Source organism: Oncorhynchus mykiss, chromosome 3 (genome assembly GCF_057628025.1).
Source record: "Oncorhynchus mykiss isolate SJ-2025 chromosome 3, ASM5762802v1, whole genome shotgun sequence".
NCBI classification, from domain to species: Eukaryota; Metazoa; Chordata; class Actinopteri; order Salmoniformes; family Salmonidae; genus Oncorhynchus; species Oncorhynchus mykiss.
Window position 1 is genome coordinate 55,040,124 of NC_143024.1, and position 217,378 is coordinate 55,257,501.

Consider the following 217,378-nt stretch of genomic DNA (forward strand, 5'->3'; position numbering starts at 1 on the left):
GTTGCTGAACATGATTGATGATTCAAGCTGATAAATATTAACCAACCAATAGCTATAGGCCGACATTACACTGCAGCCTACCACTACTATCATCAACTGTAGCCTACACGCATAATGGGCAAACTAGTAGGACTTGTAATGGCTATATTCTGAAATAGTACAACTAAAAGATATGGAAATAACATGCCCATTTGAGCTCTGTTGGGTCTTCATTAAGTGTATATTATGTCAAACACGTAATCACACCCCCACCCATTTTGCCGTGGGAACGCATCAGACCACTCCGATGCCCCTTCCCCTCCTCCCCCTCCTAGTTCCCCATCCACACCATCACCATGGATCACACAGACAGACAAGGAGCGAGTAGTCAAGATCCCCTCGTTTGTCGCTTGCAGAAAGATAGAGGGGTATAAGCAGCCAGTCTACTTGATATGTTTCTATGTATTTATTCTTATTATTCTGACGAATCGATATTTTTGCCCTCTCTATTTGACATAATAAGGAGAGACAACCAGCATTAGAAGGGTTCTTGTCAGACGTTCTAAGACTTCGCTCAGAATTAATTCGTGACGGACCACATTGCTGCATGCCTCCTGCTTAATTAAGATTCTGCAATTGATAAACCGGCGCCTATACTTATCAGGCAGAACTAGGACATCACGATCGCCGTTTTGACTAATCCACGGGGCAGTGGGCTCTGACTGCAGCGCATCTTTAGGATTCTCAGCGAGTTGACTCCAAGTTTCTATTACAAGGAGTTTGCAATGACAGCCACGAAGGAGCAGCAGCCGAATCAGAGACAGAAGCCACCGCCGAAGGATGACGAGGAGGTGGGCTTGCCAGTCTATATATTTGCAATGATCTGTGGTTAGGCTATTGAAGAGTTAATGAGCTAATTTCTATTCTTTGATAATACATTCTCCATCTAGTTTGTGTATTCTAGACTACAAGGTCAGTTAGGCTATAATTCTAAAATTAGATGGCCGCAAATGAATGCCGGTTGTTGTGTGTGGCAGTGTGTGAGAAATAGGGGTCATATAACACCTGAATATCCCTACTTTCTATATTTTTGAACATTTCATATTCAGGAACATATTTCCTAGTCTACAGCTAGGAAGTGCAGTGATGTGTCTTTCACTATATATGTTGCGTCTTCACTGTCTGCTATTAGAGACCCCTGTGTCTTATTTACCCTATCAGTTATTGCTTTCTGTCCACGCGCTCCCTATTGTGCGTGAATATTGCAAGACAAGATTCAGGACTTATCAATTAGTGACTCTGTAAGAAGACCTCGTCAGTTGTCAAGCCGAGAATAATGAGTGCTCTCGTAGGAATCGGGAGGAGAGGGGGCGGGGGTGACCGCACGGTGTGCGTGCTCGGCGGCTCGCGGGAGATTGTAATTCAACCTTTGCCTCGTAACAGCTGTCCGCAACACACCACCTTGACAGAGAACAGCCGCGGAGAATCACTCTGAAAAGAGTCTACCAGGCACCCCCCCCCCCCCCCCCCCCCCCCACACACACACACACACACACACACACACACCGCACAAGACGTGCAGCAGCTCACCTCAGTAACTGTTTTCTGTATTTTGGGCACGTCAACCACAATTATCCGAGAGGCAGGGCTTTCTTGTCAGTGTGTTCATGCAGTACAAATAGCCCTCTGAGACCGTGTACCAGTCCGCATCTGCAATGCTTTTTTTCGGAATTTGCTATGTTTCTAGTTAAGAATTTCAAGGTGTGATATCTCTGAATGGAAGAATTGGTGGCGCATTAACTTGACAACTAGGTTGTTGCTTCTAGTTACGTCAACTCTGGGCGCTAATAATTGATTTTGCCTCCCTAAATGTTTAAATAACACTCACATGTTGCACCCGGCAAAAGGGATCTTCCAGACCATTGCTATCTATCTGTTTTGACGTGGGAGTTATCTTACTGTATATTATGCCCAACATCTGTGGCCACCACCACCATGTTCATTTTAAATGCCACATTTCCGGTGTCCTTTGTATTGGGGTCTTGCGGGGTTCAACACCATGGGCGGAGCTCATATATAGTCCTACTACTAGAAATCTAAGACTCTGGGCAAATATTCCTCTTATGCTGAGGTATCTTTTATGTTCTTGTAATTACAATAAAATACTGTGAAATAAAAACCTCACCCCTCAATGAATTTGAGTCTGAACGGAAAATCAACCACACTGTAATAGATACCAACCAGCATCCTTTATTGTATCTCTGAAATGCTGTTTTTCCCAAACCCTGAAAACTCCTGCTTTGATTGAATGATGTTGTGTTAGGGGTACCATTGCATTTCCAGACTTGAGTTCAAGTAGAATTTGATATGAGATGGGATTTGAATGGGCCTGCCTGGAGTGACAGATGGGCAGGGTTCGCACTTTATCTTTGCACTTTTAATTGGTTCAATTGTACCAGGCATGCTCAATCAAGTGCATCACATATTTAAAAGTAAATAAATACTACTTGAACTGAGGTATGACTAATTCATTGCATGACAAACATGCAAACACTGTAAAGGGATTACCATGAATTTGACAGCAATTCACAGGCAGCTCCACAATGCAGCATCGTTTACAGTATGCTGCAGTAAAATCGTTTTTTACTGGTGATAATATCTAAAATAATATCTAAGATAATATCTCAAATTACCGTACAATTTACAGTGTAGGCTATACACTGTAAAGGGGTTGCCATGAATTTGACAGTAATTTACAGGCAGCTCGTGGCAAGTAAAATGCAGTATTTTATATTACAGTAGGTGTACTGTAATATGAAATACTGCATTTATTTGCCACGAGTTGCCTGTAAATTACTGTCAAATTCATATGGTATCAAAACAAGTACTGTGTACACAGTACACACAGTACAATACTGTAAAATTTACTATTTTATACTGTAAAAAAGTATAAATGCTACCGTAATCAGAATGAATGAATTAATAGATTAATTAATCAAATTCATTGAGTGGAGGGGTTTGTATTTCACTTGATTTTACGGTAATTACAATGGATTGGTGCAAGTAGTTTGGCTGCTAGATAAAGTTAAAGTGTTTACACATTATAGCATATTAATGAATAGTTGGTGTTTTATATCACTTGCAACTCTAGAGGCCTTAACAAAAGGTTACAAACTGGCAGCGACTACAGGACAAAACAGACCAAAAGGACATGGCAAAATACTTAACCGTTTAAGACTTGGGCCACTTCAACGGTTCAAGACTTGCTGCCACTTCAATCTGTTCCTTATGTATTTTAAATGAATAACCACGTAGGAATTAATTTGGTACAGCAATCTCACTCAAGGGTGCAAAAAATATAACAAGGCACACCTCAAAATAGGTTATTGAGCCAGAAACAACAATACCATGCATCCACTAGTGGTCAAAAGGTTGTTGGCACACTAAAGATACTGTATTCTGTGTGCTGGAATTACAGTACCTTTTCAATTACAGCAATTTCCCCACAATGTACCATCATTTACAGTATACTGTAGTAAAACGTTTCAGAGATTTTTACTGTTGGTAATACCTAAAATTACAGTATAAATGACAGTTTCCATTACAATGTGTCACAGATTTGTAGTGATACACAATGCCACAAAGGCAATTTTTGTTCAGAGATTTTGTGAGGCAGTAACTGCACCTGACTCTCTGACAGCCCTAGCAGATCAACCATCCACAACATTTATTGAGTGCATTCAGAGATATACAAATAGAGAAGAAGAACTTTTGGATATTTCATTATTGTCTAGTTCCACTTCACAGTTAGAGACATAGCTTAACTACAGTATGACTTAAATGCAATGGTTTTCACAGCTTTGTTTTCATTATCAAGGAAGTACCATTGTTAAATGTAATTGCTCAAATATTGAAAAATGCCAAGAGCTGTCATCAAGGCAAAGGGTGGCTATTTGATTTGTTTAACACTTTTTTGGTTACTACATGATTACATATGTGTTATTTCATAGTTTTGATGTCTTCACTATTATTCTACAATGTAGAAAATAATAAAAATAAAGAAAAAACATTGAATGAGTAGGTGTTCTAAAACTTTTGACCGGTAGTCTCTATATGTGTCTTTTTACCCCTTTTTCACGATATCCAATTGGTAGTTAGACTCTTGACCCATCGCTGCAACTCCCATACAGACTCGGGAGAGGCGAAGGTCGAGAGCCATGCATCCCCCGAAACATGACCTTGCCAAGCTGCACTGCTTCTTGATGCACTGCTCGCTTAATCCGGAAGCCAGCCGCATCAATGTGTCAAGGGAAAACACTGTCCAACTGGCGACCGTGTCAGCATACATGCGCCCGGCCCGCCACAGGAGTCGCTAGAGCGCGATTGGACAAGGACATCCCGGCCGGCCAAACCCTCCCCTAACCCAAACGATGCTGGGCCAATTGTGCGCCGCTTCATGATCACCTGGTCACGACCGGCTGCAACACAGCCGAGGCTCAAACTCAGATCTACACTTCTAGCACTGAGATGCAGTGCCTTAGACCACTGCGCCAATCGGGAGGCACAGAAGGAGATTCTACCTTCATTCTGTTACTAAACTTCGCATCTACACAGTTCTTCCAGTAAATGTGTTTTTGTGAAATGTTCTGTGTGTTTTGAAGTAGTCTTTGCGCATAGAGTTGTATGGTTTGTTAAACTCTGAAATTAATGTTTTTTGTTCGTCATGTATTTTAAAGTGAAAGGTTTTTTGGGGGGTGGCACACGGGGAGATTGGCGGAGTCGGAGTTTAGACCTGAGCCAACTCCCCGTGCTAACCGTGGGGAGCATGTGACTGGTCAGGCACTGTGTTATGTGGTGATGCGCAGGGTGTCTCGAGTGAGCAATCACAGGCGGTGTGCTCTGTGCAAGCGTCCCGCATTTGCCGGGTGGAAGTGGGCATCCAGCCAGAACAGGTTGTGCCAGCTCTGCGCTCGAGACCGCCAGTGCGCCTTGACGGCCCAGTGTAGCCGATGCCCGCCCCACGCACCAGGTCTCCTGTGTGTCTCTCCAGCCCGATGAGTCCTGTGTCTGCTTCAAGGACCAGGTCTCCTGTGTGTCTCCCCAGCCTGGTGAGTCTGGTGCCTGTGCCCAGGAAGAAGCCTCCAGTGATGATCCATGGCAAGAAGCCTCCAGTGATGATCCATGGCACGAAGCCTCCAGTGATGATCCATGGCACGAAGCCTCCAGTGATGATCCATGGCACGAAGCCTCCAGTGAGGAGTCATGGCACAAAGCCTCCAAACACAGCCCTGACCTTAGAGAGACTTTTGGTGATTTTGGTGGGCATTCTATGTCCTTTATTTCTATGATTTGTGTTTCTATGTGCTGGTCGGATATGGTTCTTAATCAGGGACAGCTGTCTATGATTGGGAATCATACTTAGGTAGCCCTATTTCCCTCCTTTCAGTGTTGGTAGTTAACTTTGTTTGTGGCACTTAGCCCTGTAAGCTTCAAGGTTGTTTCTTTCATTTGTTGTTTTGTTGGCGACATTTTAAAATAAAATAAAATGTACATTCACCACGCTGCACTTTGGTCTACTTCCAACGACAGCCGTGACACATACAAATAAATCACTTTCCATTGATAAAGGTAAGCCAAGCAAACACCTAATAGGAGCTTCATGTAAAACACAGGGCTCCTATGGAAAAAAGGTGAATTGCAACATCACTTAGCCTAAATTCAAACCACTCTCCCCCTTCCCTCCCCACCCCATACAATCGATGACAATACCAGTAATGGTACCGTCAATGGATTACCGGATTACCGGCATTGTTACCATAAAACTGTTTTGTTTACAGCAACTTAATGTCAGCCAATTACCTGTAAGTTACTGTAAAACTACGGTAATCATTATCATATTTCCCAACATGCTCTGAATCCTTTGACCAGGATTTGGGGGTATTTTGTGAAATGTAATGGAATTTTGCATCTCTGCTTGCATGCCTTATTGTAACGGTTTTCTAGGTGAGAAGGAGAGTCGGACCAAAATGCGGCGTGTCTATTGCAATCCATGTTTAATGAAGTAACACACTAAACACAAACACTACCAAAACAATAAACTTAACGAAAACCGAAACAGCCTATACTTGTGTAACCTAACACAGAATAATGACATAAGGACACTAAGGACAATCACCCACGACAAACTCAAAGAATATGGCTGCCTAAATATGGTTCCCAATCAGAGACAATGATAAACACCTGCCTCTGATTGAGAACCACTTCAGACAGCCATAGACTTAGCTAGAACACCCCACTAGCTACAATCCCCATACATACACACCACATACAAAAACCCATGCCACACCCTGGCCTGACCAAATAAATAAAGATAAACACAAAATACTTTGACCAGGGTGTGACAGAACCCCCCCCCTAAGGTGCGGACTCCCGAACGCACCTCAAAACAATAGGGAGGGTCCGGGTGGGCGTCTGTCCATGGTGGCGGCTCCGGCGCGGGACGTGGACCCCACTCAATCAATGTCTTAGTCCCTTCTCCTCGCGTCCCTGGATAGTCCACCCTCGCCGCCGACCATGGCCTAGTAGTCCTCACCCAGAACCCCACTGGACTGAGGAGCAGATCGGGACTGAGGGGCAGCTCGGGACTGAGGCAGCTCGGGACTGAGGGGAAGCTCAGGAGTGAGAGGAAGCTCAGGAGTGAGAGGAAGCTCAGGAGTGAGAGGAAGCTCAGGCAGGTTGATGAATCTACCAGATCCTGGCTGGCTGGTGGTTTCGGCAGATCCTGGCTGACTGGCAGATCCTGGCTGACTGGCAGATCCTGGTCGACTGGCAGATCTGGAAGAGTCTGGTCGACTGGCAGATCTGGAAGAGTCTGGTCGACTGGCAGATCTGGAAGAGTCTGGTCGACTGGCAGATCTGGAAGAGTCTGGTCGACTGGCAGATCTGGAAGAGTCTGGTCGACTGGCAGCTCTGGCTGCTCCATGCTGACTGGCTGCTCCATGCTGACTGACAGCTCTGGCTGCTCCATGCTGACTGGCAGCTCTGGCTGCTCCATGCTGACTGGCTGCTCCATGCTGACTGGCAGCTCTGGCTGCTCCATGCTGACTGGCTGCTCCATGCTGACTGGCAGCTCTGGCTGCTCCATGCTGACTGGCTGCTCTGGCTGCTCCATGCTGACTGGCTGCTCCATGCTGACTGGCTGCTCCATGCTGACTGGCGGCCCTGGCTGCTCCATGCTGACTGGCGGCCCTGGCTGCTCCATGCTGACTGGCGGCCCTGGCTGCTCCATGCTGACTGGCGGCCCTGGCTGCTCCATGCTAACTGGCAGCTCTGGAGGCTCCTTGAAGACTGGCAGCTCTGGCGGCTCCTTGCAGACTGGCAGCTCTGGCGGCATCCTGCAGACAGGCAGCTCTGGCGGCTCCTTGCAGACTGGCAGCTCCTTGCAGACTGGCAGCTCCTTGCAGACTGGCAGCTCCTTGCAGACTGGCAGCTCTATGCTAACTGGCAGCTCTATGCTAACTGGCAGCTCTATGCTAACTGGCAGCTCTATGCTAACTGGCAGTTCTGAACAGGCGGGAGACTCCGGCAGCGCTGTAGAGAAGGAAGGCTCTAACAGCGCTAAACAGGCGGAAGACTCCGACAGCGCTGGAGAGGAGGAGGGCTCCGACAGCGCTAGACAGGCGAGGCGCACTGTAGGCCTGATGCGTGGTGCTGGCACTGGTGGTACTGGGCCGAGGACACGCACAGGAAGCCTGGTGCGGGGAGCTGCTACCGGAGGGCTGGGGTGTGGAGGTGGCACAGGATGGGTTAGACCGTGAAGGCGTACTAGAGATCTTGAGAGCGGTGCTGGCACAGGACGTGCAAGGCTAGGGAGGTGCACAGGAGGCCTGGTACGTGAGACTGGCACCATCTTCACCAGCCGACTAACACGCACCTCAGGACGAGTATGGAGCGCTGACCCAGGTGCCATCAAATCCCCGACACGCTCCGTCGGGCGAATTCCATGTTTAAAACACCAACACAGCAACTCCCTCATTTCTCTCTCCTCCAATTTCCCCATTAACTCCTTCACAGTCTCTGTTTCGCTCACCTCCAACACCGGCTCTGGTTCTGGTCTCCTCCTTGGCTCCTCACGATAAACAGGGAGAGTTGGCTCAGGTCTGGCTCCTGACTCTGCCACACTCTCCCTGAGCCCCCCCCCAAGAAATTTTTGGGGCTGACTATGGGGCCTCCGTCCGCGCCGCCTTGCTTGCTTCGCAAACTCCATTCTCCTATATCCTTCCGCGCACTGCTCCATCGAATCCCAGGCGGGCTCCGGCACTCTCCCTGGGTCGACCGCCCACCTGTCTATCTCCTCCCAAGAAGTATAGTCCATACTGTACTCCACTTTGGGCTGTTCTTGCCTGTTGACACGCTGCTTGGTCCCTTTGTGGTGGGTGATTCTGTAACGGTTTTCTAGGTGAGAAGGAGAGTCGGACCAAAATGCGGCGTGTCTATTGCAATCCATGTTTAATGAAGTAACACACTAAACACAAACACTACCAAAACAATAAACTTAACGAAAACCGAAACAGCCTATACTTGTGTAACCTAACACAGAATAATGACATAAGGACACTAAGGACAATCACCCACGACAAACTCAAAGAATATGGCTGCCTAAATATGGTTCCCAATCAGAGACAACGATAAACACCTGCCTCTGATTGAGAACCACTTCAGACAGCCATAGACTTAGCTAGAACACCCCACTAGCTACAATCCCCATACATACACACCACATACAAAAACCCATGCCACACCCTGGCCTGACCAAATAAATAAAGATAAACACAAAATACTTTGACCAGGGTGTGACACTTATGTGGATTGTATAACATGCTGACCACACCTCTCAGGTCGCGTGCGCGAGCGTTGCAAAATAAATTTAAACACACGTTATTCACTTATTGCCACCACACTGCTCGCACGTGCCAACGAGCGTCTGCGTTGCCAACCGCTAAAATAGAAGTCAGTTCTATTTGTGGCGCTGAACGCGGTGCAAGTCCTGCCTCTCCCATCTTCTCATTGGTTTATAGAAGCAGATACCGACGTGCTATCTCCACTTGGGGGATGGAAAGATGAACTGAGTTTGGTCGATCGTCATGGTAACTATGAAAGTTAGATGCCATTCTCCATATAAAGTCCAAAGATGAAAAAGCCTGGAAGGAGGAGAGATAACTAACAACGATTCAGTTGACCGTTTTAAATGTGGATTAGTAGTCGGAGTAGAGGACCTTGTGCATTTTAGGTAAAATAAATAATAATTAAAAAAAAAAACTACTTGATGTTTATATCCCAGGACAAATTAGCTAGCAACAGCAAACTAGCTAAATAGGACAACTTAGCTAGCAACTGCAAGCTAGCTAGCTAAATTGACATAAATGTTTAATGCTTTTTGATCTGTCCCCAAATTAATATAATTGATTCAGAGTTTGTTTTGATATTTCAACCTTTGTGTCGTGATCGCGTTTGGTGTGGGGGGACAAAATCAATTTGCGCATGTTGGCGCACAGGCGCGGCTGGTTTGGTTAAATAATTACATTTTAATGAGAACATATTCACTTAGGATCTCACTTGGTGAAGGCCACAAGACTGAACATGGATGAATGCAACAACCATGTCTCTGGTGCTAACAAATACAATAATGAGTGGTAACTCAACAATTCATTCCAAAGGCAAGGCATTTTGGGAAATATGCAAAAAAGGCTTTGCAGTAAGAGTATGTTACCGTAGAAGGACTACAGTAGCATTATTGGTAGTGTAAATCAATTACAGTAACAGTATTGGATATAGTAAAATACGATGTGGAAACCTTTCCTTTTCTGAGGGGATTGGGTCTTTGTTTTTAGGTAGTGTTCAGTGGGTCATTATGTATGTGTTTTTTTTTATGTGTGTTGGCATGGACAGGTTTGTCTACCAGGGTTGGGGCCAAATCCATTTCAATTCCAGTCAATTCAGGAACACAGAAATTCTCTTTCATGTTTTTCAACAAAGAACATTTGGAATTATATTTGGAGTTTGATTTACTTTCTGAATTGCCTGGAATTGAAATGGAATTGACCCCAGCCCTGTTGTCTACTTAAGTGATAATGCCTGAGAAGCCGGTGTTTGGAGGATATGTTGGCACGGCTGTGTTTGGCAAACGTGCCAATATATCCTCCAAACACCGGCTTCGAGGTCATTATCACTTTAATAACAACGGGTTACCAACATATTCAAATAATGATTGACATATTTAATAAAAAAATGTATTTTGAAAAATGCACATTATTTCATCCTTCCACAAGATATAGTCCAGACATAAATCTAGGGTTACTACCCAAGCCGGCTGGTCCTTTGTTCTATCGGTTCGGTTGCCAGAGACGCGACCCAGTCATTCAGTCTCATTGTTCTGTATCTATGGACGTGACCCAGACATTCGTTCTAAACGTTCTATTGCCATACTGACTGGCAACGTTCGTAACCCTTGCTTGTTAGCTAGCCAACTACGGCTAATTTACAGTCACGTCAAACAGTGCAGCCAGAATAACAACAGTAGCAGCATTTGCATTTGTTTGAGCTGTTTTCTAGTGACATTTAACTGGATACATCCTTAACGATGAGCTAATGATGCGTGATTTCGCCTGGCATAGAAAATGTGCTCACTCGTCAGGACACTGTGGTTCAGAGTAGGAGCTAGCCAACAACACAGCTTACACAATCACTTCAAACTGAACCTGGAAAGAATGCAAACTAACCTTTATATATATCCATAAAAATTATGCCAGCTGATTCATGATTTTGACTGGCGGAGAAACGCTGCCTGCCCATCTGTCTCGTCCCTACTCCCGACACATTCATTACTGATGTGGGATGTCTGGAGATTGAATTTGAATATTGAAACAATGTTGAAAATGTCGGAGGGACAGACAGCAAGACAGCGTTCAGATGGGTTTCTGTCGTAGTGCCTAGAAGTTCAACCTGTTCTAAATATATGGTCATCACTATATGAGCCACGTTACAATTCCCACTTTGTGTGATGCCTAGTATGTTTGCCTTTCACGCCAGTGTGCCAGGTTAGCTTCCTTGCCTTGCTGTTCGCTACGGTGTGTACTTAGTTCATTATCTATCTTAGAGTCCTGGGAAAACATGTTTTCTGCTCTTCCAGGGGTTTTGTGAGTGTTTAGGGGAGTATGGGATTGATCTGTTGCCCAGCAGTATGTCATCAAAGGGCAAATGTATCGACATGACTCTACTGTCATGAGAAAGGCTAGGAGTGTGTGTGTGTGTGTGTGTGTGTGTGTGTGTGTGTGTGTGTGTGTGTGTGTGTGTCAGAAAGAGAGAGGTGGCCTTCCACTTGTGCAACGACTTACATAAGATGGGAAAATGAGAAAGATGTACCTGAACTGTCTTTCTCCCCCAACTATCTACATAAATCTCAATGACGAAGTGTACACTTTTAGATATGTACTCCTCTAACTTATAAGGCTATACTTTACATCCTTAAAGTTATTCATAGACACAATATATATTTGGTGAATAGTTGCCATGATACCAAGCCACAGTTCATTTTAAATAATTGCTTAGATAGAGGTTGGAAATGTGAGCCAAACTCCTGGAGCAGCAGACAGGGCTGAGGAACCGAAAGAGGAGATCAGTCGCATGAGCAGCCCTATAAATCCAACTCAAACTCCCACTGGCATTGTCCTTCGTCCTTGCCTTTCCGTTCTTAATTCGCCCCTCGCCGGTAATTTTATAGCTCAGTGGCTGCTGGATGCCCCAATGTCACCTATGTCTCCAAAACATTTAGAGAGTGAAAGACTCTTTCGGCACACAGAGAAAGGCTATCTCCAAAAGTGCATAGCCTGTGTGTGACTGTGAGTGTGACTACAATCTTCACTCAGACACATTCAGCTGTGTGTCAATGAGCTTATCTTGAGGATGGCTTCCCATTACAATTGTTGGTTACATTTGATTTCTCTAGAATAGATCAAATACTGTTTTTTTATTCAGTGGGAAATGGCTGAATTTCTATTCACACCCTTGAGCATAATTTCACTAGTTCTACCCTAACCCAAACCTTACCCCCCCCCCCCCTACCCTTACCCTATCCCTAACCCTTACCTAACTCTAACCTTAACCTTTAACTTAACCATTTTACATTTCAACTTCAATGGGGTAGGGATGTCCTAAGGATCCCTGATCGCATGGACCAATTTGACTAGTAATGTAGTCGGCTGTGTTTAATTGGCTTTAGTTACATTTCACTGCAGGAGAGAAAAAAAGCTTTAACACCTACCGTGCAATTTAAACCAAATCACAATTTAATGTGCGGTAGAGTAAAATTGATTCAGATATTAAAACCTAATTAATAGAATCACTGTATTGTCCTGCATATGCTTCTGCGGAGGTGGTCTGGGCATTATTCATACATTATATGGTCTTATACCGATGAATGCATCCTTTGAATGGCTATGTCCTTATTTGACTAAATGCTGCTAGAAAACATTTGCTGTTTTGTGTACGTCATTGACTCTATTTGTATTTTTTAACAACAGCATAGCGATTTCAAAATACTCAAAGATGAAACAAGAAGGTATTGTTTTAGAATGTAATTAATGGAGCTTCAATCTGACATTTGGTTTTACATGTTATTTTCCCTTGAAAACAATTAACATGACTTGGCATAGGAGATAAGATTGTGAAGGAGTAGACATTCATAGCAGATCATGTGAGCTCCATTGAGTGCAAATGTCTCATAGATTTTCATCCGGACTAGACTCTTGACTTCAGTGCTAGACAATGATTATCACATGAAGCATCAAATATCTGTCATTAGAGCTCTGATAAGCAAACAAGGAACCAAATGGGACACATATTAATTTGTGAATAGCACAGCTGCAACACTCCACGTCTTCTGTGCTCAGCTTCTCATATTAAAGAAAAAACTGACTCCTAGATTGAGCTGGCTCACAGTCAATGTTGAGAATTGAGTTCCATCAGTGAGGGCCCGAGTCATGATTCCCTTTGTGTGTCATGGGCATATTGGGTATGAGTCGTTTATACATTAGAGCCCCACTGTGGCATATGGACAAGAACCGTCTGTGGAGGTGATCAATGTACATTTTTAGTTTCAACTTCAACCTCCTTCAGAAATGCATGGTCCCCAACTTGCACTTTGTACAAGGCTGCTGTGGTTTGAATGCTTTGGTTTCTTATTGGAACGTTTTGTCTGTCTTCTTTGGTCCAAAATAATGTTCTGTTTATTTACTTCTCTCTGCAGCTTTAACTGTTGAAGGCATTTGTAAGGCATACACAGAACTTTGCAATCAACAAGGTGCTGTGCTCTTGAGGCCATCCATGGATGGACACCCAAGGTGTATATTAAATATGTGATTGGGTAGTGTTGTGGTTGGTGTATGTTGTAGTGTGGTGTGGGTAGCGCTGTGATCATTGGCAAATGTTCAGTTCTCAGAGTACTGGTGGCTCTTGGCTACATTAGAATTGCATGCATGTCATTACAGAAATACTGTATCTGTAACACTTACACCTCTCTTGACTTGAGGCTTTTCCCAGCTTGTCGAACTGTCATTCAATCTATTTTGAAGCAAAACACTCTACTAAGAATAACATACTACAGGCGGATATAATGAAAAATAACGAGTCAAACTTTTCCACCAGTCATACAGTAGTTAGGGTTGAAAAGCTTCAGTAAGTTTGTTAAAGCAATCTATCGTAACTTTGGTAATTTATACTGTGCCTTCAGAAAGTATTCACAATCCTGATTTTCTACATTTTGTTGTGTTACAGGCTGAATTTAAAATGGGTTAAAATAGAAAATTGTTGTCACTGGCCTACATACAACACCCCATAATGTCAAAGTGTAATGATGTTTTTTCAATTTTTTTTACAAATTCATTCAAATGTAAAGTTGAAATGTCTTGAGTCAATAAGTATTCAACCCCTTTGTTATGGAAAGCCTAAGTAAGTTCAGGAGTAAAAATTATCTTAAGCCCCTAGAGTCTATTGACCCACTGTTGCATCAATCTAAGAAACGTAATCAAAAATCCTCATCAAAATCCGTCAGTTTAAGCTAGATATATATTATTTTGCATGGGCTCAATCGACCATCTACCATCACATCCGCCTACGGCGGCCTTCCGCATTTGCGGTGGAAGGTGGCCGAGCAACGGCGTTGTCTGTCAGACTACAAGTGTCCCAGGACTCGTCTGATGGTAACCGGTACTGGTTTAAAAACTGAATGGAAGTATGGAGGTAGTTTTGTGCCTACCCCAAAAAAAGGAGTTACAGTGCCTTGCGAAAGTATTCGGCCCCCTTGAACTTTGCAACCTTTTGCCACATTTCAGGCTTCAAACATAAAGATATAAAACTGTATTTTTTTGTGAAGAATCAACAACAAGTGGGACACAATCATGAAGTGGAATGACATTTATTGGATATTTCAAACTTTTTTAACAAATCAAAAACTGAAAAATTGGGCCTGCAAAATTAATCAGCCCCTTTACTTTCAGTGCAGCAAACTCTCTCCAGAAGTTCAGTGAGGATCTCTGAATTATGCAATGTTGACCTAAATTACTAATGATGATAAATACAATCCACCTGTGTGTAATCAAGTCTCCGTATAAATGCACCTGCACTGTGATAGTCTCAGAGGTCCGTCAAAAGCGCAGAGAGCATCATGAAGAACAAGGAACACATCAGGCAGGTCCGAGATACTGTTGTGAAGAAGTTTAAAGCCGGATTTGGATACAAAAAGATTTCCCAAGCTTTAAACATCCCAAGGAGCACTGTGCAAGCGATAATATTGAAATGGAAGGAGTATCAGACCACTGCAAATCTACCAAGACCTGGCCGTCCCTCTAAACTTTCAGCTCATACAAGGAGAAGACTGATCAGAGATGCAGCCAAGAGGCCCATGATCACTCTGGATGAACTGCAGAGATCTACAGCTGAGGTGGGAGACTCTGTCCATAGGACAACAATCAGTCTTATATTGCACAAATCTGGCCTTTATGGAAGAGTGGCAAGAAGAAAGCCATTTCTTAAAGATATCCATAAAAAGTGTCGTTTAAAGTTTGCCACAAGCCACCTGGGAGACACACCAAACATGTGGAAGAAGGTGCTCTGGTCAGATGAAACCAAAATTGAACTTTTTGGCAACAATGCAAAACGTTATGTTTGGCGTAAAAGCAACACAGCTGAACACACCATCCCCACTGTCAAACATGGTGGTGGCAGCATCATGGTTTGGGCCTGCTTTTCTTCAGCAGGGACAGGGAAGATGGTTAAAATTGATGGGAAGATGGATGGAGCCAAATACAGGACCATTCTGGAAGAAAACCTGATGGAGTCTGCAAAAGACCTGAGACTGGGACGGAGATTTGTCTTCCAACAAGACAATGATCCAAAACATAAAGCAAAATCTACAATGGAATGGTTCAAAAATAAACATATCCAGGTGTTAGAATGGCCAAGTCAAAGTCCAGACCTGAATCCAATCGAGAATCTGTGGAAAGAACTGAAAAGTGCTGTTCACAAATGCTCTCCATCCAACCTCACTGAGCTCGAGCTGTTTTGCAAGGAGGAATGGGAAAAAATGTCAGTCTCTCGATGTGCAAAACTGATAGAGACATACCCCAAGCGACTTACAGCTGTAATCGCAGCAAAAGGTGGCGCTACAACGTATTAACTTAAGGGGGCTGAATAATTTTGCACGCCCAATTTTTCAGTTTTTGATTTGTTAAAAAAGTTTGAAATATCCAATAAATGTCGTTCCACTTCATGATTGTGTCCCACTTGTTGTTGATTCTTTACAAAGAAATACAGTTATATATCTTTATGTTTGATGCCTGAAATGTGGCAAAAGGTCGCAAAGTTCAAGGGGGCCGAATACTTTCGCAAGGCTATGTGTAAATATGTGTAAAAAAATATATATACAATACCGTTCAAAAGTTTGGGGTCACTTAGAAATGTCCTTCTTTTTGTAAGAAAAGCCATTTTATTTGTCCATTAAAATAACATCAAATTGATCAGAAATACAATGTAGACATTGACATTGTATTTGTAAATTACTATTGTAGCGGGAAAGGGATGATTTTTAAAGGAATATTTACATAGGCGTACAGAGGCACAATATCAGCAACCATCATCCTGTGTTCCAATGGCACATTGTGTTAGCTAATCCATGTGTATCGTTTTAAAAGGCTAATTGATCATTAGAAACCCTTTTGCAATTATGTTAGTACAGCTGAAAACTGTTGTCCTGATTAAAGAAGCAATTTAACTGGCCTTCTTTAGACTAGTTGAGTATCTGAAGCATCCGCATTTTTAGGTTCGATTACAGGCTCAAAATGTCCAGAAACAATGAACTTTCTTCTGAAACTCGTCAGTCTATTCTTGTTCTGAGAAATGAAGGTTATTTCATGCGAGAAATTGCCAAGAAACTGAAGATCTCGTACAATGCTGTGTACTACTCCCTTCACAGAACAGCTCAAACTGGCCCTAACCAGAATAGAAAGACGAGTGGGAGGCCCCGGTGCACAACTGAGCAAGAGAACAAGTGCATTAGATTGTCATGGATACCTAAAGGGGTCCTGAAATTCAAAACCAATTAGCTAAATGATCCATGGAATGACCATCTTAAAACAATTCTATATGTCATGTTATAACAACATTGCAATTACTCCACAATACAAATTTAATTGACAGAGTGAAAATAACGAAGCCTGTACAGAATGCAAATATTCCAAACATGCATCCTGTTGGCAACATGGCACTAAAGTAATACAGCAAAACAATGTGGCAAAGCAATTTACTTTTTGTCCTGAATATCAAGTGTTTTGTTTGGGGCAAATTCAATACAACACTTTACTGAATACCACTTTCCATATCTTCAAGCATAGTGGTGGTGTTATGGGTATGCTTGCAATCGATAATGACTGGGGAGTTTTTCAGGATAAAATAATAAAAAGAATGAAGCTAAGCACAGGCAAAATCCTTTCTGAAGGCACTGTATGCTACATTTGATAAAGCCACGCGGTGGGCAAGAGATAATTACAGACACCTGTGATAATCTGAAGAACCCAGAAGAGCCACTAGATGTCTTGTGGTAGATTACATAAAATCCTTCAAAGACCCCAAAATTCTGGTATTATACTGGTAAACCTCTAAAGTTTCCAGTAATATACCCTCCCTTTGCAGCCCTAGTCAAATCCTTTACCAAACAAATGTTGATATGTATTTGAAGAGCATGTTGTCTACAGAGCAAAAAAACCTTCAACGATAAAGGGTGTATCATATGCCACTTGATTTCTTCCGATATGTTAATCTTGCTTGAGGGTAGATCCTTAATTGGATACAGCAAGCCCCAACAGACCAGCACAGATACACACAGCGCAGTACAACTCAACATTGACTAGAATATGAACGTAAGCTAATGCGACAGATTTTGCCACTACTTTGGAAGTATTCTTGGGGTCATTGTCCATTTGGAAGACCCATTTGCAACCAAGCTTAAACTTCCTCACTGATGTCTTGAGAAGTTGCTTCAATATATCCACATAATTTTCCTACTTCATGATGCCATCTATTTTGTGAAGTGCACCAGTCCCTCCTGCAGCAAAGCACCCCCACAACATGATGCTGCCAACCCCGTGCTTCATGTTTGGGATGGTGTTCTTCGGCTAGCAAGCCTCCCCCTTTTTCTTCCAAACATAACGATGGTCATTATGGCCAAACAGTTCTATTTTTGTTTCATCAGACCAGAGGACATTTCTCCAAAACTACAATCTTTGTCCCCATGTGCAGTTGCATTCCATAGTCTGGCTTTTTTTATGGCACTTTTGGAGCAGTGGCTTCTTCCTTGCTGAGTTGCCTTTCAGGTTATGTCGATTTAGGAATCGTTTTACTGTGGATATAGATACTTTTGTACCTGTTTCCTCATCCATCTTCACAAGGCCATTTGCTGTTGTTCATGGATTGATTTGCACCAAAGTACGTTCATCTCTAGGAGACAGAACACGTCTCCTTCCTGAGCGGTATGACGGCTGCGTGGTCCCATGGTGTTTATACTTTTGTACTATTGTTTGTACAGATGAACGTGGTACCTTCAGCCATTTTGAATTTTGACCGTCTTAAAAGAGGGGTTGGTGGGTGGTTGGTGGGACACAATGAAGACAGCCCGGTTAGCCAACGTGCGGGAGCACTGGTTGGTCGGCCCAATTGAGGTAGTATGTACATGAATGTACAGTTAATGTGACTATGCACATATGATAAACAGAGAGTAGCAGCAGCGTAAAAAGAGGGATGGGGGAGGCACACAATGCAAATAGTCTGGGTAGCCATTTGATTACCTGTTCAGGAGTCTTATGGCTTGGGGGTAAAAACTGTTGAGAAGACTTTTTGTCCTAGACTTGGCACTCCGGTACCACTTGCCATGCGGTAGTGGTACCTCTACCTGGTGTAGAGGTCCTGGATGGCAGGCAGCTTAGCCCAAGTGATGTACTGGGCTGTACGCACTACCCTCTGCAGTGCCTTGCGGTCAGAGGCCGAGGATCTCAGGACCCATGCCAAATCTTTTTAGTTCCCTGAGGGGGAATAGGCTTTGTCGTGCCCTCTTCACGACTGTCTTGGTGTGTTTGGACCATTCTAGTTTGTTGTTGATATGGACACCAAGGAACTTGAAGCTCTCAACCTGCTCCACTACAGCCTCGTCGATGAGAATGGGGGTGTGCTCGGTCCTCCTTTCCTATAGTCTACAATCATCTCCTTAGTCTTGGTTACGTTGAGGGATAGGTTGTTATTCTGGCACCACCCGGCCAGGTCTCTGACTTCCTCCCTATAGGCTGTCTCGTCATTGTCGGTGATCAGGCCTACCACTGTTGCGTCGTCTGCAAACTTAATGATGGTGTTGGAGTTGTGCCTGGCCATGCAGTCGTAATGTAATGATATTGAATTGTGTTTGTTTGTCGATGCAACCAAATATCATCATTTGATGTACTGTATCTTCTGCTTGGATTGTTCCATTTGTGCCATTTAATTAATTTGTCTTTAATTCCAATTTGTCTACAAATTAATACTTTTTTATGTTATTGATGTGTTGGATTCATGTCTCCATCTCAACCAAAAAATAAAGTAAAAAAATAGGACTAAATCAAATCAAACTTAATTTAAAGTGCATTTTGATTCGATTTGATTTAGACCTATTATTTAACTTTAATAACCAAACACAATTCAATATCACTTTTGAAATACAAATAATTGCCTATTAACTTGTCGACAAGTTAACAAATTATATATTGGATTCACATCTCCAAAAATGAAAGTAAAAAAATGGGCAGTGGCTCAGATTGAACTATCCAAGCAGTAGATACGTCTCCTTTAAATATTGATATTTGGTTGCCATAGTTCCTACAAAGTAATGTATCATTCAAACTTAAAATGAGTAACACATCCCTACATTTTGAGGTTACTGTAACTATACATTTTTTTCTTATAGGCCTAATCATGTAAAGCGTGCATTTTCAAGATAGCACAATTGCTGCAATAATTTGCACAGAATTTTGAAAGGCATTGATCACTTGTATCATGTAATGTAATCTCAACTGCTATCCAGGTCATTTGGTTCTGCTATTAGATGAAGCAAAGTGATAACAAATTCTTCTTCTTTTATAAATAAACAAAAAAAACAGACATTGGTTTTCCATTGGAATTTGGTTGTGCTTTTAGATGGTCGAAAGCATAGTGATAACACATTGAAAATTCAAAAACTTTTGGCTGGCGTTTTGAGTGGTTGAATATAGGTTGTAATCTCATTGATCAACTCAAGCAAATATTACCCAGTTATTCCTGTTGAAATAAATGTAGTGTTGCCAGTGGGTTATTTGTCACATGCTCACCAAGGTCACATTGGAGGTGAGGCGAGGGAGCGCTCTAAGGTGCTATTTATAGCTATAGGCTTATTAAAAATAAACACAATAGTCCTCAGAATGTGGGATTAATTACATGGGTTCATAAAGATGCTATGAGTCACATTCTATCTGCTAAGGGTCATCATTTTCAGGCTAATTACATTGAATATCTTTCACTTTCTGAATCCTCATTAAGTGATCATGTCATTCGAGGTAATCATGTAATTCGGTGTAATTTGAAGTCAGTTTTCATGTCTGTTTTTTTAAGGTTACTCTTGGTTTCGATTCTCAGAGACACATTATGTGATTATGGATAATGGGATAAAGTTCTCTCTGGCCAAGTCCAAAGACCCTATTGGGTTTGTGGTTACTGTGCTTGTTATCCCCATTGTATTTATATATTGCTAATCATTATATAGATATAGATACCCTATTATCAGTGCCGATTTTAGCATGTAAATCTTGGTGGGGCAAACCAAAAAAATTTAATGTTATCTGTGGTAAATGACCTTAAGCCTATTTGGATGGGCAGTTCTAAAGTAACTCTATGGCATCACACAAGGGGCTTGAATGTTCTTGCTCTCCCTGTAGATTTTGCGGTGACGTAGTGTCCCCCTGAGTAACAGAACACTGAGCCAATCACAGTGCAACAAGAGAACATTACCAACCCCTACGCTCCATATTTACCACTGGATACCCAACCACCACAGAAAGCACTGAGCTAGGCTGAAGCACCTGCATTTTGAAGCTGCCTTACTCAGGAAAGCAAAAACAGATACCATGTTTGTATGCGGCTTTATTAACTCAATGTTGTTGTTTTTTACTTTGTTTGCGAACTGATATGTGACACGTATTAATGCCAAAATAACTTGCAAAACAGGCAACAACAAGAAAGTATACAGTACCAGTCAAAGGTTTGGACACATCTACTCATTTAAGGGTTTTTCTTTATTTTTAATATTTTCTAGATTGTAGAATTAATAATGAAGACATTAAAACTATGAAATAACACATATGGAATCATGTAGTAACTGTAAGAATATTTAGAAGATAAATACACAATGCAGAGGACGAGATGAAAATAGAGTACTTATCAGCAATCAAGGTAAGACCCAGATGCAGACAGTGTCAAAGTAACACTGTCTATTAAAGCAACAGGGCAAAGGAACAGGACGGCAGGCAGGCTCAGGTCAGGTCAGGCAGAGGTCGGTAATCCAGAGGTGGGGCAAATGTACAGGACGGCAGGCAGGCTCAGGGTCAGGGGCAGACAGAGTGGTCAGGCGGGTGGGTACAGGGTCAGGACAGGCAAGGGTCATAAACTAGAAGGATGAGAAAAGAGAGACTGGGGAAAAGCAGGAGCTGACACAAAAAAAATCACTGGTTGGCTTGACAAACAAGACAGACTGGCAACAGAAAAACAGAGAACACAGGTATAAATACATAGGGGATGAAGGGGAAGATTGGCTACACCTGGAGGGGGGTGGAGACAATCACAAAGACAGGTGAAACAGATCAGGGTGTGACAGTACTAAAATTCAAGAGGACTAAAAGTCAATAGAGTACTAACGATCAATGGAAATAGTGTTTTTTCTGTAATAGGGGATTAATGATCAATGGGTCAGAGACATGGGAGGAATTTCAGTCCGGGACCCATAGCTACATAGCAAGTTCTCATTGGTCCAAATTGTTTATACATCGAACCTGAAATAGGATACTTGTTATTAGGGGTGGCAGGGTAGCCTAGTGGTTAGAGCGTTGGACTAGTAACCGGAAGGTTGTGAGTTCAAACCCCGGAGCTGACAAGGTACAAATCTGTCGTTCTGCCCCTGAACAGGCAGTTAACCCACTGTTCCCAGGCCGTCATTGAAAATAAGAATTTGTTCTTAACTGACTTGCCTGGTTAAATAAAGGTAAAATAAAATTTGGCCATTGGCCCAGTTTTATTGCAAGGAATTCTAATTGGTCAACCACAGGCTAGGCCTGGGTTATAAAGTACATCCTGTTACTTTGTTCTGTGAAGAGAATCACGGGAGAGAATCACTGAGGACAGAGAATGAACATCTATCTCCCCGCATGATTTATCTTCTTTGAATTAATCTATGTTTCTCCCCCTGATTGTTTTTTGGGGTCTGTGTTATTGAAAAGTAACGTCAACTGCTAACATAACCAAAAAGAAGGAGCTGATGCCAGTTTCATCTTAGCGCTTGATGGTTTTTGAGACTGCACTTGAAGAAACTTTAAAAGTTATTGAAATGTTCTGCGTTGACTGACTTCATGTCTTAAAGTAAAAATGGACTGTCATTTCTCTTTGTTTATTTGAGCTTTTCTTGCCATAATATGAACTTGGTATTTTACCAAACAGGGCTGTCTTCTGTATACCTCCCCTATCTTATCACAACACAACTGATGGGCTCAAACACATTTTAAACACATTCCAGAGGTGACTACCTCATGAAGCTGGTTGAGAGAATGCCAAGTGTGTGCAAAGCTGTCATCAAGGCAAAGGGTGGTTACTTTGAAGAATCTCAAATATAAAATATATTTAGATTTGCTTAACAATTGTTTGGTTACTACATGATACCATATGTGTTATTTCATAGTGTTGATGACTTCACTATTATTCTGCAATGTAGAAAATAGTGAAAATAAAGAAATCCTGTAATGAGTAGGTGTGTCCAAACCTTTGAATGGTATTATATATATATATATATATATATATACACAGTGCATTCGGAAAGTATTCAGATCCTTTAACTTTGTCCGCATTCCGTTACATTGCAGCCTTGTTCAAAAACCGATTACATTTTTTCCCCCCTCATCAATGTACACACAATGCCCCATGATGACAAAGCAAAAACAGGTTTTTAGAAAAACTATTCAGACCCTGTACTCAGTACTTTGTTGAAGCACCTTTGGCGGTGAGTACAGCCACAAGTCTTCTTGAGTATGACGCTACAAGCTTGGCACACCTGTATTTGGGGAGTTTCTCCAATTCCTTTCTGGAGATCCTTTCACGCTCTGTCAGGTTGGATGTGGAGCGTCGCTGCACAGCTATTTTCAGTTCTCTCCAGAGATGTTCGATCAGCTCTGGCTGGGCCAATCAAGGACATTCAGAGACTTGTCCCAAAGCCACTCCTGTGTTGTCTTGACTGTGTGCTTAGGGTCATTGTTCTGATGGAAGGCGAACCTTCACCCCAGTTTGAGGCCCTGAGCGCTCTGGAGCAGATTTTCATTAGGCATCTCTCTGTACTTTGATCCATTCATCTTTCCCTCGATCCTGCCTAGTCTCCCAGTCTCTGCCACTGCTGCCACCACCATGCTTCACCAAAGGGATGGTGTCCGGCCAAATAGTTAATTCTTGGTTTCATTAGACCAGAGAATCTTGTTCCTCATTGTCTGTGAGTCTTTAAGGTGCCTTTTGGCAAACTCCAAGCTGGCTGTCATGTGCCTTTTACGGAGGACTGTCTTCCGTCTGGCCACTCTACCATAAAGGCCTGATTGGTGGAGTGCTGCAGAGATGGTTGTCTTTCTGAAATGTTCTCCCATCTCCACAAAGGAACTCTGGAGCTCTGTCAGAGTGACCATAGGGTTCTTGGTCACCTCCCTGACCAAGGCCCTTCTCCCCCCCGATTGTTCAGTTTGGCCGGGGCGGCCAGCTCTAGGAAGAGTCTAGGTGGTTCCAAACTTTTCCATTTAACCCTTTCATGCGTGAGTTCCAAATATCTCTAACGGTCGCCCCAGCGTGAGTTTTTTCATGCACGTGATGTTAGAATGTCCTCTCCATTCCAGAATGTGATTGATACGTAACAGTACATTTTATCCGCGCTGCCCTCAAACTAAAGCACGCAGACTGTTTATATGTATAGGTTGTTTTAACTTCAATTTCAAATGATTTTCTAACAAGTTTTTATTTTCTAAAAACAGTTTGAATTTAGGTGTGTTCCGCCTCCTCATTCATTCACATAAAAATAGTCATTTTTACTTTTGCGGATCATTACATTTTTGGGACATTTCTGACACGGACAAAATTCCCCAAGCACTTCCCAATTGTTTGTGCAGTTCACGTCTGCAGCTCATCTCCCGTCAGAACAGGATCTGCACACGTGTTCACATTTTCCATTCCACATTTCTATTGTAGCGTACTGCATGTATGGAGCATAATATATTTGTGTATATTCTTTATCACCGCGGACACGTGAGGTAACGTTACTCATTGTATAACCTTTATGGTGTTATAGTCAATCGTGCTTATGTAGCCACATTCTTCTATTAGCTCTGTAAAACAATGCTAAATGCGTCAGAGAAGTATTATCTTGTGTTGCATTTTGAAGCTACCCTGGCCTTATGACTCCCAAGTGGCGCAGAGGTCTATGGCACTACATCTCAGTGCTAGAGGCGTCACTACAGACTCCCTGGTTCAAATCCAGGCTGCGTTTCTATCAAAGTAAGTGCCTTATTACGTTATAATAGTTATAATAATAGTTTCCGTATGCCGTTTCTGCTGTAGCTGTAGATCATAATATATTCCTTATCACCGCGGACACGTGAGGTAACGTTACACATTTTATAACCTTTGTGGTGTTATTGTCAATCATGCTTACCTAGCTACATTATTCTATTAGCTCTGTAAAACAATGCTAGTTGCGTCAGAAAACTATTAGCTTGTGTTGTATTTTGAAGCTACCCTGGCCTTATGACTCCCACGTGGCGCAGCGGTCTATGGCACTACAGACACCCTGGTTCAAATCCAGGCTGTATCACCTCTGGCTGTGATTGGGAGTCCCATAGTGCAGCGCACAATTGGCCCAGCGTTGTCCGAGTTTGGCCGGTGTAGGCCATCATTGTAAATAATAATTTGTTCTTAAATTACTTGCCTAGTTAAATAAAATAAAAATATGACCATGGTTTGTTTATTTGGTCTATTCAGCATAGCTCTGTTCTGCCCTGCCTTGCCCCCTTGTGGAGCTCAAAAGTTAGTTTCTTACTGTTATAACTCAAATCTGTGATTTTGTCAATGCAATAAACTATTTTTTATAGCAGTGTTTATTATGTTACTTCTTTGTAGTATTGTTTTATTGCTATATCCTTATATTGTATTCTAATGAATAATTCCTCTTTATTCTGTACTTTCAGAAACCAGAAACATTATTTGCCAATATTATAACTGGAGCTGGACATCTTTGGAGCTGAAGAATGAGGACAGCTTTTGTATGCTAACGTACACTCTTTAACAGTTTTACTGGATGAAAACACAGCAAGAAAACACATATGCCAATATGTAATAGTCATCTATTTTATTGCAGTATTGGTAGTTGGTTCAACAACTTGTTTTACTAGAGGACAAAAAACTGAATATGCATAACCCATATTTAATATTCATGCAGTGACTGAACAACAACTGCATTTCCACCCCCATCTCTAAAGGCATAGTATCATGGCAAGTCACATGTCAGATCACCTGTCAGGTCAGTCAGTCACTTATTGCTGCAGGTGCTGGAAGAGTGTGGGACTGCTGTACCAATTGTCCACGTACAAAGTGTGTCCCTTGCCGAGATGAGGAGCCAGCATGGTCATCACCACGGACCCGGACACCCCAAGCCCCTCATAATGTTGGATGTCAGTGGTGGACCCTGTGTAAACCAGTATTCTCTTAGGGAGTTCTTCTTTACTATTCCAATGAGAAGGACTGTCACCAGGAAGGTATACATTTCACTAATTGTGGTTGTCACCCATTTAGCGTGTTTCCCCCTCACTCCTGTCTCTCTCTTCTCCTGTAGCTCTAAGGCATAGCGGTCGGTCTCCTCAACTATGTCTCCCACCAGCTCCTCTGTCAGAAACAACTTGAAGCACTCTGCCTCAGTTGGAAATGGCAAGGGGCGTTACACTCCAGACTGGGACTCGTCAAAGCAAACAGCAGGGCCAGGAGGGGAGAAATGACTGGTGGCCTTCCAGCTACCACAGAACTCCTGTACTTTATCCACTGTCGGTCTGCCTCCATCACCACCAGCATCTTCAAAGGGAACTGGTACTTCCTCAATGGACAAGGGAAATTCAGATTCAGGGTTCTCAATGACTACAAGGTTGGGGGGCAGCTCCTCTGTCAGAATCTGATTCCTGACTTTCATACTCATATGCTACAGCTTAGCTCACTAGCAACATACATAAACAACAACACTGAATGGCGCAGAGTGGGAGGTTATGTGGTTGACTGCCAGCACGCGCCACTTGTATCAATAAATCACTATCAGAAAATGTTTTGTGTGGCAATTATTTGTGTATTTACGGTTTTATTCACATGTTTTCAATTCTAGGTGACAAATCATGCATTCCGATTCTTGCACAGATTGTAATGGGCACATATTATGTGTGTAAAATACTTTTTTGAAGGTTGTACTGATTATGATGACCTAAGCTAATTCCAGCTGTGTAGCCACGTTTGTTGACATACAATGCATTCTGGGATTCACGTCTGTTTGACCAAAGATGTTATAACAAAATGAGGTGAGTAAGAGTTCACAATTTTTTTTGAGGACTTCCGGAAATTAATGATGGGATGTGAACGAGGTAGATGACACACCCCTTCAACATGCATACTATAAACAGACCAAACTCATCTCGTCTTCTCTTATTATCTTCGGTTTCTGTGAGGAAAAAATGCATGGCTGCGCGCTGAAACTAATCGTCGGATTACTTTCGATTTCTATAAAGTGTTTTACCTAGTTATTTCGATCAATGGTGAGCTCACCGTGATGTGATTAATTCTATATTGCTATTAGCTAATTCATATTGTAGTTTATGTCAGCCGAGAGTTAGAAAATATGACTGCTTGTGTTGGGTCAATCTTTCCTCAGCGCTAGGACAAATGTAGCCTACATTTTTCCGGTTAGGATGATTGTGTTATGCTATATTTACTTCTGTGAATATCTGAACAATGCATCCAAAAATAAACTGCAGACATTCTGGACATAACTTTGTAAGGACTGTGTTTGTGTAAATAGTTTCTGGAAAAAAGTGTGGCCAGCTCAAACGCTGATTGTTGCGTCATTCGAAACTGCCGTTCTAAACAAGCATTCTAAATGAGTGTTCTAAACACACGGGTGTGATCGTACGCTTCAGGGACCACTGTAGAACGATCACACCCGTGTGATGGTACGTGTGAAAGGGTTAAGAATGATAGACACCAATGTGTTCTTGGGGACTTTCAATGCTGCAGAAATATGTTGATACCCTCCCAGATATTTGCTTCAACAATATTCAACAATATTCCATTTTTTTATACATATCCTGTACAGTATAGGTGTCCCTATATGGGACGGTTGTTGCTAACGTGCTCTGATGTGACTAGATGGACGTTGTAAGTAACATCTGACTTCCCAGGACATAAACATGTCTTATATGTGCAGAAAGCATAAATTCTTCTTAATCTAACTACACTGTACAATTTACAGTAGCTTTTACACTGAAAAATACCATGCTATTGTTTGAGGAGTGCACAACAACAAAAAACTTATCACGGCAACTGGTTTGATACATTCACCTCCGAAGGTCAATCATGTACTTACATTCAGTAATCTTGCTCTGATTTGTCACCCTGAGGGTCCCAGAGATAAAATGTAGCATAGTTTTGTGTGATAAAATACATTTTAATATTCAAATGTAGGAACTGGGTTCTAAAGTTTGAACCACTGCTGTTTAATACATTTTAGAATAAGGCTGTAATGTAACAAAATGTTGAAAAAGTGAAGTGGTCTGAATAGTTCAGTCTGGTTGGTGGGTCAATACAATTACTTACTTGATTGGAGGGAATGTGTTGTAATGTCATACAGCAAAATCAACTGTGTACATTTAACTCTGAAAGTGTTACATGTACACTATTTTCAGTGAACATATGAGTCCCAATGAACTAGTGTTAAAACGACACTTGAAAGTGTTAAAGATTTAACTCTGTGGCAGTGGTCCGCGTTCAACTCTTAAAGTGTTAAAATGAACTTGACTGCGGTGTTTGCATAGCTCTATTGTCGAGTAATATGCAAAGCCTACAGAGCAAAACATAACACTTGATTTAGAGTTAAATGGGCACATGTTGCTTAGTGCTGACGCTGTTACACTTTCTCAGTGTAAGAAATTAACACATGTAGTTGTTGATACCTGTGGTGTTACAGTAAATACTTTTTGGGTGTTGCTTTAACTCTCCATATGGTAAAGCCTAATTTGCATATTTCCCAGAGTGCCTTTTCTTTTCAAGCGAATTGTAGAGTTACCACACATGATAGTTTTTGATAGTGACATAGACATGTTTATTGAATTATTTCATTTTAAAGGCCTGTGTCTTTCATCAACAGTATACCTCGGTGAATGCTATCATTTAAATGTAACTCTATGACAATACAATACAATATATACACTGCTCAAAATAAAGGGAACACTAAAATAACACATCCTAGATCTGAATTAATTAAATATTCTTATGAAATACTTTTTTCTTTACATAGTTGAATGTGCTGACAACAAAATCACACAAAAATTATCAATGGAAATCAAATGTATCAACCCATGGAGGTCTGGATTTGGAGTCACACTCAAAATTAAAGTGGAAAACCAAACTACAGGCAGATCCAACTTTGATGTAATGTTCTTAAAACAAGTCAAAATGAGGCTCAGTAGTGTGTGTGGCCTCCACGTGCCTGTATGACCTCCCTACAATGCCTGGGCATGCTCCTGATGGGGTGGCAGATGGTCTCCTGAGGGATCCCCTCCCAGACCTGGACTAAAGCATCCGCCAACTCCTGGATAGTCTGTGGTGCAACGTGGCGTTGGTGGATGGAGCGAGACATGATGTCCCAGATGTGCTCAATTGGATTCAGGTCTGGGGAACGGGCGGGCCAGTCCATAGCATCAATGTCTTCCTCTTGCAGGAACTGCTGACACACTCCAGCCACATGAGGTCTAGCATTGACTTGCATTAGGAGGAACCCAGGGCCAACCGCACCAGCATATGGTCTCACAAGGGGTCTGAGGATCTCATCTCGGTACCTAATGGCAGTCAGGCTACCTCTGGCGAGCACATGGAGGGCTGTGCGGCCCCCCAAAGAAATGCCACCCCACACCATGACTGACCCACCGCCAAACCGGTCATGCTGAAGGATGTTGCAGGCAGCAGAATGTTCTCCACGGCGTCTCCAGACTCTGTCACATGTGCTCAGTGTGAACCTGCTTTCATCTGTGAAGAGCACAGGGCGCCAGTAATGAATTTGCCAATCTTGGTGTTCTCTGGCAAATGCCAAACGTCCTGCACGGTGTTGGGCTGTAAGCACAAGCCCCACCTGTGGACGTCGGGCCCTCATACCACCCTCATGGAGTCTGTTTCTGACCGTTTGAGCAGACACATGCACATTTGTGGCCTGCTGGAGGTCATTTTGCAGGGCTCTGGCAGTGCTCCTCCTGCTCCTCCTTGCACAAAGGCGGAGGTAGCGGTCCTGCTGCTGGGTTGTTGCCCTCCTACGGCCTCCTCCACGTCTCCTGATGTACTGGCCTGTTTCCTGGTAGCGCCTCCATGCTCTGGACACTACGCTGACAGACACAGCAAACCTCCTTGCCACAGCTCGCATTGATGTTCCATCCTGGATGAGCTGCACTACCTGAGCCATTTGTGTGGGTTGTAGACTCCATCTCATGCTACCACTAGAGTGAAAGCACCGCCAGCATTCAAAAGTGACCAAAACATCAGCCAGGAAGCATAGGAAGTGAGAAGTGGTCTGTTGTTATCACCTGCAGAACCACTCCTTTATTGGGGGTGTCTTGCTAATTGCCTATAATTTTCACCTGTTGTCTATCCCATTTGCACAACAGCATGTGAAATGTATTGTCAATCAGTGTTGCTTCCTAAGTGGACAGTTTGATTTCACAGAAGTGTGATTGACTTGGAGTTACATTGTGTTGTTTAAGTGTTCCCTTTATTTTTTTGAGCAGTGTATATCATAAGGCCTTACTTTGATGGCTTTGTCTTACCCTAACACAGTGGTGTTTGGAAACTCCTGGTTTGCAGGCAAAATCAGGCATGCAGGTCACATTATGCTGGCTTGCAAAGTATTGTGTAATTCCTATTGGACTCCAGCCAGAGTAAGGTTATACTTGGATGTTTTATTCACGCTGCATTCAGAATGACTGTCAGGGTTAAAACAGTTGATAAGAAGACTACCTAAACCATTTAAACTGGAACAAGTATTTCAGTGTCGGGTGCAATAATTCTAACTGATTGGATTAGTATAGAAACATTTATGTTATTTTTCTTTGTGTAGCATAAAATGAATGAATCAATCAACCAATGCACATGCAAAAACACAGATATTAAAAACAATCCTAAAAAAATCTAACCATTTTGATGGGGCTATTTTATTCTCCACAGTGTAAAACAATGACTGGTTATTAACACCAACACTGCTGGTTATTTTACACCATTGAGGGTTATTTTCACTCTTACAAAGTGAATTTCACTCCTTAATCAACACTAGAAATGTTACACTGAAAAATACATACTGCCCAATTTGCTGTGCACATGATCACATCAGAATCCGTGTTGTTTTCACCTCCTCGGTATACTTGACTCCACACATCATGATATGTGTTGACAACAACCTGATTTATTCAACTACAAATCCTGAATAATGTAACATACCACACAGTGTAGGTAGCTCGATCTCAGAACAATGTACTTTCTAGAGCCTAAAAAGGTTATTCGGCTGTCCCCATAGGAGAACCCTTTTAAGGGACCCTTTTTAGTTCCCGGTAAAACCCTTTTAGTTCCATTTCCACAAAGGGTTCTACATGGTACCCAAAAGGGTTCTACCTGAAACCAAAAAACGGTTCTACTGCAACCAAAAAGGGTTTTCCTGTGGGGACAGGCGAAGAGCCCCTTTGGAAACTTTTTTTTTCTGAGTGTAGCCTTCATAAGGCATATAGTTTTATTTGCTGTATTTTTATTTCACCTTTATTTAAACAGGTAGGCTAGTTGAGAACACGTTCTCATTTACAATAGCGACGTGGCCAAGATAAAGCAAAGCAGTGCGACACAAACGACACCACAGAGTTACACGTGGAATAAACAAAACATACAGTCAATAGAACTATAGAGAAAGTCTATATACAGTGTGTGCAAATGAGGTAGGATAAGGGGGGGGGGGGGGGTGAGGCAATAAGTAGGCTATAGTGGCGAAATTATTACAGTATGGCAAATTAAACACGGGGGTGATAGATGTGCAGAAGATGAGTGTGCATGTAGTGGTACTGGGGTGCAAAGGAGCAAAATAAATGAATTAAATAACAAGGTAGTTGGATGGACTACAGTTGAAGTCGGAAGTTTACATACACTTAGATTGTAGTCATTAAAACTTGTTTTTCAACCACTCCACAAATGTCTTGTTAATAAACTAGTTTTGGCAAGTCGGTAGGGACTTATCTACTTTGTGCATGGCACATGTCATTTTTCCAACAATTGTTTACAGACAGACTATTTCACTTATAATTCACTGTATCACAATTCCAATGGGTCAGAAGTTTACATACACTAAGTTGACTGTGCATTAAACAGCTTGGAAAATTCCAGAAAATTATGTCATTGCTTTAGAAGCTTCTGATAGGCTAACTGACATAATTTGAGTCAATTGGAGGTGTACCTGTTGATGTATTTCAAGGTCTACCTTCAAACTCAGTGCCTCTTTGCTTGACATCATGGGAAAATCAAAAGAAATCAGGCAAGACCTCAGAAGACAAATTGTAGTCCTCCACAAGTCTGGTTCATCCTTGAGAGCAATTTCCAAGCGCCTGAAGGTACCACGTTCATCTGTACAAACAATAGTACGCAAGTATAAACACCATGGGACCATGCAGCTGTCATTCCACTCAGAAAGGAGATGAGTTCTTTCTACCAGAGATTAACCTACTTTGGTGCGAAAGGTGTAAATCAATCCCAGAACAACAGCAAAGGACCCTGTGAAGATGCTGGAGGAAACAGGTACAAAAGTATCTATATCCACAGTAAAACAAGTCCTATATCGACATAACTTGAAAAGCTGCTAAGCAAGGAAGAAGCCACTGCTCCAAAACCGTCATAAAAATGCCAGACTACGGTTTGAAACTGCACATAGGGACAAAGAGCGTACTTTTTGGAGAAATATCCTCTGGTCTGATGAAACAAAAATAGAACTGTTTGGCCATAGTGACAATTGTTGTTTGGAGGAAAAAGGGTGAGGCTTGCAAGCCGAAGAACACCATCCCAACCTTGAAGCACGGGGGTGGCAGCGTCATGTTGTGGGGGTGCTTTGCTGCAGGAGGGACTGGTGCAATACACAAAATAGATGGCATAATGAGGAGGAAAATTACTTGCATATATTGAAGCAACATCTCAAGACATCAGTCAGGATGTTAAAGCTTGGTCACAAATGGGTCTTCCAAATTGACAATGACCCCAGGCATACTTCCAAAGTTGTGGAAAAATGGCGTAAGGACAACAAAGTCAAGGCATTGGAGTGGCCATCACAAAGCCCTGACCTCAAGCCTATAGAAAATGTGTGGGCAGAACTCAAAAAGCGTGTGTGAGCAAGGAGGCCTACAAACCTGACTCAGTTACACCAGCTCTGTCAGGAGGAAAGGGCAAAAATTCACCCAACTTATTGTGGTAAGCTTGTGGAAGCTACCCAAAACATTTGACCAAGTTAAACAATTTAATGCAATGCTACCAAATACTAATTGAGTGTATGTAAACTTCTGACCCACTGGGTATGTGATGAAAGAAATTAAAGCTGAAATAAGTTATTCTCTCTACTATTATTCTGACATTTCACATTCTTAAAATAACTTGGTGATCCTCACTGACCTAAGACAGGACATTTTTACAATAATTAAATGTCAGGAATTGTGAAAAACTGAGTAGAAATATATTTGGCTAAGGTGTACGTAAACTTCAGACTTCAACTGTATTTACAGATTGGCAATATACAGGTGCAGTGATATGTGAGCTGCTCTGACAGCTGGTGCTTAAAGCTAGAGAGGGAGATATATGTCTCCAGCTTCAGTGATTTTTGCAGTTCGTTCCAGTCATTGGCAGCAGAGAACTGGAAGGAAAGGCGGCCGAATGAGGAATTGGCTTTGGTGGTGACTAGTGTAATATACCTGCTGGAGTGCGGGCGGGCGCTGCTATTGTGACCAATGAGCGGAGATAAGGCGGGGCTTTACCTAGCAAAGCCTTATAGATGACCTGGAGCCAGTGGGTTTGGCGACGAATATGAAGCGATGGCCAGCCAACGAGAGAATACAGGTCGCAGTGGTGGGTAGCATATGGGGCTTTGGTGACAAAATGGATGGCACTGTGATAGACTGTATCCAATTTACTGAGTAAAGTGTAGGAGGCTATTTTGTAAATTACATCACCGAAGTCAAGGATCGGTGGGATAGTCAGTTTTACTAGGGTATGTTTGGCAGCATGAGTGAAGGATGCTTTGTTGCAAAATAGGAAGCTGATTCTAGATTTAATTTTGGATTGGAGATGCTTAATATGAGTCTGGAATGAGAGTTTATTGTCTAACCAGACACCTAGGTATTTGTAGTTGTCCACATATTCTAAGTCAGAACTGTCCAGAGTAGTGATGCTGGACGGGTGAGTTGGTGTGGGCAGCGATCGGTTGAAGAGCATGCATTTAGTTTTGCTTGCATTTAAGAGGGGTGGTGTATGGTGTTGAAGCTCGTCTGGAGGTTTGTTAGCACAGTGTCCAAGAAGGGCCAGATGTATACAGAATGGTGTCGTCTGAGTAGAGGTGGATCAGAGAACCACCAGCAGCAAGAGCGACATCATTGATGTATACAGAGAAATGAGTCGGCCCGAGATTTGAACCCTGTGGCACCCCCATAGAGGCTGCCAGAGGTCCGGACAACAGGCCCTCCGATTTGACACACTAAACTCTGTCAGAGAAGTAGTTGGTGAACTAGACGAGGCAGTCAATTGAGAAACCAAGGCTAATGGTCGGTGATCTGTTTGTTAACTTGGCTTTCGAAGACCTTAGAAAGGCATGGTAGGATAGATATAGGTCTTTTGCAGTTTGGGTCTAGAGTGTCTCCCCCTTTGAAGAGGGGGATGACCGTGGCAGCTTTCCCATCTTTGGGGATCTCAGACGATACGAAAGAGAGGTTGAATAGGCTAGTAATAGGGGTTGCAACAATTTCGGCTGCTAATTTTAGGAGGAGAGGGTCTAGCCCTGCTGATTTGCAGGGGTCCAGATTTTGCAGCTCTTTCAGAACATCAGCTATCTGTATTTGGGTGAATTAGAAATGGGGGAGGCAAGTTGCAGTGAGGGGTGCAATGCTGTTGACCAGGCTAGGGGTAGCCAGGTGGAATCATGGCCAGCCGTAGAAAAATGCTTATTGAAATTCTCAATTATCGCAGATTTATCGGTGGTGACAGTGTTTTCTAGCCTCAGTGCAGTGGGCAGCTGGGAGAAGGTGCTCTTATTCAGTACTTACACTATGTCAACAATTTCTGCTTATAATTTCTGCTCATAAAAATACAGTATGTTATTGGGTTGAATACATTATACAACCTAATCATAAGGGCAATTCCAGGGTTATGGCTGTGACATTTACACACAAAATGACAAACTAAATGTTTTTACAGATTAGACAAACAATAAATACAACTTTTGATCTGCGTGTCTATAGTACCCCTTGGGGGGAGTGTATCCCCAAAAAGCGGACTTATAAATATTGTCTTGTTTGAGAAATACAGCAAATAATAGGCATTTTGCAGGGGAAATTAAATGGACAAGCTTTTTGGCGAGACGGAACATATTAGGAAAAGTCTGTGAGTTTGTAAATCCCACGTTAAAACATGAATAGGCATTTCAAAGCAAAGGCTTGGCTCAACACAACATTTCTAATTTTGAAAAGGTTGTAATTTCTTAATTATTACTTTGAGGAAAAACAACTGTTACGTGTGTTTCACCCTCCATTACGAAGTCTGAAGTAGAGTCTGATTTCTTTATCAAAATCTATCAAAACACATTTGTTGTCATGTGTATTTGATTGTTGGTGATGTCATCAGAAGCCATAGTACCTTAGAACTACATAATTACAGATAGTCTGAATAGTATAATACATAGGCTAAGGAAGACCAGGCACCTCAACGGAAGAGAGTATTATTTTTATATATATCACAATTTCCATTACATGTTGAAAAAATACAAGATTATTTGTATTACACCTTTTCTGAAATATTATATCAAAATATGAAAATGAAGCAAACATTTAAATATAAACGCAACATGCAACAATTTCAAAGATTTTCCTGAGTTACAGTTCATATAAGGAAATCAGTCAATTTAAATAAATTCATTAGGTCCTAAAGTAGGAATTTCGCATGACTGTTGGTAACAGATATCTTTTAAAAAAAATGTAGGGGCGTGGATCAGAAAGCCACTCAGTATCTGGTGTGACCACCATTTGCCTCATGCAGCGCAATACATCACCTTCACATAGAGGTTGTTGATTGTGGACTGTGGAATGTTGTTCCACTCCTCTTCAATGGCTGTCTGATGTTGCTGAACATTGGAAGGAACTGGAACATGCTGTCGTACACGTCGATTCAGAGCATCCCGAACGTGCTCCATGAGTGAGATCTGGTGAGAATGCAGGCCATGGAAGAACTGGGACATTTCCAGCTTCCAGGAATTGTGTACAGATCCTTGCGACATGGGGCCATGCATTATCATGCTGAAACATGGTGAGTGGCACGATAATGGGCCTCAGGATCTCGTCACAGTATCTCTGTGCATTCAAATTGCCATTGATAAAATGCAATTGTGTTCGTTGTCCGTAGCTTATGCATGCCCATACCATAACAGCACCGCCACCATGGGGCACTCTGTTCACAACGTTGTCATCTGCAAACCGCTCACCCACATGACGCCATACACGTGATCTGCGGCTGTGAGGCCAGATGGACATACTGCCAAATTCTCTAACATGACATTGGAGGCGGCTTATGGTAGATCAATTAACATTAAATTATATGCCAACAGCTCTGGTGGACATTCCTGCAGTCAGCATGCCAATTGCATGCTCCCTATAAACTTGAGACGTCTGTGGCATTGTGTTGTGTGACAAAACTGCACATTTTAGAGTGGCCTTTTACTGTCCCCAGCACAAGATGCACCTGTGCAATGATTGTGCTGTTTAATCAGTTTATTGCTGTGCCACACCTGTCAGGGGGATGGATTATCTTGGCATAGGATAAATGCTCACTAACAGGAATGTAAACTAATTTGTGCACAAAAACTGAGAGAAATAAGCTTTTTGTGAATATGGAACATTTCTGGGATCTTTTATTTCCGCTCATGAAACATGGGACCAACACTTTACATGTTGCATTTACATGTTTGTTTAGTGTACATGTGCCTATAGCATAAACTTATTTTCTTTACTTCATTAATATGTCAACTTTTTAACAAACAGGGGGTATGGGGGGTGAGGAGGAGGGGGCTGTGAGAGGCAAAATAAGCTCTGTGAGGGTGGGGGAAAATATGATTGAAAACACTAAACACACAAAAAAAGTGTTATTTGACACATGACATCATACTCTGTAATGGCAAAAAAATGATGTAATGTCCTGTTAAAATAACGTCTGCACCTTAAGGATAATTAGGAATGTGATGGCTTCATTTTGAAACGACAAACTTAGGTTGACCTGCCACTGGAATTGCCCATATAGACTAATGTTGGCCCATAACTTACATTGTATTAACAACTTCATAAATCCTATCCCGAAAACAAGAACCTGCGTTATTCTTCAGTGTTGCATTAAGACAGACATAGCTAACAGGGCTATTTTATGTGTATCTACATAACACTTCAACCCTAACTCCCCATAGACCTGTTCTTCTTCTCCCTTGAGTCTCTTCTCTAAGAGATAGAGAAATGAAGGCTTTGAATGCATCCCAAATGGCACCCTATTGCATACATATTGCACTACTTTTGGCCAAGAGGCCTTGGTCAAAAGCGATGCACTATAAAGGGAATAAGGGTGCCATTTGGGATGCAGAACTTTCTGCTTGCTTATTGCCGGAGCTGTCGGATATTTATTTATGGTTTTCAGTGCCTCTCTGCAACACAGACTAACACCCCGATGTGGAGTACAATATCACATTTGCAAGATGAATGACAGTCTATGACAGAAAATCTAAGGGCAAAAAAATGGGTTGCTAAAAAATGGTGTGGGCAGCCATATTAGTTGTATGACTCTGTTATTTAGTTTGGTCTGTAAATCGAAATGAAAACTCTGTCTAGACTGGTGAAAGTAAAGAAAGTTAGACTTGCAGTGCTTGTGGGCGACAAGATTGTCTTGTTGGATTTACAGTTGCGCTTTGGCTGTCCGTCGCCTATTTTGCCCTTGCCTGTGTCTATGTACAGTATGTGTTATAACACTTTACTTGAAGTGTTATTCATGAGCATATTGTGAAGTGGTATAAATCTCAAGGGAAAGACCCGTGGTACTGAATGTGGGTTGGGGAAATTGTGATTCTAATGACTTCAGTTAAAAATCTCTGTAGACAAAATAAGAGCTAAGGTCATGACCAGAGGTGGGAAGAAGGGATTAGTACCACTTTGTAAAAGAGATGGCTTTAGCCCGTCCCCTAACCTACATGCCTAGTCGTGTATGTGTGTGTGTGTGTGTGTGGTGTGTGTGTGAGAGAGAGAGAGAGAGAGAGAGAGTTGTTGGGCGGGGGGGGGGGGGGTCTGTGTGAAACACACCCAAGCTATTTTCTCTTCTCCTGGGGGCTAGGCATTTGTCAGGGCCCTGACATGGTTCCCTAATCGCCATAATGGTAATGGAGAGACGCATTGGGCCAGAACTCTCTCAGTGGCTTTATCTGCTCATAATTGAGTTAATAAATTAAGGATGATGATTCCAAAACTGCTAAATAGGAAATTGGAGAGAGAGATATATTTGAGATGAAGAGAAAAAAGAAGCTCACGCATGGCGGGCTTTGGCAATTTAGAGTTGCTGTCAGTGTTCAAGGACAAGGCAGCCGCTTTTTGTGGTGTTAATGAAATGAGCGTCAGCCCAACCTCTGATAATATATCAGCCGCCTGTGCCCTTTGGGGGCCGAAAATGATATAACACAACGTCCCCAGAACAAGGGCACGCTCCTACGGCTTTGCCAAGGGATGCAAATGCGGATAGCCGGACACGTCACTCCCCACAGCTATTGGAGAGGTGCTTGACCGTTTGAACATTTTGGGGAGCAGGCGGAATGTGACGGTTTGGTTCACACCTACCTGTGAACCCTTCAAGATACACAGTAAATAAATCGATACAGATGCAAACCTCCTTTGAAAAATTTTGCAAAAATGTGACAAAAGCTTTTTGAAACGGCAACCTGGGTCTTATTGGCCATATTTCTACTTCACCTCTCTTGCCAATCACAACTCAGAAGTGGACCGGAGGCCAATAATCCCCTCCCTGTACCTGCAGGGTTTTGTCGGTAAGTGAGGCCAGGAAAGCCAGTGGTTTGGGTCATGCGGAGAGAGGGTCTTAATGTTGCCACCTTATCAGAACTAGCAGATATAGATGAAGGACAGAACCTATTTAAGACCACTGAGGCAGAACTCCTCTGACACTGAGCCACAGCCTCTTAAAGGCCCAGTGCTGTCACAATTCTGTTTTTGCTTTGTATCATATTTTTATTTTTTATTTTTTTATTATTATTATTTTTTACCTTTATTTAACCAGGCAAGTCAGTTAAGAACAAATTCTTATTTTCAATGACGGCCTAGGAACAGTGGGTTAAACTGCCTGTTCAGGGGCAGAACGACAGATTTGTACCTTGTCAGCTCGGGGGTTTGAACTTGCAACCTTCCGGTTACTAGTCCAATGCTCTAACCACTCTAACCCTGCCGCTGATGAAACTAACACTGTAAAAAATTGTTTTATTCCTGATAGTTGCTAGTTGAAAATTCAATCTGCACAGGACCTTCTAATCAGCAGGTTTGCATGGGCAGCAGTTTCGGCTTTTCATGGTGACATCTCCATGTGGTAAAATGTTTAATGAACCAATAACAAAGAGATTTTCAAACCTCTGCCAATAACAGCTAGTTTTCAGTTTTCCCTGCCCCACTCAGACCACACCCAAACAGTCATAGCAAAATGATTGCTTCATAAAAAGCTATTTTTGCTTATTTTAAAGTTGTAATATGCAGAAATTGCTCCGCCATATCCTGCTTACCTAAACTCTAATAGTTCACCTAATTTCAGTTTATGTGACAAAATAAACTAGTATAGTGTAGAGAATCATTGTACCATCTAAACCACTGTGAAATATATTTTCCATAACCACAAATATTGTTGTTTCAGCTGTTTGAAGCTGGTGTACAAAACTGAAAGTAAGAATGGGAAGCATAGCAATAGCTCACATAGAACAGATCTACTGCTTCTTAGACTTGCTTTCAAGTAGAATCACATATCTATGACTCATATGAATTTGGTCAGGTCACCCAAATAGTTACACATTGCCACTTTAAAGGAAATATGTTACAGTAAGGTACTTCATTGTTACCTAGAAATGATTTGACATTGATATAAAAATGGCTGCATTGGGCCTTTAACCCACCACTGCATGGCTATTGAAGCAGACGGCCATCTTGACCTGTCCTTTCGCCACCATGTTAAGCTGTAAAATTGTTGAATGCAAAACATGTAGTCCTATGCCTGAGTTATGTTTCTGTCTTGTCGAATAGGGGTTATGACACACAGTGATACTGTAGCACAGCTGGTAAAAGGCTGCTTGTTTGTGCCGGGGAGTTGCTTCAGTAGTCATGAAGTAGGAGTATGAGAGAGAGACTCCGAGAGAGTTTTTAATGAAAGCTAGTCAACCATGCAAATAGCCTTTCTCCCTTGAAATGCAAATGATGAAATATTACCTTGCATTTTTCATGAAGTCCCTCAATACACTTTCATCTGAGCCCCTCCATGCAGCTTACAAACCGCTGCTTACCTCTGAGTTGAATTTCAACACAGAATGCCATAATGTTGCTCGTGCCCCACCGCGCAGCTTAGATTGAACAATATCATGCAGTTTATTTTGAGACCCACCATGAAGCTGGTTGTCAATGCTACTATGCAGCTTACAATGAGCCCCACCATGCAGCTCAAGGTGAAATGCTGAAACCTGTAGCTAGCACACCCACTACAATAAAGCTGAACATATACTTAACATTTTTGTGAATATCATTTCCTAGTTTACGTTTTTCTACTCCTACATAATTAGATGTTCACTTTTCTGTCGAAGTCATTGCTATTCTGACACAATGACCGGCAGTCAATCATAACATATTATGCTGTTTAAGTATTCTGTTTTTTCTTAGATTGTTTACATTATATTGTAGGGGTCAACCCATGCTGACCCATTCTGCTGCCTATTGTGTCCCTGCTTTAAAAAATGTATGTGTATGACGTGCTCAGTGTCTGTGAACTGTGAATTGGATTTGGCTTTCAATTTGACTTTCTAGCAATTCAACCATATGGCTATATTTTTTGTAAGCTCCTACATAACTGACTCAACATAGAATGACTCACGTATTGACAATCTGTGGTCTACAATCAAATAGTTTGTATGGATGGATGCAAGAATATCTTGGACTCAAATCCGAAAAAATGCATGTAGGGCTGTTAGCATGTTTATCCCTGTGTTTTGTGGCTCTGTACACTGTATGTCTAGGTATCTCCACTTTGTTCTTTTTTAGAACTCCCTTTTAATAACTGTTTCTCTCTCTCTTTTCCCTCTCTCCCCCCCCCCTCTCTCTCTCTCTCTATCTCTCTCTCTCTCTCTGTCTCTCTCTCTCTCTCTCTCTCTCTCTCTCTCTTCATCCCCCCTCTCTCTCTCTCTCTTTACAGGACCTTGGTGCGGGAGCTCCACCTGAGAGGAACTGGAAAGGGATTGTTATCGCTCTGCTGGTTATATTGGGGGTCTGCTCTCTGATCACATTGTCTGTCATCCTCCTCACTCCAGGTACAGAACTGGGCATGGAGAATTAGTACATTACTTTATTAACCAGAGTTGTGTTCTGCAGGAGAGACATAGCATCTGTCCCAGAGGTGGTTCAGTGCCTATGGTTTGGTAGACTATTGGTGACAGTAAGGAAATTAGCCCCAAAATGGCATTATTGCTTAACATATCTCAACTTTCTATGATGAATTTTGGGCTACATGCTCAGTTGTGCTACTCATTTCTCATTTTTGCCAGCACCTTTTATACTAACTTCATATCAGCACTCAGCTGTTGATCGACCTCCTCAATTTACTGCAATGAAGAACAGTTTATGTTGAGTGACGTACTCAAACATGTTTGGAATGACTCACAGATACAAGGAGACCACACTGTCCCCTGATGTTCCAACCCCTCAAATGTCTGCTGGGCTAGCTATCTATTGCATGTGGCTGCCACATCATTTACAAACAGGAGTGCTCTGTAGTTATCCAGCCCGGGCCAACATGGCTGACATTCAAAATCATTTGGCCCTCCTCTCTCTCTCTCTCTCTCTCTCGTTCTCTCTTTCTCTCTCGCGCTGCACAATTAGCAGCTGTCCAAGTCAACATTAGTTTACAATTGGCTTAACAACATTCTATTTTACTGATGGCTTAACATTTTCTAATTAAAACATGTTTACAAAGGCAATGTTTACACAGCTGAGGGATTTCAGGTTGGATAACAACCTATTAATGACCATTGCGTGTGCGTGTGCGTGCGTGCGTGTTCTGTTGTTTTCTTAATATATATAATTTCTCCATATCACTTTCTCTACTGTCACCTCTCTCTTTCTGTCTTTCGCTCTCCCTCTCCCTCTCCCTCTCCCTCTCCCTCTCCCTCCCTCTCTCCCTCCATCACTCCCTCTCCCTCTCCCTCTCCCTCTCCCTCTCCCTCTCCCTCTCCCTCTCCCTCCCTACCTCACTCTTACACCCCTGACTCCCTCTCCCTCTCCCTCTCCCTCTCCCTCTCCCTCTCCCTCTCCCTCTCCCTCTCCCTCCCCCTCTCCCTCCATCACTCCCTACCTCACTCGTACACCACTGACTCCCTCTTCATCTGCATTTAAAAGGTTGCTCGAAGTATCTGCCTCTAGAGCAGGTGAAGCCATTAATGTGCATCCAATCTTCTTATAAGACTTTATCCTAACTTATTTTATTCATAAAGGCTAAAGTAAGCATGACACTCTCAAGAGTCCTGCCAAAAAACATACATAGCTGCCCTAGATTAAAGTCCCTGTTGACAGACCACTCCACCTCTTCTATATGCGATATTCATCTGAGTGTCATTTGTCTGACTAAAGCATAAGACATTATAAGACATTATAAACACCTAATATGCTTCTGTGTACACGCTTTCATTTAACTGGTTGTTTGGATACTGGATGCTGATTGGACATGCAGCGTTCCAATCCATGCTGTATTGGCCCTCACAGACACACTTATGCCTGCTAACAGTTCCATCTAAAAATGATAATTTTGCTACTCGCTCCTTGTATGAGAGAATAAACAATGCTGGGGAATATCAATAATGATAATGATAAAATAAGGATTTGATAGAGTTTGGAATTAATGCACCTTTTCCCCCTATTTATTTGTTGTTGCAGCGGACAGCCAAGCTGGCAGTGATAGCAAACTCACTGTGGAAGATCTGTTCAAGCCTGAGTTTGTGGTCCATGACCCAGAGGCCAAATGGATCAACGGTAAGTGCCAACACGTACTGCACAGTGCTGCCTTTTGGCGACCATAAAGAGATTTTAGAGCAGCTCATGATTTGTTGATGGAGCGCTCATCAACATAATGGACATTTTGATGCAACTTGGTTGCAATGATTTGGTGAAGAGAGTCGTGTGTAACATGGTGCTTGTCCTTTACACAAGGTGGCATAAGATTGGCTACGAACAGTCCTTAGTCTCAATGTTGGGAGTTTATTGTTGCTGACGTTAATGTGAATATGTCGTTATTTTAAGTGTTTTTGTCACTGATCAGTGTGTTATTATCCCTAAATAACTGTGGCAGGGTCGAGGTGGAGCTATTGCATTGGTCTTTGTTTTCAAAGTTAGCCTTCAATGATACAGAGCATCTCACTTTGGCTGCCTGCGCTACCTACGAGCTGTCTCATTGTTCCCAAAATAACATAATCAGTTATACCTACATCTGTGGTATGAGTGAGAATGCTTCAAAACGCCTGGAATTAAACTGCCTCGTTGAAGCACTTAGCACATTTATGTAAAAATACACACACCTTCATATCCCTTCTTTGACATGAACAAAATCTTGATATGCTGCGAGTCTGCAGTTGGTTCTGCGAAGCGAAAATAAAGGACTGAGTTAGTTGGACAACAAAGGGATGATCCCTCGCCTGGCGCAGTAAAACCAGCTTGTGTAATTCATCGTCAAACTAAACTAGGCTTGCATGTCTCATACCCCTGCCTTCATGTATGTCTTTTCTTTCCCTCTGGTACATATTTACATTGTATTGATGTTCTGCTGGAGGGGGCTTGCATGTAAAAAAAAAATAAGGCCCTGTTAGAGCAGATCTCTGACTAAAGCATTAAGTGAAGCACAAGTGAATCTGATTATGGTTGCGTTGTATGGAGAGGATAACGATAACTTTCACAGGATAGGACTCCGACTTCCTAAGATGCTCCTGGGGATCCAAGTTACCATCCGTTTCTCTATTCTGCTCCCCTGATGACATTTGAGTTGTTTGTTTCAGATTCTCTCTCTGCCCATAACTGCATGACTTCGCTCGCTCGCAGCCAGAGGGTACTGGGTAGAGGCAAGGCCTTTCTGTTCATCAATATTTAATCCCCTCAGTGACACTTCTCCACTATCTCCACTGCACCATCTCAATCCCAGAGCTGACCTCAGGCTAGAGATGGAGAGGGCTAACATTGCATCGAGCCAGTCAGAAATCTAGGTTTATGGGGAACGGCTTTGATGATAGATGGACCCCAGACAAATAGGATGAAATAACAAATAGACAGGGAGTGTAACATGCGGGAGCCGAGATTGAGCATGGTGTGGCTTTGGAGGTTTTAGACGATCCAGATATAACTTTTTTTGAGAGAGAAGCTATAGAAAGTATAGATTGGAAGGTATACTGTGTGTGGAAATGTATATGCGCAAGGTTAGATTAAAAAGGATAGTTATTATAGATTGTAGAGAGTGAATGGGTGGAATACATTAAATGGTTGATGGGAGAATCAATGGCAGTGTAAACGGAATGTACAGTAGAAACCTTGATTGATGCTGCCTCTCTTAAGCACATGAGGCTAAAGAGTCCAGTGACAGAGATCAAATGCTTTTCCTAGGGATGGATGATACAAATTGATGTTAAGAACAAATTATTGGTAAGACGGAAGGGCTAGATTAAGAGGATAAATGAGTGAAATCAGTTCTTAAAAAGACTGGGGAATCAGGTACTGTATGTCCTGTATGATTGGATGTAATGGAGCCAAGGTTTTACAGACCATTGTTCCCCAGAAACATCACCGTTTGAGCTTGTCGCTATTACGTATCCCTACACTTTAGTTGGATATGTACCTGTAGAGTTGGATAGCTATATACCCAGCAAACATGTAACGTTCCTACAACAGTTAGGTAACATTCCATGCCAAGATAAGAATATCTCTCTATGCATTCATCCATCCCTTTTTCTTGCCAGTTGGCGATAATTCAAATTTTGCATCATTGCATGTTGATGAATCGTAATTCCAGTGTGTGCTCAGTTATTATTCATGAAAATCGGTATAAACATTACTGGTAGAGAGCTGGCTAATGAATGCGCAAGTGTATGAAGTAGAATATGTACCCCAGCTGTTGTTTTTTGTGTTGGCATTTGTGTGTGTATGCCTCTGTGTATGTGCATGTGTAACAGTCACAGTCAGCCACTGTCACGCAATGCTCTCTCTCTGGGCTGTCAGTCTCTATCAGTATTGGCACAGCCTTTCCTTGAGGGCTGAACATCCTCAACCTGCCAGTGACAATCTGGTGAGAATAGTACGTCACATCAACTTGAATCTTGTGATTCAGTCACATAGCACAGGAGTTACCAGTTGGCTCCATTACTCTCTCAAGTCTTAAGGCATTTGCCAGTTTTTGGGGGCAATGTTGCTGGCAACACAGCGGGGTATGAGACACTGGTGCAAATGATGAGCAATGAGCAACATGGACATGAATAATATACACTGCTCAAAAAAATAAAGGGAACACTAAAATAACACATCCTAGATCTGAATGAATTAAATATTCTTATTAAATACTTTTTTCTTTACATAGTTGAATGTGCTGACAACAAAATCACACAAAAATTATCAATGGAAATCAAATTTATCAACCCCTGGAGGTCTGGATTTGGAGTCACACTCAAACTTAAAGTGGAAAACCACACTACAGGCTGATCCAACTTTGATGTAATGTCCTTAAAACAAGTCAAAATGAAGCTCAGTAGTGTGTGTGGCCTCCACGTGCATGTATGAACTCCCTACAACGCCTGGGCATGCTCCTGATGAGGTGGCGGATGGTCTCCTGAGGGATCTCCTCCCAGACCTGGACTAAAGCATTCGCCAACTGGGTGGATGGAGCGAGACATGATGTCCCAGATGTTCTCAATTGGATTCAGGTCTGGGGAACGGGCGGGCCAGTTCATAGCATCAATGCCTTCCTCTTGCAGGAACTGCTGACACACTCCATCCATATGAGGTCTAGCATTGTCTTGCATTAGGAGGAACCTAGAGCCAACCGCACCAGCATATGGTCTCACAAGGGGTCTGAGGATCTCATCTCGGTACTTAATGGCAGTCAGGCTACCTCTGGCGAGCACATGGAGGGCTGTGCGGCCCCCCAAAGAAATGCCACCCCACACCATGACTGACCCACCGCCAAACTGGTCATGCTGGAGGATGTTGCAGGCAGCAGAACGTTCTCCACGGCGTCTCCAGACTGTCACGTCTGTCACATGTGCTCAGTGTGAACCTGCTTTCATCTGTGAAGAGCACAGGGCGCCAGTGGCGAATTTGCCAATCTTGGTGTTCTCTGGCAAATGCCAAACGTCCTATACGGTGTTGGGTTGTAAGCACAACCCCCACCTGTGGACGTCGGGTCCTCATACCACCCTCATGGAGTCTGTTTCTGACCGTTTGAGCAGACACATGCACATTTGTGGCCTGCTGGAGGTCATTTTGCAGGGCTCTGGCAGTGCTCCTCCTGCTCCTCCTTGCACAAAGGCGGAGGTAGCGGTCCTGCTGCTGGGTTGTTGCCCTCCTATGGCCTCCTCCACGTCTCCTGATGTACTGGCCTGTCTCCTGGTAGCGCCTCCATGCTCTGGACACTACACTGACAGACACAGCAAATCTTCTTGCCACAGCTCGCATTGATGTTTCCATCCTGGATGAGCTGCACTACCTGAGCCACTTGTGTGGGTTGTAGACTCCGTCTCATGCTACCACTAGAGTGAAAGCACCGCCAGCATTCAAAAGGGACCAAAAGATCAGCCAGGAAGCATAGGAACTGAGAAGTGGTATGTGGTTATCACCTGCAGAACCACACCTTTATTGGGGGTGTCTTGCTAATTGCCTATAATTTCCACCTGTTGTCTATTCCATTTGCACAACAGCATGTGAAATGTATTGTCAATCAGTGTTGCTTCCTAAGTGGACAGTTTGATTTCACAGAAGTGTGATTGACTTGGAGTTACATTGTGTTGTTTAAGTGTTCCCTTTATTTTTTTGAGCAGTGTATTTCATATGAAGTATATATTTAACTTAAAACTCAATTTCCACATTTATTTTCTCATCTCCTTTTGCTTTTTCTTGCCTGTTGGCTGCCTCATCTGTACTGGAATTTATTAGCTAACAAACAAGCATTAAAGAGGTGTTGCCTTGGGCATCCACTCAACCTACTGCCAATCAAGTCAACGGCAACGCAGACAAGGATAACTATATTTAAACATGTTTTACTTCAGAATTTTATGCTAGGAAGTGCAAATGGTATTAATCAAGCTAGCCAGCTAGTTAAACATAAAAAAATAAAAATAAACTAAATGTAAAATCTACATGACAATCTACATGACAAGCTAGCGAATTAGCCTGTTTGTCCCATTGACATAGCATGGGTTACGGTTAACATGCTAATCGATTAGCATGAGCATCACCGTGGATATTTCAGCAGTTAAACATGACAAATTGAACACAGTATGTATTTATTTACGCCTCGTGATACAATATTGTAGTGGAGCAAAATACGAGATGTGAATGGCCAACATTTCACTCCAACATGGGAGTTGATTTCTCTCTTGCTTCAGCTCAAAACGGTTGCAATGTTTTCCAAAATATTTTGGAGAACAGACTGATCACATTACCAATATCTGTGCTCTGATTGGAGGATTCCTACAAATTGCCCAATAAGTGGAGCTGCCAATCAACATTCCCAGATAATAAAAAGTTGCTCATTTTCATTGCAAAATAGTTACATCAACCATTGCTGGCAAAATTGCTCGGCAATATTACTTAATAAAATTCCCAGTGTATCATGGCCTTTATCCTTACTAGTAGTTTCAGTAACCACTCAGTTCTATTATGTCCTAAATCTTACCAGTCAACTCTGTTACTATGTAACATTTTAATTCTGTGACTCCCTCGCATCCAGTCACCTCTCTAATTCTGTAACATGTCAACAAAAATGTTTTTCTTCCTTTACAACAGTTTCTTGTTTTAGACTGTATGTTGGGTAATGCATTGAGCTGATATAATGTATACACTCTTGGATGTTTCATTATACTCTCAGTTGTTGCGGGTGGTTCAGGATACGGTTATGTCATGAGAAAGCCTACCCAGACAGACACCCTAAGGCACAGGGATCAGTGCAGCCACAGCTCCTGGAATGGACGGGTAGTGGAAATGTTGGGACATGTTGATGGGTACTGAAACATATGGTCACATACCGTACCGAAGTCTTAAATGCGGAAGTGCTCACAATGGCTGGCATCTGCCCCTTGTCCATACAAGGTTAGTCATACTCACCCAATTTGAACTTACCGATGAAAAATGCTTGCGCATTCTGACTTGTACACAACAACAAAACATGGACACTCACTGAACGACTCAAGTTATGATTACACAAATGCAGAGATATGTTGACTCATTCTAACATATGTTGACCCCTGCAGAACCTACTGCTGCAATCTTACCCACGTAAATGCACTTCCAAATACATTTAATTTTACTGACTCATACCAACACATTGAAAGACGGTCAGATTCATCCTCATCCCTATTTGCACAGACATAGCCAATGATGGTAAGATGATCAGTGTTGTCAACTGCCCTGAGGTGAGCAGTTCACCTTGGCACACATCAGTGCACTGTGTGACACGTTTCATTACTCACACTAGGCGAGTGCTTGGTAAATCATTGTTTTCATCCACAACGCTTATTCTAAATTGAGGATCTGGCATGGGCCTATAGCCCTAAAGCTACACAGTCCATGATTAGGGTAAAGGTGTTCAGGGGAGGCAGAATTTAGAGTGTGTAGAGAGGACAGCTCAGCTTGGATGTAGGCTGCTTGAACTTACTGTTTAGCTACAAACTGTGGTTGAGTTAAACAGTGATATCAGACCATGCTCCAGGTTTATTTATCTTTCTTTAGATTGCCAGATTGCTGAAGAGTTCTGCACTTTGTGTGTCACTCTCACCCCACCAATATGCTTCATTTTGGGTTCCGTCACAGTAACCCTCCTCCCCACCTGGATTCACTCTAATTTACCTGATTAGCTCCGTAATTAATTCAATTAAGTCACTATACTCCCCTGCCGCTTGCCATTAAGAAGCCAGAGGTAAAGAACTGCCTCAGTCTTGTCGGCTGCCAATGATCTGTAGAGCAGGATGCAAGGAACGGATCAGAAAGTACAATGGCGTCCCTTTAGAGTGTTTTTCTACTTGCATGCTTCTGCAGCATCGTTCTCCGGGGTTAATGAGAAATCCCATGCTCCGGTGCCTGCCATTAATTAACAATAGTGGCTCCTCAAGCTGCATTATAGGGCATCAGAGTAGGGGAGAATACACCAGGTGGGTGTGAGTGTGTGTGCGTGGATGCGTGTGTGCGCGTGTGCATGCGTGTATGCGTGCGTGGGGGTGGGGGGGTGGGGGGGTGAACGGATGTGATATCCTTACACCTTTCTCAAAGACAAATATTATGTTTCTGCGGTGCAGAGGCCACTATAAAGCTTGATGTATTCACTATTCTACTCCCTCTGTTGCAAGGCTACTGTGACACCAATCAATTCCAGCAAAGGCTGGCTCCCCCATTATCCCAGTTCTGAACAGTGAGAGAAAATTATTAAAACTATGTCTGCAACAGTATATTTTTTTCTCTTTTTGCCTCTGCTGCTCTCATTGTTCCTAGTTTTTACATGAGTTGTTGGGAGTTGCACTGTGTGCCTCAATGTGTCTGTTAGTTCAGCATAATCACAATAAGAGAAAAATCCTGCCACTGTGTCTTATTCTCCAAGTCACCAGTGTGTTTTTCCTGCTTATGTTGCGTAGAAGATATCTTTTGATTTGGAATACCCAACAGACCAGGCAAAAATACAGACAGAACGCTTCTCTCAGAAAGATACACATAGATAAAGAGTAAGAAAGAAATAGAAAGACAGGGAAACATGTATTCTTCCAGAGATATGAAAGAGATGTAGGAGACTTTTTCTTCAATGTGGGACGCGGAAACAGTGAGGTCTCTAACATAGAAGTAGAGCAGGAGACGAACATAGAGGGAAAGGGAGATACCTGTCTCGGTCTCTGATGAGAAGAACCCTTCCATTCCCGTGGTGTTCCTCACACCCACGTGTGACAGTTGGAGATGACTGCCTCTAATGCCTGTTGATTGTCTTTATCGGAATCTGTCATCAGCCAGACAGTGGGTTTCCAGCCCAGTGGATTCCCATTCATTTCCCAATCCCATAACAGGAAAACTGGCAACATTCTCCCTCCACCCTAATTTGCAATGAACCACAACACTCCACTCACCCCTAAGGTAGCCTTTTTAATACACAGTAATGCACCGTTCCATCCTGTGTCACACTGTTTCGACAGAAAAGGCCATTTAGTGGCATCCTAACGAGTCTAGGGTATTGATTGGCTCTCACCTGGTGGTGAGGAGGAGGGAGGGCCAATGAGAGCAGACAGTGATGTATTGGATAAGGGTTCCTGGCTGACAGGGCTCAGCACTAGGCCAGCATGGGTTAGAGCTACCAGTCACTGCTCATTTAGAAGTTTGGAAATCGACTCTATCAAAGCACATAGGACTCTCACTTTAAAGCCGGCAGGTTTTAACTGACACTTACATTGTGTGGATCCTCTGACCTTCATAGTATCTCCTGTGTGACATTTACAACTGTCTACTGACTGCAAATACCTCTGTCTTTCCTCAGCATTGATCACATCAAAGAAAGTCAAGACCATGAGACGACTATGTCTAGCCCATGTGACGCAGGTGCACCATCAATAACTGGGATCAAATTAGAGAGTAATGGACATTTTCGTGCTGCAATACTAGAATAAATTGATCAGTACGAGGCGGTACCTCGTTAGCTACCTGTCATGCAATTTGTGTTGTGTGTATAACATAATGGTATAGGAAATACAGTCATTAAAATACAGTGCATTTGGAAAGTAGTATTCAGACCCCTTTTTTTGTTACAGCCTTATTCTAAAATTATTTTAAAAAAAAATTCTCATCAATCTACCTGATAATGACGGAGAAAAAACAGCTTTTTAGAAATGTGTGCAAATGTATTACAAATAAAAAATGTAAATATGACATTTACACAAGTATTCAGACCCTTTACTCAGTACTTTGTTGAAGCACCTTTGGCAGTGTTTACAGCCTCACATCTTCTTGGGTAAGAAGCTACAAGTTTGGCACACCTGTATTTTGGAAGTTTCTTCCGTTCTTCTCGGGAGATCGTCTCAAGCTCTGTCAGGTTGGATGGGGAAAGTTGCTGCACATCTATTTTCAGGTCTCTCCAGAGATGCTCGATCGGGTTCAAGTCCGGGTTCTGGCTGGGCCACTCAAGGACATTCAGAGACTTGTCCCGAAGCTGCTCCTGTGTTGTCTTGGCTGTGTGCTTAGGATCGTTGTCTTGTTGGAAAGTGGACCTTCACCCCACTCTGAGGTCCTGAGCGCTTTGGAGCATGTTTTCATCAAGGATCTCTCTCTACTTTGCTCTGTTCAGCTTTCCATTGATCCTGACTAATCTCTCAGTCCCTGCCGCTGAAAAACATCCTCACAGTATGATGCTCCCACCACCATGCTTTCCTGTAGGGATGGTTCCAGGTTTCCTCCAGATGTGACTCTTGGCATTCATGCCAAAGAGTTCAATCTTGGTTTCATCAGACCAGAGAATCTTGTTTCTCATGGTCTGAGTCCTTTAGGTTCCTTTTGAAAAAACTCCAAGCTGGCTGTCATGTGCCTTTTACAGAGGAGTGGCTTCTGTCTGGCCACTCAACCATAAAGGCTTGTCTAGGTGCTCTACGCCCGTGGCTTGTATTTGCTCTGATAACTGTGGGACTTTATATAGGCACGTGTGTGCCTTTCCAAATCATATCCAATCAATTGAATTTACCACAGATGGACTCCAATCATGTTGTTGAAACGTCTCAAGGATGATCAATGGAAACAGGATGTACCTGAGCTCAATGTCAAGTCTCATAGCAAAGAGTCTGAATACTTATGTAAATAAGTACTGCTTTTTATTTCTAATACATTTGCAAACATTTCTAAAAACCTGTTTTCACTTTGTCATTATGCATTATTGTGTGTAGATTTAGGAGGCATTTAAAAAAAATCCCCATTAGAGTAAGGTTGTAACGTAACAAAATGTGCAAAAAGGGAAGGGGTACTTTCCGAATGCACTGCATGTGAGGTGAAGTGTGGTAAGGTGCTTGGCTCTCCGTGGTGAGTCTCAGTTTGGTTAAGACTTGTAATGGTATCTGTTATATTAGGAAAGAGCAGATCTGGCATCTGCTCTTTCCTAATATAACAGATACCATTACAGATACCATTGTAAAGGACAAGGTCTTTGCTTCATTCATTCGTATATTGATCCAGAACGGAAGTGAAGCTTTTTTATGAACAGCTACAATACAAATTACAGCCTGATTCTGAAGGATTTGGAAGGGCATTTTGGGAAATCATTACATCTGACACAATCACACTTGCGTGCGCACACACATACACACAATTACACCCGCACACAAGCACAGGCACACAATGTAGCGATTTGAATTTACCTGAAACATTTGAAAGCTTTTATTATGTGAGAAGAGTGTGTGTGCAGGGCATGTAAGGGATGTAAGTTTTAAAAGGACACAAACCAGGTTTCCATCCACAGTTTTTATGCTAGTAAAGTCATACCATGTAAAATATAAACACAACAGCTATGATAGAAACAGGACGTTTCTGTACAATTTTATAAATGCTGACAGATAATTTGTTTGTTCAACATGGTGGGATTTTTTTGTTTCGGTAAAATTAATATAATATTTTATTTCATATTATAACCATCATGTCGAAGTAAACTTGGAGTCCCGCGATGATATGGTTCTTCCCACGACGATTCTGGAAGCCATGCAGTTTATGAGGCTACAAATGAAAGTGCACGGCATGAGCTTGATTCTACTTTCCAATGAATATCGAGGGTCTATTTCTGGTGACATAATGATCGATGCTTGACTTCTGTTTGACAAATACAAATACTCTCGCTCTCATCCATAATAATATAAATGTGTTAACTACCCGCACAGCCTACCCTCACTGTATCTGCTAGCTGTTGGCTAGAGTTCATGTGTCAAGAACAGAGTGGGCACATTTGCTATTTAACACCATTTTTATTTTGGTACTTGAAAACTTAAGCGAAAAAGAAAATTGTCTGTGCACTACATCATCACGCACAGATTTTTATCTGCAACAAGTCAGTTTGCTGGAAACACTACTGGTGGGAAAATGCACATATTTTCTTTATATTTGCATGACAATCTGTCGCCAATTGGATGGAAACCTAACACAGGGCCTCCTATGGAGTGTAGTGTTGTCACAATACCAGAATTGTGGTTTTGATACCATACCAGGTTTAGTATCACGATACTCTGTACCGAAACGATATACAATACCAAAACGATACTCGATACCGAAACGATACCACAGAAGAAAATAAAGTGTATTAGCTTAGAGAGCCCTTTTATTCTCTATTTTGGTTAGGTCAGGGTGTGACTAGGGTGGGCAAATCTATGTTTTCTATTTCTTTGTTGGCCGGGTATGGTTCCCAATCAGTGGCAGCTGTCTATCGTTGTCTCTGATTGGGGATCATGCTTAGGCAGCTTTTTCCCACCTGTAGTTTGTGGGATCTTGTTTTGGTACTGTGCTGTTTAACCCTACTAAACTTTACGTTTTGTATTTGTTGTTTTTTCGGTGTTCATTGAATAAAGTAAGATGTACGCTTACCACTCTGCACCTTGGTCCCATCCTTCCATCAGCGAGTGTAACACTATGGCCATACATTTGGGACAAATGATTTTCTTAGACCTACAGTATGATTCATTATTCATTACAGCTAAATCGTTTAATGTATTAGATGAATCGTTTAGTTCCAAAATGACATAACACTTGGAAGCTCATTTCTGAAGCTTCTATATTGCAATAGTCTACACTCCATAGAAATGCAATTGATTTCACACAGCATACTACGATTCCCAGAGTGCAATCCAACTCCCAGGGTGCAATGCTCTGCACAGGGCTGCTGGTAGGCTACTGGCTACTGATAGCACGCCCAGACAAACACAAAGTAGTCTAAATTTACTGTCATAGCTAAGTTATGAGTGCCTTTCATATTACTTTTGGTTTGTAATCATATTATAATGCTCACACGAATGTCACTCACAGGCCAGTTTAATAGGTAAACCCATCTAGTACCGGGTCAGACCTAACTTTGCCTCCAGAACAGCTTGAATTTTTTGGTGCATTCTACAAGGTGTCAGAAACGTTCCACAGGGATGTTGGTCCATGCTGATGTGATGGCATCACGCAGTTGCTGGAGATTGGACTTTGGTACATTCATGCTGCGAACAGCCTGTTTAATCTCATCCGAAATATGCTCTATTGGGTTGTAGTCTGGGGACTGCGTCGGTCACTCAAGTTAACTAAACTCGCTGTCATGTTCCAGGCAATGTTTTTCTACTTCTCAATTGTCCAGTTTTGGTGACCATGTGCCCACTGTAGCCGCTTCTTCTTGTTTTTCGCTGGAACCTGTTGTGGTCGTCCTATGCAATAGCCCATTCGTGACAAGGATCGACGAGTTATGTGTTCCGAGATGTTATTCTGCACACCACTGTTGTACTGTGCCATTATGTGTGGCCCACCGGTTAGCTTGCACGATTCTTGGGATTCTCTTTCGACCGCTCTCATCAACAAGCTGTTTTCACCCACATTGTTTTTTTTGTCGCACCATTCTCGGTAAAACATAAACACTGTCATGCGTGAAAAGGGTGGCTGTTTCTGAGATACTGGATCCGGTGCGCCTGGCATCATAGATCATACCACTCTCAAAGTCGCCTAGGTTACAAGTTTTGCCCATTCTAATGTTCAATTGAACAGTAACTGAGTACCTCGATGCCTGTCTGTCTGCTTTACATAGCAAGCCACGGGCCACGTGACTCACTGTCTGTAGGAGCGATTCATTTCCGTGAACAGGGTGATGTACCTAATAAATTGGCCTGTAAGTGTACATTCATGTCATTGTCACTCTAAAATAATTAGAATTTAGTTGCTAGTACAATAAAATTACAATGTAAATGTCACGTGTTAATATTTTTTTTATGTTGTTTTGCAACTTAACCTCCCCTGCACTGATTTGTAACTAACACCGTTTGCATAGTTGTTTCAGTAGCCCTCATCATCTACTCTGTAAGCAAAGTATTCCCATAGTTCGCTTGTGGAGCCAGTTTTGTCAACAAGCTGCGGGCGTGAAAGTATGGTGTTTTCTTTTGAAGAAGCCATGCTGTCGGCATTTTCTCTCTCCTCTTGTTCCTCAATAGCAACTCATGCTGTGTCAGCTGCGTGTGCAAGTGCAAGTAGCCCGGCTAGCTTACTCCTGCAACCTTTAAGAAGATTCAGACAAATTACTAGACAGACTTGATCCTCTCAATCCGCATATGACGTGAGACACATTTGACATAAGTACTGAAAGTAACAAAAATTCTAGTATCGAAACGTTTTTTTCATGTTCTAGTATTGAAAATGTACCGAAGTTTCAGTATACCAGTAATCGAGTGTGAAATTTTGTTTTGTACCGTGAATATAGCTATATAATAAACAATATATTTGCCCTGTACTTTTTAAAAATGATTTTCCTCTAGCGTCGAGCAATCCCGTATCCGGGAGCGTAATCATTGCCTCAAGCTCATTACTATAACGTTTCCTATTCATGAAAATCGCAAATGAAATGAAATAAATATATTCAAACACAAGCTTAGCCTTTTGTTAACAACACTGTCATCTCAGATTTTCAAAATATGCTTTTCAACCAAAGCTACACAAGCATTTGTGTAAGAGAATTGATAGCCTAGCATAGCATTAAGCCTAGCATTCAGCAGGCAACATTTTCACAAAAACAAGAAAAGCATTCAAATAAAATAATTTACCTTTGAAGAACTTCGGATGTTTTCAATGACGAGACTCTTAGTTAGATAGGAAATGTTCATTTTTTCCAAAAATATTATTTGTGTAGACGAAATAGCTCCGTTTTGTTCATCACGTTTGGCTAAGAAAAAGACCGGAAAATGCAGTCACTTACAACGCCGAACATTTTTCCAAATTAGCTCCATAATATCGACAGAAACATGGCAAACGTTGTTTAGAATCAATCCTCAAGGTGTTTTTCACATATATATTCAATAATCTATCAGTGGTGGCAGTTGGCTTCTCATCAGAAGCAAACGGAAAAATACTGCAGCTGGAGATTACGCAATAATTGCAACGGAGGACACCAAGCGACCGACCACCTGGTAGATGTAGTCTCCTATGGTCAATCTTCCAATGATATGCCTAAAAATACGTCACAATGCTGTAGACACCTTGGGGAAAACGTGGAAAACGTAAGCTGACTCCTAGGTCCTTCACAGCCATATAAGGAGTCATTGGAATGAGGCGGTTTAAAAAAATGCGGCACTTCCTGATTGGATTTTTATCTGGGTTTCGCCTGTAACATCAGTTCTGTGGCACTCACAGACAATATCTTTGCAGTTTTGGAAACGTCAGAGTGTTTTCTTTCCAAAGCTGTCAATTATATGCATAGTCGAGCATCTTTTCGTGACAAAATATCTTGTTTAAAACGGGAACGTTTTTCATCCAAAAATTAAAAGAGCGCCCCCTATATCGAAGAGGTTAAGAAAATTACTAGACAGACTTGATCCTCTCAATCCGCATATGACGTGAGACACATTTGACATAAGTACTGAAAGTAACAAAAATTCTAGTATCGAAACGTTTTTTCATGTTCTAATATTGAAAATGTACCGAAGTTTCAGTATACCAGTAATCGAGTGTGAAATTTTGTTTTGTACCGTGAATATAGCTACATAATAAACAATATATTTGCCCTGTACTTTAAAAAAATGATTTTTAATAGTAAAGTGGGCAAACTTTAGGAAATGCCAACAACGAACAGTGAGACATCATATCATGCATAAAAAAAAACAAATCATGAAAGAAAAGCATTACAAGTTTCAATTGTGTAAAGTTAGTACGGGAGAGGTGGAAAAAATATTGTTATTGATCAATAATGACAAACCTCCTGGCATTGACAACTTTGATGGAAAGCTACTGAGGATGGTAGCTGACTCTAAAGCCACTCCTATCTGTCATGTGTTTAATCTGAGCCTAGAGAAATGTATTTGTCCTTAGGCCTGGAGGGAAGCCAAAGTAATTCCGCTACCCAAGAGTGGTAAAGCGGCCTTTACTGGTTCTAACAGCAGATATATAATGCTATTTCTCTGTAAACAAATTAACAACATACTTTCAGCATGCTTATAGAGAAAGGCACTCAACATGTACTGCACTGACACAAATTACTGATGATTGGTTAAAAGAAATTGATAATAAGAAGATTGTGGAAGCTGAAGTGTTAGATTTCAGTGCAGCCTTTGATATTATTGACCATAACCTGTTGTATCGTGGATTCATAACCTCTGCCATATCGTGGCTTCAGAGCTATCTATCTAATAGAACTCAAAGGGTTTTCTTTAATGGAAGCTTCTCTAATGTCAAACATGTAAAGTGTGGTGTACTGCAGGGCAGCTCTCTGGCATTAAACAAAGCATGTGTGTCAATGTATGCTGATAATTCAACCATATACGCAATCATCAAACGCAATCATCAAAATCATCAAAACATATAGATTCAATGGTCGTAAAGATGGGGAGAGGTCTGTCCATAATAAAGAGATGCTCGGACTTTTTGACACCACACTCCAAAAAAGCAAGTTCTGCAGGCTCTAGTTTAGTCTAATCTTGATTATTGTCCAGTCGTGTGGTCTAGTGCTGCAAGGAAAGACCTAGTTAAGCTGCAGAGGGCCCAGAACAGAGCGGCACGTCTTGCTCTTCATTGTAATCAGAGGGATGATATACATACTATGCATGCCAATCTCTCTTAGCGAAGAGTTGACGAGAGACTGACTGCATCACTTATTGTTTTTATAAGAAACATTAACGTGTTGAAAATCCTAAATTGATTGGGATTACACACAGCTCTGACACAGCTCTGACACACACTTACCCACCAGACATGCCACCAGACATGCCACCAGACGACTTTTCACAGTCCCCAAATCCAGAACAAATCAAGAAAGCATACAGTGTTATATAGAGCCATTGTTGTATGGAACTCCGTTCCATCTCATATTGCTCAAATAAACAGCAAACCTGGTTTCAGAAAACAGATAAAGCAACACCTCACGGTACCACGCCTCTCCCCTATTTGACCTATATAGTTTGTGTGATGCATTGATATGTAGGCTACGTATGCCTTTCTGTCCTTGAGCTGTTCTTGCCTATTAATGTTCTGTATTATGTCATGTTTCATGTTTTGTGTGGACCCCAGGAAGAGTAATGACTGCTTTTGCAACAGCTAATGGTGATCTTAATAAAATTAAATAAATAAAACCAACTAAAACCAACTGAATTAGCATAATTACAATTGAAAATGTATGTCTAAATGTAGAATTTGTCAAATTAATTCCCTTGTCAAGGGTGCACTTTTCATCGCAAGCAGTTTTCTCACTTTTGTAATTGCCTAATGGACCATAGGAACAAAGAATAATTTGCAATAATTGGCTTACAGTCCAATATCAGTCATGCACTTAGTCACTAATCATACAAGTCATTGAAGTGTCCACTCACTCTTCCTGCGTTGGTCTAACCCTGAGGCCAAAACAGTACAAGCAAACACAATGGCTATTGTTGTCTATTAAAAGCTTACTATATTACTTTCTCCCAATGAGGCCATTGGCGAGCAGCCACATTAAACCTCTGTGCCAATGTGTTGTGCCCTGACTTCACTGACTTCACCTGACTTCACCCCTCTGAAGATACGGATTATTCCTCCTTTCACTTCTACCTTCCAACAGGATTTATCACCATGGCGAACGTGTTAATGTAACCTTTTGAGCTGTTACATTTGATCAATCAGAAACTGTTTGTGAGGACCTCGCGTGCTTATTTAGGGTTGTTTTGGGCTATGGCTACGCTATTATCTAGAGAACTGAGTCATGGCGTATGAATATTTGCTGTTTCCAAAGTATGCTGGTAAGGGCTCGTCCATGCTAAACTACAGTGCATTTGGAAAGTATTCAGACCCCTTGACTTTTTCCAAAATTTGTTACATTACAGCCTTATTCTACATTTTTTTTTTTTTTTTACTCATCAATCTTCTCATAATACCCCATCATACCACAATACCTCTCTTCGTCCTGTTGGAAGGTGAACCTTCGCCCCAGTCTGAGGTCTTTAGTGCACTGCAGCAGGTTTTCATCAAGGATCTCTCTGTACTTTGCTCTGTTCAGCTTTCTACCCAGTCCCTGCCACTGAAAAACATCCTCACAGCATGATTCTGCCACCACCATGCTTTACTGTATGGATGGTGCAGGTTTCCTCCAGAGGTGATGCTTAACATTCAGGCCAAAGTGTTCAATCTTGGTTTCATCAGACCAGAGAATCTTGTTTCTTACGGTCTAAGAGACCTTTAGGTGACTTTTGACAAACTCCAAGTGGGCTGCCATGTGCCTTTTACTGAGGAGTGCCTTCCGTCTGGCTACTCTACCATAAAGATCTGATTGGTGGAGTGCTGCAGAGATGATTTTACTTCTGGAAGGTTCTCCCATCTCCATAGAGGAACTCTGGAACTCTGTCAGAAGGACTATCGAGTTCTTGGTCACCTTCCTGATCAAGGCCCTTTCTCCCCCGATTGCTCAGTTTGGCCCGGGTGACCAGCTCTAGGAAACTTTTTCCATTTAAGATTGATGGAGGCCAGTGTGTTCTTCGGGACCTTCAATTCTGCAGAAATATTTTGGTATCCTTCCCCAGATCTGTGGCTCAACACAATCCTGTCTCAGAGCTCTACGGACAATTCCTTTGACCTCATGGCTTAGTTTTTGCTCTGACATGCACTGTCAACTGTGAGACATTATGTAGACAGGTGTGTGCCTTTCCCAGTCATGTCCAATCAATTGAATTTACCACTGGTGGACTCCAATCAAGTTGTAGAAACATCTCAAGGATGATCTATGGAAACAAGATGCACCTGAGCTAAATGTTGAGTCTCATAGCAAAGGGTCTGAATACTTATTTTAAAAGGTATTTCTGTTTTTATTTTTAATAAATATGCAAAGATTTCTAAAAACCTGTTTTTGCTTTTTCATTATGGGTTACTGTATGTAGATTTCTGAGTATTATTTTGTATTTAGTCCATTTTAGAATAAGGCTGTATTGTATCAAAATGTGGAAAAAGTCAAGGGGTCTGAATACTGTCCGAAGGCCCTGTATATGGAGTAACATTTCCCTAGTTCAGGCTTCCTGTATGCTGCAAATGATAAACAAAACATTTTTTTTCATTGTCTACTTTAATTTTCAGGAGCTCATCCGTCCAATCATTTTTCAGCTCCAGCCAAATCCCAACCAAATGCTGTTTTATGTGCAGCAAATAAACCAACGTCCTTGCCACAGTCCCCCGGGTCTCTTGGGTCACCAGGGCAATACATTATGGGATGACTGTTTCACCCCAACATAGCCCTGTGACATTCTGCTACTGAGTATATTTAGTCCGAGTACATTTAGCCCCATTGAAACAAGGCCTTGTGCGTACGAGTGGATAGCGTACTATGAATTAAATACGTTTGGTTTAAATATAAGCTTTGCAGGACAAAGATGCCTGTCTTTTATTAGTTATTCTTCATAGATTGTTCACTCAGTCTCCTCCACGACAATCATCGTCTAGCTGGTTTGCATTGTAAAACCTGTTGCCGTGGCAACTTAATGGGGTCAGAGAGGGACATGAAGATGCAGGACATTTTCTGGTCTTGGTTTCATACATTTTTCAGAGCATTGTCTGGAGCCGGGCAATTATTATTATTTTTGTCTTTTTACCTCCCTGAAACGCAAGCCTATTATCACATTCAAATTGGGCTGAGCCACAGGTCTGCCTGAATGGTTGAGAGTGATTGTGTCATTTAAAAGGTCACTGGAAGGACGGACATTCACTGACTGTAGCCTGAGGTATGAGCGTGATAAAGTTTGTTTGATTAACAGACTTCATACACATGCCTCTTGGGCTCAACGAGTTTTAATCATGAAATAAAATAGCTGTCACTTTCAATATTCCAAGACCGTCGCCTTGAAGCATTTTAAGATTACATGTATTCTATTTGGATCGTGCAAGGCATCTTTTAACATGTATTCATTCCTGAGAGGCACCTGAAGTGCAGTGCTCTATGTGTAATGTTTTAATGTTATTTTACAGTGGCATCTATCATCCTTCAACAGCTTTTCCCAGTGTACAAAACTGGTTGTAATGATGTCAATTGAACCAGTTTTGTCCACTGGGTCCACTTTCCCCCAAAACCACAGACTCCAGTTGGGAGGAAAGAGTGTTTCTTCTCAGTCTTTACACACCATGTGCCTCCTCCCAGAAACAAAAGGGCACCATTCACCCACTTTACCGAATGAGAGAGCATCACTCGCCTACTTTAGCGAATGAGAGGGCGCCACTCACCCATTTTAGCGAATGAGAGGCCGCCTCATACAAGCTTGAAGATCCCAATTAAAGTAGTTCTGCGAAGCGTGGCCCTGCCACCTGTCCATCTCAAGATGGAGGCGTTGCTCCCTGGGGAACAATTAAAACCACCCTGCGCCCATCCCACACACAGTCATCCACGTATCCAGGCAACTTCACCCACAACGCACAACTGTTGGAAGAGAAAGTGAAAATGTGGGTCAGTCTGACATGTGGGCATGTGCTTTCCTAATTGTGTATCATGCACATTTTCGCTTTCAAGATAGATTTGTCATGGACATGGCTGATTTGTGTTTCTAGTACACGGGATGTTGATAGGGAAGGGAGTAGTAATGCTGCTTGTTGCCTCCATGTAAGAGAAGCGTTTTGTAAAGCAGCTATTTTGTATGTATCTCTGTATTCTGCAAAATACTGAAAATAATGATTGTACGGGTTAGTTAATAACTAGAAACATTAGCATGCTGATGTGGTCCATTAATAACTAGAAACATTCTGATGTGGTCCTTTAATAACTAGAAACCTTCTGATGTGGTCCTTTAATAACTAGAAACATTCTGATGTGGTCCTTTAATAACTAGAAACCTTCTGATGTGGTCCATTAATAACTAGAAACATTCTGATGTGGTCCTTTAATAACTAGAAACATTCTGATGTGGTCCATTAATACCTAGAAACATTCTGATGTGGTCCTTTAATAACTAGAAACCTTCTGATGTGGTCCTTTAATACCTAGAAACATTAACATTCTGATGTGGTCCTTTAAACAGCCTCTTTCTTAGTGTCAGTTTATTACACTGAACTGAGGCTCCCTTAACCCACCATTTTCTATCCTATATCGCTTATCTTACAGATCCTTATGAAATCCCCTTTTCCCAAAAAATAAAAACATGTTAGCAATACACAATAGCACACAGAAAGCCCCAGTGCTTCCTGTATGCCTGTTTAGTGACCTATAGATAAAAGAGCTTGAGCTAACGGGGATGCAACTGTTTACTCCATGTGAGACAGGCTTTAGTGATGTCTGGTGTGTCTGCAGGTTAGAGCGCAGGTTTCAGTTTCCAGGTGCGCTCCTGGATAGCGTGGGAGGGTGAGAGAGGGCACCTTTGAACAGGATTTTCTACCACAGGGTACAGGGTGGTGCTTTGTGCCACAGCCATGCAGCATCAGCAGGCCCCAGACGCCCAGCGGCGAGAGGAGAGGGTGACTTCATATTCATGTAACAGTGAAACTCTCGACCCACTCCACTGCAGCCCTGTCAATGCTACCACTGTTGTGTCGTCAGTAAACGTAATGATGGTGTTGGAGTCGTGTTTGGCCACGCAGTCGTGGGTGATCAGGGAGTACAGGAGGGGACTAAGTACACACCCCTGAGGGGACCGTGGGTTAAGGATCAGCGTGGCAGACATGTTGTTGCCTACTCTTACCACCTAGGGTGGCCCTTCCGGAAGTCCAGGATGCTGTTGCAGAGGGAGGTGTTTAGTCCCAGAGTCCTTAGTTTAGTGATGAGCTTCGTGGGCACTATGGTGTTGAACGCAGAGCTGCAGTCAATGAAAAGGTTTCTCACATAGGTGTTCCTTTTGTCCAGATGAGAAAGGGCCGTGTGGAGTGCAATTGAGATTGCGTCATCTGGGGATCTGTTGGTATGCGAGTTGTAGTGGGTCTAGGGTGTCCTTGAGGATGCTGTTGTGAGCCATACAAAGCACTTCATGGCTACTGATGTGGGTGCCATGGAGCGGTAATCATTTAGGCAGGTTACCTTTGCATTCCTTGGGCACAGGGACTATGGTGGTCTGCTTTAAACATGTAGGTTTTACAGACTCGGTCAGGGAGAGGTTCAAAATGTCAGTCAAGACACCTGACAGTTGGTCCACGCATGCTTTAAGTACACATTCTGGTAATCCGTCTGTCCCAGCTGCTTTGTGAATGTTGACCTGTTTAAAGGTTTTCTTCACATTGGCTACCGAGAGTGTGATCACACAATCATCCAGAACATCTGGTTGCTCTTATGCATGCTTCAGTGTTGCTTGCCACGAAGCGAGCTTAAAAGGCATTTAGCTCATATGGTAGGCTCGCATCACTGGGCAGCTCACGTCTGGGTTTCCCCTTCTAGTCCGTAATAGTTTTCAAGCCCTGCCACATCCGACATGTGTCAGAGCCGGTGTAGTAGGATTCAATCTTAATCCTGTATTGACGCTTTGCTTGTTTGATGGTTCGTCTGAGGGCATAGTGGGATTTCTTATAAGCGCCTGGATTAGTCTCCCGCTCCTTGAAAGTGGTAGCTCTAGCCTTTAGCTTGATGCGGATGTTGCCTGTAATCCATGGCTTCTGTTTGGGATATGTACGTATAGTCACTGTGGGGACGACGTTGTCGATGCTCTTGTTGATAAAGCCGATGACTGAGGTGGTGTACTCCTCAATGCCATTGGATGAATCCCGGAACATATTCCAGTCTGTGCTAGGAAAACAGTCCTGTAGCTTAGCATCTGCTTCCTCTGACCACTTTTTTATTGATCTAGTCACTGGTGCTTCCTGCTTTAATTTTTGCTTTTAAGCAGGAAGCAGGAAGATAGAATTATTGTCAGATTTGCCAAAATGAGGGCGGGGGAGAGTTTGAATGCATCTCTGTTTGTGGAGTAAAGGTGGTGTAGGATTTTTTTCCCCTCTGGTGTCACAGGTGACATGCTGGTAAAATTTTGGTAAAACTGATTTGAGTTTGTCTGCATTAAAGTCTCTGGCCGCTAGGAGCACCGCTTCTGGGTGAGTATTTTCTTCTTTGCTTATGGCCTTATAGAGTTGGTTGAGAGTGGTCTTAGTGCCATCTTTGTTCTGTGTTGTTAAATAGATGGCTAAGAGTTATATAGATGAGGACTCTCTTGGTAGATATTGTAGCCGACAGCTTATAATAAGGCACTCTACCTCAGGCGAGTAACACCTTGAGACTTCTTTAACGTTAGACATCGCGCACCAGCTGTTATTGACAAATAGACACACACCCCCACTCCTCGTCTTACCAGATGTAGCGTCGCTGTTCTGCCAATGCATGGAAAATCCAGCTTGCTCTAAATTGTTCGTATCTTCGTTCAGCCACATCTCTGTGAAACATAAGTGTTTTTGATGTCCCTTTGGTAGGATAATCTTAATCGTAGGTCATCAATTTTATTTTCCAATGATTGCATGTTAGCAAGAAGAACGGATTCTCAGAAGGCTGCCCGATCTGCGACTCCTTTTCCTGTGTCTTTTCTTCATGCAAAAGGCGGGGATCTGTGCCTGTTCCAGTGAAAGCAAGATATCCTTCTCGTCAAACTTGACAAAAGAAAAAGTTTCTGTGAGTAATCGCTGTTCTGATGTTCATAAGTTATTTTCGGTCATAAGAGATTGTAGCAGCACCATTATGTACACAATAAGTTAAAAAATAAGTTACACAAAATGCAAAAAATTAACAAATTAGCACAATTGGTTGGGAGAATGTAAAACGTTAGCCATGTTCTTCGGCGCCATCTTTCTAATGATGATGATGATAATGATGATGATGATGATGGTGGTGGTGATAGTTACTGTATGTTGGGTGCTATTATATAGAGTTGTTTGACTTGCTACAATTAAGATCATGCACAGCCACAAGCATCTGCGTTGTCTCAGCATTGATACTGTAGCCAAAACACACGGCAGACAGTGTATGTAAGACAAATAACATCAGATTGCATCAAACAAGATGCATTCTGATTCTATCTCACCGCACAGTTTGTGCATCACAGAAACAAATTTTATGGGATTCAGAAATTGAGTGTATATAGACTCTGACGAAGAGTTCCTTGATACCAGTTCTATCCATTGATTAAGTGTAGTTTATAAATATTGAATAAAATTGTATTTGTCACGTGTTGAATACAACAGCCCTTTCCCAACAATGCAGAGTTAAAAAGTAAGAAAAATGTATCCTTGTCTCATGACGTACCAGCGACTCCTGTGGCGGGCCGGGCGCAGTGCACGCTAACCAGGTCGCCAGGTGCACAGTGTTTCCTCCGACAAGTTGGTGCGGCTGGCTTCCGGGTTGGATGCGCGCTGTGTTAAGAAGCAGTGCGGCTTGGTTGGGTTGTGTTTCGGAGGACGCATGGCTTTCGACCTTCGTCTCTCCCGAGCCCGTACGGGAGTTGTAGCAATGAGACAAGATAGTAACTACTAACAATTGGATACCACGAAATTGGGGAGAAAAGGGGGTAAAATCCCCCCCTCCCCCAAAAAAGGAAAAAAATAAAATAGTAATGCAATAAAATAAAAATAACGAGACTATATAAAAGGAGTATCAGCAACAGTACTTCGCCACTGCGGCCTATTTATTGCCTTACCTCCTAAAATTTGCACACACTGTATACAGATTTTCGATTGTGTTATTGACTGTATGTTAGTTTATCCCATGTATAACTCTGTGTTGTTGTTTTTGTCGCACTGCTTTGCTTTATCTTGGCCAGGTCGCAGTTGTAAATGAGAACTTGTTCTCAACTGGCCTAAGTGGTTAAATAAAGGTGAAATAAAATTAAAATAAATCAATAAAATAAAAAAGGTCTTTAACCTCCTTATAGGCTGTCTCATCGTTGCTCTTGGACACAGGGACTATAGATTGATCTTTTGCCAAGCATTATGATTGTCTTAGAGGCATTCAAATACTAAAATGAGAACAGTATCACGGCTAGCGCCTTGCACCTTTGACCACAGCACAGCCGTGCTAAAATCACACGGAAGGTATTGTGTTTAATTGTGTATAATTACCCAAATGTTGAACACAACATACTCTATAACAAAACATGAATATTTGTTATCCTGTAAATAAGGAAATGGCAGGTTTGCCCACTAGGATCATGATCTACTGTACCAACATTGTTTTGTTTCACTTTTAATTAGAGGTGGTGCAAGACAATGTTTTTGTCTTGACTATTTACTTTGAGTTTAATTGGAGCCGTCTGTTTCAGTTTAACCATTTTGATAGGTACTGAATTCCTCGACAAGCCTGCCCTGGCTCTTGCCATATTAAGGGAAGAGGTGACCGACCAGGATTTAATATTAAGGCAATTGTTTTCCGTTTATAATTGTTTTCCTGTTCATTTCATTCTTGTTCAGATATTGAACTGTTCAAATTTTGAAGTGTAGGTGGAAAGAAAGGACATTTTATGAAATATAAACAGAGGAGCTAACTTAACGAAGTAAAATGTTGTATTTTAATCAGGTTGTCTGTTATTATAAACCCAAATTAATTTTGGGGCATTATGAATAATTCTTGCGGAAGTATTCGGCCCCCTTGAACTTTGCGACCTTTTGCCACACTCCCACCTCAGCTGTAGATCTCTACAGTTCATCCAGAGTGATCATGGGCCTCTTGGCTGCATCTCTGATCAGTCTTCTCCTTGTATGAGCTGAAAGTTTAGAGGGACGGTCAGGTCATGGTAGATTTGCAGTGGTCTGATACTCCTTCCATTTTAATATTATCGCTTGCACAGTGCTCCTTGGGATGTTTAAAGCTTGGGAAATCTTTTTGTATCCAAATCCGGCTTTAAACTTCTTCAAAACAGTATCTCGGACCTGCCTGGTGTGTTCCTTGTTCTTCATGATGCTCTCTGCGCTTTTAACGGACCTCTGAGACTATCACAGTGCAGGTGCATTTATACGGAGACTTGATTACACACAGGTGGATTGTATTTATCATCATTAGTCATTTAGGTCAACATTGGATCATTCAGAGATCCTCACTGAACTTCTGGAGAGAGTTTGCTGCACTGAAAGTAAAGGGGCTGAATAATTTTGCACGCCCAATTTTTCAGTTTTTGATTTGTTAAAAAAGTTTGAAATATCCAATAAATGTCGTTCCACTTCATGATTGTGTCCCACTTGTTGTTGATTCTTCACAAAAAAATACAGTTTTATATCTTTATGTTTGAAGCCTGAAATGTGGCAAAAGGTCGCAAAGTTCAAGGGGGCCGAATACTTTCGCAAGGCACTGTACATTCCCATGCCCTTATACAGAACCCAGTATAACAAGAGCTGTCACAAGGTAGTGCTTTGTCAAAGTCCAATTTAGGAATGGAAGGTGGTGTATTGAGGATCTTGTTCAGGTTGCTTTGGCTGTTGATGTAAGACCTGACCTTCCCTTGACTGTAATGAGGACAGAATGTGTGTTTTTTAAGTTTAAACAGATAGTTGATATGTTTTTGTTGCTTTAGAAAGACCTGATCTTCAATAGACATGTATAACAAGGATATAATATGTGTGAAAGATAGCATGCAAAGAGTGTACCCTCCATGTAGTGTCCGAGTACAAGGTATACAGTGGGGCAAAAAAGTATTTAGTCAGCCACCAATTGTGCAAGTTCTCCCACTTAAAAAGATGAGAGAGGCCTGTCATTTTCATCATAGGTACACTTCAACTATGACAGACAAAATTAGAAAAAAAAATCCAGAAAATCACATTGTAGGATTTTTTATGAATTTATTTGCAAATTATGGTGGAAAATAAGTATTTGGTCATCTACAAACAAGCAAGATTTCTGGATCTCACAACTTCTTCTTTAAGAGGCTCCTCTGTCCTCCACTCGTTACCTGTATTAATGGCACCTATTTGAACTTGTTATCAGCATAAAAGACACCTGTCCACAACCTCAAACAGTCACACTACAAACCCCACTATGGCCAAGACCAAAGAGCTGTCAAAGGACACCAGAAACAAAATTGTAGACCTGCACCAGACTGGGAAGACTGAATCTGCAATAGGTAAGCAGCTTTGTTTGAAGAAATCAACTGTGGGAGCAATTATTAGGAAATGGAAGACATACAAGACCACTGTTAATCTCCCTCGATCTGGGGCTCCACGCAAGATCTCACCCCGTGGGGTCAAAATGATCACAAGAACGGTGAAGAAAAATCCCAGAACCACGCGGGGGGACCTAGTGAATGACCTGCAGAGAGCTGGGACCAAAGTAACAAAGCCTACCATCAGTAACACACTACGCCGCCAGGGACTCAAATCCTGCAGTGCCAGACGTGTCCCCCTGCTTAAGCCAGTACATGTCCAGGCCCGTCTGAAGTTTGCTAGAGAGCATTTGGATGATCCAGAAGAAGACTGGGAGAATGGCATATGGTCAGATGAAACCAAAATATAACTTTTTGGTAAAAACTCAACTGGTCGTGTTTGGAGGACAAAGAATGCTGAGTTGCATCCAAAGAACACCATACCTACTGTGAAGCATGGGAGTGAAAACATCATGCTTTGGGGCTGTTTTTCTGAAAAGGGACCAGGACGACTGATCCGTGTAAAGGAAAGAATGAATGGGGCCATGTATTGTGAGATTCTGAGTGAAAACCTCCTTCCATCAGCAAGGGCATTGAAGATGAAACATGGCTGGGTCTTTCAGCATGACAATCATTCCAAACACACCGCCCGGGCAACGAAGGAGTGGCTTCGTAAGAAGCATTTCAAGGTCCTGGAGTGGCCTAGCCAGTCTCCAGATCTCAACCCCATAGAAAATCTTTGGAGGGAGTTGAAAGTCAGTGTTGCCCAGCAACAGCCCCAAAACATCACTGCTCTAGAGGAGTGGAGGAATGGGCCAAAATACCATTAACAGTGTGTGAAAACCTTGTGAAGACTTGCAGAAAACGTTTGACCTCTGTCATTGCCAAAAAACGGTATATAACAAAGTATTGAGATAAACTTTTGTTATTGACCAAATACTTATTTTCCACCATAATTTGCACATAAATTCATTAAAAATCCTACAATGTGATTGAATTTTTTTCTCATTTTGTCTGTCATAGTTGAAGTGTACCTATGATGAAAATTACAGGACTCTCTCATCTTTTTAAGTGGGAGAACTTGCACAATTGGTGGCTGACTAAATACTTTTTTGTCCCACTGTATGTAGAATATTAAGCAACCCTCTTCTCTTTCAGTTCTGCCAAAGGTGTTACTCAAGCTGCACTGACCCAGAAAAGCTTTGAGTTCCACAGGGTGAGAGCTAAGTAGCATGGATCCGTGATGCCAAGAGCAAAACAAACTCAACATGAGCGAATCATTATCTGCTTTTAACTTTGGCTTTAATGTTGCTCATAACCAGGGGTTGGAACCAAAATTATTTTCCAACCGTTCAGTTCTGATCAGAACCCTTATCTATTTTGTTTCCGTTCCAGTGTTCTGACCAACATAATAAAGTTATGAACAGGTTCAAACAAAACAGGTCATGTTTTATTTTTCGTTATTTTTTTACCATGTGAAATCAACATAGTTTTTACATTTAGCTCATGAATTTACTCCACCAATTAGCATGGATAGAGTAGCTTACTATGGAACGAGTAAGGTAGTTGTTTACACATTTTATGGGCAGATAAGTGCAGGTGCAAGATGCGACCAAAATTTTACCAGTGGGGAGAGAGCGAGAGAGAGGGGTGGACATGGAGGGGGCTTGGCTTGAATTGCTGAGCATCATCACATGATGTGAATTGCAATGTGTATAGGCTACTACTAGCATCATAATGTTACAGAATTATATACGAGACTTTAGGAATATTTTTTTGAACAAAAAGTTGCATAAATAACCGGTTCTCAAGATTAGAAAATAATGGTTCTGTTTAGAGATTAGAGATCCCTTTCGTTCCCGGTTCTGTTTCCGTTCCTCAATTAGGAGGCCTCTAGGTCACCAGGCTGCTTGTTATGGCACACACCTGTCACCATCGTTACGCAAATAATGACACTCACCTGTAGTTCATCACCTCCTTGATTACCTGCCCTTTATATGTCACCCTTTGTTTTTTTTCCCCACAGTCATCACTTTTTCTGTTTTAGTTTCATGTCTGTGCGTTGTTCGTGTTTCTTGTTTTGTATTATATGTTTTCATATACTGTATTTAAATGATTCACTCCCTGAACTTGTTTCCCTACTCCCAGCGCACACGTTACACTCTGCTCATAACCTAGCCACCTAATGCATTGGAAATGACTGAACTTAAAAATACACGTTTTGGGGCCTTCAAAGTGCTTTAGCAAAGCTACTGAAGGTGAGTTGCAAGTTACTTAGGGTGAGTTGGTTGCAATGAGGCTTGAGTAACATGCATTTTTCAGAGTACCTTGTCCAAACTGACTGTTCCAAAGAAGTAAAAGAGAATATCCCCATTGCTGTATGTTTGCCAACTCAATATTCCATCTTCAGAGCTTTTCTCTCACAGTGGATATCCAGTATGCTGAGCCTCAGGGTCATTTAGCAATAGTGCAAAATCTTAAAATATCCCACAACAGGCGCTTGTTGTTCTGATGAATATTTCATATCCACTGTCTATGTATAACCTGGGTCTCCACTGGAGCCCAGGACACCAGTCTGCACATAGCCATATTCACAAGCCATATTCACAACCACTCCACTACAACACCCAGACCTCATTTACCAATGGAGTGTGTTTTCCACTCTCCAACACTCATTAAATGTGTCAACAGAGTGAGGTTTCTGGGTAGCTAATTTAGATATTATTCAGTGATGAGTGGGGTTCTTCTGTGCAGCTAATTCAGATGTTATTCAGTGATAATTGTTACTAATGCCATAGACCTCTTGTAAAGTTGATGATATATGCAGTGTTTATTTCACCTACCATATGGTTTAAGATGGTGGAACACCAGACATACACTACCGTTCAAAAGTTTGGGGTCACTTAGAAATGTCCTTGTTATTGAAAGAAAAGCAAAAAAATGTTGTCCATTAAAATAACATCAAATTGATCAGAAATACAGTGTAGACATTGTTAATATTGTAAATTACTATTGTATCTGGAAACGGCTGATTTTGTATGGAATATCTGTATAGGCTTACAGAGGCCCATTATCAGCAACCATCACTCCTGTGTTCCAATGACATGTTATGTTAGCTAATCCAAGAAAGTCCTTTGTTTCTGGCCATTTTTAGCCTGTAATCTAACCCACAAAGGCTGATGCTCCAGATACTCAACTAGTCTAAAGAAGGCCAGTTTTATTGCTTCTTTAAGCAGAACAGTTTTCAGCTATGCTAACATAATTGTAAAAGGGTTTTCTAATGATCAATTAGCCTTTTCAAATGATACACTTGCATTAGCTAACACAACGTGCCATTGGAACACAGGAGTGATGGTTTCTGATAATGGGTTTACAGCTCCAATAGTCATTAACAATGTCTAGACTGTATTTCTGATCAATTTGATATTATTTTAATGGACAAAAAATTTGATTTTCTTTAAAAAACAAGGACATTTCTTAGTGACCCCAAAACTTTGAACAGTAGTGTACATATCATGGGTCCTGATGAGAAATTGATAAAATTGCACATATCTTCTTGGCCGTCTGTCTTTGTCAGCTGTGATATGTGTAGATTTATGGGGACGCTAATTGCTCCGGAAATCCAAAGTTAGATTCACTGAGGCGACTGCAGCAGGCTGATTCAAGGTCTTTGACACTCACGGTGATCAATGAACTCTCTTGACGTTCCATGATACTTTTATTCAGTAGCAGAAGCACATGCTAATGCAAGTTATGAAACAGCTTGAACACTGTGGACTATACATGTCCTCCTTTTACAGCCAACTGACGAGTAGTGCTGTCGCAATGTCTTCTGCACATTGTGTAACATGCCTGTCCATAAGACATGTGGTGCACACCGTAGAGAGCACTGTGGACTTGGGCACTGTTTGTTCTTTGCCAAGTAAGCTCCAAGTTTGACCGGTTCTGACCATTTTTGAGAACCTTAGAGATCGGTGCTACAGCATTCATCTGTTACATAACCTTGGATTAAATAATACAGTGGTGTGTTGCATATTTCATTGTCCAGTGTTCTCCCTTGGCCCTGAGTCTCTGCACTCCTAGTGTCTTAACAACCATTACCTGCGAAACCTGATCTGCCAAATGCCAATTGAATCCCCGATGCTTTCATTCATAGGTCTAGAGAAAGTGTAAGCGGGTTGTGTTCATGATCTTTTCTTGCACTGTGGTCAGTCCTTAAGAAAACCTAAGTAACACAATAAAAAAAAATCCTCATCAAAATATGTCTGTTTAATTTATAGATATCAGATATTTAGCATGGGCTACATCTCAATCCACCGCATCTGCTTATGTCGGCCTTCCGCACCTGTGGTGGAAGGTGGCCGAGCAACATTGGTTTGTCAGATCATGAGACATCCCAAAAATCGTTCTTGCTCTACGGCCCCCACAAGTGGTACGGGGCTCATCTGAAAGGTTACCTATACAAACTAATGGAAGTATGGAGGTCGTTAAAATAAGGTGTTAAATATATGTCCAAAACAACAAAAATATTTCCTGAGCTTTCTTAAAAACTACATGGACAACTGTATGTGGACACCCCTTCAAATTAGTGGATTCGGCTATTTCAGTCACACCCATTGCTGAGATGTATAGAATCGAGCACACAGCCATGTGATCTCCATAAACAAACTTTTGCAGTAGAATGGCCCGTACCAAAGAGCTCAGTGACTTTCATTGTGGCACTGTCATAGGATGCCACCTTTCCCACAAATCCTTTCGTCAACTTTCTGCCCTGCTAGAGCTGCTCCAGTCAACAGTAAGGGCTGTTATTGTGAAGTGGAAACATCTAGGAGCAACAACAGCTCAGCCGTGGAGTGGTAGTCCACACAATCTCACAGAATGAGAACGCCGAGTGCTGAAGTGCGTAGCACCTAAACATCGTCTGACCTCGGTTGAAACACTCAGTACCGAGTTCCAAACTACCTCTGGAAGCAACGTCAGCAAAATAACTGTTCAATAGCACTTTAACTGTTCGTCGGGAGCTTCATGAAATGGGTTCCCATGGCCGAGCAGCCGCACACAATCTAAGATCACCTATAGTGCATTCTGAATGTATTCAGACCCTTTGACTTTTTCCACATTTTGTTACGTTACAGCTTTATTATAAAAATGGATTTAAAAAAAATCCTCATTAATGTACAGACAATACCCCATAATGTGTGTGGAAATGTATTAAAAATGTAAACAGAAAAACTTTATTTACATACGTTTTCCGACCATTTGCTATTAGACTCGAAATTGAGTTCAGGTGCATCCTGTTTCCATTGATCATCCTTGAGATGTTTCTACAACTTGATTGGAGTCCACCTGTTTTAAATTCAATTTGATTGGACATGAAAGGCATACACCTGTCTATATAAGGTCCGAAAGTTCACAATGCATGTCAGAGCAAAAACCAAGCCATGAGGTCGAAGAAATTGTGCGTAGAGCTCCAAGACAGGATTGTGTCAAGGACAAGATATGGGGAAGGGTACCAAAGGATTTCTGCATCATTGAAGGTCCCCAAGAACACAGTGACCTCCATCATTCTTAAATGGAAGAAGTTTGGAACCACCAAGACTCTTCCTAAAGCTGGCCGCCCTACCAAACTGAGCAATAGGGGGAGAAGGGAGGCGACCAAGAACCCGATGGTCACTTTGACAGAGCTCCAGAGTTCCTCTGTGGAGATGGGAGAACCTTCCACAAAGACAATCATCTCTGGAGCACTCCACCAATCAGGCCTTTATGGTAGAGTGGCCAAACGAAAGCCACTCCTTAGTAAAAGGCACATGACACTTGGAGTTTGCCAAAAGGTACCTAAAGGACTCTTGAGACCATGAGAATCAAGATACTCTGGTCTGATGAAACCAAGATTGAACTTTTTGGCCTGAATGCCAGGCGTCACATCTGGGGGAAACCTAACTCTATCGCTACGGTGAAGCATGGTGGTGGCAGCATCATGCTGTGGTGATGTTTTTCAGCGGCAATGACTGGGAGATTAGTCAGGATGGAGGGAAAGATGAACGAAGACGTGTTTGATGAAAACCTGCTCCAGAGCAATCAGGACCTCAGACTGGGGCAAAGGTTCACCTTCCAACAGGACAATGATCCCAAGCACACAGCCAAGACAACACAGGAGTGAGTATTCAATGTACTAAAGTACTAAAGACAAAATTCTACATTTTATATTTTTTTATACCTAAAAATTAAAATCAAATAACTAAATCATCTATGGTATGACCATCTTAAAACAATTACATATGTTTGTTACGGTGCGTGAATGAGGACCCAAAAGCGAATTAACGTAAACAGAGCTTCTTTAATAACAAAACAAAACGTAGGCTCAGATGGACCGGCAGGTTCCGACAGGACAGGACAAGGTTGCAGCAAACATGACGATAGTCTGGTTCAGGCATGAACAACACAAACAAGAATCCGACAAGGACAGGAGCAGGAACAGAGAGAGATATAGAGACCTAATCAGAGGGAAAAAGGGAACAGGTGGGAAAAGGGGTGACGAGGTAGTTAGGAGGAGACAAGGCACAGCTGGGGAAAAGAGGGGGAGAAAAGGTAACCTAACAACGACCAGCAGAGGGAGACAGGGTGAAGGGAAAGGACAGAAACAAGACACAACATGACAGTACATGACAGTACCCCCCCACTCACCGAGCGCCTCCTGGCGCACTCGAGGAGGAAACCTGGCGGCAACGGAGGAAATCATCGATCAGCGCACGGTCCAGCACGTCCCGAGAGGGAACCCAACTCCTCTCCTCAGGACCGTACCCCTCCCAATCTACTAGGTACTGATGACCACGGCCCCGAGGACGCATGTCCAAAATCCTACGGACCCTGTAGATGGGTGCGCCCTCGACAAGGATGGGGGGGGGGGGGGGAAGACGAGCGGGGGCGCGAAGAACGGGCTTGATACAGGAGACATGGAAGACCGGGTGGACGCGACGAAGGTATCGCGGAAGAAGAAGTCGAACTGCGACAGGATTAATGACCTGAGAAATACGGAACGGACCAATGAACCGCGGGGTCAACTTGCGAGAAGTGGTCTTAAGGGGAAGGTTCTGAGTGGAGAGCCAAACTCTCTGACCGCGACAATATCTAGGACTCTTAGTTCTACGCTTATTAGCAGCCCTCACAGTCTGCGCCCTATAACGGCAAAGTGCAGACCTGACCCTCTTCCAGGTGCGCTCGCAACGTTGGACAAAAGCCTGAGCGGAGGGGACGCTGGACTCGGCGAACTGAGATGAGAACAGCGGAGGCTGGTACCCGAGGCTACTCTGAAAAGGAGATAGCCCGGTCGCAGACGAAGGAAGCGAGTTGTGGGCGTATTCTGCCCAGGGGAGCTGTTCTGACCAAGACGCAGGGTTGCGAAAAGAAAGACTGCGTAAGATGCGACCAATAGTCTGATTGGCCCGTTCTGCTTGACCGTTAGTCTGGGGGTGAAAGCCGGAAGAGAGACTGACGGAAGCCCCAATCAAACGGCAAAACTCCCTCCAAAATTGAGACGTGAATTGCGGACCTCTGTCCGAAACGACGTCTGACGGAAGGCCATGAATTCTGAAAACATTCTCGATGATGATTTGTGCCGTCTCTTTAGCAGAAGGAAGCTTAGCAAGGGGAATAAAATGAGCCGCCTTAGAGAACCTGTCGACAACCGTAAGAATAACAGTCTTCCCCGCTGACGAAGGCAGTCCGGTGACAAAATCTAAGGCGATGTGAGACCACGGTCGAGAGGGAATGGGAAGCGGCCTGAGACGGCCGGCAGGAGGAGAGTTACCGGACTTAGTCTGCGCGCAGACCGAACAAGCAGCCACGAAGCGACGCGTGTCATGCTCCCGGGTGGGCCACCAAAAGCGCTGGCGAATGGAAGCAAGCGTACCCCGAACGCCAGGGTGGCCGGCTAACTTGGCAGAGTGAGCCCACTGAAGAACGGCCAGACGAGTAGGAACGGGAACGAAAAGAAGGTTCCTGGGACAAGCGCGCGGCGACGGAGTTTGAGTGAGTGCTTGCTTTACCTGCCTCTCAATTCCCCAGACAGTCAACCCGACAACACGCCCCTCAGGGAGAATCCCCTCGGGGTCAGTGGAGGCTACTGAAGAACTGAAGAGACGAGATAAAGCATCAGGCTTGGTGTTCTTAGAGCTCGGACGATAAGAAATCACGAACTCGAAACGAGCGAAAAACAGCGCCCAGCGCGCCTGACGCGCATTAAGTCGTTTGGCAGAACGGATGTACTCAAGGTTCCTATGGTCAGTCCAAACGACAAAAGGAACGGTCGCCCCCTCCAACCACTGTCGCCATTCGCCTAGGGCTAAGCGGATGGCGAGCAGTTCGCGGTTTCCCACATCATAGTTACGTTCCGACGGCGACAGGCGATGAGAAAAATACGCGCAAGGGTGGACCTTGTCGTCAGAGAAGGAGCGCTGAGAAAGAATGGCTCCCACGCCCACCTCTGACGCGTCAACCTCGACAATGAACTGTCTAGAGACGTCAGGTGTAACAAGGATAGGTGCGGATGTAAAACGATTCTTGAGGAGATCAAAAGCTCCCTGGGCGGAAACGGACCACTTAAAGCACGTCTTGACAGAAGTAAGGGCTGTGAGAGGAGCTGCCACCTGACCGAAATTACGGATGAAACGACGATAGAAGTTCGCAAAGCCGAGAAAGCGCTGCAGCTCGACGCGTGACTTAGGGACGGGCCAATCAATGACAGCTTGGACCTTAGCGGGATCCATCTTAATGCCTTCAGCGGAAATAACAGAACCGAGAAATGTGACGGAGGAGGCATGAAAAGAGCACTTCTCAGCCTTCACAAAAAGACAATTCTCTAAAAGGCGCTGGAGGACACGTCGAACGTGCTGAACATGAATCTGGAGTGACGGTGAAAAAATCAGGATATCGTCAAGGTAAACGAAAACAAAGATGTTCAGCATGTCTCTCAGGACATCATTGACTAATGCCTGAAAGACAGCTGGAGCGTTAGCGAGGCCGAAAGGAAGAACCCGGTATTCAAAGTGCCCTAACGGAGTGTTAAACGCCGTCTTCCACTCGTCCCCCTCCCTGATGCGCACGAGATGGTAAGCGTTACGAAGGTCCAACTTAGTGAAAAACCTGGCTCCCTGCAGGATCTCGAAGGCTGAAGACATAAGAGGAAGCGGATAACGATTCTTCACTGTTATGTCATTCAGCCCTCGATAATCTATGCAGGGGCGCAGGGACCCGTCCTTCTTCTTAACAAAAAAAAACCCCGCTCCGGCGGGAGAGGAGGAGGGGACTATGGTACCGGCGGCAAGAGCTACAGACAAATAATCTTCGAGAGCCTTACGTTCGGGAGCCGACAGAGAGTATAGTCTACCCCGGGGGGGAGTGGTTCCCGGAAGGAGATCAATACTACAATCATACGACCGGTGTGGAGGAAGAGAGGTGGCCCTGGACCGACTGAACACTGTGCGCAGATCGTGATATTCCTCCGGCACCCCTGTCAAATCACCAGGCTCCTCCTGTGAAGAAGAGACAGAGGAAACAGGAGGGATAGCAGACATTAAACATTTCACATGACAAGAGACGTTCCAGGAGAGGATAGAATTACTAGACCAATTAATGGAAGGATTATGACAAACTAGCCAGGGATGGCCCAAAACAACAGGTGTAAAAGGTGAACGAAAAATTAAAAAAGAAATGGTTTCGCTATGATTACCAGAAACAGTGAGGGTTAAAGGTAGCGTCTCACGCTGAATCCTGGGGAGAGGACTACCATCCAGGGCGAACAAGGCCGTGGACTCCCTTAACTGTCTGAGAGGAATGTCATGTTCCCGAGCCCAGGTCTCGTCCATAAAACAGCCCTCCGCCCCAGAGTCTATTAAGGCACTGCAGGAAGCTGACGAACCGGTCCAGCGTAGATGGACCGACAAGGTAGTGCAGGATCTTGAAGGAGAGACAGGAGTAGTAGCGCTCACCAGTAGCCCTCCGCTTACTGATGAGCTCTGGCTTTTACTGGACATGAAGTGACAAAATGACCAGCAGAACCGCAATAGAGACAGAGGCGGTTGGTGATTCTCCGTTCCCTCTCCTTAGTCGAGATGCGGATACCTCCCAGCTGCATAGGCTCAGCACCCGAGCCGGCAGAGGAAGATGGTAGTGATGCGGAGAGGGGGGCAACGGAGAACGCGAGCTCCTTTCCACGAGCTCGGTGACGAAGATCAACCCGTCGCTCAATGCGAATAGCGAGTTCAATCAAGGAATCCACGCTGGAAGGAACCTCCCGGGAGAGAATCTCATCCTTTACCTCTGCGCGGAGACCCTCCAGAAAACGAGCGAGCAAAGCCGGCTCGTTCCAGCCACTGGAGGCAGCAAGAGTGCGAAACTCAATAGAGTAGTCTGTTATGGATCGATTACCCTGACATAGGGAAGACAGGGCCCTGGAAGCCTCCTCCCCAAAAACAGATCGATCAAAAACCCGTATCATCTCCTCCTTAAAGTCCTGATACTGGTTAGTACACTCAGCCCTTGCCTCCCAGATTGCCGTGCCCCACTCACGAGCCCGTCCAGTAAGGAGAGATATGACGTAGGTGACACGAGCAGTGCTCCTGGAGTAAGTGTTGGGCTGGAGAGAAAACACAATATCACACTGGGTGAGGAACGAGCGGCATTCAGTGGGCTCCCCAGAGTAACACGGCGGGTTATTGATTCTGGGCTCCGGAGATTCGAAAGCCCTGGAAGTGGCCGGTGGATCGAGGCGGAGATGGTGAACCTGTTCTGTGAGGTTGGAGACTTGGGTGGCCAGGGTCTCAACGGCATGCCGAGCAGCAGACAATTCCTGCTTGTGTCTGCCTAGCATCGCTCCCTGGATCTCGACAGCTGAGTGGAGAGGATCCGAAGTCGCTGGGTCCATTCTTGGTCGGATTCTTCTGTTACGGTGCGTGAATGAGGACCCAAAAGCGAATTAACGTAAACAGAGCTTCTTTAATAACAAAACAAAACGTAGGCTCAGATGGACCGGCAGGTTCCGACAGGACAGGACAAGGTTGCAGCAAACATGACGATAGTCTGGTTCAGGCATGAACAACACAAACAAGAATCCGACAAGGACAGGAGCAGGAACAGAGAGAGATATAGAGACCTAATCAGAGGGAAAAAGGGAACAGGTGGGAAAAGGGGTGACGAGGTAGTTAGGAGGAGACAAGGCACAGCTGGGGAAAAGAGGGGGAGAAAAGGTAACCTAACAACGACCAGCAGAGGGAGACAGGGTGAAGGGAAAGGACAGAAACAAGACACAACATGACAGTACATGACAATGTTAGCTTAGTACCCTCCAAATTTCACTAAGAGTATGTCTGGTGAGGAAGCGCATAGCTCTCATAACCCCTCAATCACATCTATTTCGACTAAGATCCCTTTCCAATACAGCCCTTTCCATTACAATCTGACTAATGATATCTGTGTGATGACTTCACAACTCTTGTCCATTATAATTACCTGTTTCTCAGCTGGTTGACGAAGATAGGAGGTGGTGCATTGACATGATAGGTCATTCAATTGGGATTCTTTGTAAACATATTGGTGTGACTCATGTAGACAATGGCCGGGATTCAATCAAAGTTGCGTTGTCGACAAGTGCATAACGCTTGACATTTAAGGTCATTTTCAATTGAGCTGACATCTACAGCATTTTCTGTGAATGTAAGCTCTGCGAACGTCAGCAAAATTGCCTTTAAAAGGCGCAAGGTCGGTAGGCAATAACATGCGTCTGTTTAAATCCAGGACAATGTTTCAGACAGGTAAGATCAACACAGATATTGGTCACATAATGCATGTATGACTGCATTTTAATGACATTAGTGCTGTGTGTATTCTATAGCAGTAGGCAAGTCATCGCTCAAAGAAAACGATCCAGACTTTGCTAGCGCCAGTATAGGGATCACATTATTGGCACTGATTTGCAGTATACATTGCTAATTAGTACTTTATTAGTAATTATTAGTCATTCATTAGGCATTATTGGCTAATACCTGACTAAGCCACCATTATCTACTTATATAAACATGTACAGTGCCTTCAGAAAGTATTCACACCCTTTGACTTTTTCCACATTTGGTTCTGTTACAGCCTGAATTTTGAGTCACTGGTCTACACACGATAACCCATAATTTCAAAGTGGAATTGTTTATTTCGATTTTGTTTTTTTACAATAAATTAAAAATGAAAAGCTGAAATGTCAATAACAATAACTCAATAAGTATCCAACCCCTTTGTTATGACAAGTCAAAATAAGTTCAGCAATAAAAATGTGCTCAACTAGTCACATAATTGGTTGGAGCATGGACTGTGTGCCATAATAGTGTTTAGCATGATTTTTGAAAGACTACCTCATCTCTGTAGCCTACACATACAGATAATTTTAAGGGTCCTCAGTCGAGCAGTGAATGTCAAACACAGAGCATGGAGTTGATTATATGTTGATGGTGTATCAATACACCCAGTCACTACAAACATAAAGGTTTCCTTCATAACAATGGTGACTTTAAAACATTTACAAAGTGGCCAAGTTACAGTTTTGACTTAAATCTGCTTGAAAATCTATGGCAAGACCTGGAAGTGGTTGTCTAGCAATGATCAACAACCAATTTGACAGAGCTTGAAGAATTTTGAAAATAATTATGGGCAAATGTTGCACAGTTGAGGCGTGGAAGGCTCTTAGAGACCCTGTAATTGCCACCAAAGATGATTCTAACATGTATTGACTCAGGGGGTTGAATATGTATCTAACTAGGAAATATTTGGTTTTAAAAAAAAATGTTTTCTTATTTTTTACAAATGTTAGAATTTTTTTCCACTTTGACATTCCAGAGTATTTTGTGTAGATATTTGACAAGAACATTACAATTACATAAATGTTAATCCCACTTTGTAACACAACAAAATGTGGAGAAAAAAAGTCAAGGGGTGTGAATACTTTTTGAAGGCACTGCATGAAGCTCAAATTCATGTGTCTTGACCATGTCCATGAAGTCTTATGAAAGTCACAATTATAAGATTGAGTAATGTTTTAAGTTGAAATGGAGGGACACTGCACCCCTGACTGAGTCTGGCTGCATGTTCCACACCCGGGGCGTAGCCCTGCTAAAAGCCTTGCCTGTCTCCCATGGTTTTGAGTTTAGTTAAGTTTCCAGAGGGCTGCTGGAGGGAGATTGAGATGGAGCTTGAGGATGGTAGGGTGTGAGGGCAGGGTAAACCACCAGCCCAACCCTACACTGGGGATTTTCAGACCGGTAGAAGGACCAGAGTTATTTATTATTCAACATTTTACAGACGTAGTATATTACTTATACATTAGAGTCTTAGCTTGAAGTTTCCAGCGTGGAATCTTCCATTATTTAACTCTTGAAACTAGGGGGCATTATTTTCATTTTTGGAAAAATAAAGTAAACGGGCTATCCCAAAGCAAACGGGCTATTTTGTCAGGACAAGATGCTAGAATATGCATATAATTGACAGCTTAGGATAGAAAACACTCTAAAGTTTCAAAAACTGTACAAATATTGTCTGTGAATATAACATAACTGATATTGCAGGCGAAAGCCTGAGAAAAATCCAATCAGGAAGTGACTCATGTTTTGAAAGCTCTGCGTTATACAAGGTATTCCCCAAGGTGTCTACAGCATTTTGACGTAGTTTCACGCCTTTATGTTGAAGAATGAGCGTAAGTGATTACATTGCGTAAGTGGCCGGCTGAGTGCTCTCAGAGTAATTATTGCGTAATTAACAGAGGTAGCAATTTTTCCTCCCGGTCTTACTGAAAGTACAGCTGTCCTGGTTGATATATTATCAAATGGATATTTGAAAAACACCTTGAGGATTGATTATAAACAACGTTTGCCATGTTTCTGTCGATATTATGGAGCTAATTTGGAATATTTTTCGGAGTTGTCGTGACCGCAATTTCCGGTCGAATTCTCAGCCAAACGTGAAGAACTAACGGAGCTATTTCGGCTACAAAATAATCTTTATGGAAAAAAGTCTCATGAGTGAAAACATCCGAAGCTCATCAAACGTAAACTATTTAATTTGATTGCTTTTCTGATTTTTGTGACCAGGTTGCCTGCTGCTAGCTAGGAATAATGCTATGCTGGGCTATTGATAAATGTACACAAATGTTGTCTTGCTTTGGCTGCAAAGCATAATTTCAAAATCTGAGATGACAGGGTGATTAACAAAAAGCTAAACTGTGTTTCAATATATTTCACTTGTGATTTTCTAGTAATATTTTTTTTGTCCGTTGCGTTATGCTAATTAGTGTTAGTTGATGACAATTCTCCCGGATCCGGGAGCGGTAGTTCCAAGAGCAAACAAGCACAGCACGGAGACCATGACTATCAGTGTCTGGCAATGTTTTCAAGATCTTGAGCAAGACACTTTTATCTGTCAATATATTCAACATCCTCTCACCCCTATCTCAATTAAACTCCAAATGAAAGGTTAGGGTAACAGCTCCCAAAGTAGCCTAATGCACAATAACTAACCGTTATTGTGATAAAGTCAAAATTAGTGCTACATCCTACATGAGTGTGTCCAACTTTATCTGCGTCACAGGCTCCTAGCCAGAGATTTTTATTTCAATGACAGATTATTTTTGAATCTGTGGTGCATGCAGAAGACAAGGTGACCGGAGCATCTACAGCAGGATGATAACATTCAGATCGTGGATGGGTTCTGCTCCTGTTTTGTCAGTGGGCCAGCGAGCTCTAAACTGCTGTTCTTTTGAAATGCCAAGAGTATTCCTGAGGGTACGCTGCTCTGTCCAAACTCATGGTTGGCATCTGTTTTGGGTGAGACACTGTTTGCAAGGACGGATCTGTTTACTTCTAAAGCTACTTCATTACCATGCCAAACATTGACCTTCACACAGACACAGACGCATGCACACCCAGACACACATGCGCACACACAGATCCAGACACACTGACACGTGTGTGTGCATGCACATATGCAAACACACTGACAAACACACTGACACAGACACACACACTCACGTCTCATGCTCATTTTCCGACACAGATGTTGTGCCTTAATGATGATGCTTGAGAAGCACATCATTCCCTAAGTGATTACAACACTCCAAAATATATAAATTTAAACAAACACTCAAACTCTGATAAAAAACGTTGTACTGTAGGGGGTTAATTTTGGCATTTAGTTTTTGAATGTCCTTATTTATATGGTAAACACCAGTATTTTGACCAGTGGATTTGTGGCATCAGATTACTTGTCTTCGATGATGACATTTATGTCTGTGATAGGCACACACAGGTTATGACAGGTACAAATGTATGGGACGGGATAGGGCAGTGAGAGCCCCATCACTCATCAATCAAACCCATAGTAACTATAGCACGATGACAGGGCCCTGATTGGCTGGGAATGAGAAAATGTTTGACGGACAATTGAGAAAGTTGAGTAATAGCTGATCGCCTCCTACTGTAGGATTCCAATATCTTCCTGGGTTGCCAGGTCTTCTGGGGTTGCCATGTCAGGTGCATAACCGCCCTCTCCTTTGACAGAGATGGATAACGTAATTACAATTTATATGTCCCCGCTTGTTTCCACACAGAGCTTTATGGACTCATCTATGAGTTAGTGATTATAAGGGTAGCAATGCATGGTTTCATTTGATCACTGTGTGTGTGTATATGTATTCGTGTGACCTGCCATTTGCCGTACTCCCTTGCTGGATGAAATTTCAGGGACATGTCTGCACATCACACAGCAAACAAAGCTGTGGATCCAACAACAAGCACACAGGACAAAGAACATGCAGGTTTAGTAGAAAATGAAAACTCAAGGTGCCTCTTTATTTGTGTTTCTGTACACCAATTAAATTGTTATTTGGCTTCATCACAGTGCAGTCACACTCAAATGCATATGAATGGAGTCGGTTCCGTCATGTTACTATTGTTTTTTGATTTTCCAGACACAATGATGTGAGAAGGTACCGGCCGTTCTCTCTTTTCTATGTTGAAGAAAACAAGGACATGGGGATAGAATGGAAACTTCCATTGTCAAAGTGTCAGTGCAAAACCAGTTCTAGTTTTGACAGAAGGCCTTGTGTTCAAAACGGCAACAAAGGCCTCCATACCCCCTTCCCTGTTTTTCTTAGTAGAAAAACTAATGAAGAATTGTTTCACCAAGACTTGTTTTTTCTTCTTTATTTCTCCTTTCACAGACTCAGAAGTCATCTATAGGAATCGCGATGGCCACGTCATCAAGTTTAACATCCTCACCAATGAGACTGATATTGTACTGACAAACACAACGTTCGTAAGTGCAAACCCTTTTCCATCTGAAAATGCATGCACACGCAGACACTGACACACAAGCATATAAGTAAAATGTATTTATAAAGCCCTTTTTACATCAGCCGATGTCACAAAGTGCTATACAGAAAACCAGCCTAAAACCCCAAACAGCAAGCAATGCAGATGTAGAAGCACATATATCCCTCAAACTGACATGTCAGCAAACTGATACAGTATGCACGCTTAAAAGTGCTCTCTCTCTCTTTCTGTCTTTTTTGTCTTCTAGGTCAATTTCAATGTTGCAAAGTACTCTTTTTCCCCGGACTTGAAATATGTGCTCTTTGCCTATGATGTTAAACAGGTAAGCTCCTCTTACTTTCCCGCTCTCGCTCTAGTTTTTTGTCCTGCTGTTGTGAAAAAGTCGCATACCCTCATTATTCATAAAATATGAAAAGTAATTGCTTTTGCAGATAATTGGACTGGTAGAGTAGCCTACAGGACAAAACACAATTATGCTCGCTCTCGCTCTCTTCCTCTTTCTCTCTCTCTCTCTCTCTCTGCCATACGCTCTGTCTCTCACACATTCTGGAACATACTCTAACTCCATCAAATCAACAAACTCAATCTTAAATATATGCATACTAGAGTACCATACAAGCTTGTGCACTACAAGGCACACATCTTGAAGTCAGCCAACTATACAGTGGGACTGTTGACCAAACACCCACACCATTCCGTGTGTACAGGGGCGGACTGGCCATCTGGCATTTGGGCAAACAAATTATGGGCTGGTCCATTTTTAGCCTCAAAGAAAAAAAATGAGCTAGCGTGGGGGCCTCAAGACTGTAAACACCAATGTGCTGTCATTACTCGAAACTTTTGAGGAAACCCATTGCGCTTAATATATCTGAATACAGTTACTTAAAGTGATGTTGTAGTTATTACTCAAACCGATGGAGTCACTGTGACTCTGTAAGGGGTCCGGATTTGAATTGTATCAGCACTAAGCCATGCCTCCAAATCTAATTTCGAAGTGTGCCTTGTCTTTTCGAGTGAATTGTAGAGTCACCACCCATGACTATATTTGTTAGTGACAAAGACATAGTTGTTGAATTCAAACATTTTCAGTCCTTTGGCCACCAAGTGAGTTCCTAGGAAAATATTATCATTATAATTGTGTTCTTTATGACAATACGTTACATATCTCATCAGGCTTTATTCTGAGGCCTAGCTTTACCCTAATACAGTAGCCTGAAACTCATGGTTTACAGGCCACATCAGGCCTGCAAGTAGGGTTGCAAAATAAACATAAAAAATATCCTGGTTGAAGGATTTCCAGTAATCTTCCAACTGGGATACTGGAAAACATGGGAAATGTTCCAGAATTTTGCATCCCTACTTGCAAATCACATTATTTTGGCTTGCAAAGTGATGTGTGATTCCTATCGGAATCCAGCTAGTTAGGATACCCAACAGTTGGAATTTATATTCACCCGCAATCTGCATTCATTATGACTGCCAGGTTTAGGATTAGTGTGAGGAGACGACCTAAGCCAATTAAACTGGAACAAACATTTCAGTAACTGGTGCAAAACGTATTACTAAATGATTGGATTCGTTTTCTGTGTGTAGCATAAGATAAATCAATCAATAACTCAATAGACATGCAAAAACACAGATATTAAAACCATTTTTAAAAATCTACCTACAGTAGAGTAAGCTAAGTAAAATTTTTGTTTTTTATCATAACTTAAAAACATTTAGTTGATGTGACTGAGCCGGTATTTACGGTATAATTCACGGTGCTCGGGGGCGGAACGACAAGTGATAAAACATTTAGTTGCTGGCAATTAACAGGTCACATTCATTAATTAATATAGTAGTGGCCCTGTTTCCATCAGAAACGTGTGGATGCGAAATTAGATATGCAAATTACACCCTCTACTCTGGAAGGGATCAACTATGAGGATTACCGACAATGAGATTAATCTTAATGTATTTGCATATTTCCCGTGATTCTTGTGCGGGCTAAAAAAATAACTTCAGTTCACTGTGCAATCCCTTTCTTTTGCTGTGCAGTGTTATATTGTACGCTATAGAGGGACAAGCTCAGAATTGATTGTGAAAGATATGTAAAGAGGCTGTCATTTGTTCATTATATAATTCTATGTTCAGAACCCTTTTGGGCGTCTGCTGTATGAAAACAACTTCTGGACCCTTGGGAAATTGTTTAGTTGAGCAAACAGGGCAATACACGTGGTACAGCATGTTGGAATGAAAAGGAAGCACGGAATAATATTGTGGCATTTGAACAAGTATGTCCACCATCAACATCAAACTAATCTTCATTAGATGCAAGAAATCCTATATGTTCTCACTCTTCAAAAGTAATCTATGCTGACTGTTAATAACTACAAAATGTGTTATATACATCAATTCTCCAAATTATTTTCACCAGTGTAGAGGGAAGTTGTTGACCGAGTGCATTGAGGACATCTCTGGTAGTCTCACCTAGCTCGAGGATTACATGCCATTATCTCATTACTGAGGTATCCGAGAGCGATTAAACTTGATAAACACTCATAATCTCTGTGTATGTTTGTCAATTATGATAATAGGCTCTGTTTTCTATGCTGGTAAACATCTTGTAATGCTCTTGCATCTTGTAAATCCTCTAGTCAAGTCTATGTTGATCCAGTGCCTTGTGTTTGCAATGAAAATTTGCTAATAGATTCAAGCTAATCAGGTTGGAGTGGGTGGAGTACCTCACCAAACAAAGGTGTATGAACAGGATTTATGTTTACCCGTGGAGTATAATAATGAAGTCCATTGTTTACTTGACATGACGTAGATGATATGCTATTTGGGTGTCCTCTACAATTATTAAATCGCTCTGTAAGGAAATTGTGTTTTCTTTTGTTTGGGGACAGATCTAAGTCAAATGGACAACTGCACAATTATTTTGTCTCACATTGTTAAACCACAAATAGCCTATTACATCGCAATTTTATTTCTGACATTTTGGTGAGGGAAATAGATTAAGAATTCAGTTGCTTTGCAAGGAGAAAACTACTTAAGTCAAATACGTCCTCGTGATGGATAAAACATTGGCTAACATTGATGAAGTAGTCTTTGGCTCACTTCCTTCAAATGAACAAAGGCTGGACACGTAGTTCCTACCTTGCATAATCCCAAAATGCTGATATCCAAACAAATAAGCCTGGCGGGAATCAAAGATCTGATGCAAAGGAAGAGGAAGTGTAACGCTCATCCTCTTCTTCTGACGAGGAGTCGCAAGAATCGGACCAAAGCGCTGCGTGGTACATACTAAAACGAAGACATAACAAAGGAACTAAGGTCAGGAGATTCCGGCAGCACCGGACAGGCTGGAGATTCTGGCAGCGCCGGACAGGCGGGAGACTCCGGCAGCTCCGGACAGACGGGAGACTCCGGCAGCTCCGGACAGACGGGAGACTCCGGCAGCTCCGGACAGACGGGAGACTCCGGCATCTCCGGACAGACGGGAGACTCCGGCAGCTCCGGACAGACGGGAGACTCCGGCAGCTCCGGACAGACGGGAGACTCCGGCAGCTCCGGACAGACGGGAGACTCCGGCAGCTCCGGACAGACGGGAGACTCCGGCAGCTCCGGACAGACGGGAGACTCCGGCAGCTCCGGACAGACGGGAGACTCCGGCAGCTCCGGACAGACGCGAGCACCTGTAGGGAGGAGACGGCGAGACAGCCTGGTGCTGGGGGCTGCCACCGGAGGGCTGGTGCATGGAGGTGGCACCAGATAGACCGGACCGTGAAGGCGCACTGGAGGTCTCGAGCACCGAGCCTGCCCAAACCTATCTAGCTGAATGATCCCCCTAGCCAGGCCAGTGCGGCGAGGTGTAATAGCCTGCACTGGGCTGTGCTGGCGAACCGGGGATACCATGCGTAGGGCTGGTGCCATGTACCCCGGCCCGAGGAGACGCACTGAAGACCAGATGCGTTGAGCCGGCTTCATGGCACCTGGCTCGATGCCCACTCTAGCCCGGCCGATACGAGGCGCTGCTATGTACTGCACTGGGCTATGCATGTGCACCGGGGACACCGGTGCCTGCCCGGTCCCTCTCTCTCCACGGTAAGCACAGGGAGTTGGCTCAGGTCTCCTACCTGACTTAGCCACACTCCGCGTGTGCCCCCCCCAAGACATTTTTGGGGCTGCCTCTCGGGCTTCCAACCGCGAGGCCGTGCTGCCTCCTCATACCGCCGCCTCTCCGCTTTCACTGCCTCCAGCTCAGCCTTGGGGCAGTGATATTCCCCAGCCTGTGCCCAGGGCCCTTGCCGTCCAGAATCTCCTCCCATGTCCAGGAGTCCTGCGATCGCTGCTGCTGCCCGTTACCACGCTGCTTGGTCCTTTGGTGGTGGGTGTTTCTGTAATGCTCGTCCTCTTCTTCTGACGAGGAGTCGCAAGGATCGGACCAAAGCGCAGCGTGGTACGTGTTCATGATGATATTTATTCAACTCAGAACACTAAAACAAAAACAACAACGTGAATGATACGAAACAGTCCTGTCTGGTGACATACACAAAGACAGAAAATAAACACCCACGAAACACAAGTGGGAAAAGGCTACCTAAGTATGATTCTCAGTCAGAGACAACTAATGGCACCTGCCTCTGATTGAGAACCATACCAGGCCAAATGCAAAAACACAACATAGAAAACAGAACATAGACAACCCACCCAATTCACGCTCTGACCAGACTAAAACAAAGTCATAACAAAGGAACTAAGGTCAGAACGTGACAGGAAGAAGGATAATCTATTAGAGCTATCTCATCAGGACCATTTGGGGTCACAGGAACCCAAATAGTCCAATGGTGTGTGATTTAACAGGCCAAAAGCAGCACCTGGGGCCATAAACACTGTTATCACCGTATCCATATTCCCAAGCCCTCTAAATGGGTCTAGATTGGGTAGACCTTTGAGACTGAAGGGCCTTCACAGTGCTGGCACCTTGAGGGCCCATGCTATTATAGTAAATCTGAGGGAGCCAATGTGCTGTGAGGGCCCCGAATTGCTATGGTAACCTGAGGGACCCATACTGACTGCTGTACTGAGAGGGTCGCAGTGATCCTGTCATCCACACTGGGCGAACACTGTGCACAAAACATGACAAGTTAGCAAAAAATGATATGACACCGGTAGATTCAGGGATCAATTTGCTTTGATCCTCTTAGGGGTTCAGATGGCTCTTACATTCCTTGTACAAAATCTTCTGGAGTGGCTTATAGCCTAAAATAATTCACAACCTGGGGAGTTTTCTTCTTTCCTACACTTCGCTTACAAATGGATCGATCCCAGTGGGGCTGAAGTGACAATTTAACTTGTTTTGGGGTGACCGTGCTGGGAAACTGCTTCACGGGTTCTCTCTGCTCTGTTGGTCCTAGGAGTTGCTTAAGTTTCTTTGCTGTATTTGATTAAGGCTCCTCTGTAACCCTTTCAGTACAGCTTGAGCAAAGTTGTGCATTAAGTGTGGTCATGTTCGAATAAGGGGAGTAAACTAGGCCTTTCTTTTCTCAATGCAGACAAGGCACTTGTTCTGTAGACAGAACATTAGTAGGGCTGGGATGATACCAGTATCGCAATACTCATTAGTATCGTGGGAAGGAAACAAAACACAATGCGGATTTAACTTCTTTAGGAAAACAGCCCTAATGTTGGAAACAAACATCATTATGTTGTCACCCAGAGTCACATTTATTTATTTTCCAAGCTATAGGAAACAATATTTTGCGTACAGCAGGTACGCTTCGTGTTTTAATTTTTGACATGGAAAACATATTGTTATACAGACCAAATGATTAGATACAGCAACAAACATTCACATGGAATTTCTACTATCCTACTGTATAACACAGTAAACAATAGTATTAAACATGTTAATTACTATCTGAGAAAATTCACATGTACAAGCAGACCCAAAAAATGTAGGTGACAAAACAATTTTGTATCATATTTTACCCAGAGGCTGAAAGCACCCATTGTAAACCTTGCCATGCATTGCTCCATTAACTGGTCCACTGTTCTCTTCTCTGAGGCAGTATAGAAGACCACCTAAACCTGTTTTGAGCCAGTCTACATATTTAATAGTTTGTTTTCATCTGTGGCTCCCAATCTCTCCCTGGCATGCACCACACACTGCCAGAGATGAGGAGATATCTGGGTAATATCCGGAAGTGTGATCTTCCAAACCTCTCCCATAAACCAGGAGAATCCATGTTTTCATTTGATTCAATCTGATTTGTATATCTAATAGGGGAGGACGGAGCGGGCGATTCACCTTGACTGTGGAATAGGAAGGAAGTAAAGGATGGTCGGTGTGTGGAAAATGTAATCATCAGATGATATTTGAAATTGTCACGCCCTAACCAGAGCCCGCTGGAGCCCGCTGGGTTCTCTATGATGTATAGGTCAGAGTGTCACTAGGGGGGTTTCTAGCGTTTCCATTTCTATGTTGGTATTTGTATGGTTCCCAATTAGAGGCAGCTGATTATCATTGTCTCTAATTGGGGATCATATTTAAGTTGCCCATTGTTCCCACCTGTGTTGTGGGATATTGTTTTCAGTTAGTGCCTTAGTGCGCTCTGTACTGGATGTTCGTTGTTTCTTTGTTGTTTTTGTTAAAGTTTACTTTGAAATAAAATATGCGGAACTATACGCACGCTCCATTCGACGATCGTGACAGAAATGGAGGAACGTGGTGATGGAAATTGTCACTAATACGACATGGGCTTTTCATTGGTTTGGGCAGAGGCTGTTCCCTCTGTGTGGTTTTATACTCAACTTTTGCAGTGTGATTAGTTGTGTTTGACAAAACGTCTATGTCCCCAGAGCTGAGTGTACCACTCATATTCATCATCGAGCTGCAGCTCAAATTTGAGTGCAAAGGGAGTTGAAAATGTCAACCTCCTTGTTTTTGATTAAATCACCATGCTTACCACAAAGATCATTGTGCCCATGTGAGCTTCTCAGCTCTTGAAGGAATGTGGGGAGGGGCAACAATTTGAATCATTTGGAAATTGTCCTCTAACTGTACACATGATATGGAAACAGAGTTGATATTAGCCATTTTTATCATGATATATAGAGTAGGAAATGTAATCAAAGCTAGATATAAGTAGCACTTCAGAGAGAGCAAGAAGGTCAAAGTTGTATCCCACAAGCAGTAAAACATGTTTTGCCAAAGGTCAATGTGTGTTCGGAAGTAAAACTCCAACTGGAGGGAGCCAATAGGGTTCAAGTAAAAGTCACTGTGTCCATTCCTCTTTTTGTAAACAGTAATTTACCATTACTGGGAACAAGAGTCTGTGATTCTGCCGTTGATATTTCACAAAAGCTCATTACATACAGTTCCAAATGCTTACCTTGAATTTGTTTTAAAGAGACAACGCATCTTAACACTCAGGTGTTTTGCCTCCTAGCAAAGGATGTGTTTTCACAGATGTTTAACCCCTACCTGCGTCTCTGTTTCTCAGCAGCTAATAGCAACAGAGGGAACGGATACATTTGTCAAAGCCATTGGAGGTATACTCTCCACCCTCCCCTCACTCTGACATCACTCATCCACACTATTTCAGGAGTGAGGAGCGATTACTCATCAATCTCGCCACTATAACAGCCCCCACCACCGTCCGTCGTTGCCATCGTTGCCAGCTCCATCGAGCCCTTCCGCCTTCCTCGGGCGCTATGCATAATTCACTGTGGCGAAGTACGTTCTTTCCGAGTGAAGAAGAGCTTTTTAATTTGAGCTATCCATCCTCTGCCATGGCATCCCTGTTTTAAGACTCCTTTCTGCTCAAACAGATATATATGTTATTCTCCAAGTATATGTTATTCTGCAAATCATGTAAAAATGTGTCTGATGACTTATGCATATGTACATTGGATGGTGCCTTCATTGATCATGTCCCCGCTTATAAATATCGGGGAGTCTGGATCGACGAAAAGCTATCTTTCAAAAAGCATGTGATTGATTTAGTTGATAAATTAAGAATTAAAATCATCTTATTTTATAGATGTTATTATTTTATCATGCCTTTCATTAAATAGCAGAAAACAAATAATTAAGTTGACATTCACACCAGTTACAGACTATGGAGATGGAGATATTGTCTTTATGAATGCAACTGCCACTATATTGAAGCCATTAGCCCACTACGTTTTATTATGGCGATTGGTTTAGTGCACATCACTGCATTCTGTCTCAGAAAATAGGCAGGCCCTCTGTGGACTATTGTAGATCTATGCTTTGCACTCATTTTGTTTATAAAGCATTCCTGCATAAACCTCCGCTTTACCTTACCTCATCGTTAAATTACAGATTTATACACCTGATTGTTTTTTTACAATAATTGTTTACCTTCCGTGTGGAATGACCTCTAGAGCACTTTAAAATAGGTGGAAATGGTGCCTCTAAGGCATTTCAGATGGCTGTTAGGGGACCTTTAAATCAAGAATGTGTCTGTTTTTAATGATTGTGTTTTGTTTTTCATGTACAGTGTCTTCAGAAAGTATTCATACCCCTTGACTTATTCCACATTTTGTTGTATTACAGCCTGAAATCAAAATGGATTAAAATATATATATATATATATATATATATATATATATCACCCATCTATACACATTACCCCAAAACAAATGTTTGCAAATGTATTGAAAATGAATTACAGAAATATCTCATTTACTTACAGTACCAGTCAAAGGTTTGGACACACCTAGTCATTCAAGGGTTTTCTTTATTTGTACTATTTTCTACATTGTGGAATAATAGTGAAAACATCAACATTCTGTAACAACACATATGGAATCATGTAGTAACCAAAAAAGATTTAAACAAATCTAAATGTATTTTATATTTAAGATTCTTCAAATTAGCCACCCTTTGTCTTGGTGACAGCTTTGCACACTTGGCATTCTCTCAACCAGCTTCACCTGCTTTTCCAACAGTCTTGAAGGAGTTCCCACATATGCTGAGCACATGTTGGCTGCTTTTCCTTCACTCTGCAGTCCTAAACCATTTCAATTTAGTTATTAAGGTCGGGTGATTGTGGAGGCCAGGTCATCTAAGGCAGCACTCCATCACTCTCCTTCTTGGTCAAATAGCACTTACAAGGCCTGGAGGTGTGTTGGGTCATTGTCCTGTTGAAAAACAAATGATAATTCCACTAAGCACAAACTAGATGAGATGGCGTATCACTGCACAATGCTGTGGTAGTCATGTAGGTTCAGTCTGCCTTGAATTATAAATAAATCACAGACAGTGTCACCAGCAAAACACCCCTACACCATCACACCTCCTCCTCTATGCTTCATGGTGGGAACCACACATGCGTTCACATACTCTGTTCACATACTCTGTGTCTCACAAAGACACGGTGGTTGGAAACAAACATCTCAAATTTGAACTCATCAGACCAAAGGACAGATTTCCACCCGTCTAATGTCCATTGCTGTGTTTCTTGGCCCAAGGAAGTTTCTTATTATTATTGGTGTCCTTTAGTAGTGGTTTCTTTGCAGCAGTTCGACCATGAAGGCCTGATTCACGCAGACTCCTCTGAACAGTTGATGTTGCGATGTGTCTGTTACTTGAACTCTGTGAAGTATTATTTTGGGCTGAAATTTCTGAGGCTGGTAACTCTAATGAACTTATCCTCTACAGCAGAGGTATCTCTGGGTCTTCGTTTCATGTGGAGGTCAGCATGAGTCAGTTTCATCATGGCGCTTGATGGTTTTTGCGACTGCACTTGAATAAACTTTCAAAGTTCTTGAAAATGTCCGTATTGACTGACCTTCATGTCTGAAAGTAATAATGACTATCGTTTCTCTTTGCTCATTTCAGCTGTTCTTGCCATAATATGGACTTTTTCTATTACCAAACAGGGTGTCACGTTCGTTATAAGGATCAGACCAAGGTGCAGCGGGGTATGCGTACATTCTTATTTATTAAAAGAATGAACACTGAACAAACTAACAAAATATCAAAACAAACAATGAAGCTATACAAATGAGTACTGACAGGCAACTTCACATAGACATACAAAACCCCAAGACATACAAAAACCCTAGACATAGAAAACTAGCGTACCCACCCTAATCACATCCTGACCTAACCAAAAAATATAGAAAAACAGATATCTAAGGTCAGGGTGTGACAGTACACCCCCCCACACACACACACACACACAGGTGCGGACTCCCGACCGCAAACCTGAACCTATAGGGGAGTATCCGGGTGGGCATCTACCCTTGGTGGCGACTCCGGTTCTGGACGCAGCTATGGAAGCTCCGGACCGTGGGTCATCTCTGGAGGCCCCGGACCGTGGATCGTAGCCGGAGGCTCCAGACAGTGGATCGTCGCCAGAGGAACCGGACCATAGAACGTCGCAGGAGGCTCTGGTCTGAGAACCCCTGCTGAAAACTCTGGACTGCCGACCGTCGCTAGAGGCTTCGGACTGCCGACCGACGCTAGAGGCTTCGGACCGCCGGCCGTCGCTAGAGGCTTCGGACCGCCGGCCGTCGCTAGAGGCTTCGGACCGCCGGCCGTCGCTAGAGGCTTCGGACCGCCGGCCGTCGCTAGAGGCTTCGGACCGCCGACCGTCGCTAGAGGCTTCGGACCGCCGACCGTCGCTAGAGGCTTCGGACCGCCGACCGTCGCTAGAGGCTTCGGACCGCCGACCGTCGCTAGAGGCTTCGGACCGCCGACCGTCGCTAGAGGCTTCGGACCGCCGACCGTCGCTAGAGGCTTCGGACCGCCGACCGTCGCTGGAGGCTTTCGGACCGCCGACCGTTGCTGCAGGCTTCGGACTGCCGACCGTCGCTGGAGGCTTTCGGACCGCCGACCGTTGCTGCAGGCTTCGGACTGCCGACCGTCGCTGGAGGCACCGGACTGTGGATCATCGCCGGGGGCTCTGAACTGGGAAGCAACACTTGAGGCTCTGGATTGCAGCTCGTCGCTGAAGACTCCGGACCGTGGACCATGGCTGGAGTCTCCGGACCTTGGACCGTGGCTGGAGGCTCCGGACCAGGGACCGTCGCTGGAGGCTCACGACCGGGGACCATCGCTGGAGGCTCAGGACCGGGGACCGTCGCTGGAGGCTCAGGACCGGGGACCGTCGCTGAAGGCTCTGGACCGGGGACCGTAGCTGGAGGCTCCGGACTGCGAACCGTCTCAGGAGATTCTGGACTACGTACAGTCGCTGGAGGCTCCGGACTGGAGACCGTCGCTGGAGGTCCCGGAACCTATGAAACGTCGCCGGAAGCTCAGGACTGGGAATTGTCGCCGGAAGCTCTGGACTGGGAACTGTCGCCGGAAGCTCTGGACTGGGAACTGTCGCCGGAAGCTCTGGACTGGGAACTGTCGCCGGAAGATCTGGACTGGGAACTGTCGCCGGAAGATCTGGACTGGGAACAGTCGCCGGAAGTTCTGGACTGGGAACTGTTGCCGGAAGCTCTGGACTGGGAACTGTCGCCAGAAGCTCTGGACTGGGAACTGTCACCGGAAGCTCTGGACTGTGGAGGTGCACTGGAGACCTGAAGTGTAATGCCGGCACTGGTGGTACCGGGCTGAAGACACGCATCTCAGGGTGAGTGCGGGGAGCAGGCACAGGGTGTACTGGACTGTGGAGGCGCACTGGAAGCCTGGTGCGTGGGACCGGTACAGGTGACACCGGGCTGATGACACGCACTTCAGGGCGAGTGCGGAGAGGAGGCACAGGAAATACTGGACTGTGGAGGCGCACTGGAGACCTGATGTGTGACCGGCACAGATGGCACCGGGCTGATGACACACACCTCAGGGCGAGTGCAGGGAAGAGGAACAGGATGGACCTGACTGGGGACACGCACTTGAGGGAGAGTGCGAGGAGCAGGAACAGGACGTACTGAACTGTGGAGGCGCACTGGAGGCCTGGTGCATGGGACCGGTACAGGTGACACCGGGCTGATGACACACACCTCAGGGTGAATGCGGAGAGGAGGAACAGGACGGGCCTGACTGGGGACACCCACTTGAGGGAGAGTGCGAGGAGCAGGAACAGGACACACCTGACTGGAAAAGTGCACTTGAGGGAGAGTGCGAGGAGTTGGCACAGGACGTACTGAGTTGTGAAGGTACACTGGAGACCTGGTGTGTATAGCCGGCATCAATTGTTCCGGGAACTTTAACACACATTTCAGGACGAGTACAAGGAACTGGCACAGGTGGCATCGGACAGCTAACACGCTCCTCAGTGCGAATGCGGTGCATACTACGCCAAACAAACATCTCTCTCTCTTCACTCTCCTCCAATTTGATCAACAACTCCTCGAAGGTCTCTAACTCTCCCCTCCGTTCACTTTCCTCCAATTTGTCCAATAACTCCTCGACAGTCTCTGACTCACCCCTCACACTTGCCGACTGCTCCATGTTCCCACCCCCTCAAAAATCTTGGGGTTTCTGTGGCCTACCTCCCCGACATCGTTGCTGTCCTCTCATGCTCTTAGGCCAGGATTTCCTCCCAAGTCCAGGATCCCTTCCCATCCAGGATCTCTTCCCAAGTCCAGGATACTTCCTCCTCCTGGGCACGCTGCTTGGTCCTTTGTTGGTGGGATCATCTGTCACGTTCGTTATGAGAATCGGACCAAGGCGCAGCATGGTATGCGTACATTCTTATTTATTAAAAGAATGAACACTGAACAAACTAACAAAATAACAAAACGAAACGTGACGCTATACAAACGAGTGGTGACAGGCAACTACACATAGACATACAAAACCCCTAGACATACAACACCCCTAGACATACAAAAACCCTAGACATACAAAAACCCTAGACATACAAAACTAGCATACACACCCTAGTCACACCTTGACCTAACCAAAATATATCTAAGGTCAGGGCGTGACATAGGGATATCTTCTGTAAACCATCCTACCTTGTCACAACACAACTGATGGCTCAAACACATTAAGAATTAAAGAAATTCCACAAATTAACTTTTCACAATACACACCTGTAAATTGAAATGCATTCCAGGTGACTACCGCATGACACTGGTTGAGAGAATGCCAAGAGTGAGCAAAGCTGTCATCAAGGCCAAGGGTGGCTACTTTGAAGAATCTCACATATAAAATATTTGTTTATTTGTTATTTATTAAACACTTTTTTCAGTTATTACATTCCATATGTGTTATTTCATTGTTTTAATGTCTTCAATATTATTCTAAAATCCTGGAATGAGTAGGTGTGTCCAAACTTTTGACTGGTACTGTACGTTTTCACACGCCTGAGCAAATACATGTTAGTGTCACCTTTTGCAAAGACTACAGCTGTGAATCTTTATTGGTAAGTCTCTAAGAACTTTACACACCTTGATTGTACAATATTTGCACATTATTCTTAAAAAAAATACTTCAAGCTCTTTCAAGTTGATTGTTGATCATTGCTAGACAGCCATTTTCAAGTCTTGACATAGATTATCAAGATGATTTTAGTCAAAACTGTAACTAGGCCACTCAGGAACATTCAATGTCTTCTTTTTCAGCAACTCCAGTGTATATTTGGCCTTTTGTTTTAAGTTATTGTCCTGCTAAAAGGGGAACTTGTCTCCCAGTGCCTGTTGAAAAGTAGACTGAACAAGGTTTTCCTCTAGGAAAACCAGCATACCCATAACATGATGCACCCACCACCATCGTTGAAAACATGAAGAGTGGGGCCTCCCGAGTGGCGCAGCGGTATAAGGCACTGCATCGCAGTGTTGTGGCGTCCCTAAAATCTCAGGCTGTGTCACAACTGGCCATGACCGGGAGTCCCATCATCGTGCTTTAGCGACTCCGTTTGGCGCCTGCAAGCTGACTTCGGTCGTCAGTTGAACGGTGTTTCCTCTGACACATTGGTGCAGCTGGCTTCCGGGTTAAGCGAGTGGTTGTTAAAGACCGCGGTTTGGCGGGTCATGTTTCGGACGACGCATGACTCTACCTTCGCCTCTTCCGAGCCCATTGGGGAGTCACAGCGTTGAGAAGATTGTATTCACGAAATTGGGAAAAAAGGGGCTACAAAAATAACAGTGGTACTCATTTCAATTTGTTGGATTTCCCCAAACATAACGGTTTGTATTCAGGACATAAAGTATGTTTCTTTGCCATATTTTTGTAGTTTTACTTTAGTGCCTTATTGCAAACAGGATGCAGGTTTTGTTTTATTCTGTAGAGCCTTCCTTCTTTTCGCTATGTCATTTAGATTAGTATTGTGGAGTAACTACAATGTTGTTGATCCATCCAAATTGTTTGCCTATCACAGCCATTATACTCTCTAACTGTTGTAAAGTCACCATTGGTCTCATGGTGAAATCCCTGAGTGTTTTTCTTCGTTTCCGGCAACTGAGTTAGGACGGACGCGGGTCTCTTTGTAGTTACTGTGTGTATTGATGCACCATCCAAAGTGTAATTAATAACTTGACCATGCTCAAAGGGATAGTCAATGTTTTTTTTTTTTTTACCTGTCTACCAATAGGTACCCTTCTTTGCGAGGCATTGGTGTACAGAGATGAGGTAGTCATTCAAAACTCATGTTAACCACTATTATTGCTCACAGAGTAAGTCCATGCAACTTATTATATGACATTTTTACTCCTTAAGCTTGCCATAACAAAGGGTTTAAATACTTATTGACTCAATACATTTCAGCTTTTAATTTCTTATTCATTTGTAAACATTTTTAAAAAACAGATCCATTTTGACATTTTGGGTTATTGTGTGTAGGCCAGTGACACAAAATCTCAATTGAATACATTTTAAATTCAGGTTGTAACACAACAAAATGAGGTAAAAGTATTTCTCTGCACAGTTTGCAATGCATTTGCCATACAGTACAATAACACTCCTGTCAGATAATGTTTCTTGGTCTATATTTGAACTATGTGGAGCATGTCATCATTATGAAACACTACAACATTGAGGCTGTTTCCTTCCCTGTGTACGGTCTGAATGCTATTATCATGTAAGGCACAGCTTCTCTAGGGGAATCCAGACAGATTTACTCACACCCCAGACCATTTGGATTCTCTCTCTCTCCTCTCTCTCAGGCTTTCAGACCCGAAGTCATGGGGGTTCCATGATCGGTTTCTCAGATGGAATTAAAATGTCTCATCTCGCAGCTGTCAACCATGCAAATCACATTGTCCACATAATCTATTTGTGAAAACAGCTACTGGTCTATTCTATTTGATGCCTTTCTCTGCCTGCTTTTATGATGTTTTTATCAGCCAAACTGCCTCCATCGTTAATGTTTTGTGCAGTAATCTCCTCTTTCTTTTCTCTCTTTTGTTCTAGGTTTACCGCCATTCATACATGGCCTCATATAGCATTTATAACATTCACACAAGGTATGTTTCATGTGCTTGTTTACCATGTGTTTGTCTACTTGTCAAGACAATCTCTTCTAAGGCAGTTTATCTCAGGTGGATGCTAAGAGCCTGGTGAATCCACAACAAACAATGAAATTCAATATTTTGTCAGTCATGACCTTTTAAATGTCAATATTTATGATAAAACATTGTTTTGAAGTGGGCTTTTTTACATTTGACCTCGTAGTCATTTAGCAGATGCTCTTATCCAGAGCGACTTACAGTTAGAGTTACCAGTGTATCCGGAAGTTAAAGGTGTATCAATGTAAATGCCTGCCACTGCTCTATGTAGCAGTCTTACTGGTTACTTACTGTTGTTTTTCAGGGAGGTATGGGAGTTGGACCCTCCGGAGGTGCTTAACTCTGTTCTGCAGTACGCTGAATGGGGAGTGCAGGGCCAGCAACTGGTAAGTCAAAGATGAGCTGCCACTCCTACATGCAACCCTCCCATATCACACCTGTTACCATTGGGAATAATGCAACGGGCATATTTTGTGATTTTTCACTTGCCCGGAAGAACGGTGGTTAAAGTCACAATCCTATATCACATTCCTTTTGAATATTACTCCAACTAGGAAGTTTGCATTCTTGGCGTAATGGCTAACGTACTGGGTTGATAGTCGGTAGACCCAGGTTTGAGTCACAGGCGGGAAAAGAACTCTAGACCACCTTTACTCCACACACGGAGATGTATACTGTACAAAACTCTCACCCGCCCTCCATTTGGCAAATGTGACCATAATTCTATCCTCCTGATTCCTGCTTACAAGCAAAACTAAAGCAGGCAGTACCTATGACTCGCTCAATACAGAAGTGGTCAGATGACGCGGATGCTACGCCACAGGACTTTTTTGCTGGCACAGACTGGAATATTGTCATGTACTGTCATGTTGTGTCTTGTCTCTGTCCTTTCCCTTCACCCTGTCTCCCTCTGCTGGTCGTTGTTAGGTTACCTTTTCTCCCCCGCTTTCCCCCAGCTGTTCCTTGTCTCCTCTAACTACCCATTCACCCCATTTCCCACCTGTTCCCTTTTTCCCTCTGATTAGGTCCCTATATCTCTCTCTGTTTCTGTTCCTGTCCTTGTCGGATTCTTGTTTGTTGTGTTTCATGCCTGAGCCAGACTATCGTCATGTTTGCTGTAACCTTGTCCTGTCCTGTCGGAATCTGCCGGTCTATCTGAGCCTACCTATGTTTGGTTATTAAAGAAGCTCTGTTTAAGTTAGTTCGCTTTTGGGTCCTCATTCACTCACCATAACAGAAGAATCCGACCAAGAATGGACCCAGCGACTTCGGATCCTCTCCACTCAGCCGTCGGGATCCAGGGAGCGATGCTAGGCAGACACGAGCAGGAAGTGTCTGCTGCTCGACATGCCGTTGAGACCCTGGCCACCCAAGTCTCCAACCTCACAGAACAGGTTCACCATCTCCGCCTCGATCCACCGGCCACTTCCAGGGCTTTCGAATCTCCGGAGCCCAGAATCAATAACCCGCCGTGTTACTCTGGGGAGCCCACTGAATGCCGCTCGTTCCTCACCCAGTGTGATATTGTGTTTTCTCTCCAGCCCAACACTTACTCCAGGAGCACTGCTCGTGTCGCCTACGTCATATCTCTCCTTATTGGACGGGCTCGTGAGTGGGGCACGGCAATCTGGGAGGCAAGGGCTGAGTGTACTAACCAGTATCAAGACTTTAAGGAGGAGATGATACGGGTTTTTGATCGATCTGTTTTTGGGGAGGAGGCTTCCAGGGCCCTGTCTTCCCTATGTCAAGGCAATCGATCCATAACAGACTACTCTATTGAGTTTCGCACTCTTGCTGTCTCCAGTGGCTGGAACGAGCCGGCCTTGCTCGCTCGTCTTCTGGAGGGTTTCCGCGCAGAGGTAAAGGATGAGATTCTCTCCCGGGAGGTTCCTTCCAGCGTGGATTCCTTGATTGAACTCGCTATTCGCATTGAGCGACGGGTTGATCTTCGTCACCGAGCTCGTGGAAAGGAGCTCGCGCTCTCCGTCGCCTCCCTCTCCGCATCACTACCATCTTCCTCTGCCGGCTCGGGTGCTGAGCCCATGCAGCTGGGAGGTATCCGCATCTCGACTAAGGAGAGGGAACGGAGAATCACCAACCGCCTCTGTCTCTATTGCGGTTCCGCTGGTCATTTTGTCACTTCATGTCCAGTAAAAGGCCAGAGCTCGTCAGTAAGCGGAGGTTCTACTGGTGAGCGCTACTACTCCTGTCTCTCCTTCAAGATCCTGCACTACCTTGTCGGTCCATCTACGCTGGACCGGTTCGTCAGCTTCCTGCAGTGCCTTAATAGACTCTGGGGCGGAGGGCTGTTTTATGGACGAGACCTGGGCTCGGGAACATGACATTCCTCTCAGACAGTTAAAGGAGCCCACGGCCTTGTTCGCCCTGGATGGTAGTCCTCTCCCCAGGATTCAGCGTGAGACGCTACCTTTAACCCTCACTGTTTCTGGTAATCATAGTGAAACCATTTCTTTTTTAATTTTTCGTTCACCTTTTACACCTGTTGTTTTGGGCCATCCCTGGCTAGTTTGTCATAATCCTTCCATTAATTGGTCTAGTAATTCTATCCTCTCCTGGAACGTCTCTTGTCATGTGAAATGTTTAATGTCTGCTATCCCTCCTGTTTCCTCTGTCTCTTCTTCACAGGAGGAGCCTGGTGATTTGACAGGGGTGCCGGAGGAATATCACGATCTGCGCACGGTGTTCAGTCGGTCCAGGGCCACCTCTCTTCCTCCACACCGGTCGTATGATTGTAGTATTGATCTCCTTCCGGGAACCACCCCCCCCCGGGGTAGACTATACTCTCTGTCGGCTCCCGAACGTAAGGCTTTCGAAGATTATTTGTCTGTAGCTCTTGACGCCGGTACCATAGTCCCCTCCTCCTCTCCCGCCGGAGCGGGGTTTTTTTTTGTCAAGAAGAAGGACGGGTCTCTGCGCCCCTGCATAGATTATCGAGGGCTGAATGACATAACAGTGAAGAATCGTTATCCGCTTCCTCTTATGTCTTCAGCCTTCGAGATCCTGCAGGGAGCCAGGTTTTTCACTAAGTTGGACCTTCGTAACGCTTACCATCTCGTGCGCATCAGGGAGGGGGACGAGTGGAAGACGGCGTTTAACACTCCGTTAGGGCACTTTGAATACCGGGTTCTTCCTTTCGGCCTCGCTAACGCTCCAGCTGTCTTTCAGGCATTAGTCAATGATGTCCTGAGAGACATGCTGAACATCTTTGTTTTCGTTTACCTTGACGATATCCTGATTTTTTCACCTTCACTCCAGATTCATGTTCAGCACGTTCGACGTGTCCTCCAGCGCCTTTTAGAGAATTGTCTTTTTGTGAAGGCTGAGAAGTGCACTTTTCATGCCTCCTCCGTCACATTTCTCGGTTCTGTTATTTCCGCTGAAGGCATTAAGATGGATCCCGCTAAGGTCCAAGCTGTCATTGATTGGCCCGTCCCTAAGTCACGCGTCGAGCTGCAGCGCTTTCTCGGCTTCGCGAACTTCTATCGTCGTTTCATCCGTAATTTCGGTCAGGTGGCAGCTCCTCTCACAGCCCTTACTTCTGTCAAGACGTGCTTTAAGTGGTCCGTTTCCGCCCAGGGAGCTTTTGATCTCCTCAAGAATCGTTTTACATCCGCTCCTATCCTTGTTACACCTGACGTCTCTAGACAGTTCGTTGTCGAGGTTGACGCGTCAGAGGTGGGCGTGGGAGCCATCCTTTCTCAGCGCTCCCTCTCTGACGACAAGGTCCACCCATGCGCGTATTTTTCTCATCGCCTGTCGCCGTCGGAACGTAACTATGATGTGGGTAACCGCGAACTGCTCGCCATCCGGTTAGCCCTAGGCGAATGGCGACAGTGGTTGGAGGGGGCGACCGTTCCTTTTGTCGTTTGGACTGACCATAGGAACCTTGAGTACATCCGTTCTGCCAAACGACTTAATGCGCGTCAGGCGCGTTGGGCGCTGTTTTTCGCTCGTTTCGAGTTCGTGATTTCTTATCGTCCGGGCTCTAAGAACACCAAGCCTGATGCTTTGTCTCGTCTCTTCAGTTCTTCAGTAGCCTCCACTGACCCCGAGGGGATTCTCCCTGAGGGGCGTGTTGTCGGGTTGACTGTCTGGGGAATTGAGAGGCAGGTAAAACAAGCGCTCACTCACACTCCGTCGCCGCGCGCTTGTCCTAGGAACCTTCTTTTCGTTCCCGTTCCTACTCGTCTGGCCGTTCTTCAGTGGGCTCACTCTGCCAAGTTAGCCGGCCACCCTGGCGTTCGGGGTACGCTTGCTTCCATTCGCCAGCGTTTTTGGTGGCCCACCCGGGAGCATGACACGCGTCGTTTCGTGGCTGCTTGTTCGGTCTGCGCGCAGACTAAGTCCGGTAACTCTCCTCCTGCCGGCCGTCTCAGGCCGCTTCCTATTCCCTCTCGACCGTGGTCTCACATCGCCTTAGATTTTGTCACCGGACTGCCTTCGTCAGCGGGGAAGACTGTTATTCTTACGGTTGTCGATAGGTTCTCTAAGGCGGCTCATTTCATTCCCCTTGCTAAGCTTCCTTCTGCTAAAGAGACGGCACAAATCATCATCGAGAATGTTTTCAGAATTCATGGCCTTCCGTCAGACGTCGTTTCGGACAGAGGTCCGCAATTCACGTCTCAATTTTGGAGGGAGTTTTGCCGTTTGATTGGGGCTTCCGTCAGTCTCTCTTCCGGCTTTCACCCCCAGTCTAACGGTCAAGCAGAACGGGCCAATCAGACTATTGGTCGCATCTTACGCAGTCTTTCTTTTCGTAACCCTGCGTCTTGGTCAGAACAGCTCCCCTGGGCAGAATACGCCCACAACTCGCTTCCTTCGTCTGCGACCGGGCTATCTCCTTTTCAGAGTAGCCTCGGGTACCAGCCTCCGCTGTTCTCATCTCAGTTCGCCGAGTCCAGCGTCCCCTCCGCTCAGGCTTTTGTCCAACGTTGCGAGCGCACCTGGAAGAGGGTCAGGTCTGCACTTTGCCGTTATAGGACGCAGACTGTGAGGGCTGCTAATAAGCGTAGAACTAAGAGTCCTAGATATTGTCGCGGTCAGAGAGTTTGGCTCTCCACTCAGAACCTTCCCCTTAAGACGGCTTCTCGCAAGTTGACCCCGCGGTTCATTGGTCCGTTCCGTATTTCTCGGGTCATTAATCCTGTCGCAGTTCGACTTCTTCTTCCGCGATACCTTCGTCGCGTCCACCCGGTCTTCCATGTCTCCTGTATTAAGCCCGTTCTTCGCGCCCCCGCTCGTCTTCCCCCCCCCCCCCCATCCTTGTCGAGGGCGCACCCATCTACAGGGTCCGCAGGATTTTGGACATGCGTCCTCGGGGCCGTGGTCACCAGTACCTCGTTGATTGGGAGGGGTACGGTCCTGAGGAGAGGAGTTGGGTTCCCTCTCGGGACGTGCTGGACCGTGCGCTGATCGAGGATTTCCTCCGTTGCCGCCAGGTTTCCTCCTCGAGTGCGCCAGGAGGCGCTCGGTGAGTGGGGGGGTACTGTCATGTACTGTCATGTTGTGTCTTGTCTCTGTCCTTTCCCTTCACCCTGTCTCCCTCTGCTGGTCGTTGTTAGGTTACCTTTTCTCCCCCGCTTTCCCCCAGCTGTTCCTTGTCTCCTCTAACTACCCATTCACCCCGTTTCCCACCTGTTCCCTTTTTCCCTCTGATTAGGTCCCTATATCTCTCTCTGTTTCTGTTCCTGTCCTTGTCGGATTCTTGTTTGTTGTGTTTCATGCCTGAGCCAGACTATCGTCATGTTTGCTGTAACCTTGTCCTGTCCTGTCGGAATCTGCCGGTCTATCTGAGCCTACCTATGTTTGGTTATTAAAGAAGCTCTGTTTAAGTTAGTTCGCTTTTGGGTCCTCATTCACTCACCATAACAAATATGTTCTGGAATTCATCCAATGACATTGAGGAGCACACTACCTCAGTCATCGGCTTCATCAATAAGTGCATCGACGATGTCGTCCCCACAGTGACTGTACGTACATATCCCAGCCAGAAGCCATGGATTACAGGCAACATCTGCATCAAGCTAAAGGCTAGAGCTGCCACTTTCAAGGAACGAGAGACTAATCCGGACACTTATAACAAATCCGCTATGCCCTCAGACAAACCATCAAACAAGCAAAGTGTCAATACAGGATTAAGATTGAATCCTACTTACACCGGCTCTGACGCTCGTCGGATGTGACAGGGCATGAAAACTAATAAAGACTACAAAGGGAAACCCAGACGCGAGCTGCCCAGTGACGCGAGCCTACCAGATGAGCTAAATGCCTTTTATGATCGTTTTGAGGCATTGCAACACTGAAGCATGAACGAGAGCACCAGCTGTTCTGGATGACTGTGTGATAACGCTCTCGGTAGCCAATGTGAGCAAGACCTTTAAACAGTTCAACATTAAGAAAACCGTGGGGCCAGACAGATTACCAGAACGTGTACTCAAAGCATGAGATGACCAACTGTCAAGTGTCTTCACTGATATTTTCAACCTCTCCCCTCTGTAATTCCTACATGTTTCAATCAGACCACCAAAGTCCCTGTGCCCATGGAAGGGAAGGTAACCTGCCTAAATGATTACTGCCCCTTAGCATTCACGTTGGTAGCCATGACGTGCTTTGAAAGCCTGGTCATGGCTCACATCAACAGCATCCTCTAGGACACCCTAAACCCTCACAATCTCACTCCACACTGCCCTTTCCAACCTGGACAAAAGGAACACCTATGTAAGAATGCTGTTCATTGACTATAGCTCAGCTTTCAACACCATAGAAAGCCCACAAAGCTCATCACTAAACTAGGGACCCTGGGCCTAAACACCTCCCCCTGCAACTTGATCCGGGCCGCCCCCAGGTGTTAAGGGTAGGAAACCACACGTCTGTCACGTTGATCCTCAATGCTGGGGCCCCTCAGGGGTGTGTACTTAGTCCCCTCCTGTACTCCCTGTTCACCTACGACTGTGTGGCCAAACATGACTCCAACACCATCATTAAGTTTGCTGACGACACAACAGTCACCGACAACGATGAGAAAGCCTATAGGGAGGAGGTCAGAGAACTGGCAGTGTGGTGTCAAGATAACAACCTCTCCCTCAATGTGAGCAAGACAATGGAGCTGATCGTGGACTACAGGAAAAGGCGGGCAGAAAAGGCCCCCACACCAATGGGGCTGTAGTGGAGCGGGTCGAGAGTTTCAATTCACCAACGAGTCCCACATCACCAATGAACTATCATGGTCCAAACACACCAAGACAGTTGTGAAGAGGGCACGACAAAACCTTTTACCCCTCAAGAGTCTGAAAAGATTTGGCATGGGTCCCCAGATCCTCAAAAAGTTATACAGCTGCACCGTCAAGAGCATCGTGACAGGTTGCATCACCGCCTGGTATGGCAACTGCTCGGCATCTGTTCATAAGGCGCTACAGGAGCTAGTGTGTATGGCCCAGTACATGGGGCCAAGCTTCCTGCCATCCAGGACCTATATAATAGGCGGTGTCAGAGGAAAGCCCATAACATGTTCAGACTCCAGTCACCCAAGTCATAGACTATTTTGTCTGCTACCGTAAGGCAAACGGTACCGGAGAACCAAGTCTAAGACCAAAAGGCTCCTTAACAGCTTCTATCCCCAAGCCTTAGGACTGCTGAACAATTAATCAAATGTTCACCGGACAATTTACATTGACCCCCCCCCCCCCCCATTTGTTTTGTACACTGCTGCTACACACTGTTTATTATCTATCCATAGTCACTTGAACCCTATCTACATGTACAAATTACCTCAACTAACCTGTACCCCCGCACACTGACTCGGCTCCGGTACTCCCTGTAAAAAAACTTGGTATTGTTATTTTATTGTGTTACTCTTTATAATTGTTTACTTTAGTTTATTCGGTAAATATTTTCTTGACTCTTTTTGAACTGCACTGTTGGTTAAGGGCTCGTAAGTAAGTAAGCATTCAATCAATGAATCAAATGTATTTATAAAGCCCTTTTTGCATCAACCGATGTCACAATGTGCTGTACAGAAACCCAGCCTAAAGCCCCAAACAGCAAGCAATGCAGATGTAGAAGCACATTGGCTAGGAAAAACTCCCTAGAAAGGCCAGAACCTATGAAGAAACCTAGAGAGGAACCAGGCTCTGAGGAGTGGCCAGTCCTCTTCAGGCTGTGTCGGGTGGAGATTTTAACAGAACATGGCCAAGATGTTCAAACATTCATAGATGACCAGCAGGGTCAGATAATGATAATCACAGTGGTTGTAGAGGGTGCAACAGGTCAGCACCTCAGGTGTAAATGTCAGTTGGCTTTTCATAGCCGATCATTCAGAGTTAGAGACAGCAAGTGCGAAGAGAGAGTCCAAAACAGCAAAACAGCTACCTTGTCAGGGCATGGTCCTAGGGCTCAGGTCCTCCGAGTGAAGAGAGAGCGAAAAAGAAATAGAAAGAGAGAGAGAATTAGAGGGAGCATACTTAAATTCACCCAGGACACCGGATACGACAGGAGAAATACTCCAGATATAACAGACTGACCCTAGCCCCCCAACACATAAACTATTGCAGCATAAATACTGGAGGCTGAGACAGGAGTGGTCGGGAGACACTGTGGCCCTGTCCAACAATACCCACGGACAGGGCAAACAGGCTGGGTATAACCCCACCCACTTTGACAAGGCACAGCCCCCACACCACCAGAGGGATCTCTTCAACCACCAACCTACTACCCGGAGACAAGGGCAGAGTATAGCCCACGAAGATCTCCCCCACGGCATGAACCCGAGGGGGGCGCCAACCCGGACAGGATGATCACGTCAGTGACTCAACCTACTCAAATGACGCACCCCTCCTAGGGACGGCAGGGAAGAACAACAGTAAGCCAGTGACTCAGCCCCCGTAATAGAGTTTAGAGGCAGAGAATCCCAGTGGAGAGAGGGAAACCGGCCAGGCAGAAACAGCAAGGGCGGTTCGTCGCTCCAGTGCCTTTCCGTTCACTTTCACACCCCTAGGCTAGACTACACTCAATCATAGGATCTACGGTAGAGATTAGTCTTCAATAAAGACTTGAAGGTTGGGACCGAGTCTACGTCTCTCACATGGGTAGGCAGACCATTACATAAAAATCGAGCTCTGTAGGAGGAAGCCCTACATCCAGCTGTTTGCTTAGAAATTCTAGGGACAGTAAGGAGGCCTGTGTCTCTTGACCGTAGCGCACGTGTAGGTATGTACGGCAGGACCAAATCAGAACGACAGTTAGGAGCAAGCCCATGTAATGCTTTGTAGGTTAGCAGTAAAACCTTGAAATCAATCCTAGCCTTAACAGGAAGCCAGTGTAGAGATGCTAGCACTGGAGTAATATGATCAAATGTTTTGGTTCTAGTCAAGATTCTAGCAGCCGTGTTTAGCACTGACTGAAGTTTATTTAGTGCTTTATTCAGTTAGCTGGAAAGTAGAGCCTTGCAGTAGTCTAATCTAGAAATGACAAAAGCATGGATACATTTTTCTGCCACATTTTTGGACAGAAAGTTTCTGATTTCTGTGATGTTACGAAGATGCAAAAAAGCTGTCCTTGAACTATTCTTGATATGTTCGTCAAAAGAGATCAGGGTCGAGAGTAACGCTGAGGTCCTTCACAGTTTTATTTGAGATGATTGTACAACCATCAAGATTAATTGTCAGATCCAACAGAATATCTCTTTGTTTCTTGGGACCTAGAACTAGCGTCTCTGTTTTGTCCGAGTTTAAAAGTAAAACAATTGCTGCCATCCACTTCCTTATGTCTGAAGCACAGGCTTCAAGGGAGGGCAATTTTGGAGATTCACCATGTTTCATTGAAATGTACAGGTGTGTGTCATCTGCATAGCAGTGAAAGTTAACATTCCGAAAGACATCACCAAGAGGTAAAATATATAGTGAAAACAATAGTGGTCTAAAACGGAACCTTGAGGAACATCAACATTACAGTTGATTTGTCAGAAGTCTCCATCCACAGAGACAAACTGATATCTTTCCGACAGATAAGCTCTAAACCAAGCCAGAACTTGTCCGTGTAGACCAATTTGGGTTTCCAATCTCTCCAAACGAATGTGCTGATCAATGGTATCAAAGCAGCACTAAGGTCTAGGAGCACGAGGACAGATGCAGAGCCTTGGTCTGACGCCATTAAAAGGTCATTTACCACCTTCACAAGTGCAGTCTCAGTGCTATGATGGAGTCCAAAACCAGACTGAAGCATTTCGTATACATTGTTCTTCTTCAGGAAGGCAGTGAGTTGCTGCGCAACAGCTTGAATTTCTTTTGAGAGGAATTGGATATTCGATACAGGCCGATAGTTTTTCATATTTTCTGGGTCAATATTTGGCTTTTTCAAGAGAGGCTTTATTACTGCCACTTTTAGTGAGTTTGGTACACATCCGGTGGATAGGGAGTCATTTATTATATTCAACATAGGAGAGCCAAGCACAGGAAGCAGCTCCTTCAGTAGTTTAGTTGGAATAGGGTCCAGTATGCAGCTTGAAGGTTTAGAGTCATTTAACGGTAAGGTCTACACTTGTTGTATTCGGTGCACGTGATAAATAAATCTTGATTTGATTGGGTTGGGTTGATAGTCGGTAGACCCAGGTTTGAGTTCCAGGCGGGGCTACCCCCCGAACTTGCAATATTCTGCATTTACATACCCCAGTGTTGAAAGTAACTGAATATATTCCTTGCCTACTGAGGGTTATGTCACCTATTTGTTTGGAAGTTTTTGGGTACTGCTTGAATAAACTACAAATAAGTTGCTTTAACAAGTGTTGCCCGTGGCCTGAAATGTATGTGCAAAGGAATAGGACAGGTTGCTTTGCCCAGGATCAACAGTTTAAAATATTTTTGATTGTATATTTTTTGAAACGCTGTTATTTCTTTGTTTAGCCTATGGGGGGATTTTCCCCCTCTTCCTCGTGTAATTGCTTTGTTCGACTTAATTGTTCTCCAATTTAATCCCTGCATGGAGTGCATTCTGAACTTTTAATTAGACGGTGTTTTGATTATGTTGCGGTTGAAAGTGAATCATGTTTCTCATTAAAGTGGCAACAGTAGAGTATGCCTGTTGTCTGCTATTGCATCCCTGTCATGTTTGTCTTTCTTACATGAACATTTATGTTCAAGTTAATTAAAATGTAAAGCCAGAATGCATAGATAATATCCACTCCGTCTCCTGTATTGGCTTTGAAGGTCTACCAAGTTACCTGGCCTTCAAAACATTTGCATCAAATTATTAATTTGATGCTTTTAGTCACAGAACGATGTTGTGGACATACAAACATGTTGACAGCTTTCAGTCAGATTATTCGAGAACATGATATTTGATTACATGACAATCAGTAGTGACATGCCAAGCACACCTGAAACAACCTGCACTAATGTGACATTCAGTATGCCATGTAAATGTGGACCATTTCTTCCAAGTCGGAATATTTCTCTAAAATCTGCTCATTTTCTAGTGCTTTGTGGTGAATCCACAGAGCAGGATTAACCACAGTGCCAAGATGGCAAACTCGCTGGGCAGTGGTCGTAGTGGCAGCAGGGTCCTTCTACCCCAGCCCCATCTCCTTTGGAAGGCTTCTTTGAACTTCTTCGTACAGCTGCTCAGACACAGCTCTGGTGGGCTCTTCTGTATTGGATCTCACTTCTGACACCAAATGTTATGTTGGGTGTCATGTGGAATTCAAACCCGATACCATCCATTTGTAACTATACACGGCTTTGTGAAAGGCCGGCCTAAATCCAGCTATCAAAGCACAGCATTCTAAGCAGGTTGATTTGGAATGTCAAATGACTCTCGCATTGTACTCCAGTTCATTTTCGAAATAGAGAATCATTCAAACTAAATGATAATACCTTTTCATTTGTTTGCTTTAGACAGATGGGGCACTGTTTGTGGACAGCTAACAGGCTTAAGTATTAGAGGTTTCTTCTGCAATTGTAACATTTGGTGTGGCTATTTAGGCTTAAATCAAACTCACCTCCATTAGAGGGCCATTACGGTGATGAGAGGTGAGGCAGACAGATATGCAGGCATTCGGGGCTCTCGAGTCGCATAAGCTTCATCGTTAGCCACAATTTGATCTTATAAATACATGACACTGCTAGTATATATTGGATAGGATGCCAGTTCTGTGAGTTGTTTTGTTGTGTAGACTAGATATTGCATTGACAGCATCCTTAAAGTGAACTAGCTATCAACACAAACTCAAGCCCAAAACACAAAACATACATAGAAATGTTATGATAGCACTTCCTATTTCCAAACCGAAAATCCTACCCGTCTTATTGGACAGCTAGTTTCAGTCTTTAGTGAAGCAGATCAAATCAAATTGTACTGGCCACATACACATACTTAGCAGATGTTATTGCAGGTGTAGCGAAATGCTTGTGTTCCTAGTTCCAACAGTGCAATAATACCTAACAATTGACAACAATACAAACACATCTAAAAGTGAAATAATGGAATTAATAAGAAATATATCAATATTAGCTTGAGCGATGTCGAAGTAGCAAAATACATTAGAATAGAATAAAGTATATACATATGAGATGAGTAAAGCAGTATGTTAACATTATTTAAACGTTATTAATTTGACTAGTGTTCCATTATTAAAGTTGCCAGTGATTCCAAGTCTATGTATATAGGGCAGCAGCCTCTAAGGTGCAGAGTTGCGTAACCTGGTGGAAGCCGGCTAGTGATGGCTATTTAACAGTCTGAGGGACTTGAGGGTGGACAATTTCAGTTTGTCAGTGGTGTGTACGACGAAGAACTTGAAGCTTTCTGGGATAGGGAGAGATTGAATATGTCTGTAAACACTCCAGTCAGCTGGTCTGCGCATGCTCTGAGGACGCGGCTAGGGATGCCATCTGGGCCGGCAGCCTTGCGAGGGTTAACACGCTTAAATGTCTTACTCAAGTTGGCCACGGAGAAGGAAAGCTCATAGTCCTTGGTAGTGGGTCATGTCGGTGGCACTGTGTTATGCTCAAAGCAGGCGAAGAAGGTGTTTAGCTTTTCCGTGAGCAAGACGTCGGTTTCCGCAACGTGGCTGGTTTTCCATTTGTAGTCCGTGATTGTCTGTAGACCCTGCCACATACGTCTTGTGTCTGAGCCGTTGAATTGCAACTCCAGTTTGTCACTTTACTTGCCTGTTTTATTGCCTTACGGAGAGAATAACTACACTATTTGTATTCTGCCATATTCCTAGTCACCTTGCCGTGGTTAAATGCGGTGGTTTGCGCTTTCAGTTCTGCGCAAATGCTGCCATCTATCCACATTTTCTGGTTTGGGTAGGTTTTAATAGTCACAGTGGGTACAACATCTCCTATATACTTCCTGATGAACTCAGTCACCGTATCCATGTATTCGTCGATGTACATTGATGGTACATTGATGTTGAAACGGTTCAAGACATTTCTGTTTTAAAGCAGCTCTTTTTGCTGAATCCTATACCACACACACTGCCTTCTGGAGCGATTTAGGCAGGCTGCCTCTACTCAATGCCTTTGATATAACAGCGGGGCTTGCAGAGCCTGAGACAGGTCAGCTCAGCTCAGCTCCATAACGGTGCTTTATGTAAGTCTGGCTGATGCAGGCTGCTGGTTGACCTGGAAACGTTTGTTGGTTCTGGGGAAAAAATATATTTGAGGATAAGGAGTTGGTTGATCATTTCAACACAGGTCTATGTAACACAGATCATTTAGGTTGTTAATGGAATCGGACATTATGTTTCTAGAATTTCTCTGGACATGGTGATTCCAGGGCTCTTCAACCACATCCATTCAGGGAATGAGATTTGAATAAGACCTGAATTGAAAATGTGTTATTATTTCCCCCTTTTCGTGAATTTCAATATATATATATATATATTGGGTATGTTGAAAAGGATGTTTCCTAGGCCTTGTATTTACCCTGTGACATTAGAGGTCTGGATATACAATTTTCGTCTTTCTCTCTCTGTGTTCAAAATGTGTCAAAAGTTGATATTTGATTGACTTTCACATTTCAGACCTGTAGAGGAAATGCCAAATTGAAATGTTAAATGAAATGTGAAATTTATTTAACCGTATTTATTTAACCTATTTAACTAGTCAAGTCAGTTAAGAACAAATTCTTATTTTACAATGACAGCCTATGCCCGCCAAACCCTCCCTTAACCAATTGTGCGCCGCCCTATGGGACTCCCAATCATGGCCAGTTGTGATCCAGCCCGGGATCGAACCAAGGTCTGTAGTGAAACCTCTAGCACTGAGATGCAGTGCCTTAGACTGCTGCATCACTCGGGAGCCACTCATGTCAGTGATTACATTTCTGATCTCCTTGTGTGTCTTTGTGCCCACAGATCTATCAGTCTCAGGAAATCCCACGCTGAAAAATATGAAATTCACTACTTTTATTGATCGGCTTGCTCTGCCCTCATATTTAGCCTCGCATAGTGTAACATGTTATTTTCAGGACAACCAGGGCTTAAAGTTGAACACTATTTGACATAAACTGTTCCATTTATGAATTTTTTTGAGAAATTCCAATTGAAAAAAAAGGTCCACCAAGCAAAATCCTGATTTAAAATATATATATATATATTTATAAGAATGCTGTAAATACAGAAATTATTTTTGCAGTAAGAAATTAATATCCAACTAGTCAGTGACAACTTTGTGGAGTTTGGAGTTTGTGACAGGAACTATGTGAGCTTATTACAGTATTAAAAAAACACTATATTCTGGGATTTCCTATGACCTATGGAGAAGAACCTCTTACCTCCTAACGACTCTTGTGTGGCTTGTGTCTCAGCTTTTCACATTTTGTAGCTCAAACCGTTCAAACTTTACAGAATTTTTTTTGTGAGAAGACGCGTTTCACAAACAATGCTCTAGCTCAGCCCCCCGTTAATCACACAGACTAATGGTCTGCATCAACGGATGCAGAGGAAATGGACAAATCCCAAAAAATCCAGAAATCTGTAGCTCCAACACAATGTTCAAAACGGGTTAGATGTCCAAAACTCACTGGTGTCAGTCACAGTGGGACTGTTGAAGATGGAATGTGATATTTCAGTGATGACTTTCCTGATCTCCTTGTGTGTCCTTGTGCACACAGATCTACATATTTGAGAACAATATTTACTACCAATCAGATGTGAAGAGCAACTCCCTCAGACTGACATCTTCTGGAAAGGAAGGGGTCATCTTCAATGGGATTGCTGACTGGCTGTACGAAGGTGGGTATTACCATTTACTTAAACAGACTGTCTTTTAGAAATGTGGCAGGTGTTCACCAAAGTTGTCGACAGGTTATTAGGCTATTTGCTGTATTGCAAAATATATATGTAATTGTGTTTGGTTGCCAACACATCCAAATATCAATATTTGAAGGAGATGTATATTTTTTGCCACTGACTTAGTCTGGCTTTAATTCCAATTTGGCTGCATATTAATAATTGATATGTTGGATTCACATCTACATCTCAACCAAAAATCTAAGTTGAAGAATAGGACTAATTCAAATAAAACTTTATTCTAAGTGCATTTAAAGTTAGATTTAATTTGGTTGAGAGTGAAACTTGAATCCAACATATCAATGATTAATTTGAGGACAAAATGTAACTAACAAAGCAGAAAATACATCTACTTCATATGCTGATATTTGTTTGTGTTGGCAATCAAACACAATTCAATATCCAGTTTGTCTACAAATTAATATTTCATATCCCAACCAAAAAAGGTGTTAAGGAATAGGAATAAATCTAATCTAATCAAATTCAAAATGCACTTTAAATGTTTGATATTATTTTGTCTTATTCTGTAAATTAGATGTTTGGTTGAGATGGAGACATGAATCCAACATATTCATGATTCACTTGAAGATTACATTTGAAATCAAACAAAGCTTGAAACCCTAGGTCTACATGGGAAGTTGACATACACCTCAGCCAACTACATTTAAACTCTGTTTTTCACAATTTCTGACAAAAATTACGTTTCTTAAGTCAGTTAGGATCACCACTTTGTCTTAAGAATGTGAAATGTCAGAACAATAGTAGAGAGAATGATTTATTTCAGCTTTTATTTCTTTCATCGCATTCCCAGTGGGTCAGAAGTTTACATACACTCAATTAGTATTTGGTAGCATTGCCATTCAATTGTTTAACTTGGGTCAAACGTTTCGGGTAGCCTTTCACTAGCTTCCCCACAATAAGTTGGGTGAATTTTGGCCCATTCCTCCTGACAGAGCTGGTGTAACTGAGTCAGGTTTGTAGGCCTCCTTGCTCACACACGCCTTTTCAGTTCAGCACACATTGTTCTATGGGTTTGAGGTCAGGGCTTTGTGATGGCCACTCCAATACCGTGACTTTGTTGTCCTTAAGCCATTTTGCCACAACTTTGGAAGTATGCTTTGGGTCATTGTCCATTTGGAAGACCTATTTGCGACCAAGCTTTAACCTCCTGACTGATGTCTTGAGATACTGCTTCAATATATCCACATCATTTTCCCACCTCATGATGCCATCTATTTCGTGTAGTGCACCAGTCCCTCCTGCAGCAAAGCACCCCCACAACGTGATGCTGCCACCCCCACAACGTGATGCTGCCACCCCCGTGCTTCACGGTTGGGATGGTGCTCTTCTGCTTGCAAGCCTCCCCCTTTTTCCTCCAAACATAACAAAGGTCATTATGGTCAAGCAGTTCTATTTTTGTTTCATCAGACCAGAGGACGTTTCTCCAAAAAGTACCATCTTTATTCCCATGTGCAGTTGCAAACTGTGGTCTGTTTATTTATGGCGGTTTTGGAGCAGTGACTTCTACCTTGCTGAGCGGCCTTTCAGGTTATGTCGATATTGCACAAGTTTTATTTTGGATATAGACACTTTTGTACCTCTTTCCTCCAACATCTTCACAATGTCCTTTGCTGTTGTTCTGGGATTGATTTGCACTTTTCGAAACAAAATACATTAATCTCTAGGAGAGAACGCGTCTCCTCCCTGAGTGGTATGACGTCTGTGTGGTCCCATGGTGTTTATGCTTGCGTACTATTGTTTGTACAGATGAACGTGTTACCTTCAGACGTTTCGAAATTGCTCCCAAGGATGAACCAGACTTGTGGAGGTCTACATTTCTTGGCTGATTTCTTTTGATTTTCCCATGATATCAAGCAACGAGGCACTGAGTTTGAAGGTAGGCCTTGAAATACTTCCACAGTTACACCTCCAATTGACTCAAATTATGTCAATTAGCCTGTCAAAAGCTTCTAAAGCTGTTAAAAGGCACAGTCAACTTAGTGTACGTAAACTTCTGACTCCTGGAATTGTGATAATTTTTTTTATTTGATTTTTGATTTTTGATTTTACCTTTATTTAACCAGGTAGGCTAGTTGAGAACAAGTTCTCATTTGCAACTGCGACCTGGCCAATATTAAGCATAGCAGTGTGAAAAGACAACACAGAGTTACACATGGATTAAACAATTAACAAGTCAATAACACAGTAGAAAAAAAAGAGAGTCTATATACATTGTGTGCAAAAGGCATGAGGAGGTAGGCGAATAATTACAATTTTGCAGATTAACACTGGAGTGATAAATTATCAGATGGTCATGTACAGGTAGAGATATTGGTGTGCAAAAGAGCAAACAAGTAAATAAATATAAACAGTATGGGGATGAGGTAGGTAAAATTGGGTGGACTATTTACCGATAGACTATGTACAGCTGCAGTGATCGGTTAGCTGCTCAGATAGCAGATGTTTGAAGTTGGTGTGTGAGATAAAAGTCTCCAACTTCAGCAATTTTTGCAATTCGTTCCAGTCACAGGCAGCAGAGAACTGGAACGAAAGGCGGCCAAATTAGATGTTGGCTTTAGGGATGATCAGTGAGATCCACCTGCTGGAGCGCGTGCTACGGGTGGGTGTTGCCATCGTGACCAGTGAACTGAGATAAGGCGGAGCTTTACCTAGCATGGACTTGTAGATGACCTGGAGCCAGTGGGTCTGGCGATGAATTTGTTGCGAGGGCCAGCCGACTAGAGCATACAGGTCGCAGTGGTGGATGGTATAAGGTGCTTTAGTAACAAAACGGATGGCACTGTGATAAACTGCATCCAGTTTGCTGAGTTGAGTATTTGAAGCTATTTTGTAGATGACATTGCCGAAGTCGAGGATCGGTAGGAGAGTCAGTTTTACCAGGGTAAGTTTGGCGGCGTGAGTAAAGGAGGCTTTGTTGCGGAATAGAAAGCCGACTAGATTTGATTTTAGATTGGAGATGTTTGATATGAGTCTGGAAGGAGAGTTTACAGTCTAGCCAGACACCTAGGTAGTTATAGATGTCCACATATTCTAGTTCGGAACCATCCAGGGTGGTGATGCTAGTCGGGCGTGCGGGAGCAGGCAGCGAACGGTTGAAAAGCATGCATTTGGTTTTACTAGCGTTTAAGAGCAGTTGGAGGCCACGGAGGGAATGTTGTATGGCATTGAAGCTCGTTTGGAGGTTACATTGAATTATAAGTGACATTATCTGTCTGTAAACAATTGTTGGAAAAATTACTTTTGTCATGCACAAAGTAGATGTCCTAACCGACTTGCCAAAACTATAGTTTCTTAACAAGAAATTTGTGGAGTGGTTGAAAAACTAGTTTTAATGACTCCAACCTAAGTGTATGTAAACTTCCGACTTCAGCTGTATGTATTGTCTATTTTTTGTTGAACCCTGGGTTGAATTGAAACAACTGCTGTTGATGTCTTTGCAAATGCTAAATAGTATAATTGATATTTAACTGATGTATGGTTATATTTGGTTATGGTTATATTTAATGTCTTCTGTTAAACCTACCCTTTGGAATGACTTCGATAGCAACAGTGAATATATTTAGTTATTAAGAGATCTCTCAATATTAATTCTCACGACTGCACATTGGTAGTATCTCCCTGGATGGGAGACCAATTAAATTGCTTTAGATAGATCAAGTTTCCAGTAGGAGGTGCTGCCCAGCCTATAGCTTTTTTTCTTATAGTGGACATAACGTTGAAGATCTGGCGTTGTTTCAAAGGTACAAATTCAACATATTTTATATAAGGTTTGTATATGTTGAAAATTGGTTACTATAGCTCGGTTTCCATCCAACTGGCGACAGATTTCATGCAAAAATTCTAAAATCCGCATAAACACCTAATTAAAAGTTCACCATAGCTACAACATTGTCAATAGTATTTCATGTAACTCAAGATATTTGTGACTGTGTAAACACAGTGGAGTGATTTTCAGCTATTCCAACATCTCATGTTTTTCTGATGATGTCAAATTTGTCAAAGTGGGGGAGTCAAACTGCACCTTCAAATACATTTTCCAATTTCTCTTCAGCTGCACAATAGGTAGATTAATTAAATTCTAAATTAGTGCCAAATACCTTTTTTTTGAAAGTATTCAATATGAATGTGAACAAATAGTAGATTTGAATAGGGAAGAGTTTATTAAGTTTAGGAGAAAGACATTTCATCATGTTACTCGGGAGTGTTGGGATTATTACTTGAAAATATATTAACGCTTTACTTTACAATACTTTACAGTATTACTTTGTGAGGAAAGTAACACATTAAATTACTAGTTTTAAAACTTTGCGTTACTTTCATGAAAAAAACTAAATCTCTCCGCTCTACCAAAGGCTACTTACTAACTCAGGTTAGATCACTAGTTTCTCCTTTCATCAGTGGCGCTGCTTTCCTGTGCTAGTCTACAGGTGCTGTGCTATATATGGGCTGCTTAATTAGCCACATATATGGTAAGCCAAACATCTGTACAGATTTCCTATCTTTTCAATTAACATTTTTCTCTTGAGCCAACAGTTCTGGTTATAGACCGCATGTATATGGACTCATTAAGATATACTGTAAATAGGGCACACTTGCCACTAGACGGGATAGCCCTCTATGGGCTTTGCTGTCACAGAAGCATTCAATGGCAAAGATCAGAGGTGCTCCCTCTATACATTTCTATGGACAGTAGCTGTTTTGACATTCCTCCAAACAGCCTTTCTCCGCTCTCTCTAAATGAGGAAATTAATCGAGTTCGGATCATGGAAACACACAGCCGGTAGAGATATGACTCTGAAAGTAACGCAAGCGTTGTCTGACAAAGTAACTGTAATAACAATACCCAATTTGAAAAAGTAATGTGTTACTTTACTCAGTTACTCATAAAAGTAATTTGATTATGTAACGCGTTACTCCCAACACTGCTCAGGAGAAACACAATTATACACTGATTTCTGCAAGCAGTCACTTTAACTGTGCAATTGCATATATTGTTTGTTCATTATTCCATGTACCTTTGTGTGAGAAATTATCATTGTTATTCTATGTTGTGTGGGGGTTTTTTGCCTTTAAATGGACATTTAGGGCCAAGTTTGCACCTGTTCTTGCCCCCCAAATATGTAAAACACTAAAAGCAAACGCAAAACATGAGATCGTGTTTATTTACCATTTACCTTTGTTTTTTTCTTTCTCTTGACCTTTATTTTACCTTTTTGTTATTTCATCAGTGTTTTAATAGCCTTTTGAAAGTGAAAAGTAAACTTGGCCCTTAGCCTATTTTAGTTCAAAGCTTCATCTGATACGGTGTGTTACTTATTGGTTTCCTATAACTATACCTCTGGGAAAACAATTGATATTCTTTTATGTTTATGAACTACACTTTTTTCCTGCACAAACTATGTGATTTTCATGGTAATATGACAGTCTCTATGACAACCTATTATTCCTTAGTCTCTCTCTCTCTCTCTCTCTCTCTCTCTCTCTCTGATCATCTATTTTGAGATATGCAAATGCCTCTTAATCAGACCTAATTAACATCTGAATTGTGTGACCTTACGTTATCACAGACCCTTGAGTACCGTTAACTGCACTCGAACATCATGCTTGCGAACATCATACTTGAGTCGCTGAAATGATTTAGTGCGGCTGTATTTTTGAATACACTCTGGATATATGTCCTTCTTATATGAAACAGTACATATGAAAAGTTAGACTGGGCTTAAGGAAATATGTTAATATCGACTATTATCTAAAAATCCATTCTCACAGTAAATGTCCATGTACTGTAACATATTAATACCACCATATGTGGCCATATCGTTGGGAAATAAAAACATGTATAGAGATCTATAATGTATTTATGTATTCCTTATGTCTTTCTACAGAGGAGATTCTCCAGTCCCATGTGGCCCACTGGTGGTCGCCCGATGGAGAGAGATTGGCCTTTCTGGTTCTCAATGACACTCTGGTGCCAAATATGGCCCTTCCTCGCTTCACTGGGTCTTCATACCCCAAGGGAAAGCAATACCCCTACCCTAAGGTAAGTAGTAGCCTTAATCTGAGATGATGTATATTACATTGTCTGCTGCCACCCACCTAGCTAGCTCAATAGGTGGAATGAAAAAATGTCCTTACTCCAAGATACTGTAGCTCTGACGAGTCTGAGAAAGGGATATTGACTATATCTCTAGTCTTCATACAATCAAAACCAAAATCTGTGTTTCGGGAGTAAGACAAATCAACATTCTTCTTGAGCTTTTAGAAAGCACACTTAGATATTTGTACTTTACTTATTTACAGTGTAAAACACAAAACCTATCATTTTATCATTATAATTTAAAACGTATATCAAGATGACAAAATATTATTTCAATGTACAGTAAGATCCATTCAAAAAGTGTCCCTTTCCCACAGCAATTAAGACTAAAACTCCCCACCAAATAGATGTCTGTTTTTTCCCCAGATCCTGGATGCATCCCAATTTACACCCCTTTCCCAATAAGGTGCACTACTTTTTACCAAAGCCCTACGGGCCTCAGTCAAAAGTAGAGCCCTATAAAGGGAATAGAGTACAATTTATTTTGACAGTGATAATTAGATAACAGTGAACACCTAAGCGATCCCTCCTCCTGGTTTATGTGTGCCTCTCGCAGCACAGCCCTGTGGCCCAGTGTGAGACCAATCCGGCCCTGTGTTCTTGGCCCAAGGTTAAACTAGAAGCGGCAGAATCCATACCGAGGGTGAGAACCAGTAGAGCTTGGCATATGGCATTTAGGGTTGAGTACCAACAGAAAATGCCACACTGAATGTAGAAAAAGCACCGCTACTCTATTAGGGAGGTTTGGCATTAGAAAAGGTCAATACGATACTGTGTCTCTATGATTAGTCTCTATGGGGTCTGGTACATGTCTTCATGCATTGTTCAAAAGCCAACCTTTGTGGTTTTCATTCATATTTAAACATGGTTAGGCTGAATACAGTGTTGTGTGTAAATGAGGTGATAACTTTTTGTCATACTGTATTTTATCGTTTTCTTTCACAACCATTAACATTTGGGTAACACTTTACATTGTGTTGCCCTTATTACTATGCAACTACACAGTAATAACTGCAGTAACATAGTACTTATAGGTGTTGAAGGTTGAAGCACTTTCAGTTAATACACAATCGGAACAAGGAAAGTGTAATTACACATGTGTGATTACTGATGTTATTACACATTCTTGTTCCACTAAGTAACTAATGTTTTATAATTACACATTTGAAAGTAAACTGTGAATTACCCTGTTAATAACTCAAAACAAAATCTGACCATTGTTACATGTAACTAAAAGGTGCCACTACATTCCGCTAGCAAATGTACAACCTTTGGACAATAAAATTGACTAGTGACGCGGAAGATTAAACTACCAATGAGACATTAAAAACTGTAACATCTTATGCTTCATGGAGTCGTGGCTGAATGACGACAACATTAACATACAGCTGGCTGGTTATACGATGTACCGGCAGGATAGAACAGCGGCATCTGGTAAGACAAGGGGAGGCAGTCTATGTATTTTTGTAAACGACAGCTGGTGCACGATATCTAAGGAAGTCTCGAGCTATTGCTCGCCTGAGGTCGAGTATCTCATGATCAGCTGTAGACCACACAGCCTACCGAGAGATATTTCATCTGTATGTTCACACACCACCACAGTCAGAGGCTGGCACTAAGACAGCATTGAATGAGCTGTGTTCCGGCATAAGCAAACAAGAAAACGCTCACCCAGAGGTGGCGCTCCTAGTAGCCAGGGACTTTACTGCAGGGAAACTTAAATCTATTTTACCAAATTTCTATCAGCATGTTAAATGTGCAACCAGAGGAAAAATAACTCGGGACCACCTATACTCCACACACAGAGACTCATACAAAGCTCTCCTTTGCCCTCCATTTGGCAAGTCTGACCATAATTCTATCCTCCTGATTACTGCTTACAAGCAAAAATTAAAGCAGGAAGCACCAGTGACTAGATCAATAAAATGAAGCTGATGCTAAACTACAGGACTGTTTTGCTAGCACAGACTGGAATATGTTCCAGGATTCCTCCAATGGCATTGAGGAGAACACCACATCAGTCATTGGCTTCATCAATAAGTGCATTGATGACTTCATCCCCACAGTGACCATACGTACATACCCCAACCAGAAGCCATTGATTACAGGCAGCATCTGCACTGAGATAAAAGCTAGAGCTGCCGCTTTCAAAGAGCAGGACTCTAAACCGGATGCTTATAAGAAATCCCACTATGCTCTCCGATGAACCATCAAACAGGCAAAATGTCAATACAGGGCTAAGATTGAATCGTACTACAACGGCTCTGACGCTCGTCAGATGTGGCAGGGCTTGCAAACCATTACAGACTACAAAGGGAAGCACAGCCAAGAGCTACCCAGTGACACGAGCCTGCCAGACGAGCTAATCTACTTCTATGCTCGCTTCGAGGCAAATAACACTGAAACATGCATGAGAGCAACAGCTGTTCCGGAAGGCAGTGTGATCACGCTCTCTGCAGACGATGTGTGTAAGACCTTTAAACAGGTCAACATTCACAAGGCCGCAGGGAAGGACAGATTACCAGGACGTGTATTGTGAGCATGCACTGACCAACTGGTGTTTTCACTGACATTTTCAACCTCTCCCTGTCCGAGTCTGTAATACAAACATGTTTTAAGCAGACCACCATAGTCCCTGTGCTCAAGAACACTAAGGTAACCTGCCTAAATGACTACCGACCCGTAGCACTCACGTCTGTAGCCATGAAGTGCCTTGAAACGCTGGTCATGGCTCACATCAACAACATCATCCCAGAAAAACTAGACCCACTCCAATTTGCACTCCACACTGCCCTTTCCCACCCGGACAAAAGGAACACCTATGTGAGAATTCTCTTCATTGACTACAGCTCAGCGTTCAACACCATAGTGCCGTCAAAGCTCATCAATAAGCTAAGGTTCCTGGGACTAAACACATCCCCCTGCAACTGGATCCTGGACTTCCTGATGCGCCGCCCCCAGGTGGTAAGGGTAGGTAACAACACATCCACCACACTGATCCTCAACACAGGGGCCCCTCAGGGGAGTGTGTACAGTCCCCCCCTGTACTCCCTGTTCACTCATGACTGCACGGCCAGGCATGACTCCTACCCCATCATTCAATTTGCAGATGACACAACAGTGGTAAGCCTGATCAACGACAAAACAGCCTATAGAGAGGAGGTCAGAGACCTGGCCATGTGGTGCCAGGACAACAACCTCTCCCTCAACGTGATCAAGACAAAGGAGATGATTGTGGACTACAGGAAAAAGAGGACCGAGCACACCCCCATTCTCATCGACAGGGCTGCAGTGGATCAGTTTGAGAGCTTCAAGTTCCTTGGTGTCCACATCACCAACAAACTAACATGGTCCAAGCACACCAATAGAGTCATGAAGAGGTCACGACATGACCTAGTCCCCCTCAGGAATCTGAAAAGATTTGGCATGGGTCCTCAGATCCTCAAAAGGTTCTACATCTGCACCATTGAGAGCATGGTTGCATCACTGCCTGGTATGGCAACTTCTCTGCCTCCGACCGCACAGCACTACAGAGGGTAGTGCGAACGGCCCAGTACATCACTGGGGCTAAGCTGCTTGCCATCCAGGACCTCTACACCAGGCGGTGTCAGAGGAAGGCCCTAAAAATTGTCAAAGATTCCAGCCACCCTAGTCATAGACTGTTCTCTCTGCTACCGCACGGCAAGCGGTACCAGAGTGCCAAGTCTAGGTCCAAGAGGCTTCTAAACAGCTTCTACCCCAAGCCATCAGACTCCTGAACGAACATCTAGTCAAATGGCTACCCAGACTATCTGCAGTGCAAATAGACCCATCCTACGAGGACAAGCCTCCACCCTGGACTTCCCAACCATGTGTAAGGAGGTATGTTAGTGCTTCACTGACCCTGTAAGTTGACTTTGTTGGGGTTCATGTGTATATTCTGCCTCTGTATGTAATAGGCCTTTGGTACTGTTTAACTACTGCGTAATTACTACCTTGTGTTTATTCATTTGTATATAGCCTGTTGTGTTAATTGTGAGCTATTAGCCACTGTATTGCTTGTCACTGTACAATGATGTAGTTATTAGCCCTGCTATTACTACAGTAACATTGCAATTGCATTGTTATTACTGCCTTTGTAGCTATAACAGTTGTACAGTGTCTGATACATTCTCTCTTCTTTTCCTAGAGAACCACTATACACTATTCACTACCACTAGTCTCCTCTTCCTTTTTGCTGTGTATGTGTGTCTGTTCGGTGTATGGAAATAAAGTGTTGAAATAAATTGTATCCCTGGCTCCTACTCATTATTTATGTCGTCTAACAGGCGCTGGAACAGTTGTACATATAACTTCAACCGGAACCTCTTTTGGATACCACCAAATGGTGGCGCTCTTTTTCACTCAGCTTCGTAGTTTGAAAATGTAATAGAAACATTAATAATAGTAGTAGGCTCCATCAATACAATAGTAGTAGGTCTACCTGTATGAAAACAAATATATAAATGGAACTGTAGTCTTCCTACTTCAAAATATAAAAGGTAGGTTTTTATATCTATAGTATTAATGCTTTTTGGAAGCTTTTAAACATTCAAACCAGCTGATGAACGGCACGGCAGTTGTAGATGAGGGTCTACCTTGTATTAGCTTTTGAGGCAGAGGATGCTGTAGAGTAGACCCCTCCCCTGACCCTCCTTGGAAGATATTTTGATTTGACAGGACAGGACAGGACAAAGTTAGCTAAATGGATGACGCAACCGACAATACAAGAACGCTTTGTCTAAGAAAAAGCATGGAATGCTGTCACATCTGTCCACGGAGCACCAGATATGTTTTGCCAGAGATACTGTATATCAGTGGAGGCTGGTGGGAGGAGCTATTGGAGGACGGGCTCATTGTAATGGCTGAAATTTAATAAATGGAACAGAGTCAAAATTTGTTTTATTTTTTATTTAACCTTTCAGTGGAGGCTGGTGGGAGGAGCTATAGGAGGACAGGCTGATTATATTGGCTGGAATGGAATAGTAACAGACCCATCAAAAGGGTCTGTTACTATTACAAAATTACAAAATAAAATCAAAAAACATGTTTGGCTCCTTTCCATTTATTCAATATCAGCCATTACAATGAGCCCATCTCCTATAGCTCCTCCCACCAGCCGCCACTGATATACAGTATCTCTGGCAAAACATATCTGGTGCTCCGTGGACATATGCTACATCATTCCATGCCTTTTCTTTAGACAAAGCGTTCTTGTATTGTGGGTTGCTGGGGTCGTACAGCAGACCTTTTGATAGGTCCGTTACTATTCCATGAATTAAATTCCAGCCATTACAATCAGCTGTCCTCCTATAGCTCCTCCCACCAGCCTCCACTGAAAGGATAAATAAGAAATGATTTTTAAAAAAAACAAACATGTGTGACTCCATTCCATTTATTCAATGTCAGGTCAGCCATTACAATGAGCCTGTCCTCCTATAGCTCTTCCCACCAGCCTCCACTGAAAAATACAACAATTTAGTCCAGTGGAAGGTCATGTAATTTGTAATCATTTAAATATCATATTGCTCAGGATTTGATAAATAGTTGCTTATTATAGTATCTCATGTGTGCACAATAGTTACCCGGAGGAAAATGGGAGAGGGTCATGCTTTTTCAATTTCAGTCAGGTGGTGGGGTTTAATAATTTTTAAATTATTATTCCAGGGGAGGGTCAGGTAATTTGTAATCATTTAAATGTCATATTGCTCAGGGTTTGATAATTAGTTGCTTGTTGTAGTATTTCATGTGTGCTCATGTGTACACCATTTGAATTTGGAATTTGGAAATAGCCACGGGGTGGTTTTTTAATACTCTCAATACTGTTGAAACTACACTATTTCTTTGAAGTTTGTTTTATACATTTGAATATTTCTAGTTACTTTTTAAAGGGATGTATCCAGAATAAAGGAAGTTAGAGGTAGTTTCGAGGGCCAATGTTAACTAGCATTACCTATACTAAACAAACAAATTCAACACAACATGCAACAATTTCATAGATTTTACTGAGTCCCGGTTCATATGAGAAAACCTGAACTAACATTTCTTAACACTTTGCTATTGTAAAAAAAGGCAAGAACAACACACCCAGTTTCTAATCTAAATAACTACATTTGAATGTTATGACAAGACAACATGAATGTGCCTGATAACCAGTCAACCCAACATAACATTTCAATCCAGTCACGTTAAAAATACATCAACCAGAAAACATACAATGCAATACAACATATCAAAAAGTGCAGCTCTTTATAAGCTCCTGAAACAAACCAAATAAGAGAATTTAATTCACAGTAATATCAATTTTGTTAATTCAAGTTTTCATCAGTCGTCACACCACTACTGGCGTCAGTGACCCCAGGACTTCCTTGAGAATGTCTCCTCATCAAATTGACACAGATAAGGTGTGTTTGGTCCCTGTGATAGCCCACAGATGGTCTGCCATACAAACAATGTCATACATCGGGATTGAGTCATCACGCTGTGCCTCGGTGCCAGCACGTTGCCAGTCGTGATTATCACTTTCTCTAATTCTTCCACTACACAGTCATTGTGCTAAAAACTGGAAGTCTATGGGTATCTATTAGCATGCTAGCAGATGCCCATAGACTTCCAGTCATTCTGCAAATGCTAGTTAGCTACCTCTAACTTACTGGGTACAGAGACATAACAACTGTATCCACGAGTTCATCTGACTTTGGGGAAGTAGATAAAGCGCCTCATTGCCAAAATCACAAAGTATCCCTTTAAGTAAATACCTGCAGTAAACTTCTGTAATATGTTAAGAGAGAAAGAAGATCGCATTCTTCATTTTACCTGTCACATAATTATTCATTGTAAGGCTTACTTGTATTCTCTAGTCATGTAGTGTTTGTTTAAAAGCCCACAACGATAAGAGACTGGAGCCTTGTGAGTCACTCACGTTGTGCAGCACGCTCCAGGTGATCTAGCTACAGTATGGAATTCACAACTAAATGTTTGCCAACTAAATAATTTAGAACTATTAAGTTAACTGTCTGATGTGCTAAAATTCTCTGCTAACTAGCTACTAAATTAGCAAACCAAATGCACAACATTTGCATTTGGTTTGCTAATTTAGTAGCTAGTTAGCTATGTAGCTAAGTGGTTCGATTCTTTCAAAATAAAGCTTAAATCGGTAACAGCAAAGAATTCCCTTCTGGATCAAGAGCCTTGCTTTTTATAAATATAATTGAAACTTGTGTCACATTATGGTAAATGGGGAAATAAGTATAGCCAGTTGTAATTGTAATGGCTTAGCAGATAATAAGAAATGATGATCAGTATTTACTTGGCTAAAAGAGAAGGAATATAATATCTGTTGTTTACAGAAGTTTTTTAGAAGTTTTGTGGAAAAAAGGACTGGGGGCAAAATATATTTCTCCCATGGGCAAAGAATATTCGAAAGGGGTGATGATATTAATTAACAGTCATTTTGATCCAAATGTGCAAATTGTCCAAACAGATCATCAAGGTAGATGGATTATTTTAAATATGTTAATGGCCAATAAACAGATATGGCTTATTAACCTACAGTTGGGCAAAAAAGTATTTAGTCAGCCACCAATTGTGCAAGTCTCCCACTTAAAAAGATGAGAGAGGCCTGTAATTTTCATCATAGGTACACTTCAACTATGACAGACAAAATGATGGGGAAAAAATCCAGAAAATCACATTGTAGGAATTTTAATGAATTTATTTGCAAATTATGGTGAAAAATAAGTATTTGGTCACCTACAAACAAGCAAGATTTTTGGCTCTCACAGACCTGTAACTTCTTCTTTAAGAGGCTCTTTTGTCCTCCACTCGTTACCTGTATTAAAATGGCACATGTTTGAACTTGTTATCAGTATAAAAGACACCTGTCTACAACCTCAAACAGTCACACTCCAAACTCCACTATGGCCAAGACCAAAGAGCTGTCAAAGGACACCAGAAACAAAATTGTAGACCTGCACTAGGCTGGGAAGACTGAATCTGCAATAGGTAAGCAGCTTGGTTTGAAGAAATCAACTGTGGGAGCAATTATTAGGAAATGGAAGACATGCAAGACCACTGATAATCTCCCTCGATCTGGGGCTCCATGCAAGATCTCACCCCGTGGGGTCAAAATGATCACAAAAATGGTGAGCAAAAATCCCAGAACCACACGGGGGGACCTAGTGAATGACCTGCAGAGAGCTGGGACCAAACTAACAAAGCCTACCATCAGTAACACTACTACTCCGCCAGGGACTCAAATCCTGCAGTGCCAGACGTGTCCCCCTGCTTAAGCCAATACATGTCCAGTCCCATCTGAAGTTTGCTAGAGAGCATTTGGATGATCCAGAAGAAGATTGGGAGAATGTCATATGGTCAGATGAAACCAAAATATAACTTTTTGGTAAAAACTCAACTCGTCGTGTTTGGAGGACAACGAATGCTGAGTTTCATCCAAAGAACACCATACCTACTGTGAAGCATGGGGGTGGAAACATTATGCTTTGGAGCTGTTTTTCTGCAAAGGGACCAGGACGACTGATCCGTGTAAAGGAAAGAATGAATGGGGCCATGTATCGTGAGATTTTGAGTGAAAACCTCCTTCCATCAGCAAGGGCATTGAAGATGAAACATGGCTGGGTCTTTCAGCATGACAATGATCCCAAACACACCGCCCGGGCAAGGAGTGGCTTCGTAAGAAGCATTTCAAGGTCCTGGAGTGGCCTAGCCAGTCTCCAGATCTCAACCCCATAGAAAATCTTTGGAGGGAGTTGAAAGTCAGTGTTGCCCAGCAACAGCCCCAAAACATCACTGCTCTAGAGGATATCTGCATGGAGGAATAGGCCAAAATACCAGCAACAGTGTGTGAAAACCTTGTGAAGACTTACAGAAAACATTTGACCTCTGTCATTGCCAACAAAGGGTATACTTATTTTCCACCATAATTTGCAAATAAATTCATTAAAAATCCTACAATGTGATTTTCTGGATTTTTTTTCTCATTAAGTGGGAGAACTTGCACAATTGGTAGCTGACTAAATACTTTTTTGCCCCACTGTATATGGCCCAAATAATGATGATCCAAGCTTCTTTGAAAATATATATGAGAATTTAACAACTCTACAAGCAACACAAGACTCTATTATTACGGTGGAGGTTTTTAATAAGGTTTTAATAAATACCTCTATGGAGCGTAAAGGAAATCACACTACAAACTGTCACCCTCAGGCACTTAAGGAAATCATGAATGTCATGGATATATTGGAATTAGTGGATATATGGAGGCTTAAATACCCTGACCTAGTGAGATACATGGCGGAGGCTTAATCAAGCTAGTCGGCTTGATTTCTTTCTTATGTCATTCTCTCTGGCAGAAAAAGTTTTAAAAGTGTTGATAGGGGACAGAATGCAGTCGGAACATCACATAATTGACGTATATATTACTCTTACAGAAAGAATTTCCACGTGGGCAAGGATATTGGAAATTTCATCATAGCCTACTGGATGATAACTTGTTTATAACTAGGACAAAATCATTTATAACTGGCTTTTTCCGAAATAACATAGGTACAGAAGATCCCCTTATTGTATGGGACACTTTTAAATGTGCCTTTATAGGCCAGGCAGTTCAGTACTCATCTATAAAACAAAAGCAATTAAGATCAAAAGAGAGTCCATATTAACAAAGGAAATTGAAGGACTAACAGTACAGTTAGGTAGCAATAAAAACTGTACCATAGAGGCACAGAATAAGTTAGAGGAAAAACAAAAGGTAATGGGGGAACTTATTCAAGAAAGATCCTGTGTAATATTGTTACGTTCTGACCTTAGTTATTTTGTTATGTCTTTGTTTTAGTATGGTCAGGGTGTGAGTTGGGTGGGTTGTCTATGTTAGTTTTTCTATGATTTGCTATTTCTATATTTGGCCTGGTATGGTTCTCAATCAGAGGCAGCTGTCAACAATCGTTGTCCCTGATTGAGAACCATATTTAGGGAGCCTGTTTTCTATTGTGTTTCGTGGGTGATCATTTTCTGTCTTTGTGTATGTAACCAGACAGGACTGTTTCATTTCGTATCATTCTCGTTATTTTCATTTTAGTGTTCTGAGTTGAATAAATATGGTCATGAACACGTACCACGCTGCTCTTTGGTCCGATCCTTGCTACTCCTCGTCAGAAGAAGAGGACGAGCGTTACAAATATATTATAAATATAAAGCAAACTGGATGGAATATGGGGAAAAATGCAACAATTTGTTTTTCAATCTTCAACACAGAAATGCTACCATTTTTTTTATTGAAACTTGTTACAAATGATGGAGTCACGCATGATTCACCGAATGCTATTTTGAAAGCAGAAGTAAAGTACACTGCTCAAAAAAATAAAGGGAACACTTAAACAACACAAATGTAACTCCAAGTCAATCACACTTCTGTGAAATCAAACTGTCCACTTAGGAAGCAACACTAATTGACAATAAATGTCACATGCTGTTGTGCAAATGGAATAGACAACAGGTGGAAATTATAGGCAATTAGCAAGACACCCCCAATAAAGGAGTGGTTCTGCAGGTGGTGACCACAGACCACTTCTCAGTTCCTATGCTTCCTGGCTGATGTTTTGGTCACTTTTGAATGCTGGCGGTGCTTTCACTCTAGTGGTAGCATGAGACGGCGTCTACAACCCACACTAGTGGCACAGGTAGTGCAGATCATCCAGGATGGCACATCAATGCGAGCAGTGGCAAGAAGGTTTGCTGTGTCTTTCAGCGTAGTATCCAGAGCATAGAGGCGCTACCAGGAGACAGGCCAGTATATCAGGAGACGTGGAGGAGGACGTAGGAGGGCAACAACCCAGCAGCAGGACCGCTACCTCCGCCTTTGTGCAGGGAGGAGCAGGAGGAGCACTGCCAGAGCCCTGAAAAATGCCCTCCAGCAGGCCGCAAATGTGCATGTGTCTGCTCAAACGGTCAGAAACAGACTCCATGAGGGTGGTATGAGGGCCCGACGTCCACAGGTGGGGGTTGTGCTTACAGCCCAACACCGTGCAGGACGATTGGCATTTGCCAGAGAACACCAAGATTGGCAAATTCGCCACTGGTGCCCTGTGGTCTTCACAGATGAAAGCAGGTTCACACTGAGCACATGTGACAGACGTGACAGAGTCTGGAGATGCCGTGGAGAACGTTCTGCTGCCTGCAACATCCTCCAGCATGACCGGTTTGGTGGTGGGTCAGTCATGGTGTGGGGTGGCATTTCTTTGGGGGGCCGCACAGCCTAACCTCCATGTGCTCGCCAGAGGTAGCCTGACTGCCATTAGGTACCGAGATGAGATCCACAGACACCTTGTGAGACCATATGCTGGTGCCAACCGCACCGCTCTGGGTTTCTCCTAACGCAAGACAATGCTAGACCTCATGTGGCTGGAATGTGTCACCAGTTCCTGCAAGAGGAAGGCATTGATGCTATGGACTGGCCCGCCCGTTCCCGAGACCTGAATCCAATTGAACACATCTGGGACATCATGTCTCGCTCCATCCACCAACGCCAGGTTGCACCACAGACTGTCCAGGAGTTGGCGGATGCTTTAGACCAGGTCTGGGAGGAGATCCCTCAGGAGACCATCCGCCACCTCATCAGGAGAATGCCCAGGCGTTGTAGGGAGGTCATACATGCACGTGGAGGCATGCACGTGAGCCTCATTTTGACTCGTTTTAAGGACATTACATCAAAGTTGGATCAGCCTGTAGTTTGGTTTTCCACTTTAATTTTGAGTGTGACTCCAAATCCAGATCTCCATGGGTTTCCATTGATCATTTTTGTGTGATTTTGTTGTCAGCACATTCAACTATGTAAAGAAAAAAGTATTTAATAAGAATATTTCATTCATTCAGATCTAGGATGTGTTATTTTAGTGTTCCCTTTATTTTTTTGAGCAGTGTACTTTAAGAATATGTTTTCATTTCAGTCTCATCCATCTCCACAAACCGAAGCTAATTGTACGGATTTTTTTCCTATTGATAATGTAACATTAACATCTGTATAGAAAGACTAATGTGAAGGCCAAATTATCGAAGAGGAACTTATTGATGCAATTAAGCCTTCAAGGCTGGGGAAACTCCATGGCTGGATGGCATACGAGTGGAAGTATACCAAACTTTTTTTGATGTACTCAGAGGACCATTATTAGAATGTTTTAACCATTCCTATATAAATGGTAGATTATCGGACACGCAACAGGCAGGTCTGATTTCATTATTACTAAAACATGATCCAAGTGGTATATATAAATCCAGTCCATTAAAAAAATTGGAGGCCTCATACATTTCAGTGTTGTGATGCAAAGATTCTAGCTAAATGCTTGGTGCATAGAATCAAAAATATACTGTCAGATGTTATTCATCCAAATCAGACAAGTTTTTTACATGGACGATACATAGGAGATAATATAAGACAAGTACTGAAAACAATAGAATACTATGAAATATCGGGAATACCAGGCCTGGTTTTCATAGCTGATTTGTAAAAGGCTTTTGATAAAGTACGACTTGAGTTTATAATAAAATGCTTAGACTATTAAAATGTTTCAGAATCTCTTATAAAATGGGTTAAAGTTATGTATAGTAACCCTAGGTGTAAAATAGTAAATAAATTATACATCTCAGAAATTTTTAAACTGTCAAGAGGATTAAAACAAGGTTGTCAACTATTGGCATATCTATTTATTTTTGCCATCGAAATGTTGGCTGTTAAAATTAGATCCATCAATAATATTAAGGGAGTAGAAATCTGTGGCTTAAAAACAAATGTGTCATTGTGCGCTGATGATTCATGTTTTCTTTTAAAAGCACAATTAGAATCCCTCCACAGCCTCATAGAGGATATCGATACTTTTGCTAACCCCTCTGGATTAAAACCAAATTATGATAAATGTACTATATTACGTACTGGATCACAAAAAAATGCTACTTTTACAATACCGTGTAGTTCACCGATAAAATGGTCTGACGGGGATGTAGACATACTCAGTATACAAATCCCGAAAGAAAGAAATTATCTCACTCCAATATATTTGTATAGAAATAGATACGATCTTGCTACCATGGAAAGGAAAATACCTGTCTATTTGTGGAAAAATCACCCTGATTAACTCTTTAGTCATATCACAGTTTACCTATTTGTTTACGGTTTTGCCTAAACCTAGTGACCTGATTTTTAAATTGTATGAACATAAAATATTCAATTTTATTTGGAATGGCAAGCCAGACGAAATTAAAAGGGCCTCAAATATGAATTTGGATGGCAGAAATGATGAAATATTAAAGCCTTAGACCTCTCAATAAAGTCATCAGTCATACAAAAGTTATATTTATATCAAAAATGGTTCTCTAGTAAATTGGTAGAAATGTCTCACTCCATCTTCAAGAATGGCCTTTTCCCTTTATTCAGATTACAACTGCTCACTTTCGTTTTTTATGGCTGAAAATGAAACAATCTCAAAATATTGTTATTTTTTAAACAAGCCTTAGAAAGTTAGTTGCAATTTCAGTTTAATCCACCTGAAAATACAGAACAAATAATGCAACAAATATTGTGGTTAAACCTGAATAAACTAATTGCAAAAAAAAAAAAAAGGAAATGTTTAAAAAATGTATAATTTTTGTAAATTATATCATAAATAGGAGTGGTGGAGTTATGTCACACATGCAGCTAACACATACATTTGGAAATGTCTGCTCTACCCAAAATTTCAACCAAATAATTGTAGCATCACCACAAAAATGGAATAGGCAAGTAGAAGGGGGGAAAAGTAAGGAACCTGTCTGTTGGCCCTGCATTAAAGAAAATGTGATGAATAAGAACATACCAATTTCATTTAAGGACCAAAATATTGACCGCTGTGCCATATACTGTAAATGGCAAAGTATTTGGGAAGAGATTTTCGATGTACCTATTCCATGGCACATAGTTTATTAATTGACATGCAAAACAACGCCGGATTCAGAACATCACGTTTTTTCAATTGAAATGTTTATACAAAATTATTTTAACCAATAGAATGTTATGTATATTGGGGATGCAATCTTCCCAGCTCTGCAGTTTTTGCAGTGAGGAGGCAGAGTCATTAGATCATTTATTTTGGTACTGTCCACATGTAGCACGTTTTTGGTCAAAGGTCCAGGAATGGCTGAAGAATTGCAACATTTACCTAGAACTAACACTACAGATAGCAATACTGGGTGATTTGAAAAGTCACAGTCAATCATTCAATAAATAATAATGATTTTAACAAAAATGTTTATCTTTAATTTACAATCTGAAGAAACTATGAGAATAGAATGGTTTAGTACTTTTGTGAAGCATCACAGCACAGTTGAAAAATATATGGCAAATAGAAATCCAAAATGGATGGTTAAGAGATAGATGGAAGGGGTTGAATGGAGCTGAAGGGTGGGACTAATAACAACAAGATAACCAATGTACAACATACGTGGTCTGTGAAATGTATATAGGTTCCAAAATGTTGTGAAATAGCACAGTTACAAATAGAAATCAAACTGGATGGACAATAAAATCAAACAAAATATAACTATTGTAAAATAGATTGTGTCTGTAAAATATGGATAAACTGAAGGTAGATGCCTAAGTGTTATTGTTTATTAGTATACTCCAATTGGGGGGGGGGGGGATGATAGAGTTTATGTCTGTATATATGTATGTGTATGTATGTATATACAGTTGAAGAAGTAAGTTTACATACACCTTAGCCAAAACATTTCAACTCAGTTTATCACAATTCCTGACATTTAATCCTAGTAAAAACTGTTTTAGGTCAGTTGGAATCACCACTTTATTTTAAGAATGTGAAATGTCAGAAAAATAGTAGAGTGATTTTTTTCAGCTTTTATTTCTTTCATCACTTTCCCAGTGGGTTAGAAGTTTACATACAGTCAATTAGTATTTGATAGCATTGCCTTTAAATTGTTTAACTTGGGTCAAACATTTCGGGTGGCCTTCTACAAGCTTCCCTTAATAACTTGGGTGAATTTTCACCCATTCCTCCGGACAGAGCTGATGTATCGGAGTCAGGTTTGTAGGCCCCTTGCTCGCACACACTTTTTCAGTTCTGCCAACAAATGTTATATAGGATTGAGGTCAGGGCTTTGTGATGGCCAATCCAATATCTTGACCTTGTTGTCCTTTAGCCATTTTGCCACAACTTTGGAAGTACAGTGGGGCAAAAAAGTATTTAGTCAGCCACCAATTGTGCAAGTTCTCCCACTTAAAAAGATGAGAGAAGCCTGTAATTTTCATCATAGGTACACTTCAACTATGACAGACAAAATGAGAGAATGTCATATGGTCAGATGAAACCAAAATATAACTTTTTGGTAAAAACTCAACTCGTCGTGTTTGGAGGACAAAGAATGCTGAGTTGCATCCAAAGAACACCATACCTACTGTGAAGCATGGGGGTGGAAACATCATGCTTTGGGGCTGTTTTTCTGCAAAGGGACCAGGACGACTGATCCGTGTAAAGGAAAGAATGAATGGGGCCATGTATCGTGAGATTTTGAGTGAAAACCTTCCATCTGCAAGGGCATTGAATATGAAACGTGGCTGGGTCTTTCAGCATGACAATGATCCCAAACACACCGCCCGGGCAACGAAGGAGTGGCTTCGTAAGAAGCATTTCAAGGTCCTGGAGTGGCCTAGCCAGTCTCCAGATTTCAAACCAATAGAAAATATTTGGAGGGAGTTGAAAGTCCGTGTTGCCCAGCAACAGCCCCAAAACATCACTGCTCTAGAGGAGATCTGCATGGAGGAATGGGCCAAAATACCAGCAACAGTGTGTGAAAACCTTGTTAAGACTTACAGAAAACGTTTGACCTCTGTCATTGCCAACAAAGGGTATATAACAAAGTATTGAGATAAACTTTTGGTATTGACCAAATACTTATTTTCCACCATAATTAGCAATTAAATTAATAAAAAATCATTCAATGTAATTTTCTGGAAAACATTTTCCTCATTTTGTCTGTCATAGTTGAAGTGTACCTATGATAAATGACAGGCCACTCTCATCTTTTTAAGTGGGAGAACTTGCACAATTGGTGGCTGACTAAATACTTTTTTGCTCCAGCATCTTCACAAGGTCCTTTGCTGTTGTTCTTGGATTGAATCGCACTTTTCGCACCAAAGAACGTTCATCTCTAGGAGACAGAACGCGTCTCCTTCCTGAGCGGCATGACGGCTGCATCTTCCCATTGTGTTTATGCTTGCGTACTATCGTTTGTACAGATGAACATGGTACCTTCAGGCGTTTGGAAATTGCTCCCAAGGATGAACCAGACTTGTGGAGGTCTACAATTTTTGTGGAAGTCTTGGCTGCTTCCTTTTGATTTCCCTGCGATGTCAAGCAAAAGGGCACTGAGTCTGAGGGTAGGCCTTGAAATACATCTACAGGTACACCTCCAATTGACTCAAATGATGTCAAATAGCCTATCAGAAGCTTCTAAAGCCATGACAGAATTTTCTGGAATTTTCCAAGCTGTTTAAAGGCACAGTCAATTTAGTGTATTTAAACTTCTGACCCACTGGAATTGTGATATAGTGAATTGTAAGTGAAATAATCTGTCTGTAAACAATTGTTGGAAAAATTACTTGTGTTATGCCCAAAGTAGATGTCCTAACCAACTTGCAAAAACTAGTTTGTTAACAAGAAATTTGTGGAGTGGTTGAAAAACGAGTTTTAATTACTCCAATCTAAGTGTATGTAAACTTCCGACTTCAACTGTATGTATTTACACCAAAAATATATGAGGGATTGGAAATGATGCAGACAATTACATTGATGGAAGCAACAGTTGGCTTCCAACTGCTTTTAAATGCTAGTAAAACTAAATGCATGCTCTTCAACCGATTGCTGCCCACACCCGCCAGCCCGACTAGCATCACTACTCTGGACGGTTCTGACTTAGAGTATGTGGACAACTACAAACACCTAGGTGTCTGGTTAGACTGTAAACTCTCCTTCCAGACTCACATTAAGCATCTCCAATCCAAAATTAAATCTAGAATCAGCTTCCTATTTTGCAACAAAGCCTCCTTCACTCATGCTGCCAAACATACCCTCGTAAAACTGACTATCCCACCAATCCTTGACTTCGGTGATGTCGTTTACAAAATAGCCTCCAAACCCCCTGGTTTCAGGTCATCTATAAGTCTTCGCTATGTAAAGCTCCACCTTATTTCAGCTCACTGGTCACTATAGCCCACCTGTAGCACGCGCTCCAGCAGGTATATTTCACTGGTCATCCCCAAAGCCAACAACTCCTTTGGCCACCTTTCCTTCCAGTTCTCTGCTGCCAATGACTGGAAGGAATTGCAAAAATCACTGAAAATGGGGACTCATATCTCCCTCTCTAACTTCAAGCATCAGCTGTCAGAGCAGCTTGCCGATCACTGTACCTGTACCCAGCCCATCTATAAATAGCACACCCATCTACCTCACCCCACATTGTTATTTTTGTTGTTGTTGCTATTTTGCACCCCAGTATCTCTACTTGCTCATCATCATCTGCACATCTATCACTCCAGTGTTAATTGCTAAATTGTAATTATTTTGCGTAATAACAGCTGGCCGCCAAAACCAATCTGTGTGATGTGTCAGACTGGTGTCAGCAACAATGCTGTGAAGCCATCGAAAATGTGCAGACATTTAGAAACAAAGCATCCACATCTCAATTATAAACCAAACAATTTTTTTAACAGAAAAATGCTCAACCAAATAAAATGCTGCATTATAATTATAAATTATAAATAATAAAGTTTACTGAAGGCTCCATACTTAGACGGCTTTATCGGTCTGCTAATACAGGACTAGTAAAGGCCCAGTGCACTACTTTGATGGGGTCACATCTGAGCAGAATTTAGCTCAAATTAAAGGATTCCTTCTCCTCACAATCTGATCCATGCTCAGGAAAGAAGTAGATGCATAATCCATTCACCAGCACTGAAGAGACTCCGCTTGTCACCTGTTCTGAATGATCAATTATTGAAGCTGTCCTGTGACAAAGGCCTGCTCTCTAGTTTTAATGAGATGTGCCTGTCCACATTTTGGCTGCTCAGCTGTGGAGAATACCTGCAACTCTGCGAGATGGCAGTGAAGACGTTAACCCCCTTTCATTCTACCTACTTTTGTCAGACCAGCTTCTCCTCTCTTCCTGCAATAAAATCCAAATATCGCAACAGACTGACTGTTGAAAACACCTCTGGGGTGTCCCTGGCACAAAACAGTTGGCTGGCCTATACTGTAGCCTAGGCTATACGAAGAGCATGCTCGGCGGACAGGGCCAAGTTATGTTTCTAAGAAAATATACTTACTTCCCGAGTTTTTGCACTTCTGGGATGGTGTATATAAAACTAGAATACACTGCATTACACACTGAAATGGATAGGCGTTTCCAATCATGAGCCTGCCCTGTTCGTGCTGATGTAACCCTTTTGTGCTGGCTAACCAATGACTATGCTGTGTATGGTGGCACTTCGGGAGGAGAGTCAATTTGTAAAAATAAAAAAAAAGCAATATACTGTATGTGTGTGCGGACTAGGCCTATTGCTGTCCCGTTCAGCTTGAGAGAGAGCGTGAGGTTGAAAAGGAGGACCAGAGGTAAGCTTGCTATTGCTAGAATTTATTTAAATAAAAAACAATATGTTTTGTTGCCTATAATTAAGCCATTTATCAGAGTTATTGACCTCACAATAATCCATATTCAAGTAATTGTCACGCCCTGGCCTTAGTTATCTTTGTTTTCTTTATTATTTTGGTTAGGCCAGGGTGTGACATGGGTGATTTATGTGTTTTGTCTTGTCTATGGGTTTTTGTAGATTTAAGGTTGTGTTCTTTTAGGTGTCTAGGTAAGTCTATGGTTGCCTGGATTGGTTCTCAATCGGAGGCAGGTGTTTATTGTTGTCTCTGATTGGGAGCCATATTTAGGCAGCCATATTCTTTGGGTATTTTGTGGGTGATTGTTTCCTGTCTTTGTGTTTTATGCACCAGTTAGGACTGTTACGGTTTTCACGTTTATTGTTTTGTAGTTTGTTCATGTTTTGAGTTTTCTTATTAAAGAACCATGAACTTCAACCACACTGCGTTTTGGTCTGCCTCTCCTTCCCAGAAAGAAAGCCGTGACAGTAATTTACAAACATTACTACGAAGCAGAGACTGGTGCTAAAAGTAGGCTAACTTGAGAAGACCTAATCCATTTAAAAAGTATAATTTAAATTTGACTTTAGGCAACCAACAACAAGAGGGCTTTGTGTTGTAACCTATTTCTTCCTATAAAAGAAATGAGGTAGATCTACCTATTTGACAGACTAAATTAGTCTACTGTCCATAGATTTTATCTGCCAATTCCTTCAGTCACTGCATGCAATCCTTCAGTCACTGCATGCACTCCTTAAATATCTCAGTGTCAGTGAAGAGCTTGGTGTGTAAGTTAAAGCCAGGGCATGAATTGAAGGGGTATGTGAGGGTATTGTGGCTTTTGTTAAAGAAAATACACTACATGACCAAAATACACATCTCATATGGAGTTGGTCTCCACTTAGCTGCTGTAACAGCCTCTACTATTCTCTTCTGGAAACACGAGATGTTAGAAGATTGCTGCAGGGACTCGCTTCCATTCAGCCACACGAGCATTAGTGAGGTCGGGCACTGATGTTGGGCGATTAGGCCTGGCTCGCAGTCGGTCTACCTATTCATCCCAAAGGTGTTTGATGGGGTTGAGGTCAGGGCTTTGTGCAGGCCAGGTAAGTTCTTCCACACCAATCTCGACAAACCATTTCTGTATGGACCTCACTTTGTGCAGGTGGGCATTTTCATGCTGAAACAGGAAAAGGGGCTACCCCAAACTGTTGTCTCAAATTGGAAACACAGAATTGTCTAGAATGTCCAGATTTGTATGCTGTAGCGTTAAGATTTCCCTTCACTGGAATTAATGGGCTAAGCCCGAACCATGAAAAACAGCCCCAGACCATTATTCCTCATCCACCAAACTTTACAGTTGGCACTATGCACTGGGGCAGGTAGCGTTCTGCTGGCATCGGCCAAACCCAGATTTGTCCGTCAGACTGCCAGATGGTGAAGTGTGATTCATCACTCCAGAGAATGCATTTCCACAACTTGAGAGTCCAATGGCGACGAGCTTTACACCACTCCAGCCGACGCTTGGCATTGCACATGGTGATCTTAGGCTTGTGTGTGGCTACTCGGCCATGGAAATCCATTTCACGATGCTCCCAATGAACAGTTATTGTGCTGATGTTGCTTCTAGATTCAGTTTGGAACTCGGTAGTGAGTGTTGCAACCGAGGACAGACGATTTTTATGCGCTATGCTCTTCATCACTTGGCGGTGGTGGCGTACTGTGAGCTTGCGGCTGAACCATTGTTGCTTCTAGACGTTTCCACTTCACAGCACCAGCACTTACAGTTGATTGGGGCAGCACTAGCAGGGCCGAAATCTGACGAACTGACTTGTTGGAAAGGTGTCATCCTATGATGGTGTCAAGTTGAAAGTCACTGAGCTCTTCAGTACGAAGTATTCTGCTGCCAATGTTTGTCTATGGAGATTGCATGGCGGTGTGCTCGGTTTTATAGCCGAATCCACTAATTTGAAGGGGTGTCTACATACTTTTGTATTTATGGTGTGGCTAAATGCATAGGCGTACCCCTTGTTAACTTAAGATTTTGAAAAGCTACAGGCTGGCAGGAGTGTTCAGCATTTCATCAACACATCGTCAACAGTACTTCAAAAACATGCTTATAAATGTAGCATTTAGGCAAAATAAAATTACTTTATTGGTATTAAATAATAATTAAACAAAAAATGCCTTATTAGGCTATGCAGTCATTCTACAGTGCCTTTTAATTCACTTTTTGAATCACGAGTTTGGCCAGTCGGGGGATCATGTGGTGAGCTATGCATGCCTAGTGCATTAATTTAGCCTAGCAGATGCTCTTATATTCCCATGCTCTAATCACAGTCAACACAAATGTTGTGTGTAGCAACAATATTGTGGAATAAAATATATTAAATTAGGAAAATTATAGTTTCCCAAATGAAAAAAAGTAGATGATGTGAGGTGGCTGTGTTAAACAAGGAATTGCTTTTTTTTTTGCGAAATCATTGATGATCAGATACTCATGTTTTAACTGGTTTGGTTGCGCTAAATGTCTACCATTGATAGGCAACTTTAGCATGGTTCCAAACATAGACTATCCTCTTTTTAACAATAGCTTTATAATCATCAAAAGCTGCAGTATGTGCTCATTCGTTGTCATGCTCAGTTGTGGTATTAAAAAAAGATTTAGCTTCTATCCATTTATAAAAGGCAATTTTTTTCTCAGACCACAAAAAATATGATAGATTCATGCAGTGCTTTTATTATAATGGATATCTGTTCACCCTTGTCTGTGACGATCTACGAATCCACAACCTTCTCAAATCAAATCAAATCAAATTTTATTTGTCACATACACATGGTTAGCAGATGTTAATGCGAGTGTAGCGAAATGCTTGTGCTTCTAGTTCCGACAATGCAGTAATAACAAGTAATCTAACTAACAATTCCAAAACTACTGTCTTGTACACAGTGTAAGGGGATAAAGAATATGTACATAAGGATATATGAATGAGTGATGGTACAGAGCAGCATAGGCAAGATACAGTAGATGGTATCGAGTACAGTATATACATATGAGATGAGTATGTAAACAAAGTGGCATAGTTAAAGTGGCTAGTGATACATGTATTACATAAGGATACAGTCGATGATATAGAGTACAGTATATACGTATGCATATGAGATGAATAATGTAGGGTAAGTAACATTATATAAGGTAGCATTTGTTTAAAGTGGCTAGTGATATATTTACATCATTTCCCATCAATTCCCATTATTAAAGTGGCTGGAGTTGAGTCAGTGTCAGTGTGTTGGCAGCAGCCACTCAATGTTAGTGGTGGCTGTTTAACAGTCTGATGGCCTTGAGATAGAAGCTGTTTTTCAGTCTCTCGGTCCCAGCTTTGATGCACCTGTACTGACCTCGCCTTCTGGATGATAGCGGGGTGAACAGGCAGTGGCTCGGGTGGTTGATGTCCTTGATGATCTTTATGGCCTTCCTGTGACATCGGGTGGTGTAGGTGTCCTGGAGGGCAGGTAGTTTGCCCCCGGTGATGCGTTGTGCAGACCTCACTACCCTCTGGAGAGCCTTACGGTTGAGGGCGGAGCAGTTGCGGTGATACAGCCCGACAGGATGCTCTCGATTGTGCATCTGTAGAAGTTTGTGAGTGTTTTTGGTGACAAGCCGAATTCCTTCAGCCTCCTGAGGTTGAAGAGGTGCTGCTGCGCCTTCTTCACGATGCTGTCTGTGTGGGTGGACCAATTCAGTTTGTCTGGGATGTGTACGCCAAGGAACTTAAAACTTACTACCCTCTCCACTACTGTTCCATCGATGTGGATAGGGGGGTGTTCCCTCTGCTGTTTCCTGAAGTCCACAATCATCTCCTTAGTTTTGTTGACGTTGAGTGTGAGGTTATTTTCCTGACACCACACTCCGAGGGCCCTCACCTCCTCCCTGTAGGCCGTCTCGTCGTTGTTGTTCATCAAGCCTACCACTGTTGTGTCGTCCGCAAACTTGATGATTGAGTTGGAGGCGTGCGTTGCCACGCAGTCGTGGGTGAACAGGGAGTACAGGAGAGGGCTCAGATCGCACCCTTGTGGGGCCCCAGTGTTGAGGATCAGCGGGGAGGAGATTTTGTTGCCTACCCTCACCACCTGGGGGCGGCCCGTCAGGAAGTCCAGTACCCAGTTGCACAGGGCGGGGTCGAGACCCATGGTCTCGAGCTTGATGACGAGCTTGGAGGGTACTATGGTGTTGAATGCCGAGCTGTATTCAATGAACAGCATTCTCACATAGGTATTCCTCTTGTCCAGATGGGTTAGGGCAGTGTGCAGTGTGGTTGAGATTGCATCGTCTGTGGACCTATTTGGGCGGTAAGCAAATTGGAGTGGGTCTAGGGTGTCAGGTAGGGTGGAGGTGATATGGTCCTTGACTAGTCTCTCAAAGCACTTCATGATGACGGAAGTGAGTGCTACGGGGCGGTAGTCGTTTAGCTCAGTTACCTTAGCTTTCTTGGGAACAGGAACAATGGTGGCCCTCTTGAAGCATGTGGGAACAGCAGACTGGTATAGGGATTGATTGAATATGTCCGTAAACACACCGGCCAGCTGGTCTGCGCATGCTCTGAGGGCGCGGCTGGGGATGCCGTCTGGGCCTGCAGCCTTGCGAGGGTTAACACGTTTAAATGTCTTACTCACCTCGGCTGCAGTGAAGGAGAGACCGCATGTTTTCGTTGCAGGCCGTGTCAGTGGGATTGTATTGTCCTCAAAGTGGGCAAAAAAGTTATTTAGTCTGCCTGGGAGCAGGACATCCTGGTCCGTGACTGGGCTGGATTTCTTCCTGTAGTCCGTGATTGACTGTAGACCCTGCCACATGCCTCTTGTGTCTGAGCCGTTGAATTGAGATTCTACTTTGTCTCTGTACTGACGCTTAGCTTGTTTGATAGCCTTGCGGAGGGAATAGCTGCACTGTTTGTATTCGGTTATGTTACCAGACACCTTGCCCTGATTAATAGCAGTGGTTCACGCTTTCAGTTTCACGCGAATGCTGCCACCAATCCACGGTTTCTGGTTAGGGAATGTTTTAATCGTTGCTATGGGAACGACATCTTCAACGCACGTTCTAATGAACTCGCACACCGAATCAGCTTATTCGTCAATGTTGTTGTCTGACGCAATACGATACATGTCCTAGTCCACGTGATGGAAGCAGTCTTGGAGTGTGGAGTCAGCTTGGTCGGACCAGCGTTGGACAGACCTCAGCGTGGGAGCCAACCTTCTGGCTACTTTGCCATGTAATGCTTACAAAACAAATAACAGCTCCATATCTAAGGCTTTGGTCTGTCCTAGGAGTGAGGGTAAACTGTAGGCCTGTTATCCGCTATCCACTTTATGTTTCAGTTATTTGTCTTTTTCAAGCATTCAGTGAGGGTTGGGTAAAAATGTATTTTACTAAAGGGAGGGCCATCTCTTTTCATTTGAGAGAAATCAAATTTTCTCCAGTTGTCCCTCATTATAAATAACATACAGTCCCTTATCACTGCATTCCCATTTGAATAGATTTTGATTGGAGTGGACCCTCTTGCTTTGCCTTTTCCTCTCTGGTTTTGTCAACAAAATCATTTGATGTGAACAAAAATTTGACCAGCAAAGTACAGACAGCTAGCCAGCTACTGTTCAATTGTTGATTAGTGAACAAGGTTAATTCATTGAATGCAGATGGTTGTGAAATTTTTACTCAACTTCCTTTTTTATGTATTGAGAAATATGGTTATATAGTGGTTATATATGGTTATATAGTCAAATAGGCTAACTATATTGGACCCAAAGATAATAGATTCCTTGCAGAAGAGATTCTGCTTCCACGTGCAAATCTGTTTACTTCTCTGGTGTAGCAGGTAAAATTACTGTGCTGAGTCCTGTTCACGGTTTGCGCACGCGTAATACCGGTGTATTTCCTCTGTGAGAACAATGTAGTTACATAGGATGTACTTTTTTACATTTTTTGTCATTTAGCAGATGCTCTGATCACAGCCTTCATAAAGTATATATACCCTTCACTTACTCCACATTTTCTGTTACAGTCTGAAATGAAAATTAATTAAATAGATTTGTTTTTCTCACCCATCTACACACATACACCATAATTACAAACTGAAAACATGTTTTTAGACATATTTGCAAATCTAATTCACATACAGTACCAGTCAGAAGTTTAGACACACCTACTCATTCCAGGGTTTTTATTATTTTTTTTACTATTTTCTACTATGAAATAATCATGTAGTACCCCAAAAAAGTGTTCTTCAAACTAGCCACCCTTTGCTTTGATGACAGCTTTGCAGACTCTCTCAACCAGCTCAATGAGGTAGTCACCTGGAATACATTTCAATTAACAGGTGTGCCTTCTTAAATGTTAATATGTGAAATGTATTTCCTTCTTAATGCATTTGAGCCAATCAGTTGTGTTGTGACATGGTAAGGGTGGTATACAGAAGATAGCCCTATTTGGTAAAATACCAAGCCCACATTATGGCAACCACAGCTCAAATAAGCAAAGAGACATTACAGTCCATCATTACTTTAAGATATGAAGATCAGTCAATGCAGAACATTTCAAGAACTTTGAAAGTTTCAAGTGCAGTCGCGAAAACCATCAAGCGCTATGATGAAACTGGCTCTCATGAGGACCGCCACAGCAAAGGAAGACCCAGAGTTACCTCTGCTGCACAGGATAAGTTTGTTATTCACCAGCTTCAGAAATTTCAGCCCAAATAAATGCTTCACAGAGTTCAAGTAACAAACACATCTCACATCATCTGTTCAGAGAAGACTGTGTGAATCAGGCCTTCATGGTCAAATTGCTGCAAAGAAACCACTACTACAGAACACTATTAAGAAGAAGCGGCTTGCTTGGGTCATGAAACATGAGCAACGGACATTAGACCGGTGGAAATCTGACCTTTGGTCTGATGAGTCAAAATTTGAGATTTTTGGTTCCAACCGCCGTGTCTTTGTTAGACGCAGAGTTGGTGAATGGATGATATCTGCATGTGTGGTTCCCACCATGAAAGCATGGAGGAGGAGGTGTGATAGTGTGGGGTGCTTTGCTTTTGACACCGTCAGTGACTTATTTAGAATTCAAGGCACCCTTAACCAGCATGGCTACCACAGCATTCTGCAGCGATACGCCATCTCATCTGGTTTGGGCTTAGTTTTTCAACAGGACAATGACCCAACACACCTCCAGGCTGTGTAAGGTATATTTGACCAAGAAGGAGAGTGATGGAATGATGCATCAGGCCTCCACAATCACCCGACCTCAACCCAATTGAGATGGTATGGGATGACTTGGACCGCAGAGTGAAGGAAAAACAGCCAACAACTGCTCAGCATATTTGGGAACTCCTTCAGGACTGAAAATCATTCCAGGTGAAGCTGGATGAGAGAATGCCAAGAGTGTGCAAAGCTGTCATCAAGGCAAAGGGTGGCTACTTTGAAGAATCTCAAATGTAAAATATATTTAGTTTTGTTTAACACTTTTTTGGTTCCTGTTTGATTCCATTTGTGTTATTTCCTAGTATTGATGTTTTCATTATTATTCTACAATCTAGAAAATAGTAAAAATAAAGAATAATTGTGGCAACTTTTGACTGGTACTTTAGATTAAAAAAAGTATTTAAATATTTCAAAGGTGTTTCAATATTAGGAAGGTTTTTCCTAACGTGTGCAGTGTATATGTAATACAAAAGCTATAGAGACAAAGTTATAGTAAAAATAAAGAAAAGCCCTTGAATGAGTAGGTGTGTCCAAACTTTTGACTGGTACTGTAAGTGTTCACACCCGTGAGTCAATACATGTACATATGGCAGCAATTACAGTTGCGCGTCTTTCTGGGTAAGTCTCTAAGATCTTTGCAAACCTGGATACAATATTTGCACAATCCTTCAAGCTCTGTCAAGTTGGTTGATGAACATAACTAGACGGCAATTTTTGAGTCTTACCATAGAAAAAACTCCCTAGAATACTCATAACATGATGCAGTCACCACTATGCTGGCGGGGGAAGGGTGGGTTGGGGTTCAGAAGATGGGCAGTGAGTCTGCTGTTCAAGCAGATGGTTCTAACTTCGGGGTGCCAAGACAGAGAAGAGCTTGGACTGGGCTGAGCAGGAGCTGCCCTCCCGTAATGGTGGTAGGGCCAAGTGACCAGAGGTAGTAGAATGGAGTGCTCGGGTTGGGGTGTATGGTTTGAGCATAGCCTGAAGGTAGGGAGGGGCAGTTACTCTTGCTGCTCCATACATAAGTACCATGTTCTTGTAGTAGATGCACGCTTCGACTGGAAGCCAGTTGAGTGTGCGGAGGAGCAGGTTGACATGGAAAGAGAAATTGGGAAGGTTGAACACCAGGCGGCCTGTAGCGTTCTGGATAAATTGCTTGGGTTTGATGGCACAAGCGGGGAGACAGCCAACAGCGAGTTGTACTGGTCCAGATGGTAGAAGACAAGTGCCAGGATTGGGACCTGCACCACTTTCTGTGTGAGGTTGGGTCGTAATCTACGGATGTTGTAGAACATGAATCTGCAGGAGTGAGTCAATGCTTTGATTTTTACAGAGAATGAGAGGGTGTTGTCCAGAATCACGCTAAAGTTCTTTGTACTCCACACCGTGGAGTTGTTAATCGTGATGGGAGGTCTTGGAGCAGGCACACCTTCCCAAGGAGGAAGAGCAGCTCCATCTTGTCGATGTTGAGCTTGACGTGGTGGGCCGACATCCAGGATGAGATATCTGTCAGGCAAGTAGAGATCTGTGTCACAACCTGTGTGTCAGAAGGGGGGAAGGAGAAAAGTAGTTGAGTGTCATCCGCATAGTAATCATAGGAGAGACTATGTGAGGATATGACAGAGCTGATTGATATGGTGTAGAGAGATAAGAGGAGAGGGCCTAGTTCCAAGCCCTTGAGGAGACCAGTAGTGAGAGAATGTGGTGCAGACACAGATCCTCTCCATGTCACCTGTAGGAGAGGCCTGCCAGGTAGGATGAAATCCAAGAATGTGCAGAGCTTGAGACTCCCAGGCCTGAGAGGGTGGAGAGGAGGATCTGATGGTTCAGGGTGTCGAAGGCGGCGTATAGGTCAAGGAGGATGAGAACAGAGAAGAGAGAGTCAGATGTGGCAGTGCGGAGAGCCTCAGTCACACAGAGAAGAGCAGTCTCGGTTATTTGACCCGTCATGAGACGGACACTGGTTAGTGTCAAGGAGATCATTCTGGGAGAGATAGAGAGAGAGATTTGGTCAGAGACAGCACGGTCCAGTGTTTTGGAAAGAAAATAAAGAAAGGATACTGGTCTGTAGTTTTTGACATCAGAGGAGTTGAATGCTGGCTTCTTGGGGAAGGGAGCGACATTTTGAAGTCAGAGGGGACGCAGCCATTGTTCACGGATGAGTTGATGAGGGAAATTAGGAATGGGAGAAGGTCTCCAGAGATGGACCCTGAGAAGGGAAGAGGGAATAGGGTCGAGCGGGAAGGTTGTCTGACGGCCGAACCTCACTAGTCACAGGATTTTATCAGGAGAGAGAAGAAAGAGGTCAGGGCGTAGGGTAGTTCTGTATGAGTGGGAAAAGTGGACTCAATAGGCTGAGTGAATGAAGAGCAGATGTCGTCAACCTTCTTTAAAAAGTGGTTGACAAAGTCGTCCGTAGAGCGGGAGGTGGGATGGGGGGGGGGATTAAGGAGGGAGAAGGTGAGAAAGAGCGTCCTAGGGTTACAGGCAGAAGCTTCAAATTTAGTGATATAAAGTGGCTTTTGCAGTGGATACAGAGGATGAGAAAGTAGAGAGGAGTGAGTGATAGGATGATAGGTCCTCTGGAAGTTTAGCTTTCCTCCATTTTCGCTCAGCTGCCAGCAGCCCTATTCTGTAAACTCGCAATGAGTCACTCAGCCACGGAGCAGGAGGGGAGGGCCGAGCCGCCTGGGAGGAAAGGGGGCACCACGAGTCATAGGATGCGGACGAGTGTAGCGTCGATACTAGTAATTATCATGTACCTACCCAGGAGCAAGCAACTGAATGTAACGTGAAACCCAGTAGGGTATAATCTTAATAATTACTATTTGGTTACAATATAACAGTCTTTGTAGAGAACAGGCTAACCAGAAGAAATTAGGAGACACGAGAACATTAGGTATAACCCTTTAAATTACATTGAACTTATAATATTATTAACAATATTTAACAGCCAACTCTGTAATTACAATGTTGTTACAAGGTACATACATGTATTTACAATGTACTTATCCAGAACCAAGAAACTTAATTTAAAGTGAAGTGACATGTGCATTACTTTGTAGTTACAATGTAACAACATTTGCAGACAATAGGCAAACCAGGAAAAATAAGGAGACAGGAACATTTTGCAGTTAGCTGTTTCTTTAATAGATTTGACAAAGATTCATATTTAAACAATTTAAATTAAATTCCCCATTTCAGACTCAAAGCAATAACTTTACAATCCTGGGTTGCTATCTAGCTAGCATTTATTTCTCCATTATTCATTAATGTAGCTGGCTAGGCACTGGCACAATGTCAACACAATTTTTTAACAACACTTTTCACTGACTCAAATGTCATGATTTGTTTTTCCGAGTGACTCGTTAATTTGAGTCGTTCGTTCGATATGCTTTCCGCAATGAATACAGACGGATTCATATGCATACCTCCGGCTCAGCTGCTCCGGAGATCACCAACTGTCTATCATAAGTGCTCAGGAAAATAAATCTTCAGAACTGATAACTGATAATTAATAAATGCAATTAATTGATTACCGTATGTTTTCAATGGACACAGGTTTGTAAAACATATACAGCCTGCCTCTGCTCAACTCGAGAACTAATCATTTTAGCGGCTGCTGCTGTTCACAAACTAGATTGTGCTAATCTCCCTCGCAAGAGGCTTGTGGAATCATAATTCTTTAGGGTTTTTAGTTAATTGTTAACTAGTAGGTATTGTCAACTCCTTCTTGCTCTGGGCATTACTGAATCAAATACATGAAATGATTTGAAAGATTTGTTCTTTTGAATGAACGAGATGAAAAGATCCCAGTCAGTAAAAAGAGCCAAACTTCCATCATAGTGAGAAAGTGTGTTGTCACTTCCTGGGGGCAGCCTAGCGTTCTTCTGACTTCTTATTTTTCTTTGTTTGAATGTCCAAACATACAATGCCAGTCACTAAATAGTGAAGAAAAAGGTTACCAAATGTTTAGTATTTTTGTACGATTTTGTAGTTGTTCACCAGAAAATGACATCACACTGACCTCTCACTCTGCAGGAAAGATCATGCGTTCACAAGATACATGTCTCTTGCCCTAATAATGGGAGTCGATCTCCACAAAGCAGCACGGTGGGCTGTCTAGCTCCCACCTATCCTTTCTTTGGATTGGTAGATACAGCTCATTATTGTTTTCCTTTTTTAATATTTGATGAGGGTTGTTGAAGTCAACTGCCTGTATTCAGTGGAGAGAAATGGCCATCTCACGACAACTCCGATAGTGTTTTTTCTCAAAGTTGCCTGCCGGGATGTCATGTGTCCTACTTACACTCGCAACAACTTAAGCAACATGAAACTTCTATTCGATCAAATAAACCTCACGTAGCAAATAAGCCATTCATGTTTTTGTTGACCAAATTCGTCACTCTCTCATTGACCTCCATACAATATACCAGATGTTGTCATAGGTTAGAGAGTTGGACTAGTAACCGGAAGGTTGCAAGTTCAAACCCCCGAGCTGACAAGGTACAAATCTGTCGTTCTACCCCTGAACAGGCAGTTAACCCACTGTTCCTAGGCCGTCACTGAAAATAAGAATTTGTTCTTAACTGACTTGCCTAGTTAAATAAAGGAAAAATAAATAATAAATAAAAATAGGAAGGCCCTAAAAATTGTCAAAGACTCCAGCCACCCTAGTCATAGACTGATCTCTCTGCTACCACATGGCAAGCTGTACCGGAGTCCCAAGTCTAGGTCCAAAAGGCTCCTTAAGGATTGGTGTCCCGCTAGCAGGACAACTTCCGGTGAAATTGGAGGGCACACAATTCAAATATATTTTTATAGTTATTATTGCAATTAAATATTTTAGGTACATATAAGTATCTTATATCGGCTGAAAGCTCAAATTGTTGTTAATCTAACTGCACTGTCCAATTTACAGTAACTATTACAGCGAAAACATGCCATGCGATTGTTTGAGGACGGCACCCCACATCAAAATATTTTTTCCACTGGCACAGGTTTCATACATTCGCACATAAAGATTAAATATTCACTTACTTTTTGAAAATCTTCCTCTGATTTGTATCCCAAAGGGTCCCAGCGATAAAATGTAGTGTCGTTTTGTTAGATAAAAATATTTTTTTTGTATCCCTAAAAGTCTGTTTAGGTGACGCCACCGATTTGAGTAATCCACTCATTCAACTTGAAAAGTAAGGAATTCGAAAATCTACCCCTAAACTTTGTTTCAACAAGTCAAAATACATTTGTATTTACTCCTCAGACACCCTAAAATGTAATCAAACTATAATATTTATTTTGGGAAAGAAGTATGTTCAATAGGAAACCGATTTTAGCACTTGCGCAACTTCATCATGGTGCGCCATGACACAGATTTCTAAGACTGTGTCCTCATACAAGCCTGAAACTTTGAACATAGACTGCTGACACCCTGTGGAAGCCATAGGAATGGAGCTATTTTACAATATGAGATTTATCTTGCATTTCTAAGAGGATTGTCTCTAAAAAGAAAATTCTGGTTGGTTTATCTTTGGATTTTGTCCTACCATATCTATTGTGTTATATTCTCCTACATTATCTTAATATTTCTACAAACTTCAAAGTGTTTTCTTTCCAATGGCACCAATTATATGCATATCCTGGCTTCAGGGCCTGAGCTACAGGCAGTTTGCTTTGGGCCCGTCATTCAGGTGGAAATGGAGAAAAAGGGACCTTATCCCTAAGTTAACAGCTTCTACCCTCATGCCATTAGACTGCTAAACTGTTAATCAAATGTCTACCCGGACTGTATGCATTGACCCCCTTTTTTACACTGCTGCTACTCACTGTTTACTATCTATGCATAGTCACTTTACCTCTACCAACATGCAGGGCTGGGTAGGTTACTTTATAATCCATTACAATTATCAGTTACCTGTCCAAAATTGTAATCAGTAACGTAACTTTTGGATTACCTGTAATCTGATTACATTCCGTTACTTTTAGATTACTTTCCAATTAAGAGGCATTAGAAGAAGACAAAAATGTATGTTACCAGTTGAACGACATCTATTGAATGATAAATCAATGTTAAAGTTTACATACCTGGTCATATATGGATGTACATTTTTTACTTTATGGGTAGGTTATGTAGACTTCTTCTAACCCATCGCTTTCTACTACATATAATAATATAATTTAATTGTATCGTTACATTATAAACCAAAGTCTTTCAGAATTCCAGTCATTCCCTTGATCTTCAAGAATAGGACTTGGAAATATGGCAGTATAGATTAGCCAAATTGTTTTACCTGAGCATAACTTCAAAACTAAGGATTTATTAACCAGCCCTACTCGGTTGTTTATGATTTTGTTGTCATGGAGAACTGATTGGGCTCATTGATTCGAAAAATAAATGCTGCGCTCATGGAATGGCATGCTTTGAGCACTACTAAAAAGCGCTGAATGAATGCCATATTCTGCATTTGCTATAGGCCTGTTGTTTACGTTTTTGTTGGTGACAATTTGATATTGTCACGTTCTGACCTTAGTTCTGTTGTTATGTCTTTGTTTAGTATGGTCAGGGCGTGAGTTAGGTGGGTTGTCTATGTTCCTTTTTCTATGATTTGGGATTTCTGTGTTTGGCCTGGTATGGTTCTCAATCAGAGGCAGCTGTCAATCGTTGTCCCTGATTGAGAACCATACTTAGGTAGCCTGGTTTCACTTTTGAGTTGTGGGTGATTATGCTAGTGTTTGTGCCATACGGGACTGTTTCGTTTGTTTCACTTTATTATTTTGTAGTGTTCAGTTTTACATATTAAAATGGACACTTACCACGCTGCAAATTGGTCCGAACTCTCTTACTCCTCGTCAGAAGAAGAGGACGAGCATTACAGATATCTTGATAATATGCAGCTGTTTAAAGGGCAAATCCCCCAAAGAAACAATAACAGAACGGCTGCCCAGCTTCTATTTTGGTAAAAATATAAGGGATGGGCCTGGAGAAATGTAGCCACTCTCAGATTAATAGACAGAGCTATAGATGCAAGGACTGACTATACATGATATCAACATTAAGTCCAAAAATGGTTGTAGCAACTACAGATTGTCCCTTTAGTCTATCAAAAGTGTGCAAGTTTGAGCATGTGTCCATTAGGCCTATTATTATTTTTTTTTTTATCAGCATGAATTAGATTGAGCAATAAAAGCCCCACTTTTATTCCATAGGCTGGGATCCTCACTATGCAGCTGTTGCAAGAGCGCATTTTTCACTGGCTGTCCACTGGTTTCAAAACAATGATTGATAGGCAGCTTAAATTTCTTGAATTCAACCATTCTTTGGTTCAAATACACATTTAGATTTGTGAACAGCCATCCACAACACCCACAATCCGTAAAGCGCAAATAGCTAAATGAGAGAGCAGCATTGTGATTCACATCAATGTCCTATGTACATGTAGATATCAATAATAAGTGATAACTGTATCGCCGTAGACGACTCCACTGTTGTCATCCTTACCTCCAAGCGTTTATTTAAATTGGATCATCTTTGGATGCCGACAGCAGTCGCACCATTGGAAGACCTAGCTTGGACTGTAGCTCTTTTCCCGCGATCTATCAAACCCATTTGGTGTGTCATCATGGTGGTCTCTGACTTGTGGTCAGACTTACTCAGGTGGAACAAACTTAAACTTGTGCCTTTTTTCAATGCTGATTTGATTGTCATTGAGAAAACAAAGTAATCCTGGAAATAATCATCTTAGTTTTTCAAAAGTATCTGTAATCTGATTACAATATTTTTGCTGGTAATGTAACCAATTACAGTTACCGTTTTTTTGTAACCCTTACATGTAACATATTGGATGTAATCCGTTAGTCAATTACTTCGACTAACCTGTACCCCCGCACATTGACTCGGTACAGGTACCCCCATCCTGTTATGGATGATGCGAATTTTCGCAGCTTTTTGTTAAAAATCGCGCAACATTTCAAAGTCCTGCTACTCATGCCAGGAATATAGTATATGCATATGATAAGTATGTGTGTATAGAAAACACTCTGAAGTCTCTAAAACTGGTTAAATCGGGTCTGTGGCTATAACAGAACGTGTTTAGGAGTAAAACTGTTTACCAAAAACACAAAAAAAATATTTGTCCGCCATTCAATGTATTGTTTAAGGCGACAACACGAATAGGCCCCTCCTTTCTTGAGGCGCACCACAGTATGTTGTGAAACTGAAAAAATGGACGATGATTTCCAGACTTGCTGCTATCGAATACAGATCGCCCCGTGATCAATTTGATACATCATTAACATTTATTAATACCTAAAGTTGGTTTAGAAAAGTCGTTTGAAGTGATTTGTAAAAGTTTATAGGCGACTTTTGTAATTTTAAAAAGTGACGTTGCGTCTTGTAAATGGGCTTTTTGCAGCATCAGACTGGCCTTCAGCAAATGACATTTTGGGTATACAATGACGGATTTAATCGGGAAAAAGACCCAATTGTGATGTTTATGGGACATATAGGAGTGCCAACAAAGAATCTCGTCCAAGGTAATGAATGTTTTATATTTTATTTCTGCGTTTTGGGTAGCGCCGGCTACCGCAAAATCTGTTGTTTACGTGTCGTGCTGGTATTTTGGGGGGGTGCATGCTATCAGATAATAGCTTCTCATGCTTTCGCCGAAAAGCATTTTACAAATCTGACGTGGTGTCTAGATTCACAACGAGTGTAGCTTTAATTCAGTACCTTGCATGTGTATTTTTATGAAAGTTTGAGATTTATTGAGTATTATAGGTGGCGCTCTGAAATTTCCGCTGAGCTGTTCCTGTGCAGGGACCACCTCCGTAACAAGATAACCTTGTTATTGCTATCTTCTTGTTATTTTCTTGTGTTACTTTTTTCTTACTTCAGGTTATTTGATTTTTTCTTTATTTTTTTCACTAATATTTTCTTATTTTAAAAAATTCTGCATTGTTGGTTAACTAAATGTTTCATACGTTTTATGAGGATTTTGTAACGTGTGTTGACACTGTGCCTGTGCTTAGCTAGCTGCTCACTAGCTACATTAATGAATAAGGGGGAAATGCTAGCTCACTAGCTTTACCACCTTGTCTTACTTATTTTTACTAACTAAAATAGTTATTGCTTTGAGTCTGAAATGGAGAATTGAATTTGAAAGGTTTGAATATGAATCTTTGGCAAATCCATTGAACATTGTAAGTATAAACATCCATTTACATTTGTACAAAAGTCATAAGAAAATTCACTTCACTTTACATGATGCTTACTCCTGGGTAAGTACATTGTAAATACATGTATATCTCTTGTAACAACATTGTAATTACAGAGTTGGCTGTTAATGGTTTATACATTTTAAGTAGAATGTAACTAAAAGGGTTATGCCTAATGTTCTCCAGTCTCCTCTATTTTCTGTCTGCAAAAGTTATATTCTAACTACATGGTAATAAAGGTTATACCCTACTGGGTTTCACTTTACATAAAGTTGCGTGAACACATTGTTATTACATTACATTTGATTCGGGACAGCCTTTGAGCCAGGTCATAACATATAAATAAACTCATTGAAACTGACCGGTAGTTAATGACAATTGTTGCAAACAGACCCTAGCCTATTTATCAACCCTGGTATTGCATGTGTATTCGATGGCAGTGGCACCTTGTAACAAAGTCAGATTTTGGTTCGCGTTATTAACATGGTAATTCACAGGTAACTTTCAAACTTGTAATTACAAAACATTAGTTGCATTGTGGAACAAGAAAATGTGTAACATCAGTAAACTCATGCGGAGTAACCGTCAGCAAGTGGATATGTAAATACACATTTCAAATTGTGCAATAACTGCTAGCGCTACAACCTTCTTACCATGTAATTACATAGTAACACCTATTACTACAGTTTTTACGGTGTAGTTAAAAAGTAATAGGGGCAACTTTATGTAAAGCGTTACCAACATTTGTATCACCATTCAAAATTGTTTTGTATTGTGTAATGACATACTGTAGCTATTATTCATATATTGTCAGGGCATGTGTTAAATAATTCTTGATTATTATTATCATCCATTGTTTGGGGATGTTTTGGAGGTGGGTTATTATGTAGGTACATACACTGTATAATATTGCTCTTCATAATTACAATGTTTAGCTTAGTTGATATGGTGATTGTAATGTGTGTTTTTTTTCTCTATGATTCATCTTTGATTTATCATATGTAGTGGTGCTACAGTATCTAAAATACTTACTCTGTTTTCAGGCAGGCCAACCAAACCCCACAGTGAAGTTATACGTGGTGAATTTGTACGGGCCGACCCATACTCAGGAGCTCACACCACCAGACAGCCTCAAAATAAGGTGTGATACATAATGATCATGAAAACAATAATGAAGACAAATCTTGGAAAGTTTTATTTTTGGAGAGACAAGGTTATTTTCAATCAATAATAACTGGTTGTGCTCTCTCGTAGGGAGCACTATGTAGCCATGGTCAAGTGGATCAGTAAAACCAAGACAACGGTCAGGTGGATGAGCCGTGCCCAGAATGTGTCAATCCTGACCGTGTGTGACACCACCACAGGGGCCTGTGTTAAGGTGAGAATAATGGCATTCTGTGTATGGAGTGGGGTGGGGGGGGGGGGGGATGGCACACTCCCAGTGGTGGGACATTATGTTATATTGGCAGTGGGAGGAGAGAGCAGACAATGCACTGACTGTTATTGCTATGCTACTGTACCAAAGGGAAAGAGATTGTTTACTCGAATGCCTCATCTGAAAGTATGGGCATCTGAAACAGTTTACATATGGGCTTAGCACCTGTTGTGTTGTTTGGTGTGCTTTTTACTATGCATGCTAAAGGGTTCTTGTAAAGGGGTGTATGCACGTTCTGTTTACGCACCATTTTGAAGAAGAAGATTATCTCGTGGCATTTATCAGATAAACACACTATAAATCACATGAATTATTCTGTAATTTTTTTATGGGAAGCTTTTATCATCTCATAGAACTGTTTTCATGAACACTAAAGTAAAGATTTATCCTTCACACAATTTGTTTTGATTGCAGAGTGTTATTATAAGCTTTGTCTGGAACAGGGCAGAGCAGCAGTCCCCTGTGGGGAAAGCGTGGCAGTCTGTGGGAAACTGTTCAGTTTGACTGTTCCAGGGTCAGGCCCCACAGATGGCTAGAGCACAACCAAACAGGCTCTCCAGCCAAGAAGCTGCTTTCCCTGGGCCCGGACTCATCTTCTCTGCCAGGGCTTTTGTCCTTGTCTGCAATGTGTTTAAATGAAAGAGCACATATTCCGACATTTTAATGTATTGGGGAAGAAAGGGAATTGGATGATTTTGAAGGAGTTTGGGCTGTCTTGTGGAATGGTTAATTGGTTAAAACGGGACATACTATTAACTGTTAACATTTTGGTCTTTCTATTTCAGAGGCATGAGGAGACCTCAGAGCTCTGGCTTTCCAAGCAGGTAAAACATCTTAACTCCTGTAAAGTCAGTCATGGTCAAACATATCAAATCAAAGTTCCATTCCATTTAATTCAATAGATCTTTATTGTGCACATTGTTAATGATTGGCCTAAAATGCCAAGACATGAATATTACTAGTCTATTATACACAATCTCTGTGGTCCATATAATGGTCATAACACTCAAAAGTAAAATGTTTGCTGTGTTTGTTTCTGCAGAACCAGGAACCAGTGTTCTCCAGGGACGGCAGCAGATTCTTCCTGACAGTGCCCGTCAAGCAAGGCGGGCGCGGAGAGTTCCATCACATCGCCATGTTCACCACACAGGTATAGGATCAAGTCGCCATGGTTACTGAACCGATGGGGGTCACTCATGTCACCGTGGTTACCACTCAAAGTGTTCTGTTTCTATAGTTTCCACCGTGGTGAGGGTAATATCTCTGTGGTTACAGAACAAGAAGTGAGGGTCATGCTGATGATGATGAATAAGTCGTTTTTATAGATACAGTGCCTTGCGAAAGTATTCGGCCCCCTTGAACTTTGCGACCTTTTGCCACATTTCAGGCTTCAAACATAAAGATATAAAACTGTATTTTTTTGTGAAGAATCAACAACAAGTGGGACACAATCATGAAGTGGAACGACATTTATTGGATATTTCAAACTTTTTTAACAAATCAAAAACTGAAAAATTGGGCGTGCAAAATTATTCAGCCCCTTTACTTTCAGTGCAGCTGTAACTCTCTCCAGAAGTTCAGTGAGGATCTCTGAATGATCCAATGTTGACCTAAATGACTAATGATGATAAATACAATCCACCTGTGTGTAATCAAGTCTCCGTATCAATGCACCTGCACTGTGATAGTCTCAGAGGTCCGTTAAAAGCGCAGAGAGCATCATGAAGAACAAGGAACACACCAGGCACGTCCGAGATACTGTTGTGAAGAAGTTTAAAGCCGGATTTGGATACAAAAAGATTTCCCAAGCTTTAAACATCCCAAGGAGCACTGTGCAAGCGATAATATTGAAATGGAAGGAGTATCAGACCACTGCAAATCTACCAAGACCTGGCCGTCCCTCTAAACTTTCAGCTCATACAAGGAGAAGACTGATCAGAGATGCAGCCAAGAGGCCCATGATCACTCTGGATGAACTGCAGAGATCTACAGCTGAGGTGCGAGACTCTGTCCATAGGACAACAATCAGTCGTATATTGCACAAATCTGGTCTTTATGGAAGAGTGGCAAGAGGAAAGCCATTTCTTAAAGATATCCATAAAAAGTGTCATTTAAAGTTTGCCACAAGACACCTGGGAGACACACCAAACATGTGGAAGAAGGTGCTCTGGTCAGATGAAACCAAAATTGAACTTTTTGGCAACAATGCAAGACGTTATGTTTGGCGTAAAAGCAACACAGCTCATCACCCTGAACACACCATACCCACTGTCAAACATGGTGGCGGCAGCATCATGGTTTGGGCCTGCTTTTCTTCAGCAGGGACAGGGAAGATGGTTAAAATTGATGGGAAGATGGATGGAGCCAAATACAGGACCATTCTGGAAGAAAACCTGATGGAGTCTGCAAAAGACCTGAGACTGGGACGGAGATTTGTCTTCCAACAAGACAATGATCCAAAACATAAAGCAAAATCTACAATGGAGTGGTTCAAAAATAAACATATCCAGGTGTTAGAATGGCCAAGTCAAAGTCCAGACCTGAATCGAATCAAGAATCTGTGGAAAGAACTGAAAACTGCTGTTCACAAATGCTCTCCATCCAACCTCACTGAGCTCGAGCTGTTTTGCAAGGAGGAATGGGAAAAAATGTCAGTCTCTCGATGTGCAAAACTGATAGAGACATACCCCAAGCGACTTACAGCTGTAATCGCAGCAAAAGGTGGCGCTACAAAGTATTAACTTAAGGGGCTGAATAATTTTGCACGCCCAATTTTTCAGTTTATGATTTGTTAAAAAAGTTTGAAATATCCAATAAATGTTGTTCCACTTCATGATTGTGTCCCACTTGTTGTTGATTCTTCACAAAAAAATACAGTTTTATATCTTTATGTTTGAAGCCTGAAATGTGGCAAAAGGTCGCAAAGTTCAAGGGGGCCGAATACTTTCGCAAGGCACTGTATGTACTGTGTAAGACTCTTCTAATTGTTTATTTCCTTTGTCTGTTCCCCTTCCTCCCTCCAGTTCAGAGCAGATCAAAATGAAGTCCGCCATCTTACATCAGGGAACTGGGAAGTAACTAAGATCCTGGCCTATGATGAGAGCAACGACAACATGTGAGTGTCTCTTCTGGGCTCTGCATAATATATGAATAATGAGGATTCAGGTATTGTGCATACAGTGGTTCTTCCTTTAAAAGTTGTGTCATACTGCAGCACACCTTGCGGGCTGCAGAATAATTCTATGAAACATTATTTAATTCTCAGCCATTATTACCATTAATGCTAGTTAGTGCTAGTTTGACCACGCATCTTTGAGAAGCATTTGATAGCCTTCCATATTGGCTCTATGAGTGAATTTAAAAACTTTTTTGTAAGAACATAGTATATGGGATTGATTTTAAGAAATGTAGCTTAATAATTTGATTCATATAATGGTGATTCTATTCCAAGAAAAACTAAACCCTCAAGGTTTACATTAGTTTGGAACGGAAAATATGGCGCTGTACAACGTTACGGTTGGGAGTAGGCTACAGTACTAAGAGCATAACATTTTCACATCCTAATTGTAGTCTTACCAACACCCAAACAGAAATGTTGATATTAATAATAACCGCTTTGTTTAAAAAAATAACAATATTTTGGAGATTATTTCATTTTCAAATAACCTAAAGTGAGCGAGAGCAATTCTTGAACATGGCGTGAGACATTCTTACTCATGTGTAAATAAAGCCAGTTTGTTATTCAGAATGATTTATTTCTGTTTTTAGAGGGAGAGAAACAAAAAGCCCACCGTCGCCTCATGGGTCTCCCAGTTGCGGCCGGCACGGGTATGGAACCAGCATCTGTAGCAACACAGTTTGCACTGTGATGCAGTGTCATAGACCCCTGCGCCACTCGGGAGGCCCCATCTGCAATGTTTCTAATCCATTGCCTTGCACAAAGTATCTATTGTCCTGCTATTAACCAATACTGGCGCTGTACAACAGGACCGGTTGGGAGTAGGCTACAGTACTACAGTAAGAGCAAAATAATCCTGACATTTCCACTCCCTAATTGTAGTCTAACCAATACACAAACAGAGATTCAGGGAAAATAAAAATCTCATTGATTCATCAAGACAAGTCCCCATGCTTGTCTCAGATCAGTGCAAAACGGTGCTGAAATAGTTGACCACACGCGGGTAGGCTAAATCCTAATTTCAATATGCTTTTAAAATAAGACCTACACCACTTTTAACAGCACATTACTCAACACTAGTGAGACTCATGTCGCCTGCAGTAGGCCTACAGTATATATAAAAAATAAATGACGTGACTCTCCGCCAATGATTAGATTTAGAGGATTGGAGGATTCTAAATTAATATCTAAGGGGCGTATTCCGTTAGGGCAAATATGATCTGTAAGAACATCTAAGGGGCTTTTATATAATTGTAAATCAATTAATAATAGTCACTTTGTTTAAAAAATAACAATATTTTGGAGATGATTTAGTTTTCAAAAAGTGAGTGATTATAATTTGAACAAAGGCCAAAATAATATTCATAAAGGCCAAAATATCTATTTCTGTTCTTAGAGGGAGAGAAACCACAAGCCCAGCGTGGCTATTTTATGGACAAGGACATGCCAGCCGGCCAAACCCAGACGGCACTGGGCCAATTCTGAACCACTATATTGGACTCCCAATCACTGTCAGATGTGATACAGCCTGGATTAGAACCAGGGACTGTAGTGATGTCTCTTGCACTAAGACCTTTATTTAACTAGAAAAGTAAGTTAAGAACAAATTCTTATTTTCTATGATGGCCTAAGAATAGTGGGTTAACTGCCTTGTGTAGGGGTAGAATGACAGATGTTTACCTTGTCAGCTCAGGGATATGATCTTGCAACCTTTCGGTTAATAGTTCTAGTCCAACGCTCTAACCACTAGTCTACCTGCTGCCATATTGTCCTGCTAATAGCCAATCCTAGAAACGTTGTTTGCAGAATTCACAGCCTGCTATGCTTGTGAAAAACATGGTTAATAATGATAATAATAATACCTTTTCCCTCTTTCACGTGTTAAAACCTCGCAACGGCCAAATAATCTTACTAGAAAATATTAATATTAATGAAATCACACGTGAAATATAGCGAAACACAGCTTAGCCTTTTGTTAATTAATCACCCTGTCGTCTCAGATTTTGAAATGATGCTTTACAGCCAAAGCAAGACAAACGTTTGTGTAAGTTTATCAATAGCCTAGCATAGCATTATGTCCAGCTAGCATCAGGAAGCTTGGTCACGAAAATCAGAAAAACAATCAAATTATTTGTTTACCTTTGATGATCTTCGGATGTTTTCACTGACGAGACTCCCAGTTAGACAGCAAATGTTCCTTTTGTTCCATAAAGATTATTTTTATACCTAAAATACCTCCGTTTGTTTGTCAATCCTCAAGGTGTTTTTTAAATATCTATTCGATAATATATCAACCGGGACAAAGGGCTTTTCAGTAGGACCGAGAGGAAAAATGACTGCCTCTGTCTTTTACGCAAGAATCACTCTGAGAGCCCTCAGCTGGCCACTTACGCAATGTGGTCCTTTACGCACATTCTTCAACATAAAGGCGTGATACTACGTCTGAAGGCTGTAGACACCTTAGGGAACACGTAGAAAAAGGAATCTGGTTGATATCCCTTTCAATGGCCAATAGGGATGCATAGGAACACAACAGTTTCAAAATATGAGTCACTTCCTGATAAAAATGTTCTGTTATACTCACAAACAATATTTTTACAGTTTTGGAAACTTTAGAGTGTTTTCTATCCTAAGCTGTCAATTATATGCATATTCTAGCATCTGGTCCTGAGAAATAGGCCGTTTACTTTGGGAACGTTATTTTTCAAAAAATAAAAATAGTGCCCCCTAGCTTCAAGAGGTTAAAGGTTCCAATTGATAAAGTTCTCAATTAGTATATTTGTGTTTAACTACAATAATATTTGTATTATTTGTTCTGTCTTTTCTGGTGGATAAAACGGAAATTGCAACCAATCTAACTAAGAAATACATTTGACGAAACGATTCTCCCCCTACCCTCCATTTTGGCAAGAGTCTTTTGTCCTGCTATTAGCCCATAATTGCGCAGTACAACATGACCAGTCGGGAGTAGTCTACAGTACTACAGTAAGAGCAAAATAATCCTAACATTACCACACCATAATTGTAGTCTAACCAATACCCAAACAGAGATTCAGTGAAAATAAAAATCTTGTTGATTTATCATGACCAGTCCCCATGCATGTCTCAGAGCAGTGCTGTCTTGACCTTTGAATGCTGTTTCTTCCATTCATTTTGAAAGAGTATTTTCAACTAAGCAACAATTTGTTTACCTTCCTTAGCCTACTTTGTTCCAATATTTCTGCCATTTAGTGATACTTATTCCCATAGTAGTTCGTTATGGATCCATATCGAAATAAACATCTGCATTTGGAAAGGCTTTCTATCATTATTATTATTAACGAAAGCATAAAGATGCTGATAAAGAAATACAGCACAGTACAGTATATGTTTCATCCAACATGTTGCGGTTGCATGAGGTCACCCACATGCACTTTAACTTCTCTGGGGTAGGGGGCAGCATTTGGAATTTTGGATGAAAAGCGTGCCCAAATTAAACTGTTATCTACTTAGGCCCAGAAGATAGTATATGAATATGGCAGCCGAAAACCTGAGAAAAGTAGGATTTTTTGTTTTTGCAGTTTTCTATTCAATGCCATTGACTTAGGACTCAAATTGCAGTTTCTATGCCTTCCACTAGATGTCAACAGTCTTTAGAAATTGTTTCAGGCTTCAAATTGTTTCAGGCTTGAATGAGTGGACCCTGCCGTGTCACAGAGCGAGTGCCTTTCTTGGTTACCTTTTATATTGACGACGTTATTGTCCGGTTGAAATATTATCGATTATTTAGGCTAAAAACAACCTGAGGATTGATTATGAACACCGTTTGAAATGTTTCTACGAACTTTACGGATACTATTTGGATTTTTTTGTCTGCCTGTTGTGACTGCGTTTGAGCCTGTGGATTACTGAAGAAAACGCACAAACAAAACTGAAGTCTTTGGATAAAAAGAGACTTTATCAAACAAAAGGAATATTTATTGAATAAATGAATGTCTTCTGAGTGCAACCATATGAAGATCATCAAAGGCAAGTGATTAAGTTTATCTCTATTTCTGACTTGTGTAACTCTTCTACTTGGCTGGTTACTGTTTGTAATGATTTGTATGCTGGGCTATAATGAGTATTTCTGTAATTGAATATGGAGCTCTCCCTTTATTTAACCAGGTAGGCTAGTTGAGAACAAGTTCTCATTTACAACTGCGACCTGGCCAAGATAAAGCAAAGCAGTGTGAAACAAACAACAACACAGAGTTACACATAGAATAAACAAACATACAGTCGGTAATACAATAGAGAAAGTCTATATACAGTGTGTGCAAATGAGGTAGGATAAGGGGGTCAGGCAATAAATAGGCCATAGTGGCGAAATTATTACAGTATGGCACATTTAACACTGGGGTGATAGATGTGCAGAAGTGTGTGCAAGTAGCGGTACTGGGGTGCAAAGGAGCATAATAAATAAAACAAATAACAATATGATTTTGAAGAAGTTGGATGGGCTTTTCTATTAGGCTACTATTTGTTTATTAGGCTATTGTGCCGTCTGACAAGTAAACACAGCCTACAGTATATACTGTGGTAAACATGGTAACGTTTCTAATTCCTGACATAAGGGAAAGCAGGCCACGTCCAGACTTTCTAGGTGACCTCAAGTACTTAACTTTGTCTTTAATGCTTTTTTTGGGTTGCAAATGCCTTGCACAAAGTATCAAGATAGTGTTGGCAAGAGTCTATTGTCCTGCTAATAGCCCATAATGGGCTATTATAAAACATGATGTCCAGGTCAGGATATCCAAAACATTTATTTATTAAAGTCTATCAGAAAGAAGGTTGGTACTTATTTATTTTGATCCAAAGCCATGAATGAGTGAGTCACTCAGCTTTATGTAGGTGACGAGGCTATATGACTGCGCCATCAACTTGATTATTTAACAGACGTCACTTGCTTATATTCAGTCAACACATACAGTTGAAGTCGGAAGTTTACATGCATACAGTTTTTCACAATTCCTGACATTTAATGCAAGTAAAAATTTGCTGTCTTAGGTCAGTTAGGATCACCACTTTATTTTAAGAATGTGAAATGTCAGAATAATAATAGAGAGAATTATTTATTTAAGCTTTTAATTATTTCATCACATTCCCAGTGGGTCAGAAGTTTACATACACTCAATTAGAATTTGGTAGCATTGCCGTTAAATTGTTTAACTTGGGTCAAACATTTCAGGTAGCCTTCCACAAGCTTCCCACAATAAGTTGGGTGAATTTTGGCCTATTCCTCCTGACAGAGCTGGTGTAACTGAGTCAGGTTTGTAGGCCACCTTGCTCGCACACACTTTATCAGGTCTGCCCACACATTTTCTGTAGGATTGAGGTCAGGGCTTTGTGATGGCCACTCCAATACCATGACTTTGTTGTCCTTAAGCCATTTTGCCACAACTTTGGAAGTATGCTTGGGGTCATTGTCCATTTGGAAGACCAATTTGCAACCAAGCTTTAACTTCCTGACTGATGTCTTGAGATGTTGCTTCAATATATCCACATCATTTTCATTCTTCATGATGCCACCTATTTTGTGAAGTGCACCAGTCTCTCCTGCAGCAAAGCACCCCCACAACATGATGCTGCCACCCCGGTGCTTCACGGTTGGGATGGTGTTCTTCGGCTTGCAAGCCTCCCCATTTTTCCTTCAAACATAACAAAGGTCATTATGGCCAAACTGTTCTATTTTTGTTTCATCAGACAAGAGGACATTTCTCCAAAAAGTATGATCTTTGTCCCCATGTGCAGTTGCAAACCGTTAGTCTGACTTTTTTATGGCCGTTTTGGAGCAGTGGCTTCTTCCTTGCTGAGCGACCTTTCAGGTTATGTCAATATAGGACTCGTGGTCCCATAGTGTTTATACTTGCATACTATTGTTTGTACAGATGACCATGGTACGTTCAGGCATTTTTAAATTGCTTCCAAGGATGAACCAGACTTGTGGAGGTCTGGCTGATTTCTTTTGATTTTCCCATGATGTCAAGCAAAGAGGCACTGAGTTTGAAGGGGGGTCTTGAAATACATCCACAGGTACAACTCCAATTGACTCAAATGATGTCAATTAGCCTATCAGAAGCTTCTAAAGCCATGACATAATTTTCTGGAATTTTCCAAGCTGTTTAAAGGCACAGTCAACTTAGTGTAAGTGAACTTCTGACCCACTAAAATTGTGATACATTGAATTATATGTGAAATAATCTGCCTGTAAACAATTGTTGGAAAAATTACTTGTGTCATGCACAAAGTAGATGTCCTAACTGACTTGCCAAAACTTTAGTTTGATAACAAGAAATTTGTGGAGTGGTTGAAAAACGAGTTTTAATGACTCCAACCTAAGTGTATGTAAACTTCTGACTTCAACTGTATATCTTAAGAATATCATGGAATATAATAGAACATTTTCATTTCTTTTAGAATAAAAAACTTAGTGTAACAACAGTTCTAGTATTTATTACTGACGAGTAGAAACAAAAAAATAAGTATATTTTTCAAGGTGTGCAGGACAGAGAAATAGCAATTCTTACACTATTGTTCTAAATTCAATCACCTTCTTCAACCTCATCATTCAGTTCATTGAAATGTAATGTTGAAGTCGTGCACAATTATGATTTTCTATTATGTTTATGTCGCCCATTCGTTGTCAGCGAGAGACACATTAGTGCCTGGGGACCCAAAAGCATAGTCTGTGCTCTAACTCCCCCTTGCGCTGGTCTGGTGCAATGAAGCAGTGACGCAGGGTACCGTACTAAACAACAAATTACCTCCAAGTCACGCAGCTTTTTTTTCAAAAATGTTAGTTGATCAAGCAGTGTATACACATATAACAGTGTTGTATGGCTAGGTGATAGATAGTTGGGCATCTGGAAACGGACTCATGTTGATATGAATCCCATATGTGATAACGCCGGATATTTAACCTTAAATTACATTAATCCTACATCAATTCTTGACACAAAGGCATCTCATACATAGGCAGCATCTAGTCTGGTCGACAGATCATAAAAACTCAGCAAAAAAAATAAACTTCCTCTCACTGTCAACTGCGTTTATTTTTTTTAGCAAACTTAACATGTGTAAATATTTGTATGATCCTAAAAAGATTCAACAACTGAGACATAAACTGAACAAGTTACACAGATATGTGACTCACAGAAATTGAATAATGTGTCCCTGAACAAAGGGGGGTCAAAATCAAAAGTAACAGTCAGTATCTGGTGTGGCCACCAGCTGTGTTAAGTACTGCAGTGCATCTCCTCCTCATGGACTGCAAAAGATGTGCCTGTTCTTGCTGTGAGATGTTACCCCTCTCTTCCACCTGCAAGTTACTGGACATTTATGTGGGGAATGGCCCTAATCCTCACCCTCCGATTCAACATGTCCCAGACGTGCTTAATGGGATTGAGATCGGGCTCTTCGCTGGCCATGGCAGAACACTGACATTCCTGTCTTGCAGGAAATCACGCACAGAACGAGCAGTATGGCAAGTGGCATTGTCAAACTGGAGGGTCAAGTCAGGATGAGCACCACATGAGGGAGGAGGATGTCTTCCCTGTAACGCACAGTGTTGAGATTGGCTGCAATGACAACAAGCTCAGTCCGATGATGCTGTGACACACTGCCTGAGAACATGACGGATCCTCCACCTCCAAATTGATCCCGCTCCAGAGTACAGGCCTCAGTGTAACGCCCATTCCTTCAAAGATATACGCGAATCCGACCATCACCCCTGGTGAGACAAAACCGCGACTCGTCAGTGAAGAGCACTTCTTGCCAGTCCTGTCTGGTCCAGCGATGGTGGGTTTGTGCCCGTAGGCGACGTTGTTGTCGGTGATGTCTGGTGAGGACCTGCCTTACAACAGGCCTACAAACCCTCAGTCCAGCCTTTCTCGGTCTATTGCGGACTGTCTGAGCACTGATGGAGGGATTGTTGGTTCCTGGTGTAACTCGGGCAATTGTTGTTGCCATCCTGTACCTGTCCCGCAGGTGTGATGTTCGGATGTACTGATCCTGTGCAGGTGTTGTTACACGTGGTCTGCCTCTGTGAGGACGATCAGCTGTCCGCCCTGTCTCCCTGTAGCGCTGTCTTAGGCGTCTCACAGTACGGACATTGCAATTTATTGCCCTGGCCACATCTGCAGTCCTCATGCCTCCTTGGACCCTGGGCATCTTTCTTTTGGTGTTTTTTTGTGTTTTTCAGAGTCAGTAGTGTCCTACATTTTCATAACTGTGACCTTAATTGCCTACCGTCTGTAAGCTTTTAGTGTCTTAACGACCGTTGCACAGGTGCATGTTCATTAGTTGTTTATGGTTCATTGAACAAGCATGGAAAACAGTGTTTAAACCCTTACGAATTATCTTTGAAAGACAGGGTCCTGAAAAAGGGACTTTTTCGTTGCTGCTGAGTTTATGTGCATGTATGGAATGATGAATGAATGTTGTAGAGGAGTTGGCGACAGCACAAACAGAAAATGTAATTGTTATCACAATGAACTTGGTTGTATGTTATGAGGGGCTTTGTGTCATGACTCTTGTAAGGTGTCAGGTACATTCTGAATCTAATTCTCAGACCAATGTAACTACCAATCACAGACAACACACCATAGTGCATGGTGGGAAAAGGAGGTTTAAGAATTTACTTGTCGTAAAACACATAACCTTGAGTAATAAACTGTGTAGTAACTGGATTAGCATGATATTTTTGCTAAATAGGCAGATTTTATTATTCTCAACTTGACACCAATAAACACCATGCCTAATGCCTCAAGACTGAATGTCATGTACATTGCTTATGAAGTACAAGGACAAATGCTGCTTGAGCATGTACAGTATTTGTGGCATAACCGTGTTAACAAAGGCCACCGATTTTCTTTGAAACCCAATTAACTTGTTTGTTTCCTGCATACAGTTATTTCCTCAGCACTGAAGGCTCACCACGGAGAAGACAGCTTTACAGGTGACACATTTAGCAACCTGTCATGAATCTTGTTTTTGACAGCTCCCCTTTGCTTTACAGTCCGTCTTATCGCCTATCATTTCCCTCTTGCGAAGAACATGTCATAACAACGGTAAACAGCTGAAGTTTTGTGCAGACAGAAATATAGAGACGCTCTTGATGTAAGATTGTGTACACCAAATAATACAGGTAACTGCCAAAGTAAAGAAAACACCAACATGAATTGTCTTAAAAGGGCGTTGGGTCACCACGAGCCAGAACAGCTTCAATGCGCCTTGCAAAGATTGTGTGTCTGGAACTCTATTGGAGCGATGAGATACCATTCTTTCATGAGGAATTCCATAATTTGGTGTTTTGTTGATGATGGTAGAAATCGCTGTCTCAGGCGCAGCTCCAGAATCTCCCAGAAGTGTTCAATTGGGTTGAGATCTGGTGACAGCAATGGCCATGGCATATGGTTTGCATCATTTTCATGTTCATCAAACCATTCTGTGACCACTCTTGCCCTGTGGATGGGGGCATTGCCATCCTATTGGGGCATAGAAATGGTATCCAAAACAATGAACCTAAGCATGATGGGACGATAATTGCTTATTAAACTCAGGAACCAGACCTATGTGGAAGCACCTGCTTTCAATATAATTTGTATCCCTCATTTACAGTTACCTTGTTCTTTTAAAGAATCTGAAGTCTAGAGAAGTAATAATTACATTTTTCAACCAACCATATCCAAATCCAGCTGGTCTTATGATGAGATCGAATCGGCTTAATAACATTTCAAATGCTTTCAGGTGAACTAATTAACTCCCAACCTCAACATTGCTCATCTCTTCATTTCTGTGGAGTGTAAATATCATGTGCAAACTGCAAACACCACTCGTGCTAGATACTCAATAGGCCTGCTCTTTAGGATTTGCAGTGGAAGTTAAAATGGTCTCCTAATCTTCCCTCTTCCCCTTACTTTCAGTGTGAAGACTGTGGGGTTGTTCCCTCGACACTGTCTGACGTGTGAGCTAAATAAGGCCCATTGTCTGTTCTTCAATGCTGAGATAAACCCCAGTAATCAGCACATCCTCCTCCACTGTAAAGGTAAGCTAGTAGCCAAGCTAGATGCTAACACAGACAGCTAGCACCAAGATAGCACTAGCAGGCCAATGCAACGAAAAACTAAATGCTAACACAGATAGTCTATTGCAAAGCAATGCTCCATAGTTCCAATATAGCACAAGCAGGCTAATCCATACATGTCATTTTACAGTTAGTCAGCTAAGCTAAATGCTAAAACAAGCAGTGGATCATTTTGAAGGCTAATATTCAACTAAATTATAGCACCGCTCATCTTTCTTTTTTAAGACAGATAAATATTGGTAGAGCTTAGAGAACCAGAGAATCAAATTTCTTTGATAGGTTATTTAAAAATATGAGTAACCAACATCAACTAACCATTTATTATAGACTGTGAAGGTATGCCAGCTAGGCCATTTGCTAAACCCAACCAATGCATCATCTGCTTAGACTTAGATACATGATCAGAGATACATCTTACGTGTTAAACAAATCAAAATATATTTTATATTTGAGATTCTTCAAAGTAGCCACACTTTGCCTTGATGACAGCTTTGCACAAGCGTAGCATTCTCTCAACCAGCCTCTGCTGCAGAGGATACGTTTATTAGAGTTACCAGCCTCAAAAATTTCAGCCTAAATAAATACTTCACAGAGTTCAAGTAACAGACACATCTCAACATCAACTGTTCAGAGGAGACTGCGTGAATCAGGCCTTCATGGCCAAATTGCTGAAAAGAAACCACTACTAAAGCACACCAATAAGAAGAAGAGACTTCCTTGGGCCAAGAAACATGAGCAATGGACCGGTGGAAATCTGTCCTTTGGTTTGATGAGTCCAAATGTGTGGTTCCCCCCATGAAGCGTGGAGGAGGAGGTGTAATGGTGTGGGGGTGCTTTGCTGGTGACACTGTCAGTGATTTATTTTATTTTAATCAAGGCACACTTAATCAGCATGGCTACCACAGTATTCTGCAGCGAAATACCAACCCATCTAGTTTGCGCTTAGTGGGACTATAATTTGTTTATCAACAGGACAATGACCCCAAACACACCTCCAGACTGTGTAAGGACTATTTGACCAAGAAGGGGAGTGATTGAGTGCTGCATCAGATGACCTGGCCTCCACAATTACTCGACCTCAACCCAATTGAGATGGTTTGTGATGAGTTGGACCCCAGAGTGAAGGAAAAGCAGCCAACAAGTGCTCAGTATAGTTATTTAACCTCTATTTAACTAGGCAAGTCAGTTAAGAACAAATTATTATTTTGAATGACGGCCTACACAGGCCAAAGTCTGGTCCAATTGTGCACCGCCCTATGGGACTCCCAATCATAGCCGATTGTGATAGATCTTGGATATGTGGAAACTCCTTCAAGACTGTTGTAAAAGGATTCCTCATAAAGCTGGTTGAGAGAATGGAAAGAGTGTACAAAGCTGTCATCAAGGAAAAGGATGGCTACTTTGAAGAATCTAAAATCTAAAATAATTTAATGATTTGTTGAACACATTTTTTGGTTACTACATTATTCCGTATGTGTTATTTCATAGTTTTGATGTCTTCACTATTATACTACATTGTAGAAAATATAATAAATTATGAAAAACCCTTGAATGAGTAGGTGTGTCCAATTTCTGGACTGGTAGTGTATACAGTATAGTGAGCAAGAATATTTAGCACACTCCATCCAACAAACTGCTAGGAGCAAAAGGTCTTTAAGCAAATGTTTTCATATTTCTATGGTATTTCATTTATCCTTTATTTATCTAGGCAAGTCAGTTAAGAACAAATTCTTATTTACAATGACGGCCTACCGGGGAACAGTGAGTTAACTGCCTTGTTCAGGGGCAGAATGACAGATGCTTACCTTGTCAGCTCGGGGATTCAATCAAGCAACCTTTCAGTTACTGGCCCAACGCTCTAACCACTAGGCTACCTGCCACCCCTTGTATGTATGAATTTGTCAAAAAAAAAAAAATTTTTAAAGGTTCTCATAAAGGCCAGAATTTTTTATTTTTTTGTGATTTAGAGTAACATAACATATGAAAATTAACTCCATTAAACAAACATAATCTGAGATCCATTTGAGATGGAAGTATGATTCAATTATAGTTTAAATGAAGTTGTCTTTTCCAATGTGGTCAACCATTTTTGTGTCAGTGGCCCTTCGAGCCACAACCCATTTGACAGATGTCAGGGATTTGCCTTTGGCAATCTATCATTATTTAACATTTAGTGTGGAGCGAGACCATCAGACAATTTCATATAAGAAGCATAAAATAAAATAAAAATAGTCGCTCTATTGTGTATAATTGCTTTAGGTGTTATGGTGCCATACATACCAGTTAATTGCCGCCACAGTTGTTTATTGTTAAGGTTTGTTTTAACCATGGTAGCCTAGTGGTTAGAGTGTTGGACTAGTAACCAAAAGGTTGCAAGTTTAAATCCTCGAGCTGACAAGGTACCAATCTGTCGTTCTGCCCCTGAACAGGCAGTTAACCCACTGTTCCTAGGCCGTCATTGAAAATAAGAATTTGTTCTTAACTGACTTGCCTAGTTAAATAAAAGTAAAAAAAAACATATGCTCAAGTGTTTGTCCTTGTGTACCATAAGTTAATGGAAAAAATGTACCATCCTTCTCTTTGTGAGCTATAAACACAATGAGGTTAGCACGTCATCTGAGGATAATGCTAAATTCAGTAGAAACCAAGCAGCTTGTCACTCTCCTCAACAAGCATATTAAAGCTAGTTAATTCCCTCCGTCAAATGCAACGGATGCTATTACCATTTTCAAGCAGGTAAGCAAATGAGAAACTATTTCTCTGTGTGACAAAGCCCTTTTCTTTTACTGAGTTTGACATTTGGTTGTTGGCCAGCGCCCCTTAAGAGTTTTAATACTGCATTGTTGTGAATAATCTCTTATCTTTTTTTAATTAAAAAAAAAATCCTATGTAAGGCGTGATAAAACTTGCCTTAAGTGGTGGAAATGAAACAAAGCTTACTCTTCATTGATCAGTGCTGGGCTTTAAAAGTCTCAGATGTTTACCATTCATGGCAACAGTGTGTGTGGCTGTTAAATCACCATTACCTCAGCTAGCATTATTCAAATGGGGTGTAGTCTGACTAAACAGGTCTGATAATTGCTGTAGGAGTGATTTGTGGAGGGTTGGGCAGCCGAACAGCGACTGCTAGATCTTATTAACCTCCGTGTGGGTGTCTTCCAATGGGTGCTGAATAGAATTGACTTAATTTGACAAGCCCAGGTTATTAGAGGCAGTTTGAATGACCTTTAACCACTGACTGTAATGGGTAAAGAAGGGGAAGTGACAGTTGTGACAGTGGTTGTGACAGCAGCTAGGGGATTGGAAAGGCTGCTGTATTGTATTTGTGACCGTGCTACCCTGCTTGGGAGGTGCTATTTTTGTAACTCTATGTACAGATCGGATACATTTGTATGTCTATTTTTCTTTGTATTTCTCGCAGGTCCGGGAGCACCCACTGTGATCTTACACAGCCTCAATAATGCCAGTAAGAACTCAACTTAATCTTCTACAATTGATGGTCATGTCTTGAACTGATTAAAGTAATTGGCAAGATAACTTTGAACTTTGGTGTTTTTCCAGAACCAGCAAATGTTGAAAGGATGAAAAAAACCCAGCTCATTTGCTAATTTTGTTCAAATATTGAGGGTTTGCTCTTTAAAATGCCAGTTCCCCTCTCACTGTTACCCTTGTTGAAACGACCCCCTCGTTTTCTTAATTTCATTTTTTTCCTTTACGCCCATGTCCGGATTTCTATCAATGTTTTGTCTTGAATGTTAACAGATGCAGTGGGCTAAAATGGATTCAATTGTGTGTTTTTTTGCCACAGATTTACAAACAATATCTCACAATGTAAATGTGGAATTTAGTTTTTACAAATTTGTACACATTATTTTTTAAATGTAAAGCTGAAATCTTGAGTAAATAATTATTCAACCTCTTTATGGCAAGCCTAAAGGACTAAAAATGTGCTTAACAAGACAAATAATAAGTGGTCTCACTATGTACACAATAAGGGTTAATATGATTTTTGAATGATTACCCCATCTCTGTACCCCACATTTACAATTATCTGTAAGGTCCCTTAGATATAAGGGACCTTACAGATAATTGTAAATGTGGGGTACAGAGATGGGGTAATCATTCAAAAATCATATTAACCCTTACATAACCCTTACATATATATATATATATGTATATATATATATATGTATACATATATATATGTATACATATATACATATAGTATGTTAAACAGGCAGCTCGGTACCTTCAGCTTATCAACACCACTTACAAAATCAAATAATGAGGAAGTCAATCTCTCTTCCACTTTGAGCCATGATAGATTGACATGCATGTCATTAATGTTAGCTCTCTGCATACTTTTAATGGCCAGCCATGCTGCCCTGTTCTGAGCAAAATGCAATTTTCCCAAGTCCCTCATTGTGGCACCTGACGACATGACTGAACAGTGGTCCAGGTGCGACAAAACCAGGGCCTGTCGGACCTGCCTTGTTGATAGTGTTGTTAAGAAGGCAGAACAGCGCTTTATTATGGACAGACTTCTCCCCATCTTAGCTACTGTTATATCAATATGTTTTGACCATGACAGTTTACAATCCAGGGTTACTCCAAGCAGTTTAGTCACCTCAACCTGCTCATTTTTCACATTATTCATTACGAGATGAAGTTGAGGTTTAGTGAATGATTTGTCCAAAATACAATGCTTTTAGTTTTGGAAATATTTAGGACTAACGTATTCCTTGCTACCCATTCCGAAGGTAACTACAGCATTTTAAGTGTTGCCATCATTTGAGTCACTGTAGTAGCTGACATGTATAGTGTTGAATCACTCATATACATAGACACAATGGCCTTACTCAACGCCATGGGCATGTCGTTAGTAAAGATTGAAAAAAAGCAAGTGGCCTAAACAGCTACCCTGGGGAATTCCTGCTTCTACCTGGATTATGTTTGAGAGGCTTCCATTAAAGAACACCCTCTGTGTTCTGTTAGACAATTAACTCTTTATCCACATTATAGCATTTAGTGTAAAGCCATAACACATGTTTTTCCAGCAGCAGACTATGATCGATAATGTCAAAAGCTGCACTGAAGTCTAACAAGATAGCCCCCACAATAATGTTATCAATTTCTCTCAGCTAAACATCAGTCATTTGTGTAAGTGCCGTGCTTGTTGAGTGTCCTTCCCTATATGCATGCTGAAAGTTTGACTTGGTTGACTTGACTAAACATACAAGACGAACTGGCACAGAGAGACAGGAAACACAGGGATAAATACACCGGCGAAAATAAGCGACACCTGGAGGGGGTGGAGACAATCACAGGAACAGGTAAAACAGATCAGGGCGTGACACAAACACCATTTTTTCCAGAAGTTTACTAAGGGTTGGCAGCAGGCTGATTGGTCGGCTATTTGAGACATTGAAAGGGGATTTACTATTCTTGTGTAGAGTAATGACTTTTACTTCTCTCCAGGCCTGAGGGCACACACACTTTCTAGTAGGCTTAAATTGAAGATGTGGCAAATAGGAGTGGCAATATCGTCCGCTATTATCCTAAGTAATTTTCCATCCAGATTGTCAGACCCCGGTGGCTTGTCATTGTTGATAGACAACAACCATTTTTTTCACCTCTTTTACACTGACTTTGTGAAATTCAAAAGTGCAATTCTTGTCTTTCATTATTTGGTCAGATATACTTGGATACTTGTCAGCGTTTGTTGCTGAGTTTGTTTATCTTGCCAATGAAAAAGTAATTAAAGTAGTTTGCAATATCAGTGGGTTTTGTGATAAATGAGCCATCTGATTCAATGAAGGATGGAGCCGGGTTGGCTTTTCCCCCCGAAATGTAATTTAAGGTGCTCCAAAGCTTTTTACTATCATTCTTTATATAATTTATCTTTGTGTCATAGTATAGTTTATTGTTAATTTTATTTAGCTTAGTCACATGACTTTTTCATTTGCAGTATGTTTGCCAATCATTTGGGCTGCCAGATGTATTTGCCATACTTTTTGCCTCATCCCTCTCAACCATACCATTTTTCAATTCCTTATCAATCCAAGGGGATGTAACAGTTTTTACTGTCATTTTCTTAATGCGTGTGTGCTTATTAGTAACTGGAATAAGCAATTTCATAAATGTGTCAAGTGCAGCGTCTGGTTGCACCTCATTACACACCACAGACCAGCAAATATTCTTTACATCATCAACAGTGCTAACAGTGTAACTCTGGTTCATAGACTCATGATTACTGCATCCCATAGCTGTAGGATTAACACAGGTATTCAGGGCAATTAGGGGGACATAAATGAAGTTGTGTCTTCCAACGCCCCTAGGATAATGTACATTTAATGCAGCATTATGACAACTCATTTTCACAATGGTAGGGATTAGCTGAGCTGGTCTTGGGTCATTGATAAGTTATTGTTTCAATGCAGCCTTGAAATGTGGACAGGGTCCAGGAGGCAATGATTTGGATGGACTCTGTCATTCCTGTAGAGTATCTTCTGTTTCCAGAAGGTGATAAAGTTATACATAAAGTGACTCCAGCAAAGCTACATTAATATTTTAGCCAGATGTGTAAGGACAGTAGACTGCTGAATATTTCACACTTGCGGCCCCATGATGGTACTGGATCTGAAATGATTGGCCCTTTTTTGGAGTCTTTTAATGCTAAAATCAGTTCTTTAAAATCAATTTTCAGATGTTCCAAGCTAGCCCTCCGGATGTCGTTTGACCCCACATGGACTACGACAGTGTCAGCTCCCGGCATCTGTGGTAGAACAGTCGGAAGCAGCCTTGTGATGTCCTGTACTCGTGCTCCTGGGTAGCACAGGGTTTTTGCCTTGGGGACCAAGATGTTTCTCAACATAGAGCTAGCTGCCTATGATGACAGCTGGTGATGTTGAATGGGCTAGTCTCTCAGGCATCCTCATGGTCTGATGAGGGTGGAAGCTCCGCGGATCTAAACCCGAGGTAGAAGCTACAAGAGAGGAAGACAGAACAGAGGACGAAGACGCAGGTACCTCCGAATCCGATCTTGAATGGGAAGCCCCAAATGAAGAAGAGCTCAACATCTCCAAGAAGACCCACATTGCCAGAGGACCCTGGCTTCGACTTCCATGGCGAGTGACCTATCTCCATGGCTGGTTGGTTGGGTCGAGAACAGCTCCATTCTCCAGGGAAGAGGGAGACCCCTTTGGGGATGAAACCCTGCTGGGCACCGTCCAGTCGGCTGTGGAGAGCCGACACGGAGGCGACACGTCAACCAGACCAGAGCGGCGTCCGGCTACTGGGGTGGAAGAAAAATAAAAAGTAGGCAGGCATGGATTCCCCAGTATCTTTGTAGGTTTGCTACTTGCTTGCTAATAAGAGTAGTCAATTCTCCCCTGTAGTTCTCCGCAAGCAAACAGTAACTACATTGAAAGTCAGCGGACCAATATTGTCCCGGAACAATGCAAAGTAAACACAGCTCCTGCAGCCTGGAAACATTCAATAGCGACCTCCATTTGAGACCGCTGAGCCAGCTAGGCTAGCTGGGCTTCCGTATCTCTTCCCCTCTGCGGAATCTGGAGGTTTCCCGGGACAGACAGCAGCAACTCACAGCAATCTAAGAGCAGCTGAGCGTCAGGATCCAAAATAAAATAAAAGTATATAAAAACAATAAACCGAGGTCTCTCGTTCAGCTTTCAGCGTTCAACAGCGTTCAAGGCCTACCTTCATACTCAGTGCCTCTTTGCTTGACATCATTGGAAAAACAAAAGAAATCTGCCAAGACCTCAGAAAAAAATGGTAGACCACCACAAGTCTGGTTCATCCTTGGGAGCAATTTCCAAATGCCTGAAGGTACCATGTTCATCTGTACAAACAATAGTATGCAAGTATAAACACCATGGGACCATGTAGCCGTCATTCCACTCAGGAAGGAGACGTGTTCTGTCTCTTAGAGATGAACATACTTTGGTGCGAAAAGTGCAAATTAATCCCAGAACAACAGCAAAGGACCTTGTGAAGATGCTGGAGGAAACAGCTACAAAGTATCTATATCCACAGTAAAACAACTCCTATATCGACAACCTGAAAGGTCGCTCAGCAAGGAAGAAGCCACTGCTCCAAAACGGCCATAAAAAAGCCAGACTACGTTTTGCAACTGTACATGGGGACAAAGATTGTACTTTTTGGATAAATGTCATCTGGTCTGATGAAACAAAAATAGAACTGTTTGGCCATAATGACCACCGTTATATTTGGAGGAAAAAGGGGGAGGCTTGCAAGCCGAAGAACACTATCCCAACCGTGAAGCACAGGGGTGGCAACATCATGTTGTGGGGGTGCTTTGCTGCAGGAGAGACTGGTGCATTTCACAAAATAGATGGCTTCACGAAGAAGGAAAATTATGTGGATATATTGAAGCAACATCTCAAGACCTCAGGAAGTTAAAGCTTGGTCGCAAATGGTCTTCCAAATGGACAATGACCCAAGCATACTTCCAAAGTAGTGGCAAAATTGTTTAAGGACAACAAAGTCAAGGTATTGGAGTGGCCATCACAAAGCTCTGACCTCAATCCTATAGAAACTTTGTGGGCAGAACTGAAAAGGCAATGTGCGAGCAAGGAGGCCTGCAAACCTGACTCAGTTACACCAGCTCTGTCAGGAGGAATGGGACAAAATTCACCCAACTTACTGTGGGAAGCTTGTGGAAGGCTACCTGAAACGTTTGACCCAAGTTAAACAATTTAAAGGCAATGCTACCAAATACTAATTGAGTGTATGTAAACTTCTGACCCACTGGGAATGTGATGAAAGAAATTAAAGCTGAAATCAATAATTCTCTCTATTATTATTCTGACATTTCACATTCTTAAAATTAAGTGTTGATCCTATCTGACCTAAGACAGGGAATTGTTACTACGATTAAATGTCAGGAATTGTGAAAAACTGAGTTTAAATGTATTTGGCTAAGGTGTATGTAAACTTCCGAACTCAACTGTTCGTCATGCTCAGATGTACTGTGCTGGTCTGGATATTTTTTTCACATTGACCTTTCTAGCGGGGTTCAAGCCATTATGGTGGATACATATCCAGGCCACCTCGTCTGGACTTGTCTTGGCATGGCTCAGTGTCAGTTTAGTCCTGCAGTGTGTAAACCACCATTTGTGTTCTTATGTTCTGTTCCTACAGTACCTCTCTTTACACTACAGAACCAATCTGAACTAGGTTGGTCTAGTTAGCCATTCAATACAGTTGCTGAAACCCTGCAACTGTGCTGAAATTGAAATTGTGAAAATAATCAATTAGAGCCCTAAGTGTAAAAATGGGTTCAGTGACTGTGCTGCATAATAAGGCTAATAAGCTGCACTCTACCCTTTGAATAAAAAATCGATACAGTTGGATAGCAAGTTTGATAATGGGAGAAGATAAAATATTTTAGGATGGAATTACAGAATATGCAGTAGGCCTAATGCATGAATATACCAAGATGTACTCAAGGAGTTTGACAGATTAGGTAGCTTCAACACATTTGACTTTATATGATATTCATACTTGTCAACATTTAAACACCACAACTGTTACGATGTTAAACATATATAATATTTACCAAACACATTTGCGTAGTTTTGGCATTTAGAGTTTCATGTCAACATTTTAACAGTACAGTACATCTCAGTATGTAGGCCTACGGTGTTTCTCTCCAACTGCATTTTCAACAAACATCAAAGACACGAGATTGAGAGATGGATAGAGAGGAACTGGGGAGAGAGTGAGAGGGAGAGAGAGGGGTTTCTGTGCGTCCACTTTGTCCCTCTAATTAGCATACCATATCTGCAAAATAACTCAGTGCAGCGGCATCACCCTGGCTCAACACCAGCACACGACACTTTACTTGCTCCTGCTCCAGACATGCCAAAAATGAGTCTGCGTGTGCTCTACCATGTCTTTAACTTCCGTTTCACAATTGTCACGAGGAGCACACTTCAAATGTTTGTTAGGCACAGACAAGGCGCCACCTATCAAAAAATCTTTGATTGAACCAAAGTAATGTTCTGAATGACCAGCCAATCAGAGCCATTTCAGCTGCTGTTCACGTGAACATTATTACTGTGTTGGCCATTCTTAAATGTAACGTTTGCATTTATCCACGTGATTGGATTAGCCAAATATTTTACGTGTTTTGCTCTTGTGTAGGCTACTTTGTGCATGATTTCTCTATTGTACTACATAATTGATACGGTGGTATACCTTCTACTACACTACTGTGGCCCGTGTTGTGGACACTTCTAAAACTTATGCAACTTTTTCTCTCAACATAGATTACTACATCCTTGAGAACAACTCTTTACTGAAGGCAGCTTTGAAGATCAAGAGGATTCAAATGACGGACTTCAGAACAATCCAGATAGAACATTTTGGTAAAACGGAAACTTTTCGCTACTTACGTTTTTTTGTTGGATCAGTTTCTCTTTCTATTATTCTAAGGTTTTTGCTAATGGCTGCTTTCTCTGCTCAGATCTTCCTTTGAAGATCTCCTACCCACCAGATTTTTCTGAATCACGTCACTATGGCCTGCTTCTGGTCGTGTACGTATTTCCTTCAGTGTCTGTGCACACAGTTTTTTTTATATTCTATTATGGTTGGTGCGGACCCCATCACGAGAGCCAGGCTGTCTTTATGACGCCCATATTAGGACTGCCTCAAGCACTGTTTTATTCTGTCATTTGTCTCTTTAAATTCAGCGATGGCTCCCCTGGTGGCCAGGCTGTGAGCGACCGATTCATTCTGGACTGGGACTCGGTTCTGGTCAGCTCGGATAACATCATTGTGGCTCGTCTAGACGGCAGAGGGAGTGGCTTCCTGGGCCAGAGGGTTCTACATGAGGTCCACCAACGTTTGGGGACAGTAGAGGTGCAGGATCAAATCTCAGCTGTGGAGTATGTACCAGTTTGATCCTTTCCCATTGAGTCTAATTTAATTAGAATTTAATTCAATAAATCATTAGAATGCATGCCAATTTAACAATTTGCTTACATTTTCTATTTAACTGAATTTGGCAAACAACTTTAAACATCTTTAGGAACTGTATTCATGTTACTGTATTCCATTCTATGATATCATACTTTGTAACTTTGTAACATCTCCTCAATATTGTTTATTTCAGATACATGTTGACCTTCCCGTACATTGATCGTACACGGATAGGAGTATTTGGGAGGGTAAGATTCTATTGACAGATTCTCTCACAGAGGCTCCAGCTTGCTTGTCTCAAGTTGATTTGAATGACTTTAGGAGACACACATACTCAACATGTTAGTACAAACTTTCACTCTATTTGCTGGCTGTGCCCCATGATTTAAAATTTAACAAATAAAACTGTCATTTATTTTGGTTACTTGTTTTTTTTTTCAGGGTTATGGTGCCTATATTACATTAATGATGCTCAAATCAACAGACAGCCTGTTAAAATGTTCCGTAGCAATGTCCCCAGTCACAGACTGGAAACTATATGGTGAGTAGAAGCTTGACTGTAAAATATTTGTTGGTGTTAACCTTAATTACCTTTTATGATGACTTTTATGACAGTCTTAATGACTGCTTTAATATGTTTAATGAAAAATGTTGTCGACAAGTTAGATGCAAGATTTTAAAGACTCATTTATTATGATTTCATGTTCTTGTCACTTAAATGTATTAAGCACAAACAGTCTTTCTCATGTTATGAAATAGGCATCACAATCTGTGTTGTCATCAATTGGGTCTAACAGGACTTTCGGCCATCCCAATCTTTGATTGGTTCCAGAAATTACACTTCACATCAATAGATAGAAGGGTAGGAAAGGAGAGGTGACAGAAGGGTTGATACCTGAGTAGGGGATTCTTCTCACATGGGGCACCATTTATGGAGGTGATGGTCTTATTTGTAAGACATTCCTCAATAAGGAATTAGGATATTGTTCAAATGTCACATTAAAATGAAACATTGCAACACCTGAGTCACAGAGAGAGACCAAAAATGACTGAAGATTAAACCACAGAGTATCATAAGATCTCACTGGCTACTTATGCACTTTTATGTCTTAAAGTAACATTTTTAAATTGTTTGATTTCATATTCATATCATCTCCAGCACCACCCCAACATCAACATATGTGAAAATGGCACATGTATATGTTTTGTAGTAAAAAAGATAGAGGAAGATAAGTGTTTCTAATGATATCAACCAATTAGTAGACTATCAGTAGGCAAATAGTAGACAAATGCGGGATGGCAGGTAGCCTAGTGGTTAGAGCGTTGGGCCAGTAACCGAATGGTTGCATGGCTGATTAATTAGGGCCGATTTCAAGTTTTCATAACAATCGGTAATCAGCATTTTTGGATGCTGATTATGGCCGATTACATTGCATTCCATGAGGAAACTGCGTGGCAGGCTGACCACCTGTTACGCGAGTGCAGCAAGGAGCCAAGGTAAGTTGCTAGCTAGCGTTACACTTGTCTTATAAAAAAAACTATCTTCACATAATCACTAGTTAACTGCACATGGTTGATCATATAATTGCATATAATCAATGCAGTGCCCGTTAAGTTATCATCGAATCACAGCCTACTTCGCCAAACGGGTGACGATTTAACCAAAGCGCATTTGCGAAAAAAGCACAATCGTTGCACGAATTCATCTAACCATAAACATCAATGCCTTTCTTAAAATCAATACACAGAACTATATTTTCTTTAACCTGTGTAGTTAGTTAAAAATAAATTCATGTTAGCAGACAATATTAACTAGGGAAATTGTGTCACTTCTCTTGCATTCATTGTATGCAGAGTCAGGGCATATGAAACAGTTTGGGCCGCCTGGCTCGTTCAAAACTAAGTTCCGTATTTCACTGAAAGAATAAACGTTTTGTTTTCGAAAGGATAGTTTCCGGATTTGACCATATTAATGACCAAAGGCTCGTATTTCTGTGTTTATTATATCATAATTAAGTCTATGATTTGATATTTGATAGAGCAGTCTGACTGAGCGGTGGTAGGCAGCAGCAGGCTAATAAGCATTAATTCAAACTTTACTGCGTTTGCCAGCAGCTCTTAACAATGCTTGATTCCTGCGCTCTTTATGACTTCAAGCATATCAGCTCCTGAGATTCGGCTGGCAATACTAAAGTGCCTATTAGAACATCCAATAGTCAAAGGTATATGAAATACAAACGGTATGGAGAGAAATAGTCGACACGTCATAATTCCTATAAAAACTACAACCTAAAACTTCTTAACTGGGAATTTTGAAGAACTGGGAAAATTTAACCACCAGCTTTCATACAGTTGAAGTTGGAAGTTTACATACACTTAGGTTGGAGTCATTAAAACCCATATTTCAACCACTCCACAAATTTCTTGTTAACAAACTAAAGTTTTGGCAAGTAGGTTAGGACATCTACTTTGTGCATGAAACAAGTAAATTTGCCTTTTTTTTACAGACAGATAATTATAATTCAAAGTATCACAATTCCAGTGGGTCAGAAGTTTACATACACTAAGTTGACTGTGCCTTTAAACAGATTGGAAAATTCCAGAAAATTACGACATGGCTTTAGAAGCTTTTGATAGGCTAATTGACATAATTTGAGTCAATTGGAGGACTACCTGTGGATGTATTTCAAGGCCTACCTTCAAACTCAGTGCCTCTTTGCTTGACATCATGGGAAAATCAAAAGAAATCAACCAAGAACTCAGAAAACAAATTGTAGACCTCCACAAACCCGGTTCATCCTTGGGAGCAATTTCCAAATGCCTGAAGGTACCACTTTCAGCTGTACAAACAATAGTAGGCAAGTATAAACACCATGGGACCGTGGGCCATGGGCCGTCATACCGCTCAGGTAGGAGACGTGTTCTGTCTCCTAGAGATGAACGTACTTTGGTGCGAAAAGGGCAAATCAATCCCAGAACAGTAGTAAAGGACCTTGTAAAGATGCTGGAGGAAACAGATACAAAGTATCCATATCCACAGTAAAACGAGTCCTATATCGACATAACCTGAAAGGCCGCTCAAAAAGGAAGAAGCCATTGCTCCTAAACCTCCATAAAAAAGCCAGACTACGGTTTGCAATTGCACATGGGAACAAAGATCATACTTTATGGAGAAATGTCCCCCGGTCTGATGAAACAAAAATAGAACTGTTTGAATGGGCCAAAATTCACATAACTTATTGTAGGAAGCTTGTGGAAGGCTACCCGAAACGTTTGACCCAAGTTAAACAATTTAAAGGCAATGCTACCAAATACTAATTGAGTGTATGTAAACATCTGACCCCCTGGGAATGTTATGAAAGAAACAAAAGCTTAAATAAATCATTCTCTACTATTATTCTGAAATTTCTCATTCTTAAAATTAGTGACCTAAGACAGGGAATTTGATAGGATTAAATGTCAGGAATAGTGAAAAACTGAGTTTAATTGTATTTGGCTAAGGTGTATGTAAACTTCTGACTTCAAATGTATGTTCTGAGCAAGGAACCTGAACTTGAGCTTTTTTACATGGCACACATTGCACTTTTACTTTCTTCTCCAACACTGTGTTTTACTACAAAACATTGAAACGCAAAATGTTCACATGTTAATGTTCGGGTGGTGCTGGAGATATGAAGTTATGATATGTATATGAAGTTGAATAATTGTGTAATCCCCCCCCCCCCCCATTTTTTTTCCATTTAGTTTGGATGCAGAATGACAGACATCACTTTTTGTGTAGCGTCAGCAAAAAGTAACACTTAGCTCACCTGAAGCACTGAAACACTGTCTGTACCTGCCACCTTTTTAGAGTGTATCGCTTTCTATTTGAACAGCATCAGCATTTTCTGAGCGGTACCTTGGCTTGCCATTACGGGACGACAGCAGATATCAGGTGCGTTTGTTTACCGCCTCCCTGCTCTTGTTTGCCGCCTTGTTTAGCTCTTTGAGAGCTCCACGTCGTAGCATCAAATACATGCCTATAGTTAAGTCCCCACAGTTACAGAATGTCACTACCATCAAAGTCAGAGGTACTGAGTTTTTTCCCCATTTTCTTTTTATGATGCTTCCAGAGCACAGAGACTTTGTCACTCATCTCCTACGGTAAATGTGGCACATTAGCTTATTAAATCTCACTACGTTCGTGTTTTGACGAGCTGCTGAAGGGGGTCATCTGACTTTCCCAGACTTCCCTAAGGTGTGGACCTGGTGCTGTGTCAAACAGCTGGCTCAGTTACACTGATAAGAAAGACAGAACAGTCAGGACTTCTGGACAAAATAAGTAAACTAACTTGGTATACACACTGTTTATTTATATGACTGCAATTTGTACAGCAAACTAATTGAAATAAGCCATTATATCAGAAACAACACAAAACTCTCTCTAACCAATACGGATTGTACACATAACCCTCAATCTGATTTACATAACACTCACGTTCATTAGGGACAAGATAATTTATCACAGTATCCATACCGCAGTAATAAAGTACTGTATGTACCATTGAAATACACACTGAATGTACAAAACATTAAGAACACCTTTCCTAATATCGAGTTGCACCCCCCACTTTTGCCCTCAGAACAGCCTCAATTCATCGGGGCATTGACTCTACAAGGTGTCGAAAGCATTCCACAGGGATGCTGGCCCATGATGACTCCAATGCTTCCCACAGTGGTGTCAAGTTGGCTGGATGTCGTTTGGCAGGTGGACCACTCTTGATTCACACGAGAAACTGTTGAAACTCCTGAAAACCAAGGAGCGTTGCAGTTCTTGACACAAACCGGTGCGCCTGTCACCTACTACCATTCAAAGGTACTTAATAAATATTTTGTCATCAAACTTTATTTGCCACATGCGCCGAATACAACAAGTGTAGACTTTACAGTGAAATGCTTACTTACAAGCTCTTAACCAACAGTGCAGCTCAAGAAGAAGGAAATATTTACCAAGTAGGCTAAAATAAAAATTAATAATAAAAAGTAACACAATATGAATAACAATAACGAGGCTATATACAGGGGGCACCGGTACCGAGTGTGCAGGGGTACAGGCTAGTTGAGGAAATCTCTACATGTAGGTGGGTGCGAAGTGACTTTGCATAGGTAGCAAACAAACAGTGAGTAGCAGCAGTTTACAAGAGGGGGGGTCAAAGTAAATTGTCCAGTGGCTTTTTTTATGAATTGTTCAGCAGCCTAATGGCTTGGGGGTAGAAGCTGTTGAGGAGCCTTTTGGTCCTAGACTTGGCGCTCCGGTACCGCTTGCCATGCTTGCCGCTTGCAGTCGTCAGCAAACTGAATGATGGTGTTGGAGTCGTGTTTGGCCATGCAGTCTTGGAGGAACAGGGAATACAGGAGGGGACTAAGTACACACCCATTATGGGCCCCAGTGTTAAGGATCAACATGGCGGAAGTGTTGTTGCCTACTCTTACCACCTGGGGGAGCCCGTGAGGAAGTCTAGGATCCAATTGCAGATGGAGGTGTTTAGTCCCAGGGTCCTTAGCTTAGTGATGAGCTTCGTGGGCACTATGGTGTTGAACGCTGAGCTGTAGTCGATGAACAGCATTCTCACATAGGTGGTCCTTCCAATTGAGATTGTGTCATCTGTGGATCTGTTGGTATGCAAATTGGAGTGGGTCTAGGGTGTCCAAGAGGATTCTCTTGATGTGAGCCATGACTTTTCAAAGTACTTCATGGCTACCGTCGTGAGTGCTACGGGGCGGAAATCATATAGGCAGGTTATCTTCGCTTCCTTCGGCACAGGGGCTGTGGTGGTCTGCTTGAAACATGTAGGTATGACAGACTCGGCCAGGGAGAGGTTGAAAATGTTAGTGAAGAAACTTAACAGTTGGTCCGCGCATGCTTTCAGTACACTTTCTGGTAATCCGTCTGGCCCAGCGGCTTTGTGAATGTTGACCTGTTTAAAGGTTGTGTTCACATAGGCTACCAAGAGCAATATCACAGTCATCCAGAACAGCTGGAGCTCTTGTACATGATTCAGTGTTGCTTGCCTCGAAGCGAGCATAACAGGCATTTAGCTCATCTGGTAGGCTCGTGTCACTGGGCAGCTTGTGTCTGGGTTTCCCTTTGTTGTCCGTAATAGTTTTCAAGCCCTTCCACATCCGATGAGCATCAGAGGCAGTGTAGTAGGATTCAATCTTAATCCTGTATTGACGCTTTGCTTGTTTGATGGTTCGTCTGAGGGTATATTGGGTTTTCTTATAAGCGTCTGGATTAGTCTCCTGTAGTGTAGCATCCGCATCATCTGACCACTTCCGTATTGAGTGAGTCACTGGTACTTCATGCTTTAGTTTTGGCTTGTAAGCAGGAATCGGGAGCATAGAATTGTGGTCAGATTTGCCAAATGGAGGGCGTTGGAGAGCTTTGTATGCATCTCTGTGTGTGGAGTAAAGGTGGTCTAGGATTTTTTTCCCCCTGGTTGCACATGTGACATGCTGGTAAAAATTTGGTAAAACTGATTTGAGTTTTTCTGCATTAAAGTCCCTGTCCACTAGGTAAACCGCTTCTGGGTGAGCATTTTCTTCTTTACTTATGGCCTTATAGAGTTGGTTGAGAGCGGTCTTAGTGCCAGCTTCGCTTGTGGTGGTAAATAGATGGCTACGAATAATACAGATGAGGACTCTCTTGGTAGATAGTGTGATCTACAGCTTATCTTAAGGTACTCTAACTCAGGCGAGCAATACCTCGAGACTTCTTTAATATTAGACATCGCGCACCAGATATTATTGACAAAAAGACACACAACCCCACCCCTCGTCTTACCAAAGGTAGCGTCTCTGTTCTGCCAGTGCATGGAAAATCCCTCCAGCTCTATATTGTTAGTTGTCATGTTACAGTTTTTATTGTCCCGTTGGTAGTATAATCTTAATAGTAGGTCATCAATTTTTTTTTTTTACGATTGCACGTTAGCATGGAGAACGGAAGACATTGAGCATTTACTCGCTCGCCTCTGGATTCGCAGAACGATCCCCGACCTGCGTCCCCTTTTCCGGCATCTTTTCTTCATGCAATAGGTGTGGATCTGGGCCTGTTCCAGTGAAAGCAGGTTATCCTTCTCATCGGACTAGTGAAAGAAAAAAGTTTATTCCAGTCCGCGGTGAGTAATCGCTTTTCTGATGTCCAGAATTTATTTTCGGTCATAAGAGACGGTAGCAGCAACATTATGTATACAATAAGTTGAAAATTCACCCTCTGAATGTCCTTGCCTCAATTGTCTCAAGGCTTCAAAATATTTTTTTGACCCGTCTACTCCCCTTCATCAACACTGGTTAAAGTGGATATAACAAGTAACATCAAGAAGGGATTGTAGCTTTCACCTGGTCAGTCTGTCATGAAAAGAGCAGGTGTTCTTAATGTTTATACACTCAGTGAATATTCATTGTTTTTGATTGAGGTCTGAGAATGGACCACTCCGGAACATGCAACACCTCTTGGAAAGCCACTCTGGTGTGTCTTTGGTATCAAAATAGGTGTAATTATTTTTCAGAAAAATTTAACTACAGCAGGTTTTTCCTTTACTTTATACCTGGGCTTTGCTCCTTCATTTTTTTATTTCAATCCTCACAAGCCTCCCAGTCCCTGCCGGTGACAAGCATACCCACAACATGATTTTGCATTCACAAAACATGAAAATACAGTGCATTCCGTCCACATTACTGGCCTGTACGACAAAGTGAAAAGAACGTCTGCCAACACCTTGCACAGTCTTCACATTTTGCTTCCTTCAAATTTATTCTGAAAAGGGATTACATTTGATCGTTTTCCTACAAATCTACAGAACCTACAGAACCAGTCAAAAGTTTGGACACATCCACTCATTCAAGGGTTTTTATTTATTTTTACTATTTTCTACTTTGTGGAATAATAGTGAAGACATCAAAACTATGAAAGAACACATATGGAATCATCTGGTTAACCAAAGAACTGTGAAACAATTTAAAATATATTTTATATTATAGATTATTCAAAGTAGCCACCCTTTGCCTTGATGACAGCTTTGCACACTCTTGGCATTCTCTCAACCAGCTTCATGAGTTAGTCACCTGGAATGCATTTCATTTAACAGGTGTGCCTTGTTAAAAGTTAATTTGTCTAATTTCTTTCTTTCCTTAATGCATTTGAGACAATCAGTTGTGTTGTGACAAGGTAGAGGTGGTACACAGATAATAGCCCTATTTGGCAAAAGACCAAGACAATATTATGACAAGAAAAGCTCAAATAAGCAAAGAGCAACGACATTCAATCAATACTTTAAGACATGAAGGTCAGTCAATGCAGAACATTTCAAAAACGTTGACAGTTTCTTCAAGTGCAGTCATAAAAACCATCAAGCTCTATGATGAAACTGGCTCTCATGAAGGTCGCCACAGGAAAGGAAGACCCAGACTTAACTCTGCTGCAGAGGTTAAGTTCATTAGAGTTACCACCCTCAGAAATGTCAGGCCAAATAAATGCTTCACAGAGTTCAAGTAACAGACACATCTCAACATCAAATGTTCAGAGACTGAGTGAATCAGGCCTTCATGGTCAAATTGCTGCAAAGAAACCACTACAAAATATATATATGTATATATACAGTGGGGCAAAAAAAGTATTTAGTCAGCCACCAATTGTGCAAGTTCTCCCACTTAAAAAGATGAGAGAGGCCTGTCATTTTCATCATAGGTACACTTCAACTATGACAGACAAAATTAGAAAAGAAATCCAGAAAATCACATTGTAGGATTTTTAATGAATTTATTTGCAAATTATGGTGGATAATAAGTATTTGGTCACCTACAAACAAGCAAGATTTCTGGCTCTCACAGACCTGTAACTTCTTCTTTAAGAGGCTCCTCTGTCCTCCACTCGTTACCTGTATTAATGGCACCTGTTTGAACTTGTTATCAGTATAAAATACACCTGTCCACAACCTCAAACAGTCACACTCCAAACTCCACTATGGTCAAGACCAAAGAGCTGTCAAAGCACACCATAAACAAAATTGTAGACCTGCACCAGGCTGGGAAGACTGAATCTGCAATAGGTAAGCAGCTTGGTTTGAATAAATCAACTGTGGGAGCAATTATTAGGAAATGGAAGACATACAAGACCACTGATAATCTCCCTCGATCTGGGGCTCCACGCAAGATCTCACCCCGTGGGGTCAAAATGATCACAAGAACGGTGAGCAAAAATCCCAGAACCACATGGGGGGACCTAGTGAATGACCTGCAGAGAGCTGGGACCAAAGTAACAAAGCCTACCATCAGTAACACACTACACCGCCAGGGACTAAAATCCTGCAGTGCCAGACGTGTCCCCCTGCTTAAGCCAGTACATGTCCAGGCCCGTCTTAAGTTTGCTAGAGATCATTTGGATGATCCAGAAGAAGATTGGGAGAATGTCATATGGTCAGATGAAACCAAAATATAACTTTTTGGTAAAAACTCAACTCGTCGTGTTTGGAGGACACAGAATGCTGAGTTGCATCCTAAGAACACCATACCTACTGTGAAGCATGGGGGTGGAAACATCATGCTTTGGGGCTGTTTTTCTGCAAAGGGACCAGGACGACTAATCAGTGTAAAGGAAAGAATGAATGGGGACATGTATCGTGAGATTTTGAGTGAAAATCTCCTTCCATCAGCAAGGGCATTGAAGATTAAACGTGGCTGGGTCTTTCAGCATGACAATGATCCCAAACACACCGCCCGGGCAACGAAGGAGTGGCTTTGTAAGAAGCATTTCAAGGTCCTGGAGTGGCCTAGCCAGTCTCCAGATCTCAACCCTATAGAAAATCTTTGGAGGGAGTTGAAATTCCTTGGTGCCCAGCAACAGCCCCAAAACATCACTGCTCTAGAGGAGATCTGCATGGAGGAATGGGCCAAAATACCAGCAACAGTGTGTGAAAACCTTGTGAAGACTTACAGAAAACGTTTGACCTCTGTCATTACCAACAAAGGGTATATAACAAAGTATTGAGATAAACTTTTGTTATTGACCAAATACTTATTTTCCACCATCATTTGCAAATAAATTCATTAAAAATCCTACAATGTGATGTTCTGGAATCTTTTTTTCTCATTTTGTCTGTCATAGTTGAAGTGTACCTATGATGAAAATTACAGGCCTCTCTCATCTTTTTAAGTGTATATATAAGTATAAGTATAAGTATAAGTATAAGTATATATATATATATATCTTCACTGACATTTTCAACCTCTCCTGACGAGTCTGTAATACCTACATGTTTCAAGCAGACCGCCATAGTCCCTGTGCCCATAGTCCCTGTGCCCATAGTCCCTGCCTAAATGACTTCCTCCCTGTATCACTAACGTCGGGAGCCATGAAGTGCTTTGAAATGCTGGTCATGGCTCACATCAACAGCATCATCCCGGAAATTCTAGACCCACTCCAATTTGCATACCGCCCCAAAAGAATCTCAATCACACTCCACACTGCCATTTCCCACCTGAACAAAAGGAACACCTACAGTTCAAGTCGGAAGTTTACATACACCTTAGCCAAATAGATTTAAACTCAGTTTTTTACTATTTTTTGTCTTAGGTCAGTTAGGATCACCACTTTGTTTTAAGAATGCGAAATGTTAGAATAATAGTAGAGAGAATTATTTATTTAAGCTTTTATTTCTTTCATCACATTGACAGTGGGTCAGAAGTTTACATACAGTAGGGCAAAAAAGTATTTAGTCAGCCACCAATTGTGCAAGTTCTCCCACTTAAAAAGATGAGAGAGGCCTGTAATTTTCAGTATGTAAACTTCTGACCCACTGGAATTGTCATACACTGTATTATAAGTGAAATAATCATTGTAAAAATGTACTTGTGTAATGCACAAAGTAGATATCCTAACCGACTTGCCAAAACTCTAGTTTGTTAACAAGAAATTTGTGGAGTGGTTGAAAAACAAGTTTTAATGACTCCAACCTAAGTGTTTGTAAACTTCCGACTACAACTGTATGTGAGAATGCTGTTCATTGACTACAGCTCATGGTCAACACCATAGTGCCCATAAAGCTTGTCACTAAGCTAAGGACCCTGGGACTAAACCCCTCCCTCTTCAACTGGATTCTGGACTTCCTGACGGGTCACCCTCAGATGGTAAGGGTAGGCAACAACACATCTACCACGCTGATCCTCAACACTGGGACACCTCAGGGGTGCATGCTTAGTCCCTTCCTGTACTCCCTGTATGACTGCTTGGCCAAGCATCATCGGTAAGTTTGCTGATAACACAACAGTGGTGGGCCTGATCACCGACAACGAAGAGACAGCCTATAGGGAGGAGGTCAGAGACCTGGCAGTGTGGTGCCAGGGCAACAACCTCTCCTTCAACGTAAGCAAGGCAAAGGAGATGATCGTGGACTACAGGAAAAGGAGGGCTGAACACACCCCCATTCACATCAAAGGTTTGCCATGGGTCCCAGATCCTCAAAACGTTCTACAGCTGCACCATCGAGACTATCCTTACCAGTTGCATCACCGCCTGGTATGGTACCCACTTGGCATTCGACCGTAAGGCGCTACAGAGGGTAGTGCGTACAGCCCGGCACATCACAGGGGCCAAGCTTCCTTCCATCCAGGACCTATATACTAGATGGTGTCAGAGGAAGGCCCAAAAAATTGTCAAAGACTCCAGTCTCTGCTACCGAACGCAAGCGGTGCCGGAGCGCCAGGTCTAGGTCCAAAAGGCTCCTTAACAGCTTCTACCCCCTTTGTTTATACACTGCTGCAACTCACTGTTTACTATCTATGCATAGTCACTTTACCATTACCTACATGTACAAATGACCTTGACTACCTGTAATCCTGCACATTGACTCAGCACCCCTACCCCTGTATATAACCTCGTTATTGTTATGTTATTGTGTTACTTTTTATTTTATGTTTTACTTTACTTTATTTATAAAATATTTTCTTAACTCTATTTCTTGAACTAAATTGTTGCTTAAGGGCTTGTAAGTAAGCATTTCACAGTAACGTCTACACCTGTTGTATTCGGCGCACTTGACAAATAACGTTTAATTTGATTTGAACCCACTCCACATTTTCTAAGTAAATGAATATTATAGAGAATTGATTGTCTTGATCGCGTATGTCTTCCAGCTCCAGAATTAATACTTGGTGGAAGCATCTTTGGCAGCCTCTGTGACTCATTTTTTATGATATTCTACCATCTTTGCAGAACTCTTAGGGCAACACACTACCTTGCAAAAGTTTGGGGTCAGTTAGAAATGTCCTTGTTTTACATGAAAACAAAAATGAATAGGAAATATAGTCAAGACTTTGACAAGGTTATAAATAACGATTTTTAATTGAAATAATAAATGTGTGCTTCAAACTTTGCTTTCGTCAAAGAATCCTCCATTTGCAGCAATTACAGCCTTGCAGACCTTTGTCATTCTAGTTGTCAATTTATTGAGGTAATCTGAAGAGATTTCACCCCATGCTTCCTGAAGCACCTCCCACAAGTTGGATTGGCTTGATGGGCACTTCTTAAGTACCATACGGCCAAGCTGCTCCCACAACAGCTCAATATGGTTGACTGTGCTGGCCTCTCCATTATAGACAGAATACCAGCTGACTGCTTCTTCCGTAACTAGTTCTTGCATAGTTTGGAGCTGCTCTTTGGGTCATTGTCCTGTTGTAGGAGGAATTTGGCTCCAATTAATCGCAGTCCGCAGGGTATGGCATGGCGTTGCTAAATGGAGTCATAGCTTCCTTCAAGATCCCTTTTACCCTGTATAAATCTCCCACTTTACCACCACCAAAGCACCCCCAGACCATCACATTGCCTCCACCATGCTTGACAGCTGGCGTCAAGTACTCCTTCAGCATCTTTACATTTTTTTCTGTGTCCCATGAATGTTCTTCTTTGTGATCCGAACATCTCAAACTTAGATTTGTCTGTCCATAACACTTTTTTTCCAATATTCCTCTATCCAGTTTCTGGTCTTTTGCCCATCTTCATTTTTTTTAATTGACCAGTCTGGGATATAGCCTTGTCTTTTCAACTCTGCCTAGAAGGCCAGCATCGCGGAGTCGCCTCTTCACTTTTGACGTTGAGACTGGTGCTTTGCGGGTACTATTTAATGAAGCTGCCAGTTGAGGACTTGTGAGGCGTCTGTTTCTCAAACTAGACAGTCTAATGTACTTGTCTTCTTCCTCAGTTGTGCACCGGGGCCTCCCACTCCTCTTTCTTTTCTGGTTAGAGCCAGTTTGAGCTGTTCTGTGAAGGGAGTAGTACACAGCATTGTACGAGATCTTCAGTTTCTTGGCAATTTCACACATGGAATTTCCTTCATTTCTCAGAACAAGAATAGACTAAAGAGTTTCAGAAGAAAGTTATTTATTTCTGGCCATTTTGAGCCTGTAATCGAACCCACAAATGCTGATGCTCCAGATACTCAACTAGTCCAAAGGCGGCCAGTTTTATTGCTTCTTTAATCAGTGCAACAGTTTTCAGCTGTGCTAACATTATTGCAAAATGGTTTTCTAATGATCAATTAGCCTTTTAAAATGATAAACTTGGATTAGATAACACAATGTGCCATTGCTGATAATGGGCCTCTGTGCACCTATGTAGATATTCCATTTAAAAAATCATCTGTTTCCAGCTATAATAGGCAATTTAAACATTAACAATGTCCAGACTGTATTTGTGATCGATTTTATGTTATTTTAATGGATAAAAAGACGTGATTTTCTTTCTCTAAGTGACACCAAACTGTTGAACAGTAGTGTATATCCATTGTTTTTGTAAAAATGTCTCAAGCTCAGTACATTTGGTTGGAAATCATTGATGGATAATAATTGTCAAACCTTGTTTGAGATTATTCAAGCAAATTTAGACTGTTTAGACTTTTTCAGCAAGTATGGATAGTCACTAGATCACTCAGGAACATTCAACACCTCCTGGAAAGCCATTCTGGCATTTTCTTTGGCATTCCTTTTTTTGTTTATAATTGTCCTGCTCTATCCCAGGTTTAGTTTATCAGAAGACTGAGACAGGTTGTCCTCTAACTTTTTACCTGGGCTTTGCTCTTTGCCCTAGTCCCTGTCAGTGACAAGCATACCCATAACATGATGCTGCCGACACAATACTTAAAAATACAGAGGGTTTCACTCTGTGTTATGTTGTATTGGATTTGACCCAAACCTGTTGTTTTTTATTTCGCCTCAAAAGTTCATTTCTTTGCTGTGTTGTCTTGCAGTATTACTTAACAGGCTTGTTGCAAACAGAACGGATAATTTGAAGTGGATATTTTTTAACACAGCCTTCACTTTGTAATACAGGCAAATAATGTTGAGTGAATGCACTGTATTTTCAAGTTTTAAGGTTGCAAAATCATGTTATGGTTATGCTTGTTACTTTCAGGGACTGGGTAGTTTGTGAAGATTAAAATAAAAATGAAAGGAGGAAAGCCCAGGTACAAAGTTAAAGAAAAACCTGCCGTAGGCTTTTGAAAACCGTGGGGAGTTTTATTTTTCAGTGGAACAATTACACCCATTACACAATTACACCCAAAGACACACCAGAGTGACTTTTAAAGAGATGTTGAGTGTTCCTGAATGGTCCATTCTCAGTCTGCAATCAAAAATAATGTATATAGACTGAGTGTACAAAACATTTTAGAACGGCTCTTTCCATGACATAGACTGAACAGGTGAATCCAGGTGAAAGCTATAATCCCTTCTTGATGTCACTTGTAGATGAAGGGAAGGACACAGGTTAAATAAGGATTTTGAAGCCTTGAGACAATTTAGACATGGATTGTGTATGTGTGCCTTTCTGAGGGTGAATAGGCAAGACAAAAGATGTAAATGCCTTTAAAGAGAGTATGGTAGTAGGTGCCAGGTACACCGGTGTCAAGAACTAAAACACTGCTGGGTTTTTCACGTTCAACAGATTTTTGTGAGTTCTTTCAATTGAAAGTGTGGGTTCACAGCTCCAATCCAGATGTGTTGGTCATTACTGAGACGTGGTTAAGGAGGAGTGTTTAGAATGCTGATGTTAACCTTTCTGGTTATAACCTTTTTCGGCAAGACAGATCTTCCAAAGGAGGGGGAGTGGCAGTCTTTACCAAGGATCACCTTCAGTGCTCGGTTGTCTACACCAAGTCTGTCACCAAACAATTTGATCAGCTGGTTTTAAGCATTAAAACCAAATAGCTCTTTTTTGACTGTTGCTGGGTGCTATCGTCCTCCATCAGCACCAGCCTGTACCAGAAAGCTCTCTTCTGGCCCCTTACACTGAGTCTGAAATTGTCCTGCTAGGTGACCTAAACTGGGACATGCTTAAACCACCTGACTAAGTCCCAAAGCAATGGGACTCCCTAAATCTTTCTCAGATTATTACCAATCCCACAACGTGTGACTCCAAACACGCAGAAAAGGCTACTCTCCTCGATGTTATCCTCACAAATAATCCTGATAGGCATCAGTCTGGTGTTTCTGTAATGACCTTGGAGATCACTGTTTTACAGCCTGTGTTCGTAATGGCTGCTCAGTGAAATGACTTGTCCTGATTTACCATAGATCCTTGCTAAGAAACTTGAATGAGCAAGCCTTCCTGTAAAATGGTATAGAATCAGCTTGGACCTTCTTTTTTGATATTTTCTGTGGTATTGTTAATAAACACGCCCCCATAAAGACAATTATAATTAGAAACATGTTCAACCCCTGGTTCGACCGTGATCTTGCAGAGTTACTCCTTCTCAATAATTGCATTTGGCGAATGGCTCGACACACGCACAGTCAGGCTAACTGGCTGTCGTTCAGGCAAATGAGAAATAAGTGCACTCAGGCTATCCGGAAGGTAAAGTTAGTTACTTTAAGGAGCAGTTATGTCTCTGTGGGTCTAACCCCAAGAAGTTCTGGAAAACGGTTAAAGACCTGGAGAAATAACACTCCTCTATCACACCCTGATCTTAGATATCCTTTATTCTCTATTTTGGTTAGGTCGGGGTGTGACTAGGGTGGGCATTCTAGTTTCTTTATTTCTAGGTTGGCCTGGTATGGTTCCCAATCAGAGGCAGCTGTCTATCGTTGTCTCTGATTGGGGGTCATACTTAAGCAGCCTTTTCGCACCTGTTTGTTGTGGGATCTTGTTTGTGTATAGTTGCTTGTGAACACTGCACAGCTTCACGTTAGTTATTTTCCTCTTTATTGTTTTTGTGCCGGTTCACATAATAAAAGATGATGAACCCAAACAAGCTGCATTTTGGTCCGATTGTAACAACAACGTTCGTGACAGAAGATCCCACCATCCAGGGACCAAGCAGCATGCCCAGGAAGAGCAGGGATCCTGGGCCTGGGAGGAAAGCCAAGAGTGGAGGACATCCTGGACTTGGGCCGAAATAATGGCAGGAGACAAAAGCCGGCCATGGAAGCAGGCGGAAGCAGCGAACGAGGGACAGCGACGACACCGGGGTTAGCGGCCACGACGTAGGCCCAAGAAGCAGCCTCAAAACATTTTTTGGGGGGTGGCACACTGGGTGGTCAGCGGCGCTGAGTCAGAGACCATGGAGGAAGCGTTGGATAGATTGAGAGAGAGTGAACAGAGGGTTGAGATAGAGACCTTCGAGGAGTGGTTGGTGAAATATGAAGAGAGTGAAGCGAAGGAGCTGTTGGTTTGGCTGGAGAGGCAAGACATTCGCCCTGAGGACCGTGTTAGCCGTCTGATGCTACCTGTGTCAGCTCCCCGTATTCGTCCTGAGTAGCATGCCATCTGTCCGGTACCATCTGTGCCGGCTCCACGCACCAGGTCTCCAGTGCTCCTCCACAGCCCAGTACGTCCTGTGCCAGCTCTCCGCACTCGCTTTGAGGAGCGTGTTATCATTCCGGAACAATGTGTGCCGGTTCTAAGTACCGTGTCTCCAGTGCGCCTCCAAAGCCGGGTATATCCTGTGCCAGCTCCTCGCACTTGTCGTGCGAAGGTTGTCATCTGTCCAGGACACGTTGTGCCAGCTTTACGCTCCAGACCTCCAGTGCCCCTCCACACCCCAGTACGTCCTGAGCCAGTTCTACGCACCGTGTCTTCAGTGCGCCTCCACAGCCCGGTGCATCCTGTGCCAGCTCCCCGCACTTGCCGCGCAAAGGTTGTCATCTGTCCAGTACACGTTGTGCCAGCTCTACGCTCAATACCTCCAGTGCGCCTCCACAGCCCGGTACGTTCTGTGCTGGCTCCACGCTCCAGGCCTCCTGTGTGTCTCTCCAGCCCGGTACGTACTGTGTCGGCTCTACGCACCTGGCCTCCAGTGCGTCTCCACAGCCCGGTATGCCCTGTGACAGATCCACGCACTAGGCCTCCAGTGCATCTCCCCAGCCTGGTACGCCTTGTGCCAGCTCCAAGCACCAGGCCTCCAGCGACGGTCTGCAGTCCAGAGTCTCCAGCGACGGTCTGCAGTCCGGAGCCTCCAGCGACGGTCTGCAGTCCAGAGCCTCCTGCGACGGTTCCCAGTCTGGAGCCTCCAGCGACGGTTCCCAGTCCGGAGCCTCCAGCGACGTTTCCCAGTCCGGAGCCTCCAGCGACGGTCTGCAGTCTGGAGCCTCCAATGACGATCTATGGCCCGGAGCCTCCAGTCACGATCCATGGCCCGGAGCCTCCAATGATGATCCATGGTCCGGAGCCTCCTGCAAGGGTTACCAGTACGGAGCCTCCAGCGAGGGTTCCCAGTCCGGAGCCTCCTGTGAGGTTTCCAAGTACGGAGCCTCCAGCGAGGGTTCCCATTCCGGAGCCTCCTGCGAGGTTACCCAGTCCGGATCCTCCTGCGACGATCCACGGTCCGGAGCTTCTGGCGACGATCCACGGTCCGGTTCCTCCGGCGACGATCCACGGTCCGGTTCCTCCGGCGACGATCCACGGCCCGGAGTCCCCGGCGATGATCCACGGTCTGGTTCCTCCGGCGACGATCTATGGTCCGGATTTTCCGGCGACGATCCCCGCACCAGAGTCGCCACCGAAGCGGGCAGATCCACGTGCGGAGCAGGGTCTATGTCCCGCACCGGATCCGCCACCGAGGCTAGAAGCCCTCCCGGACCCTCCCCTATAGAGGGGGGGGGGGGGATACTGTCACGCCCTGACCTTAGAGATCCTTTATCCTCTATTTCGGTTAGGTCGGGGTGTGACTAAGGTGGGCATTCTAGTTTCTTTATTTCTCAGTTGGCCTGGTATGGTTCCCAATCAGAGGCAGCTGTCTATCGTTGTCTCTGATTGAGGATCATACTTAGGCAGCCTTTTCCCACCTGTTTGTTGTGCGATCTTGTTTTAGTATTGTTGCCTTTGAGCACGACAAAGCTGCACGTTCGTTTCTTTGCTCTTTATTGTTTTTGTGCATATAATAAACATATAACAAACCACGCTGCATTTTGGTCCAATTCTTACAACAATGTTCGTGACATCCTCACAGCTGCCCATGTCCCTTAATGTTGATGATGTGGTTGTTAATAACAAGAAGTACATGGCTGAGCTCTTTAATCACCACTTCGTTAAGTCAGGATTCATATTGTACTTAGCCATGCCTCCTTGCCCGTCCAACATTTCCTCAACTCCCATCCCTTCTAATGGGACTATCCCCGATGCTTCTCCCTCTTTTTTCCCCCTTCCCCGCTACAAAGTTTTTCTCCCTGCAGGCAGTCACTGAGTCTGAGCTGCAAAAGGAGCTCCTTAAGCTTGACCCCAAAAAAACATCTGGATCAGATGGTTTAGACCCTTTCTTCTTTAAGGTTGCTGCCCCTATCATCGCCAAGCCTATCTCCAACCTTTTTAACCTGTCTATCCTTTCTGGGGAGGTTCCCATTGTTTGGAATGCAGCCACGGTTCTTCCTTTATTTAAAGGGGAGATCAAGCTGATCCTAACTGTCTATTTAGCCTTTTTGTCAAAAGTTTTGGAAAAACGTGTCTAATCAACTGCCTGGCTTTCTTGATGTCTATAGTATTCTCTCGGGTATGCAATCTGATTTCCGCTCAGGTTATGGATGTATCACTGCAACCTTAAAGGTCCGAAATAATGTCACCATTGCCCTTGATTCTAAGAAATATTGTGCTGCCATTTTTATTGACTTGGCCAAAGCTTTTCATACGGTAGACCCTTCCATTCTTGTGGGCCAGCTAAGGAGTATTGTTGTCTATGAGGGGTCTTTGGCCTGGTTTGCTAACTACCTCTCTCAAAGAGTGCAGTGTATAAAGTCAGAAAATGTGCTGTCTCAGCCATAGCCTGTCACCAAGGGAATACCCGAAGGCTCATCCTAGGCCCCACGCTCTTCTCAATTTACATCAACAACATAGCTCAGGCATTAGGAAGCTCTCTCATTAATTTATATGCAGATGATACAGTCTTATTCTCAGCTGGACCCTCCCTGGATTTTATGTTAAATTCTCTACAAGAAAGCTTTCTTACCAGGCTCTGTCGCAGCTGACTGTGACCCGGAGACCGTTGGGGTGGCACACAATTGGCTCAGGGTCGTCCGGGTTAGGTGAGGGTTTGGTCGGCAGGGATATCCTTGTCCCATCACGCACTGGCAACTCCTGTGAAGGACCGGGCGCAGTGCACGCTGACACGGTCGCCAGGTGCATGGTGTTTCCTCCAACACATTGCACATTGGTGTGGCTGGCTTCCTGGTTAAGTGGACATTGTGTCAAGAAGCAGTGCGGCTTGGTTGGGTTGTGTCCACAGGTGTGTTTACTACCTCTGAGGATTTAGAGCTTGAGGAAGTTACCTCATACAAGTACTTGGGAGTATGGCTAGACGGTACACTGTCCTTCTCTCAGCACATATCAAAGCTGCAGGCTAAAGTTAAATCTAGACTTGGTTTCCTCTATCATAATCGTTCCTCTTTCACCCCATCTGCCAAGCTAACCCTGATTCAGATGACCATCCTACCCATGCTAGATTACGGAGACGTAATTTATAGATCGGCAGGTAAGGGTGCTCTCGAGCGGCCAGATGTTCTTTACCATCCGGCCATCAGATGTGCCACCAATGCTCCTTATTGGACACATCACTGGACTCTATATTCCTCTGTAAACTTGTCATCTCTGTATACCCCTCACAAGACCCACTGGTTTATGCTTATTTATAAAACCCTCTTAGGCCTCACTCCCCTCTATCTGAGATATGTACTGCAGCCCTCATCCTCCACATACAACACCTGTTCTGTCAGTCACATTCTGTTAAAGATCCCCAAAGCACACACATCCCTGGGTCGCTCCGCTTTTCAATTCGCTGCAGCTAGCTACTGGAACGAGCTGCAACAAACACTCAAACTGGACATTTTTATCTCAATCTCTTCATTCAAAAACTCAATCATGGACACTCTTACTGACAGTTGTGGCTGCTTTGTGTGATGTATTGTTGACTCTACCTTCTTGCCCTTTGTGCTGCTGTCTGCCCGATATTGTGCCCAATAATGTTTGCACCATGTTTTGTGATGCTACCATGTTTGTTGCTACCATGTTGTTGTTATGTTGTGTTGCTACCATGCTGTGTTGTCATGTGTTGCTGCCTTGCTATGTTGTTGTCTTTAGGTCTCTCTTTATGTAGTGTTGTGTTGACTCTCTTGTCATGATGTGTGTTTTGTCCTATATTTACATTTTATTCATTTTTTGTATTTTTAATCCCAGCCCCCGTCCCTGCAGGAGGCCTTTTGCCTTTTGGTAGGCCGTCATTGTAAATACGAATTTGTTCTTAACTGACTTGCCTAGTTAAAGTAAGGCTAAATAAAAATAAAATCAAGAATGGTCCACCACCCAAAGGTCATCCAGCCAACATGACACAACTGTGGAAGCATTGGAGTTGACATGGGCCAGCAACCCTGTGGAATGCTTTCGACACATTGTAGAATCCATGCCCCGACGAAATGAGACCGTTCTGAGTGCTAAAGCGTAGGTGGAACTCAATATTAGAAATGTGTTCTTAATGTTTTGTACACTCAGTGTATGTTGCCATAAGAGTTGTGCAATGTTGATAGAATCTTATTCAAAAATGATTCACAACTGTAATGGCTGCCAAAGGTTATTTTACCAAGTATTATCTCTGGGGTGTGAAGGCACACAATCAATACATCTTCATTTTTTAAATATATATATTTATTTTTTACTTTGAAAGTGTTGAGTAAGTTGTGTAGATCGATAAAAAACTAAATCTAATTTAATACATTTTTAGATGTAATTTTTCGGCAGCAGAATGTGAAGACTGTGCAAGGGATGTATAGACTTTCACTAGCCACTAGGAATGGTTGTTGACCTTCCCTTTCTAACAATATGCCAGCAAACTATTTCTAATACTCTTAACACTTCTATGGTTGGCTCTGTTGCAGTTCTCCAGTGTGTTGCAGAATGTCCAGCCACTGAGGGAACAGACTCTGATGCTTGTACACGGCACAGCAGATGGTGAGTGACTAACTATGTGAAACCAAGAAAAAGGCATCAACAATGATCTGGGGTCAGTTATGTAGCTGTTGTGTTGTTATTTACTATGTAGGACCAGTCTGCAGTGTGCGTCTTGCCAAACGACACTTAAAACAGCAATAATCTAACAATGACAAACACTGAAGAACTTTTAACAAAAATGACAGTTTTTATGAAATATACGTTTTCTGTCATTATGTGATCTTGCTGCTCTTCCCCGTGACGATTCAAGCGGAATTCTGCTGACACATTATCTTATGCTTCTTTCAGCCAATGTCCACTTTCAGCATACTGCTGAGCTCATTAAGAACCTTGTGAAAGTTGGAGCAAACTACTCGATGCAGGTATGGAGAATGTCATTGCCCACTATACTGTAGAATGCAGGTTCTGTGTAGGTACACTAGATTCTTTAAGCCATAAGTCTACCCAAGCTATGGTTGCTTAAGATGTATACTAACAGTAACGAAACTATGCAGTACCCTACCCATGCTATGTATGTACAGTATGTTACTGTAGTGTGTGTAGTACCATAAACATACAGTAACACCAGCCACTGCATATAGGGGAGGGCACTCAGCTTCTACTGCACTGGCTCAGATGACTGATGATTGAATAAAATACATGGATAATACAATGATAGTTGGAGCTGTATTGTTATATTTCAGTGCAGCCTTTGATGTTATTGATCATCATTTGTTACTGAAAAACTCACTTGCTCTGGCTTTACATCACCTGTCATCAAATGGTCAGAGAGTTACTTATCCAATAGAACCCAGAGAGTGTTCTTCAATGGGGTGGGAGTGTGGCCTAGTGGTTATGGCCTAGTGGTTAGAGTGTTGGACTAGTAACTGAAAGGTTGCAAGTTCAAATCCCAGAGCTGACAAGGTTACAAATCTGTCATTCTGCCCATGAACAGGGAGTTAACCCACTGTTCCTAGGCCATAATTGAAAATAATAATTTGTTCTTTAACTGACTATCCTAGTTAAATATAGGTTAAAAAAATGGAAGCTTCTCTAACATCAGATAAGGACAGTGTGGTATCCCTTGGGCTGTTACTCTTCTATATCTTTACAAATTATTTGCAACTTGTCTTACAAGAAGCTAAAAATGATTATGTATGCTGATGATTGCACACTCTACACATCAGCACCTACAGCCAGTGAACATACTGAAACTCTTAAGAAGGAGTTGTATTTAGTGTCAGAATTGGTAAATAACAATAAACTGACCTTATATACATCTAAAACCAAAATCATTGCATTTGGTTCAAAGCATTCTCTTAGACTTGAATCACAACTGGAAATGCACATAAAGGGTGTGACCATTGAGTTGAAGAAGCTGAACCCCTAGAAGTAACAGTGGATGGTCAGTTATCATGCTCAAGTCACATTGACAAAGTTGAAGTGAAGATGGGGAGAGGTATGTCAGTTCTAAAAATATGTTCTGCGTACAGGAACAACTGTACTAGTTGTTCAGGCTCTGATCGTGTCCCATCTTGATTACTGTCCGGTAATTTGGCCATGGCCAGCAAAGAAAGACCTAGCAAAGCTGTGACTGGCTCAAAACAAAGCAGCACGCCTTGTCTTCACTGCACACACAGAACTAACACCAAGAACATGAATGATAGTCTTTCATGGTTGAGGGTTGAGGAGAAATTGACTATTTCTGTTCTAGTCTTTTTAAGAAACATTTGTGTGTTGAAAATGCCTAATCACTTGTACAATCTATTTGCATACACTTCAAACAGACATACATACCCCACCAGACATGCCACTGTGGGCTTCTTCACTTGTACCCAAACCAAAAACCGATTCAATGCGCTTCTCAGTTATCTGTCGAGCCATGTCATCATGGAATGCTCTGCCACCAGAGGTAACTCGGGCAAAAAGCAAGTTTAGCTTAAAAACAAACAGATAAAAAACATTTTGTATCACAGAGCCTCTCCTCCTTCTAAAGATCTAATTTAACTGTACTGTATCTAAGAATATGAATATGTACAGTATATATGAATAGTGTGTAAATAGTCATTTTATTGTCTCTTGGTGTCTCTCCAATATATAAATCATATTTACATTTTATTTTGAATGTAATTTAATATGTTGTTCTAATCTATAACTGTCCTGTACTTTGTCATGTATTTGTAAGTTTTATGTGGACCTCAGGAAGAGTAGCTGTTGCATGTGCAGTAGCTAATGGGGATCCTAATAAGCTAAACTAAACTGTGATGAGAGGAGAGTAATTACACACATCCATAAAGTAGTAGTTTAAATAAATATAAGTATACTGTCTTTTCACTGATGCCGCTGTGCACATGTCGTGGTCATGCTGTGCTCATTGTTGTGATGTTCTAGATCTATCCAGATGAGGGTCATTTCCTGTCCCAGAGAAGTAGGCTGCACCTCTTTGCCTCGCTCACCAGCTTCTACAGGGAGTGTCTCAAGGAAGAGATCCTACCGCTGCCCGATGATGATGAGGAGGAGGAAGAGTAGGATGTGGTGGAGACCTTCAGCAGGACTTTTGCAGGACTTCCTCACTGTAAAAAATTTGCTGAAGCCTGCACGAAAGGCTGGTGGCTTTTGGACCAAGTGTTAAGGCAGAGGTGGACAGTGAGTTGCGGTGTGTGTGTGTGGGTATGTGCGTGTGTGTGCAAATCACATAGCTTGTGTTAGTTTGAGAGAGAGTTTGATAGTGTTTGTGCGTGTGCCTGCGTATGTTTGTGTGTGCATGTATTTGCAGTCAGAGAACTCCCAAGGACACCTGTCAAAGACAATGGACACCAGAATTGGCAAGACTACAAGTGGGAACTCTCACTTATCCAAAATGCCACTTCAATCTCCACCTCTGAGACGATCCCTCTCACGGCAAAGCACATAGCAGACTGCCTCCATCTCCGGCAGGAGCCATTAGGGTTTCAACATCCACACTTACAAGTGCATGGTTCTTTTCCCCTTTCAGCTAAACTAGTTTTGACATGTTAGTTTTCATCGTGGTAGACATTGGAAGAGACAAACACATATGTACCCTTTTAAATTTGACCCTCTCTTTATTTTGGGGTTTTGATGCACACGGATATGCTCCACTGCTCTTCAGAGACATACTGTAGGCAATGCAAGTTCACCTTGACTGTGACGTTGTCCGCAAATAAGTGCAATTCCGGCTGAATGCTCTCATCTTTGACCCCCACAGAAAATAAGTCCTTTGGGGCACACTTAATTGTACAAGGGTCTCATGTAGACATGTTCAATGCCTTATGAAGTGCTACACAAGACCATTTACTGGCATTCATATCCCTTGATTATTAGAAGCTTCACACTAACTTGTGTCAGCTCAGTTGTTTGAGATGCAACATGCCAGTGCAGTCTCAGAGACAGTTAATAGCAGTTATAATGTCAGATCATAAACCAATTATAATTAGTGGTGAGTGGTCACAAAGGCCGTCAAATGACATTGTGCAGGGCTAAGTAAGGCGTTTGCATGTCTACAGGGGGAAACCTAAAGTGTTGTCGTATTTTGTACAGTACAATACAGCAGAGTGTGTACATACATATATTTTTTAGATATGTCAGATCTCATGGATAGGTTAGTCTATGGGAATGGAATGACTTGACATGTATGTCGTGTATATTTTTCAGTTTATTTTGGTTTTAATAGATTTTTCTTCTTAGGATGGATTTTGTAATGCTTGTTCATGCTAATTTTGTTGTTTTTGAAGGGGGGGGGGGGGGTGATGGTTTTGGGTTATTGTGATTGTCCTCCAGTGATGATTGTGAATAAAAAAAAACACTGAAAAAACGAATATATTACCATAAGGTATTCAGCACAAATTACATTCAACCACAGTGTTGTTAGTATTGATTGACAAAATGATCCAGGAAATTATACTGTATTTCATCGGTTCGTTGACCTTGGACTCACCTTTGTGCCTAGATGAGTTGAGTTGAGAGCCAATGAGGGCCTTGAGGCAGATGGTTTATCAGTGTTGTGTTTAATAGACTAAATGCTGCTCCCTGGGAGTGAGGAGGACACACTTCACCCAATAACTATAAATTGGATCTCCACCAAGAGTGGGCAGCTGTGGTCCTAGAGAGCAACAAATTGCAGGCTTTTGTTCCAACCCAGCTCTAACATATGTAAACCAGTCGTGGTGTGCGAGCGAGAGATGTTGATACCTCTTTGTAGAACAGCATCCAACATAATCTCAAAGTGTATTATGTGCAGTGTATTAACGTGAAGCAGAACTTGCAGTGATTAACATTGCTTTGTGGTGTCTGATGTACTTTTTAGTTGATTACCTGATGTAATCAACCTGATGTAATTGCCCGAACAATGGTGTTTCTCTACTGTACAGTTTCCTACCAACAAACAAATTGGGAATCAAGGTAGCTAGAGTACAGATATATTGGTTTTATTCTAGCGTACATTATTTAGACAAATATACAAATACAATTCACTAAGGACATTTACTGTATGGTGAATGGGACGTTTGTGTGTAATTCATTTGAGGCAAGCATTAATATACATGATCAACACTTCAGTAAAGCTGCACCATATGATGGATAGAATGGTAGACAATTATTGAACATAAGTTGTGTTTTGTATAGGTGTCATGAACTTAGGCCGGGATTCAATCTGAAGCCTGGTTATACAGTAGCGTGCTTGACATTTAAAGGGTGACCGCCACGGCCGGCACCAGAAGGAATCAGTTGGACAGGCATTTGATTTCCAAACGGTGGCACCTTTTTTTCATAGGACCTCCTATATACATTTTTTTATGGGTTTTATAGTAAAGGCATTTAATTTAACTGTAAAAATGTTTCACCTTTTAATGTGGCATGAACACAAAAGGTTACGATGTTTTCATCTGATTGCCAAACAAATCACTTAATAGGCTGCACATGAGTTTCAAGTTTGGGGAAGCGTACAATTTATGTTAACATTTCTACCGATCTGGGTGCCAGTTATGATTTTCATATGCACATTTTCGTGGAACAGTTTTATTTCAATAATGATAATTTTGTTTCTCAAAATCATTGTGAGTTGGTTAATCATAAAAATCGAAATTAAATCATAAAATGCTCAAAGTTAAAATTAAACTAATGCGAGAGCACCAGCCTCTGCCAAATGGACACATTGATACACCATGAACCATTGGCGGCTAAAGTAATGACTGTATGCATGGAGCTCAATGATATCCTGTAGGCCAATGAGGCAGTAGGCCTGTAACTTCCATTGTCAACAAAGTAAAAACACATAAAACCGACAAATAAAAATGCAGGTTCTTTCAATTAAATGAATCTCTCTACTCTGCCTGTATAGCAGCTCCCTTTCTCAAGGACTTGACTTGAATTAACGAAGTGCAACATTGTATCAAATCACTCAACTGGGACCAGATGAAGCTGTGGCTAGCGAACTTGCAACATTGTATCAACTAACCTATTCTGAGCCTTCAGTTTCCCACACCAGTGAGCTTGGGACAGAGAGATGTTTTTGGGAAAAATGTTCAGTTATTTAAGGATGTTTTCCAATGGATATATGCAATTATCAAATCATTATATTTTGCTCTTGCACACCGAGGCTTAGTGATTATCAAGGGGGAGAGTGTTGGAATGATAACTATTATCATTCGCAATGGATGTAAAAAATCAAATAAAAAACAGACTTTGAAGGACTTACTGTGTGAGGTGAGGAAAAAAATGTATTATTGGTGGACATGGTGAGTTAAGACAATCCGAAATAAGACATCTCCAAATGGGCACTTTCACGCACTCCTTCAATATTAAGAGGACAGAGAAATCAGACACACGCTCATTGCTCAAATTAAGCTATCCAAACAAAAGACAATGAAAATTGACAAAACTCGTAAATTATGGTTATGAAATGTTTCTCACAAGTGTAGCAGGTTGAGAACTCCGCAAACAACGTTTCCACTCCGAGAATGAGAACGGTAAATTACTGTAATTATTACATGCATTATTTATTTTGGTATTTTTTATTTAGTCTTTATTTAGCTGGCCAAGTCAGGGCTGGGATAAAAAAAAAATATATATATATATATAGGACAAAACACACATCACTACAAGAGAGACCTAAGACAACAGCATAGTATGGTAGCAAAACCACATGACAACAACATGGTAGCAACACAACATGGCAGCAGCACAACATGGCAGCAGCACAAAACATGGTACAAACATTATTGGGCACAGACAACAGCACAAAGGCAAGAAAGGTAGAGAAACAGAAATTAACGTAACTAAATGACGGGGACTAATGGTACATTTACTACAGGTGACATATGTAAATGGAGACTGAATCAAAAATAAACAATCAAAGGGGAAACAATTCACACAATGAAACAATGAATGTGCAATAATTAGCGGGAGACACCTACGGCACTCTGGAGAGCTGAGAGCATGTATTCTGGAGAGAGATGTGCCTATATCTTCGCCACACACCCCTTCACTTCTTCTCGTCTCAACATTATACATTCAATTATAGACATGACACTTTTATCTACACACATATTTTAGATAATTTTCAATGACAACTGCTACTCAATAATCAGCTAGGCCTAATTGCCACGCGAGCTGTCCAAATTGCAGGCTTCCCAAATAGGCATAGGGCTATGCACTGTTAATTTGAAACAATCCACAGCTAATTTTTTAAAGAAGCTCATGATCCTCTGATGAAGTATTTGAATGATTGTATTTATTTTTGTATAGACAGGAGTAAATATATCATTTTGGCAAATGTATTTATATTTACTTTAATCCAATTGGACATCATGCATAGTCAAAAAGAAGTTTACCTTCGCACATTCATCAAAATAATTCCAGTATCTGAACAGTACACTGTGCACCCACCAACTTTCCTTCAATTCTCATGGCTGAAACGACACTACATGGCATGTACAGTTGAAGTCGGAAGTTTAAATACAGCTTAGCCAAATACATTTAAATCAGATTTTTCCCCAATTCCTGACATTTAATTAATCCTTGTAGAAATTCCCTGTCTTAGGTCAGTTAGGATCACTACTTTATTCTAAGAATGTGAAACGTCAGAATAATAGTTGATAGAATTATTTATTTCAGCTTTATTTATTTCATCACATTCCCAGTGGGTCAGAAGTTTACATACAATCAATTCGTATTTGGTAGCGTTGCCTTTATTATTATTTAACTTGGGTCAAACGTTTCGGGTAGCCTTCCACAAGCTTCCTACAATAAGTTGGGTGAATTTTGGCCCATTCCTCTGGACAGAGCTGATGAAACTGAGTCAGAAATGGGAAGACCCATTTGCAACCAGGCTTTAACTTCCTGGCGTCTTGAGATGTTGCTTCAATATATCCACATAACTTGCCTACCTCATGATGCCATCTATTTTGTGAAGTGCACCAGTCCCTCCTGCAGCATAGCACCCCCACAACATGATGCTGCCACCCCTGTGATTCACGGTTGTGCTGGTGTTCTTCGACTTGCAAGCCTCCCCCTTTTCCCTCCAAACATAACGATGGTCATTATGGCCAAACAGTTATTTTTGTAGTTGCAAAACGTAGTCTGGCTTTTTTTATGGCGATTTTGGAGCCGTGGTTTCTTCCTTGCTCAGCGGCCTTTCAGGTTACGTCGCTATAGGACTCGTTTTAATGTGGATATGGATACTTTTGTACCTTATTCCTCCAGCATCTTCACAAGATCCTTTGCTGTTGTTCTGGGATTGATTTGCACTTTTCGTACCAACGTACGTTAATCTCTAGGAGACAGAACACGTCTCCTTCCTGAGTGGTATGATGACTGCTCGGTCCCATGGTGTTGACACTTGCATACTATTTTACAGATAAACGTGGTACGTCCAGGTGTGGAAATTGCTCCCAAGGATGAACCAGACTTGTGGACGTCTACAATGTATTTTCTGAGGTCTTGGCGGAGTTCTTATGATGTTCCTATGATGCCAAGCAAAGAGGCAGTGAGTTTGAAGGAAGGCCTTGAAATACATCCACAGGTACACCTCCACTTGACTCAAATTACGTCAATTAGCCTATCAGAAGCTTCTAAAGCCATGACATACTTTTCTGGAATTTTCCAAACTGTTTAAAGGCACAGTCAACTTTGTGTATGTAAACTTCATTGAATTATAAGTGAAATAATCTGTCTGTAAAAAAAAATGGGAAAATGTACTTGTGTCATGCCAAAACCTTTTTGTGAAGTTTGTTAACAAGAAATTTGTGGAGTGGTTGTAATATGGGTTTAATTGACTCCAACCTAAGTGTATGTAAACTTACAACTTCAACTGCATGTGGACACCCCTTCAAATTAGTGGATTCGGCTATTTCAGCTTCTCCCGTTTCTGACAGCTGTATAAATTCGAGCAAACAGGCATACAATCTTCATAGACAAACATTGGCAGTAGAATAGCCGTACTGAAGAGCTCAGTGACTTTCAACGCGGCACAGTCATAGGATGTCCGTTTGTCAAGGAGCAACAACGGCTCAGCCGTGACATGGTAGGCCACGCAAGCTCACAGAGCGAGACCACCGAGTGCTGAAGTGCAGAGCGTGTAACTATGGTCTGTCCTTGGTTGCAACACTCACTACCGAGTTCCAAACTGCCTATGGAAACAACATCAGCACAAGAACTGTTCATCGGGAGCATCATGGAAAGGGTTTCCATGGCCAAGCAGCCGTACACAAGTCTAAGAACATCATGCGCAATGCCAAGCGTAGGCTGGAGTTGTGTAAAGCTTGCCGCCATTGGACTCTGGAGCAGTGGAAGCGCGTTCTCTGGAGTGATGAATCACGCTTCACCATTTGGCAATCCAAAGGACAAATATGTGTTTGACGGATTACAGGAGAACGCTACCTGACCCAATGCATAGTGCCAACTCTACAGTTTGGTGGAGGAGGAATAATGGTCTGGGGTTTGGACCCCTTATTTCCAGTGAAGGGAAGTCTTAACGCTACAGCGTACAATGACATTCTAGACAATTCTGTGCTTCCAACTTTGTGACAACAGTTTGTGGAAGGCCCTTTCCTGTTTCAGCATGACGATGCCCCCATGCAAAACGGGGTCCATACAGAAATGGTTTGTCGAGATTGGTGTTGAAGAACTTGACTAGGCTGTACAGAGCCCTGACCTCAACCCTATCAAACACCTTTGGGATGAATTGGAAAGCAGACTGTGAGCCAGACCTAATCACCCAACATCAGTGTCCAACCTCACTAATGCTCTTGTGGCTGAATGGAAGCAAGTCCGTGCAGCAATTTTACAACATCTAGTGGAAATCCTTCCCAGAAGAGTGGAGGCTGTTATAGCAGTAAAGGGCAACCAACTCCATATTAATGCCCATGATTTTGGAATGAGATTTTCGACATCTTTTGGTCATATAGTGTATCTCACCGGAGCATTCTGAGCGAGCGAAACAACACCCCTCTGTTTTACAATATCTAGCCCATGTATCTGATGCTGTCTGGCTGAAAAAAATAATGACATGCCATAATCTTCCCTGTTGCGACTCTAGGGGCAGTATTTTCAATTTTGGAAAAAAAAACGTTCCCGTTTTAAAAGGGATATTTTGTCAGGACAAGATGCTAGAATATGCATATAATTGACAGCTTTAGATAGAAAACACTCTAACGTTTCCAAAACTGTAAAGATATTGTCTGTGAGTATAACAGAACTGATGTTGCAGGCGAAAGCCTGAGAAAAATCCAATACGGAAGTGCCCCAGGTTTTGAAAGCGCTGCGTTCCAATGAGTCCCTATTGAGCTGTGAATGTGCCATCAATGAGCTTACGCTTTCTACGTATTCCCCAAGGTGTCTACAGCATTGTGACGTAGTTTTACGCATTTATGTTGAAGAATAGCCATAGGCGGCCACATTGCGTAAGTGGTCACATGGTGGCTCCGAGAGAGATTCTCGCGTAAAATACAGAGGTAGCCATTACTCCAATCGGTCCTACTGAAAAACTAATTGTTCCGACGGATATATTATCAAATAGATATGAGAAAAACACCTTGAGGATGGATTCTAAACAAACGGAGCTATTTCGCCTACAAAAATAATATTTTGGGGAAAAATTAACTTTGGCTATCTACCTGGGAGTCTCGTGAGTGAAAACATCTGAAGTTCATCAAAGGTAAACGATTTAATTTGATTGCTTTTCTGATTTGTGACAAGGTTGCCTGCTGCTAGCAAGGCATAATGCTTTGCTAGGCTATCGATAAACTTACACAAATGCTTGTCTAGTTTTGGCTGTAAAGCATATTTTGAAAATCTGAGATGACAGGGTGATTAACAAAAGGCTAAGCTGTGTTTCAACATATTTCATTTGTGATTTTCATGAATAGGAATATTTTCTAGGGATATTTATGTCAGTTGCGTTATGCTAATTATTGTCAGGCAATGATTATGCTCCCGCATGCGGGATGCGGGAACCGTTTTAGATTTGGTTAATTTAAAAATGATTGCGGCCATGACCAAATTGACCATGGGTATTATTATCGGGTGCCTGATGCTAAATTCTGAATTGATGATTACTTGAGTACTGCCAGCCATGGGAAGATTTAAAATAAACCCCACGCACGGAAAACTGTTACAGTACCCTTCATTCCGTGACATACAATTTCTTCCAATTATCTCGCAAGTCTCAGTTTTAGACAAGACATACTTTTTGACCAAAATGATCCTTTTTATACTTTATAGTAAATGTTGACACTAGAATAAATGTTTGACTCATATCATTGCCAGACAGGCCATTTTAAAAATGAGAAGTTACCTTTTAGGGACAGTGTATTTCAGTGCCAACAGAAGTTGTATTTGAATTCCATAATTTTGAATTTGTATTAGGATATTAAATAAAAAAATTATATTTTGAATTTGTAATTCACAAATTGAATTATAGAATTCCTATTTTGAACTTGAATTTCATGATTTGAAACTGAATTGAATAAATATTGCATTCATTTTTAAAATGCTATCAGCTTTAGTCTAAGTATATTTGTGTCCAACTGGTAAAAGTTTATTGTGATTTGATTAATATGTACTGTATGAAAAATATTACCCTACTATGGGTGTGGTGCCTGGCCTCAAGGTCAACAGTATCATCAATCAATCAATCAAATGTATTTATAAAGTCCTTTTTACATCAGCAGATGTCACAAAGTGCTTGTACAAAAACCCAGCTTAAACTGCAGAGAGCAAACAATACAGATATAAAGAAAGTTTCCTTGAAAGGCTGGAACTTAGGAAGAAACCTAGAGAGGAACCAAGCTCTGAGGGGTGGCCGGGTGGAGATTATAAGAGTACATGGCCATTAAAGCCAGATCGTTCTTCAAGATGTTCAAACGTTCATAGAGGACCCACAGGGTCAAATAATAATAAATAATAATGAATAAACAGTGGTTATGGAGGGTGCAACAGGTCTGCACCTCAGGAGTAAAAGTCAGTTGGCTTTCCATAGCTGAGCATTCAGAGGTTGAGACAGCAGGACAAGGTAGCATGACCTGTGAACATCATGAATTTGACCTACTGTAGTACCAGGACATTTTAGCCAAAAACCTGTCTGACTCTACTAGGAGACAGAAACTTGGCCGCAAGTGGATCGTCCAGAAAGACAATAATCCCAAGCACACATCAAAATCCACAGAGAAATGGTTAATTAACATTTTGCAATGGCCGTCTCCAGACTTGAAACCCATTGAAAACCTGCGATTTGATTTGAAGAGGGCAGTCCATGAACACAGATGAAGGATATCAATGATCCGAAAGGATTATGTTTGGAAGAATGGTCTAAGATCCCACCTAATGTGTTTTCCAACTCATAAAACATTTTAGAAAAAGGCTCAGTGCCGTTATCCTCGCAATGTGAGGCGTTGAAAGGTATTGAAAACGAGGGTGTCAATAAAACAAATATATATACAGTATGTATATATTACTTGTTAAATAAAATCTCTTTCTTTGAGAAATTGTAATAGAATAAAATAATATAATTCCACAATTTTTATTATTTAACCCCACTGTATGTACAATTAAGTGGCTCAGTTGGTAAAGCATGGCGCTTGCAACATCAACTTGTGAGTTCTGCTGGGGCCACCCATTCAAAAATGTATGCACGCTAGGGATGAATATTTTCCAGATCTACCAAGTCTCAATACCGGGAATAATTAATATTTATCCCAAGAGCCCTGGAAAACACCACAAAAACTGGAAGTGCACATTTGGAACATTTAAAACCAAGATATGGTTACTTTGCCAGGGTTCTCCCAAAATAAAATTGTCGATATGCCACATTGCCGGCTTGGCTGTGACACTATGTGAAGATTTCACAGCAAGTGAAACTGATATTTACTAATGATAGAGTAACTTTGATCGCCAATGCCATTGTTGTGAATTGAAAAACAGGACGTTCATATATCCCCAGGCATTATCACGTTCCTTAATTAATTCAGCGCATTTCAGCAGAAAGTCTATGCTATTTCGACACAGAGCGCGCGCCCCCTGAGTATGATATGGCATTGTCGAATCATACAAACTACAAATGACCAAAATTGCTCAGCTTGCTAGTTAACCTCCAATGAATGACAGAATATCTCCTATATGGCAAAATCAAGTGGATGATTATACAGATAGCAGATCAGCTCATAAATAGCGGGGAGATGAAGATATCTTAATGGGGACCAACTCTGTTAAAAATATCCATATCTACTCTTATACAATTTGTTGATCACACAGTCTCTGAAATGATAATCTACATGACCACACACAACTATAGCATTAAATTGGTGTATTTCTTATTTTCTGTTTCACTGTTGGTTAGTTTAAAAAAAAGTGTGGAATCAGTTGTTTGAAATGGTAATAGTTATTGAGTATTTACCCAGTAACCATCTTGCATATTTGTGATTGGTGGAATGTGAATTATTGAAAATGATAGAACAGGAAGTAGCTGAGTTCATGCAGCACAGTATCTGTGCGCAGTTGATGATGAAATCTATAAAATAGCAATCATTCTCCATTCAGATTTTGTTCGCATAACGTGTTCAACTCATTCCAGATGGGGTGGGGGTTTGTGGGTTTTCGCTCCTCCCTTGTACTTGATTGATGAATTAAAGCCCGTTAACCCACTGTTCCCCTGGCGCCGTAGACGTGGATGTCGATTAAGGCAGCCCCCCGCACATCTCTGATTCAGAGGGGTTGGGTAAAATGCGGAAGACACATTTCAGTTGAAGGCATTTAGTTGTACAACTGACTAGGTATCACCCTTTCCCTTTCCCTAATTAGTAAAGAACTCCCCTCACCTGGTTGTATAGGTGTTAATTGAAAGGAAAAAAACAAAAACCAGCAGACACTGGGCCCTAAATGGAATGAGTTTGACACCCCTGACATAGATAGTCATCCATCCACCATTGAAAGAACTCTCAAACTACATTAGAATAACGGTTGAATATATGACAGAGTGAGTTTCAGTAGCAGCAATGCTTTCAATTGCATGAGCCTATTTGATTCCAATATTTTCATAATCAGTTGATCATAAATAAGGTGAGTTTTCCTCTCTTTGTGCTTTTTCTAGTCCCAATGGCTGTTTCCTCATCCACTCACTCCGCTGCAAGGACCCCAACCGCCACGTTGTACTCAACACCATTTTAAATCAATATAGCCTATAGTTGTTGTTTTTTTAATCTGGATTTTTTGGGGGGGTTCGGGCTCATTTTAGAATATTCAGTTCTGATGAGAAC

At 42.1% G+C, this 217,378-nt stretch overlaps 1 protein-coding gene across 1 annotated transcript; it reads left to right on the forward strand.

Moving 5' to 3' along the window:
- Nucleotides 1–255: 255 nt before the first annotated feature.
- On the forward strand, nucleotides 256–207,448 carry LOC110519984 (inactive dipeptidyl peptidase 10). Its single transcript, XM_036974137.2, has 26 exons — nucleotides 256–830; nucleotides 40,864–40,978; nucleotides 42,597–42,692; nucleotides 84,351–84,445; nucleotides 84,710–84,784; nucleotides 99,788–99,840; nucleotides 100,187–100,268; nucleotides 115,012–115,132; nucleotides 121,096–121,250; nucleotides 157,540–157,637; nucleotides 157,751–157,874; nucleotides 158,717–158,755; nucleotides 158,974–159,081; nucleotides 160,955–161,046; nucleotides 170,039–170,086; nucleotides 171,054–171,175; nucleotides 174,636–174,680; nucleotides 181,528–181,626; nucleotides 181,725–181,794; nucleotides 181,951–182,145; nucleotides 182,373–182,427; nucleotides 182,621–182,720; nucleotides 186,055–186,113; nucleotides 203,561–203,633; nucleotides 203,922–203,995; nucleotides 206,004–207,448. The coding sequence occupies exons 1-26, from the start codon at nucleotides 765–767 to the stop codon at nucleotides 206,139–206,141; spliced, it is 2,397 nt and encodes a 798-aa protein (XP_036830032.2). The 5' UTR covers nucleotides 256–764; the 3' UTR covers nucleotides 206,142–207,448.
- The last annotated feature ends 9,930 nt before the right edge of the window (nucleotides 207,449–217,378 follow it).

Coding starts and splice junctions, on each gene's coding strand:
- LOC110519984 (XM_036974137.2), top strand. CDS start 765: ATGACAGCCACGAAGGAGCAGCAGCCGAATCAGAGACAGAAGCCACCG. Junction 158,756..158,973: donor AGCTCTGGCTTTCCAAGCAG/GTAAAACATCTT, acceptor TTGTTTCTGCAG/AACCAGGAACCAGTGTTCTC. Junction 203,996..206,003: donor GAGCAAACTACTCGATGCAG/GTATGGAGAATG, acceptor GTGATGTTCTAG/ATCTATCCAGATGAGGGTCA.